The sequence below is a fragment of the Leptinotarsa decemlineata genome, unplaced genomic scaffold (assembly GCF_025532065.1).
Source record: "Leptinotarsa decemlineata unplaced genomic scaffold, Ldec_3_MD MMD2_tig00000199_RagTag_RagTag, whole genome shotgun sequence".
Classification (NCBI taxonomy): Eukaryota; Metazoa; Arthropoda; class Insecta; order Coleoptera; family Chrysomelidae; genus Leptinotarsa; species Leptinotarsa decemlineata.
The window spans coordinates 15,238,648-15,477,808 of NW_027412544.1; the positions used below are offsets into that span (position 1 = coordinate 15,238,648).

General features: G+C 33.2%; 9 protein-coding genes and 1 non-coding gene across 30 annotated transcripts; 5 read left to right on the forward strand and 5 right to left on the reverse strand.

The window, feature by feature from the left end:
• Positions 1-903: 903 nt before the first annotated feature.
• Positions 904-12,348, reverse strand: LOC111509390 (uncharacterized). The gene is made up of 3 exons (XM_023165136.2): positions 11,454-12,348; positions 8,151-8,566; positions 904-1,069 (listed from the first exon to the last, which is right to left on the reverse strand). Exons 1-3 carry the CDS (start codon positions 12,318-12,320, stop codon positions 919-921), a joined length of 1,434 nt encoding a protein of 477 aa, XP_023020904.2. The 5' UTR covers positions 12,321-12,348; the 3' UTR covers positions 904-918.
• Positions 12,349-52,708: 40,360 nt separating this feature from the next.
• Positions 52,709-104,036, forward strand: LOC111507166 (glutathione hydrolase 7). Of its 2 annotated transcripts, none has more exons than XM_074173018.1 (8): positions 52,709-52,820; positions 91,043-91,215; positions 99,877-100,028; positions 102,233-102,415; positions 102,587-102,735; positions 102,788-103,097; positions 103,327-103,595; positions 103,645-104,036. In XM_074173018.1, exons 1-8 carry the CDS (start codon positions 52,721-52,723, stop codon positions 103,815-103,817), a joined length of 1,509 nt encoding a protein of 502 aa, XP_074029119.1. In that variant the 5' UTR covers positions 52,709-52,720; the 3' UTR covers positions 103,818-104,036. The 2 variants fall into 2 exon arrangements, with proteins under 2 accessions (XP_074029119.1, XP_023018202.2); XM_023162434.2 differs by lacking the exon at positions 52,709-52,820 and adding an exon at positions 90,768-90,930.
• LOC111507167 (polyadenylate-binding protein 1) lies at positions 56,603-58,803 on the forward strand. The gene has a single exon (XM_023162435.2). The coding sequence runs from the start codon at positions 56,863-56,865 to the stop codon at positions 58,645-58,647; it is 1,785 nt and encodes a 594-aa protein (XP_023018203.1). The 5' UTR covers positions 56,603-56,862; the 3' UTR covers positions 58,648-58,803.
• On the forward strand, positions 67,546-69,975 carry LOC141481466 (nuclear apoptosis-inducing factor 1-like). 2 transcript variants are annotated; one of them, XM_074173022.1, is made up of 6 exons: positions 67,558-67,994; positions 68,183-68,446; positions 68,597-68,668; positions 68,800-68,868; positions 69,526-69,621; positions 69,686-69,975. In XM_074173022.1, exons 1-6 carry the CDS (start codon positions 67,854-67,856, stop codon positions 69,971-69,973), a joined length of 930 nt encoding a protein of 309 aa, XP_074029123.1. In that variant the 5' UTR covers positions 67,558-67,853; the 3' UTR covers positions 69,974-69,975. The 2 variants fall into 2 exon arrangements, with proteins under 2 accessions (XP_074029124.1, XP_074029123.1); XM_074173023.1 differs by lacking the exon at positions 69,686-69,975 and having other exon boundaries at positions 67,546-67,994; positions 68,949-69,607.
• Positions 69,898-73,160, reverse strand: LOC141481465 (uncharacterized). Of its 2 annotated transcripts, none has more exons than XM_074173020.1 (4): positions 72,813-73,084; positions 72,396-72,700; positions 72,099-72,302; positions 69,898-71,901 (listed from the first exon to the last, which is right to left on the reverse strand). In XM_074173020.1, the coding sequence occupies exons 1-4, from the start codon at positions 73,067-73,069 to the stop codon at positions 71,594-71,596; spliced, it is 1,074 nt and encodes a 357-aa protein (XP_074029121.1). In that variant the 5' UTR covers positions 73,070-73,084; the 3' UTR covers positions 69,898-71,593. The 2 variants fall into 2 exon arrangements, with proteins under 2 accessions (XP_074029121.1, XP_074029122.1); XM_074173021.1 differs by having other exon boundaries at positions 71,683-71,935; positions 72,813-73,160.
• A 2,165-nt stretch (positions 104,037-106,201) lies between the features above and the next one.
• On the reverse strand, positions 106,202-144,161 carry GAPcenA (GTPase activating protein and centrosome-associated). 3 transcript variants are annotated; one of them, XM_023162433.2, is made up of 15 exons: positions 144,002-144,161; positions 143,575-143,914; positions 139,501-139,684; positions 131,220-131,577; positions 130,975-131,163; positions 130,493-130,768; positions 122,526-122,691; positions 122,231-122,472; positions 121,993-122,181; positions 121,625-121,936; positions 121,395-121,569; positions 116,419-116,669; positions 114,629-114,796; positions 107,444-107,516; positions 106,202-106,481 (listed from the first exon to the last, which is right to left on the reverse strand). In XM_023162433.2, exons 2-15 carry the CDS (start codon positions 143,906-143,908, stop codon positions 106,477-106,479), a joined length of 2,922 nt encoding a protein of 973 aa, XP_023018201.1. In that variant the 5' UTR covers positions 143,909-143,914; positions 144,002-144,161; the 3' UTR covers positions 106,202-106,476. The 3 variants fall into 3 exon arrangements, with proteins under 3 accessions (XP_023018201.1, XP_023018200.1, XP_023018199.1); XM_023162432.2 differs by having other exon boundaries at positions 106,202-107,516; positions 139,501-139,678; XM_023162431.2 differs by having other exon boundaries at positions 106,202-107,516.
• Positions 144,162-147,535: 3,374 nt separating this feature from the next.
• On the reverse strand, positions 147,536-149,951 carry LOC141481506 (uncharacterized). 2 transcript variants are annotated; one of them, XR_012465028.1, is made up of 3 exons: positions 149,571-149,949; positions 148,680-148,897; positions 147,536-148,567 (listed from the first exon to the last, which is right to left on the reverse strand). XR_012465028.1 is itself a non-coding variant. In XM_074173129.1 (3 exons), the coding sequence occupies exons 2-3, from the start codon at positions 148,705-148,707 to the stop codon at positions 148,270-148,272; spliced, it is 303 nt and encodes a 100-aa protein (XP_074029230.1). In that variant the 5' UTR covers positions 148,708-148,897; positions 149,571-149,951; the 3' UTR covers positions 147,536-148,269. The 2 variants fall into 2 exon arrangements, 1 of the variants encoding a protein (XP_074029230.1); XM_074173129.1 differs by having other exon boundaries at positions 148,703-148,897; positions 149,571-149,951.
• A 1,040-nt stretch (positions 149,952-150,991) lies between these two features.
• On the forward strand, positions 150,992-216,412 carry LOC111507170 (bromodomain-containing protein 3). Of its 13 annotated transcripts, none has more exons than XM_074173038.1 (17): positions 150,992-151,235; positions 151,451-151,546; positions 156,847-156,973; positions 167,558-167,771; positions 168,012-168,378; positions 172,147-172,628; positions 178,730-178,977; positions 179,085-179,259; positions 181,511-181,643; positions 186,509-186,709; positions 192,092-192,262; positions 198,817-198,936; positions 201,330-201,467; positions 203,756-203,832; positions 209,845-211,055; positions 211,420-211,591; positions 214,315-216,412. In XM_074173038.1, exons 4-17 carry the CDS (start codon positions 167,568-167,570, stop codon positions 214,387-214,389), a joined length of 3,774 nt encoding a protein of 1,257 aa, XP_074029139.1. In that variant the 5' UTR covers positions 150,992-151,235; positions 151,451-151,546; positions 156,847-156,973; positions 167,558-167,567; the 3' UTR covers positions 214,390-216,412. The 13 variants fall into 13 exon arrangements, with proteins under 13 accessions (XP_074029139.1, XP_074029126.1, XP_074029138.1 ...); XM_074173025.1 differs by having other exon boundaries at positions 151,014-151,235; positions 151,451-151,618; positions 181,511-181,850; XM_074173037.1 differs by having other exon boundaries at positions 151,014-151,235; positions 151,451-151,618.
• LOC141481549 (small nucleolar RNA SNORD36) lies at positions 181,374-181,443 on the forward strand. The gene has a single exon (XR_012465030.1). It is a non-coding gene; the product is annotated as a small nucleolar RNA SNORD36 (small nucleolar RNA).
• Positions 216,413-219,933: 3,521 nt separating the features above from the next.
• On the reverse strand, positions 219,934-223,781 carry LOC141481467 (uncharacterized). Of its 3 annotated transcripts, none has more exons than XM_074173040.1 (2): positions 222,725-223,781; positions 219,934-222,629 (listed from the first exon to the last, which is right to left on the reverse strand). In XM_074173040.1, exon 2 carries the CDS (start codon positions 221,881-221,883, stop codon positions 220,912-220,914), a length of 972 nt encoding a protein of 323 aa, XP_074029141.1. In that variant the 5' UTR covers positions 221,884-222,629; positions 222,725-223,781; the 3' UTR covers positions 219,934-220,911. The 3 variants fall into 3 exon arrangements, with proteins under 3 accessions (XP_074029141.1, XP_074029142.1, XP_074029143.1); XM_074173041.1 differs by having other exon boundaries at positions 219,934-222,639; XM_074173042.1 differs by having other exon boundaries at positions 222,725-223,774.
• Positions 223,782-239,161: the final 15,380 nt, after the last annotated feature.

The following is a 239,161-nucleotide window of genomic DNA, read 5'->3' on the forward strand; positions in this document are numbered from 1 at the left end:
AATTATTTCAAAATATAACTTCAATCTCTTTATAAATAATAGTAAAATATGGTATATTAATATATATTATGAATTAGCTTTCTCGCTTCATACATGGTCAAATTTCAAGTGAGTGTATTTTTTGCAAAATAATTTTCAATATTATGAATGCAATTCGTGTTTTTTCAGTGCTTTTTCTTCTACAAATATGTGGATGCAATATTCAGCCGAAGAGTGGCCGAAAGTAGTACCTAGATTTGGATTCTGCTATAAAAAAGGGTGGCTTGGGAATTAGGCAACTTGAGTTTTGATGCTCTACATTAGCCATACTCTTAGAAATTAGAAACGAATTCAAAACACCTCTCTATTTTCGACCGTTTTGACGCGGCGTATCACGATTCACGAGGCGCAGCTGAACTTACTTGTCACCCACTACAGTTTTCTTTGTTCATTCAAATAACTGGCATACTTTGGTAAGCCGTTACCAACGGGCCGCCGCTCAAGACAAAGCTACCGTTGCCTTGCCGAAAGGCGACGTTCGACTACCGGAGAGGAAATTTTTAATAATTTTTTTGAAAAAAATAATAGTTGGAACGATTGCATTGACATTAGTACAGATGGGACCAAGGCGATGACAGGTAAAACGGCAGGAGTAGTGTCACGAATAAAAAATAAAGCGCTTAATTGTAGTTCCAGCCATAATATCCTGCATAGACAAGCACTTGTGATGAAGCAAATGCCCTCAAATCCAAAGATAGTTATGGATGAAGCGGTAAAAATAATTAATTTTATCAAATCACGACCACTACAATCCCGATTATTCTCATTATTGTGTGGAGATTATGGCAGCAAACATAAAAAACACTGCTGCTCCATAAAGAAGTGCGATGGCTGTCTTGGGGTGAAACTTCAACAAGGGCATTTGAACTTAGAGCCAAGTTACAAATACTTACAGATACTTCTTTTAATTTGAAAAGCCGTTTGTATGATAAAACTTGGTTGTTCCGACTGTTTTTTATGGCGGATATCTTTAAAAACTGAACGAATTAAATTCATCATCACAAGGTGAACAGACAACAGTGTTCCAAGCCTGTAACAAAATAGCTGCTTTCAAAAGAAAATTAGATTTTTGGATTATTTAAGTAAGAGGGAAATAGGAAGCTTTACGCCACTCGGTGAGATAACGACTCAGAAATGTTTCAAAATGATGTATTTGATGAATTTGTCCAATATCTCACTTCGATGAGCGCATCTTTCGAGGATGAAACTGAATTCATGGAATCATAATTTTTTTTACCCAACTTGCAAAAGCCCGAAATTATGTCAAACGAGATATATGAATATCTTTTAGAAGTGTCACCAAACACAAGTATGGAGTCACTGTTCAAAACGACACCTCTCAACGATTTAGGTGCAGAATCCCTGATGAATATTCAATGCTTTCCAAAATGGCTCTGAATATTCTTCTCCTGTTCCCAACAACATATTTGTGCGAAACAGAATTCTCAACCTATGCAGCCAAGAAAACAAAGTACCGCAATAGACTAGACACTGAATCTGAATATCTTCTATTATTATACTTGTTATGTATGTAAGTAAGTAATAAGTAACTGTTACATTGTATTTTTATTATGCTTATTAATAAAGAATACACCTTTAAAAACTATTGTTTTATTGTAGAGTTCCGTTAAGTATTTCGCTTTCCAACAGGGTTCCGTCACAAAAAAAAAAATTGACAACCGTCTATACCTATTGAATAATTGATATCGTTGAGATGTTGAATATTAATGGAGATTAAATGTTATTTCACAGAATAATCATAACAAAGATTCCAATTTACTTATATGAAAAAATTTCATTTCGAACCGATGTTCATACAATCAAAGGTATTTTAACACCACCAATTCACCATCATGAATTCTTTAAACGGTCCTTAAGTTACCAAATTGGCTACGTGTACAACGGTACCTATTCCAAACGAAATTAAAAAATTGAATGTAATTAGTTTTAAGTACTTACATAAGAATGTTTTGTGGAAGCAATAAACCAAAATAATACATTTCAGATCCCTAAGTTATTAAGAGTCCCTATTATTGGTTTTTTTCAAATTCTGTATTATACGCATATTCCATAATGTTAAGGTTATGTGAGGTTAAGTGGTAGAACAAATCTGTAATTTTGAATTATTGATTTGAACTTCGCCTTTGACGTCATCCCTAGGATCATTAATGTTCCAAATGTAAAAAAAATCTATATCTATCCTAGATTGACAGAATAAAGACACATTATTATTATTATTTTTTTTCACCGTAGTGTGCGCTGGTCAGGCCCTATCCCCCGAAGCTCCGATACATTTGGGAGGGCGCGCCAGCATTATCAACCAATGACCACTCCCCCACCGTGGGGTAAGTGATCATTGGGTCCGAGAACCATGTGCCCTGAACAAGCGCAGTGAGCCAAGAATAACAGCCTTCTGCATCTGTGCGGCTAAGATTTCTGCCTTAGTGCGGCAAGCCGGTATGATTTTAAGATTCGAGAGTAGAGAGGACATCATTCCACCAAGGACTCCAATAATCAGAACAACCATCTTGACAGAGTGATCTGGATAGAGTCTGCGGAGTTCGATGAGAAAATCTCGATATTTTATCCCTTTCTCGTCCTCTTTTCTGACGATATTCGTCTCACCAGGAGCTGAAAACTCCACGACAAATATTGTTTTGCTCTGGTGGTCGAGAAGGACTACATCAGGCTTATTAGCTTGTATGAGCCTGAGGGTAGGGAACGAATAGTTCCAATAAATTTGGCACTTCTCGTTCATCACAACGGATTTAATATCCCCTGGAGCGTAGGGCAACACCGGTGTCTCGTCAATACCGTAAGAGTGCCGTAGATGGTAATATAGCACTCTTAGGGCCGCGTTATGTCGATGGATATAGGCCGAGACCGTATATGCTGGACATGCTGATAGCAAGTGCATTAGGGTCTCGGGCACCTCGCGGCAGGCTCTGCACCTTTTGTGTCATCCTGGCAAGCCATGATGAACCCTTCAGTTTCCGACTTCAGCCCACTCGACCTGAGAAAAGCGAAGGTTAGTCGCTTTGATAAGCCAAGGCCTCCAATGTAATTATTATTATTATTATATATTTAATGATAAATACCACTCTTGGTATTCCCTAATGTAGTAAATGTTGGTATCACGAAAGATGTAAGAAGATATAATACTGAATATTCATATGAATAAGTATCACCAAGAAACTCTTAGAGAATTTCCAAGACTTTTTTCTAGTTATGAATGGACTGACCCTTTACTTTATGAAAATTAATAACATTATCCGTGATAATAATGAGTCTAAAATAAATCAAAATGACGGGCTGATTGTTTATATCAAAAAAACTATTTCAGCTAATGTCCAAATCATTTCTTTAACCGACACAAAACTATTGAGGATAACATTTTTCCAGAATCATTCGAATACCAATATTGAAATAGGAATTACAGCCTCATACCGGCCCCCTTCTATCGATTTGCCAACCTACTTACTTGATCTGCAGAATTATTTTTTAAATTATAATAAAAAAACTATTGAACTTTTTTTAGGAGATATTAATATTAATCTACAGGACATGATTACACAACACACTAACCTATATAAAAATATAATAAGCGAAAATGGTTTCCATTCATGCATTAACGTTCCCACAAGAGAAACAAAAGACTGTAACGCCATCATTGATCATATTTTTATTAACAAAAATAATTTTATAAACCATAAAATAAATGTTGACCCATCTGTTATACACAGTAGCTTGACAGATCATTATGCAACATTTATATATATATCTCCCGATTACCGAAAGCGAATACGCCACCGACAATAACAAATTTCAAAACAATAAATTTCGGCAAACTGAAAGCACTATTGAATAGAGAGAATTGGAATGAAATTTTATCATGCAATGAGCTACAAATTTCATACAATAAATTTATAGATAAACTGAAAAAATATATCACGGAATCAACTGAAACGAACATTATAAATATCAAAAAAAACAAAAAGCTAAAACCTTCCTTGGATAACATTAGGACTGATACAGTCGATTAAAACGAGGGATAGCCTAAAAAACATTTCTGCTTAAAAATACTCAAGAAAATGAAAGAAAATATAAGGACTATAGAAATAAACTCAATAACTTAATAAAACGAACAAAAAATGATTATTATAAAAATAAACTACAAGAGGTTAATGGCAACTGTAAACAAACTTGGAAAATAATCAAAGATATCACAAACATGGATGCAAATAGAAATAATGTAGAAAGCACAACAATCAATAAAGGAAATGGTGAAACCGTAAGTTGTAATGAAGAAAAAGCTAATCTGTTCAATAACTTTTTTCATAGGTGCAAATATTGCAAAAAAAATTGAAAAATGTGACCTACCCAAAAACTTTATAAATGATACCAAGGTAGCATCCTCCTTATTTTTCGAACCAGTGACAGAAAATGAAATAATATGTCTAATAGTGCACTATATAGTGCACCAGATCCTGACGAAATAACTAGCAAACTGATAAAACATATAAATCAATACCCTATTGAAACCACTAGTTCATTTGATTAATTTGTGTTACAAAAAGAGTAATGTACCGTCTCAGTGGAAAGTTAGTAGAATAACTCCAGTCTTTAAATCTGGAAGTCAAAGTGAAATATGCAATTACCGACCAATTTCTGTCATCAATAATTTTGCGAAACTATTCGATCAATCTGTCAAAAATCGAATAATGTATTTCTTTAGTAAACATCAGGTAATAACACAACAACAATTCGGGTTCATAAACAAATCGAATACAGAAGATGCCGTGCTCGACTTCGTAGAACAAACAGTAGGGGCCTTGGACAAGTCTTCGAAATGTCTTGCAGTATTTATGGACTTGGAAAGGCGTTCGATACTGTGTCACATGAAATCCTACTCCAAAAATTGTGTAATTATGGCATTAGAGGTCATGCTCTGCAACTAATGCAGAATTATTTAAAAGAACGGACTCAAACTGTTGAAATTGGTAGCAAGCTCAGTACAGCATTACAAATCAATGTTGGTGTACCCCAGGGTACAGTACTTGGCCCGATTCTTTTTCTTGTTTACATAAACGCAATTACACAAATTAATGAATTTCACGGTCATATAGTGTGTTATGCTGATGATACGGCCTTGATCTTCACTGGTGAAAGTTGGGATACAGTCTATGAAACTGCTGAAATCAATGTGAGAAAAATTCTTCTTTGGCTGAATAATAATCTATTGAGTCTAAATGTGGATAAAACAAAATTTATGGCTTTTTCACTAAATTCAGATGATCAGCCGCATATTAATGAACTGAAATTACACAGAATGACATGCACAAAAAATTACAATTGTAAATGCCCGATAATAGAAAAAACTGTATCCATGAAATATTTGGGTCTTGTTATTGATCAACATATGAGATGGGACAAACAAATTTCATATGTAATACAAAAGATGAGACTACTTATGCGTAAATTTCATAGTCTCAGAGATATTCTTTCTAAAAAAAACCTATTATTAATATATCAGTCTTTGGCAGAATCCATTATAAGATATTGCATGACATCATGGGGGGGGTACTTTCGACAACCACATTAACAGCTTACAAATAACACAGAACTCAATTTTGAAAATAATTTTGAAAAAAAATAGACGATTTTCAACGGATCATTTATATCAAGAGACTAAATTACTAAACGTAAGATCATTATACAGTTACCTGTGTCTAATATGGATGTTCCCGAAATTTAGTAATTACTCAACTCATATAACGGTAAGAACTAGAGCAACCGATAATTTAAATTCCAAAATACCTCTCTACAAGAAGAGCCATACACAAAGATTCGTGTTTTATTATGGTCCGAAATTAAACAACATACTCCCAGTAGAATTGAAAATTATCAAAGGAATTAATAAATTCAAACAAAGGCTCAAACAATTCATAATCGAAAACCCTCAAAAATTTGACATATACTAAAAAAAATAGTTACTTACTTAAAATTTTTGTTATCTTTTTAAAATGTGGCGTCCTTGTACAAGTATTAATAGTAATAACGAATGTGATATAACAACGCAGAATTTTTCCAAGGTAGTGATTCCAATAGCGATGGTGAACAATGCGAAAAAGATATACCAATAATATCTTTAAATCACAACGTTATGAAGTCTTCGGCATTTTTACTTTTTGATAATCAACAAATCAACATAACAACCCCTTATTTAAGAAAAAATATTAATCGCACCTTAAAAATACTTAAAATAGGTGAGGTGTTTATTTGAGTAGGTGTAGATTCTTCTTTTGAATATTATTGGTTTTTCAAAAATATCAAACATTAAATCACTTGTGATGATGCCCTGTTTGGAACCTTTGGTGTAGTGTTAAACTGATGAATTAAAATAACGGTTTGATATTGGGAAAAGTTAGTTGTTACCTAATGTCACAATACCTAGGTACTTAATATTTATGTAATAAACAAAGTAAATCACAAAGTAAGTCGCAAGTCGCGACATGATTAGGCACGTGGACGCGGCAAAATGTTATGTCGCTTGTATGAAACTCAACGAGCCGAACATGACCGATCACAAGGCGAGAACTCCCGAATGCAGTTTCGGTATCGATCGTAGTTTCGGCAGGTTTGCCGCCGAAACCGAAACCCGTTTTTTTGCCGAAACTCGACCAAAACCAACACTAAGCGTAACAAATACTCAGAACAAATAACAAATATAGAGAAGAACAACGGCAAACTTTCTATTTCGACGAAAATTGGTATGACACTCACGACAAAGTTACGAAATAGTGGTTCAAGAATATGTACTAACATGCCTGCAAACAATGGATCGCGGCTAATCATTGTGCATTGCGGAGGAAGTAAAGGATGGGTTCCGAATTATTTGAAATTATCTGGAAAAAACTTGAGGACTGTAATGTTCATAAGAACATGGAAGCTAATATTTTCAAGGAATGGTTTGGAAACACATTGATCCCAAATTTGGATGCGAATAGTGTAATAGTTCTTGACAACGCTTCCTCATTCGCAACAGCTCATCAAATTACCTAATAAAAATTCGAGGAAAGATGATATACAAAATTTTTTAATGGATATCAATTTGTATTTTAAAGATTACTATACCAAAAATCAACTACTTGAAGTTTTACAGACAAAAACCTTTTGCTAAAGTGTATGCCCTTGAGAGTATTGCTGAAAAGTATGGACAAACCATACTGAGACTTCCACCCTATTTTTGTATTTTCAATCTCATCGAGTTGATTTGTGAAAATCATCAGGCGTAAAAATTATTTTTCAATATTTGATAAGAAGCTAACAGAGCTAATTAAAGATAAAGTATTTAATATTACCGAAGAAGACTGGCAGATTTAAACGACGACAGTGATAGGGAAACAGAGAATATGGAAGAGGAATCATCAGAAGCTTTTGAAGAAAGTTAGTGAAGTGTTTTTGAAGCGATCGATTGTTTATATATGTGAGTAAGTAGTATTTTTTTATTTTTGTTCAATTGTATTATTTTTTACTTTACTTACTTAATTTTATTTCACTATTATTTCATTTCAGTTTTTTTTTGCCTAATATAATTGTTATTTACAGCTATTTATTCTTATATAATCAGAAATGATTATTGAATAACGAAATTAGTTAGCTCCATAACTATATTATTAAAGGGGATCTGTTGGAAAGTAGGTTGCACTATATCGTTTACTTGAACTATACCTATTATTGTTGTATATAAGAACTGTAGCCAGTGTGTAATATTCATTTTTACCGTGTAAGCTACAATGTTAGCGAAACACGTCTAGAAATTGAAATGTTTGTGAAAATTGTGTAATTATTATCAAGGATAGTTTCTTCTAGTTTTCAATACTAATAAATTAATTTGGTTTGCTGAAAGAAAATATTTAGGTTTCCCCAATAAACTTTGTTGATGAAGTGTGGGATTACCTTTTTGTATTCCAATTACAGTAGAATATGAAATAAACAATATTGAAGATTTAGAAAAATCCATGAAAAATATTTATTTTGAAGTTTTGAACCATATTCAGTATATTATCAAGTAGGTATATCAAATTTCCTATAAGAAACCATTTACATACATGTGTTTAATCAATTCTACTGATTTTGCTTCAACTTCCTCTGCACTATATCTTTCATTGGTATCAGATATTCTCATGTGTTCGACCTGAGTAAGCAACTCTGAGATGTCCATTGGGTACTCTTCTCTAACCGTGTGATCCCTTAGCCCTAGAAGTCCCATCACGAACCCAAATTTACAATACATCTTCCACTCTTTTTTCAGTGTTTCCTTAGAATATAATTTTTCTGGGTCGCAGTTCATTTTCATTAAGGTATTCGACAACGATTTGTGATAAATATCCAAATAGTAATCGAGTTCTTCAAAGATCTCCGATGATCCTCCAGCGTAAAAGCAATAGGACAAATCGAAAACTGGAGTTCCAACTCTTGACCGATGAAAATCGATAAATCTTATGTCAACGGGTTTTTTGTTTTCCTGTAATGTAACAATAATTTCCATTAAACTAGGCATCATAATTTACATAAATAGTTTACAGGAAGTAATTATAGAGATAGTATATGATTATCAATAAATAATTTAAAACCATGTAAATCAACACAAGCTAATCATGAAAAGACATCCCATGAAAACGTTACTTTTAAATGATCCATAATAAGGAATTCATTGTTCGGGAAGAGTTAATATAATATAATTTGAATATAAATTGTTTTTTTGTGGGATAGTCGTGGACAGGTGTTGAAAAATAATAAACTGGTTGACGTAAGAAGGTTTTAATTGAGTCAGTATTTTAAATATCAGAATCATGGGGAATTATCCTATTCTCGATAGGTAGCCGGAAGGTTCGACGTGGGTGCTTTGTTCACTCATTCAATCGACCGCCGTGTTAGTCGGTGATTCAAGCCGCAGGCTGAACCACCTTCTGGAAAGGTCATGGCCTCGGTATTTTGGGATGTGCGTAATGTAATATAGACTATCTTAAGAAAGAAAATACCACATGCACACATACCTACCGGTGATCTACGCCGATCACCTACCGGTAATCGGCGTCGTGCCAGATCCCGTACCCACATGTGGTTCACAATTGGAATTTGGACAACCGCTATAAAATCGACCGTCCACAATCGGTGTGTGTGCATTTAGCGTAACATGATGCACAGTTTTTTTCATTGATACATTGAGTACCATTGATACACTTAATACGATATAAAATATTACAGTTTCTATAACATTCAGATACTAAGTATTCAATGTGCCGAGAGAAACTGAACACACCAGTGAAAAGGATCCCGAGATCTTTCATCTCATCGATTCTCTGTAAATTGGTGTGATTAATGAAATAGTCCTTGATAGTGGGTGACTTTTTTCGTGTGAAACACATTATTTTGTATTTAGCAACGTTGAGAGATAGATCAGATACTGAAAATTAATTAGATAGATTATTGGGATCATCTAGAACTTTTTCGCTTTCGATTCTTCTAAAAAGCTTGAGATCATCGGCAAATAGGAGAAATTGAGAATGCCTGATATACCGAAAAACGCCATTAACAAATAACACGAAAAGGAGAATGCCCGAAATGGTGACGTGACAGTACGGCGATATTGGTTCATTTATTTTTTATTAATATAGAAAATTATGGCAGATATCGTGATGGAAAATGATACAATCCACAGTGTCCATACTTTTAGGATGGAAAAACGTCAGTCTATGTTTTTAGTGTTTCATATTATCTTCATCTAATATATAAAAATCTTGTGTCACGATATTTGTGGTCGATCAATTTTTATGAAATTATTCTTGTATATTTCCTATGTATGAGAATAGGTAGTGAAGAATATTACACACCTCTAGGAAATTAGGGTGTCCCTATCCAGAAAGTTTTTTTTACGTTTTTTTTATTTATTTTTGTTTTATTTGGCATCAAATTTGATACACTATATTATGTAGAAATAATTTATATGGCAGAACAATGTTCGCCGGGTCAGCGAAACTTTGCGAAACTGATATGTGTAAAAACACGTTTGATGTTTTTTAGTGCAAACTGTTATGTTACTGATAGGTAGTTTTGGTTTTATAAAAAAATAGTGAACGTGCTGCACTTGATTAGTACTGAAAAGCCGTCACAACCAGTGCTTGTACTTCCGTACGTCAGAGGATTGTCGGAAAGATCATAAGAATTGGATCCAAGTACAACATACGAACCTGCTTCAGATCCGGAAACAACCATCCGTAGCAGCCTCACGAAAACCAGGCCACCAAATGCGGACTGCAATTCCAAGGTTTGCATTTACAGGATACTCTTTTGAGTGCGACAAATTCTATATCGGTGAAACTAAGAGATTATTGAAAATCCGCATTGTCGAACACAAGGCGAGGAAAAACCAGCAAATCGGGAAAAGCAGAGCATTTTTGGATTCATCAATATAACATCAAGTATGGATTCATCAATATAACATCAAGTGGTCTCATGCTGAGATCATTCACAAGAAGGAACACTGGTTTGAGAGGAAGTTCAAAGAAGCTGCATATATGTTGTCCAACGACGCATTCAGCCAACCTAGCGTAGAGATACGAAACATTTGGAAACAAGTGGATAACGGTCAACTTTCGGCAAACGACCAACTCCCGCTAAACCGGTGAAGCGAAAGGAGGAAAGAGAGGATAGGAGAAAGCGCTCGAATGACCTATAAATAGTCATCTCTCGGAGAAAAAGTTTTGTCATTACCCGAAGATGATTGTGGATACTAACAATCGAAACGTCGTTAAGTAACTTGGTTTGAAATCTTTTCTGTTTCTTTTTATAATTTTTCGCTTATTTTTATCCTTTTTATTTTTATTCATTTCATTTTTCAGTTTTTTTTTAATCTGTGGTCATTTTCATTTTGTGTTTTGATTGTTATATTCGTTTATTACATTTTCATTTCACGTTTTTTTTGTTTAATATAATTGACGTTTCAGCTATTCATTCTAATTTAATTTGTTCTTATATAGATTTCGAATCATAGTAGAATAATATCAGACAATGAAAGTTCATTAATAATTAACAAATTAAGTGGGAAATTTTACTTCGCGTCAAATACTGCCATTGTTATAGTTGCGAAAACAGTTATAATGTAACATTTGTACAAGAGTCAACATCAATTTTATGATATTTCATCAATTTTCAACCTGAAAAAATAACTACATATAAATAAAATAAAAAACTTTCATAAACTTTCATCACATCATCTTTATGGTATATATAGGTAGGTATATATTTATAAATATATATATATATATATATATATATATATATATATATATATATATATATATATATATATATATATATATATATATACCAACCTATACATATATACCTACATTATATTTGAACATGAAATTGCTTGGCCAACATTCCCCATGTGTAATTACAGCGTTTTTACCATCATACTCTGTGGATTTCGAAAAACCCCTCCATCCATAATCGATATATTTTTCAAATTGCTGGATCATGTCTTTGTTAGGTTCCTGTGACAAATATATTCCACAGTCCTGTAGACGAATAGAAAGACATGTTTGCCACATTTTCATATTTTCAAGGCCGCTCCAATAGTTGATCAGATCCTTGGCCATCTCCCGAAAACTGTAAGGGAATTTCGATTTGAACGCCATAGACAGTCCATGAAATTTCCCATATTCAGTAAAAATCAGCTCAAAATGTTCTTTGTTAAAAACCACGTGTTTGTTTATCGTTTTGAAATTTTTGGATTTCAAGTTTTCGAAAAACAATTTTTCTTTTCCTTCTTCTAAATCTGCGACGTAAAATTTGGATATTTTATCGAAGAACCCTGGACAGTGGGCTATTTCTTGAAATTTCAGATAATTTGTCCATATTATCTTATAGAAGATGGCTTCGTTGCAATACATTAGATCTATAGAAAAATTTCTTCTTGCTGTTTCCTCTGTATTTGCAGTTTTCACCATCAAATCCAATGTTTCATCAGTATGTTTATCTTGAATTGTAATGAAAAGCAGATCACCCATATACCCTTCTTGTTGTCTAATTATTTCGCAATACTTAAAATATGGCTCTGATCCTTTGAAACCTTCCCTTATTATGACTTCTTTCAGAGAACCGCAAACTTTTGATGACTCTTCCATTTCAAACTGAATTGCCGACTCAAAACTGAACACGAATTGTTTGAAAGTACAATAATTTCCTCCAACAGTCTGGACTTTGTTCAACATTAATTCCACTAGTTATCTATATTTTCAAATATACTTTTTGTTTCCTTTTTTGTAGTCCTGTGAAAGAATGGGGAAAACGATTTGTTGCTTTCATTGTAAGGAAACAGAGTCGTACTCATTTATTTTCTAAATTTAATGTCAACACTCAAAGGGGTATATTTCAAGGAGGAACTAATTTTTGGAAAAAACAGGTTCTGACTTTCTACTTCTTCATCTTTATACAAATAATGGAATCTTCCAAAGAAAGGAAGAAATCAGACATGAACTGGAAGAAAAGTCCTCTCGAAACAATTTCTTTCACATAAACTTCGAGTTATAAGAAAGAAATTTATATAAAAAAACACTTTTTCCTATTCAGCTTGTTATCCAAACATTTGTTATGGAATTGAATCATATATCATTCACAGGAATGCTACACACACAATATAGTACATAAAAGAGGTAAAATTTCACTTATACTTAAAACACTGTCATTCTCAATGGCGGACATGCGATGTTTCGGAATAAGACACTTGCCTTAGCCCCAATCTGGATAACATTACTGGATGAAGCACTCAGTTCATTCATATCATACTTATTCTTATGTTACGAATTATGTTAAGAATAAGTTGAATCTACTCGTGTAGATGTAGATATCAGTACGTAATGGCATTCATTCGCTCATTTAATTTAATACCAACCATAGACATTTTGTTTAAGGTAAAAACAGTGAAGAACACTCTCCGCAGAAATGTCGGGAAGAACAAAGATGCCCCTACGAACATGCTTGTCGTTCACATTGTATGACTTTGTGATAGTAATTGCTGGATCAAATGATATTGACTGTAGAACTAAGCCTTCTTTTAGTTTTATGTGTAAAACGCTTAGGTATGCACAAACACTAATGTGATTTTTTCTTCTGTCCCTTTCTGCAAAAGTAATATTGAGAATAGACACATCGACAAGTACTACATACGATTGAACGATTTCTTATGTAAATTTAACAAAAGTGTCGAAGGTCAAATAAATTACATAGAAATAAATGGAAAATTGGCAGGTAGAACAAGAAGAAATGAAACTCTAATATAAAATGTCATGGATATAATGAAAAATCCTAATCAAACAAATAATTTGAGATTCATTAAATTGATTGATGATGACTTGCAAGATATGGACACAGCAGCAACCACAATAATTGATGCTCGCCGTAGTGATAAAACTGAAGACACTAGAAACAAGATGACAATAATTATTTATTTCCCTGCGTATCTCAGTTGATATTACAACCATAGATGCCACTTCAGAGTACTTAGCAGTTACTCATCCTAAGACTCCAAAAATGAAAAGGATAGACGACAGGTTGGGTAATAAGCCGAAATCAGATAAATATATAGAATGAATGCTGTTTATGTAAATATTCAAAGCATGAGCAATAAACTAAGTGGATTAGAGTACTTTCTGCATATGAAAAAAATAGAGATATTGTTCCGTACTGAGATTTGGGTATAGCATATTATTGTAGATACACGTCTTCTCATGGTGGTGTATGTGTTTTTGCTCGGGATTTGTTATAAATTTAATTAAAAAAATAAATGAATTGTGTGTAGACATTCATGCTGAATTCACGTTGATAGAGCTAGTTAACCAAAAAATCTATTGCTTATGTATATAGGTCTCCTATGGGTGATACTGACACTGATATCTTCCTGAGTGCATTAAATAAAGAACTGGATACGATACCTTCTAATAATCAAGTTGTTGCGATTGGAGACTTCAATTTAAATTTTAATGTCTTAGACAAAATAAAAGTAAACGATTGAATAAATATTTTCCTGTCATACAATTTAGAGGAAAAAGGTTATTAAAATACACGAGTAACCATCACTAGTGCTACAAAAATAGATAATCTGTTTACATTCATAAACGACTTGATCGTGGAAGTAATTGAACCGCATATGTCAGACCATAAAGGCATTTTTTTCTCTATTGTAACAAGTTCCACATCTAAAGATAAGTATATTTCATGCACACCCACGACTGAACATGGAATGCGTGGATAATGTAAATTGGGAAATATTTTACGAAATAAACAATCATAATGGATCTGCAAACTCCCTGGTGAACACGTTATCAACATTGTATAATAAATGTTTTGTCGAAAAAATTATAAAGATATCCAAGCAAGATAACAAAGAGTTTGTTTTCAATAATGATATGCAACAATTAAAACGCACCTTGGATGATGTTCATGTAATTACTTGTTCAACTAAGAATAATGAAGATTTTCATGTATATAACACTTTGAAGAAGGACTACAAAAATAAAATAAAGCATGGAAATTTGAATGCTAATAGTAAACGACTCCTAACTGCTGATAACAAACAAAAAACAGCATGGGACATAATCAACAAAAATAGAATTAATAAAAATTTTAATGTAACGTCTGAATTGATAGCTGATCATTTCTAGGAATACTTCTCTGATATTATATGAATAATTTAATAAATAACTTCAACAATGTAGACAAAGCAAAGTTTTTAACATTTTTGAATAAAGCACCTAATGCAAATCAATCATTTTTTTATTTCCAGTCTGTGATATAGAAATTAAACCAGAATATCACAATTAAAAAATAAGCAATCCAAAGATAATTACAACCGAAATAGTGAGGTTCTAAAAATGGTAGCTGATTTAATTGCTAAGCCTATTGCACATTTGATAAACACATGTATCGAGAGCGGAAGTTATCCTCAAATATTTAAAATAGCTCTATACTAAAACCAATAATGATTGAGAGTAGAAGTAAGCCCAGTTAACAGCAAATCGGGGCGTGCTTATTAGTTTTTGAGAGGGTTAAGAATGAAAGAAAAATTCTTAGTACAATTAGTTAAAATATTCATACACATTTTTTATTTATTTCATTAAAACTTTGCAATATCGTAATTTACCTAATCGTTGTAGTCATTAGGTGGGCCTTATGAAAACGGAGTAATAATCGTGGTAATTATAGCAGGTACCAAATAAATTAACAATATTAATAAAAAACACAATATATATATATATATATATATATATATATATAAATATATATATATATATATATATGAATATATATATGAATATATATATATATATATATATATATATATATATATATATATATAACTTTTTTTCACTATTGGGTTGCAGCAATTGATAAGTGAACTCTTTATAACTATTCTCAAGCTTTCGAGAAACTTAAACTCATCATCAGGGGTACTAGAAAATACAAATTACAAATTTTTGATAATAGAATATAATATAAATGTAAATGTACAAATTTTCGTCTAATCTTCAACCTCAGATTCGTCACTGTTGCTACCGCTATCATCAAAGTGAATTATGATTGGTTCAATATTGTATTCAATACGGTTGTCTACGTCCCACATTTTTTGCTCCTCTTTTAAAACATACTGCATGCCTTTCTTCCAGTCTTCTGCAGAAACAGTTCGGATAGCTTCTTGTAGGTGATGTTGCACGTCCACTAATTTGAATGTTCTGTTTTCTCGTGCCACATATCCTTTAACTTGCGCCCGGATTAATTTTATTGGGTTTAATTCGCAGTGGTATGGTGGTAACCTTAAAACTGTAATTCCACGACTTAACGCCGTTTCATCCACTGCGAATTTTTTATATTTGTCTGTGTGTAATTTTGTTAGCTGAAGTGTCTTTAAACTATCTTTGTTATATTGGATGTTCTTATTAATTAACCGTTCTTGAATTGCTGCTTTTTTCCATGATTGTTTCGGTACTGGTTCTAAATGTCGACTATGGTATGGGGCATTGTCCATGACGATGACAGACCCAGGTTCCACAAGTTGAACGATGCCTTCAAACCATTTTTCAAACACCTCCGCATTTATCTCTTCATGATAGTTGCCTGTTTTCTTAGATTTAAATATTAATTCACCATTTGGTAAAAATCCACTGTCGCTTCCTATATGTGTAACTATCAGACGACTACCTTTTCCAGATGGCTGTTTTAACCCAACTGACAAACCTTCAATAAAGGCTTGTCGTGCACTTGTTATATTACCATCTTGCCATACTTTTTTGACCGTATGTCCTTGGTTAACCCATGTCTCGTCCATGAAGTACAATTTTTTTTGAGCTTCCGAAATTCGTCAATTTTTCTTAGATAGTTTCTTCTCCATGCTATTATTTCTTGACGTTCAATGAGAATGCTTTTCCTGTCAACTTTTCCGTACGTAAATTTCATTTCGTGTACAAGTTTCCTAAAAGTTTCTTTACCCATTTTTGGGACCAATTCATGATCGCTAAGTGCCTCCAGAACTGTTTGTAGTGTGGGCAGATCATTTCTGAAAAAAAAAAACTGTGAATAGTTCTGCGTATACTGGTTTTGGCTTCTTCATCAACTGTGATTTTTTTTCGTCCGCTACTAGTTTTTGGCGTTTGTACGTCCCCATGAGTTTCTGCTTCTCTTAGTATTTTATAAATCGATGATTTTGGTACACCGGTATAATCAAAGCACATATCAACTAATTTATCTTTTGTAATTATGGAACTTAATGATGTAGAAATGCCCGGTTGGTTATTCGGAGGTACACACGTAGAATTACAGCACATATGCACAAAGTCATCTTTTGGTGGCTGATGATCTCTTTCAAGACAGTGAAATACTCGCAGTACAATTTGTTTTTCTCTTACTGACCGAGACTCCGACCGTTTTACCTTTATCGACGTGGAAGGCCCGACCATGTCTCCCATTTTTTGAGTAGTTTGAGAACGGTGTAGAAATATAATTATGTAACGCTTAAACACTTATTAGCACTATTATTTTCACCAATTGTTATCACAACACGTCGATTGCTGACTAACTTAACTGTAAAACGTACAATTCACTATTAAAAAGCAGGCGGAAGGAAACAATGAAAACACTCCGACTTGTTCAACTATCAGCAAGAAACTGCTTTATTAGAAAAGGAACGGGAATACAAAGTAACTGCTACATATGCTACTAGAGGGCGCGACAACTAACATCTTTTATTTTTAAGCTAATATCAACACCCCCACTAGGTTAAACAATAAAAATCATTCTATTCCAAGAGTCTTCAGAAACTTATAATGCTTAACAGAAGGTAAAGCCTTAGTCAAGATGTCAGCCACCATTTCATTTGTTTGAATGTACACAACATTTATAAATTTGTTAGTAACAACATCTCTGATGTAATGGTGTCGTACATCTATATGCTTTGTTCTTTTGTGATATACAGTATTATTACACAATTTAATTGCGCTTTGATTGTCACAGTATAGCTGAACACAATTAAATGAGCCTTTAATTTCACCTAACAAGTTCCTCAGATAAACGGCTTCTTTCGATGCCTCAGACAAGGCCATATATTCGGCTTCCGTCGTTGAGAGTGCTACAGTTTTTTGTTTGGTGCTTTCCCAGGAAATAACACACTCGGAATATTTAAAACAGAAACCAGTATAAGACCTCCTGTCAACTGTGCTGCTACCCCAGTCAGAGTCTACAAAACCCAGTAATTGACCAGAACCCTTTTTATACTTAAGACAAAAATTTCTGGTTTTCTGCAAATATTTTAAAACTCTTTTTGCGGATTTCCAATGACTAACATCAAAGCAACTATTGTACTGACTAAGATAGCTGACTGAGTAAGAAATATCAGGTCTCGTCATTACGGCGAGATACATTAATCCACCAATGAGCTGCCTATATGGTAACGATGAATTACAGTTTTTGTCACCCTTATTTAAGCTTAAACCATTTTCCATAGGAGTATCAATAGGTTTACAGTCAATCATGTTGAATCGAGTCAATAGTGAATCAATGTATTTACTTTGATCTAGGGTTATAACTTTGTTTTTCTTATCAATGCACACACTTACTCCCAAAATATGTTTGGCCTGACCTAAGTCTTTTAGTTTAAAATGGTCTGCCAATTTCTCTTTCAAATCTGTACTTTCGGCTATGTTGTTTGAGAAAATTAAAAAATCGTCAACGTATAGTGCAATCACAGTAAGAAAACTATTGACATGCTTTATAAAAACGCAAGGTTCAAGAGCTGATTCACTATAGCCTAGACACAACAATATATCCTCGACTTTTTTATACCAGACACGTGACGCTTGTTTTAAGCCATAAAGGGCACGTTTTAACCTTAAAACTTTGCCTTCATATCCTGATTTGATAAAACCCTCAGGTTGTCTCATATATACAACTTCGTCTAAGTGTCCGTGTAAAAAGGCCGTAGTTACATCTAAGTGACTTACGTCTAGACCTAAATCTACAGACAATGCCATCAGTAACCTAAGTGTAGAATACCTAACTACCGGTGAGAAGGTTTCACCATAGTCCACTCCTTCTCTTTGAGTAAAACCTTTCGCCACTAATCTAGCACGATAGCTTTTATTATTTTCAGTATCACATTTTATTTTATATACCCACTTGCACTCAACCAATGTACCGTTCGATGGTAGGTCGACAACTTCCCACGATTCATTTTCCACCAGGTTGTTCATCTCTTCCTGCATGGCCTTTTGCCACTCGTCTTTGTCGTTTCTACCCATAGCCTGTGAGTATGTGGTTGGGAACTCCTCAAAATAGATGTTGCTATCTGCAGCGCTCAGATAAGTAACATAATCCTCAAATTTCTTTTCTTTTCTTTCTCTTCCAGATCTTCTTACTTCTGTTCGAGTTTCAACATCATCAGCATTGTTTGGAATATAGTCTGGATCTAAATCGTCCAAGTCAGTGAACGAACTGCCTTCACTAATATTCTCAACAACTGGATTGTAATCTAAATCCCCCACTGCTTCTGACATTCCAACAACTTCTTCATACTTTACTACTTCTGATGTATTTTCAAATCTTTTACTTGTATAGTCTTCATAAACTATGACATCTCTACTGGTTGTTATGTCATCAATGTCTGGGTTATAGACTCTATAACCTTTGATATTCTCTGAATAGCCAACAAGTATGTGTCTTTTTGCCTTTTTTTCAAATTTTGTACGCTTGTCCTTAGGTATATGCACCATACAGGAACTTCCAAAAATTTTGAGCTTTGACAGGTCCGGTTTTTGTCCTACCCAAATTTCATATGGTGTTTTTCCATCAATACCACTTGCTACACAACGATTTCTTAGATAACTAGCAGTGTTGACTGCTTCTGCCCAGAAACGTTTTTCTAAGCCAGCATCAAACAGTAGGCATCTTGCTTTTTCTATAAGGGTTCGATTATGGCGCTCAGCAACCCCATTTTGTTCTGGCGTGTAGGCATTGGTCATTTGGTGTATTATTCCTTCGGTTTTTAAAAATGTCTTAAACTCATTTGAACAAAATTCACCACCTTGATCTGTGCGGAATACTTTTATTTTTTTGCTTTTCTGTTTTTCTGCCATAGCTTTAAATTCTTTAAACTTAGAAAAAGCTTGACTTTTAGACTTTAAGAAATACACAAATGACATGCGACTACAGTCATCGACTAAAAGTAGAAAATACCTAGAGCCGCCAATGGACACATTTTCCATGGGACCACAGATGTCACCATGTATTATGTCTAATAAGTTCAGACTAAGCTTACTTGTGTTTGAAAAAGGTAATCTTGTTTGTTTGCCCTCACAGCAAACTATGCAGTTAGATTTATCTATGTTTACCTTCTCTTTTAGTGATAATCCATTCACACAATCCTTCATTTTGTACATATCTTGGCTGTTGATGTGAGCTAATCGTCTGTGCCACGTTTCAGGGGATATGGCCAATAAGCATTGTTCTATCTTCAAGTTTAGTTTATAAACGCCGTCTACTAAGCTTGCTGTAGCTATCTGTACACCAGAGCTATTAACAATCGAACATCCTTCGTGGGTGAATATAACTCTGTTACCTTTAGCAATAATCTCACTTACTGATATGAGGTTTGTGGTTAGTTTTGGTATGCACAAAACTTCTTCAACTTCTATTTCATGAGATTTTCCATTACAATCTGTGACAATATTCAAACTCCCAGAGAATTTTACTGGTAAAATTTCTTCGTTTGCCACTAAAATTTCTTTTACAGTTGCTTCTGAACAGTTATGCAGCCAACTTTCATTAGGAGTCATATGTTTACTGGCTCCGGAGTCTAGGTAAAAATCGTTTTTATTATATTTGCCACTAAGAAATACTGCACTAAAGGCATTTCTTTGTGATGAATTTGATTTTTCCGGACAATGAGACATGTAATGCCCAGTTTTCTTGCACTTAAAACAAATAATTTCGGTTAAATCCTTTTGTTTTTGTTTTTGATATTTGTCGTTTTGACTTTGACAACTGTCTGACGATTTTCTGTTAAATGTCTTTGCCTTGCCATCTCTTGGTTGTGTCGTAAAGTTTCGCTTAGCTACGAAAGCGTTTCCACTTTTGCCTCTGGTGGTGCCATCTGTGCACATGTCTAATAACTTTGTTTTAATTGAATCGGTAGTAATCTTCATACCTGAATGCTCCACTGCCATGATCATGGGTGCAAACCTTTCTGGGAGACCGGCCAAAAGCAGAGAACCGATCCATTCCTCGTCGATGTTAAAACCTGTCCTTTTCAATTTCTGAGACGTTTCAACGACTTGGTTGACGTAGCTTTCCATGTTTTCACAGCTTTCCAAACGAAGGGATATTAACGTACGCAGGAGCCCGATTTTTCTGACAAAACCAGTGTCTTCATAGAGGTTTTTAATTTTTAACCAGACGTCCTTTGCGGTAGCGGCATCTTTAACGTGCATATATAAAGAGGGATCAATGGTAAGGATGAGTTTTGCCTTCGCTTTCGCGATTAAAACTGTGTCCGTCTCGGTCCCATCAATACATTTGGTCAAGCCCTCCAAGACAAAGATGTTTTCCAGTGCAAAACTCCACTCGTCGAAGTTCTCGCGACCGAGTAGTTTTGGACAACTGTTTAAATAGTTGATCGACATTTCACTTTACTGAATGAACAAACTGCGGTAACACTTGTTTCAATGTTTTTATTTACACGTGGTGTTCTGGGCACATAACCTATTAAAAAGCAGGCGGAAGGAAACAATGAAAACACTCCGACTTGTTCAACTATCAGCAAGAAACTGCTTTATTAGAAAAGGAACGGGAATACAAAGTAACTGCTACATATGCTACTAGAGGGCGCGACAACTAACATCTTTTATTTTTAAGCTAATATCAACATTCACGCTGTATAATTCACAAACCAATGATACGCTCATGGCTGCAAGTACATTAGTGAGGACTGCAACGATGAGATAGAAGTTACGGTAAAGCGACAAAGACAGAAATATCGTTGCGTACAGCGTTGCCACTAGTTGTAATAAATATCTAACACTATACAGAAAATAATGAATTTTAACTGATCAGTAATCAGGAAATGTATAAGTATTACTCATTACAAGCTCATTACTGATTTTTGTCATAAATAATACCTTTTAATCGTACTAGTATTGTGTATTATCTATAATTTGCCACAACCTACAACTCTACTGCTTACTATATTTTGATTCTGCTATATACTGGTAACGTAAAATTTAGATATGACAACGCGCTTTACTCTCAATCATTATTGGTTTTACTATAGTTACTCCTATTCATAATGAAGGTGAGTTCAACAACACAGATAGTCACAGGAATATTTCCATTATTCCTGTTATCTGAAGAATATTTAAAGTCGTACTAAAAAATAGATTATTAGAATATTTTTAAAAAAGAACTTATTAAGCAATGCTCAATTTGGTTACAGACAGATATCTACTATCGGTGTAAACTGCGAAATGTAGAAAAATATTCTAGAAGCTTTTGAGGAGCGTAACTTGTGCTGTGCGAAATTTTATGACAAGTCCAAAGCGTTTGATACGGTGGACCACGGTGTATTATTACAAAAATTAGAATATTATGGGATCAGAGGAAAATCTCTAAATCTATTTACATCCCACCTCGCAGGCCACCAGCAACGTGTTAAATTCCACAGGTTTTCAGTCCTGGGTCCTGTATTATTTATTATTTACATTAATGATATGACTTTCAACGCAATGAATGTGTCTCCTATAATATACGCTGATGATGCAACTTTCTTGTTGAGTGACATTACGCCTCACAATCTACTTTGTAACGCTAATGCATCTGAAACATTTTTAGCAAACTGCTCTAGAAGCAATTATCTTACTATAAATGATGATAAAACCAAAACGTTAGATTTCTCAACTGAGAATAACATAAAAAATATTGAACCAGTCAAGCTTCTCGGAGTGTATTTTGATTCATCGTTGAATTTCTTTTCACATATTCACAAATTATCAAAGCGACTATCCACATATACATGTAAGATAAGACAACTTAGCAACATAATAACAACGGATTGTTTAAGAGTAGCTTATTTCGCCATTTTTCACAGCATAATGACATATGGACTAACAGTTTGGGGTTGGTTCATCATGTCATCTAGATATTTTATTTAAACTACAAAAAAAAGTTGTAAGAATTATGGGCACGGGCTAAATACGACGATCATTGTAAACCTGTTTTCAAAAATATCCGTATATTAACTCTGAGATCTTGCTTCATATATGAATGTCTGTGTTATGTTAAAACTTCAATAGGAGAAAATAAATTGACCAAGCAGGAGGACATACACTACCATGATACCAAGGACAAAATAAGTGTAAGGCTACCCAAATATAGATTAGGTAAATCGCAAAGCTCTTATTTATATATATCTTTGAAATTTTTCAACGTGTTACCATATGAGTTTCAGACTTTGGACATGAGTATGACCACTTTTAAAGTGAAAATTAAGAATAATATTTTTCAGAATGCCTTTTACACATTCGAAGAATATTTTAATTATTTCGACTCATCAACAAATTTTTTGTTGTCTAATAATAGATATATTTTTATACAACAATATTTATGTATTTATTTGACTGTATTGTGTTACATTGACTTTAATTTATATACTATTTATCCCACTGACGTATGCTAATACTATTTATGAATGGATTTCACGAATAAAATTCTATTCTATTCTATTCTACCCTACTCCTTTTGCGTAGTGAAGTGGGCCCAGTAGGAGCTGTATCAACTCGGCGTAAATACCCGAACAATGACGCATCTCCATAGGAGTTTGCATCCAAATCGTCCACCCCACGGTTGAACTTCCCCTGACAACAGGAAGGCCTTAGACTTTTAAGTTCGGGATATCCTTTTCTAGATGGTCCGGGATAATAAGTGAGCAGGAATTGATGCACCTACAAGGGATCCATCATGGCCCGTCAAGATGCAACTGTCATTGCACACGGTTTGCACTTCATCATAGGAAAATAATGACAAAAAAATGTTCTCGAAAGTCTATGACTATTAAACAAGACATTCTTTGCTTTAAGGCAAATGAAATCATGCATGGACACAGCAGGTCTACTAGAAATCTATTTTGCTATGGCATATTCACATATATCCCTCAATATCATAGCATGGGGTTGCAGTAATGAATTCATCAGAGTATTCGTAGCACAAAAGCGCATTGTTAGACTAATTTTCAGCATTGAACACCGAGACAGCTGTAAACCAGTATTCGTTAGGGAAAAATTATTACCGACTCCCTCCATATACATTCTTAAATGTATAGGATTTGCTAGATCTAACATCCATGAACTAGAAACAAACGCAACGGTGCACAGTTACAATACACGTCATGTTGATGTTTTGCGTATTCCAAGCCATAAGTCAACGAAATATAAAAAGTCCCCTTTGTATAATGCCATAAATCTGTATAATAAATTACCAGAGCAGATCAAACAAATTACCTCTGATAAAGTGTTTCATGGTAGAGTAAAGCAATTGCTGCTGCAAAAATGTTACTATAGTTGTGATGAATTCCTGGAAGATGATTTCCGTTGAGCAATGATTTTACTTATTATTTTCGTCTTACTATTATTTAGTGTTATCTTCGATGCCTGTTCCATATTTTTACTAAGGAATTTATATACGTGTCTTGTCTATATATGTATATATGTGTCTATGTTTATATATGTGGGTGTGTGTGTATATACCTACCTATACCTACCTATTTTATTCGTATCACACTGTTATTATGTTCTATATATATATATATATATATATATATATATATATATATATATATATATATATATATATATATATATATATATATATATATATATATATATATCTAACCTCAAGTTAGTAAGTACTTTTTATCTATTGTTTTACAATTTTGCTTCAATGTTATCAATTTATTGTAGATGTCTTGATAAAGGGAATAAACATTCTCGAAAGCTCGACCATATAACAAAGAGTATTCTTTAAACAACAGCCCAGCAATTTTGACTGCATCCCCAACATTATTCCGTATTTCTCCTTAACTAGTCAGTCAAGACTACCCATCGCTTTATATATATATATATATATAGAATACATATATATATATATATATATATATATATATATATATATATATATATATATATATATATATAATACATATATATATATATATAGAATATATATATATATATATATATATATATATATACATATACATATATATATATATATATAGAATATATATATATATATATATATATATATATATATATAGAATATATATAACTATATATATATATATATATATATATTAATTTTAAGTTATTGACATACCATATATACATACTGTACCTCAGTGACAAATAAATAAATAAATAAATATAATGAGTATTTTATATTGAAATTTTGATTTACAACAACCAACCCAATAATATAAAAAAAAATCAGAAAAACGATTCAAAACAAAATGAAATTCTGCAAATGCCTTACTAGTCATGGCAAAAGGCATACATTCAAATATATGATGGAATCGGCCGATACTTGATGAAAATCCATAACTAACGTATTCCAAAAACACTTTATTGTGAGATTTTCACTAAATTGTTTTACAAAAACGCAACACGTGTTTCGCCATACAATGGCTTCATCTGGCGTGTCTTTCAACTCACGCCAGATGAAGCCATTGTATGGCGAAACACGTGTTGCGTTTTTGTAAAACAATTTAGTGAAAATCTCACAATAAAGTGTTTTTGGAATACGTTAGCATACATTCAAATTGGAAACAGCCTGTTGCATACTTTTTTACCAATTCATCCACATCAATACTGGATATAAAAAGTATTGTGATTGAAGCTGTTACGCAATTATCAAAAATTAGATTGAGAGTTAGGGATATCATTTCAGATTTAGGTTCTAATTTTTATAAACTTGCCAGAACAGATCTCGAAGTGACTGTAGAGTAGCCATATTTCTTTGTTGATGAGAAAAAAATATTTTACATATACTGAAATGTAGCAGAAACCATTTTTTCGATGACTTTATGAAATTGGATGAATATACAACGAACAAAAGTCATCTTGAACAACTTTACAACTTGGATAAGGAAAAGCAATATAGACTAGCACCCAAACTTACTGATTCTCATTTATTTCCAACTAACTTTCGAAGGATGAAGGTTAAATTAACCAGTCAAGTTTTCAGTCATTCGGTAGCTACAGCGATGAATACCTATGCCAGTTTCAATCAGATACCATCAGCAGCAATAGGAACGGCTACATTCATTGAAAAAATGGATAAGATAACAATTTCGGCGTTTCTGCAACTTTGGGAATACCTACATAGTGAAGGACACTCCTACATATTGACGAGGAATATAAATCAGGACTGTGTGGAAAATTATTTTGGTCAACTTAGAAATACTTGTGGAAATGCAAGAAACCCAACTCCTATTCAAATTACCAGAGCTTTCAAAAACACTTTTACTCTTCAGTATTTCACACAGGCAGAAGGAACTAACTGTCTAGAAGATACTAGTTAGATTCTATCTAGTATTACAGATGCAGACATAAATAGAATGAAGATTCTTGTGGAAGTTCCAAAAAATCCCTATAAACCTTTGAGAGTAGAGACAAATGATTATAGAACTCTAGCCACTCCAGAAGGCAACAGCTTGAGCTATGTTTGTCGATATCTTTTGAGAAAATGTTTAAGAAAAACATTCATGAGAAATACCTATGTACAAATTTTGCCACGGCGGCTAGTACGACACTGAATGAAACAAATGTAGGTAGGTATATATTCATTTGAAGGCAGATAGTAATCCAGTAGCCAAACAGTTTGGAAGTTTATATATGCCTCCAGATTTATTTTTACAATGTATCCTTGATCTAGAGACAGAATTTCTTAATCATTTCAACAACTTATGTGCCACTGATTGTGATAATTTTCATTTGGATTATTCATTTTCTCTTTGCACAAGGGTAAGAATTTATTATACTTTGCAATTTGCCAATAGAAATTTGAAAACAAATGTTAAAAAAAATCAAAAACTCATCATTCTGAAAAACCTTTGAAATATATTAGCATAAGTTTTTGACCTAAATTGTATAATCTTACTATATAAAATATATGTTTATTTCACCACCTTGTCTTATTTTTTATGAATTCCTACCCAACTAGCAATTTAATAATAGTTGTGGAAACTTTTCGGAGAAACAAATTATAAAATTATATTTCTCTAAGGAATGTTTTCATAGTGTTTATAAAATAGCTATAAATAGGAAATTGGCACTGTTTTGTAAAACATTATAGTCTTTAATAATATTTTGTAACGCCTTTGCAAACACTACAAAAATTTTCTAACACCCTTAGAAAGTAGTTTCGTAAAGAATCTCATTAGCTAATTGAAATGCAATTTGATAAGGGTTTTTTTAGTCCTAATTCCAAGTAAGCGTTATGAAATATAATGCAATCTAAAGCGATAACGATAAATTAAAAAAGTGTTCAAAATGTTTTCTTAAAGGCGCAAGAAGTAATTTTGTATTGGACACTAGGAAAATATAATAGATATGTCACCAACTAAAAACTAACAAATAGAAAGGTTGGGGTCATTTTAATAATTTCACTTTTGTACGTATAAAACCGGTAAAGACATTGTTTGTGCTTCAAAGATTGATATTTTAACTTGAATGAAATGTTATTGACAACTCTATAGCCTATTATCACTGAAATATAAGCGCGCCACTCTTTTATTAAACTTTTTGGAAAAAAATATCAATTATACAAAAGTTCACTCTGTCGAAGTATTAATTTTCTTGTTGCAAATTAACTCAGTTTGTACTAAATAGTATAATCTTATAATATCTATGTACTTTTCATCTGCAAATATTACCATATGTGCAGTATTTCATATTTTCAACTTATCTAATGTCAGTATTCCTAATTGCTATCATTTTAAAATGATGTCGTTCTATATAATAATTTGGTATCAATAGCAAGAGTCTTAAAGTATTTAAGCTTCTATGTTACCCCTATAAAACTGTTAAGAAACCCTTAGTTCTAGGAGTGATTGTATTGCGGCAGAGTCGGACTACTTTTAAAGCTAGAGATTTCTATTAAAATGAAGACTCGATTTCGCACATATTGTTTGGATTAATATTATCTGTCGGGATGGTTTTGCTGAGGAGCTTCTTCCATCGATCATAAAGGCTGAATTTCGAAGTAGTTTTGAGCTAGTGATTTGAGTGTATACAAACATGGTGCTCCACTCAAATCGACAGATTTTAATCATTGATTATTCTGTTTTTAGCAAGAACAAAATTAGGTTACGTGGGTCTTCGTCTGAAAAGAAACACTTTTCTTAATTTTTTTTAATTAACAATATTACACGACGTTATTAAGTCTATAGTTATTGATACGCTAGTCAAATAAAACTTGATAAATCATACTTCATTACACGACCTCTAAAATCAATGTTAGCTGGTTCTTCTTGAGTGATGCATTTTATTCTTGGCGACAGCAAATATATATTAGCGGAAGCAATTTGATTTTATAACAGTTATTTTTTTGTTTTGGAATTGTAGTAAATATACCATATTATGAAATAGTTAGGAAATTATCATTAAAGTGACAATACGGTAATTAAACAAAATTGTGTTTGAAAGCATTCCAATAAGATAAGTTCATTTAAGCTACAGTAAACAGTTATAAAATAATCAGGAAATAGTTTTATAAAGAGCATACAAACCTCACAGAAAAGTGCTGTAAAACTTCTACAGAATAATTTACTTTTATAGAAAAATATGTTTTATAAGTTAGTTGTAAAAACTGTTCTGTGATAATTTTGTGACTATTTTATAACGTATTTATAATTTTATTCTATTTCATTTTTAATTATATTTTATAAACGATTCTATGTCAAATTTATAAATCACTTTTTTTGCCTACAACTGTATTATATTCACGGCTCGTCAGATATGATCAATTAGCATTTTGAAAGTAATTATAAAATACCAACAGAATAAAACTGTTGCAGGACCATGAAATTATAAAACAATTTTGCTGGTTGGGTAAACAGTTCACAATCATATGAGACATTTATTGGGAGCTCCTCGTAGTAATGATGAAGTCAGATCATGATCACATATTTTTTGATCGAACCCCGTTCAGAGGTGCACAACAGCTCTTAGCCTACACCCTTCTGCTCCGCCAGATGCCAGCAAAAAATTAAATCTCTACCCGAAACATCAAAGAAACCGACGGGAGTGAATTTACTTCTGTTTACTTATGTACGGTGGTCATATTAACTAACTTTTCCTCAAACCAGGCGCGTATACATCGAGGGGTAAAGGGGGTAATAACCCCCCCCCCATGATCAGTCACACCATATATAAGTACTTTGCTTGGTTTTTCACATTTTGTATTAAATCGAGGACCTCCTGCCCGGTACTGACGATGCCCAATAGGCTAAAACAGCTGTCTACCGGTGGCTCTTAAATTGAAATCAATATGGGAATGATCAGCACAGCAGCTCACGTTATGGCCGGAAGTATTTAATTTCTTCCTTATGATTTTAGTTGTAGGAATCTCATTGCTTTTATAACAATCGTATATTGTTTTTTCCAATGATTTTATTGGATGAACATCTAAAGGTTTTGGTAAGGTAATCCTGTATCACATCGCGTCTTGCGTTCATAAGGTTTGTTTTTGACTATTTCACGTACAGTTGAGAAAGGAATTTCGGTCAAATCTGACGTTGCTTATAATAGTTTGTTTCCCTAGTAAACAAACTTGAGATGTAGATTTTTATATACATTGAAACATACTCTCTGTGTTTCAATATTCAAATGCACTCGAATCTTATTCACTAGTATCTCTTTTTCGCATTGTTCACCATCGCTATTGGAATCACTACACTGGAAAAAGTCTGCGTTGTTATCACACTCGTTATTTCTAGTAGTATTTGTCCAAGGACGCCACATTTCAAACATATAAAAACATATAACAAAAATTTTAAGTAATTATTACTGCACAAATATCGAATTTCAAGAATCAGTTCCTTAACTGAACACGACGGCGATAACATTTCCCGATTTCCCCGATTTCTATTCGTCTCCGTAACATGACTTCAAATTTAATTTTATGACTCTTCAGCCAATCATAAAACTCGGTTAGTGAAAATTATCCAATACGAACCGCCAAGTCTACAGTCTACGTCTACTAGTTTGCTGCCGGTTCATTTCTATGTATTGTTTTATTGGCATTTGAGAGTGCCGCTAACTTTAAATATGAACAATATCGTTTACTTCTACTATAACTGAATTTGTTATCAGTATACATTTCTTAAGTATGAACACGTCGTTTGACTATATTCGAGAATTTTACCACATATGGTGAGATTGGTAAGCATTTTTCGATTTGTTGCACAAGAATTTGATATATGTCGTTTTTACCTGTGTACATAATATGTCATTAACAAAACAGTATTTGTTAAACTCAACTGAACTAACTGTATAAGATCTAAATTTTTATGAAATAACGGTACATTTGTATCTAACGTGAAGGAGTAATATATCGGGAGTCGTACATGTATTGCGGATATCAATATAGAATATCATAAAAGAAATTGGCCCCAATATAAATCCTTGGATTTGCACCTTATCTACGAAATTTTGTAGCCTTGATTACAATGTTACTCTCCGATTTGAGATTATTCATCACTATAACTTGACTACGATTCGTTATTATTAAATTATAGGGCAAATCTTATATAGTTTGAGGCAGGCTCGTATACAGCTTTCGTTTAGAGGGGGGGTAATTGCGGAGAAAAATATTTTCACCATACGACCATTTCAACAAGAAAAAAATGCATACTGGCCTTTTCACTCACCTTTCACAATGACTTGAATTATTAGGAAACTGTGAAATAAAAACGTCAGATTTGTTAAATCTTCAATTTTAACATAAATAAAATAAGAAAGTATAAATAACTAAAAATTTCAATAAAAATAAACTTCAGATTTCAGAGAAAAACAAGATTTTTTTGTCTTTGGCAAGGTGAGTTAAAATAAACAATGATATTTGTTGTACTTATCATACTACATACCAATATAGGTAGGTTCATTGAAAAGTACATCTCACTAATTGTACGGAAGATAATGCAACAGATAAATTAAATGATAAATTCTAGTTTTTCTTATTGACATATCGATCTATTACTGCATTAGCTTCTATGGGTAAGTCCCAGGCATGTACATGTAATAGTGCTAGACCAGTTAAACGATCCTGAGTCATTGTGGATCTGAGCCAAGTTTTGAGGCGCCTTAAGGCTGAAAAACTTCGCTCTGCTGAAGCGACACTGCTTGGCCAGGTCAAATTCAACATCATGTATTTTTTAATTGAAGGAAAAATGTCAGAATCGCACCTTTTAAAAGCATCATCTATGGAAGTGGGAACATCACTAACGTTCTGCCAGAACTGTCTGTATAGATCAATTTCCCCAGAAATACCTGAAACTATATAGTCTTCTGATATACTCTCTAATTTTGATAAATATTTGGAGATATTGCCAATTACTGATTGAATTTTTTCAATATTTTTTGAATTTACCACTCCTGGTACCAAAATATTAAAATCGAAAATAAACATTTTATTATCATTGAATCTTATACAAAGATCACCAATTATACTGTCCAAGAGTGGAATGAATACTGATATTCGATAACAATCTTCTGGGTCATTGCACTCTGGATTGAACCGTTGAACCTGTGATTTTGTTATTCTGGGCAGTATTATTGATACACCTAATTCAGATGCTATATTCCTCACCTGTTTAAAAATAACGTGGAAATGTCTCGTTGCATTTTGACGTTTGTCTCTTAATGTTTCAATAATGGATTTTATTAAATTAGCTGCATATTGTCGAGAAATGGCCTTGGTTTGTAAAATTTTGCTTGCATTCACAGTTATGCACAAAACTTCGCTCAAGCAATAAAGGGAAACTAGAAAATTTGTGGTCAATATAAAAGTCTTGAAACATTCAGCTCTTGAAGAAGATTCTGATTCACGCCATTCCGCTATATGTTCCAAACATTCTATAATGTTTTTAAAGGAACTTTTGAAAAGTATCACTGCATCATGCCCTATCTATCCATCGAGTATCACACAAAGATTTTAATTTTCCTTGATTTATTTGCTTCAATACAGAAGACCGCTTAGAGGAGTCATTAAAAAACGCAATGATTTCAGAAATTATTCCAACAGAATTCCTAATCAATTGAACGGATGAACATTTCGAAATTGATTAGTTCAAAGAATAATTTTTGCATGGACATCTGATTGCATTCACCAAATATTTCTGAAGTTCTTTAACAGCTCCTTTTTGCTCTCCTAACATTAAATTACAAGTATCCGTGCCAATACCAACACAATTATCTAAATTCAAGTTGAGCTTTTTCAGAAAATTTATAACGGTCTTAGCTAGTACTTCGCCAGTTACTTCAGATATATAGAGGAGCAATAACACTGTTAACTTATATACATAGGTACTGCGGAAAATTTAAATAAAACACAATATTCAAAGTACAATATGTATGGACTCTTCAAACTTCCCAATTATTCGCACTGACCGGCACTGAATGACAAGCGTCAGTAGCAGTTTATAGTCGTTTGACCAATAACATTGTAGTTTCCAGCAGAAATGTGCGGATTACTGGATTCTTACATATTACAGGGTTACAGGGACTAACAGTAAAATAAAATTGTAATTGATTTCTCACTAATTTATACTATTTTTTGATATCTACTTGGGGGTCACACCAATAGGTGGTTCCACTTATGTCTTATATATGATATATATATATATATATATATATATATATATATATATATATATATATATATATATATATATATATATATATATATATATATATATATATATATATATATATATATATATATATATATATATATATATATATATATCATTAAAGGGAGCTGTTGGAAGGTAGCTTACAATATATCATTTACTTGAACTATACCCACTTGGTTTTTCAGGCTGAAGTATCTGCATCTTGAAATGTATACGGAACATCAATTTGAAACCGCAACCAAATGAGCGGATAAATATTTTCACAGATTGTCGGGCTTGGGGCGCTGATGAACCCAAAAGTGACATCGAGACTGGGCCATGTCGTGAGAAACAGGAAACTGGCGTACAGGATAGATAGACTGTATAGTGGATGCCAGGACACTCAAGCATCACAGGTAACAAAAAGCTGATGAGTGTACCGGACACAGATCATCAATTCCATATATAAATACTGAATCAAGTGTGGGGTTATCATCCACTGAAGATGCCAACTTTGTTGATTAGACGCGCGTCGAGAAGACTGTTGCGGTTCTGGTGTTTGGATTTATACCACGCCTGAAAATCAGAAACATACACAATAGAATACAAATAAACATAGAAGGATAACCACAAAGCCGTGGGTTGTCCAAAAACATTTTTTTTATTTCTATCAATTCGATTTGATGGAGTAGGTATGTACTTTGAAAATGAATAAATAGATTCTGAAGCTATTGAGTACATTTCGTGCTAATGATTAAAATACAATTATCTCCATGTTTTTTTTAAATAAATTCGATTGATGTACCTAATATTAGGTATGAATCTATGGATGTTTTATGAATATGTGGAAGGAACAATCAACAATTTACGACTTTTTTCAACTCTGTAGCAGTATTGCATTGAACTTGGTACATTCACAGACATTTACATTAACATAAACAAGGTGTTCGGAATCCATGACTTATTCTGAAGATACAAAAAAGGGCAACGCTCGTTTTTTCAAATGGAACACCCTGAAATCTATGATAGTTCTGAAATTCCGATTTTGACAACTTTTTCATGAACATTCCCTTTATAAAAAATCAACCGTTCATATTTCATTTTTTCTTAAAAAATTAGTACATGTGCATGTCCTCCATAAAACTACGGTTTACGAAATCTTCATTTCGAACATTTACAGAAAGCTTAGCAGAGCTACTAATTTGCCTTCATGGTTTTTGTTTTTGAAAACAGAATTTCAAATGAATGAATAATGAATTAAACATTTTTATTGTAAATGTTTCATAAAAGAGCGAAAACTCAAAAATATTGTATTTTATTTTCACATAAAATATAAAAACTTTTTCAAAATATTTTCGAAGACATTTCCGTTAATTTCCAGGTATTTATTAACTCTCTTCATCAAATTTTTATTTACAGCACGACTGATTTCATCGGCATCTAGGGTATTGGAAGAAATTTACTTATTGTTTGAGTACAAACTTTATCGTTTAATACAATAGGAATGCTATAGAAACAAATGAAGGTAGTTGTTGATTTATTGTGTATTTCATGAATTTGTGCGCAAAACGTCTCGTTTAGGTTATGCGATCTATGATTATGATCTATGTTGAATGTAATCAAATTATCGTACGGACATACAGCATGCAAGTTATTTGCCGAAAGGTATCCGGAAAAACTCAATCCGAATCACAATACGGTAAAAAGGCTGTTGAAACATTGTTTGCATCATGAATCATTTCTCCTAAAAATGAAATCCTCAGATGGATAATGAAGATCTGGAAAACATACGAGTTGAACCCAGAACAGCTCACCGAATTTTGAAAAGGCATATATGGAAACCGTTCAAATATCATCTGGTACATCATCTGAAAGACACAGATTTGCATCAACGAATTGAGTTTTCTGAATGGTTGCTGATAAAAAGTAAGAAAGATCCACATTTTCTTAAAAAAATTATATGGAGTGACGAAGCTAAGTTCACCAAAAATAGATTATTTAATCGTCATTCGACGCCCTAGCTGCCAATGAAATCAGTTTGTGCTGTAAATAAAAATTTTATGAAGAAAGTTAATATAAATACCTGGAAGTTAATATAAATGTCTGCGAATATATTTCAAAAAAGTTTTTATATTTTGTGTATGAACAAACAGAACAGAACAAACATTTTTTAATTAATTATTTATTTATCTGCCGACTATTTATGTTTGTTTTTTTTTTAATTGGTTTCTATATATCTTTACCGTCGAGCTTCACTTTTTGAAAAATTTGAACTTGCAATAATTTCAGGATCAATTTAGGTTGCTGCATTACGACATTGAACACTGTTTTGTTTCTCGTTTGAATTGAATATTTGGGCGACTATCTCTGCACACGTGGTAGAAGCGAAAATATTATTTTGAAATAATTCTTCGAATGTAGGAGAGATAGAAATATATCAAGAATTTTAGACTCATTTTAGGCTCCTGTTACCTCCGTCGTCACATTCCGCGAGTTCTTTTGAAAAAATCAGTGGGTTCTGCTAACTTTACCGTTAGGCTGGCAAAATTTTAGGCTGCTTCATCACAATACCAAACATTTTTTTGCTCCTCGTTTGAATGAAATATTTGGGTAAATACCTCAGATGTTAGGAATCACACGTTAAAAGGTAAGACCTCGTTAATCCTTAGCTCGCACAAGTTTCGACTTCTGAGGGTTGTCGTTCGTAGGGGTGCGACAGCTGGTTAACGGAAAAACAGATTTTAAAACAGATTTTAAAACAGATTTAAAAACATACGGAAAGTTGACGATGGATAGAAATAAAAGCCTAAAATTCTCGAAATATTTCTCTCAAATTTAAAAAATATTTTTAAACAATTATTTTCCGATCTACCGTGTATGTCTCCCAAATATTTAATTCAAACAAGTAACAATAATATTCAATAGCGTAATGAAAAGCCTAACATGCGCCTAAAATAATTGCAAGTTAAAAATTACCGTAAAATTATGGAAAGCTCTCGATATATTTATTTCTTATCCCAGTTGAATATTTTAGAAAAATCCTTTCTGGTTTTTATCGCGTTTGTCTGAGTTGATCACTCAAATATCTAATTCAAAGGAGCACCGGGAAAAATGATTGAAATCTACCTCGGAATTTTCATTTCGAACGAAGAAAATTACTTCAGTTTTATTGAAAATATACTCTCTCTATTGAGTAATTCACATCCCCGAGCGTAATTTCAGTAGGCAATGTACTTTTCATTGAGAATTAAATATTCATCTAATATATGTGTGAAATCATAACGTATTATTTCATGTGAAGAGAATTACTAACTGGACGATGGTTATTCCCCCTTAGTAAAATGTAAATTCTCGCCATCTCTTTATCGAATGTAAAATTACGCTTGTATTTGTGAGCGATTATTGTATTGTTCATTCTTATCTACAGAAGCGCATCGGTTTGTCTGACGTGTGCATTAGAATATTTTTGTTGTTGGTGAAAATAAGTAAAGAAGGTGAGTACATTTCTTGTAAAATTTCAATAACTAGTCCAATAAACAGATGAATTCATTGAGTTTTCTCGTTATGCATTATATAGTGTTTTTTATTGCAAATATATCCTAACCTCACATCGCGAATTATTTCATACTATATGGAATAGTACAACATATTTTAACTGATTTTCAAATAACTACAGAACATATATTCGAAAATGTTTGTGATAATTACTGAATGGTATTGAGAAAAAGAGATATACTCGATAGCAGTGGCGTGACTCATCAGTGACGTCGTATGCACGATCCATTTTAAAAATGAATTTCGATGAGGAATAAAGTTTCGTATTGGTGGTTGCAAATATCGGACAATGTTAAATCGTAATATCATTCACCTAAAAAATATCTGAACGTTTTATTCGTATCTCTCATAATTTTGGATAAATTTAAGGATTTGTGATTCTTATTATTGAACTTGAAAACATTTTTGCGATGGGAGGCAAGTTGAAATTGAAGGAATCGAGAAACACTTTAGGACCTTTTTGTTTCTGTTGAAGAGGTGAACAAAACACTTCATCACCACTTCATACCATATCATTATAGCTATATTTGCTATATTTCAGAAAATGTTAGAAAACATTTGAAAAAATCTAATTTTTTATTTAAACGGTTGCATATGTATCAAACATTTTTGAGAAATATTAATATTGAAGTCAAACTAGTAGTAGTTTTTCTCTAGGAATGTGTGTTCGTCAACTTACTGTGTTTTTAGATTTCTAAACCTATTCATTTGATGATATTTAATTTCTCTTTTAGGATAATAACAGCAATTGAGGAAAAAAGAAAAAGAGATATTAATTTCATTTCTCTTTCTGAATAATACCACCATGAGCAAGAAAGAAAATGTGTTAATTTGAAGAATGTTTTTTTTATTTTGTACTGTTATTTGACTTTTTTGAAAATGAAAAAAAATGTTTTGTAGAATTTCATTCCAAGAATGTATATGAACTAATTTTGTATATACATATTTTTTTAATATATCAATGTGTAATATGTCTTGTGCATTCAATTATCTAAATTATGAGGAAAAATGGCCACTTAAGAGTCAAGAGTTTACATCCGATTGAGGTATCATTATCTTCAAAACTACGCTGAATACAGACCTTCTTACAACGGAATATCCCAAGGTAATATAATCAGTAAATGAAAAACTACACCGCAAAATTTTATCAGAGTATAGAATTCCACTGTGAAATTATATAACAGTGTAAAATTCTACTGTAAAATTCTGTCAAGAGTGTAATATCTCGATATAAATTTATATCGCAAATTTACCCTATAAAGTTTTATTTCAACACAAAAGTACACTCAAAATGGAAAATTACACTGAAAAATTCCACACTTGTCTTCGGGGTAGATTTACAAAATAATATTCCGCATGGAATGTGAGATCACACACGAAAGTAATTTCTCGCTAATATGGGCGGTAATTAAATTGCCACCGGTACCGGTGGAAAAATTTTTACCAGTGAGGGACAGAAAATGTTTAATATCGTAATGAAGGAACCTTAAATGAGCCTAAAATTATTGCAGTTCAAATTTTCCAAAATATGTAGGATCTCGATTTGATTCTGCCAACTTAACGGCAAAGCTAGAAAAGCAGGTGATAGTGGGCAATAGGAGCCTGAAATATGCCTAAAATTATGACGTAGTTTGATTAAAAAAAATGTTTTTTTTCTGTGGTTGGGTAACGTTGAACATGCAGAACCCGCGAGCAAAATTGTAATTTTGTTCAATAAATTACAATTATTATTATTCGAACAAGTACAGTTTTCCTGTTGCTATATAACTTACGAAAACCTGATTGAATCGAAGGTAGTAGGTATTGAGAAGCACTCGAGATATTCCTTTAGCTGGAGTTCCATTGTTTTTTCCAAAATTTTGGATAAGGAATTGATAATATGAATATGTGTTAAATAACATATTATATACGGGCAACATAGTATTATATAATCAATATTTAATTCATCCCAACCTGCAGCTAAAATATTGATAGAATATGTTTGGTAAACAAATAAATCATAAACTTCAATATAAAATTCCCATTCACCATCTATCAGCTTATTATTTCCATAGAACGTTAGTATTTCCTGTGGTGAATCAGTAACAGGATTTTACAAATCCTCGGAAATATCAATAGATTTCTGCGATAAGATATTATTGGATTTCAAAGTTTCTACATCTCTTTAGAATTTATATTATAAATGTGAGCAAAATATGCTCGTTTTTCCCTCTTGATGACTTGATTTGTATACTTTTCATGTCTTTATAGAATTGTAGATGCACAGCTAACTTTGTTAACTTATACCGTTTTAGAGCCGCATCCCTGATTGACATCATCTCTTCCAAAACGTCTGTAAGCCAGGCAGCTTTTTTAACCCTTGAAGTTGTCAATGGTGCATGTCTATCAAGTAAATTATTCAAACGATTAACCAAAAATCAACATTCTCTAAATCAAAGATTCCAAAGAAAGGTGTTAAAAGCAGGTCTCTCTTGAAGTTTCCTTCATCAAAGTACTAGAAATTTCTATATGTATACATTTTAGGCATCTGCTTGATTCCATATATACGCAATTTACAACTTACCAGCAAATGATCTGATACATCACCAACGTCAATAACACTTTTCTCGAACACATCATCTTCCACAGTTATAATAAACGTCCGATGAGGTAGCTGTGTGCTTTGTAATCCTGGTAGGGATGTTTATGATATTATGAAGGTTGATGGAGTTCAAAATAAAAAAAGTTTATACCTATCTACTTCAGGATTTTGGAAGTCACGAAAATTGATATTTAAATCCCCTGTACAAACTAAATTGTCCATAGTTGGGTCAACGTACTAAGAGTATCTTCAAATTCATATATAAATGTAGTAACATCCTCAGACAGAAGTCTATAGATTACTACAATAGCTATGGATTGTTTTTTATTTTAATTTTGATCCAAAGCTGTTCACAAGTTTGACCCACACAAAAACAGTTTCACTGTAAATATTACTACCTACATATATAAATACAGAGCCCTCCTCCTCTTGAAATTTGGTCCAACCGGTAGAGTTTATACCCGTCAATCTGATTCTCGCCAGTATCGTAAGTAAGCCATGTTCCACATATTGAGAATAAGTATATCGAATTCATATCTTGAAATAAGAATTTTCAATTCCTAAAGAGAGGGTAACAACGATTTTACATTAAAACATCCTATTTTCAAATAATTAACATTAGCCATGCCTTTCAGCAACCGGCAACCAACCGGCAAATAAACTGTCACTTTTTTTTAAATCAATAAATTAAATATGCACAAAAAATTGGAAAAAATAATCAGTTGGGTGCCCTGCATTTTAAACTCGACGAAACTGCACTTGATACCGCTGATTTTAAAAATAACTAAAGGTTTACTAAGCAAAATTTTTTTTTCAATTATTTATTTATTAAATTGATACACAAAAATACAAAAAAAAAGAATAAAACACTAAGACAGTAATTGCATTACTGTGTAATTGTTGTGTATAAAATAGCATCTAAGTGACTTAATAACACTTGTGTTATGCTACAAAGTAATACTAATTAATATAAAATTACAGTTGTGTACAGAGAGTTAGGAAACAATTCAGTGGCAGTGTATCTATTGGTGTTCTAATATTTTGATAAATTCAAAGTAATTTCCGAAGATAATTTTTTTATTCCATAGAGAAGGTTTTATAATTTTAATACGCTTTAGGGGTAGAATATTACAAATTTCAGGTAATGTGTAAGTTAAAAAGCGATGACAAATATTTTTATTGAATTTTGGAGTGGTGATACAATTAATAATTACACTTAATAGGAATAATGGTATCAAAAAAGAAAAATTAATTAGCTTGATCAATTGATCTAGGTTGGTGATTTTTGTTACAGTTGTTTCTTCGTTGTATTTGATAAAGGTAGTTCCGAAATTCGTCCAAGTATAACCATTAGCACCAACTTTGGAGACAACTGCTTTCATTATTTTGAACTGCTCTGTTGTTAGATCGTCTCTTATCACTACTCCCGTTTTCTGGAGAATGTTTTTGTTATTGTAAATCATGTTTTTCATATAGTTGTTACATAACTAATAATGACCGTGTTTTTGACCTATCATGTTTTCCAATGCAATAACAGGAATATCAATATCTGCTTTACTTATACCTACACAAAACATGAATAACTTCAGAAGAATTCTGACTTTCTCGCTCTTTTATTCCATAGATTCTAAGATTTCTGTTCCTCATGAACTGCTCTTGTTTTATAACAATAGTTTTTAACGTATCTTCCTGAGTTTTCACTTTGACAAGTAATTTTTTATTTTTCTGTTTCGGTTTATCGATTTCTTTTGAAAATCTTTCGGATATTGTATCCGTTAAAGTTTTTGTCAACTGATCAAGAAACTCTGTAGAAGTACACAATTTGGCCACTAGTGTTTTCACAACTGCTTGTAGTTCATTTTCGTCCTTCATTAATGGCATCTTGCTAATAAACAATTATGAGTAGGTACTCACTCACTCCTTTTTTTTTAATTCAACAATGTCCAATTAGAGTTCGTATCACCAACGATTTGTCTCCAGGCTATTAAAATATATTTTTACGTAGTATCTAACAATATCGTCAGCAGTAGCGGCACGTCAACAGAACACGTCTACTCCATTAGGCACACCGACTATGACTGATATTCTCCCCAAGAATTTTTTCATGTCTCTAAGGGCCAAAAAATTGACTAGGTATATAATCTCAGACATGTAGGTACCCATATTTCTGAAACTCAAGAAATTTTTGCCCTTGAAATATATTGAGTAGATTTCAGATATTGTAAATAATAATAGGCTTCGTATCGTATTACTTCAGTCCCCAATTTCAGTTACCTAAAGAAATGTTCATCGTAAAAATCAAGGAAGAAAAACAATCTGACAACAACGTCTCTCTTTGCTTCTCTATACCACATAAGGGTTTTGTGACCCATAAAGTGTGGCTAGAAATCTGTGGCTATCTTCATATTAATTGAATTTAATAGATATCTCTACTGTGACTGTGTCACGAAATGAAACAAAACAATAAAATAAAACAATTGAAAAAACACTTATTTATAAACAGAATCACCTTTCATACTACATTCCGTTAGATAGGGAAGCTATAGATTATGCTGTAGGCGACCCCTCCCGATATAGAAGGCCTCGACACTCTGTCGAATGAGGCCCTTATGTCCCCCGTTAACGGATTAACAATTTCCTTATCCATCCCACCTCAGCCAGGTAAGGGTACACCGTGAAGGGCGGTACTGATGTCAGAGGACTATCATACGTCATCACCTTTTAGTCATGAACCCATTCGTCCTTCTGACAAAAATCAGCTACAATGGTAAGGGAGCTAGGCTCCAACCTGATTGAACTGAATATGGCTGTTGGTGGAAACTACATTACATGCTTCTTCGAATGCTGAGCAAAGTTTAGTACATGTCAATACAGCTAATAATGGATAATTAATATTTTATATAGTCTCCTCGGTATATTCAACATTAACACTGCCTCTAGCCATTGCACCAACAACTATGGCAATTGCTTCTTTAGTTATTAAATTTTTTTGGCGGAGAAAGACATGGCTATTTTTTCAAAGTCAACTGGAAGATGGTCTGTGATAGGTTAATCTATTACTTCTGCCCTTATTGAAAATTTGTGTAGAGGTTGTACTGAAACAGAAACAGATCTTAGCAATATAATAAAAAAATCAGAGTCAGTTCAACAAATAAGTTTATATTCTTGCAAACCAATAACTCTGATAAAATATTTAAGGTTTTCGCATACAATATTTTAGTGTCACTATTTTTATTTGGGTTTGAAGAATATCAATTTTTGGAATTGCTTCTTGACATTTCGCTGGCGTTCAAAAACTAGTTGTTTCTTTGATCATAACTGAGAAACTCACTGAATTGTGAGTTTCTTTGAATTTTTTTTGCTCTCTTATTGAAAAACAGTTGACTTTTATTATGGGACTGTATTGAAAATGAAAATTGAATGCTACTCACCCATAAGACCATCAAATCTTTTGATAGTTCCAGGGATCCTCGTCTGTTGATTTTTTTCTATGAATACATTGTTAACAGTGTGTACATAAACTTGGTGCAATAAACCTGCCCTATTCAATGGAATATAAAACAGCATCAGCATGCATTAGACAGATAGATAGATAGATAGATAGATAGATATTCATTTATTTCTACAGATGTAAATCTTGTATAAAAGTTAAAAGAAATACAAAATTCAAATAAAACACGTCACATGCACATATAAGTATAGAGTTGATAAAATAAAATTTAAAGTAAACTGTTGAAATATTCATCTATAATATAAGGCTCCATATTGCATAAAAATTCTTTCACAGACTTCAGAAAACTGCTGGCCATCCCAATGTCTCTTATATCCTGTGGGAGTGAATTAAAAAATGTAACCGCACTATAGACAGTACTTCTTTCATATAGAGATTTTTTATGTATCGGATATAAAAAATCATTCCTAAATCTTTTTCCATACTTATGTGTTTTATGATGATTTTCAAAGTAGTTTGGTTGATTTACTAAAAATTTTAATGGCTCAAATATGTATATCGCTGGTACTGTTAATAATTTGTTCATTTTAAAGATTCCTCTACATGAGTCTTTGACCTGCATACTAAAAAGTATTCTGATTATCCTTTTTTGGCAGAGAAATACTCTGTTCAGCTCATGAGTGGAGCCCCAAATGATAACACCAAACCTTATTGCAGAGTAAAAATTAACATAGTAGACAGTTATCAGAACATCACTGTCAACTTTTTTTTAATATCTACTCATAGCATATGTAGTTGAAGAAAGTTTTCTGCAGAGATTGTCTATTTGATTTACCACTTAAGGTGTCATCTATATATATATATATATATATATATATATATATATATATATATATATATATATATATATATATATATATATATAGATGACACCTTATATTTATATATGATATATATATATATATATATATATATATATATATATATATATATATATATATTGTTCTAGCATTAGTCTTTATTATTAGAATGAAGAATTTTTGTTTCATTATTTGGCAACATTGCTTCTCAGTGAAGTTTAACTGCGAATGAAAATTCGACAAGAGAGAGTAGCAAAAAAGAAAACTGTCGGAAGTCGGTCGGTCCGGTGTATATTGTTTATATTGTTTAAAGAATTTTCGGTAATTCGGTATAGTTTTATGGTCAAAAGTAGAAGTCAGTATAGCGTGCTTTTGATCCGTTATTCATTGGGTTAAGAGTGGTGTTTTCCTAATTCCTCCTTTCCTTCCCAAAGCCATTTCCAGCACCATCAGAAATCGAGAAGACAAATTACGGACCAGTGAAGGTAAGAACTTTCTTTCTATTTCTCACAGAACATTATCGGGATGTTCTAGAAATAAACAGAACATTTTTTTTTGGTCCCATCGAGCTCGGATTGTGTAAAATTTCAAATAGTTCGTAGTTTGTTTCAATCGGTTTCACTGAATTTTGTAAGTTTCGGTTACCTACAATATTGTGATTCGTAAACCTACATTCAAACGGCGTTCTACGGACAAAATAAAATAAAATTATTGTTTATTCATTTTACCTCATTTTCAATAATCTTTCTAGGGAGTTGCCAAAGTACTGAAAAGTAATAGAAGCTCTTCAAAACCTATTTCATAACTTGAACCTTGTGAAATTGTTTCTCAGATAAAAAACAATAATTTAAAAGATTGTTTTAATATTCGGAATGGGAGTTACTGCAGCGGAAAGACAGTTGAAAATGCTCACGGCTAAAAAAGAGTCATTATTTTCAATATTGCAAAACCTTTTGGATTTATCCAAATCAATGAAAAATGAAGCGGAAAAATCTAGGTTTTCAACCCTATATAAGTCGATGGATTCGACAAAAGCGGATTTGATCAAGGTTATTGACCATATCATGGAGGTTAGTTTTGATGTTGATGATGCATTCACACCAAATTATGCAATTATTCAAACAATTGATGAAATGTGTTGTTATATTCATATTGCGGCTGCAAAATTAGAGAGAGAACAGCAAACGAATGCTTCACAAAGCAGTGCGGCGGCGTCAACTTCACACCATTCTAGTGCTTCTCAGGGTGATTCAGGTCTTCTGGGAAACACCAGTTTTGCGAGAAATCTTCCTTCACTTCCAAAAATTGAACTTCCTGAATTTTCTGGTCATATTCGAGAGTGGGAAACGTTTTACTCAATTTTCAAAAGTTTAATACACGATAATAAATTGCTGACGAATGTTGATAAAGTCAATTATTTAGTGGGCCGTTTGAAGGGCTCTGCGTTGAGTGTTTGCACGGGATTGGCTCCTACTGGGGACAATTATGATATTATTTGGAAATCTCTTGTTGACAAATATCAAGATGAACGTTCATTAGCGACTAGTTACTTGGATCAGATTTTGGGATTCAAGCATATACAGGGGGAATCAGGAAAAAATCTTGAATCATTTTTGGAAAAATTCGATTGTGCGGTACAAGCCTTGAAAAACCTTAAGATGAAGGATTTGGCAGATTTTATTTTGGTGCATCAGGCACTTGCAAAACTGGATTCGGAAACGGTTAAATCTTTCGAAATGTCTGTTCGTGGTAAAGGTATACCAGCTTATGAAGATGTAATAAAATTTGTTAAACAGCAAGCTAAAATACTCAATTTGAACCGAAATGCTACAACTGGTAGGGGGAATTGTGTTGATACGAGATCGCGTTCAACAAATAAATCTTTCTGTGTCACTCCAGACAACAGATCGGATAATAAAGAAAAGACAAACACTTGTATGTTTTGTCATAAGGGTAGGCATTTTTTGAGTAGATGTGAAAAATTCAAGCGGTTGACTCCATGTAAACGTTATACATTGGTTCGAGATAATAATTGGTGTTACAATTGCTTGTCTCCAAATCATGGTGTAAGATCTTGTCCGACTGATCGGGTTTGTTCGGAATGTACCAAGAAACATCATTATTTATTGCATTTAGGGAGACCTTTGGCCGGTGTACAACATGACCAAGGGGTACACGGGGCTGTACCAAGTGAAGTTAATGCTAGTAGTGACGCCTCGAATACGAATACTACATCGGAAAATTTTTGTGGAACGGCGATAAAGAATCGTAATAATACAGTATTGTTATCAACGGTGGTAGTAAACGTTCTGAACGGTTCAGGTCAAGGTCAAACGGCTAGATTTTTATTGGATAGCGGCAGTCAGGTTCATCTCATCACTCAGAAATGTTCAAAAAAATTGGGATTGAAAATATCTCGTTGTTCTGTTTCGGTACAAGGAATTGGTTCTAATACATATTCGGTAAGAGGCATCACAGACCTCATCGTGGCGTCTCGTTATGATTCATCGAAGAAATATTTCATGCAGGCGCTTTTAGTTGATAAAATTTCTGATAGACTTCCAAGAGTAAAAATTGAACGGAGTTTTTTGGGTAGTTTTGGAGATATTCAACTAGCTGATAATAAATTTGATGAGCCGACAGAAATTGACGGTATCATAGGTGCGGAACTCTTTGCAACAGTGATAGGGAACAAGAGTTATGCTCCTTCAGCGGGGTCACCAGTGGCGGTACAGACTGTTTTTGGGTATGTTATAATGGGAAAAGTTCCGATATTAAACTTGGTCTCAGACTCGAGGGTATTTTTCAATTTGAAAGAAGAATCATCTCTGAATGAACTTATGACAAAATTTTGGGAAATTGAACAAGTTCCAAAAAACACTTTACCGGATGCTGAGGAATTAGAATGCGATAAAATGTACACTAGTACTTTCAACAGAGATTCAGAAGGGAGATTTACGGTAGCTCTTCCATTTAAGAATTCACCTAGTACACTGGGTGATTCTAAAACTGGCGCTATGACACGATTGTATTCCTTAGAAAGAAGATTGACAAAATTTCCGGAATTGCGTTCAGGTTACAATGATATTATGAGAGAATCCATTGAACAAGGTCATATGCATTGGGTTAAGGATGAATATTTGAAAGCAGCCGATACAACGTACTACATTCCTCATCATGCTATTTTCAAACCTGATAGTTCCAGCACTCCAATTCGAATAGTGCTGGATGCTAGTGCATCCTCCGATAGTGATATTTCATTGAATGATATTCTATACGGAGGCCCAAAATTGCAGACGGATATTTTTTCTTTGTTGTTGAATTTTAGACTTTTTAGGATTGCTGTCACTGCAGACATTCGTAGAATGTACCACCAGATCAAACTAGTGAACTATCATTGGCGATTTCAGAGACTTCTTTGGCGTTTCAGTCCAGATGAACCAGTTCAAGTGTACGAGTTCAATAGGTTGGCATTTGGGGTCAAGACAAGTCCTTATTTGGCTCTGCGTACAGTCAAACAGTTGATAAAAGAGGAAGGTTATAAATATCCATTAGCAGCAGAAGTGGTATCGACGGATCTATACATGGACGATTTGGTGTGTAGTGTATCTTCGGAAGAGGAAGCTCAGCGGTTATATTCAGAATCGGTAGCAATGTTTGCAGAAGGAAAGTTCGATTTGACAAAGTGGTCTTCGAGTTCGTTGGAATTGTTGGAGAAAATTCCCTTTGAAAGGAGGTTATCGCAGCCTGTGCTTTTTAAACAAAAATATTAGGAATGTTCTGGAATCCTGAAATGGATAGTTTTAGGTTTAAGTTTCCAGTTCCAGGATCTAGCTGTACTAAACGTTTAATCTTGTCCACAGTGGCGCGATGTTATGATCCAGTAGGATTGGTGGCACCATTCGTTTTGTATTTGAAACTTCTGATAAAGGAGCTATGGAAACTCAAAATAGGTTGGGATGACATAGTCCCCTATGAAGTTTCCCAGAAGTGGTTGAATCTGAAAGATGAATGGTCGGTACTTGGGGAGATTCAGTTTTCGCGTTACATGGGAACCTTGAGAACATCTCCAGTAATGTCAGTAGCTTTTGCGGATGCCAGCATGGATGGATATGGAGCTGTGGTATATGTGCGAATAGTAACAGAAAACGGAGAAATTGTTGTTAATTTGTTATGTGCGAAATCCAAGGTTTCCCCCTTCAAGATTGTTACAATTCCTAGACTAGAGTTAGTGGCAGCTCTTCTTTTATCGCGGTTGGTCAAGCATGTTTTGAAAATTTTCAATAATAAAGTTTGCATTTCAAAAATATTTGCATTTTCAGATTCTACGACAGTTCTTCAATGGATAAATTCTACCCTGTTGAAAGATATATTTGTCGCCAACAGGGTTGCACAAATAAAAGAAAATATGTCAAATGCTGAATGGTGTCATATATCAGGGCTAACGAATCCTGCGGATATTTTATCTAGGGGTGCAACTCCTTCCCAATTGATGGAAAACTACTTGTGGATTTCGGGTCCAACTTGGATGAAATTGCCGGTTAAAGATTGGCCTATTAGTGAGAAAAGTTGTTTTGAGAATTGTGGGCAGGACATCGATTCCATAAAATGTCTCGTTTCAATGGAGGACACGGAAACGCATCCATTGTACGAGATGATTATGAGGTCATCATCATACATTACAATTTTGCGGATAACGGTGAGAGTGCTTCGTTTTGTGAAGCTCCTTCCGGTGAAAGAAATAATCACAGCAAGTGATATGAATAGAGCGGAACTGGTCTTGGTGAGAATCGTGCAAGGCAAATATTTTGCATCCGATATCCAACATTTGAATTTGGGAAAGAGAATTTCGAATAGATTGCGCAAATTGAACCCCTTTCTTCAAAACGGAGTTCTAATGGTGGGGGGTAGGTTAGAGAATGCTCCCATATCTTTCGCGGCTCGGCATCCTATCATACTGCCTGGTAAGGATCCTTTCACGGAAAAATTAATAGATTATTATCATAAAATACATCTTCATACCGGTCCATATTTGATGGAAGCCATTTTGAGGCAAAAATTTTGGATATTGGGAGGTAGAAACGTCATTCGACAACGAGTTCATGCATGTAATAAGTGTTTCAGATTAAAACCCAAGACGATAAATCCTCTGATGGCGGATTTGCCGACATCCAGATTACATCAAGCTAAAGTTTTCTCCCATACGGGTATTGACTATTTCGGCCCATTCAGTATAACCCTTGGAAGACGGAGAGGGGCTCAAGTATACAAAGGCTATGTCTGTCTGTTCGTGTGTATGAGTGTAAAGGCAATTCATTTAGAACTTGTTAGCTCATTATCAACAAATAGTTTTTTGCAGGCTTTGAAACGATTTTTGTCTCGGAGAGGACCTTGCAGTGTTATTTATTCTGATCAGGGTACAAATTTCGTGGGCGCGAATACTGTTCTTCGAGAAATTAATGAGTTCGTCAATTCCGCGCGGTACAAAAAAGCGTTTCAAACAGAGTTAGCTATAAACGGTATTGAGTGGAAGCTCAATACTCCGGCGGCTCCACACATGGGTGGATTGTGGGAAAGCCATGTTAAATGTGCGAAAACTCATATCTTCAGAGTGATAGGCACACAACTTTTAACCTTTGAGGAATTCAACACTTTGTTGATACAAGTTGAAGCATTATTAAATTCTCGTCCTCTTTGTAGTTTATCAGCGGACCCATCAGCACCTGAGGCATTGACTCCTTCGCATTTTTTGACAATAATTCCATTGAAAGGTTTACCTGCAGATAATTTGATAGATATTAATATAAACAGAATTGATCGGTTCCAGCTAATAGATAGGATGGTTCAAGATTATTGGAAGCGTTGGCATTTGGAGTATCTCACTACTTTACAAGTGAGAGAGAAATGGAATACAAAATGTCCCAATATAAAGGTCGGGACAACCGTTATTTTGAAAAATGATAATTCGCCACCGCTTCATTGGCCATTAGCTATTATTACTGATGTTCATCCAGGAAAGGATGGAATTATTCGTAATGTAACAGTAAGGACTAATAAAGGCACCTACTCTAGACCGGTGGTTAAGGTGTGTCCTTTACCTACTCAATAAAAAAAATAGTTTTTCTTATATCTTTATTTCACATATTGTTTTATTTACTTTATTGAATTGAAATTCTTCATGCAATTGTTATTTTGGGAATTTACGTTTGGTATTACTATAATGGGTTAGATATTTATTGTTGTACCGGTTCAGTATCTCCCACCTGTTTGTTCATGGTGATAACAAGTTGGCTGAAAAACAATTTTTCAGGGTGGGGGGTATGTTCTAGCATTAGTCTTTATTATTAGAATGAAGAATTTTTGTTTTATTATTTGGCAACATTGATACTCAGTGAAGTTTAACTGCGAATGAAAATTCGACAAGAGAGAGTAGCAAAAAAGAAAACTGTCGGAAGTCGGTCGGTCCGGTGTATATTGTTTATATTGTTTAAAGAATTTTCGGTAATTCGGTATAGTTTTATGGTCAAAAGTAGAAGTCAGTATAGCGTGCTTTCGATCCGTTATTCATTGGGTTAAGAGTGGTGTTTTCCTAATTCCTCCTTTCCTTCCCAAAGCCATTTCCAGCACCATCAGAAATCGAGAAGACAAATTACGGACCAGTGAAGGTAAGAACTTTCTTTCTATTTCTCACAGAACATTATCGGGATGTTCTAGAAATAAACAGAACATATATATATATATATATATATATATATATATATATATATATATATATATATATGTCATCTATATATATATATATATATATATATATATATAATCAACTTATTTTCCAGAAAAAAGTTTTTTGTCCTTTCTATTACAATACTACCATGTTTTATTATGTGTGGTAAGTTTGCACCTGTCAACAATAGGTTAGTATCATCAGCATAATTAACTATGTGAGCGGAATTTGAATTTACCACCATTTTTATGTCATTTGTAAATATAATGAAGAGTATTGGGCCCAATATACTACCCTGTAAAACTCCGATAGCCGTCTCCAAAGCTTCTGATCATGCTGCTATATCTTTCAAGTTCAGTTGTACGATTTGCTTTCTGTTTTTTAGATACAACTTGAACCAGTCATAGGAGTTCTCTCGAATTCCATATTTGTAAAGTTTGGCTAGTAGAAGATCATGATCTATACCTACAATCAAAGGCTTTAGCTCAATGGATTTCTTTTCAAATAGGCGTGTTGGTGACTAGAAAACATATTAAAGTTCAAGAAGAAAGATGTTAGTCTTGTGGCCATTGCGTTTTCGAATAGTTTTGATATACATGTCAAAAGACTAATTGGTCTGAAATTATTAATGTCTGACCAACTTCCTTTCTTAAGTAGTGGTTTTGCAATATCTGTCTTCAAATCATCAGGAAAAATTCCTTGCTCGAATGACATATTTATCAGAAGAGTTAAAACACTAACTATTTAATATATACAACTTTTAATGATAAGTATTGGAACATCATCAATTCCACAGCTCTTTTTGTTTTTCATATTTTTTATACTTGCTATTAAATCATTTTCTGTGACTGGACTCAAAAACAAGGTGTGACTATTGGATGCTATCAACTTCTCAAAACCGCTCACTTTACCGATATTATTTTGTGTTGACAAAATTTTGAGAGCTGAATTTGCAAAATGGTTGTTAAAATTATTAGCCATTTCTACCGGATTTTCAGTATATATCTGATTACAATGCAGTGAACCCGTTTCTTCTTTAATTATCTGCCACATCATTTTGGTTTTGTTGTCTGATTGTGCAATTCTCTTCCTATAGTAATCTTTCTTGGCGTTTTCTAGTAGATTATTATAGTTGATCTTCAGTTCCTTGTAAATTTCTTTGTACTGATGATCAATGTGAGATATTGATTGATAGAAAACTAGTTTGTTTTTCATATGACTAATCTCCGGTGACATGAAAAATTTACTTTTAGTCAACTTCTTTTTCTTACATGATTTTGGAAAATAGAGATTGAAATAGAAGTTGAAAGTATTACTGAAGGATGAGAAAGAATGCTTCATTCAGGTTTTCTGCATTGTAAAGATTTGACCAATCCTCGGAAGCTAATTTTGTTCGAAATTTCAGGATTGATTCCGGATTATAGTATCGTTTCTGGAAGTGAGGTGAGTTTGATTCATTATATTGCAGAGCAAGAGCTGCCCAGAATGATCAGAAATACCGGTTTGTATGACTATTCCTTTTTTGAATCCATCAAAATTTGTAATAATATTATCTAAGCATGAACTAGAATGAAAAGTTACCCTTGTTGGTTCCGAAATAGTTAAGGTAGCATTGTAGCTGGCCAGCAGATGTCTGAAATCTCTGCAAGCCTTCGTTTTTTGACATAAAAGGTCCACTTTCAATTCACCTGCAATAAAATATACACAGTGTTCTTGAGATGTCCATTACATGTTGAAATTTAGATGAAAGAATGCCTATATCACTTAATGGTGATCTATATACACAGACTATGATAAATTTGGTGCCGCCTGCTATTTTGCAAGCTGCGTTGGAGCATTCAAAAGTAAAATCCTCTGAGAGAGCGTTAATTTCATCAATTAACCGTGTTAAAAGGTAAGACCTCGTTAGTCCTTAGCTCGCACAAGTTTCTCAACTTCTGAGAATTGTCGTTCGGATTAACGGAAAAACAGATTTTAAACAGAAAGGGACTTCCGGAGATCCTCTTCATCACATAAATTGCTGAACCTCCATGTTTGCCTTCCTCTCTGCAATGGCTCGATATTAGATTGAGATCATCAATAGTATAGTGTTTTAGTTTATCCCATGTTTGCCAGTGCTCTGTTATGCATAGAACAGAGCAAGTAAGATTTTCTATGACTTCTTGGAGCATATTCACACTGTTTCCTAGAGACTGTACGTTGTGGTGCATTAGGAAATTTTTCATATCATTTGGATCTTGTTCATTTGATTCTTTTCTAAAAAAGACTCTGCTTGGTAAATGTTATTTGTTCGAGTTTCCACAGTTTCAAGAAGATTTCTTCCTCTCCTAAAATCGAAGCGTTCAAAGCCAATATTCTTTGGCCAGAAATTTGGATCATATTATTCCTCTTTCAAGCCTGGTGCTGCCCCTATAATGAAGGATCGGTTATTCCTTCTTAAATTAAGTGTGTGAAGTTTTTTGACTTCCACTTCATTTCCAGAATCTCGATTTTTGGAAATATGTGTTTCAATATATTCCTTGATGTTTTCTTCCATTATGTTATCGGGAACTTTTGTAACAAATAACCATATTTTTTCTGTTTATCATTTACACCTTTAAAACTGATGTCCCCATCGCCTCTTCCATAATTGATCTTCCGGCGATTACTTTTCCTGATGACCTGTTGAAAACCTTCAGTGTCACATTCATTTCCTTCCTGAAGGTTAATTATATTGGACATGATACTCCTTTGGGCGTTTTCAAGATGAATAGTTTCGTGTGATCTGTTCTTGGTTCTCGTTTCACAATTAGTGCCACCCTGTATTATGCTAGGTTGGGTTTCAATGTTAGTGCTATCCTGTACCTTGTTGTTTACAATTTCTGAACTTTTTTCCAGGGTTTCTTTTTTATCTGCAAAAACAGGTTTTTTTGTGCTCCTGACTTGTTGAAAGACATGGTTATTTATTGATGAATGTCTTTCTTCTAAAAATGTTATTTTATGATTCAGTAGCTGTATTATTTTTTCTTTGTCGGCAATAATGATGTCTTTGTCGGTCAGAATTTGCCTGAGTAATTTGTTTTCTTCCCTCAAGTATTCTTCCTCGGAGAGATGTATGATGTCCCCAGTTTGTCTGTCAGGTACATGCTTGCATTCTGCTTTATTTTGATCGCTAGACTGCTCGAGACATTGATGAATTGTATCAGAAAGCCAAGATCCTATATCACGTTTGTTACTTTTCAAAACATGTGTGTGATCTTTATGCTGAGCATGTCAATACAGCTGATAATGGATACTCAATAATTGATATAGTCTCCTCAATATAATTGGCATTAACTGCCTCTAGCCATTGCACCTACAACTATGGCTATTGGCTCTTGGTTGAATTTAATAGGAGAAGAAAGGCATGGCTATTTTTTTAACATCAACTGGAAGATGGTCTGTGATAGAATGTTTTATTTTTTCATCAATTTCAGCCCACCATCCTCCATTATTGAAAATTTGTGTAGAAGTTGTACTGAAAGAGACACATCGTAGCAACAAAATACGTATAACCAAAAAATCAGTCAGTTTAACAAATAGTATTAAGCTTCTATTCTTGCAAACAAATAACTATGAGTTTGAAAACTAGGTTGTTTCTTTGATCATGACTAGGGCACTCGGTAAATGTGCCCAGTTACGTCTCAAAAACTAGTTCCTGTTTCTCAATAGAATATCAAAATACCTTCAAATTTGCTTTTTTAAAATGTAGTACCAGAATGCGTTCCTCGCCTCATTTTAATTATCAGGCCTACATATGGATCCATTGAAGTCACATATGTGAGAGATGGTCGCAATTCAGTAATTCAAATTTATTGTCTACCTGAAATGAATTATATACGATTTTCAAAATGAAAATTTATTTTTATAGCTACCACTTTTCAGTTATGAAACGTTTTTCTTAATTCTTCAAATGAGCAACAACCGAATGTTTGGGTACGGAATCAAATTCTATTCAAACTTAACTTTATTTTGAAATACACCCCTCTTTTGGACTACATTTTGTAATTGAATCTCATTTGTTGGATTATTCCTATCCTGTTATTTTCATAAAAGGTAAAACTGGAATCTCTGACATAAAATAAGAAGCACTTTTCTCAATCGCCAAAACTACAATATTTTTTCCAACGCGCGTTTCCCCAACCGAATTGAAATCTTCAGTAAATAAAGACTCATGCTCATGCACGGTGGCCCTTGTTTCGGTGGAAAACTAGAATCACTGGATTTAAACGACATGTATATGGGAATGATATGAAAAAATAAATATTTTCGCTAGCTTTCAGTTCGTTTCATTTGTAATCACATAGATGGTGTTCTAATATATAAAAAATAAAGACGATTATAGTAGTCAAGTTCAGTGGAATGTAGAAATTTCACAGTTTTGAAGAGAATCCAAGAATGTTGCATTTTTTATTTTCTACCACGGATTTTAGGTTCTTTTGATGTTTATTTCTGAAAGTGTGCAAAAAATTCATTTAGAAAAAATAGGGTCAATCTGAACAAAGTCAAATAATCAAATATAATTTGTATTCACCATTTCCAACTTTGTTTTCTATTATTCTCTTCATTTATTGCAACTAGTTTTTCTCTCAGCACGTATTATTTACCGTCGTCACCTTTACTAAAAAGAGTCCAACATATATATTTCAGAGTCGACAATTCATATTCAAATTTAAAAACCCGTAGTTATTGATTCATAAACGGTTACTGTCAAACAAAAGAGAGAACGTGGGATCGAAAAATACTCCGAGCCACCACGAACAAGGAAAATAATCGGACAGCATGCACACAGAACACCCTAGTTAGTGTTCTGTGGCATGGATCTACGGTCCCATCAGATCGGGCATTTCCTTCAGAGTAATAATAAGACATAGAGTTGCCATGCCTATACCAATACATGTATTTTGAAACGGGTATCTGACTATCCTTTTCTGTGGTCGAGGAGGAGTAGCGGGTAATGAAAGGTTATGGAGAGTTTGTTTACATTTGAAGTAAGTGGGACCATAAAACAGTGGCGGTTGGTTTAGTTGATAATCGGAGGGATATTATATATTTATAAAATAGATCATTTCAGGTGAAAATTTATTATGTTCATATAGTTCCTACAGGAAATCTGATTTATTATTAATGATTATGGAAATGAGGCCAGTTTTTCTACCACCTACTAGATTTTTATTTATGTATGGCTTTATGATAAAGTGCCTGATTTTCTGATTTGAAATTAAATTATTTCAAATGAACTAATTCATAACACTGATAAATGTTAATTTCAAAAGTGATGACGAAGAAACTTGTGATTAATTCTCAGATTTGATGAAGAAGCGGTACGGTTTGTAAGGTCCGATATAAAGAATTTTCGATTAGAAATCATGGATATTTATAATTACGATTGAGGTTTGATATTATTATATGATTTCATTCAAAATTTGTGGGCCGACATTATCTTCTTTTTCAATAATTAATGCTGACGAATTCTATAATTACGAAAAATCACTAATGTAAATGAAAAAATCTTTATTCAAAAATGAAAACTGTTTTTCATATGTGTGCCATGGGTCTTATTCATTCTGTGATCAACAGATTGAAATAAAGCTTTCTGCTCAATGTTCAGTTTGTATACTAAATAGTTATTCTTGTGCAACCGGTGTTAAATCTGTTATTGCTCACTTAACAACTAATTTACGCCACATAAAGAATATGATTTTAGTTTTGGTTTTTCTTTTTTTGCACGAGGCTCTCGAGTTGCATACAGACAATATTCAATAAGAAATGACGGTTGTCATTTTTTTAACCTCTTTTTGGTTGAGATATGTCAAATAATGAAATAATATAAACCTAGTTTCATAAACTTTATTTATAAGAGTAAGATCAAAAAAATGATCATTAAAAACATCAAAAATATTCTTTTTCATAATGTCGGTCCACAAAGACCTCTAGATACCAATTTTGAATGAAATCACAGAATAATATCAAACCTCCATCGTAATTATAAATATTAATGATTTCTAATCAAAAATTCTTTATATCGGACCTCACAAACCTCTTGTTTATCAAATCTGAGAATAAATCACAAATTTCTTCATCTGATTTTATGAAGCAAAGTTCATTACTTTTGAAATTAACATTTATGATTGTTATGAATTAGTTCATTTGAAATAATTTAATTTCAATCCAGTAAACCACGCGCTTTATTATGAAGCCATACATAGTGGTGTATGGCTTCATAATAGTAGTAGGTGGTAGAAAAACTGGCCCCATTTTCATAATCATTAATAATAAATAAGATTTCCTGTAGGAACTATTTGAACAGAATACATTTTCACCAGAAATGATTTATTTTATAAATATATAATATCCCTCCGATTATTAACTAAACCAACCGCCACTGTTTTATGGTCCAACTAACTTCCCGTAAACAAACAAAGTTATGCTGCCTTCAATGTAAGGATGGAAAAGGCCTCTCTATTGTCTTTTGTTACTCTGAGTTCGAATCCAAGATCAGATTTGAACAAGAAAATAAAGTTTAGAACAAGTCCTTACTGTTTGAGATATCTGAAATAATTGTAGCTATATTCTATAGAATATTCCATGCATTTCGTTCACTAATGGGATTGTAGAAGTTTTCAGTTTGGATATATTAAATACACAATGTTTCCATATTATGTTATTTGTCCTTCAGAAAACCTCAGTATTCTCTGTACAATGACATGTGAATATCTGCTAACTCATAAAGAGAGACGAACTTCGTATTTAATAATCGAATACGCTCATTTCATAGATGAAAGGATGAGATCTGGCAACGTCTATCATTCGGCAGCCTTTTGAGAACAGGTAAAATAACCTTCAAAGTTCATCAAGTATCTTGAGTTCTTGAGCTAAAGAGCATGCGCTCTAATGATATTGAAGCGAATCTAATTTGGCGCATCTTTTCCAACTTTCAATATTCAAACTTATGTTTAAGAGAGTAGTGTTTAACAGTGGGCTGTGAATTTTCTCAGTTTTGTCTGCTCGTTGTCAAGTGATTATAAACAAGATTTTTTTTGAAAAAAAGGAGCCGTGAAAAATCATGTAAAAACTTTATTATAATATTAATTAATAAGTGGAACGTTTTGAATAGTGTGTTATATAAATATAAGATCAAAAATGAATCTTCCCCAAGGAGTTATGTTTCCTACCGGATCTCTTTATGTTGGAGACCTTCATCCAGACGTAACAGAAGCGATGCTGTATGAGAAATTCACCACTGCAGGACAAGTTCTTTCCTTGAGAATCTGTCGCGATACCAGAACCAAACAATCTCTAGGTTACGGATATGTGAATTTTAGTCAAACTCAGGATGCAGAACGAGCTCTAGATACAATGAATTTTGACCTTCTCAAAGGCAAACCAATTCGCATAATGTGGTGTCAGAGAGATCCCGCTCTGAGGAAATCTGGTGTTGGAAATGTATTTATCAAGAATCTTGACAAAAATATAGACAACAAAGCAATGTATGACACTTTTTCTGCCTTCGGTAATATTCTGAGTTGTAAAGTGGCTCTTGATGATAATGGATACTCCAAAGGCTATGGATTTGTTCACTTTGAAGTTGAAGAGGCAGCCAACAAGGCTATTGAAAAAGTCAATGGAATGTTACTGAATGACAAGAAGGTTTATGTCGGCAAGTTCATTCCAAGAACTGAAAGAGAAAAAGAGTTAGGAGAGAGAGCAAAGCAATTTACAAATATTTACATTAAAAATTTCGGTCCAAATATGTCAGACGATAAATTTTATGAAATTTTTCATAAATTTGGAATCATTACCAGCAGTGTGGTAATGAGGAACATTGATGGATCTTCCAAGGGATTTGGTTTTGTTGCTTTTGCAGATGCCAAGTCAGCCGAAAAAGCTGTGCAAGAGTGGAACGGCAAAGAACTTGATGAAAATACTTTATATGTAGGACGTGCACAAAAGAAAACTGAACGCATAAATGAATTGAAAAAAAAATATGACCAATTGAGATTGGAGCGTTATAGTCGGTTCCAGGGAATAAATCTATACATCAAAAATTTAGATGACAGTTTTGATGATGAAAAACTGCGTAAAGAATTCACCACTTATGGGACTATAACTTCTGCCAAAGTAATGACCGAAAACGGCAGAAGTAAGGGGTTTGGTTTTGTTTGTTTTACATCACCAGAAGAAGCCACCAAGGCCGTTACAGAAATGAATGGAAGAATGGTTGGAAGTAAACCACTTTATGTGGCTCTAGCCCAAAGAAAAGAGGATCGAAGAGCCTTCTTAAATAGTCAGTATTTGCAGAGAGCGCAGGCCCTGAGGCAACAAAGCAGCATCACTTTTCCTACAACCACTCCACCTTTTCTCATACCAGCAGTAGCTCAGGGGCCAAGATTTTTCAACCATTTGAATCCATTGAACCATATTAGGCCTGCTGCTCGCTGGCCAGCCCCAAACACGATTCGACCTAATGGGACATACAGTTTGTCAATGCTCAATTCTCCGTATAGAGCAAACTCAAGATCATCCATCAATGTGCGTAATAACATGCATGCTCGACCCATCACCGGTCAGCAGACTCCTCCTTCTAGACCCAACAGCAAGTTCACCAGTGCCACCAACAATACCATGAGGCCGATAAACATCAGCATTGGAAATGGTGGTGATATTTCTATAAATGCAAACACCTTAGCTGGAGCAGCCCCCCAAGAGCAAAAACAAATAATTGGAGAAAAACTGTTCAGAGTTGTGGAGAAAATGTACCCGGATATTGCAGGAAAAATAACTGGAATGCTTTTGGAAATTGATAATACTGAACTTATTCATATGATTGAAAACAAGGACTCCCTCAGAGCTAAAGTTGAAGAAGCAATTGCTGTTCTTCAAGCCCATCAAGCAAACACCAAAAAGGGAATTGTAGTGCAAGATTAATTTTTACTTAGTTGTATTCATTGCATATGTTTTGATTTTATTAGTTACTACTTTCAAAAAGTTACAAAAACATTTTACAATATGTTCCAGAACTTTTTAGGCAAACCAATGTTTTAATGAAACATTGAAAATAAAAAAATGTATATGCTCTTTTGATTTGACCGTTATTTTTATTTTAGGTGTATATTCATGAATTTTATGGATTGTTTCAATAAATAAATTAAATCAAAAGTTTTTCAATTTGCTAGTGAAAAATTTACATTATGAAAAAACATCCATAGATGAAAGACATTACATAAACTCGAGATATAAATTCAAGAGTGAACTTTTTAACTCTTCCTCAAAGGAGAAAAGTTTTTGATAATGGAAGAGATATATATGGTATGAAATGTATATGTCTTAAAACGAGATTTTGATACAAGTGGCCCTCTTTCTGATGATGAAATATGTAAATAGATTTGACTCATCAAAAGACAATCACTACTTAAAAATAGTCAACCAATGCACAATAATAGTAAGTGCAATAGAATAATAGTAATGCTTATAGAAAATGCACCATTTAGTCTACTACAAATAACACAGATATATGCATTCACAAGAGCCTCACATCCACAATCCATAAGGTAGGTTACTATATTTCGTTTTCAAAAATAAAAATTGAATTATTTGAGGGTAGAAAAATCAGTTCATGATCTTTTTGGTGGTTCCAATCAAATATTTACCGAAGATATGAAAAATAAATATACTGGTACCTAACTTAGAAGCACTTGACAAATCAGTAATATGCAATCTGTTGGTATCGTGATAAAAGATCAAGTGAAGCCAATGAATATTGATAACAGGAAAATTATTTTATCTGTTTTTCTTTTACCATCCAATGGTAACTGTAATGAGCTAAATTGCAATCTAATAGCATTAGAGACACAAGTATGTTGTACATTGGTGGAAAACTGTAAGATGGCTACAAAAGAAGGCGGCCAAACTCATCATTGGTGATGCGTATGCTTTCCAATGAATTGATTTCTAAAGTAGAGAAGAGATTTTGGAAAGAACCTGAAGATTTTATCATGTCTACGAGATCATTCAACTTCAGAAAATAATTATGGAATAGTCAGAAAAATATTGATTTTTCAATAGAGAAACCAGATTCACATATTTATTGTGATGGACATGATTAGGGTTTTTTTTTAAAAGGGTTAACTAAAAGTGTAATTAAAGAGGTACCAGAGTCAGACCTACTCCAAAGTCACTATTTGTCAGTTTCATCAAAATTATTTGATGAAATCAAGTACAATCTAAGGGGGTGAGAGTATTAGATACTCTAAGTTTATGCAGACTATACACTGTTATGTTTGTCACTTATAGAGAAAAGTCATGTATTGAAAATTATTGGAATATATTTGTATTTTATTCATTGTCCTAGGACTAGTCTGTAGTACATGTAAAACACCATTTTGAAACATTTCCAACATGTATGGACGACTTTCATCTACTAATTTTTTTAAAACGATCAAAATTGATGTCATTAAATTCTTTCCTTTCCTAGATATTTTCTTTGAACTACCAAGACAGTCCTAATTCTTTCAAATTTCATTGCCTTATCCTTCTTTTTTTCAAGTATTCGAATGGATTAAAAAACAATGATATTAACTACTAGTTTGTATAAACAAAAATATAATATCTGAAAGGAAACATACCATACTGAAGGTTTCATTTTCTGTATTCATAGAGAACATTTTTGATTGAATAATAATAGTATTTTCACTATATTACAGAATAGATACAACTATTATCAAAAATAATAACGATGAGATTGGAACCTTTGGTGTGAAAGTTGAATAACTATTTCTATTGTTGTTTGGTTGGGTTTGTGTATCACTTGCGAGGATTATGAAAAAGCAACTGCTTCTTGTTGAGTTGGGCCTCACCAAAACTTGAAAATTATTTTTTATGGAACTGACCAGTATTTATGAGCTCTACAAATAACAATGTTCAGTTCCTTTGTTAGTTCACTGCACAAAGTTTTCACATGATGACCAGTATAACTTAACGTGAATTTCCCAGTACATAATCTCAGAAAGTATATAGAAATTTTTCGTTCGAGTTTCCTGCTCTATTATATTGAACTTTTTACTCATTTGGAATAAAAATAATAAAAAGACTTCCCCTTCACTAAATTAACGTCACTCCACATTCACATTAAACCGTTGGAATGAAAAAATAAGATTATGTCCAATGTTGCCAACTCAATTAAGTTGTTTTTGCGCGAGATTGATATTGAATATGCACAAAATCCGGTAGGTAGGTACACAGAACATGAAAGAATAAGAGGAGATTTAGTCAATCTCTTTGAACAATTCGTTCGATTAAAAATTTGATACTGAAAAGTAATGAGTCGGAGATACTCTGATACAAGCTGAGACAAAGCGGCATAGCGTAAAATATGAAAAAAATTCGTAAAAGACAGTAAGCACATTAAATGTTCGAAGACATTGAAAATACGCAGACTTTGCATTGTTTTTCATTTTCTGCTTTTTCACTTCTCATTGTCGATTTTGGATCAAGTGAAATAAAGCTATCGAGCTAAGATCAACTTGTGACCTTTGACTGATGCACATAACATACACAACAGAAGAGGTGGTTTTTGTCAATCCATTTTGATTATTTGCAAAAAAAGTGTGCAAATTCAGTTATTGTTAACACACACTTTGCGGTAACATTACTCTGCAGGAGCAAAATGAAAGGATGCAAAAGGCACAGAAAATACGCAAAAACTAAAAAACGCAAGAAATACGCGAAAATAATGAAAATGCACGAAAATAATGAAAATGCGCGAAAATAATGAAAATGCGCATATTTCGCGCATTTTTCGCCTCATTAGTAACACTAGTTATGTCTTCAAAAAGTTTATATCTGACGAAGAGTAGGGGTTATGTGCTGTCATAATTTCAAGCTTCTGGATGGGTGGATGAGTTATAGAGAATTTTGGCAACATTTCCATTCGATTTTCCTTCTCCTTTCTTATTCGCTCCTCTGAAAATGTTTTTTGGCAATGGGTCACTATATAAAGGGGGGTTGCGAAATGTCATCATTTTCGAATGACATTTGTGGCTGTATATGACGGTCACTACAAAGTGATTGGTCGAATTCATTGTCCAATGATTCTGAATTCATTGGTGTGAAAAATAAAAAATATGAGCAATAAGTAATAGATGTTAGCCTTGGTCCTGGTTGAAGTTTTCTATAGTATTTATACAGAAGTATAAACCTTGCTTTCCACTGAGCCCTCACAACAAACAAAATGCTCCTTTAGTCGTTTCACATAACGGCCACGATCTTTTTTGGTTATAACGAAAACGTCACTCATGACGTCATTACTTTCGCTCAAGGCAAGCTCAAACAATCCATCTCCATCATTCAACCTCATAAATTGATCAATGGAATAATTACTAACTCATAATGAAGTAAATTCAAGAGTAGCATATATTTAGAGTGTAATTTAGGTTTGCAATTAGACATGGCACTTTCCAAATCTACAGTGTAATGTGTGACACAATTGTATCATAGAAATGATACAAAATCAGAAGATTTTAATACTATCTTCCACATTTCATTTATTTGAAAGTTCAGAATTTCAGAAAATGAACATTTGAAAAAATATATTTTTTAATATCTCTATTAATTATTTTAAGGATATTCAAAACTTTCTTTACACGAGAGAAATGCATTAAAGCACATAAAACATTATTTTACAATTTGGTTCTTCCAAACTATGGGAAAAAATTGTGATCAAAAAAAGTACTTTTTACATTATGTTTTTATAAAAAGGCACTATTAAACTTCTTTCATCAGTAGAAATCCCACCCAGTATCAAAAAGTAATACTTAAATAGTAAATTTTTAGACAATCTTACCAGAAAATGTCTAAATATAGTACTTAAAAAAGTGTATGAGACAAGGATCATTTTTATAGAATCAAAGGAAGTGTATACTTTTGTTCCGACATGAACAAAAAAAATTATATTCAGTAGAGAAATATTGATACACGTATATATAATCTACCTACTCATTTTATTCAACAAAAGTGAAAATCAAAAATACTTTATTCAAAATTGTATGTACATATCATTCCATATATCATTTGTCTAACACCATTGTATATAGACTAATAATAATAATAATATTTATTTTCCAAAAGACATAGTACAATATGTATAGGAATAGTCGGGACAACAAAAGGTAAAAAAGTAAAAAGTAAAAAGATTGATAAGCTAGACAGTAACAGGCTTATCACCAACTGCATATTAAAATATTCATCCAATGAATAAAAACATTTTTCAATTAAAAATGTTTTCAGTATCTTGTTGAATTTCCTACATTCATTGACATTTTTTATATCGTGGGGTAGTCTGTTATAGATTCTCAGCCCCATATGATCAGGTGAGTTATAAGTGATTTTATATTTGCAAAATGGAATGTGAAAATGATTTTTTGACGAGTGTTAACGTCATGCAGGTTTGCATTTCTGTTGAATTTAGTTTTATTTTCATGAACATAATTACAAAGTTCATATATGTAGAGTGAAAATAATGTCAATATGTTACATTTAACAAACAGTCCTCTAGCAGAGTTCGTGGAGGAAACGCCGGCCACAATTCTTACAACTCTTTTTTGCATGATAAAAACGTCATTTATTGAAGTGGAGTTGGCATACAAACAAATTCCATACCTGATTCGAGATGCTACTTGGGAGTGATATAAGAATAGTAGTTGAGGCTTCTCCAGGACCTGCTTGAGACTTCTGAACATATAGCATAAAGAATTCAATCTTTTATTCAAATAAGTGCAGTGACTTTTCCAGTTCATATTTTCATCGACAACTAGTCCGAGAAATTTTACTTCGTTTATGTTACATATTAGTGTGTCACTAACGCAAACATTTAATGAAAGACAATTTTTTTGCCAATTATGAAATTTGACGATTTGGGCTTTCGTTGCATTCAGATATAAAGAATTTAGGCTACACCACTCGTTTATAGAACTGAGAACTTGTTCGCATTTCTGTTGTGCTGCAATTTCATCCTTGTCCGATATTATCACAGAAGTATCATCAGCGTACATGGTAGCAGAGATCCCTGTAAGGTATTCCTCAAGATCATTGGTATACAATAAAAATAAACTTGGCCCCAATATAGACCCTTGTGGAACTCCCATGTTAACTACTTTAGTTTCAGAATTAACGAATGTGTTTGCTCCGGAAATACGTTCCGAAATTTGTACATACTGAGTACGTTCAGTTAAGAAGGAAGAAATCCAATTAAAAGCAGAGCCTCTGATTCCATAGTTGTACAACTTCGATAATAAAAGCTGATGATTAACACAGTCGAATGCCTTGCTGAGATCACAAAAGACCCCAGCAGGGCATTCTCCTGATTCCAAATATTCAATAACTTGGTTAAAGAACGAAATTGCATTCGTTGAATGATTAATTCTAAACCCATGCTGGTTTTCACTTAAAATATTAAAACCATCCAAAAATTTCAACAACCGTTCAAGGAAAGAATATTCAAAGATATTTGAGAAGGTTGACGTTATTGTTATGGGACGATAGTTATCTAATTTCGCTAGTTGAACCCTTTTTATGAATTGGGATGATTTTCCCTGTTTTAAGGGAGTTAGGAAATGTTCCCTTTAAAAATGACAAGTTCACTAAAAAAGTCAAAAGTTTGATGATATTGCTCAAACATTTCTTTAGAAGGAAGAGCGGAATATCGTCATTTCCTGCAGAATGTTTGTTTTTGAGTTTACTCATTAAGAGTGCTTCTAGTTCTATCTCAGCAAAAGGATTGAGGTATATTGTGAAGTTATTGAATTGAATTTTAGGAAGATCTGTGGTTTCTACTTGAGCTTGATCAATTTTGTTAATGACTTCTGCTGGAGCATTTATGAAATAATTGTTCAGCAAAGTTGATACTTCACTAGCACTTTCATACACAATACCATCTTCAACGATTTCTATATGATGGTTTGGAGCGACTTTACGTTTACTCAATTCCGAGATGACCTTCCAGGCAGTTTTGTTTACATTAACTGAATTACTAATTATGTTTTGATAGTACATTTTTTTAGATTTTTTCATTAATTGATTATTCCTTTTTTTAGCTATATTGTACATACTATGTAATTCAGGGTATTGAGATTGTAACTGATGCAGGTCCTTCAATTGCATACTAGATTGTTTAACGTAATCTGTAACCCATTTCTTGTGTCGATTCTTTTTAATGTAACATTTTTTCAACGGAAAGTAAGGCTCAAAGTGGAAAAGGAAAACTTTCATAAAAAAGTTAAAGGCATTGTTTATGTCTAACATGTCAAAAAGATCGGTCCAGTTTTCTTGAAAAAGCGCTCTATTAAAACCTAGAATCGCCTGGTCATTATAATTTCTCCTATCTGAAAAGAGTAATTCTCTACAACTATCTGTTCGGGATACTCGAATAGTAAAGTTCTATGGTCTGATATATCATTATCAATTACACAGACAACCGAATCATTCCAGCTTGTAAATATATGATCTATTATGGTGGATGAGTGGGATGTTACTCGTGTAGGCCATTCAACTACTGAAGTCATATTAAAACTATCTAAAATATTGCATAGCTTATTAAACTGATTTATATCTGCTGAATTAACAGAGGAGTCAATGTTGAAATCGCCAACCAAAGTTATATGATAATCTGGTCTATACACGTATTCAAGGATCCTTAAAATTTGATCTAAAAATATGTTGACACTTCCACTAGGAGAACGATAACAAGTTTAAATATTATTTTGGTCAGATTTATACGACAGACCATATACAATGCTAACACTGTCAACACCGCGTCTTCTCGCGGTGTTGGCGAGTACCTCAGAGTAACAAAAGATAAAAAGAGAAAGATAAAAAAGCAACTTTGTAAATAATAGGGAATTATTGAACACCGGCTTTTAAGGTAATGCCTTAATAAAGTTAAGCCTTATTTGAATAAAGCAAAACCTTAAATGTCAGGGTAGAAATTGAGTTATTGGAAGTCATTCTTTAAATTGACAGTTCTTAGGACAGCGACATTTTTATATCTAACCTAAAAAAAAAACTACTTGTCTTTGCTGTTCAAATTTCAGTGATATTTTATTGTAATTTTGATAGCGGTTTAGAACAGTATGGAAAATATTTTGGAAGACGTAATTTTGGGCGGTGGGGCCGATGAAGATATTGAATTTGCTATAATGAATAATATTTTAATTAACAGAGATGAGGAAGGCCAAGGTCCCCCTTTCGAGTTGGAAAACCTGAGTGATGAGGAAGTAGTTAAAAACTTTAGATTCCAAAGGGGACATCTTCAAAGAATTAAAAATGTTTTTTTAATTCCTGATGAGGTTGTCACGGAGGCTGGTGATCGTGTCAATGGTAGGTTTTATTGTTGCTGGCTCCACACATTGAGCCCAATGTGCCTTTGACACAGTGTACTTATATATATATACATATATATATATATAACGTCGTCCAACGTTGGACGACGTTTGTGCTTGGCGTGTTATAGTCAAGTTGGTTCCAAGATGCCCAATATGTGAAGCTGGTGTTAAGCAGAAGTACATTTTTTTTGTTAACAAAAAAATACATTTAAAAATATTTATGTTTCAGGATTAAAAGCATTGTGCATAGTACTAAAGAGGTTAGCCTATCCAAGTAGACTTATTGACCTAAAAACCTTTTTCAATATGTCTGCGCAATCATTGTCTCAAGTAATCCGGACAACAGTAGATATAATGATTGCCCAAAAAGGGGACCTTTTATTGGACTTAAACCTTCTACAGTGGTTAGACAGGCAAAAACTGGAATCATATGCTCAAGTATATTGATGGATCTGATGATTATTAAAGTATTCCACAATAATTTTAGAATGCTTTAATAATAATCGGATTCAAATTGTTTGATACAAATCAAATCTATTTTTTACTTTATTACAATATTTGCCTTTTTTTAGCTTTATTCAGAAGTATAGTAGAACTGTAGTAGTACTATAGTAGCACTGTAGTAGGTAATTTAGGTATCTTTATTATTTTAGGCAATTCTTGCAAAGGGGGCAGCTATAAACAACTGCTGGGGATTCATTGATGGAACTGCCCGTGCAATATGTCGTCCTTCCATTAACCAGGAAGAATACTATTCTGGACACAAGTTTCATTGCCTCAAATATCAAAGTGTGCTTTGTCCAGATGGCATAATCACAAGTTTAATGGGAGCATTTCCTGGACGTAGGCATGATGCAGGTATATTTAGGTATTGTTGGTACTATAAGTAATTTATTAGTCTGAACACTATATTTTTTTTAGGGAGAGCAATTTGTACCAGCAACTGGAAGAGAAAGTAGTGTTTGGTGAAAACGATAAATTTGTTTTGTTTGGTGACCAGGGATATGGCCTTATGGAATTACTTATCACACCTTTTCCAGGACAGCCAAATCTGTTGCCACCTCAACAATTACAATTTAATAATTCGATGAAAACTCTTCGAGTTGCAGTTGAATGGGGTTTTTCGAAAATTATACAACAATGCATTTATAGATTTTAAAAAAAATCAAAAACTATTAATGCAGGACTTGCAGTCCCTATATAAGGTCTCTGTATTATTAACAAATGCACACACATGTTTATATGGTTGTCAAACAGCAGACTACTTTAATCTGCAACCCCCAAATTTAGAGGAATATTTTGGATAGTTTTTTGTAATAATTGTTGAAATTAAAAAAAAAAATATTTATTATATCAGTCTTTTATTGAAGTCAACAATTATATATTGGACAAAATTTTACAAAAGTAACATTCCTAAACCTACAAAAAACATAACATTGTTACAAAAGTCAGTCTTACGGCCGATTTCATAATCAATATCTAAAGTCCACTTTACCGAAAGGAGACTTTACACTAAAGTCCCCTTTAAAGTAGCTGTTGCCGTCATTTGGTTTCATAATTAATATTAAAGTGCCCTTTCCATAAAGTATCTTTTAAGTAATTTTTAAGATGTTGGTCAACCTGGAATTCATGGATTTTGACAAGATTTGTCATATTTGACGAGTATTTAAGTTCAGTGTTTGAATAAGTAAGGTTAAGAGTTGTGGTGTTTGATGTTTTTGTTATTTGTATTTGTGAGGACGATTGATTTGGACTGAAATGGAAATGGTAAATAATAATAAGAAAGTTCGCTCGTCAAATTTTTCTTGGGAGGAAGAAATGAATTTAATACAAGAAATTGAAAAATTCAAGCATATTTTAGAATGCAAAACTACTAATAAAGTAACGAATGCAGAAAAGGTATGTATTACAAGTACAAGCAATTTTTTGTGTGTATTTTATTTATTGTAGAATACATGTTAATGTAATCATAACCCTAATTTTACTTCATCAAGGGTGAAGGGTGTGAGCTTGAAATAATAAATTAAAACTATATATATCTATGTAGTTAGATACCTCAATATTAATAAATTTAAATATGATTTTAGGAAGAGGCATGGCGCAAAGTACTTTCCAGCTTCAACTCCAGAAATATACAAGTGAGAAGTATATCTCAGATTAAAGCAAAATTTGATAATCTGAAAACAAAAGCTAGAAAGGATGTGGCGAAACAAAAATCATATATGACGGGAACAGGGGGTGGTCCCGCAATAAAAATTGATTTAGATCCTGTAACAGAAGCAACCCTAAATATAATAAATATGAAAACGGTGGTGGGTTTGAATAACAGCTTGGATAGCGATTTCATAAATGTAATTACATTTTTTTATAACCAAATCATTTTGTTTTAACAGTTACCAAACTAAAATTTGGTTAATGGTTAAAAACATTATTTCTTTCATGATTTTATCTGTATTGGTTAGGGCAATAAAATTAAATATTAATTGTATGTGGTATTATAGGATCTTGGAATGGATGCATCATCTTCAGTTTTAAAGGAAGAACTTCTAAAAGAATATCCTCAACAATATGTTGTAAGTAAATAAACCGTTTTTTAAATGATAATATATTAGCAACCTGTTAATAGTTGTCAAGATAAATTTGTTATTTTTTGTCTTGGGAACATACTTGTATAATATTAATTATTCTGAATATATTGTTACAGGATTCAGAAATGACAATAATTGCAGCAGGAGAAGCCAAAGATGAAATGTCAGAGATTTCTACGCAATCAGTAAGTTATAGATTTTTTTCACTACTAATCCATAGTTCGGAAAGACCTTTTATTTTGAATTGAAGGGTTTATATTTTTAGGAGTGATTAATTTTTGGGAAAGAAACTTTTTGGCTTTCTACTACTTCTTCTTGATACAAAAATTATGTGGGAATCTTCCAAAGAAAGGAAAGAAGTAATCAATTTGAAAATAAGTAACTCTATACATGGATGTGTACATCATGCAAAGAAACATCTTTCAGATAATAACTGGAAGGAAGTCCTCCTGAAACAGCTATTTTCATATAAACATTGAATTACATTACAAAGTATCTTCTGTATAATTCAGTATTCATTGTTCAGTATTGTTTCGAAAGAATTTTTTTCTGTCGTGTAATTCAATGTTCATATGAAAGTAGCTGTTTCAGGAGGGCTTCCTTCCAGTATGTGTCTGAAAATTGTTTCTTCGCATGATCTACACATCTATGTATAGAGTTACTTATTTTCAAATTGATTACTTCCTTCCTTTCTTTCGAAGATACCTACATTTTTTTTTGTATCAAGATGGAGAAGTAGAAAGCCAAAAACTTTTTTTCCCAAACCTTTTAATTTGTTATGCTGATTAAAGCTAATATTTAAGTTAGGACCTCAAAAAATGTAATAGTACATTTGCTTTTAGATAGTACCTGAATTTACTGAAGAAATTGTATTGGAGGAGAACCAGATATCACCTCCTACATCAGTGACACCCTCAGGGAGCATGTCTAGTAAAAAAGTGAGTTTTGAATTGTGTGTGGTACAGTTGTAATTTTTATTATATAACTCTTGTCTGTTCCCAGCAAACGCATATTAAGAAAAAAATCGATTGGAGTAGTTATGCACCTAATAATTTAAAAAGAAAAGCCAACGGAAAACTACACCCAACCAAAATAAACCCGTTATATAATGCAAAAGAAGATTATTATAAAAAGAAAAAGGAGCTTCTTGAAAAAACGGTAGAAGCAGAGGAGAAGGAGAGATCAAGGAGAAGGGAGAGAGAAGAAGAAGAACATTTAAAAAAAATGACTTTATTGGATTTAGAAATCAAATTAAAAGAAAAACAATTAAATAAATTAAATGTTTCATAAAACTGATTTTTAATTATTAATAGTATTTACAATCTAGCAAAATGTTCATTAATTATCAAATTCCTTATATTTTCTGCTATATTTGGATTATTTTCCATGGGGGGTAATACATCCTCATCGTCTTCCTCTATTTCATCTTCTTCAGTAAAGTTATCATTCATATCAATGGCAATGTTATGAAGAACTGCAGTTGCGACTATTACTGCCATTGTGGTTTCTAGTTTTAGTCTCATGCCAAACCTCAAAACGGGAAATCGTCTTTTCCATAAACCGTATTGACGCTCTACTACATTTCGAGTCCTTATTATAGACTCATTGTATAAATTTTCAGCAGGTGTTCTAGTTTGTTGTAACTTAGTCATAAGATATGGCTTTAGAGAATATCCACTGTCACCAATTAGCATATACTGACCAAATACACCATTTTCAAATTTTTGCTTTAAACTGCTATTATTAAAAATTGTTTGGTCATGCACCGATCCTGGCCATCTCACAACAATATCTCTTATTTTCAATTTAGCATCGCTTACTGTCTGAACATTTAATGCAAAATAAGATTTTCTACATCTGAATATTTCTGCATCATTTCCACCGGGAGAATCAATTTTAACTAATGTGCAATCAATTGCTCCAATGGTCTTGGGAAATGAAGCTATTTCATAAAATTTTTCAACTGCTTCTTCCAATTCCCTTTTATTTTCATACATGCGAATGTGTTGTCGGGCTAGTGAGGCAATAGCAATAGACACCTTTTTGATAATCCTGCTAGCTGAACTTCTAGACACTCCCATAAAATCTGATACGATTATTTGCATATTTCCTGATGCGTAGAATCTTAAAGTCAACAATAATTGTTGTAATGGTGTAATGCACCCACCTCTAAAAAATAAATAAATTTTTTTATAATTCTGTTAATAATACAAATTTTACAACTTACTTATTAGTAGGTAACTGAATTTGTTCTTTTATTTCATCTAGTAGATACAAAACAGTTTGTTTTTTTAAGCGAAAACGTTGGTAAAAGTCAAGCTCATCATATTTTTCGAAGCAGTCTGTTCTTTTCCTATACACTTTTGGTCTTCTAGTATAAATAAATTCTTCATCAGATGAACTTGAGCTAGACGTTTCAAAATTATTCATATTTTTATGATTATTATGGCTAAACGAACACAAAACTAGCAAACGTAGCGAGTAGCACAACAAATAACAATTATTAAAATTGAGGTTATGTTGTAGTTAAATGACACTTTAGCGAGTTGAAGTAGAGAAATCGACACTTTAACTTTGAAGGACGTTTTTGGCTTAAAGGACACTTTAACTTGGTTATGAAATCAAAAATATTTATTAAAGTATCATTTAAAGTTAAAGTAACCTTTATGTTTCTTTATGAAATCGGCCGTTAGACAGTCAACAAAAATATATTAGACTCTAATTTATAATTATTAAATCGACAAAAGTAACATTCCTATTCTTACAAAAACCTAATATTTTTACAAAACTTTCTTTAAATCACATTTTTTTCAAATCACAACTTTATACTCTAAAAATATTAATCATTTTTGGTTTCAATCGAAGGAAGGTCAAAAAATATACAAAACCAACAGATATTATCTATCAAAATTAAACCTTATTGCACTTTTGTGCAAGAGTATCTATCAGTTTTTGCAATATGTTAAAAGTAACTTCTTTTTCTTTTTTTTCTCCATCCATTCGCTGTTTCCGTTCTTCATTTTCAAGTTCTAATTTTTGTTTTTCTAATTTTAGCTTTTCTTCATTAAGATTAATTTGTCTTTCTTGTAAAGCAATTTTTCGCTCTTCTAGTTCTAATTCTTTTTTTCTTATGGCATAGTCTCTCTCCTGTTTTTGAGATAAATATGTCAAGGCATTTCTTCTAATAGGCTGTCTTTTAATTCGCGTCCTCGAAGGGCCTAACATGTTAATTGAGTTTACAATTTTTTTAGACTGAAATTGCGATTTTACAAACAATAAGGATGAGTTTATCAAACAAAATTATTATTTTGAAAACAAAAAATACAAATATACGATCTGTATTTTTGTATTTTATTGTGACCCCATTTGCACATTATAAAAGAATGAAACAATAGTCAAACTAGGTACTGCTTACCTAGTACACTACTTTTTTGGTCTGTAGACTGTGTTTTACGTATTGGAGTGGCAGTTGATTCCAGACACCCTCGAGTCTTTTTAGGACTTATGACCTCCAAGGTCCTTTTATCACAACTATTGTAACTCAAAGAATTTATCTCCAATGTATTTGTATTGTTGATTTGGTGACTTGGCGGCTCCAGCCCAATGTCAACACAGCTAGCTGAAATAAATAGAACAATAATCTTAAGGTATTTTCTTCTATTTGCCAAGAGGTATACAAACATGACTATTTTTGAATTTGAGTAACGATTACCATAATCATGATCATAAAAAAAGATTTCATTTTCTTGGTCACATGTTATAATTTCTTGTAAAACAAATTTGCCATTGTCTTGATTTTGGTTACATACTTGTTTGGTGGATGTGGAGGCATTTTCATTTATATGTTCCACTTGATCCAGGTAACTGTTTCTCACTTTTTTGCCTAACTGCGATAATTGTAAGTCTCTTGGAGTTTTTTTCTTTTGCCTGTCTAGGCCTACAAAGTTAAATTCTTTGCATAATACACTAGCTTCTTGAAGTAGTAAGTCCCTTTCTGAACAATCCTCAATTCCTGATCTACAAAATATTAACGGATTTACTAACGTTAAATCTTGGTATAAATATTTAAATCCCTTGAGGGTTCAGGCGTAAGCAGAAAGTTCACTGAAATCTGCCATTTTTTCCTTACCTAACTTTATCAACCTCATCTTTCTTGATCCATATTTCAATTATTAGTATCAGATGTTGTTTGATTGTTCTAATTGTGAAGGCCTTGCCAGTCGAAATTTGCATGTTCTGCTTTATCACCTCCCATCCTTCGGGATTTGATAGGGGATTTTGTCCTACAAATTCTCTTAATAGAGCCAAATCATCATTATAAGTAAACCTTAATCTGTTTTTTTTCGTGCTGTATTCTTGGCCAAGGCTTCGTATTGGCCCACTCATATTTTATAATTTAAACTTAAAGATTAAAAAAAAGTTGATGTTGACAACCGCTTTTTGTGAGGTTAGGTTTGGCGAATAAGGGAAATAAGGAAACGTTAAATACTTACCGTATCTAGTCGTAAATAGGGGAAAGCAGTATTTTATTATGGTTTCCTTATTAAATTTTTTCTAGTGCGCATGCGTACCTCCCATTTTCGGAACGACCATAATAAGGCATTTACCTTATAGCGTTTCCAATAATTCCCTATTAATTTAATCCTGGTCATTCCTGGTTTGCAATAGAGCGACTTATAGCGGATCGGCGCGGCGGCTGCGCTCGGGAGATCGTGCATTCCATTGCGTCTATCAGGGCTTTGCACCTTTCTATAATCGGTAGACTTATTGTTTCAGTTCTCTCATAAACTAAAGTATTTGAGAAAAAATTTCAGCCTTGTAGAAATAAATCAAAAAAATTAATTTCTGAACACGAATTTTGTTTGCTCTTCTTTATTTTGAACAAGTTTTTTGTTAATTATTGAATATAATATTTTTGTTTTATCCGTATGACTCCGTAGTCATTGAGCAGAAATAGATCAATATCGAAGCTAAATGGGTTTTCGTTATCGACATGCCCATTGATAATATCGATAGGTTTTTGTTATATGTTATTGGGTTTATGTATGCATTTTTGTGATCGTCGTATCTTTGGATTAGTTTTTTCTTGGTTTGGCCGATATAGAATTTGTTGCAGTCTGAGCACTGTATGCTGTACACTCCGTTTAGGTTTTAGTCTTCTTCTTTTTCATAGCTGTTTATTTTTTGTGTTATTTTCGATATAAATGAAACCTCGCAATACACGCCATACAAAGCAAACATAACTTTCCCCCACCAGAGAACATAAAAATCATAAAACAAGTCAATAAAGGAAACCGTATGAACATCTGGGAAAACTTAAGCATCCATAAATTTAAAAGTCATAATTCACTTATCGAGGAACAAATGCAAATCAAAACACAAGACCTAACATTCAACATACTACACAATACAATATACATTCCTAGAAACAGTGAACCTAGAGAAAATCCAACACAAATGATATTACCTGATGTAACCCAAATACAGGCAAATTTACCTATAGTAACTGCACTAAGGCGTTCTGACCGCATAAAACAACAAACAAAATCACTCATCCTCCTGGCGAGAGACAGTCGAAAGGATACGGGAAGAGATTTTCAACCTGAACAAAATCAAGATGGATTTCGTGAAACGTTCAGTTCGAGTAGAGCCTTGAAGATGATAGCTCATCCAGCTATCGAAAGCGCTCAATAGAGGTTCTAAAGCTACAAATCCTTTTTGTGAGAGTTCTAGATCTATTAAGTTTTTGAATTCGTTGTCGTTGGTTTCTATGATCTGTTTGGTCACACCGTGACAGGAAAAAATTGTATTAGATAGTCTACGATTGCTATTTCGTTCACAGATATTGAGTAATATGCCTGGGTAAATTTATAAAATGTGTCTTATTATAATTAAAACTTTTCTTTTTCTAAGGTGAAGCTATCCGAAAGAATTATTTGAAGATTTTTGCAGTACAACGGTACGGGTTATGTTCACTATATTGCTTTATTGGCAAAATTTCACATTCATTGATTCAGGTCAGGACTGATTTTTTTTAAATATAAATATCTAGTTTTGATTCTGTGTTTGGTTTCGTTGAATCCACGGTGTTTGGTTTTACCATTTAGTACAGGATCCCGCCGCAAAATCACTACGTTCATAGCGTAGTTAATCAAACTAAAAATTTTACATACATTTATGAATAGGGAAATACATTTATGACAAGTTGCTAGTCAAAAAGTGGCCGCCAATATTTTTATTTAAAAAAGGCAAGCTGCTGAAATATTTCATGGAGCAAGAGCCGAATCGATCCCTCTACGAAACCCTTCATTACTTAGAAGGATCGATTGCAGCTTGAGAAATGGTTCTGATGCAGATTCTGTGGAATATGTTCTTACTTACTAATCAGTAGGCAGTTGTCCCGAAAATCTTGCGAAGAAAATTGGATTGGATAATTAAGAAAACACTTGCTACATGAAAAGCATTTTACAAGTGTTGTTCATGACGAAAAATTTCAAGAACGAGGTTATAACGATGAACGAGAACGAGAGTTTCCTACTTATTCACCAAACTCAAACACCTGTTCATGCAACTGCAGTTTCGTAAGAATGCATCATCTTTCCCACCAACCGATTTCCTAGAGTCTTTGAAGTCCACTAGATACCCATTAAGACAACAAGAAACAAGAGGATTGTTCCGAATTCTTGGGGTTCATGTTGAATATCTTCGTGAGCAGGAAAATATCAGAATCAATAGTCCTACCACTCTGGATTAGATGATTCCGTACAGTCTTTCTCGTCTTGTGTTTGTAGATCTTTTCCTGGAAAAACCCTCACTAGTTTACTTTGTAGTACATGTTCAAGAGGTAGCAAAAACGTATATGAGACTTTCTATAATTTCAACTAATATGACTGATCTAATATGACTGATAACCAGTCCGCGCAAAACTTTTTGTTGAAGCATCTGAAAATATTACTTCTAACAGGTGATGGTCAACCGTATTGTCGAATATGCGCCAAACTAACTCATTATTATTATAAGACAACAAGTATAGCTAATGCACCAGTCAATCTAATAATAACACTGATGATCTTCAAACATGACTCAACCTCTGACGGAAGCACCAAACTATTACGAAGGTTCGAAATAGATGAACACTTCGATCTAGCAGACCACTATTATAATCTTCATGCAGTCATTGTTCACTGTGGTTCTGGCGTTGAATCCGGTCATTATTACGCCTTGGTCAAAGACTAAACGGACTGGTTTAAGTTTGACGATAGTCGTGTCACTAAATATTATGACAGAATCTTGAATTTATTGAAACTCTGGAGTTTCTACATTATATTCTATGAAAGAGAGGACATTGGCAGATCAAGAACTTCCGGGTTTTCCTGCAGCGGAAAAAGCAAATGCGCCACTGGAATCCTTCAAGTCGCCACGGAGGCCAGTTAATTTTTGTTGTCGTTTCATAATTTCATAATATGTATTACTTTTTTTATATGAATACAATAAAACTCCAATCTGAAATGTTATTTATAGTATTTTCCTGATATGTACAGTCTCGGACTGTTCGGATTGATTTAAAGAGTTTCAAATCATCAGCAAAAAGAAGACAGTCTATATATTTCAGAGTTGACTGTAAATCATTGATGAAAATTATGAGCAGAAGTGGACCTGGATTCGATAGTGATACACCTGAGCTAGCTGGACATTTATCTGAAATTTTTTCGTTATGTTTGACAATGAAAAACCTATTTTTAACATAATTCTTCGTTAGTTCCATTTTTTTTTAAATTCCATATTTACTCAATTATTATGAAATTTGTTTTCAGATTTCTTCACTTTATTTGGTTGCCCAGATATGGCCATTATAGGTACATACATACATATAGATAGAGCTAAAGGCTATTCTTAATTAAAAATATTTGCGGCCACTTTTTCAATGGCAACCTGTCATTAATGTACTCTCTTATTCATTGATGTGTGTAAAATCTGAGTTTGGTTAACTACGCTATAGACGTAGTGATTGTACAGCGGGATCCTAGACTAATTGTTCAATAATTTCTTGTTTTTAAGTGGCGTCTATGAGTTTCGAGTTCTTTTTTTTTATTTCAGTGATGGTTATTTAAATTTTTGTTCTGTATTATATTATATTACTGAAAAGCGTTCGTAATCATTGAGATTTTCGGAAAACAAGTGATATTGAACATTTGGGGATACATAAGTACCTTCTCCATAACAAATTTGATAAAAGTTATGGAACGACCGTTCCCACGGATTGCTGCTCTCACGGAAACATGATCTGCTGACAGCGGCTTTCCAAGAAATCCTTATCTGGACTTGCGAGGCGACGTTCATCATTTTAACGTTCATTTATTCATTCTATTTGTAACTCTTGATAGAGAAAGTCGTTTTCAATTGTACATTTATAAAATAAATATTTTTTAAAAACACAATTCTCCGTTCAAAGTATTTAACTGGCGCAGTCGGTAGGATTTGTGCAGTGCGTTAAAAGTAATTTTTCGCGACTTGGAGTGTCTACTTCTTAAGCACAAATTCGAAAAATCGTGATCCATCGAGGATTGTACCGGACGGACCAAGAAATGACCCTACTTCTGGAGGCTACAAAGAATCAGTGGAGGAGGAACTGGAGACTACAAGATTTTGGACCACCAAAATAACTGTGAGTGCCAAATTTCCTTTTCGCCTTTACTGAACCCTCTGCATAAGGATTTCGGTGAAGATAATTTAGGGCAGTTCATTGCGAACAAAATCGGTGTCTATTCTAGACGAGTAATTTAAGAAGAAAAAAAAATCAATTTTGTGAATTTTTGTTAAGAAATTTCAATAAATCCGAATCTGAAGTCAATAATACAGAATTATTGATTAAATATTGATTCATGAACGAACTTGACGATATTTTGAATAGACTAGGCAATTTATCAGTACAAGAAAATTCAGTAGTTAGCGAAAGTAATTCCGAACCTGAACTACTATTACCAATAATAACAATGGCTCCACCACAGCAACAGAATGTTCAAATGAACTGGGATCTTTTCAAGTCTCGACTTAATAACCTGAAACCTTTCGATGGTGACAGTAACACACTTAATAAATTTATTGATAGGTGCGATTCATTGATTAATACCTATGAAACATTCAACGATGCATCCTTGAACGAACATGTCTTTGAATGCATCCAGGAAAAATTGATCGGGAAAGCAGAATACATGGTTGGAAATCGACCAGAACTCAATACTTGGGCAAGTTTGAAAAATGCTCTGAAACAGTGTTTTTCTGACCGTAGGAATATAGATTGTCTCGTTCTGGAACTAACGAGGAGTCGACCTCATAAAGGTGAAGACTTACTCAGTTTCGGAAGTAGGTTGCAACTGATTAGAAGTAGCGTGTACAGAGAATCAGTAATGATTCTAATTTGAGTAGAGAACAGAAACTTTGTCAAATAACACATTATGATAAGGTCGCACTTGGTACATTCATTGCTGGATGTACAGGTATTCTCAGAAATAATTTACATCTTAAAAACCCAAATTCTCTTGAAGACGCAATGGCGTATGTGAACGAATACGAAAATTTTGAAAAGTTATATGGCACCGCCCAAGATAACTATAGAACCAAATTCAATACTCATACCAACAGACATACCCACATGACCAATGTACCAACGAACACCACCGTTCAACAAACAATACCAAATCAATCACAGAGACAATTCAATTATCCCAACACCAATTTTTCGAACCCGAACTTCTCTCCGAAACCCATTTGGCCCAATCAACCAATAAATGTCCAACCCAGGCAACTACCACCCCGAAAATATCCTACTAATCGAGAAGTGTTTGGTACCCCTCAAAATGTCTTCAAACCCAAACAAATTCCTTCAAATCAATTGCCAAAACCTGAACCCATGTCGACTACTTCTAGAAACCCCACTAGGATGTCCCACCAACAAATTCCTCAATACCGGCAAGACCCCAGGACCAACTTCAGAACGCAATATGGTTCAAACCAATTCCAAAACCAATCACGATTCTTCCAACAGAATCAAAACCCAAATTTCATTTCAGAGGAATTATTTTCAAATGAATATGAAAACCCGATTGATTTTTATGATCAACCTACCAACCAATATCAATATTACGAACACCCCAATACAGACGAAAGCCCTGATCAAGGCAATAATTTCGAAAATGAATTCGATCAACAACCACCTTGTATCTCAAACGATGACATTTTAGACCCTGACGAAATCGCAAATTTTCAGACGGCGAGCCAACGAGACCAATCGACCTAGCTGAAATCAATCTCTCATGCAATAATGCCTTACCATATGCAGAAACTAAAAGCCCAAAATTAAAACTACTTATCGATACGGGAAGTTCTCGATCGATAATCAAACCTTCGATAATTGAAAAGTTATTTCCAGATAAAATATATCACTCCAATACCATTATAAAAACGGCAACTGGTTGTCGAAAGGTCAGATATCAAGCTTCAATACCAGCCTTTTCTGAATTCAATGCGGATTATGAAATTGATTTCATCTTATTCGATTTTCATGACTATTTCGATGGCGTTTTAGGACTGACAGATTTAATAAACATGAACCTCAATATCGATTTGATTAATAAGAAATTGATAGGAAAAAATACTGAAATACCTTTCAAATTCAGACAACCTTCAGATTTCAGTGTTTCCTTTTCAGTAAACCCGCTGGAGAAGATGATAAAAAATCTGCCAGTGAGTGTGTACGAAGGCGAAATTTTGACAATCGAAGGAACTATGAATAATCTCATTATTCCCCAAATATTGACTATTGCCAAAAACGGATATGCCCCGATTGAAATTCAAAACCCCACCAATAAAACGATTTCAGTAAAATTACTTGAACCCCTACCTGTCACCCAATTTGTATCCTCGACATACGAAATATTCACCCTCGAATCTTTCACAAACCCCGACAGACAGACAGATAACCATTCCGTATCAAACGAAGCCGACCTGAATATCGCAGACTTAATTCGCATTGACCACATGAATTCAGAAGAAAAGACCGCTATAATCAGAGTATGCAAAGAATATTCGGATATCTTTCTCAAACCAGGAGACGAGTTGACATTTACTTCAAAAATCAAACATGAGATAAGGACTACAGATGAAATACGGTACACACCAAATCATATAGGTATCCATACGTCCACAGACAAGAAGTCCAACGTCAGATCAACGATATGCTTGAGAAAAATATCATACGACCCAGCTGTAGCCCGTGGTCGTCCCCCATTTGGATCGTGCCCAAAAAACTCGATTCATCCGGTAAACAAAAATGGAGAATAGTTGTTGATTATCGTAAAATCAACGAAAAAACTATAGATGATCGATACCCAATCCCCAATATTAATGACATATTGGATAAATTGGGACGTGCTCAATATTTTACTACCCTCGATCTGGCCAGTGGGTTCCACCAAATTGAAATGGCCCAAAATTCTATCGAAAAAACCGCATTTAATGTGGACCATGGTCATTATGAGTACTTGAGGATGCCGTTTGGTCTCAAAAACGCACCATCAAGCTTTCAACGAGTAATGGATGAGGTCCTCAAAGACTTGCAAAATAAAATCTGCATGGTCTACATGGATGACATCATCATTTTCAGCACCGGACTTCAGGAGCACATTCAAAACCTCAAATTGGTATTTTCCAAATTGCGTGAAGCTCGTTTCAAAATTCAATTAGATAAATCGGAATTCCTTCGAAAAGAAGTCGAATTTTTAGGACATGTGATTACACCGGAAGGTATCAAACCTAATCCCCTAAAAATCACGGCTATCAAAAATTTCCCAATTCCAAAGACTCAAAAAGATATAAAATCATTTTTGGGACTATTGGGCTATTATCGGAAATTCATTAAGAATTTCGCCAGACTCACAAAACCCATGACCAAATGTCTTAAGAAAAATGAAAAAGTAGAGCACACGAAAGACTTCATTGATTGCTTCAATACATGCAAATCAATACTTATGTCTGAACCTGTTCTAGCATATCCTGACTTTGAGAAACCATTCGAACTGACCACGGACGCCTCAAATTTCGCAATAGGCGCCATATTATCCCAAAATGACCACCCAATATGCTATGCCTCCCGGACACTGAACCCAGCAGAAGTCAATTATTCGACAATCGAAAAAGAACTTCTTGCCATCGTCTTTAGCTGTAAATATTTCCGGCCCTATTTATTCGGTCGAAAGTTTACAATATTTTCCGATCACAAACCTCTTCAGTGGCTCTTTTCATTGAAAGAACCCAACTCTAGGTTGGTACGCTGGCGTTTGAAACTCGAAGAGTTTGAATACGTCATACAGTATAAAAAAGGCAAGTCAAATCAAGCAGCTGATGCCCTTTCTAGAAACCCTTCCAACGTTGATTTGAATGCCCTTGAAACTTTATCCATTCAAAATAATCCAGGTGACGTCGACGAAATAATCAGAGACATATTGACAAATCCCGAAGAAATCCCCGAATTGGACGAGACCGTTCTCCAAATTATCGAACCCCCGAAAAATCCACAGAAAATCAATATAATTTCTAACATTCAAATCATTCCTCCAAAAGAAAAAGAAGAAAATTCTGACTCAGAAACTGTTCACACTTCACTTGAAGACCCTGTATGTAATATTCCCATTTCAGAGCGGGCTATAAATACATATAAAAACCAGTTAATCATCACACTTGGGGATATAGAAAAATTGAAGTGCAAGATCGAAAAAGTTTTTGAAAATTTTCGGTCATATGTCACACTACCGAGAAAAAACATCAAAAATAACATCGTCAAATTACTCAAAGAATACATCGATCCAAAACAAACGTACGCACTTCACTTTAAGGACCCTTCATTGCGAAGGCTTTTCAGCAATACGATTCAATACCTTTTCAAAAATTCCTCTTTCAAAATTGTCGAATGTCCCACATTCCTTACTGATGTAGAAACATCAAATGACCAAGAGGAAAAACTTCAACTTTACCATACGAAAAAAACGTGTCACAGAGGTATCAATGAAATGAAACAATCTCTGAGTTCACGTTTTTATTGGCCTAAAATGATTGATGATATCCAAAATGTTGTCAATAACTGCGGAATATGTCAAAAGAATAAATATGATCGAAATCCCCCAATCATAAAATTCAATCTCACTCCTACCACTTCAAAACCATTCGAACATATTCATATCGATACATTCACGATATCGAACGAAAGTTTCACTACAATTATCGATTCCTTTTCTCGATATGGTCAAGCATACCCCTTAAGAGCCCTTACCGGTGTCCTAGTTCTCGAAAACCTTCTCAATTTCATTTCTCATCATGGATTACCGCTAAAAATTACCACTGACTCTGGTACTGAGTTCAAAAATAAAGAACTAGAAAACTTTTGTAAATTATATCGAATTGAACTTCATTATACAACTCCCAAAAATAGCAATTCCAATTCCCCTGTGGAGAGGTTTCACTCGACCTTGATCGAACATTATCGATGCTTGAGAGAGGAAAACAAGAATCTTTCCCCTGAGCAATTAATGAAACGTGCCCTCCTAGGATATAATAACTCAATTCATAGTGTCACAAAATTCACCCCGTTCGAAGTAGTGAAAGGTCACATCAATAATACGAATCCATTCGATCTCAGTGATCATATCATTATTTCAGAATACGTTCAAGCCCATAAAGACACTACCCAAAAATTGTACCAATCTATACAACAGACAAACCAACAAACCAAAGAAAAATGTATAGAAAAGAGAAATGAAAACCGAGATGAACCCCCTGATTTTTCTGATCAACAAGTAGCATATATCAGGACCAAAGCACGACAAAAAGACCGACCCAAATTCAATAAGACTAAAATACTCAAGGAAACAAAAATAAAGTTAAAAACCAACAAAGGAACCTATCACAAAAATATTGCCCGAAAGCCCATGACTACCAACCCTGACCCTAATACTTCACGTACTTCAAGTACTATGTGACGAAGACATTCAAATCAATACCATTCATAACCCCATTCTTCCCATACAATTAGGCAACGCCAAAATTATCTATAGTAAACATACATTTCTTTACTACATCGATTTGAGTCCAATTATCAATCAATTGAATAACTTAAAAATATATTTCAGTATAATCAAAAATAATTTCAATAAGGAAAACGTTACCAATCCAATTTCCTACCACGGTCTATCCGAAAATATGCTTCAGAGAACTGAATATCTCATTCAAACAACTCAGACAAAACTAGACAACCTTCAACCACATATTCGTGTTAAACGTGGCATGATCAATGGAATCGGCAAAATCAATAAATGGCTTTTCGGAACACTTGACGCTGATGACGGAAAGCGTTACGATCAAACCATTGCAATATTGGAAAAAAATCAAGAAAATATCATTCACGAATTGAATCTTCAAACCTCTCTATCAAAACAATTAATCAATCACTATAATCGAACCATTCGAACGCTCAATTCAAATCAAGAAGCGCTCGAAAACAGCTTGAAAACATTCCAGTTTGCCATTCAAAAAACCATTGTCGATCTCAAAAATTATATCAGTTTTCAAGGTGTACTTTCTCAGATCATTTTGGACTGCCAAAATATCATAACATTCATTGACAACCTAGAAGACGCAATTACCTTCGCAAAATTGAATGCTTTGCATAATTCAATTATATCCAGTTCAGATCTGGAAGAAATGATAAAATACTTGAGTCAAATTTACGATGAAAGCGAAATTCCAAAATTCGAAAATATTTTGTCATACTATCAATTCTTTGGCACACAAGTTACATTTTCGAACACGAAATTGATTTTTTCAATTCATGTTCCAATTATCAGAAACGAAATTTTTATGTTTTATCACCTGTACCCCATCATCCAAAACCACCATATTTATGTCCTCAAATATCCCTATTTGGCACGAGCAGCTTCGAAAAATCAATTCGAATCAAACCTGTGTCCATTATTGGAGGAAACATATTTCTGTATAGAAGACTACTACCCACAGGACCAGTGCACAACCCAGCTGATTGAAGGCAATATCACAACAAATTGCCAACCCATTCCAATCAACGTAGGCGAATCCATAGCCGAACAAATAACCCAAGAGGAAGTGCTGATCATCCCCGTACGAGAAGAAAGAATTTTCTCAAAGTGCAGAGCTGATCGATATATCGAAGTAAACATCCCCACACTCGTCAAAATACACAAGACGTTTTTCAACAACATGAAAATTCAAAAAGGAAAACCTCTGATTCTGCCAAAAATCCAAATCAACAATGTGGAAACCCCGAATGGCTACGAGACGCAAAACTTCTCCAAACTCAACTTAAACGAAATGTACGAGCTCCACAACTTGGCAGGAAAGTTGTCAACAGTGAAAAAGATTGACGTAGTCGATAACACCAACAACACGTTGATCGTCGGAATCATCTTCGGATCGATCATACTGATACTGATTCTGATCGTACTGATCAGAAAGAAGAAAGAAAGGGATACCATACTCAAATGGCTTCGCTCTAGGAAGACAAAAAAGGACGATAATACCCCGGAAATCGAAATGGTTCCTTCCAGACAAAAATGACTCCGTCATTTTTGAACTTAAGGAGGGAGGAGTTATGGAACGACCGTTCCCACGGATTGCTGCTCTCACGGAAACATGATCTGCTGACAGCGGCTTTCCAAGAAATCCTTATCTGGACTTGCGAGGCGACGTTCATCATTTTAACGTTCATTTATTCATTCTATTTGTAACTCTTGATAGAGAAAGTCGTTTTCAATTGTACATTTATAAAATAAATATTTTTTAAAAACACAATTCTCCGTTCAAAGTATTTAACTTAAAGCCTATTTCAAATTTAATTGAGGTGAATGTAAGCAAAATATTCCGTTTTCTTTTCGAATAAAATTATGAGTTTTGGTTTGGTAGGACGGCATATGGTTGAACTGAAAATTATTTGACCATAATAAATGTTGATTGCCCCGAAATAAGTCACTTGTGAAACTGAAATAAATAAATTGAAATGATGTCCATTGTCATAAAAACCATCTTTCAGATCTGTAATGACAACAGTGAATGGAAATGAAATTATTGCAACAAATTAAAGAATTAACTGTCTTAAACAAATTTATTTCAACAATATTTCACTATCACAAACTAATTTTTATTCAACACTTATCAACTAACGCTTAATTTATTTCCACTATTTGAATTCCTTGTTTAACCACTCGATTCACTTTCTGAATTCAACTGCCCTCTCTGGACGGTACTCAACTAGATTTTTCCTGGCGGTTTCAGACTGCATTCTTTCACGATGAGTCGTGTATTTATTCGATGGATATAGACTGACGTATGGGTCAGGGGCAGCTTCAGAATTGTTACATTGCCCCCTTCTTAAAGACGTTTCACCCCAAAATGTCATCCTTGGCGTGTGTCGATACCTGCAGGACTCCCCATATCTGCACTGTGAAGTTCGATGTAAGTAACACTCCACACTCTTCATGCTCGGTCGTGCATGATGCCGCTGGATCTGAATATCGTTTCCAACATGTTTCTCACAATTCTCCAATCCAGCCCGTCGAGCCCAGAGGCTAATTTCGGGATTGCCAAGTCCATGAGGTTCTGGTCGAGCATCGTGTCTCTCAGTCTAGTAAGACACCTCCAGACATCTTCATAGGACAGTTTGTTTCGAGAATGCTTTTTGGTCACCAAGTAGAAAATGTTTCTCTGACCCTTCTTTAACTGTAGCACTCCTTCGACATCAGGATGCTGTTCCCGTAATGTCTGGAGCTGACCAAATTTCTTGTTGAATACCACAGCGATACCCCTATACTCCATGTATGACCTTCTGTCCGTTCAAGTATAAAGACATGAACTTCTGGAACGTCATTTCATCCTCTGGTGGTCTGAGGGCGCGAACTTGGTCGTGATTTCCAGCATGAGGAGCCAGTCTAATAAAATGGACGACCCTAGGTTTTTCTCGAGGTGGCTTATGGATTCGGTAGACGAGGTCATTAATCTTTTTCATGATTTTGTATGGACCTTCCCACAAGTTCCGCAACTTCGGTGATAAACCACAACGTCATTTAGGATTGTACAGCCGAACTAGGTCACCGTTTTCGAAACCTCCAGAATTCGCCTTGATGTCATAGGCCTTCTTCATCCTATCGCTGGCACTCCGGATGTTCAGATGGACTCGTAAATGGATGTCGTACATTCTCTGCCGAAGCTTGCTGACATGATCTTCCCCGGCAGTGTCTTGTTCTGGCGGCGTCCCAAATTTTGGGTCGCAAGGAAGCCTCAGCTCTCGGCTCATTATAATACTGGCAGGGGTTTGGCCGGTTGACTCGTGCACTGCCGAACGATAGGCCAACAGGAACAGGTGGAGGTACTGGTCCCAGTCTCTTTGATGGTCAGAGACTACCTTGGACAAGTGGCGGTTTATGGTCTTATTCATTCGTTCCCTCATTCCATCGGACTGTGGATCTAAGGTTGTAGTTCTGGTCTTTCGAATGTCCAACTGTTTACATATTTCTTGGAACAGGTTGGACTCGAAATGTCTGCCCTGGTCCGAATGCAGCTCCAATGGGACATCGAATCTACATATTCATTCCTTTACCAGGACATCAGCGACGGTAAAGGCTTCCTGGTTGGACAGGCATAGGCTTCTGCCCACTTACTGAAGTTGTCCATGGCTACCAGGATGTATTTGTTTTATGGTCGGATTCTGGGAACGGGCCGGCAATGTCAATGGCGATTCTCTCAAAGGGACTACCCACGTTATACTGGCGCATTGGAGCTTTCGGTGGTATCCGAAGTCCGTTACTGGCAGTACATACAGCACACGTTCTGCACCAGTCCTTGACGTCGGCTTGACAACTAACCCAATAAAACCGTTGTCTTACTTTTTGGAGGGTCTTCGTTACTCCTAGATGTCCTCCAGTGACTCCATCGTGGAATTCTTTGAGCACCTTCCGTCGTCTGTTCCTGGATACCACTGTCTGGCGCCTTTCTTCTCTACCGTCTTCAGACTACAACAACCGTTGTAGAATCCCGTTTTCCAAGCCAAGGGAGTTCCATTGTGCCCAGTAGAACTTAACCGCTGGCGAATAACCTGCTGCTTCCTGCCACGATGGTCTTCGGTTACTTGTCTTCCATCCGATGACTAAACCAAGATTTGGGTCTTCTTCTTGGTCTTCCTTGATCTTATTATCCTCCCAGTTGTCGTCTACAGCTCTAGTTCTACAAATGGCTGTTTCCTTCTCTTCTGCTCTTCGGCAATGTGAGCAATCATCGGGGCATGGTCTCCGGGTCAGGGCATCTGCGTTTTTATGGCTAGTCCAAGCTCGATGTTCTATTTCGAAGTCAAATTCTTGTAGTCTCTCAATCCAGCGCGCTACTTGGCCCTCGGGATTTTTGAACTGCAGAAGCAATTTGAGAGCTGCATGGTCGGTTCTCAACAGAAATCTTCTTTCATACACGTATTTGTAGAAATGCTCTACACCTTTGACAGCTCTCGCCTGGTGACACAATAATTGCGCTCTGGTTTACTGAGCGTTTTGCTGAAGTAGCCAATAACTTTCTCCTGTCCATCCTGGATCTGAGAAAGGATTGCTCCAAGTCCCATGTTGTTGGCGTCCGTATCTAAAATGAACTTTCCGTCCGGTAGGGAAAAGCTCAAAACAGAAAACAGGAGCGTTGATCAAAGCTCTTTTCAACTTATTGAATGAGTCTTGGCATTCCTTAGACCACTGGAACTGGATCTGCCCTTCTGTGAGTCGGGTCAATGGTTTGGCGATGTTGGCAAACCCCAGCACATATCTGCCGTAGTAGTTGAACAAACCAAGGAAGCTCCGAAGCTGATGTATGTCTTTTGGATTAGGCCACTCCTTAACTGCTTTTATCTTTTGTTCGTCTACCGCCACTCCTTCCCCAGAGACAACGTGGTCAAGGTAACGGACTTCTTTCTGGAACAGATGGCATTTCTTGGGACTAAATTTCAATCCAGACCTCCTCAGACACATGAATACCTCCTCCAGATTTTTCAAGTGATCGTCGAACGGATTTCCGACCACGATTATATCGTCGAGATATACTAGAGACGTCTTCCATGAGAGCCCCTTGAGAACCGTCTCCATCAATTTCTCGAAGGTTGCTAGAGCATTACAAAGCCCGAATGGCAGGACCTTGATCATCTTTTCACTTCTTCCATGAAGCACCAGCTCTTCTCCGCCGACACGTAGGACGCCGTCTTGAAAATTCAGCTCGAACCCTCTGGAATTCATTATGTCCATTCCAATAATCGCATCGTCCTCGATGTCCGCCACCAATGCACGATGGTTCAATTTAGTGCTGCCCAACACCAATTCAATTGGTAGTTCTCCAAGTACAGTAGCTGGCTCCCCTATTGGGGTGCGTAGCTTCCAACTTGACGGTTCAATTCTTGCCGGTGTTTTGGCAAAGGTTGGCCAAAGAATGGCTCTCGTCGCACCTGTATCTAGCAGCATGGTGCAAGGCTCGTTGTTGATGAGGCCGTCTACGAAAACACCTTTGTCTTGTCGTTGGAGAATGGCAATATATGCGTTTTTTACGGGGGCTTGCTGAGTACAGGCCGACGATTGCCCCTTCTCATCGACTCCCTCTAGTTTTCCTGATTTGGTATCGATTCTTTGAATGCTGGACATTTGCTACGCACATGCCCAATTTTTCCACAGTTCCAGCATCTTATTTGTTTTCTTTCGGGCAACACTTCTTCAATTGCCTTTCTGATGGTGGCCTCAATATCAGCAGGCACCTATCCATCTTCCTCGATAGCTCGAACTTTGCTCTAGCTCTTGCAGGATTGTTTTGCAGTCTCAAACTCCAGAGCGCTTGCCAGTGCATCCACGACATGTTTGGGATGAGCTGAACTGCTAACCGCTCCATTACATTTTCCGGTATAGCAGGATATGCCAGACGAACCAATCAAGCATTGTCTGTTTCAAATTCCTGTAGAGATTATCCTGATTTCTGGCAGCGGTTCTTCAGCTGTGACTGGTAAACGTACTCTAAGTGGGCCTGCCCATACCGTAGCTCAAGATGTTTTCTAAGTTGGTCATAGTCTTCCTGTTCTTGGGCCGTGAGGGTTAGCAAAATATTAGTTGCTACCGCCTTTTCTCCTGCATTCCATTCATTCGCTCTGGCCTCAGCTTCGAATTGTCGGCGGTAATTTGCCCAAGGAGTTTTTCTATCGAACTGACACGGCTTCATGGAAAGCTTTCTTGATTCAGAACTGCCTTTGACATCTTTCATTGACTTATGAAGTTTTTCCATGTTGAAACTCAGTTCCGGAATTGAGCTTTCGGTAACAGTTTATGTGGTGTAGGCAGAATTAACGATTTGGTTTTGCAACTTGCTAATTGTTTCCTTAATCTTACTTATTTCTGCCTGAACTCCGTTTTTTATTTCCTTTACTTCTGTGTTCATTTCCTTCCTGATTTCATCTATCACTGTCTCAATGGTTCCTATCCTTTCTTCGAGTAGTCTCACCACACTACAAAGTTCTTTCTTCAAGCCTTCTGCATTTTCTAGAAGTTCTTCCTTCAAGCTATTCGAATTCTCTAGAAATTTATCTTCCAAACTTTTCGAATTTTCCAGAAGCTTGTCTTCCAAACTCTTTGAGTTTTCCAGAAGCTTCTCCTCCAGGCACTTCGAATTTTGTTGAAGTTCATTTTTTAAACCCTCCGAATTTTCGCGAAGCTTGTCTTCCAAACTATTCGAATTTTCCAGAAGTTTCTCCTCCAGGCACTTCGAATTTTCCAGAAGCTTCTCCTCCAGACTTACCGAATTTTGTTGAAGTTCATCTTTCAGCGATTTGGTATTCTCATCGAGTTTGCTCATTATTGAACTCAAATCACCCCCAGAAACTTCAAATAAATATGTTTCGAGATCTTCTCCTGATTCAGTCAAGTTATCCCATAGTCTCTTCTGGAGTATATACTGATTTCTTTCCGGAACAATCTAGCTCCTTCTCCTCCAATTCTTGCTTCAATTCGGCGACTTTCTGGTCCACAAAGCGCACTTTCCTCGAACACATTTTGTCTCTTATTGTCTATTTTCCACAAAACTGTATATGTTTATCACTTATTTTAATCGAGTCCGAAAACACTTATTTATTTTCACACGTCTATTTTTTGCGAGAAAGGTCTGTCAGTTTATATTTCCGGTGTCCGGTTCTGTCCACTTCGCGAAACATATAACGAATCACCAGTCTCTCTGTGCGCACAAATAATAAGTCTTATGGTCAATTTCACCGCAATACAAAGATTGTCCACTAAGTGCTCATACATTTATTTTAAAAATCCACTTGTTGATCACCAATTGAAACAAATTAAAAGATTAACTGTCTTAAACAAATTTATTTCTACAAACTAATTTATATTCAACACTTAGCAACTGACGCTTAATTTATTTCCACTATTTGAATTCCTTGTTTAACCACTCGATTCACTTTCTGAATTCAACTGCTCTCTCTGGACGAATAGCCGGCCTTATATATCAGCAACGATCGTTCTAGAAGTCTATAGTCGTTCGGTACTCGCCTAGAATTTTCCTGGTGGTTTCAGACTGCATTCTTTCGCGGTGAGTCATGTATTTATTCGATGAATCGGCTGGCGTATGGGTCAAGGGCGGCTTCAGATTCGTTACATTATTGATCAGTTTCTTGAGAGAAGCTTTTTTATTTTCTCAATTATCATATAAAACTGTGGGAGACTTCCGTAAACATAAGGAAATAACTTCAATAAAAACTTATTGTAGATCATCATGTATCCCAAAGAAGTTTTTTCTTATTCCTAGTTTCAAAAGACATGCTAATAAGGTCATTTAGGGCAACCCTCGGTCGTACGAATTTGAGACTTTTTCAATCACCAATGATAAAAGGAAACTTTATCGTTTAACTTTTTGAAGAGTTTTAGTTTTGTAGATATTGCGTCTGGAATACTCGTGATACGCCACTGGGTGTGTGACTTTAGTTGGTTATTAACTTGAGTTTGACCTGAGTCTGAGTCATCCCACTTACCATTTCAAGAGAAATAATGTTCTGTTACTGTTACATTCTTTTAACCATTCCTACCTTTGGGGTGGGACTAGGCCATGACGTTAAAGTTAACTTTTATGGTTTTTACAGAATATGACTACCGTAGGGGAATTAGGTATTTATCAAATTTCTTTTTGTCTCGGATTAGATCTGCGGTTATTTATTTATATGATAATTATTGCATATTTATAATTATTGTGTAAACAGCTGTTTGATATGTTTTACAGTTACTGAGAATCGAGAAGATATTCCTTTGAAACAAGGAAAGAAATCAAGGAAATGGTATGCCTGTAACGAGGATTTATTCAGTGGTTCCAAGTATATCACCTTTGCCTTCAGCACCTTGACCATAATTATCACTTTGGCCCTGCTCATACAAATTTATTATGGAGACTATCAAGTAAGTTATACTTTCTAAATGTACTTGTGATGAACTGTTTGGAACCTTTGGTGTAGTTTTTTTTCCAACACCAAACCGTTATTTTAGATCAGTTTGATCTTCCTGGTGTTGGGAAAAATCTCCAGTAATATTCCTTTCTAAATGTGTACCAATATATTTTGACTACTTAACAATAAATAAATTAACAAAATATGTATGTAATAATTGGTAGGTACCTAATCGATGTATCCCTGTAAAAATGTTTTATGTGAATCAATTCATCTAATATTTTTCCTCCATCTTCTCGGATATTCAAGGGTTATATCCTGGGTGCACAAAGTTCAATCTGTTAAAATTGACATAAGCCATCCTTAGATATCGTATTAGTTTCTAAAAACTGAAACATAAAGAATCGATGAGAATCAGCCTTCTTCATCAGAAAATAATTGTAGAGAAAAATTTACACATTTAACCTGTGATATTTTTGAGTCTATAAAGTCTCCGCAATTATTAATAGGCCAAGATATTTACAGGCTTATTATTTTCAAATAAGTTACTCGGACAAGGTTATCTGAACCAATTATATAACTAATAACATTTAGACTGGACAATAAATGTAACTAACAATGGAATGAACAAAACCAAACAGGTGAGTCAGTGTTGTCTGTCGTCTTATACACGATAAAGAACCTTCAAAACTTGTCAAAGATAGTTCTGAATTTAGATTCGCTTATACAGATATTATATCTTTTGAGAATAAGAAAGCAGTTCATTTGGGAAAAAATATTTGGAGAAGTTTGATGGATCACTACAAGGGGGCTCATTTATGGAAAAATGAGAATGTTCATTCCCATATATTTGCCTAGTCAAGGATAGGATTCTTGAGCAGCAATGTAAAAACCAAGGATAAAACTGGAACCTTTGGTGTACAATGAATCCATAACAATCAGTTTTCCCAATCACCAGAACTGTATTACTCTCCTCAACACGCGTTTTGCCAACCAACTTGGCATCCACTTGGTTGGTGAAATGCTCGTCAAAATGAGTATTGCAGTTCTGGTGTTTGGGATAAGTGTTTGTTTTGGATGCTAAAGTTAATTCCTATGATTTCACACTTTATAGAATTCCCGAGCCGCATGAGTCATGATATTGGGTTGAAATATCCATAATCGGTAATTCAAATGAAGCAAAGTTTTGAGTTGTTTTGATCTGAATTCTGAATAACAAAGTGCATAACAAATCCGAACAGTTTAGATCACATGGCAAGATTTTGTGTAGAAATAGTAGATCCCTTAAAGTCCTACGTTCCTCAAATCCCAATTTGTAAGCACAGATACATAAAAATTGATTCTGGACTGATTATATTTTATTAATAATGAGACCATACAGTTGATGCATATTCTAGAATTGATCTAAAATAGGTCGGTTCTCAATGATTTTCTATTCAAGCCAATAGAATTCCTACTAATGAAACCCAGTAGTCGTAGAGATCTATAACTATAGAATTCATGTGATGAAGAAAAGAGAATTGAAACTTTCTATTTTTTTTACCACTAAAACTAACGTTACTGCAGTTTCGTCCTATAAGGACATTTGCAAACTTTTACCTAACCTAGAATGAGCTAATTAGAAAACCATGATGGAGATATTGAAAATTTCGCTTCCTTAGAGGAATCAAAAGATTGATGGCATTGTTAATTATATTGTAAAAAGTATCAACCGCGTAGTCACCAAACAAGTAAATGCTATCAGTATATGAGTTAGATATCTATTCAACTAACAAACGGTGATTAATATACGAATTTACAGCAGATTTAAAAGGAAGATTGCCAAATCAATTATAATAAACTTTCTCCTAATGCCAACTCTCACAAAGATTTGCTCGATATTGTGAGAATCAGTAGTAATTAGCTTTGCTTCAAAACCTTTCTTAACTGCTATCAGGACTTCACCAACTCTATCCATATCACACATTTCATAGTTACAATGAATTCTTAAAATATTATTATATTGACCCAAATTAATTTTCGCATCAAATAAACCATTATGAAGCTGAGTCTAAACTAACAAAATTACATCTAGATTAGACCTGATTGCCACCTGGCTAAATTTATTAAGCCTTGTTCGCAAACTGCCAGCATTCTAACAGTAAATTGACACTACATTAGCCTTAACTAGTTTTTTTTTTTTTCGTTACAGAAATTTGAGCTCGTTTCTTACTGTTGCATATTGTAGTTATTGCCTTGGTATTCTGTAAGGGGCTATTATATGAGTCAGATATCTTCCGCTTGTTAACAAAGAGCGTGTTGTACCGTTAGTTGAGAGTTTATGACTACTTGGTCTTAATCTGGAGCTGGACTTCCCTGTTTTGGGCATACAACCTTGACATCATGAATATGGACATTCACATTTCTCAAAATCTCATCACTTTTTCCAGTGTTATATGACACTTTTTCTGAGATTTGACTACTGGATTCAGAAACGTTAAAAACAATTAAATTGTTAGCTCTTGGAATGTGCTAAGGGACTTCCTTCAAAATAGCCTCTTCATTAGCAACTGGACATCCATTCATTTCAACATAATAAAAAGCTCATTAGTATGCAAATAAATTCTTTTTTTTTAAGATGATGTATGCAGGCAACTTATTTGACTGTGATCTTCGCTATGGTTAATCATTTTCCCATCAATCACTTTAATATGCTTTTTCATCAACCTATTAAAAACCTAACTTTTGAAAATAGTTCATCATCCTCATTTAAGAAAGAAAATAGGATTGGGTCGTGGAGGCTTTCAATGAAGAAACAGGCCTTCTGCCGTTCAAAATATAAAATGAAATCTTCAGCTGAAAGCTCTGCACACTCTTTATAATACCACTAAGAACAGTTTGTACAGCAAATACTGCCTTTTATTGCGATTAAATGGCATTGCAAACACCTCATATATTAGCAATGTTCCACAGAAATAAAAAAAATATGTTGGGATCACTCCGAAGCAAAGAAAACTATAATATATACTCAAAAAATGTAACCCGTGTTAGGAATCACACGTTAAAAGGTAAGACCTCGTTAATCCTTAGCTCGCACAAGTTTCGACTTCTGAGGGTTGTCGTTCGTAGGGGTGCGACAGCTGGTTAACGGAAAAACAGACAGAGAACTAGCCTTAAATTAGGATATACCCAGTTTTTCTAAAACATAAAAACTTACTGATCTATCAACGCCTGTATCAAAGTATTCTACAGTCTGTATCAAAGTATTCAACAACTGAAGAGCAAATATTCATATATTCTTGTGTTTACTCACTGGATTATTGAAAAGTTAAATTTTCAAGATTGTTTTCTAATTATCCTTCAGAAAAATGCATTTTGCATTGCATTGCATTTTTGAGTAACAGAAACTTATATTGCACTTTGCACTCATCTTAATGTCGTTTGATAAGGATAAAATGAGAATTATAGAAATGGTCCCCATTCAATCTACATTACCATTCTAATATCAATTTCCGAACGATTATCACAGAATATAACACAAATGTACTTACCCACCAATAATATCAAATGATTTTGAGAAAGGTGAACAGAGTTAATTTCAAGTTATCATTGAAAAACTAAAAAGGCTGTGGTGCATGAAAACATTTGAACAACAGGCCTTAGAAACCATATTGTTCGCTGTTTTTCGTAGAAGATATGATCATGGTATGGCAGCGTGGTAAAGAGCAATTGAAAGAATTTCTTTTATATCTGACCTCAATCAAAAAATACAATTAAGGATGGAAGGGGAAACCCAAGGAACGATCGCCTTCTTGGGTGTACCAGTGAACAGACATGAAGTTGGGAAATTAGTTCTTGAAGTGTATAGGAAACTCCTCATGCACACAGACAGGTAGCTGAGTAAAAACTGCAACCACCAACCAAGACACGTATCTGTGAGATTTTTTCCACAGAACTGTATTATCTGAATAAATCTAGTACGGTCAATAGACTTAGGTCATTCTTGTCCCCCAAATATGAGTTGCAGTATTCGTGGTTCCGGTTCCCTTTCAGTGGAAGAGCTTCATGAAGCAAGAGCCAAAACCCTTCATCACTTGGAAGGATCGATCGCAGCTTAAGAAATGGTTCTTATGCAGATTATGTGAAACATGTTCTACCTTACGAATCAGTGAGAGTTGTCCCGAAAATTTTGAGAAGAATATTGGATTAGATAATTTAGGAAACACTTGCTACATGTATATCATTTCACAAATGTTGTTTATGACAAAGAATTTTAAGAACGAGGTTTTAACGATGAACGAGAACGTTTCCTACTTATTCACCAAACTCAAACACCTCTTCATGCAGCTGCAGTTTTGTAAGAATGTATCATCGTTCCCTCCAACCGATTTCCTGGAGTCTTTGAAGTTCTCTAGATATTCGTTAGGACAACAAGAGGATTGTTCTGAATTCTCGGGGTTCTTGTTGAATACTTTTTGTGGGCAAAATAATAGCAGAATCAATACTCCTGACCGTTCTGGATTGAATGATTCCATGCAGTCCATCTTGTCTTGTGTTTGTAAATCTTTTGCTGAAAAAATCCTCACTTGTTTACTTTGTAGTAAATGTTAAAGAGGTAGCGTTAAGAAGGTCCGTACAAAGCTTATTGTTAAATCATCTGAAAATGTAATTTTTAACAGGTGATGATCGACTGTATTGCCAAACATGCGCCAAAATAACTGACTGTTTTAAGGAAACAAGTATAGCTGAGGCACCAGTCAATCTAATAAACACTGATGATCTTCAAACAAGACTCAACCTCTGACGGAAGCACCAAACTCTTTCGATGGTTCCAAATAGATGAACACTTCAATCTAGCAGACCACTATTATAATATTCATGCAGTCATTGTTCACTGTGGTTCTGGCATTGAATTTGGTCATTATTACGCCTTGGTCAAAGACGAAACGGACTGGTTTAATTTTCTGAATGATTGGGCCGTTACTTGATGAAGATTCATAGTAATTTCAAAAAATACACCTCACGATTTGATCTCCACAAACTTTATTTGAAAAATATATCACATGTTTCGCTAGCACAGTAGCTTTTCGAGTGATTTATGAAAAACTGGTTTAAGTTTGACGATAGTCACGAAGTGTTCTGGCGATGTATTGAATTTATTGGAGCCTCTGGAGACACCCTACATTTTGTTTTATGAGAGAGAGGACCAAGATCTTCCGATGATGTGGTGCTGCAGGTTTTTCCGGGTTTGCCTGCAGCTGAAAAAGCAAATGTGCCATTGGAATCAATGAAGTCGCCCCGGAGCGCCCATTAATTTTTATTGTTGTTTTATAATTTGTAAAAATTAGGTTATTAACTAATGTACCTATATCTAAAAAAATAATCACGCTCAAAAACACGCTTTTAAAAAACATCGAACTAATACTAGTATTAAATATTAGTATTTTTCGTTCGTTATTGTTTTGAGCATTTTTTTTTATATTTTTAACTTTTCAGTTCGATGTTTTTTAGTTTTTTGAACTATATTTTTTCATTTTTTAGTTTCGTATGCTATAAAACGTGTTTTGTAGTCTTTTTAAATTATATTTATTTTATCTAAACTTTGGGATCAATCAGCCGTATATTGTTTAGAAAAATGACCATTGATATTTTCCGATTCCGGAGAGGGAGTCTGAAAATCAGCTACCAAGCCCAAAGAAGGCAACAGGAGCTCAAAGGAGGATTACAAATAAGGCAGCAGGCTCGCGCGTCAATAAAAAAAATACCTGCAGCGCCATCTGGCCGCGAATAGATCAAGCAATAATGTCGATAATTTTGTCAAATACAGATCCCGAGAATTCAAACGGAAATAAATATGAAATGAAAAGGAGAGTTACAAACAAATATACAGACATACATACAGGTGAAGCTAATAAAAGCGTGATAAAAAATGCATTCAAAGGGAATAGATGTAGTGAAGCAGATTTAAATCAGGGAACACAGTTCAGGAAAGAGAGAAATAGATATGTCAATGGAAAAGCTTTCCTGCCCTACATAAAGACTGTTAGGACCGGATTTGAATAATACTGGAAAACCACAAGATGTTGAAATATTTACATTTTATTCTTTATTTACTGATTATTTTGTGGCACAAGTTGTTATTTGTGCATGAAATGGAGAACGTTATATTTCAAATAAACGACAAAATACCGCAGTGTTATGCCTTTTTATTATAAACGTACATCACTACCAATACATGACATGGAACACAAACCCATAGACACAAGTGAAGAATGTGTACCTTGCTATTGTAGATCGTGTGATAGCAATAGTTATATGATGGAATTAGCCGATACTTGATGAAAATCCATAATTAACGTATTCAAAAACACTTTATTGTGAGATTTCACTAAACAGTTTTACAATATAATTTTTGCCATTGCTATTGACGTATTCAAAAACACTTCATTGTGAGATTTTCACTAAACAGTTTCACAAAATAATTTTTGTGTTTTTGAATACATCAATAGCAATGGCATATTGTGTTCCTGGCCATTTCTATACCTGTATCATATCAATGGTAAAATAAAGAATTTATTATCATTCATATGAATATAATAATGATACAACTAATTCTCCTATCTCACTTTTCACTGTTTTACGACATAGAAGAGAAAAAAACGAACTAATAACGAACATAGCCCAAGAGTTGGATGATGTGAAATCGTTATATCACTCAAAATGTTTTTGCATTAATGTAAAGAAAACAAATGTAGCATTTTTTTAATTCGAATATGATAATCTCACCTTGGATAAATATTAATTTAAAAATTAATGGTAAATTGAGATTTGTGACTGATTCAGATAGAAAATACTTCACATAGAAAATCTGTTAAAAAAAATCTGTTTTCCGTTAATCAGCTGTCGCCCCCATACGAACGACAACTCTCAGAAGTTGAGAAACTTGTGCAAGCTAAGGACTAACGAGGTCTTGCCTTTTAACGTGTGATTTCTAACACGATTAGAAAGCCAAATTAGTCACTCCTGAAAATATAACCCTTTTTATTTATTCAATAAAGTCCAGTAGTTTTTTTCGAAGATATCTGCACTGTTTAATTTCATGTTGATAAAAGATGATTTCTTTAGATATACCTATGATGAAATTGGCCGATACTTGATGAAAATCCATAACTAACGTATTCAAAAAAACACTCTACCGTGAGATTTTCACGAACAGTTTTACAAAAACGCAACACGTGTTTCGCCATGACTTCTTCGGGGGTGTCGTTACTTTAAATACACAAAGTGTTTTTTTAATACCGTATTAGGAATCACACGTTAAAAGGTAAGACCTCGTTAGTCCTTAGTCCTTAGTTTCTCAACTTCTGAGAGTTGTCGTTCGTATGGGGGCGACAGCTGATTAACGGAAAAACAGATTTTAAACATAATACTTTTGATAATTTCTTTGAAATACTACAGTGTCCAAAACCAACATTACGCCTACACACCAGATCTGCAACACTCTTCTTGAGGCCATCCAGGCCATCAAGAAATAACTTAATTTAGTCTAATCTCTGATATTAGTCTGATTCATCTTCTGTGACCACGTGAAAATCGCGTCGGGGAGAATGTTTCAGTCCTGGTGTATGGAAGCAGTGATTGTTTTAGATTTATGCTATGCTAGAGATTCTAGTTTCGGTCAAACAGGGAGGTTGAAACGTCCAAAATTCTCCCTGTTTTTAGAAAAGTGGATCACATTTTTAAAACTCTAATTATTATTCTTCCTCAGTACCTTGGTTATTATAAAAAGCGACCGCGTTGGAAGTAGGAAAGCAATCAAAATCAAGGAAAATATTAATTTATCAAATAGAATTGTTTTATTTTTTGCAGAAATTAAAATTAAAAACTTGAATTTCAATGATGAAGGAATTAAATAGATATTTAAACTGTTTTTCACATTATTTCCTAACTGAATTGGCCTTGGAAATGACGAAATTGGTATTTATATCATTTTGAAAGTAAATTACCACCTCAGAAAATTCTCTCTTCAGTACCTTAGAAGATCTTTTTCAGCAAATAATGGTACTTTATCGGCCGTAAATCCTTCAATTTCAAAGTGCTCTCTTATCGTATAATTTTCTTAATGCTGTTATCATTTTTTTTTTTAATTAACCTCTTATCCTTTATTTCTTTGACATTCTAGGCAAACCTCCCGAAAATTTCATAAATATGCAAATTTTGTATTCTTCACACATATAACATCCCATATTTTGGAATAGCAATCTTGACTTACATAATTTTAGTGAAACAGACAACGAATATTATTTTTGCTTGGAGCAGTTGATTAGCCAGATTGGTTTCTGCTCTGAAATTTGGTGGCATATGATTATACATTTTCTGGCTTCTATATATGAGTATTTTTTTTTGTGAGAGTAGTTTTGCTTATATTGTTAAACATATATTATTGCTAGGACACTGGACAAGTCCATTGAATATCTTTGCAGATTTTTTAATTTGAATCTGAAAGCTCAATCAATAGGAATTGTATTTCTTGAATATTAAATTGAAGTTTCATTCATTGATTGTTATTATCTTGAGCTAAACATAAGTCAAAGTGAAATTTCGAATGGAGCTATTAATAAAAAATTTCAATATGATGCGAAATTCACTGGCTGCATTGTATAAGGCATGTCTCATAATAAACCTTATTTTACAGGTAGTGCCACATGGTAGTGTTGCTACAGACAGTTTAGAATGTTCGAAAATAGGAACTACAATTTTGAAAAATGGGGGAAATGCAGTAGATGCTGCTATAGCAAGTGCCTTTTGTTTGTCAGTTGTCACGCCTCATGTTACTGGGCTTGATGCGTAAGTTATGTTTGCTAATACAACAAATGAGTTTACATATGTCATTTTTGCTTTAAAATTATTTCTTATTAGACAGGAGACAATTTTTTCTAAGCACTGTTACCAATTTTTCAAAACACTATTACCAAGTTTTCAAAACATTAAAATATTGAATTGAAGGGGTTATATTTTTAGGAGTGATTAATTTTTGGGAAAGAAAGTTTTTGGCTTTCTACTACTCCATCTTGATACAAAAAAATGTGGAAATCTTCCAAAGAAAGTAAGAAAGTTATCAATTTGAAAATAAGTAACTCTATACATAGATGTGTAGATCTTGCTGAGTAGAGAAAAGTATCTTCTGTATAATTCAGTGTTCATATGAAAGTATTTATTTCGAAAGAATTTTTTTTCTCTCATGTAATTCAATGTTTATATGAAAATAGCTGTTTCAGGAGGGCTTTCTTCCAGTTTGTGACTGAAAGTTGCTTCTTTGCATGATCTACACATCCACGTATAGAGTTACTTATTTTCAAATTGATTACTTCCTTCCTTTATTTGGAAGATTCCCACATTTTTTTGTATGAAGATGGAGTAGTAGAAAGCCAAAAACTTTCTTTCCCAAAAATCAAAATATTATATTATGACTGAATACTTCACATCTTAAATGACCATCAGTATGATTGCTGTCATCTATCTTTGCCATAATTCAGTTGAGAACCAAAGTCACAGAGGGTATTGAGGTGTTGTGCTATCAAAATGCTTGGTAGTATCTGACCTGAGGGTTCACTAACTAAACATTTATGACTCCACATCTTTCTCAAAGAAAGAAGTTTTTTTTCAAATATATTTGTCAAAAATACTGATATTCCCCAAAGAACAACCCGACCAACAAGGCGACGGTAATTGAATAGAATTTAATGATGAAAAACTCTGCTGTTAGATTTCTTTTAAGAAGCTGAAACTGTTAGAACCTGACATGCGAGAGTACTATGGACTTTCCTGTGTCGATTAATCTGCTGGTTATCAGTACCATCCGTCTGATTGGAAACAAACATTACATGCAACCTTTTTATTCTGGAACATCAAATGAGGAGTTGGGAACTACAGCTGCCCATTGCTTTGAGGTTCAAAACTTCTTAAACAATTCCTTCCAGAAATTCTTTTATTTGGAAAATCAACCTTTTATGTGGAATAAATTATTCGAGTGAATTGGTTAAGGCTTTCGCGGCCGAGATTTTCAGTGTTATTATCTTCATTCGGGTTTGAAGGCCGTCTTACTTTGGAACTGCATGCTAACGTTTCGCCGGCACGAGTGGCTGGCTTCTTCAGAGGTGATTTGTAGTGATGACTGGTGATTTGTAGTTCGTAGGTTGTATTTGTGTTGACTCAGGTAATCCGAACATCGCAGAAACTAGATTAGGTCAAATAAATAAATTGGCAGTAGCGGAACACACGGTTACTGAAGGAGATCACAGGATATTGTTTGAAGATTTGAAACTACTTGCCCCAGATCATGGATACCACAATCGGCTTGTACGGGAAGCCATAGAAATCCATAAACTTACGGAAAACTACAACAGAAAAGAGGAGGCGGTAACGCTTAACCGAATTTGGAATGCCATACTAAAAGATGCTTAAGTGGCAACAGTGCAATGCAATATCACGTCATTAACATTTAATAACACTTCGGCCAATAGCAAGGCATCAACAAGAGTGGCAGACTACCTGAGTCAACATAAATACAACCTACAAACTAGAAATCACCAGCCATTGGTGAATCATCAAGATGAATAAACGTTAGGATGCAGTTCCAAACTACGACGGCCTTTAAACCCAAATGAAGATAGTAACACTGAATTCTTCAAGTCATCTTTCCAAATATAATCTATAGAAATTTAAATTCAATATGCACAGGCACCACTCTCTGAACCTTAAGGGTATTTCTGGCATTGCTTATATACATATAAGTAAAATAAATATGTCAACCTTGTTGAACAATTCCCATGAACATATCTATAGAAAAAAAATTATTTACAACCTTATTAATGTTCATTATGCAACAAAAAAATCATTAGAGCAGTTAGCGGAACTAATGAAATGAAAAGAAAGAACTGGGACTCATAATTAACATTTCAAGATATTCAAACTATGAATTCAACAGATAAAAACAGAATATATAAAGTATAATTAGATCTTGCATCTTATTCGTTAATTTTTTTTTACAGAGAAGGCCATTTATTGATTTACGATCACAAAACAAGACTCCCACCAAATGTGATAGATTTCAGTGATTCATCAGCAGTTTCAGAACATTTGCCCAGATTGATCCTAGGATTAGCTTTTACACATAAGCATTTTGGAAGATTACCATGGAAAGATTTAGTGGAACCTGCTGCATTATTAGCCAGGTAAAATTGGCGTTATATAGATTACCCCTATATCATACTTATTACTATACTATTTTTGTAATAGAATAGAAGTTATATGAGTTGAATAAGATACTTTGTATAAATAGTTTCTGATACTTACAAGGGTATACTCTCCTAAATGAAGTGATATTTTTCATTGTTTGTTCAAAGACAAGGTTATGTGGTTTCACCCATGTTGGTTAAAGCAATTACCATTTCAAAATCCGAGGATCTCTATGGTCAGTTAGAACCAGGTCAACTTTTACTGCAAGAATATTTAGCTGCAACACTTGATAAAATTTCCAGTATATCAGAAGATGGTATAAATCCATTATTGACCTCTATCATCATTTTAATAACTTTTTTTTTCAGAACTATATAACTTTTTGAATGAAATGAATAGACCACAAATAACCCAAGCAAATCAAGTGACTTTCAATAAACATTATGTGTTTGTTCCATCCAGTACCTCTATTGGACCTTTGGTGGGATCTGCTTTGAACAAAATTGCAAAATTAAATTTCACCAAAGAGGAAAGTCAGCAACCAGAATATTTATATCATTTGGCTGATATTTCCAAAACAATGTTTATTGAAAATCAAATGGACCTAAAATTCCATCACGGTACTTTTTCTAATGTTGCTGTTATTGATAAGGATGACAAATATGTATCTCTTGTAACGTAAGTTAATAACATACACCACTCACTTACCATCCTTTCACTTTTCATTAATGAAAACCTTGAATTTGCCCTAAATGGTTGTGTTACTTTTTTTTTTAACAACAGTGTATGAATGTCCCAATACTAGTCTTATTATTAAAAAAAAGTAAAATTGAAGTAAAAGTTTGGTCTATGTGCGAGCTATAATAATATTGTTGTTATATAAGGTATAATTTCATATAATTTTTAGTGGTATGTATGGATTATTTGGTTCGGGTGAAATGACTGCACATGGCTATGTTTTGGATGTTAAAAATAAAACAAAACCAAGTAGCAGAGTAGCTATGATAGTAACTGATGGAATCTTGATATGTGGCAGAAGAATGGTGTTTGGAGCAAATGATTTGACATCATCAACTGAAATGATAACTTCTTTATTGACAGCAAATGAAAATATCACCGAAAGCATTGAAGCGCCTAGATTTTATATTCTCACCAATGGGACTATGGGAACTGAAAGTAAAGTTATTACTCAAGTTTGTAACATTTTTTATTTGTTATTTTTTAGGAGCACACTCCCCCTATTTCAGTAATGAAACGATAAAATACTTCAAATTGATAACCCCTGATCCAATTCCAGTGGCTGAACCATACCAAAGTATTAATATTGTAGAAAAAGTCAAGGATAATTTAAGCTCCCATTCTGATAGTAGAGGCGGGGGAATCGCTGTTAGATTTTGAAACATTCTACTGGCACTTTGGCTGTGGCATTTTTTATTAATAAATTCATGCTTTCATGTTTTTTGTACTAAGTACTTAATAGTTCTTTAATGATTGTACTCAAGTTTTTACAAATGATTTTCTCTGGCTGTGAATATACTATTTATTGTTTAATTAGTAAATAATATTTATTACATTGTTATAAACAGTTTAAACTAATAAAATTAAAACACAGTGACATTATGTACTTTCATTCATCATGTATTTATTAGCTCACACTATTGTTAATTCTTGATTGCTTCAGTTCAGTTGATTTCTTATAAACTTTTTGATACTGAAATTTCAAAACTATCTATTGAACTATTTGTTAATTATTCAAAACAATGGTTTCATACTCATGTACCTAATATAAAAAGATAATGTTTAAAAATATTAACATCAAATATTCTACCTGTTGTTTATGATGATTTGAAACACAAATAAAATAGATAATTAAAGATCTATTTAACGTAGAGTAAGGTCGAGAAAAATAACATGAATTTTGATATAACATAAATTTTTATGATGGTCACTATGAAAAATATTCAAATTAAGGATTTGCAGTCTGAAAAAATTTGCTTCCCGGATTAGTTCCAAAAAGACAATGAAACTAATGAAGGTGTTTTCAAGAAAACGACCCACAAGAGGCCTGATTTCAATTTGTATACTTTTTTAAATGATGTTCAGGTAATGGTAATCTACGCTTATCCAGATATTTTGAACTTATCTAATTTTATGAACTCTGTTAAAAAAGTGGAAATGTTTTGGTTGATTTCCGGATTTTGCCGTGGTCTTCTTCGGTTATAATCTCCAAACGTTTAAACTACAACTGCGGTAGTGGCGTAGTTGAAGTACTTTTCTTAACGTGTCAACTGAATAAAGTTCAGTTGAAGAAGATCACGGCAAAACCCGGAAACCAACCAAAAAATTGATGCCAGCCGTGAAAGCCTACATTCCTATATAAAGTGGAAATTGATAAAATATGAATGTCTTATAATTTGAGCCTTGAAGGTAAATTCTGGAGCATGGTAGTTTATTCCATCAAGGCTTTTTGAGGCCCTCTAGCATGATGAAGGTTAGTTTTCATAAGAATGACTTATTGTAACATCTGTATTTGTTCTTTAGTTTTGCAGTCTCATCCGAGTCTAAAACCTGACACATGATAGAATTGGATCAAAGTTGGTTTCAATTACATACAGTCCACATTTAGACTATGGTGAAGCTAGCAGTAGGTACCTAGCTACTGGAGGCCGGAGGTATACCATAAGTAAGGGGTCTGGAATTTGATGTATATTTTTGATCTTGACAAATTGGAATATGATCAGATCATGTCAATATCCTCCTGATGAAAGTTATAGGAGTTCAACTTCTCCAGAAATATATTAGAGGAGGTGAAATGATGTCAATTAGATCGACTGAAGTGTACTCATTATTTTCGAGGATTTTGATGATAGGTTCTATCAATTTATTGATGATAGCTCATAACTCTTACAAGATTGAAAATTCAATGCATAGTGTAAAATATTAGTAGGTACGTCTTACATGATGCAATATTAATGTTTAGTGTAAATTATTATTACTAGCAGTATCAGAGGTGTCTAGAACTCTTGAATTTTTATTGGAAAAATACAGCATTAAAATATTTTTTGAACTTTAACGAATGTTCTGTCCATTGCAAACTTTAACTAACCTTTGTAGTTTATTTTCATAAGATACAGAATTCCTGTTCACGCTTCATTCACGGGGTTCGAGGGCGAGAAAGTATCTAATAAAAACATCATTTTCTTTTTTGACAATAATTGATTGTATAATTTAGCTAATGACATACATTCTTTGCCTAACAAAAACATTTGTGCAAAAATTAAGAATTCCTATTCACGGGGTATCAGATTGAAGACAGTATCAACCTGATTCACCTAAATCAGAGGAGAAAAGCCTCCCTGGCTGAATTTAATATATCAGAGATGACAGCATCAACGTGATAGCATTAAGGTGGGAATCTATCTTCCTGAATCTATTCCAACGGTAGTGGTTGATTTCAGACATGCTCAGCTAGTTCCTTCCAATACAAATTTTACTCTTCCCCTTGGGAATGAAAGGAAAGTTTGATTACCCTTAAATTGTTTTTGTATTTAAAAATAATCATAAGTATCTCAACTCTAGTTTTAATTTCAATTTATTTACATTAAAATTTTGTAAACCTGACTTTGTACCTTGCCATTGAAATGAATGAAATTAACAAGTTCTTGCTGAGAACTTTTGTTTATCGTGATCTCATGAACTTTTTAGCAGAGTTTCAACCTATCACATTGAACAAAAATGTCCAGGAATATTTTAGTGGGTATCTGAAAGTTAATAACTAAACATGAAATTGGTGCATATATATTTTATGGAGGAAACTAACATTACATAAATAACTTAAAGAAAAACTTAAAATGTCTATCACAAAACTATATCACTAAAAAATATGGCTATATATTTTAAGACAAGCCATGTCAAATGATTATAACACACAACTCCATCAATATATTTATATATACAAAAACTTTATTTTTTCATGTTGAAAGTTACGAATAAGTCTTAGTAGAGGTCCAATACACTAAGAGAGTCCAGATGATGCACATAACTTTTAATATCAAGTTTACTCTAGAAGATAGAAAAAAAATTAAGTAATGGCTCGTATAATATTCAAAACTTTAACAAGCATCCCAAACACCAGACTTCGCAAGACAAATACAAACTGGCAAAAAAATGTGAATTTTCACAATGAAAGCAAAGGTAAGGGACATTTATCTGGTTTTCATCATGAAATTTTTAAAATAAAACACTTCATAATTTATTTTTATTACGTGATCATTTTTGACTAGTGCAACTTGCATTGAGAAGTGCGCAAATATATGAGGATTCTATAGAAATATATGCACGTTTAGTAGTATTAAAATAACCATAATTTACTTACAAAATAACATATTTCAGAGGAATATTATTCTGCAAAAATTGTAGACAAAAGGAGATGAAATAGCTTATAATTTCATAAGCATACATTCTATTTCAAAATCAGTTTATAATTTCATAAGCATACATTCTATTTCAAAATCAGTTATTTTAGTAAAAAATTAGAAAAGCATTCGTGTAAAAACTTCAGTTGAGAATAGAAAACGAAGTTTACTATGGTAATACTAAGAATAGAGAGTAAATTGAGTGCATCCTGTCTCTATTATTGATTAGTTGAAATTGAAAATGAAACATAATAAAATAAAATATAAATATTGACAACACTAAAAAAATAATATCAGTATCATGAAAGTCATGGTAACTTAACCAATATTCTGAGAATTCAAATGAAAAAATACAAATGCAGAATAATATCAAAGATCAGTGGTGACCTTTCAAGCTGCTACAACTCTGAGAATCTTTGATTATAGGCACAGATTCTCTTCGAGATTCTTTATTAAATTTGTCATGTTTTAATGGCACACTTTCTCTCCTGACTATATTGACATGAGATATGAAAGTTGGAGTAGTATTTGGAATGTTCGAGTGGGCTACTGGAATATTGTGAAAATCCTTTTTATTTGCCACCTCCTTTATTGAAGTTAAAGTCTTACTGAGCCAAGGTGGCCAACTATTTTTTGCAGTGTTGAATTCCAATTCTGCTGCTCTCAACTGATGGGTCAAATTCTACAAAAAACAGATTGAAGAAATTAAAGAGCAGATTCAACATATTTATCAGTAAATGGTTGAATAAAAAAAGAAAAAACTATCAACTAATTTTATACTAAACTCAGAAAATATGATTTTAAATATTTTTCGAATAAACATTAATTTATAATAAGTAATGATAATAATAATTGAAAACACTTTTCCCTCACTAGAACAAAAATGCTGTTTCACAACGCGCGTTTCACTAACCAAGTTAGCATCATCAGGAGATGACTGAGACACACAGACTGATTCTGAGTCATCTTCTGATGATGCTAACTTGGTAAAAGAAACGCGCGTCGAGGGACAGCAATTTTGTTCTAGTGAGCCACAGACCGATTCTTAGTCACCTTCTGATTGTTTTAGTGAGGAAAACGTGCTTTCAATAGATTCATTTCACGCCAGACGTTCCAAATTCCATTTATCAAATAATAATAAAAATTCATTGCACATTTTTTGTATAAAGATGAAGAAGTAAAAAGCCAAAACCTTTCCCATATTCTTCAACTTATAAACATTTACAAACCTAGAATTTACACAATGTTAGATTCAGAATGTATGTTTTTATTATTCCCTCTATATATAGGTTTTCTATTTAGTTTTTTTTTGGGGTGTCATCGGCATCGACTACTTAGGTCATTAGCCTCGTGTCCTGGGTAGCACCGTTAACAACTCTCCGAGCCACCTAGGGAGCATCATATCTATTCGCAATCCGTTAGCCATGTAACGTTGCAGAATCATCCCAGCTTCAACTAGATAAATTCTCTAGAGAAAAATATCTGGTCGAGGTTGAGATTGAACTCACGACCTTCTGAGGTGCATTACCACTGCGACAATTCACCGCTCTATTTAGTTTATGTGATGTCTGAAAATATTTTCAGAGTTAAATTAAATTTGTTAGAAAGAAGATTTTGATTAGAATTGTCAAATAAATAGAATTTTAAAAAGGTTCGACGTGGGTGCTTTGTTCACTCAGTCAATCGGCCGATGTGTGTGTAGATGGTTCAATCCCCAGGCTGAACGCTCGATTTTCACATGCTATTGTCCAACCCGTGTTAGAAATCACACGTTAAAAGGTAAGACCTCGTTAGTCCTAAGCTCGCATAAGTTTCGACTTCTGAGGGTTGTCATTCGTACGATAGCTAGTTAAACATATTAAATGGACACGTAATAAAACAATTACAATTTGTGCTTTATATAACCCACCTACTTAACCTCCTACCTACTTAATGACTGAAAAAAAGCGATTTTGGTGTAATTTGAAAGTTTGAAAATGTCCTTATAGGATGAAACTGCAGTAATGTTAGTTACAAATAAAAGTGGTAAAAACATAGAAAGTTTCAATTCTCTTTTCTTCACTATGATCTCCTACCACGTAGTAACGGCTACATCCATCAATTTATTGAAATATTAAATTATTGTCTTCAATAGATTTATTCTCATACTCAATCCCCTAAATGATACATTTTACTCACTTGATATATATTTATCAATGACAATAACATTTAATTCTTACGTCCATTGAATTCAGTCTATTTTATTTCTATTCGGTTCAATATTCCCCATATTATTTTTGCATTACGCATGTTTTTTGCAGTTCGATGCAGGTATTTGAATACTGTATAGCATATACTTAAGAGACATTTTTTGCGAAAGAGTCAGTGTTTCTTAACCCTTTTCGAGTTCATAATTTTCCATAAAGTGAAAATGGAACAAAAGTAAACCAATACAGAATCTGCTGAAGTGTAATAATGGCAAAACTTGATTCAGTCAGTGTTTCTTAACCCTTTTCGAATTCATAATTTTCCATAATGTGAAAATGGAACAAAAGTAAACCAATACAGAATCTGCTGAAGTGTAATAATCGCAAAACTTGATTCAGTTTTGTAAATTTTTGAGATTGAGGAAGAAACTAACAACAATAAGAAACTTTAAAACATATAAGTTACATGATAAGTACCTGTGTGCATAAAATAATGCATAATTATCCTTTTAGACTTCAGTGGAAACTAATCTATGTACCTATCTGCTTACATCATATACCTAAACTTTTTATAGTTGCAATAGGCAATAATATGGAATATTTGAAGGGGCTGTGATGAACAATACAGGATCTGAAGAAAAACTACATCCCGAATATTCCGACCTTAGTGATGGATTTAACGAAGTCTATCATCAGCCTTCCTTCTCACCTATTTCCAAAGATGGAAACTCAAGACTTCCAAGGGGTCTTTCTACAGATTTGTCTGCTCCTGACATTTCACCTATCAAGAAAACGCTAAAGAATCAGTAATGTAAATCTATGGAATACAGAGCTTAACACGCAACTGAGGCTAGAAGAAAAAAGTTACATTTGTTTTGAAAATTATGAACAGACCGCTCCAAAACTACTTCTAAATTTCAGAAATTAGGTGGACCAAGGTAGAGACTCAAACGTGCTTCACTTACAGATGACGACTTTCATTTACTTTACTTACCACAGATATTTCCCAATCAGTGAAAGAAGATCCAAAAGCTTTGAAATATTTTGAAGAATTTATAAAGGCACTCCCAAAAATTGAAACTCACTACTGCAGGGTTTCTTTATATGAATTATACTTTGAGCAAAACTGGGCCAGCTCCAGGGAGATGCAAAGCCATTTAATGGAAAAGTGAAAGGAAGAAAATGAGATGTCTTTTTCAAAGGGTACATTCTAATGTACCATTATAAAAATGACCTTGGATATCTACAAACCTAAAAAAAGTGTTGCCAACTGAGTGATGAATATTAAAATAAACACATTGAGAAGAAACGATTAGCACGAAAAGATAAGTTAGAGAGAAAAAGTTACCTGAGAAGAAAACAAGACCTTATGCTCTATTTATGAAACACTGACCCATTACTTGATGAAAATTATTAACATTTTCGATGGTAATTATACAGTTCAAACACTATAAATTTTATTCAAGACACGTTTTGCTACTCGGTAGCTTCATCAGTCACACTAGTACATCAAACTATTCTACAATGTCTCATATGGCAATAGATAATTGCAAAACTTGATTAGATAAATGATTAATCCTGGTATTAATATTACTTCTAGGAAATCACTTAATTTATAAATATGTTGACATTTAAATATTGGCATTTCCAGCCAAAACTTAATTAGGTGTATGATTAATTCTGGCAAAACAAACGCTTCTTAAATATAATTTATAGTGTGAGAATTGTATAATTATTATTATGGATAAGGCTTCACTGTTGATCTGTAAACATTATTGCTTTATCCTCACTTGAACGTGACCGCTTACTATTACAAAATTGAAATAAAAGTCCATTATCTCACATATTTCGATACGACAAATAAAAAGTGGATGGCTGGTGGTGGGTTAGAGATTAACTTTTTCTGCTCAATTACCATTAAATATTAGAAAAGCCAGCTTTCTGAGCACAAACCAAACCAGAATCGAAATGCCAAAATGATCCAATCATTATTAGACATGAGTGTGTAAGAGGGAGTAACAATTGAATAGGAATGGTTGGAGATCAGCCACGTTAGATGAAGGCCGACTCCATCCACGAAATTATTGGAAAAAAAACTAAGAAACAGAAGTGTATTTGCCAGCAGTTAAATTGAACATAACAAGAACTGTGGCTTCACCACAGACTTTTTAAAATTGTTCCTTTCAGAAGAATCAGGTCCGGAAGTTGAAAACAGGACACATGTGTTAATAACTTGGTTGGCCTTCAGTATACACCGAAGGAAGAAATGAATTACAAATTGTCTTTCAAAGAAAACATGTGCTCTTAAATTGGCGGAATTGCTGCATCACTCTGGACACTGTCCCATTGACAAAAAGAACAGAAACATTTATTCCGCGAGAGTACCATTCTTTTCATGATGATTTAATTTACAAATGAAGTATTGTTATTAGCTATTATTTTTCCCCTTTGGTTTATACTATTTAGATGCTTTAGTGCAAAAAAAGGATGTATGTCAATATCAATAACCAACATCTCCAAATAATGTGTCATATGTCATAATAACATTAAAGAGAAAATCAGAGAAAACCTTTCCTGTTCAATGCAACAAAACATTTCATTACAGATTTAAAACCCGGTGAGAAAAGTATTTTTGTAAGAGAACTCAGCTACAAACAATCACCAAATGAAATCTCATAGAAAAACATTTTTAATGAGTTTCGGCGTTTTATGTATTTGCCTCGTTGATCGCCGTATATTAATACTGTAATTGACTGTTGCTCGTGTTGTACCGTCTATATTATTTATGTGAGTATGTAGTTCGTTTTTATCATTATTCAACACCTTTTTGTATTGAGATTTTTACTAAGATATTTTTGGCTGTGATAATATTGTCCGACATATTATTCCTCAGATAAAAAAGGGGAGAAATCGCATTATTTAATTTTTTTCATCTCCTGTAAACTCTATTGCTTTTACCAACTCTTTTGCGCTTATTTGGATTTCCTGTACAAACCATTGTAGTTTCTTGGTAATGAATAAATGTTTAATATATAGTATATAATCAAAACAACCAGTAAGATTTGTAAGAAAATAAATTCGCCTCTTGCTCATATAGTCAATAAATTTTTGTCAGGAAAATATTCATTCATTCTAATGGTCTCGAAATCTCTAATGATTCATCTGTCAAATATTTGAAGAGTGCAAGGTTTTAAGTGAATCATTACACTACATTATGTTACATGGATATATCATCAATACAGCAATAAAGTGTTCCTGTCCATATACTATGTCACTGGTAAAGTAAAAAATATATTGGAAATAGTTTTCCTAAATTGAATTTTTATTAACTTATATGCAAAACTTTAGCTGCACAAGATGATCATTTTTTTATTGCAAATCACTACACTGTTGCAAAATAAGACAAAACTTATATGAAACTTCTTAGTTTTGACTATACTTCATTCTAGACATATTTTCTTCAATTTAGTGCCATATTGAATATGGTGTTTTTCTATAAAATCCAAATAGGCTAATTGAAATTCATTTAATATTTGTTGTAAGTGAATTAGGGAAAGAATCAATTTACTGGAGTTTTCTCCCAACACCAAGATGATCACTTGGTGATCGAAACACGTGTCGAGGTGTTAAAAATAACGATTTGGTGTTGGGAAAAAACTCCAGTAATTTTCATTACTACACCAAAGGTTCCAAACAGTGCATCATAATGTAATATTTGTCTATTATATTGTGTATTTTCATATTTCATTATAGTTTACAATCCGAATTAGAGACGACCTTCTCCCATATATTTAATCTGATAAAAAGTATTTTATATGAAATGTATTAGCATGTTAAAAAATAAATTGCGAGTAGGTTGGCTGAAAAAATCTCGGCCAGACTATGATCAATTAAAAGGTCAAAAATGAATTTTTCAATGATTACACTTATCTGTTTAATGAACAAATTTTATACTAACAGATGCCCATAGAATTTTCAAAAGTTGGTTGGCTATTTTTTTCTGCCATAACTATTGGGATGGCAGGAATAAACAGATTAGTCGAAACTAGTAATCTACAATCATCTATTAAATAAATAAATCTTTTATCAAAATAAGTGCTTTTTTGGGAAAGAAAGTTTTTGGCTTTCTACTACTCCATCTTGATACAAAAAACAAGGATGAGGGAATCTTCCAAGGCGAAACATCGGTGTATACCAGTGGGGGTGACAGTGTTCCATGTGAGTGCAATTTATTACCATTCATTTAAAGTAGAACTCATGTGAATGATATCTGATTTTTATTCCACAACGAATGTTTGAAATACAAACTGAGTAGAGAAAAGTATCTTCTGTATAATTCAGTGTTCATATAGAAGTATTTGTTTCGAAAGAATTTTTTTTTCAAGTAATTCAATGTTTATATGAAAGTAGCTGTTTCAGGAGGACTTTGTTTCAGCTTGTGTCTGAAAGTTACTTCTTTGCATGATCTACACATCCATGTATAGAGTTACTTATTTTAAAATTGATTACTTCCTTCCTTTCCTTGGAAGATTCCCTCATCCTTGTTTTTTGTATCAAGATGGAGTAGTAGAAAGCCAAAAATTTTCTTTCCCAAAAATTAATCACTCCTAAAAATATAACCCCTTCAATTTAAGTGCTTTTTATTGCAACACAATGATAAAGTTGTGTTTGCGAAAAATTTTGTCTGAATGACGGTTGGCCAGCTTTGAAAAAAGCTCCGAGCGAACCGTCACGTAGAACAGAAGAGTTCGTAACATTGCGGCTAGACGCGGTGTGTCCCTCGGGTGAAAGAATGTGCATGCTATTTGTCCGTGTAATTGAAAAAGATAACGATAGACTAGATTATTTTGGAGTAACTAAACACAAGGACGCAACTCGTGCAGCTGCGTCCTCTTCTATCATACAGGACAGTTCGTTTGGAACTCTTTGTCATACATCTTCACTCGCATCAAAATTTCGCTTTTCAAAGGTAGCCAACCGTCATTTGAACCAAATTTTTCATACTGTTAGCGCTTATGTTGCTATATGATTTATTTATGTATTTTTGCTTTTATCAAAATATATTTCCTTTCTGATATTTTTTATTCAAAGTAAAAGAAAAACAAATACTACTGACCCAAAAATATACAGCCAACATAAAATTGTTTATCTCAGTTACTCTACCTTAATTGTGGAATACAAAATTTTCAACAGTATTGACAAAAAATTCATTTCAGTTAATATAATAAATCACAAACAATAATGAATGAGTTCATATCAATCTGTTCTACAGACAACAATTAGGAGAAAATCAGTTTCAATATCATTACAATAAACTAATTTCTGTATAGAATAGCTGTTCTTCATTATGAAATCCTCTAGATCCCCTTATTTACGAAATTGTGATCTACTAATCATTAACTGAGTTAATGACTTGACTTTTGATTAATATTCAAAGATTTTCACAAAGTTTTTCAAAAGACGTGTATTTGAATTTCTATTTATCTAATTGTATCAAGACAGCCACATGTCGAATGTTTTTTGACAAAATTGTAAACAAATCGAGATGTACAAGAAACTACAGATGTACAGCATTTATGCATGTTGACAAAATTCAAGTCGATATTACCTGATTTCTACACTCAGCCTCGACATGTGCAAGTTTAGTTTGAGCCAACTCAAGTTCCAACTCTCTTATTCGTTCAGTCTCATTCATTTGATCTTCTGTTGCTAATGTCAATTCTGGGTTGTACTTTGTGAAAGCGGCAGAACACCTCTCACATCTTGATACTAGTGACTAAAAAAGATGGGAAGGTAATTTGGTAAAAATAAAAATATAATCTAAAAGCAGAATCAAAGAAAGGGGCAATAAATAACAAATTTTCACTTTTTTCAGGGTATCCAGTTGTGTGAAAAATTAATGAACAATAGATTCAATGAATGTAAACTTTCACGACCAGAGATAACTGTGTGACAGCTATTTTCCGGCTGACAATGTATTGTAGATGGTGTTAGATGAGTAGGCAATACTTTCTATTTCTCTACTAAACTCTTGAACTGTTGAAAAGAACAATAATATTGCATATTGATTACTGAATGTAAAAATAATGAACAAAAATGAGAATAATGAGCCTAAGGACACCATGATTATTCTATATTATCGTACACACAGAAATCTTTCGAAAATCATCTGTGTTCCTTTTCTGAAGTCCCACAATAAATCGTAGATTGCACTTAAAAATTGTTCAAAAATATTAGTTCAATTTCTTTTGAATGACAGATTTGAATACACAATATACTGAATACTGGATTCTAGTTGGTATGAAAATTCCCCAGTTCAATTTCTGTTTACCTTGGCATATTCCCGGTTGCTTTCAACATTTTGCAAGCAACTCCTATCAATTTTCTGTCGGTTTTGGTCAATCAGATTTTACAAATATGCTTCGATTTGAAAAAAGTTATGGAGATGTGATTCAATTGTTACATCAAGTTTTATTGCTTTTGTCAAAACAAAGGTATTGAATTCTAAAACGAATATGAAATTTTCTGTTCTATCCTATGTTATTTGACTAAAAACTCTTTGAAGTGCATCTAATATGGTTAATGAAAATGCACTAACTTTTGACAGTATTCAAATTAAGATTGTCCAAGGACTAAAAAACGTATGTTCAACCACCTACATGTAAATATATTTCTAATGCTTTTGTTTTTTGCTCACCAGTTTCGTTAGAACCAGATAATATATAGGATTATTTTCAGATTTGAACTGATTCATCTTATCTTTTCAAAAAGACCAGCTCTGTTCGGAAATCAAATGAATGCAACAAGTTTGGGATCTGATATCATCTAGTTGACTGTTTGCTGTGAAATCTGCAGAAACCCACCACTTCTTTTTTATTGCTTGGGAGCCATTATGACAATTGTTATTTGTAATAATTTATACATAATTTGGAATGTACACGTTCTAGGAATAGGAAAAGATAAAACCTCATTCATTTTTGGTTAAGAAACTGGTTAAGAAAAAAACACATTCAAACACACACAAAATGGTTGTCTCAAGTGATCCAGTGACTCATATTTTCACAAAACATGACGAACTAGCTCTACCCCTTTGTTGCATTGCCTGCATCTTTATACAGGGAATTGTTCTCATCGATGACAGTCGATTTAAAACTTTGCATCCATGACCCAGCCGAGTATTATTGATTAGTTCTATGTCACATTACAAGAATACTGTCTGGTATTAGATCATGAATGTAGCACTTTTGAGCTCAGGTATCGTTGACCACAAAGAATTCTTAATAAGTTCAATTTTATTGGATAAATCATTCTGCCACAGCAAGATTTTACTTACTTTCTGCTTTTGACATATTTTAAGTCAAGTGGAAGAACACCACTCTTTACTGAAAAAAATCTTACCTTCAAGTTATCCAATTCGGTTTTCCTAACTTGCAACTGTGACTCCAGCCGTTGCCTGATCATCTGATAATCAGTAATAATTGTCATATTATTTCTTTTGTCAACTTCTGCCTGATTAACTTCTCTTTTCAGCATATCCTTCAACTGTGTTATTTCGTCCATCATCAATTTGCGTTCTTCCTCATACCTTGCAATGTCTGCTCTAAGTTGCTCTACCTCATTGGCCTCTTTTTCAGCGTTGAAGGCCGCCTCTGAATCCAAATTGATAATTTCTTAGTTATCTAGAGGAGCACATACAGTTCAGCATTTACAATAGCTTCAAACTATGTGATAACTCCTCAATAAAGAACGATAAGTAAAACGTGAATGAGTGTATGAGTTCTAGCACTTGGATCTAAACAATATCAATCAATCAATCAAGATATGCTTTATTATCAGAAGAACAATGTTCTCCTTGATAAAGCTAGTACAATGTAAATTACTCTTGAGATTAGTTAAGATCTAGGCCTAGAATACAAATAACTTACAAACATAAAAGTTTAAAATATTATTTCAATTTGTATCCAAATTTACATTTGTCAATAAATTGCAGAAGTGCATGATTCACTGTAGTGAACGAAGTTAGTGTCTGAAATCTTCAAAAACTGTATTTTTTTTTAATTAGGGAGATGATAAATATGTTATTTATTCAAATGTGTTACTGAGTAATAATTTTTTTCACCTTTTTTGCCATAATATTCTAAACACTTCCCTTAAGTGAAACCATACAAAAACATTTCAAATTGTTGTCAGTTTTCATCGTGGAAAATTTCAAACAAAAACAACACTTACAAATTAGTACTTATGAATATTGTTTGCCACTTTGCCAGTTCTATAATAAATCATACACTTAACAACTTTCATCAGCATAAAGAAACTCGCAACGATTTCATTAGAGCTCTTGAAAACCAATATTTTCACTATGCTTTTACTAATTTTCAAAAGTTGACAGTTTATCGAAATAGGAAACCTACAAACATATAGTCTGTAAAATATATTTTTTTACATTCAAAGGTATAGTACTTCAGATGTCTCAACCGGACGAAAAGAAATTAGAGAAAGAGTAAAATGGAAGTAGCTATCAAAAACTTGAAAAAGCAAGTAGAGAAAAGAGATACTAGAATTGAGATAATGGAAACAGAATCGGAGAAAAGTACTGACCATTTATTTAAAGTGTTCATGAAAATAAAAAATCCAACTCGAAAAATTCAAAAACGATGACTTCTCTTGAATGCCTTTCAAAAGAAAAAGAAGCCAAAGAAAATTACATCTTGCATGCTGAAAGAAAAATATAAACTTCTAAAGTTGTTTCTGTTTGGGTTGATTTTCTTTACCCGGGTAACTTCGGTTGGAGAAGATATGTTGAAAGCAGTTTTTTGTTGAAAAAATTCTCGACAAATATAGCAAAACTCTGTTGTAAAATGGGGTTATTGCGATCATAGAAACATGTTACGTTTTTATATGATTCAAATTATTTACTAAACCACTTCCTTGTGGTTGGGTGATTTATCATAGTTGACGTTTTAAAAAAATCACTAAGGTTCATGTTATAACTTCTAGTGAAATACAACACTCATTACGATTACTTAATACGCCAACTTAGTTGATGAATATTATTGCAGTTATGGTGTTTGGGAAAAGTATTTGCTTTTAGTATTGTATTAATAAGATAAAGTCAGATCGGTCAAATCAATTCCATCGAGTTTTTACCATGCACAGCCTTGATCTAAGTATGAAGCCTCTTTTATCTTTGATATTCGTGGATCGAGTCTCATGTCGGTCCTATTGTTTGGTTTAGTTTAGTTTTTTTATTGGTCACAAGTACACCATGGTGTCTGGACAAGTCACATAAAATACACATATATGACATATATAAAATTGTAAATTATAAAGCATTTACATTGTAAAATTACAACATGATTACTAACACATGACATATGAAACAAAATTTAAAAGTGAAACATAAACATATTAAGGTCCATATAGATTATTAACAAATCTGTAAGTCATATTTATAAATAAGAGTTAGGAGTATTATGTAATAATTTGAAACAAATTTAACCAAAAGAATGAAAAAATAACAGGAATTGTAATTCAAATTAACTTAGGACAATTCGAAATCATTTACTTCGTAGTAGGCTTTCCTCAACAATATACTCTTCAGTTTCTTTTTGAATATTTCCAGGTGTGTATCTTTCATTTCAATAGTTAATTTATTGAACAGTCTCATTCCTAGATAATTGCGACTAGTACTTGCTAATTTATGTTGTGGAATCAGCAGGTTGTCTCTATTTCTTGTATTATAATTATGATTATCACTAAGTGTCTGATAGTTGCTGATATTTTTTTTTATGAATACCAAGTTAGTATATATGACTGATGAAGGTAACGTCAAAATACCTAGCTGTACAAACCACGGCTTACAACTTTCCAATCTGTTTAAACCTACAATTGCTCTAATTGCTCTTTTTTGGAGTAAAAAAATAGGCTGTAAGTAGATAGAGTGTCCCCAATTTAATAATCCATATGTCATAACATTATGAAATAGTGAATGGTATGTCATGATAGCCGCTTCCCTACCTAAATTAATTTTAACTTGTCTAATAGCATAAATGGCCTTGGATAACCTACTCGAAAGATTGTCTGTGTGAGTTTTCCACGACAAGTTGCTGTCCAAGGGGATTCCTAAAAACTTTAACGACTGAGCATCATTGACTTGGTTTGAGAATATCATAGAAGCTGTTTTCGCTTTATTGATTTGTAATTTATTTGCGTTGAACCAATCATTAGCTGACTCAGTTATGTCCTGGATAACGGTGGTTTCCTCTCCTTGTCTTACACTCGTATAAAATGTTGTGTCGTCGGCATATAAGATAGTCTTCATATTAATTGAAGAGGGCAAATCGTTTATATATATATATAAGAAACAGCAAGGGTCCAAGAATACTGCCTTGTGGTACTCCATATTCTATTGGGGATTGTCTACTGAATTTATTGTCATGGTACACAGATTGTTGGCGTTTTTGTAAGGGACGCCTTAAGTTCGTCCTTTACGGACAGTTGAGTCCAAAAATCCATTTGTGGTTCAGCTTAGCACCACTGATAAGACCTATCACGGATTGAAACAGATGAATACTTGGTTTTTGGGTTCTGGTTTCGACCATTTTTTATTTACTTTCCATTTCAAATTAAAATAATTTATTTTATTTTGTGATGGAATTGTCCGATACTTGATGAAAATCCATATCCTATCCATGTTACACCTTACTGTGAGATTTGCACTCAACAGTTCATACTCATAAATAGTAACTGATGAAGGTATTGTATAGCGAAACATGTGTTGTGGTTATTCTTATTCTATTATTCTTTTTTTCTAGATTTGCCAAGAATATTTCAACCAAGTCGAGTATCACAGTTTACAACTCAATTGTTCAGCCACACTTTGACTACTGTTCCTCTATATCTATTCAATCTATTCAATCAGAATAAATTGTCTCAACTCCAAAAACTTCAGAATCCTGGTGAAAGGATCATTTTGAAGTGCCGTCGAGATACTCCTATTACTATTATTATGTTTGTAGAAATGTTTTTAGAAATATTTCATTGAACTTGTGTTTGTTATATATTTCAAGCCATTTCTCTATGTATCACATACCATTTTTACTTTATACTTTCTAGCTTATTTGTATATTAGGCTATCCTATTTTATTAAAGATCTATCTATCCATTTGTGAAATGTTCAGTGAAAATCACACAATAACGTGTTACTTCAATAACGTTATTATATTTGTGGATATCATACTCATTGTTTTTTTTTTTTTCATTTTCTTTTATAACTAATTCATACGAACATTTTTTTACTGACCACTTCTAGTATATTCAATATTTAGTATTTCATTTTATCTTATCATAGATTTAAAATCTGCCAACAACTTTAAATAATGGAAATCTGAGCCTTTAACATTCTCTTTTAATCTTCCTGTTTTTTTGCTCTTCCTTCCATAATATTTCATGAAATCAATTAATGAATACTATCGTTGCCATTTTTTCCAAATTACTTGTTCATGTAATCTACTGAATCTGTTTCTTTTTCAATCACTCTTTTGTCTTTGGTGTTACGAACTATAGCTGTTTGCAATATTATGCCCTGGCATTTTTGTAAACCATTATATTTTTTTTATTGAATTTATTTATTGAATTAGGATTCCCTAATATACAGGTTAGCTGACTTAAAATATAATATAATCAACAAAATGTATATAAATAATACAACTTTATATACATACATAATTTAAACTGAACAAAAAGGAATTTTTCAATTTCCATCAAGAATATATTTTAACAGTTCGCTCTTGAAAATCTTTAATGATAGGGTAGATTTAATTGAAACAGGTAAATCATTGAATTGAACAAAACCTTTAAAAAATATCTCAAATTGATCTCCAAACTATTCTATTTCAATCTACTTCTGCAGCTGCACTTTCGAATTCCTCATTGAATTTTAATAATTTTCACAAACAAATTGACTCTGATAAGTAATAAATTGAAATGTATAAGAATGAGTTATACCAATTAATTACCAATTTTATTATTGAAAAACAAAATTAATGGAAGTGAATTATTCAGTTATAACTAGTTAAGGAGCATTTGTTCAATTAACCTATTAGAATTCTGGGCATTCCAAAAGATTACATTCATATCTTTCTCTCCTATACCCAAAACTTCAAACTCATGACTGAATTCAATCTTGTAATTGATTCATTTAAAAAAGTTCACAATAGATTTTCATCAAGTATTAGCAACGTCCGTCAAATATTAAATATCTATTTAATTATTGCGCACATTAACAACTTCATATCCAGTAGGAAGTATAGTTCTCTCAACAGCTTTGAGACGTTTTTTCTATAGTCAATAATTTGCTTAGCAATTTTTCTCACCTTTCAATGCTATGAAATCAGCTTCATATTTTTTCAATTTCTTGACTTTCAGACTACAGGCTGATTTGATAAGTTGTTTAGCAGATTCTTCAGTGCGACATTTTTTAGGTAAAGACACCCTGAAGTATTTTAATATACCTTCAAAATCCAATTGCATAAGATCTTTCTTGCACAACTACAATAAAGTAATCATCAAATGAATGTACACCCGTATCTTGGAATATAATTACCATTAACAAAGCAAGAGCAATTTGAAAGAGTGTATCAATTCCTTGAAGAAGAAAAACATCGATGATGTGAAAAACGAAGTACAAAGGAAATCTGGCAGTAAATAACGTTAAAAACCATTGGGATGCAAACATATGAGTTTCTATGTGATGCTCTGCAAAATGAAGCCATAGTGGGGTAAGTTGTTCCTCCATAAGTTTATTAAGTTGGTACAGCCTCAGATATAAATTATCAAATCCATCCTTGTACAAATCTCTGAGTCGATAATCATACATTAATTTCACTAAAACACAAAAAGCTTGTTCTTCAGGCATCTGAAAACCAATCAAATTAATCAAAAGGAAAGGTTGCTACAAAAAAATGAACTTACATGCAACAAAAGGGTTGCTGCTAGAAAGCTCAAACCCTGACAATATCCAACTTCTGAATCAAAGGCGGCGTATGCCTTGCTAACCCTGTAGAGAGAATCCTGACCTAAGCCTCCGGCCTCTTTGAAAAAATCGTGGGCCGGAAAAGTTCGTGCGATATCTCGTTGAATAACATTTTCACAGCTGGATTCCTAAACGATTCCTTTCATTACAAATAAATTATTGAAGTGCTAAACATACCTTTGTTATGAGCAATCGATAATTCTCCATCATATCTGTATTTTCTTCAACTCCTGCTAGTCTTTGCCAAACTTCTCCCCTTAGGGCTTCTGGGATACCCAATCTCACTAAACCGGCTAGTTGTTTTGGCTTTTGTTGGGTCGTTTTCCATCTACAAAGAACTTCTGCCCAATTTTCAAGAACAATTTCAGAGCAGTCTTTGGATACTAGACCTGTACCACTTAGCAAGGGTTCGTCACCGTCTTGAAAAATATATTCAATGAAAGAGGTATCTAGTCAGAAAGCGATGCCTTACCGGAACTACATTCCTCTTTAGGTGTTAAAGTATCAATGGACGTTATACTTGGAGATTGTATTAAACTGGATAGATTCAAATTAAGGTTCAATAGATTTCTGTCTAATTCTCCAGAAGTTTCCATATTTAAAACTTCATAGTGTATATCATTTAGATCAGACACCACCTAAATAAAGACTTGAATACAGTAGTGAATGAACCACATCAGCAACTAATCTTTATTATGCAAAATGAATACTGTAATTATACATCTGAAAATTTATAGATAATTTCTTTCATATAACCAGATGGACAAAGTTTTCAGATAAACATGTTTATATGAAATGAATATGATATGGACTGACATTGAAAAGTTGACACACATTCAATAAAACAATAATGGAATGTATCATTAATTAGTATAGCAGCTATAAATAAAATATTATGAATCTGATATACGGGGTCCCAAAAATAAAACGGAGTGATCCATAACATTCGAATCCTAATTCCAGTTATAGCCATGTTATTAGTGTCTATCACTATCATTGATATTGTTATCGTTATTGTTACCAGTTTCTTGATAAAAATTAATAACACTAACGGAAACTATACTAAATAGATGAGGAAAAATGGTGATAAAATATATAGAATCATAACCTTGACAACAATGTTTTCGTTTTAATGCAATATTTCTGAGAATTTAGTGCCTACTATAATGGAATTGTACTATAGTCATCATAATAATTGAACAACTTTCACAAAATGAACCTTACTCAAATTATTCAGTAAAAGGCCTTTTGAGTAAAGGTCATAGCATGAAAATTGTTTAATTATCATCATAAAAATGCACTTGATTAAAAAGATCTTTGGATACAATTTTGAACAAGAACAGGACGGGTACAGGGTCTAACCATAGATACCTCTTTGGTTTAGTTTTCAACCCAGAACGAGGTGATTACAAATCTGTCACTAAGTTGGAACCCGTTCAGAAAGAGGTCCACAACAAAACTGCAGAGACCACTTTACTTCTGCAGTACACAAGGATAAGCCGATGCATTGGGTTTCCTTCTACTACATTAAAGACCTTGTCTTATCAAAGTATCAGAAATTGCTTTTTCTAGGATGCCAGGGACGATGTCGAAAAATGAGAAGTTCATCATGGTATGCCAAAATGGTGTGTTCATTACCTTATTCTACGATAGTCGCCTGATGCGTAAAGAGGTTACCTCCGGCACTTCTATTGTATTGACAAGACAACCGTGTTACAGACTCCGGGAGATATTCAATCCATTGTGGTGAATGAGAAATGCCGAATTTATTGAAAGTATTCATCATCCACTCTCAGGCTAATACAAGCTCCCAATGTAGTCTACATCGATTATCAAAGTAAGACGATATTGGCTGTGGTGTTTTCAACTCCAGGTGAGATGAATATTGTCAAAAAAAAAATACTAAAAGTGGAAAACCAAAATTTCCTCTTCGAACTACATGAGCTCTACCTGTCTTGAACTAAGGCAGAAATCTTGGCCGGACAAATGCAGAGTGCGTCTTTTCAGGGCATATTATTTTTGGACCTATTGAAGACTTGCATGACACTGTGGAGAGTAGTAACTGGTTATTGATGCAGGAGAACCATCAGCACTATCGGAATTTCGGGGAAGGGTCCTTCCGAAACCGTCTGACAAAGTTACAACGCCGTCTAATGGCTTTTAGAATCGAAAGGGCATAATCCCTGCCTTACACAAGATATAAAGCTAATATCATGTCGGCGAGACAATATGTGTCTCATATCCATTGTGTTATAGACTACTGGTCTTTTACTCCTACTATCTGTCTAATTGCTGCTGAACTAGGGTGTGTCCAGAACACTTCAAGTTATTGTGTGCTGTTAATTACCAAACAGCATAGGAAACGAATGCAAGAGGTTGCTAAAAAGTCACTAGTGAGGCGAGCAAGAAGTATCGCGGACTGAGAAATCTCGCCTAATCCAAAAAGTCTTTGTGTGTTGCAGACAATTCGCCGACCTCTGGTAGACTGAAAACCTGAAAGGGCATTTATGAACCCCTACACTCCCCCATGCATATTGATGCCGTGAATTATGAAACCAAGACATGAATACGTGATGGAACAAGATGGTCTATTCAGGACAAGTGGGGAAGCGTATCTTTTGAAAAAAAAAATGTAAAATTGTGACAACATTCTCTGATGAAGAAACAAACAACATGATATTTGGTTCAATTTTCAGTTTGACTCATATAAAGATGAAAATTTGATGAATAACGCCTAAAAAAGCTCAAACTAAACTGCCATAAAATTCATGTTTTTCCTCCAGAAGTAACTAAATAACCGGGCAGCTGTCCAGTACTCTTATGAATAACTTTCAAACACACATACATGAGTAATGGCAGAATATGATATACTGATTAGAGAGTGATATCTGTCTTAGTCTAGGCATAGAGTATACTTGAAAAGATGAAAAAATATATATCTTGAATTCTTGTCTATATTGCTTCATGAAGAGCTTCCTTTGAGGCAGTCAAGAGAATACATCTACATTGAAGAATTTCATGAAAAAAAAAATTAAATTTTTTATTTCACCTATATGAATATACAGGGTGTCCCTGGACTTCCTCTTTTCCTCTCGGGAATGTATAGATGGGGTCAAAATATCACCAGTACTTCATATAACTTTTTTTCCTAAAATCCTTCGTTACCAAGTAACGGGCCCTCGAAGTTACAAAATGAAAAATGTTTTTCTTTGATAACTTTTCAAGTGAATATTCAAAATCATCCAAATTTTGGTAATTGACTAAACAAATGAATTCCTTCGATGAGCTTTCATGCAGGAGTCAGTTGTTTTGCTACAAAGTCAGGAACGGACTACCCCCGATGGTCCACACCCCAAAACTTTGAAATGACAAATATTTTTCAATATTTTTCAACAAATTAAGGTTACTTGGACAATTTTATGAATAAAAGTACTCGTGTGGAAAGTCGATCGGAGCAACGAGTCTTGATAAAAATGTAGTTTCACTCGACGACATCAAACCCGCTCGTCCACCATTATTTGAAATGAATAATTATCAAAGCAGAAATAATAATGATAACGTTAATTCAACAACATTTATCCTGAGATGTCTACCATTATTCGAAAATATTAGTTTTAAAGGAAAATGGAAATGATAGGTAAAATGTTCATAACGAATTTTTATAATGCAAACACGTTTAACTAACGAAACTCAAGAGCCTCAAGAGCAAACAGAAATGAATAATCCGCTACAGAAACTGCTCGATATGACCACCTTCTCTCTCTATACATTTTCTTAGTCTGCGAAGACACCCTCTCTGTACTTGAAATAGCATTCCAGGGTCGTTTCGTATGGCTTCACAATGTAATGTTATTCTATTCAACAATGCATCTCTTGTGTGAATAGGTGTAGCGTAAAGAAGGCTTTTTAGATGCCCCCACAGAAAGAAATCCAATGGATTTAAATCCGGAGACCGCGATGGCCATGAATATGGCCCACCTCTACCAATCCATCTATTGTGGAAAATATGGTTCAGATGGTCACGCACAATCAAACTACGTACAATCGCACAATCAAACCTAGTGTGTACGTTTAAATTTAAAACAAAACAAATATATTAATACTATCGAAGGAGCTGCTAATTACTATATATAAGATTATACTTTGTGAATGTAGATTAGGATTACCTATTTCAAATAAAGATTATTATTATTATTATTAAAATGAGGAGGAGCGCCATCATGCATAAACCACATATCTCTTCGGGTTTGCAATGGAACATGTTCCAAAAGTCCATTCAAATCGTTCTGAATGAACTCCAAATAACGTTCTCCATTCAATCGGTCCTGTAGAACGAATGGTCCTATAAGATGGTTTCCTATGATACCAGCCCAAACATTCACGTTGAATTTCCGTTGGTGTTTGGTTTGCAATATCCCATGGGGATTTTCTTCGGCCCATATATGGAGATTATGAGAGTTGATAACTCCATCTCTACTGAAACCTGCTTCATCAGTGAATAAAACTCGATTAATAAAAGTCATTTCCTCTCTTTGCCTATCCATGAACCAATTGGCATATTCCAGTCGTGCTGGAAAATCTTGAGGTGTCATGGCATGTACCTTCTGGATGTGAAATGGGTGGAGCAGTTGTTCCCTACTTATTCTATGAATAGTGGACTTGGATGTATGGAACTGTTCTAATAGATTTCTGATGCTCATTGAAGAATCATCAGCGACGGCTTCCAAAATATTTTCCTCCAATACAACGGTACGTACAGTCCTAGGAGCGCCCTCACCACCTCGTTTTGGCAAAACTGTACCTACAATAATATCGAAATAAAACAACGTGCTCAAATTAATTATCAATTATTACATACCTGTCTCCCTCAAGCTGCGATCGACACGCTCGAATGTTTCTCTTGACGGTACCGTTCGATTGGGAAAATGCTCGGAATACAGACGACGAGCTTCTGCAGCATTACAAAATGCTCGTCCATAAAATACATGCATATCTGCATATTCATTGAATGTAAACTGTTCGGCCATATCAAAAAAATTCAAAATATCCTATAGAATATTGACAATACAATGATAGTCATATGACAACGCACCACTCAACAAAATAAAATCGCATTCCAGTTTCTCATTTTTTATCAAAACTTTCTAAAAGGTTTTTTTGTCAACATCTGTGAAAGAAATGGAACATAATTATTCCCTGGATATTTTTCACCTGATCATGTGCAGCCGTTTTTGTAGTTCATTCGTTTGCTTTTTATTAGTATAGTAAATATGTTTTCCGATGTGCGTTTTTTCAGCTAAATTTAGATTCGTGTTAAAGAATTTCTCCCATAAAATTATAATTATCAGTGAAACTCCTCAACAGTTTAGCTGTGAAGAAGAATTTGAAACATTCGAATGTTGAGTTTCATGAGATTCAGATAAATGATCAACACGAAACGTGATTATTCCACACGTATTATGTACATACAAAATATGGAATGAATTCGATATTTCATAGTAGAGTAGCTTGTTAGTTTAAAAACACCACGAATCTACAGAACTTGATATTTCTTTTGAAAAAATATCTGCTATCACAATTGTGACTTAAACTTCCATATAGGTACTGTACTTTTTGTTTACGACTTCATTTTAGCATACTTTGTATTATTCCTGTTATAAATGTTGTTGAATTAACATTATCATTATTATTTCTGCTTTGATAATTATTCATTTCAAATAATGGTGGACGAGCGGGTTTGATGTCGTCGAGTAGAACTACATTTTTATCAAGACTCGTTGCTCCGATCGACTTTCCACACGAGTACTTTTATTCATAAAATTGTCCAAGTAACCTTATTTTGTTGAAAAATATTGAAAAATATCTGTCATTTCAAAGTTTTGGGGTGTGGACCATCGGGGGTAGTCCGTTCCTGACTTTGTAGCAAAACAACTGACTCCTGCATGAAAGCTCATCGACGGAATTCATTTGTTTAGTCAATTACCAAAATTTGGATGATTTTGAATATTCACTTGAAAAGTTATCAAAGAAAAACATTTTTCATTTTGTAACTTCGAGGGCCCGTAACTTGAAGTACTGAAGTACTGAAGTACTGAAGTACTGAAGTACTTGAAGTACTGGTGATATTTTGACCCCATCTATACATTCCCGAGAGGAAAAGAGGAAGTCCAGGGACACCCTGTATGAATATGAAAATTATTGCTGAAGGGATTGAAATTAATACCACAAATTGAAAATTTTCAACTATTAAACATTCGTCATTGTTCATATTATTTGATCAATAAAAGAGCATGCCCTCTTTCCCTAAGAAGACGGCATCTATGCAATCGACAGAAAACTCAAATTCTGTACATTCAAGATAAATGAGGGTTCCTCAGTTATCATTAGAATGTTCCGTATATTACATAGAATGGGCCTTCTAATGGGGGAGTTGGTATGTTCACTGCATACTCAGGATTCGGTATACTCTTGGGGTACTTAACGGATCCTTAAGGTCTTTAGCTGACCTGAGACTATTGTTTATTGTTCTTGTATGCTAGAAATTAACCTAACTCCATGTTTTTGAGAATCCTTCCAGTTCGGTCCATCACATCGGTTATATATAGGGCAGAACAGTTCTTCTATTGGCCGTTCGCTCCAGTGTTACTGTGGTGTGTTTCTGTACGGGTCATAAGGCTCGAACGATTTTGGCCTTGTTATGTCTGATACTCAGAAACGCACGACACATTTCCTCTTTTAGCCCTTCTGGTTCGCAGATACATCTTGTACTTTCAACCATTCCTAATAACCCATCTTTTCTGTCGCGGATGATGATTGGAGTGCTTGTTCAAATATCGGTCAGTATGGGCTGGTTTCCTTTATACTTCATGCCCCAGTCTAAACCTATCCCGTCTTTTCACTAATATATCCAGAAAAGCGATTTCCTCGTCTTTCCCCATTGTGAACTGAATTTTCGGGATTCTGGAACTCAAATATCTCAGAAATTCCTCTTTCCTGTGATCCCAAACCACGGAGGTATCATGTTAAGCAATGTTCAAATAAGGAGGTGATGGAGCTTCAGTTGTGGAATTGGCCGCGGTGATAGTGCGTCCGACTCACGATCGGAAGGTCGTGTGTTCGATTCCCGCCTCGACCAGATATTTTTCTCGAGAGAATTCATCTGGTTGAAGCTGGAATGATTCTGCAACCGTGTTAGGAATCACACGTTAAAAGGTAAGACCTCGTTAGTCCTTAGCTCGCACAAGTTTCTCAACTTCTGAGAGTTGTCGTTCGTATGGGGGCGGCAGCTGATTAACGGAAAAACAGATTTTAAACAGATGTATGTAGGAAAGAATCCGCATATGAGTTGCAATGTTTTACTAACTGGAACCATTGTGACTAGAGATACACATCAAAACTCACAATTCAGTTTCAAATCGCGAAAGTTCTCAATAAAATGAGCTGAGTCTCTGACGAATGAGTTTGATTTCCCCACTAGTGCCTGTAGCAGATCCAATAAGTACGTGGTGATCTCATACATCGGGGATCCTATAGTACTAACGATCAGCCTTAGTGGGACATCCGACATGTAAATTTCTGGTAGCCCTTATAAACGAGGTGGTAATGCCTCGGTTCTCTGTAACCCTCTCTATCAACCAGGATGTGAAGAGAGACCACGGCTAATACACCAGGAAACATCCGACAATTTGTTAGATACCAGCCATGAAAGCCTAGACACCATGATCAATTGAAAGTATTATTTCCTTTAATGGTGGAATATTGTGTAATGATTTATATTACAATTTATTCATAATAAAAATATAGAATATTAAATTTACATAAATATGTTTCAATTCGTATCAACAAATTTTTTGAAAGTGTCTTTTGACATTTCTTATCTTTTTTTTTTAATTTTTTTTGCATGTGGAGAAAACAACTGAGTTCTTCCAACTTCTTTTGGCAACAAATCATATAATGAAGCATCGCACTGTCTAATCCTCAAAACAACATATTTTTATTCGAATGTGAATGTTGTTTATGATACCACAATAGAAGCATAATTTTCAATATCTGAATCATTTTTCAAAAAATTAGACATTATTTTGAGTGCAACTAGAAGTGCAACCATATCGCTGGTTCAATTTTCATAGAATAGGTGACGATTTATGATTGGTTTCCATGTCATAATCAATCTTTATATATGTAAATCTTACTTACTCTCTCTGTGAAAAACAATCTTTATACCTGAATGTTTCAAAACTCTTGCACAAAAGGTATTTTGTGCAATGACCAATTTTTTGTCAACACTGTTTTTTTTCAAATGTGAATGTTCAAATATTCAATATTTTGCCATTTTTTTATTTCCATGCAATTTGTTTCAATTATTTGATCAATCACTAAAATCTAACGTTTGCTTTCTAGCTCATATTTTCTCTGTATATTGTCCCTATAAAAACTTACCTCTTTTAAATTCAAGAAAAACTGCTGAACCAAACTCTTTCTCTGGAAATACCAGAAATTTCTTTCATTTAGTGAATATATCTTTACTGGAGTCTCAATCAAAAATCGCACAGGTTCCTGTATTCCTCTTATTACTAAATCCACAGCTACTGTCATATACTGTTTCATATCTTTAGGCGTCTCTACGTTCAGCGGTTCGAATGTTGCCTCTGTTGGATCCCAATTAGCCAAAATTGTTGTACAGTTTTTTTCAAGGGATGAACCAACCTGTTCTTTCTAGAAAATATGTTCCAAATAAGGTTCCACTTAGTGGTTAATGTATCCAGATTTAACTTTACAAGAAACACCTAGAATACAATTGTAATTTTCCTAACCCGTCCTAATAGAACAATTATATTTTGAACTTCATCTGAATTGCAAGAAAGATTTGTGGAGGTTCATTTAAAAAAAGTAATAGTCAATACTTTGAACAAGATAGTTACCATTTCTAAGAGCTGCATATCGGAGTGGCGAACATGTCGCCCCGCAGCAACAAGAACACCAAAGCACCTTTCAATGAAGAGTTGTGGCCCATTATCCGATACTTGTCTTATACCCAGGCAAAATTGTTTTTCCAAATTCATCTTCAATCTGAAACCATTTTTATCCTTTCCAACAGTTGCAAAAGAACCCTACAAAAAATCATACTGTGTACTGCTTAAAACCAATTTCAATCATAAAATCTAACCTTCCCGTCATCTTCTTTGATTTCCAGATTGACTTCAAAAACATATAGTAATGTACGAGCTTCAGATATAGTAGTTACTGACCCTGTCATGTCAACAGCAGATGCTACTGAGCTACTCATTGATCTGGGAACTCTCTGAAAGGCTTTGGCAAAACAAGTTGAAACTCGTGATACTGCTTCGGATATTTCACATCGAAAAACATGGCACTGAAATATGGCTGACTCCTGAGTATCACCGTGAGACCAAGTGAAAGCAAAGCAACCAGCTTCTGAGGTATCAATCGAACCACGAGCATAAAATAAGATTCGATGTATTTCATAACGAGATATGACAGAATGAGAATTTGCATCATATAATCTGAAATAAAATATCGGGATTTATTATACAACGTTGTTTTTGATTAATAATGATATACTGTAAGTAACTTTTATAGTGCTTCAATTCTCATTTTTTTGTTTATATTTATTCAAATATTTCATATATCATATATGTCACTGCAAGGTTGTGTATATTTTGTTTTAACATGTTCTACACCTAAAACATGTTTTTAATATGAAGGAACAAATAAACATCATTCTATTCTATCCTTCACATATTCTAGTCTTTAACAGTCTTTTTATTATGTAATTCATAACCATCCAAAATAAATACCTGCATTCAGTGAATATATTCATTACTAACACAGATATATTGGATGTTATAGCTGGATATATACAACCCCTTCAATAGGTTCATTTGAATTCAGTTGTCTTCTGAGACACTATCTTAAAGAAAATAAAAATAATCAAAACAAATATTATTTAATAATAATATTTTCTGATTTTATTTACACTCAGCAGAATTCAAACATCTTGAGTGAATTTGGATTCCAATCGTTCATCAATGAATATATTTAGACCATTTATCTATTAATATTATACTACAGATCTTATCCCATTATAATTTCAAATTACCTGCAACTTACAAATGTAACTCTACGAATACTATTTATAAAACAAAAGATAAAAATTATATCTTTTATAAAAATTTACATGACAAAGAAAAAGTAAAAGATAATATTGACAAAAGCAAATGAAATATGCACAACGAATAAGAAAAGAATGGATGACAAATTCCAGTTTTCCTCCAATAAGAAATCGATCAAATACATTTTTGTCAACCCTTCAATCGAACTGCCCAAATCTGACACTAAATAACTGCACGAGTATTTAACAAATAATATTTATGATCGATAAATAATAAAATACCTAGTATCAGTATTTTTCTTGATCTAGCAAAAGCATTTGAGACAGTCAGTCATGAGTTAATTTTAAGAAAAACTGGTTATCGATAATAATTCAAAAGTTATTAAGAGTTAATTCAAGACTTTTTCAATGAACGAAAATTGTTTTAATACGGTATTTCCCAAGGAATTGTTTTAGGGCCATTAATATTTAATATATTCATAAATGACCTGCTTTCACTAAAATCTAAAGAAAAAAAACATACTTTTGCTGATGATACCCTAATGTTGAATATCATTATTTTAGGTGACTTCAAAAATATTACACAATCAATAAATTTTGATAAAACCAAATATCTTCCATTCACTTCTTACCAAAATGCCTTACCTAACTTGAACATCTCAACATTATCAACAATATACAAATTCTTGAAGGTGATTGTGTCAAATATCGAGGAATAATGATCGATCTGCATCAAAAACAGGATAATCAAATAAATCTTATTGTTCAAAAAATTAATTAACTTTTTTCCCAAATTCAAAATTGTAAAAAAAAAATTCAAACATATATTTAACTTGAGTTTCTTCATTTTTCTTTAATGAGTTATGGAATTTTAGGCTGGACTAGTGTAAAAAAGGTATATTTGAAAAATTAGAAATTATACAAAATAAAGTTTAAAAAACATAATAAAGATTGAAAATATTGAACTTAATTATTGTGTGAAGTAAAACACATACATAAATCAATTATACAGTGCATTTCTTTAATGTCCCCCTCCCGTTTTATTTTTTGAACAAATCAACTCAAAACATTAAAATTTGGGATAATGGAATTAATGCATGAATACATTATTTCGAAGTGAAATTGACAGATGAAACTTTCAAGATGGTGACAGGGCGCCATCTGAGAAAAAAATATTAAATGGAAAGGGGGGTCTTGTGACACATCATTTTAAAGCTTGAAGCTCTTGATGAATACTTCACAACCCTAGAATATGAAGTCAATATCTTCACCTACTATAAAATGGCGGAACATTTAATAATTTCCTGAAGACGAACACATTATCATCGATATTTCTAGAAATATTCCTTTTTATCTGCCATATGGCAATTTCAACAACCCGACAAGGTTTGTTAAGTTATTTTTTGTTTATGAAAATGACAAATAATGTAAGTACGACAATGAACATCGTTGTTCAGTTACTGGTTCAAATCACTTGATAAAGCTAGTGTGTTAGCGAAACATGTTGTGATATATATTTTTGAAATTAAATTTGTGGAGATCAAATCGTGAGGTGTAGTTTTTGAAATCTCTAAAATGGTCAATTCTCGTTCATTGAAAGAAAAAATTGAAGCGATTTTTATTTACGGTGCGACGCCTAACTTTCACGAGACCAAAAGGATTTTCAATGAACGTTTTCCGAATCGTCCTATGTGTAGAAAATATTTGAGGGAATTTGTAATCCAAATTCACAACTACCGGTAGTGTACATAACAAAAAGCCCCCAGGTCATCCGTCCATTCCGGAAAAACAGTAAGTGCAAATAATTGATGAGATGGTAGTAAATCCTGAGCAGTGTACTTATTCCGTCGCGAATGTTTGTGAGGTGTACCCTTCTACTGTGTGGAGACTTTTGAAGAGGAATAGGTATCATTCATATAAAACCCTGATCCAAGAACAGAATTCGCAAAATCATGACGGAAACCACTGCAAGCCATCCTACCTATCTCCACAATATTTATTTTAGTGACGAATGTACATTTGTTTTAAACGGCAATGTTCACAGACAAAATTACCGTTTTCCGGGAAACACATACCCAATATCCAGAAAAAGTTAATGTTTGGGCAGGAGTATTGGGAAACCATATTGTAGGACCTCTATTTATTGATCAAAATTTAACAGGGGAACTGTATTTGAATATGCTGGAAACTACTGTTGACTCTCTCATTACTGAAATCGTCGAAGCGAATCCTAATGAATTCGGCATAGATATTGTATTCTATTGCAAACTTTCACGGCCCAGGAACAGGAAGACTATGATCAACTTGCTGCGGTATGAACAGGCCCACCTAGAGCACGTTTACCATTCACAGCTGAAGAACTGCTGCCAGAAATCAGGAGAATCCCTACAGGAATTTGAAGACGACATTGCTCGATTGATTCGTCTGGCATATCCTGCTACACTGGAAAATGTAATGGAGCGGTTAGCAGTTCAGGCATTCTTGGACGGACTTTGCTACCAAGAAACGACGCAGGCCTTGACACTAGCTCATCCCAAACATCTCGTGGAAGCACTGGCAAGCGCTCTGGAGTTTGAGGCTGCAAAACAATTCTGCAAGAGCCAGAGCAAAGTTCGAGCTATCGAGGAAGATGGACAGGTGCCTGCTGATATAGGGGCCACCAGGAGAAAGGTAATAAAAGAAGTGTTGTCTGAGAGAAAACAAATAAGATGCTGGAACTGTGGGAAAATTGGGCATGTACGTAGCAAGTGTCCAGCATTCAAAGAACCAACAACAAATCAGGAAAACTAGAGGGGATCGATGAGAAGGGGCAATCGTCTGCCTGTACCCAGCAAGCCCCCGTAAAAAACGCATATATTGCCATCCTCCAACGACAAGACAAAGGCGTTTTCGTAGACGGCTTCATCAACAACAAGTCTTGCACCATGCTGCTAGATACAGGCGCGACGAGAACCATTCTTGGGCCAACTTTTGCCAAAACACCGGCAAGAATTGAACCGTCAAGTTGGAAGCTACGCACCTCAATAGGGGAGCCAGCTACTGTACTTGGAGAACTACCAATTAAATTGGTGTTGGGCAGCACTAAATTGAACCATCGTGCATTGGTGGCGGACATCGAGGACGATGCGATTATTGGAATGGACATAATGAATTCCAGAGGGTTCGAGCTGAATTTTCAAGACGGCGTCCTACGTGTCGGCGGAGAAGAGCTGGTGCTTCATGGAAGAAGCGGAAAGATGATCAGGGTCCTCTGGCTGAAGACGTGTGCGTACCTGAGAGGGCTGAAACCATCCTGGAGGCTCGCTTGGGCGCAAGTGCGAGCAGCGGCAAGGTGGTAATGTTCGAGCCCAATATACACGATGAGAAAATGGGACGAGGAATCGCACTGGGGAAGACCCTGTTGCGTGTTAATAAAGTTGTGCCGGTCAGGGTCATGAATGTCAACTACTTTCCCGTGACCTTGAAGAAAGGAACAATGCTGGGGCGCTGTTCTTCCATTTCCTCTGTGATACGGAGTAAATGCAGTTCGGTTAGCCAAGCCAACCACTTGCCTAAAGAGTTGGAGAAGTTGATTGACATTTCCTGCAAAGATATACCACCAACTCACCGATCAAAATTGAGAGAGTTAGTCAAGGAGTACTAGGAAATCTTCGACATTGGAGAAGGAAAAGGCGGCAGAACGAATGAGGTTCAGCATAGAATCGACACTGGGAATGCCGGACCAATACGGCAATCAGCTAGAAGACTCCCTCTTGCCAAGAAAGAAGAGGCAGACAAGATAGTCAGCAATATGGAAAAAGAAGGAGTCATCGAACCTTCTGACAGCCCCTGGTCTTCCCCAGTCGTATTAGTGAAGAAGAAGGACGGCTCGACAAGGTACTGCGTGGACTATCGCCAACTAAATAACGTGACGTTATTTAGTTGACTATCCTCTTCCAAGAATCGACGACACTCTAGACGGCTCCACGATTTTCTCGACTTTCGATTTGAAGAATGGCCCCAGAAGATCGAGAAAAGACAGCTTTCACCGTCGGACGAAGCGACCTTCGAGAGATTGATGGAGACGGTTCTCAAAGGGCTCTCATGGAAGACGTGTCTAGTGTATCTCGACGATATAATCGTAGTCGGAAAATCGTTCGACGATAACTTAAAAAATCTGGAGGAGGTATTCATGCGTCTGCGGAGTTCTGGATTGAAACTTAGTCCTAAGAAATGCCATATGTTCCAGAAAGAAGTCCGTTATTTTGGCAACGTTGTCTCTGGGGAAGGAGTGGCAGTGGACGAACAAAAGATCAAAGCAGTTAAGGATTGGCCCATCCCAAAAGACATACATCAGATTCGGAGCTTCCTTGGTTTGTGCACCTGCTACCACAGATATGTGCTGGGGTTTGCCAACATCGCCAAATCATTGACCCGCCTCACAGAAGGACAGATCCAGTTTCAGTGATCTGAGGAATGCCAAGACTCATTCAAGAAGATGAAAAGAGCTTTGATCAAAGCTACTGTTTTGAGCTATCCCCTACCGGACGGAAAGTTCATTTTAGATACGGACGCCAGCAACGTGGGACTTATAGCAGTCCTTTCTCAGATCCAGGATGGACAGGAAAAAGTTATTGGCTACTTCAGCAAAACGCTCAGTAAACCAGAGCGCAATTATTGTGTCAACAAGCGAGAGCTGTTGGCCGTTGTCAAAGGTATAGAGCATTTCTACAAATACGTGTATGGAAGAAAATCTCTGTTGAGAACGGACCATACAGCTCTCAAATGGATTATGCAGTTCAAAAATGCCGAGGGCCAAATAGCGCGGGATTGAGAGACTTCAAGAATTTGCCTTCAAAATAGAACATCGAGCTGGGACTAGCCATAAAAACGCAGATGCCCTGTCACGGAGACCATGCCCCGATGACTGCTCACATTGCCGACGAGCAGAAGAGAAGGAAGTATCTATTTGTAGAACTACAGCTGTAGAGGACAACTGGGAGGACAATATGATCAAGAAAGACCCAGATCTTGGTTTAGTCATCGGATGGAAGAAACATAATCAAATACCATCGTGGCAGGAGGTAGCAGGTTATTCGCCAGCAGTTAAGTCCTACTGGGCCAATGGAACTCCCTTACCATGGAAAACGGGGTTCTGAAGCGAGTGTTGGAGTCTGGAGACGGTAGAGAAGAGAGGCGCCAGACACTGGTACCCAGGAACAGGGGACGGGAGGTACTCAAAGAAATCCATGATGGAGTCACTGGAGGGCATCTGGGAGTAACGAAGACCCTCCAGAAAGTAAGACAACGACTTTACTGAGTTAATTGTCAAGCCAACATCAAGGACTGGTGCAGAAAATGTGCTGTATGTGCTGCCAGTAACGGACCTCGGATACGACCGAAAGCTCCAATGCGCCAGTATAACGTGGGTAGTCCCTTTGAGAGAATCGCCATCGATATCGCCGGCCCATTCCCAGAGATCGACCATGAGAACAAATACATCCTGGTAGCCATGGACTACTTCAGTAAGTGTGCAGAAGCCTATGCCCTGTCCAACCAGGAAGCCTTTACCGTCGCTGACGTCCTGGTAAAGGAATGGATATGTCGATTCGGTGTCCCATTGAAGCTGCATTCGGACCAGGGCAGAAATGTCGAGTCCAACCTGTTCCAAGAAATATGTAAACTGTTGGACATTCAAAAGACCAGAACTACAGCCTTACATCCACAGTCCGATGGAATGAGGGAACGAATGAATAAGATCATGAACCGCCACTTGTCCAAGGTAGTCTCTGACCATCAAAGAGACTGGGACCAGTACCTCCACCTGTTCCTGTTGGCCTATCGTTCGGCAGTGCACGAGTCAACCGGCCAAACCCCTGCCAGTATTACAATGGCACGAGAGCTACGGCTTCCTTGTGACCTGAAATTTGGGACACCGCCAGACCAAGACACTGCGGGGGAAGATTATGTCAGCAAGCTTCGGCAGAGAATGGACGACATCCATGAACGAGTCCGTCTGAACATCCGGAGTGCCAGCGATAGGATGAAGTAGGCCTATGACATCAAAGCGAATGCTGGAGGATTCGAAAACGGTGACCTAGTTTGACTGTACAACCCTAAGCGACGCTGTGGTTTATCACCGAAGTTGTGGAACTCGTGGGAAGGTCCGTACAAAATCATGAAAATGATTAATGACCTCGTCTACCGAATCCATAAGCCACCTCGAGAAAAGCCTAGGGTCGTCCATTTTAATAGATTGGCTACTTATGCTGGAAATCACGACCAAGTTCGCGCCCTCAGACCACCAGAGGATGAAATGATGTTTCAGAAGTTCATGTCATTATATTCGAACGGACAGAAGGTCGTACATGGGGTAACTCAAGAAGAGCCACGAGACCTTTTCAAGGTTTCAGTTGAATAGCTCACTGCATGGAAAAGGATCTCAATATGTCCAAGGGTATCGCTGTGGTATTCAATAAGAAATTCAGTCAGCTCCAAACATTAAGAGAACAGAATCCTGAAGTCGGAGGAGTGCTACAGTTGAAGAAGGGTCAGAGAAACATTTTCTACTTGGTGACCAAAAAGAATTCTCGAGACAAACCGTCCTATAAAGATGTCTGGAGGAGTCTTGCTAGACTGAGGGACACGATGCTCGACCACAATCTCGAAGAATTGGCAATCCCGAAATTAACCTCTGGACTCGACAGGCTGGATTGGATAATTGTGAGAAGCAAGTTGGAAACGATCTTCAGATCCAGCGGCATCAAAATTTTGGTGTGCGGTAACCATCTTCCACGACCGAGCATGAAGACTGTGGAGTGTTACTTCCATCGAACTTCACAGTGCAGATATGGGGAGTCCTGCAGATATCGACACACGCCAAGGATGACATTTCGGGGCGAAACGTCTTTAAGAAGGGGGAAATGTAACGAATCTGAAGCCGGCCCTGACCGATATCTCAGCCGGCGATAAACACATGACTCACCGCGAACCACCGCGAAAAGTCTAGGCTAATCCCGAAACGACTACAGAATTCTACGATGGACCTTTATCGATATAAAAGGCCGGCTCCTCGTTCACAGAGGGTAGTCTGAATCCAGAAAGCGAATTGAGTGGTTAAACAAGGAATTCAAATAGTATAGATAAATTAAGCGTTAGTTGCTAATTGTTGAATATAAATTAGTTGTGATAGTGAGATATTGTTAGAAATAAATTTGTTTAAGACAGTAAATTCTTTAAATTGTTACAATACATTCATTGGACTTGATGTATATGTATAATATGGTAATATTTCCTAAGGGAACACTGAGCTACTTATACTCGGGTTTATACTCACACTACAAGGCCTTGAGAGGATGAAGGTACTGAAACTGATATCTTTAAGCCTTGATCAATGCTTTGTTCATTCAATATTGCCATATTACGTTGAATTTCAGCCTCTGATTTTGGAGCATTTATTGTAGCAGCTCCAAGATATGTAACTCCTGAGAATATGGTACATTCTTGATCGACATCTGAAACTTAAGTGAAAATATTCTCGAAATTGAATGAAAATGATAGTAATGAATATTAACGGTCATGTAGAATATAGTCTCATGTTGAAACTGCTGAGGAGAAAATAATATTACATCAGAAAATTTCAAGCCTATGATGATGCTTTCTGAGATTTATGAAATTTTAGATCATCACTACTGAGAAATTCAATTTCTATCGCAAATGAAATAAAAAAAATTAATAACTAAAAAAATAAATAAGGTGAATGAGGATATTAAGAAAGAAATGAAAGTATGTAAGTAATCAATTTTCAGAATTAAAAAAAAATATATATAACAGTGAATCAATATAACTCATATTGAACAAAAAACTTATAAACAATATTTTTCGAACCCATCTTAGTCATTTATGAAAATAAAATTAGAAAAATGCTCAATGCTCACACTAATTTATTTACTAAAACTGAGGAAACTGAGCGAAAAGAGTGAAGTGGGCTTCACACTGAGAGAATAAGTAGCAGCTGTAGTTGAGAAGAGTTGCTGGGAGCCTATTTAAAACTCAAATTTGTGTAGTATCAACTACTTTCCCTTCAGTGTCTAATCTTATCGACTCAAAATATTCTATTGGTGTGGAAAACTTAATACCTAAATCTTGTGAATTCAACGTTTAATTTTTTTATAGTTCGAGGGTTCCCTTGATATAATCGTTTATCAAAAAACAGAACATTTATTCGAAATTATGTTGAATTTTATGTAACCGTAGATATATTTTCAAAAATTACAGGTTTTCTGTAATTTGTATTCACTGATGTATATCATTTCAGGATATTTCCTTAAATTGATGGTAAATTCTCAAAATGTTCTCCATCTGACCACTAGATAATGAGTTACTCAGACAATCAATTTGTCTGATTTTTTTAATATAGCAGGTGTTATGTTCTGCATTTCTCGTCTTTATTAGTTCACTAATATTATCAGGTATGTTAAAATATTCTAGTTTTTGAGAATAACATTTAATGGATTAAGATCAGATGGTCTAGTGAGGTCCTGTACTGTTTTGAATTTGGGTAACCAATTGCAGAGTTCAGTGAATAATTTGGAGACTAGAGCATTGAAACAGTTCCAAAGTTAGTTATCACTCCCCAAGGCAGTCAGTTGCAAAGCCAAGCTTCGATATCGACCGCCGACGAGATTCGTCCTCTATTTCCCACTGCAGCTTCCACTGCAAGGTAACAAGTTGAACATTAGAACACAACATATTCATGGTTCAACCCCAGTCAACGCTGTTTCGTCCACCGTGGGTCTCGTCAGCGGTGCTAGGCACAAATGTATTGCTAGATTCAACTTTCCTTAAAAAACAAGCCAGAGTAAATAAGGGCGGTGACATCTCTCCTTACAAAGACGCCATTTATGGGATCAAAGCTCTGTAAACATATTTGAAGTGTTAATCTGTGGTAGGTATAAATTTCGATGGTCACAGTACTCATTCATTTCTATGTCAACATTTATCAAATTTGCCATAATTTTATCTGTTCCACAATCTATTCGTGTTTTCACCAATGACCTCATTCAGTATCATGTTTTTCAGCTTTCTCTCCTTTCACAAGCCACTCTGTCTAGTTTTTGTCTGTTTGGTAGAATTCGAGTTTCGAGTTTGTTTTCGTAACCAAAACAAGTTTTTTGTTTTTGAAAACGACACTAGTCACAAGCAAGTTTGTTTGGTGGAAATCAGCCTCTAAGTAAAGTTCAAATGTATCAAAGTCAATTGTAAATTAATACATATTAATAATAAGTATACGTATGTTTTGTAGTCCTGCGATATGATACCTCCTACTTATGAGGGTAAGTACTCGCCCCCTTACCCAAGTTTACTATTACAACAAACAAATAAATTGAGTATCTTCAAGAACCCTTCATCAATTTGAGAAACAATACATTTTTCCGAAATTATTTTGAAGTAAATCTCTAGACAAGTATCCTATAAAAAAATTATAATTTTCTTCTATGTCACTATTTCACCGAATGCATTTAATCTTTGTGATCAAGTGTTTTTCAGCATACATAAAGTATTGTGCACATAACTGACAGTATTGTTACCATAATATTGCTACTTTAAAAAATTAATGAAAAAAAATTGGTAAGATAAACCAGAAATACAGACTTATATAAAATTATTTCCATTCCAGGATTCTGTTAGTAGATCAAGTTGGCAGGTAATAATCATGAATCATAATGAAAATCAGTTGTGGAATATTTTCAGAGAAACCTTTCTCAAAACTTATATCAAAATTCATTATTAACAAATATGATTCATCTCCATTATTTATTAAAACATTAAATAATGCAAATAGCAAAGAGGGGTTAATGAATGACAAAAACCTGAAATAAATCTAACATAAAATTGTGTCAATTCATTTGGATATCAATCTAAGAGGTATGTCATCAACTTAACGGTTGTATGACACACAAAAACTTTGAAAAGATTTATTAACAAAAATGTTGATTATTTGAATAGTTTTCAGATTTCTTTCAGGTAGATTTAAATTTTTAATTAACCATGACAATTATATGTACTGTTCAACACAGTTGCTAAAAGTTCTTAAGTTACGAAGTTACTCATGACAATTAATTTTTTTCTTATAACTGAAATATTTTTAAAAACAGTGGAAAAACAATTTCTCAATTTTTCACCTACATAAACGATTGATATTGTCAGAATTTCAAATATTTTCACAAACATTTTGAGAAACATTTGCTTGCTAATATAAACTAATAACAATAAATTGGTGGAAGTAGCCATTACTATGTGGTAGGAAATCATAATGAAGAAAAGAGAAACCATCTTAGTCATTTATGAAAATAAAATAAGAAAAATGCCCAATGCTCACACTAATTTATTTACTAAGGTGGTCATCAGACACAAAACTTAACACTTTTATTTGTAACTAACGTTACTGCAGTTTTGTCCTAGAAGGACATTTTCAAACTTATACATTAATGTAGTTACAAATGAAAGTGGTAAAAAACGTATAAAGTTTCAATTCTCTTTTCTTCATTAAACAAATAACATTTGCCACTTCAATTTCTTTCATACATAACATTAAATTTGCTTGAAAATGTATATTTTCTCGGAAACATTATAATTAAGGAAACCAAAAGACACAAAAGAAAACAAAACTGAACTAAAATGTTGTCAAAATTATATTACTATAAAAAAATAAGGTATGCCACCTTATGACATTTAGAATGTGCCTACCATAACTTATTTCATGTTTGTAATTTGTGTATTGCAAAATTTTCAAAACTTGCCAACATTATTTTCATATGTGATGGAATTGGCCTCTACTTGATGAAAGTCCATAACGTATAAATAACGAAGAAATTTTTCGGACTCTTTTAAATAGGCATATATGTAATTAATGAAAATTATAGGAGTTTATGTATCAATTAACTACTAATTTCCACATTCAAAAAAGATTTAATAAGGGGATTTAATAAGAAAACCACAAGTCAACTTATATACTCCTGAACTATTCAACACTGAAGTTTTGTCTACATTGTTTTCGATAATTTTGCATAAATTATTACTTGTTCTGTAAGGTGGGTCTACAAAATGTATTGAATGTTCAGTGAAAATCTGATACTAAAGTGTTACTTGAAACATAATTTTCATTTTTTGACTTACAACTTTTTGTAATATTGTAATATTGGATGAAGGTCTGCAGCATGTTTGCAGAGTTTTTCTTACCAGTAGTGAGTTCCTGTAATAGTCGATTTTGAGTTGATGAAACCCAATAATGAACTAGAAAGCCCAAACCTTTCTATCCCAATAAACTAATAGTGAAATATCACTATAAAAAGATCTTTATGAAGTTAAATCTACTTTCAAGATGAGTACAGAGGGAAACAATACATACTACTACACTCTTCTTCAGAACTTGCGTCAGGTTTCATGGAATCCTGTTTCTCAGTAGGAGACAGACCTTCTACGCTCAACGGATCTTTTCCAAGTTCTACTGGACTTCCATAGAAAGTACTGTGGCCAATTTTTTTGCCTTCCGTATTAATAACACTAATATTGCTGTCTGACTCTTGCAAAACCTCTGAAAGAGCATTAGCCAATTCTTCCAAATCACCATTCTTGAAATTCAAAGTTGGTGTTTTACTTATACCAGGAGTATCCCCAACAAAACAATACTCATCACTTGTTGCTATTGACTCGTCAGATTTTACACTTGAATTATCCTCCATAATCAACTGAAATAAATTGAAAATAAATCAGACTTTGTTGCAGAGTACATAATGTCATATCAGATTTGTCAGTCCATAATGTACTGAACTTACTTATTTATGAAAACTATTGCTATTCCCAAAATCTAAAGAACCACATTATTGAATGCCTATGAAAATGTAATATCTTGAAAATTTCTCATTAAAACGAAAATAAAAATATTTGTGACAGTGACATTTTACATAAATCATTGCATTTTACATTACGTATATTACACTGATTACACATTACACAGATGTCAAGTCATTCATTCCTCACTATTTTTCTTTCTCTTTAAGCTGCCTATAGACGTGTAAAATTATTGCGCAATATTTTGGTTTGTGCAATATAATTGTTCGTCTAGGGGCAATATTGAAAGGTTGTGCAATATATTGTGTGATTTTCAAAATCTTGAAAATATATTGTACAAACAGGATAATATTGTGCCGTATGTTGGCAATATTGCGCAATAACCTCTCAGTTGGTCTCTGGCGGTCGCCTGAATTAGTAATCTCAAAGCAAACATGAGTGACAAGAAAGCCGAAAAACAATTCATTGTTGAATTTATTGACGTGTATCGTGGTCTTCCGGCTTTGTGGGATGTGAAGAGCAAAGATTATAGTAATCTCCCTATCAATAAACCACTGTTTGGCCCATTTTCTACCTTTCTGAGAGCCTTTTTTTCGTTTTTTATGACTTGCGGCCATGGCAATTATCACGCAACACAAATTTTCATAACTTAACATGTTGACTTCATGAAATTGTAGAGACTGTTGTTTGCACAATGTGGTTGTTGTCTGTGCTCACAATTGTGCAACATATTGCACAACCTTCAATATCGCCTACATACGGTACAATTTTTTGTACAAACCAAAATATTGTACAATGATATTGACGATCAAGGGGCCACCGTCAAAATATTGTGCAACCCAAATTGCCCAATAATATTGCACGTCTATAGGCCACTTTAGTTGTATAACTTTTGTCTTAAGTGGTTAAGTTAGGTTTAAACTCTAGTTTAGGTAAACAAATTTTAAATCTCCTGCAGCATTTCGACGTTTCATTATAACAATTATATTCATTGTTGAAAATTTGGCGTTTTCTAGGGAATTTATGAACAGTTGTTGGAAGGTTTTTTTGTGGTTGATTTCCAATTGACATCAGAATAATAACCAGAATTACTTATATCAAAGAAATGTCAAGAATATCATTAACAGTATTTTGACAAGCACACCAGTATCAAAATCTTACAGAAAACACTGCTAATGAATTTTTTATCATAGAACATTATCTGAATAGATACCTGGAGACTGATTCTTTATATGAGTACAGTCTATATCACCTATTACATTTGTAAAGCTGGCAATTTGAAAAAAAAATTATGTATTAGATTAGCTATTCCTTCAGATACACTTTTTATTTATGAAAGCTACTGAAATCAGATGCGACTATCATATAAGTTCCGAAAACGTAAAATCTCAGAGTTTTTAATAACTGGGATTCGAGCAGTGATAAAAAAATAACAATTACATTAATTTCGAGTTGTGAATATGTAAACTCAACTGATTAGTTAGTCGTTTGAATAGATTCCCAATTCGGTTCAGCACCATTTTCACAAATTGTTTATAAATTCTGAAACATATAATGAATTCCGTATCATCCTAAGAGCAATATGATTTGTTCTCTCTCTGAATATTCGGAGCCGAACAACAATTTCTTTGAGAATTTTTGTTTTAAATGTGTCTGGTTCTTTCAATCACTAAACTAAAAATGTACATAAACTTGTAAAAATATGAATTTTTCCATCATGGAACATTAAAAGGTTAACAAGTCACTTGCATCTACAACATAAATTAACTTCACCTACATTAATTATTGCCAATGTCACAGACTGTGACCAGTAATATTTATTAATATTTTCTTTGATAATACGCATATCCAACCTGATCTAAAATGACCTATAAATAGTCATATCTCGGAGGAATAAGTCCACTAAAGGGTAAGGGAGCTGGGCTCCAACCAGAACGAAATAAAGCTGCTTGGCCAAATAAGTCCAGTTATCACCAGAAGACGATTGTGGATACTAACAACCGAAACGTCTTCACGTAACTTGGTTTGGAATCTTTTAATTTTTATTTTTCATTTTTTGTTAATATTTTTTAATTTTCAGGTTTTATCAATATTTTAATTTTTTATTTTTTTTGGTTGTTGCTTGTAGATTATTTCTTTGTAATTTCAGTTTTTTGTTTAATAAAATTGTTATTTTCGATTAATCTTATTGATTTTTTTTCAGGGATTTCAAATCAGTATATATTATATTAGACAATGGAAGTCCGAACTTATGAAATATACATATAAAACTATTTCTATACATATCACAACTTCAAAATGTGAGGGTGGTGTTTCTGATATTAAGAATGACCTTTATACTGCTATGTAGAAAATTCAGCAAAATGTAAATTTCATAAAATTTAGTAACACCAAAACGAATATATATATATATATATATATATATATATATATATATATATATATATATATATATATATATATATATATATATATAGAAGGAGGTGTTATCGAGTGTCTATGATTTAACTCAAAAAGGAAAGGATTAGTCGGAACAGCACTCAAGAAAAATTATTGGCAAACCGCGGACACGTGTTTCTGGCTATTGGCCTGTATGTCTCGTCCATGAAGTACAATTTTTTTTGAGCTTCCGAAATTCGTCAATTTTTCTTAGATAGTTTCTTCTCCATGCTATCTATAATTTGCCACAACCTACAACTCTACTGCTTACTATATTTTGATTCTGCTATAAACTGCTATAAACGGTAACGTAAAATTTAGATATGACAACGCCCTTTACTCTCAATCATTATTGGTTTTACTATAGATGATAATCCCATATAACAAAACTTCATCCATTTCCGAAATTTGAGTGAGCCTTCAGGGCAGGCGCAATAAAGTTTCATGACGTTTCCAAATCACATGGGCGTATCGCAGGAAAGGGGGATTTTTTAGGGATATCAAGTGAAATACTTGGTTTTCATACTTATGTTCATAGAGAAATATGAGAAACAAAAATAAACATTTGTATTATATACGTACTCTGTATGACTCTTCCTGATATCTATGGGCGAGCAGTAATAATATTAATACCAAGCAAAGCTCGGTCACCCAGGTACTCATAACACAAACAGAAATATGTTGTATAGGAGTGATTAATTTTTGGGAAAGAAAGGTTTTGGCTTTCTCTCCATCTTGATACAAAAAAAATGTGGGAATCTTCCAAAGAAAGGAAGGAAGCAATCAATTTTGAAAGAAGTAACTCTATACATAGATGTGTAGATCATGCAAAGAAGTAACTTTCAGACACAAACTGGAAGAAAAAGCCCTCCTGAAACAGCTACTTCCATATAAACATTGAATTACACGAAAGAAAAAATTCTTTCAAAACAAATACTTCTATATGAACAATGAATTATACAAAAAACACTTTTCTCCACTCAAATTGGATTCCAATTAGATTGTGAAGTAACATCAGTAGAAATAATACTAAAATAATAATTGCAAACCAATGATAATGATACATTAGTATACATAGATTCGAACAATTGAGTATGGATTTGATTTTGTTTAATGAAATAGAGAAGTAAGTGTTCCAGACTACAATACTATATTCCAATGAGTCAAATAGGCACAGTTCTCAGCAATTCACGTAGTGAATGTAACTGAATATTATTACTTATTTTCAGTGGAAAATACTCAATGCAATTTGTCAGGAAATTGCACTGTTATTCTCAGTATATAGTGTAAAAACAACATCATGTTCCAATTTTCATTCATTTCAAAAAAATATTAGTTTGGAAAATTGTTTTCTGATCACAGCATCCCTTTCAATTTCTGTTTGTTTCTTTGAAACTTCATGAAATCTCAATTTGATGTAAACTTGTATTATGAGCTTGATAAGAATTGATTTATGGTTTTCTGAAAAAGTGACAGAATCTTGATAGCAATCATTCAGATCTGAAAACACATAATTTTTAAAACGCATAAATGGCAAGTAATATCGAAGATTGAATTTCTGGAAAAAAATTTGTGATTTGGTAATTTATTACCTGTTGTTGGTACAAATATTTTGATCTGTAATTCTACAAAACTTATAACTGAAACAACAGCATCGGATGGTTTGATCAATCCGCCCCTGTTGTTCCTACTTATCAATATAACTGTGTGAAATCTATACAATCATATCTTGTCGTATTCACAACAACTTTCACTGCTAACAAACATTTTGCACATGTAATGACAGTTTTGATTTTTTTGATTACAAAACCAGCTACGTAACCAAAACATTTTCAGTGATTATATCAAAGAAGGATGCAAATTCTTGGCCATAATTGTGATCATCTATTACTTCCTCATGATTAAACCCATACTTCTTTATGGAACCCAGCTCATCAATAGACACCTCTCTCTGTTTTGGTTTAGATATACTTTGGAGTGTTAAAATTAAAGTGGTGTCTAGACTCAAACAATTTCCTCCACCTTGGTAAATGTCATGGTATAAAATTAATCTCTTGAAAGTATTATTGAACTGATATGGCGTAGGGTTGTTATTAGAACCATTTCGAGATCTGAAAAAAAAAGTTACTCAGTTGGTAATGCTAGAGTGCCATCTTTAATAATTTAAAATAATCAATAAGCAGCAATTGTAAATGTATTACCGTAATTGTATATTTCATTTACCAATTTTATTTAAAAAATCTCACTTCATTAACAACTGTGACTGTGTGAACTTTAAAGTTGGTATTACATGAGGTTTAAATGTTCTGAGCCTTCCACGTAGAGGTATAAAACTATCGGGGGTAAAGTGTTCAGAACATATTCTCCTTGAAGAATGTGGAAGGGTATCTCATGGTCTTTTGATGGCTTCTAATCATTCACTGTATCTATCTTCAGGAATCCTAGAATAATGCAATAAAATTACAGTCAAATGTAATTCAATTTGTTCTATAGCCTTGCCAGAGCCTTGCATACACTAATTATTAGAAAAATCAGGTAAAGTCTAGTATTGTGACACACTATATAAATATATAGCTGACCCCTTATTAAGACTTTATAGACGTGTTGCTATTGATTTAACAGTGAAATACTATAAATAAAAACGATTTTTCATAAATATTGTGACAAACTATAATTATTCATTTCCTACCAAAATGTAAGTATTAAGGGTATTTTAAGGTTACATTGAGTAGAAAGGTTAGGTAAGGTTCGATCTGGTTAGGTTAGGTTAGTTATACTATTTATGCTTCATATATAGTGTGTCACAATACTAGACTTTCTCCTAAAAATCCTTTTTTAGCATTATAAATCATCTTTTCAATTCTAAGTACTACACTTATTTCTATACTTATATTATTATGCGGAATTTAAGTTTTCCCATTCTATAAATCCTTATTGGGTTAGTAAACATCTACAATTACTTTTTAGAAATAATGGTAATTTTCAATCTAGTACTAGCTACGTGAATCCAATGTTGTAACTATTGTGAATAATTCAAAGGACTTTCACCTATAAATTCTGAAATAATTATTATTGTATTGGATATTAATGTTTCTAGAATTATAACTGACTTACTTATGGAATGTAACACCTTTTGGGTGACTCAACGAAGAATTCCTACACCAAAGTACGAAACACATCATTCTTTTACGAATAACTATCAAGCCGACGACGCCTATGAACAAAATGGTCGAATCCTTGTGTCAACGTCTGAAATGATAGTCTTTGAGCCTTCTGCGCATTGCGCAGACACGTTTTCATAAATTCAATTGGGATGAATTTTTCGAATATATGGGATATCACCATTAGCAGTCTAGTTATAGGTTATGTCGGTGGTATATACCTCATATTAGGTTATGAAAATTAGGATTTTCTAAGGGATCACGTTTGCCTGTTTATCGGTTTGAAAAATTGTCAAATCTGAATTAGTTTCGTGAACAAACTTTATTATTGTCATGAAGAGAGTGGTGACCAATTGCTAAATTAACATTTAACAACTGACTTCTCTCTCCCAAAATTAGGTTATAAAGTATTAAATAATCCATCTCTCTCATTTCCTTAAAGCATCTTGCCAAGAAAACTATCGAAGGTGGTCCCATGAAAAAGAATTTCATTTCAATGGAAAATATCAAATTTCAATTATAAAAATAAAACTATTATTTTCATAGTGAATAAATGTAATACCTTAATTCAATGTAAACAAAATACACCTAGTACCAAAGTACGATCAGCACTGATCTCAAAAATTAATTGAATGAAACGTTATCCCAAAATTCAAACATTAAACTTACTGAACAAAATGAATAATAAATTCAAACTAAAAGTAAATTCTCGATCTGAGAAAATGAAATTAAACATTGTTTTCGGTTCCCAGTAAAAATCACAGTTTAAACCAATAAGGTAAATTAACATACTGAACAACTACTGTATTATCGATGTCCTATTGTGAGTGATTTATAATTCGAATCATGATTCGATTATTTAAACAATTCGATAGCTGATAATTCAATTATCAAAATAATTCGATCATGCCCATCAATAAACAAAACACGATCGATTTCGACGTTTGTTACTGTCAAGAAGCCAATTTCTAGAAAAAATGGGAGAAAACATTTGACAACTATTGTTCTTTTATAATAGATTCGTTTACTTCTCAATCTATACATGCCAAATCGTTGCTATGAATGTTCAATTTCATTTGTTCACATAAACTAGATTATATTTATTTCACCTACAATTTCAATATTTGTATTTACAATTACAATTGAAACAACTGAGAGAAAATAAATGACAAAGCCTCTACTACAGAAACATGCATTTTTCTATTTTTGATTTTCATGTGTGGAAACTATTACAGAAATGTTTTTAACTGTTATGTTCTGTGCACTGATTCGGAGTCAATTCGGAACGTTTCTGTAATCTAACAACGAAATACACAACCGAAACAAACCCATTATTTTCAAAAAAAATGTTTTGTCACCTTGGCAACATGGCAACTTTAGTACTAAGTACTGATTGGAACACTCGGAAGGGCAGCTTTGGAAGTGAAATTTAATTAAAATTCGTTTACCTGTGCTTGCCCCACATTTGATTTCACCATATTATGCAAATTTATTTTTTTTGTAAAGTGAAAAATAGTTTTTCGGAAAATGGTACCCTGATTTCCACAATTCATCAGTTTTTTCGATTCACCAAAAATTTCACATAAATCGAATAGTTGAGTAGATCCTCAGTCTGTCGGTAAATAAAAATGTATCTTTCTTAATTTAGTGAAAAATTGATTTTGGAATACTCCCGAGAAGCCATATCTGTGACCTGAAATGGCCACTTGAAATAAAGCTAGGAACATCGACTAGGAATTCTTAGTAAATGTCAATATAAGCATTAATTTTATAGAAAAATGTTATTAAAATCTTTAGTTTCACAGTATTTTTAACATATTTCACCCATTTCAGGATGTTTTATAATATCTATGAGACTTTCCACATCACAAGACTCCGGCAGGTCGGCCATCACGACAGTTTGTGGCAAGCTTGGGTAGTGGGTATGTGGTAAGTGAGTGTATGTTGTGTTGCTCCGTATTTTTCGCAGTTCTTATGTGGATTATTCAGCAAAAAACACAGGTAAAGTTAAATTAATAACATTAATCTCACATCTACTCGAAATTGTATAATTTATGTCAATGAAAACCCAAGTAATAAGTAGAATAAGACAAATCTCAATGAGCTTCACTTGAAAGGCTAGTATGCAGTGCCCGCCATGTTGTGAAACCACTACAAAATTCAATTTTTATTATTAAAAGTAATCCTTTTCAAAGAAAATAGAAAAAATATATGATATTTAATGTTTAGTTATTAAATGATTGAAGATATAAGTTATTTTCCCGCGTATAGCCGTCAAATTCAGAGGTAGTGAATATGAAAAGGCGTCCGTTGGCTCGGAAGTACATATAACTCGTTGAGTATACGCGGGATACTCTCAAGGTCTCTTCTAGTTTTGCTAGACTTTTTAGAGATAATAAAATACAAACGATATATGTATTTGTTAGTAGCAAGTGGTGGTGTAAATTCTGTTATTTATAAACACCAAGTGTACATTATGAACTGCAGTGAAATACCTACCAATCTTCTATATGTTTAGTGATAATTCCTTAAAAAAATCATTGAATAAGTATGATTTTGATAAGATCATTTTGAATATTTTGTTGGGGGTGTGGCGTTTGAATGTAAACAACATTTTTTGAAGATTTCGTTAAATTATTTTCTAGGTCATTATTTATCATAAATCACACAAGTTTCTCAACTTCTGAGAGTTGTCGTTCGTATGGGGGCGACAGCTGATTAATGGAAAAACAGATTTTAAACAGACAGATTGATTCGTAATCTAAAGATGAAGAACCAAATTTGATCTTTATAATAATGATTGACTGCTTGTATCCTTGAACAATTTCTCAAGATAAGTTTGCTAACAAGCTGCCCAAAAAGTATGGTTTTAAAGTAACTTTTCGAGATAATCTAGGGAATAGTTTATGATAGGTATATCCTCTTTAGTAATATAATAACACATTTGTATGGATGGGAAAAATAATCGCTAGTAAGTGATTGTTTGAATGATTCGGTATAGTACTTTCGGACATATACCCAATTGATATTTTGGCTAGAAATTGTGTTATGTTGTGTTGCCCTTATATGTGTGTTGCATGTCAGAGTCAAATTTTAAGTAATGCTTAGCAAATTTTAACCTGATGGTAAGAACTATGCCTAGATGTGCAGATAAAGAGCGAGTAGGTATCAGATGTATAAAGACGAGGTTGTTATTAGGCATAATACTTTTCAAACTTGAGAGATATTGGTAAGGGTAATTGCATGTTTCAAATATATTTTTGTTTTTGAGTTACATACTAGGACTGTAAAATTTCCAGTCTTTGCTATTATCACTATCTCAGAGAATCACTTTCATTTGAATTAAATAGAATATCTTCCACAACTCCTTTTTTTAGGTTAGATCAAAAGTGAGTGGGTCTTTTCGACCCTTCACCGCAACCCGTAAGAGTTTATTGTGGCTCATGCCTATTCACACTCGACCAAAAAAACCCAGCTTCTTAACGAAGCCAATTAGTTTGTAAGGTGAGTGGTCTTTCAGGTCAGATGGTAAGAGTACGGCTCTGCCAAACTCTGAAAACCTGATTTGGTCCCCAACAAGGCAGACACCAAGTATGTGCTCTGCTGTTTCATCATTTTTCAGAGGTGACACACACTGTCTCCAGATAGTCCGAGTCTCTGCATATGATGATTCAAATGACAGTGACCTGTGAGAACTTCTGTCAGACATCATAGTTCATCCCTACTGTAGTCCAACAACTGTTTGCTATCAAGCTTCGAAGGGTGAATAGACGCCTTGGAGTGAGCCAATCCTGGAAGATTCTGCCAGAGGTCCATAAATCTGCTTGCCATCTAGGTGTTCAATGTTTGTTTGGCAAAGCCTAAAGTGATGCCAATAACAGGTTCTGGTCTGATGAAGCTGTTTGCAGTACCCTCCTTTGCAAGGGAATCAGCAGCCTCATTGCCTTCCAGGCCAGTAAGGCCAAAAATCCAGACCAGAGATAATCTGTTAAGTCTTCCTATCGAGGAGAGTCATTTTTGGCAATTTGCTACCAATTTAGACATTGCTCGGTAGGAGCCAAGAGCTTCCAACGCCGCTTGATTATCCGAGAATGTTTTTATTGACTTGTGAGTAAGGTTGGATTTATCCAATCTCTCCGCACACAATTCAATAGCGTGAATTTCTTCTTGAAATACAGTCGCATAGGTTTCTAGGCAGGTTGATATCTATGTCCATCTGCTACTGAAAACATCTGCACCACAACGTGAAGGTGTTTTTGATCCATCTATGAATTCAGTCAAGGGTAGGGAAATTTTCAAAGAATTTGTTCACTTATGACTCTATTCTTTTAAGGTTAAAATCGACATTACTCTAAGCAAAATGTTGCTCCTGAGAGGCCAGAACAAGTTCTTTTGGATTTAAATTTAGGTAAAATTTACTTTCAACATTGTGTCGGCAAAAGGAATATTGTCTTTAAGCTATTCTTTCATTAATTCTTTTCTACTACCGAAGTGGGTTGGGGGGTGGGGACACATTTCGCTTTCTACATTATGGTAGGGTGCAGCAAATTAAAAATGAGCTATTCCTAAAGTCATTTTCTATAATTACAATAATTTATTCCACTGAGATAGTCAGCAGTTTTTGTTTGAGACAGGCGTTTGGAACAAAACCATTTTTACTGATAGCATTAGTAAGAATTAGCCTTTACCCTTTAGAAATTAGTGTGCGAAGACCTTCAATTTTTTTTTGTTATCACTCCAAGCTTTTTCGCAGGTATGTGTTGAATGGATATATGTTCAACCATGTAAATTATTTTTTGATTTTCTTCATATCTTTTCAAAAATGGACTCTTCTGCTAAATATCAGGTTTCTCCATTGAATCTTTTTGGTTTGTTTTAATTTTTTTTATGAAAACACTATTTCATGCATAATTCTCTGAAGAATCTGACCAATTATCCTCTTGAAACTTTCTATGGGTGGTACGTGAAGTAAGCCCTCTCTTATTTATTTATTTATTTGGTATAAACTGGAAAACCTTAAGTTACAATGTTGTAAAATATACATATATAAAAATATACTTCAATTAAAAAACAGTTACATCATTTGAACGAATATTGAAGTATATAAAATAAAGAGCAACTTAAAAACTAAATGTTAAATAAAACAATTATAACTAACACCAGCAGTAAAAACTAACAAACATACAAGGCATACATCTATAGACTAAACACATAATTGACTGCAGACTTTTTAAAGACTTCCAAGGAGTGAGTAAAAATCAAGTTCCGATGCATTAGGTTCCCTTGACATTCTTAACATTGGACTATTGAATCCATTATTGGTAGAATATGAGATTTCAATGAAAATCGCTTGATTTGACTCTCGGGCCAACCAAATTGAGATGTTCTGGGCACTTGATTTGGCCTGACAATAATTCAAACAGAAATATTAAGTCAGCCTGACTCCGCCTGTTTTTCAATGTGGTTAGATGTGGTGTAGAAAGAATATCGGTGTAGTTCAGTCACCGGTCCATTTGAACGCTCATTTTGTAGACAGCAAACACAAAAATGTATTTCGAACGTTTCCAGAGACTTTTTGTACACTAAATAAAAGGGACACCACACAGTGGATGCATATTCTAAATGTGACCTAATTAATGAACAATACAGAATTTTCAATGTGCTTGCCAATAAGTCTTTAGCGATCCTATCTACATATCCAAGAAGTTTGAATGATTTCAAGGTTATTTTATTATTATGGGATATAAATGACAAATTTTTATCAAATATAACGCCAAGATCTTCAACTTCATCAACTTGATTCAAGGGCAAAGAGTTCATGGAGTTTTCATATGTGATAGGTGTCTGAGAACGATTGAAACACATAACTAGACGTTTGTTAAGATTTAGTTCCAAGCAGTTATTTCTACACCAATGGTTCACATCTTGAAGTTTCAATTGATTATTTGGTTACTTTTGGTCAATAGCCATACTTAGTGTGTGAAGTAAATATAAAACAAAAATCCATATCTTCAAGAAGTTCTCTGCAGGAGGAAAATAAATAATTAATATATCTTGTTCAGGATATCTATATAGAGAGATTTCCCTTCTGATTAGTCCATCGTCATAAACAACGGTTCCCTCGTACAGGATGTCAAATATTGTTATCTTGATGTGAAGTACAGGCTTACCTCAATATTCTTGTCAATGACATTTATTGAATTCACATCCGACGGCGCATTTAGAGTCAAAAAGTGACTCTCCAGTCTACTTTCAAAGATATGGTTACTGAAAACTCAGAAACTATCTCATACTTCGGATTTTTATTCACTTACCATTACCATTTTTTCTAATATAAAACCATTAATTTCTTCAAAATTGTATCTCTTTGAACGAACTATATTGTAATTGATAAAAGTAAATGACACTTTTTATGAGTCTTTTCATATTGGGTGAAACGATAAACATGTCTGCCATCGAATAAAGAACCAAGTATAATCTAAACTGAGATTTCTGTAACAAATAATTAAAAAATTCTGTGATGTGTTCACTGGAACTAGTACAATGTCAACTTGTGTGTGTGTGTGTGTGTTGGAAATGTATACATAATTATTAAAAGAAAAGTACCTTTTACAAGTTGACAAATAAAGTTGTTATTTTGTGAGTCAAACTCACAAATTTTTGTATGTGTTTGCCTATTTGTGCACTATCAAGAATGCAAAAAAGTCTTTGAATATATTGTATAAACCTCATTGATACAGGTTATTGTATGATTTTCACTATAAAGGGTCTTACAAAAACCGCGACACGTGTTTCGCTATACAAAAGCTTTCAACAGCTTTCTCTGGATTTAATAATAAAATTTTATTATTAATGCTTGAGAAAGCATTTGTAAAACTTGTAAATATTTGTGGCACAAAATTTTCATTGAATTTGAAGGTGGTACCATGGACCTGCCAATAGAAAATATAATAGGAAAAGTATATTCTTATGACACTTTTGAAAATAAACTTAAGGAGTTACCAATTTGTATATATACAAAAAAATAATAAAATATTCAGAATATACAGCTTTCAATATTCAATACAAAATTCTTATCTTTCTTGGAAGTTTAAGATAAGAACAGATGTGATCTATCACAAAAAAATATTCGATCTTATTTTTACCACAGTTTCTATTATCTGTTATTTCAGAATTATTAGATCAGAAAATTTTGATCAGTAGAGATGAGTTTTTTTTTTCAATTACAGATTCCAATAACAATGCTTTTTACTTTGCAATGATATATCCTGAAGAATGGGATATTATAAACTATACACAAAGAAGTTTCCAAGCAGCTGATTGATAGGCCCAGGTCACGTATTTTCTTTTCATTTGGTAAGTTCAGTAATCATTCTTGCTTCTTTACTGTGATTTCCATTGGTTTTGAAAACATTTCATCCCAGATTTTTTTTAGTCCCTATTACTGAAACTTCAAAGATTGTTAGACTCTTTTTGCATTGAATTTTAAGGAATAAATGTGTCATAAACTAGTATACAGCGTGGCCCACCACATTCGCCTCGGTATTTCTACGAGAAATGAAGAGAGTTACGAAAAAAACTTTTAGCACAGTCATATGTGGGTCCATGAGGAGCATATTCCAAAATCATTTTGAAATATATAGGGTGACTCCCAAAAAAGTTATATACCAAAGTTATATTTTTTCCTATGGAACACCTTATATTTTTTATATTTTTAGATACTATAGTCAAAGTAAAGGTGAGTTATTATTAAATTTCCCATACTTGAAACTGACCGTTTCTGAGAAATACACTAAAAATATAAACAAATATAAGGTGTTCCATAAGAAAAAAATATAACTTTGGTATGTAATTTTTTTGGGAGTCACCCTATATATTTCAAAATAATTTTGGAATATGCTCCTCATGGACCCACATATGACTGTGCTGAAAGTTTTTTCGTAAATCTCTTCATTTCTCGTAAAAATACTGAGGCGAATGTGGTGGGCCACTCTGTATACCTAACATTGTTTCTTTCTCCTTTGAAATATTTCACAAATCATTGAAGTGTATGTGAATAAATATCCACTTTCCTATATTGAGGAAAATATTTAACACATGTGGAGGTTTGTTTCGTGATAATAAGTTTTGAGAATAAGCACAAATAGGTGTCATACAGATCTTACAGTTCAAGAACATAAGAACTTTGTTTCCTCAATCATACTTGTTTAAATTTTATATTCATTCGATTTCTGAAGATACAGTGTGATCAATGTCAAAAATTAAAAAAAATCCAATTTTTTTATCTGACCACATCACCAGATTAATGTAGTTTGGAAATAATTGTTTCTGTAAAATTTAAATAAAGTTATAAGGGTAATAACTTAGTTAAATATGCCATTTAACTATCCCACCAATTCAATTTTAGAACTTTCATCGGAATGTGTTCATCATTTGACAAATCAAATTAAATATATTCATCACCGAAGTCCATACAAATGTATAAAAAACATCATATAAACTATGACTAGTCCATCATAACAGAACTTACAAGCTTCAGCGGTACAAATACAAAATAAGAATATATTAAAAGTCAAGAAAATATTGAAAGTTACAAGAATACAAACATAAAATAAGTATATATTAGTATATAAGTAGTGTCTGTTCATAAATAAAAGGAACAATTGTACAATCAAAGAACATTGAACTAACAGTATGTTGAAGATAGAGATGATAACATTGTAGTTTCTTAACTACTTTTAAAAAACGTTTCAGATTAAAGTTTTTATTAATTCTTTTCTATATTTTCTAAACAAAACTATCTCCTAGGAACACCTAGCATACTCCATTTGAAGGAAATTGTAGGGCATACCAAACATTGAAGCCTCTTGTTTCTTTATATTTACAGTAATTTGCATTATATACAGTGAAGGCAGTGTAAGAATTTGTAACTGTGAAAAATAACTGTTTACATGAAGTCCTCTGATGAGCTCCCACAATGGACCTATTAATTTTTTTTCTGCATAAGAAATATTTATTGACATGAGCTAAATTGCTCTAAAATATCAGACCATATGTTATAGGGACTGGACAAGTCCATAATATGCCAATTTCAATACTTCCAAAGACACTGTTCTTTGTAACTGCCTAATTATAAAGCACATTGTGCTAAATTTTTTTGCAAGAACATTGATGTGTTTCTCCCATGTCATTTTATGATCCATAATAATTCCAAGAAATGTTGCTTGTTCAATGCTAAGTTTTTTATTTTGACAATAATTATCCTCTCAAAATACATTTTGAGTACTGTCCATCAAACATAAGAAGTTTATCCAGTGGTATCCTATGAAGCTGTGGCCTATATTACTCAGTTTATGAAGAAACTCCGAAAAAGAAAAACTTTGACAGAAACTTCAAAAAATGACAAAAGAAAATTCTCAAAATGGCAGTCAAATCGATTACATAAAAGAAAAGGCAGATTCCATAACTTTAACAAGAAGTCAGAAGGAATTGCTCCCAATTCATTCACAAAAAGCCAGAAGGAATTCCTAAAAACATTTGATATTTGTGACCAAGACAGAAATGAGTGTGGTTCGTCATCAACTATGAATGAAGGTCTAGCGCCCTTGAAGAGGAAAACTTACTATTGAAAGAAGTTATAAAAAACAAAGAGACAATTATATTAAAAAAAATAAACCAATTGTATCCCACTCAAACAAATTCAACTACTTGAAGATGAACTAAGCAATTTTACATGTAAAAAATGTGAAAGCATGAAAGTTATCGAGAACAGCATTAAGATAATCGATGAATGAATCAATTCATTGCCAAATCAGAAGTTTCAGAGAAACATGCGGCCATCATATTCTAATGTAGTTTCTAATAATACTCTAACTAATCCTACAAATTCTCAACATACTTTTTTAATTAAAAAAAAGTCTACCCAAACTATAACAGAAACCAGAATGGATTTACAGAGAAATATATCGCTGTCCGAATTAAGGATAAATATAAATGAAATTGAACCTATAAAAAAGGTGGACTGAAAATAATTTTTAGAAGTAGAGAACAATGTTTGAAATTAGAAAATGAAGTTAATATCAAATTGAATAATAGATATAAAGCAGATTTTCAGAAACTTACGAACTCAAAAATAAAAATTGTTGGATTGTGTCTAGAAAAGCAAATTAATGAAGACAAACGGGATAAGATCATAAGAGAGCAAAATGAATGAAAATGATTTCTAATCACACCATATTAGATATTTGGATCACAAAAGAACGTATACCCTTTATGCAGAGGTAAAAAGTTCCATAAGAAAAATAAATTTTGGTGTACTGCAAGGATCTGTTCTTAGTCCACCTCTGAAGGGATCAGTTGAATTATTTGCTGATGATACAACAATAGGGAATGTTCCTCCTGACGAAAATCACGTAGTTTTCATAAAAGAGCTCTAAAACAACGCATTTTATTTAAACTTATCATTTCAACCTTTTTCTTTAAAAAATAATTTAAATACTTAAAAAAGAGGAATGAAATAATGCATTCAACATTTAAAGGGATTCGATTAGCTAATAAAGCACAATGAATCTGTTAGCTGTATGAGACAAACAAAGATGACATATTTCAGAGGCGTGCTGTTCTGTTTACTTATGTTTCAAGTTCCGAGACATTCTGTGATATATGACATTTTGTGCACCTAACCTATCTTCCTCTATATAAATAAATAACTAAACAACTGTTGTTTATGTGGCTTGTGGAGGTGGTATTGAACTATAATTTATATTTTGCCTTAATTGTTGATTTACAAAGATAATTTTCCTTTTTTAAAGTAGAATATCTAGGTCCTTATAAATTATTTCAACTTGATATAGGCGCTGTTGCCAATATGTGAATTAGAAACAAATCCCTTTAAAAATCAAAACCCAACATTTGAAACATCAATTTGAATACTTTTCAAAGTAAATTTGAAAAACTAATGAATTAAACTCAACTTTATTTTTTTCAAACTTGCATTTGCTGTAATAACCCAAGTTGAGGAGCATTCCCCATTATATACACTTCGGATAACTTCCACAAAATTCATGATGATATAAAAACAGACTAATTTAGGTTGGCTTCAAGAGTATATATCAACTCTAAATTTCCAAAAATCTTCGGATATGAATATTTCTAAAAGATTATTGAACGGTTGAACCAATCCTATAATTATTGATAACAATTCAATAACTTATACCAATTCTATTAAATTCTTAGGATTATATATTGATAAAAATGTATTGTGGACAAAACATTGAAATTATTCAAAAACAAGTAGCACCCCTCATTGGTATTCTATTCAAAATCAGGAACTATATTTATCTTAAGTTTTTGAAAAATATCTATTTCAGTCTTAAATACTCACAACTGCGTTATCTAATTTATATTTGGGGATCAGCCAATAAATTCACAATGAAACGTTTGAAGTTTTTACAAAATAAAACTATAAAATGCATATATAAATTATCATACTCAGAACCAACAACGAATTTGTATAAACCAAAAAAATTATAGATTTGAACACACTATGCAAAAAAAATTGTTTCATTCATTCAATAAAAAATAAATCTAATATTTCAATCAAATTCCATAGAAATTAATAATATTCTTAGTCATAACACTAGACAAACAAAATTATTATCGGTTAGTAATTTTAAATCTAATTTTGAACAGAAATCAATTTATCATGATGGAATTATAATATATAATGCAATTCGTGAATAAATAAAAAAATCTAAAACTGCTCCAAATTCAAAAATTAATTGAAAAAGTATTTAATGAATTAATTAAAATACAGGATTTATATAGCCAGAATCATCTAAGTATTTTTATATTAATTATGAAGAATTTCACATTTAACTGTTTGAATATTCAATTACTTATAATTTTTATATTAAAGTTTTAAATACTTATTGACAAATTTAATGTTCACTACTCACATTAATTACTTGTGTTTTCTTGTTTGATATTTCATTAATTTGGTAAGTTTGTATCTTTAGTTAATTCAGTTAATCCCTATTCAATAAACATCTAATGTTTTTAGGGATAATAAAGACAATTTCAAAATCATTTATGAAATTCATTTGCGGTGATAATCTACCTCGCTACTGCATCCCGTGTGTTAGTTTCTGAGACCCAGTATATTTGTATCAGCATACACAAATATATTTTTTACATTAGAATAGCATTGTAGAATAACAAAAATTGGCCTTGAAAACAATGACCTGTTCATGAAATTTGGCGTTCTGCATACTTCTTGAGTGTCTAACTAATGAAAAAAAATCATTCTAATCAATGAAAAATATAGCAAGCGATAAACGTGATGGCGAGCGATCGCACAGGTATAGACTCGCCCAACTAAATTACGATAAGCCCTTTGCTGTCCAGTGTCATACCTATAACCCTATAGTTAGGGTAGCAAATGGAATACGACTTCTTTGTAATAGTTATTCATATTTTATTTAGTACTGTAGGTAGTAGTACAGTTCATCAAAATGTTGAATGATACACTCTTGATGACTGGATTTTTGTTAGGTGATGACAATGTCAAACGCCAACAGCACAGAGGACAAGTAATGATACGCCTCTGTACAGAGCATTTGTTTGACTTACAAGAGCTGTAGTGGGGGTTATATTGAAAATTAGTTTGAGCGCATGGGGGCGCTATCACGTTTGGCGCTTGCTGTAGGTGTTTTATAAGTACTTTACTCCATAGACTGTATACTACATTGCCACACTCGATAGCTGCCTTTTATTGTTCGAAGTTTTGGCTACTCAAACCATTCTTTTTTTTAAAGCTGATTGAACGGACCAAAATCTGATTGAGTTGTTTCAGACGTTGCTAAATGTGATTTGAATTCTGCCATTTGTTAGGTTGTTGTGTTAGTCTGTTTGTTCTTTTTTATGTATTGAAACACTCCTGCCAGTATAAACAATTTTCATTGTTAAATGAGCCACACTCTACACCTATACTATGTTACTAAACTGGTCTTTCATAGCTCCCTTTTATTGTTTGAAGTTTTTGCTATTTGAACAATACCATCTCTTCATAGAATGTATCTTATTTTGGCCCCACCAGAGCTTTTACATTAATCAGTATGACAATGTCGCTGATCAGCTTCGGAGTACTTTTTTCTTGCCATTTTTGAAATTCAAATAAATTAGGCCTTTATCCTTGTATATAGAAATACAATATAAATCTACCACAGCCTGGGAAATTTTTCACTGTTTACTAATGTAAATTTCCCTATGCCAATATGAAAATACACTGCCTGGCCTAAAGAGCAATGATTATATGTTATAGCATGAAGATCATTAAAATGTTCTGCAGGATCTACAGCTCCCACAAATTATGTTGCATTGTTGGTCTAGATTTCTGGATATCTTATTGCTATAACTTTCAAGTTGGTGTCTAAAAAGGGGGATGAAGGTTCCTTATATCTTTTTTCTTTACTATGTCCTATTGATGTAGTTATTAGTCCAAAAATGAATTTCTGTACCTGTGTACAACTTTGGAATTCCAGGTTTGAATTTGCAAATACTACATCGAGGACATGCGACTAATGTATTTTTGACAGCTGTTAAAATGTGAATAATCTGGAACCTCATTCATCTCAATTTGGGAAGTTTTTCACTACACAGAATGGCTTGTTCAAAGGATTCTCCTAGCCTAAACTGAATCCATTATTTACCAGCAGTATCCAATAAATCAACATCCAGTAATAGAGCTTCTAGTGTCTCAAATTTAGATATTTTGCATTTCTTACAGTGTAACACTTTGAGTTTTCTGAATCCCAGTCCAAATTGGTTTTTACATCCAAAACAAACACTTATCCCAAACACCCGAACTGCAATAATTATTTTGACGAGCATTTCACCAACCAAGTGGATGGCAAGTTGGTTGGTAAAACGCGTGTTGAGGAGAGTAATGCAGTTCTGGTGATTGGGAAAACTGCTTATTATGGATTCATTGTACACCAAAGGTTCCAGTTTTATCCTTGCTTTTTACATTGCTGCTCAAGAATCCTATCCTTGACTATGCAAATATATGGTAATGTATATTCCTATTTTTCTATAAATGAGCCCCCTTTTAGTGATCCATCAAACTTCTCCAAATATTTTCCCCCAAATGAACTGCTTTCTTATTCTCGAAAGATATAATATTATCTGTATAAGCGATTCTAAATTCAGAACTATCTTTGACAAGTTTTGAAGGTTCTTTATCGTGTATAAGACAACAGACAACACTGACTAACCTGTTTGGTTTTGTTCATTCCTTTGTTAGTTCCATTCATTGTCCAGTCTAAACGTTATTAGTTATATAATTGGTTCAGATAACCTTGTCCGAGTAACTTATTTGAAAACAATAAGCCTGTAAATATCTTGGCCTATTAATAATTGCGGATACTTTATAGACTCAAAAATATCAAAGGTTAAATGTGTAAATTTTTGACATAATCTCCTAGAAATATTTTCTGATGAAGGCTAAGATTCTCATCGATTCTTTATGTTTCAGTTTTTAGAAACTAATACGATATCTAAGGAAACTATATTATGAGAACTTTCCTCATAGAGACTTATGTCATTAGTCTACTGGAAACATGAATCAGCCAACTTGGGATGAACCGCTAAATCTGTGACCAAAGTCATAAATCCTAGTGCACGTGAAATTGATATTGTTTATTTATTCATGTGTAGGGGTTATCCTCATGAGGAAAAAGGAATATACAAATACAGTAATACCTCAACTAACTTAACTTAAATGTATGTTTAAACGTAGACATATATCAATGTAAATATATAAAATTCAAATAATATAAACTGTAATGTCACAATCAAGATGGTTGGCTTCCATAGTTAGTATGGTGATTAGAGACAGTAAAAAGATCGCTACTCATAATCCTGTGATGATGAGTACGTCAATTAAAAACAAATGCATTGGTAGTTGGTATTATTGATTACTGTGTTGTAATAACAACTTAAAGAATATTAAACATTTTACAGATTTTTATTATCATAGGATGAACAATATAAACTGCACTTGAACTATGATACCAAAATAATAATTTTATTAAATCCGGTAAAAATTGTTTTTTCAATTACAATCACGGCAAACGTATTTTGCTTGAAATTGGTCAATATCAATCACGAGATTCCTAAAATTAACTGAAACACAATCTTTTTTACGTGAATATGGCCAATCAGAATAAAAATCTGTGATAAGCGTGGTGAATTTTTTTCCCAAGATAGTTTTGTTATTTATTGTTTGTCTGTCTTTGACACTGGAGTTTATGTTGCTCAGAAATTGTAGACAACAACTTTTACCACATAGAAGTTTGTTGAAGAATGTTGAATCGTAAGACAAGCAATATTTTTTGGGAAAAAGCATTTAGACTTAATACTTCTTCATAATTGAACACAATATATACAGAAGTTTCTTTCAGATACAAACTGACAGAAAAACTCTTTCAAAATACCTACTTTCACATGAACATTGAATTACATGAAAATTATTTTTCCCCATTCAGTTTGTATTACAAACATTCGTTATGTAAATGAAATATATATCATTCATAGGAATCTGGTATATGCTTCAGATAGTAACTTTATTCGTGATTAACTAAAAAAACACCATGAAACTTACACGAATTATGTATATGTCTATGTTAACCAAAAAATCTATCGAGCAATGGAAATCTCATTTTTCAAGCTAACATTACTTCCAACCTACATCAATTGACTGATGGTAGGCTTACACCTCTGTAATTTTCTACAGGAGCTTAAACCCTTGATTTGTGAATGGGTGTCTGATGAAGCTATTCTTCAAAAATTCTGAAAACATTTCCGTAGAATGAGGTACACACAGAGAACTTGAGGTACACAAACATTTTTTTGTACAAAAATTTAAAGATTCTTTCAATCAGCGCAAACTCGTTTGTAACTAGTTCAATTTTTCTATGTCCATCAAATTGTATGTATTCATCCTGTATTCCCATCCATTCTTCGAAACTAAAGTGCTCAATCAGCTTTCTGTTGAATTGAAAACTAATTGGCCCATGGTTCTTTGGGAATATCGGATCCTGCTCCAATTAAACTCGCGGTGTCTTCTTGATATCTAATCTCAATCTTAGGTCTTTTGAATCTGTTGAATTGTTTATTTTTTTGAGGAATTTCCTTTTTGCATGTATTACTTACAACTTTTTTAGTTGAATGTTTTCACACTGAAAAAACCTGCGTCAAATTTTCTGAGGTGCTATCAATCATTCAATATGATATTTATTACAAACCGATGGTCAACACCTCCTAAGTGTTGAACAAAATGTCTATATGACTTGTCTAAGCTTATAAGCAGCAGAAGAAGCAGAAGAAAACAATTGTAATGTATTTTTCACTATTCGATTTTGTATTTCTTATTCTACATTTTAATTTTCATTCCGACTTAATTTCATTATTCTAAAAATACACATTTTTTTTAAAGTTCTATGCAATCTACAAGTTGTTATGTACCAAATACTTGTTCTTTCAATCCATTAACGTTTTGCAGAATTGAATAGTATTTGCTAGGAGTTTTGAGTGATGTTTCATGTAGGCAAGACATTTTGGGGACCCAAATGGATTATCGATAATGAAGAGGTAGAAATTCTTAATCTCCATTGTTCTTGGGTAAAAATTAATGAACAAAATGTAGCCAGTTTCTCCAAAATATGTCGAAACACACCTACTAGGTGTGAAACAAATCATCAACAATTTGAATTTGGTTAAAGATTGTCTTGTAAAATAAAGTATTTATTGGTTCTGACCTAGATCATACAGAGTGTGATATCAAATAAGTTTAGATAGTAAAATTCAAGTGATGAAATAATATGTGCATAATACACATAATAAGTAAATAAATAAATACTTTGAGTATAGGGTACACATCTCAAAATATGTCACAAATCTAGACTCTTCTCAATATTGCTGCGATGAATAGTAAGTAAATAATAAATATATAAACACCAATTCCTTTGAAAACTATTGACAAATCTGGTCAAATATTGCCATCTTGTCAAAGCTTATCAAAGAAATATTTCCTAAACTACATGATTTAGACTGCCAAATCCTGAAAATTCTGACCAATCTGGAAACGTCAAAGATCAAAAAAAATGTCATACATTTTTTTTACAAAAACGTTTAACTGGAACATGTACAAAATCATTTTCTAGAAACTATATGAGATAAATTCATTATGCTTGATCACCAGTTTATTATATCAAAAAAAATCTTGATGAGATTATGTAATTTTTTTTGTATTTTGGCTTAATAATTCTATAATACTCTGAATCCGAGTCTGTCTAGAGTAACTATGTTCCACAAACCACAAACTATGTTCGACAAACCATTTTATACAGACATTCTCAAATAATTCCTCCACACACCCCTATCAGCATAAGGTAGTTGCATTCAATAGTATACTTCACAGACTATGGAATATTCCACTATCGGAAAGTCATTTTCAGAGAGAGCTGAGTTTCATCGAACAAATCGCTGCCATTAATGGCAATCAATGCCAATAGACATTATCGACTCCATTCTTTCCAAAAAAAACTACAAAAACAAGGCATGGACCAGGTCTACCCAAATTCAAGAAAAGAGAACGTCCGCTATAGGACATAATAATATCGCTGTTTTTTTTTTTAAGGAATGCCTGGACGTAGCTTATAGAACAAATAATAGTTTAAGCAAATTTATTGAAAACAATAAAAAACTTCAGTGTCGGATAGATGAGGAGTATATATGTTGATGTTGATTTCTGGCTCTTGCCCACATCAAACCATCTTTTAGCAGAAGGACATGAGTTCAACCATGACTGTGACATGTTACATTTAGAAGAGAGGCGTTTCAAAGAGATTCTGTCATAGAACTTGCCTTTTTTTGTTTCAGAAAGCAAAATATGGAACGACCGCCTCGTAACGAACCTCCAGTGGAACCCGTAAATGGCATAGTCCAACCTGCTGTTCAACCTCCTCCAGACATGCCAGGGCGTGTAACCAATCAGCTGCAATTTTTGCAGAAAACTGTACTAAAGGCTGTTTGGAAACACCAGTTTGCATGGCCTTTTCAACAACCAGTCGATGCAAAGAAACTTAATTTGCCTGTAAGCAATATATTTTTTGTTATCAATTTAATGCTAACTCAAATATTCATTGAACTGCTTGTTTTGAAATAGTTTCATTATTTGTGAATTCAAAAAAGATTTTCAAATGATTTAAAAATATAAAGACATTATTTCATTGTCGTTTGCTTTTAATTGATAAAATTGAATATTTTCAAAATTGTGACTCTCTTGGAGAATGAATATAAATTACTTCCAATATTACTTACTTTTTATCCACAGGATTACCACAGAATAATAAAACAACCCATGGACCTGGGAACAATAAAGAAACGTTTAGATAACAATTACTATTTGTCGGGTAAAGAGTGCATTCAAGATTTTAATACAATGTTTACGAATTGTTACGTTTACAATAAACCGGGAGAAGATGTTGTCGTAATGGCACAAACTTTAGAAAAAGTGTTCTTGACTAAAGTAGCGGACATGCCCAAAGACGAATTTGTAGTGGAAACACCTACGAAAGGACTCAAGGGAAAGAAGGGAAGAACAAGTACAGGCCCTGCTGGTCCTGTTTCAAGTGTGGGAAGGGGTAGACCACCTGCGACAGTATCTTCAACCAGTGCTACACCAGTGGCTACTACTACAGGTTAGTACACTGAGTTTTCTTTCGTTACACTTTATGTCACCACAATTCGGGCCTTAGTTCTCGCTGTTTTTTAATGTTTTCAGCAAACTTGGATTTCAAGCATAAAACTAGATAGTCGAACTTCGAAAGAAAAGCACCATTACTTATAAAACAAATAAATAAAATTAGCTTTTGGTTTATAAATTGAAAACTGAATTATGATAAACACATCAAATAATTTACGTATTACCCATTATCGAAAAAAATTTCAGAACTTGTCATATACCATCAAGTATTGGATTATTTGGGTTGGAAAACTTTCTCCTACTTGAATCAGTTTAATTTTATTAAACATCAGTCATGTGAATCAGCTTTGCAACTTATTGCTATATAGAAGGTGAAGATGTTGTCTCTATGTTTCTAGATGGAAAAAAACATTGGGAAGTCTTATATTTTTCAAATATATCACGACATTAATTCATTTAATTCTTGTGCTTTTTGTTAATTTTCATTGTCCTCAAAACCAAACTCTTGATCTCAACATGCCATTTGATTCTTCCTACTTAATATCACTCACCTTAAATTGAATTTATTTATTTATTTTTATTTATTTATTTATTTTCCAGCAATTAACTTGTGAAAAAATACAGGAAAATTGTGAAAAATGTCAAAAAGTATAGACAGAATATATTGATGTCGCCAGAAAATAAATTAAACTGATCAGTATACAGACACCAGATTGATTATATGTGATAGGTTAAACATTCTAACTTTCAATAATGATAGTATTAATAACACTTGAAGTTTAAAATGTTCATACAGCTGAATATACCTCAACATCAACATGTAATATGTATTTTTGTAATTGAATATCTTTGGTTTATGCCAGACAACACTTTAATCTTTCGATGCTCATTTGAAATAATACAAAAAACTTCAATTAAAATTTTCAGATGTATCGATATAGTCTAGAGCAGGGGTTCCCAACCTTTTTGCACCTGCATACCAATTGACTTTTTGAGAAATTTTGGCGTACCATCAGACCTAAATATATTAATAAATGTTTTTTTTTTTTTTTTTTTTTCTAAAAGTGTTCAAAGGCTTTGAATTAAATTCCTGAGAAAACTTCATATTTGATGGTTATTTTTAGATATTTGTTTATTTATAACATGCTAAAGGAGAAATAAAAAGATTGAAATGGTATTAATTTACAGTTTTATTCTTTGTTCTGCTTCTATGTTTTTTTTTTTGTACAAGAGTTCAGAAAATCCACTCTCCCACAAGTAACTTGTAGCAAATGGCATCAAAAATAACAGAGATCAAAAGTACTTGATTTTACCTCCCATCCAGAAGTTAATTAAAGATTTTTTTAAATGATCTTTCATGGATCTATCTTCTGTAAGATCGATAAAACTTTCTATTAGATTCTCGAATAAGGATTTCTGATCCAGTCCACTTTTGAGTAATCTTCAGAGAAATACTTCTAAAAGTTTTTTTTGAAGGCCTTTGAAGTGAACAATGATATTTGCAACCACATCTGGCATTGGAGATATTTCATTTTCTTCCAAAAATTATGATAGAGTGGGGAAATGCAGATAAATTCTCCTGTATTTGTGAACAAAACACGATAAACTTTCTCTTGAAGGAGTTTATTTTGTCACTGGCTGTGAAGTATGTTGTGTTTGGTTCCTGAAGTCCCAAATTCAGTGTGTTGAGTTTGTCAAAAATGTCGGCTAGATAAGCCAATCTTGACAACCATTCTTCATCAGCAAACATATGTCATGATTTTTTTCACTTAAAAACAAAAACTTCTGATCTGAGTGCAAAAAGATGGTTCAAAATATTCCCCCAAGATAACCTGAATATAATGCAGTTCAAAATAATGACATTTTTTTTCTATCCCAGTAAAATGTTTTATCACTGTTTCTAACCTTGGCTTAAACTATTGCATCAATATTATCCTAATTGGCAGTGGAAGACAACATCGGAAAAATTCCATCACCTTCAGAATAGTGATTTTTTTTTCGAAGTATTTTTCTCAAAATAAGGCCCTAAATAAGTTGTCCGCAGTCAGCAATATGAAGTCTAAGTTGAACCGCGTCTGATGTTTTCAGTTGTTCGATGTTTCGGCTCGACTTTGAAACAATTTCCAAGATGGTATGACTATACTGAGATCTCAATCTGCCTACTCTTCAGGTAGTGACACGCTTCGAGGGTTTTGTAACGACGCCTACACCAGTGACGAGATCTGGGGAGGAGGCAGGTTGATACCCCGCCGTCAAGTTACAATACCCTTCAAGCATGCCACTACCTGAGAAGTAGGCAGATTGAGACCTCAGTGTAGTCATACTTTTTTAAAATGGCTTCAAAGTCGAAGCCGAAGTGTTTTGTATTGAGTAAATAAAATGAATGAATAAAAAAATAATTAATATTCAGAAATATATGGACGTGGCGGGATCTTTAACTTTAAAGACCTTGCTAAACCACCAAATATTTTCCCTTCAATATTTTATTGATTTATGCTTTTAGACTTATATTCTTCACTTTTATTATTTTTTAGTAAATGATTTGAGCTTGTATCTCCAAACAAAGATTTCTGTATTTGTAGTATTTAAAATGGTGAATTAAAGTTATCACTTCGCTTTCTCTGGTCTCCTGTTATTTCTCTCGATGGTATCTGAACTAACTGATTACTCGTCGCCTCATGTAAACTTTACAGTTATTGCCTTTAATGATAATAGATGGAATACTATAATATCAATAATGTAATGAAAATTTGCATTTAGTTTTGTAAAAATGAAAAAATTGGTAACCTACAGTTGAAAGAACAATCCAAGTTGGATTTCTCAATTTAAAAAATTTAAATAGTTGTGGATACAAAAATAGAAATAATCAATCTCTGAGAGAATATTAATAGCTTACCTATCAATGTTATGTATAATTCAAGAAGAAACAAATTCCATATCTTATAATGAAATTCATTAATCGATTTGTCGTTTGTTACAGGATCTTTTCTATGTTTTGAAGATTTGTAAAGTTGTATCAATTTACAAAAAGGAGAAATCAGAAAAACTATAGACTTGTTTTTCTCAAATTAAAACAAAGCTGTTTTTAAATAGCTCATTTATTACTGCGATGTTTTTTTGGTCCTGTAGTGTGTCAGTGAAAACCCTATTCCGATATTTTAAGATATCGCTAAGCTATTCGCCTGCATATATCATGATAACTTCATATGTCAAAATTATACTTTTGCGGCAAAGAAGGTGGTGTTTCATATGATCGGACTTTTTCGTTTCTGAAAAAAAAATTGGCTGTAATATGTGAGTATTAAAAATAGTCTGTGAAAATTGTCATACCCCCATTCAAGCAACAATTCATAACAGATACTTAACATTCATTACTAAAGAAAAAATGTTGTTCAGTAAGTTTCTCAGTTCAAAAATGGACCAAAAAAATTACAAATTGAGTAAATAATTGGTCATTACAATTTCCTATAAATAATTGAGAAGAGAATAACAAAATGTTAGTGGATCAATTGCTTGCTGTCAGAAGCAATAATGATTTAGGCAAGCAACACGCCACCTTGTGTTCACAGTATTATGCTTAGTTTATAAAATATTCAATTTTCTCTTCAATGTTCAATAAGATTAGGGCAATGAAAGTATCTTTCTAGGTTGAAGAGACGCAATTATGTCAATTTAAATATGTTCATTTTTCAAAGAGGTTGAAAATAGTATTGTGTATAGGTGTTGTAAGTAATGTTTTTTCATTTTAAAATATTTTTTACAGGTTCCTCCGGCCTGCCTTTGGGAACTCAGGCTCCGGCAACTGTCCCTGGTAGCACCGCCACCACAACGATAGCTCCTGCTACCACTAATAGCTCTCTTCCTTCTCAACCTCCAGCACAACCTTCCAATTTTCATGGTGCACCCTCCATAGTTAATTCTTTAGATTCGAATGTGAATCCGGGGGTGCTACCGGGAAGTGTTGTACCTCCTTCACAACCAGCTAAGGTGAAAAAAGGGGTGAAGAGAAAGGCCGACACTACGACACCCACGGCTACTGCATATGATTATGCACCACCGTTGGAGTCAAAGTCGGCAAAAATATCAACAAGACGTGAATCAGGTAGACAGATCAAGAAACCGGTAAGGCCAGAATTGGATGGCCATGTTCCCCAGCCAGCATCACAGAAACTGAAAGAGAAACTTTCTGAATCTTTGAAAGCGTGTAATGAAATTTTGATGGAATTGTTCTCCAAGAAGCATGCTGTAAGTTAATAAATGTAGTAGTACTTTGTATGTTATCTTTTCTGAATTATGAAGTTTTTGTATGTTGAGATTACTAAAACTGTTTTAGTCATCTGATGATAATAACTTTGTTAGCAAAACACGCCTTGAAAGACAGCATTTTTTTTCTAATTATATTAATAAAATATTGATTTAAATCAGATATTATATTAATGGTTGTTTTTAGTGTGTTACAACAGTTATTCAGTTTTAGTCGCACAAAATTTATTTTGAAAAAAGGTTTCTTATTTAAGGATGTTATAATCTTCTGATGCCACATCATGCAATGTACAAGTGTCTCAGTATTAATGTTACAAGAAGACATTTTATTTTAAGATTGTGGAATTAGGCCCTGCTCGATTAAGAATGAACTCCAATATTATTTTTGCTTTCGAAAAAAAAAGTGGATGTTGACGGTGAAGCGAAAACCATTTTCTCATTAGATTTTTTGAGTTTGGAAAAAACTGATGTAAGTGACATGGGTCTATAGTTATTCATTATATTTTTTTCTTTCTTTTTGTGGAGTGGAATCATTTTCGCTATTTTGAGAGCGTCGGGAAATATGCCTGTTCTAGTGAAAAGTTTATTAAGTGAGTTATAGGTTTCACCAAATAATTTTTGAATTCTTTTATTATATTGTTAGGTAAGTCATCAGGTCCAGACGAACATTTATTTTTGAGTTTAGAGAATATATTTAGCATTTCTTCCTCGGTGAAAGGAAGTACAACCATTGAAGTAATATTTCTGTTGAGGCTATGATCAAAGTTGTTTCAACCTGTGGTATATCATCTATAACCTGTTTGGGAACACCTATGAAAAAATTTTTGAACAGATTTGCAATGTCATCAGGACAGGAGATTTCTTTATTTTCATGAGAGATTTTTATATTGGACGATTTGGGTTTCTTATTATTTTTCAGTTTATTGATAACTGTCCAGGAGGTTTTATTTTTATTTTCAGATAATTGAATTAATTGGTTATAATGATATCTTTTACAAGTTTATGGTGTTTACGTTTTTGTATTTGATATAGATCTTTCAAAATAGGGTAATTCTTCTGAAGAATATACATATCTTTCAACTGTACACTCGACCTTTGATTTCATCGGTTGTCCACGAATTTGGGAAATTTTTGAGGATTTTTTTCTTCATTGGAAATATCCTAAAGAAATGACTTTGTAATGTATTTGAGAATTTTTCATATTTTTCATTGCATGATAGTGCATCATATGTTTCGCACCAAGATTCATTTTGTAAAATTTGGGCAAAGGGTATTTTAATTTTATTGTAATAGTCTCTGAAACAATTGACCTCTTCAATATGTTTACAGCATAACTTATGTGAGTTGATTTTAACAATTATTGTAATATGATCAGAGAAGTGGTTATCCATAACATATGTACGTGCTTCAGCGTTAGTAAAAATATTGTCAATTTTTGTACTAGAACTTGATATTCTTGTATCCTGATAAACAATACTATGAAGGCCGTATTGTGCAAATCTATCAAGTAGTTCCTCTCGTTCATGTGAAAAGATGTTGAAATCTATATTAAAATCACCTAAGACCCATAAAAGTGAGTTTATGCTAAATATTTGGTCTAACATTTCCTGAAGTTTCTGGCATAATAAATGGAAGTTTCCTGTTGGTGATCTATAAATTGTAAATATTTTATAAGTTTCAAATACTTAGGTTGTTAATATTTAAAGGAGTTGTCACAAGTTCTTGTTTTGCCCACAGGGCAGTACCACTACCCTTGTACATACTGCGACAGTATGCACTCGCAAGGTTATATTCATCAATTGAAATATTACTTACTTCAAAGTCCTTTAACCATGATTCTGTTACTGACAAAAACATTGGTTGCTGGACGGAAAGCTCTACTTCAAGCAAACTCTGCTTGCTCCTTATACTTTGCATTTTTGCATATAAAATGAAGTTTACATTCCTTTTGTTACTATCATCAATATTTTTGCTTTTGCTATCTATAAAAAATTTATGCTATTCCTTTGAGCATCCATATACTGCCTACAGCGTCTGAAGTCAAATCTCTTGAAACCTACTTCTCTGGGCCAAAATTCTGGTGTATATAATTTTTCTTTGTCGGAGAAATCAGCTCCAACTATGAAACATTTCAGTTGGTTTGAATCTGTTTGCAGCTCTTGAACTGTGACATCACTATTATCTTTCCCTTCTGGTTCCTCCGGGTGAAGCTTTTTCGATATGAACTTTTTTATTTGGGTGTCGTATATGTTTCTGGTTACTCTGTATGGGTATAACCATACTTTCGGATTTGCCCCTGTAAAGTCGGTTTTATCTTCACTGATGCCAATATATTTAGTTGGATTTCCTGATTTTCAATTTATGTTGTTATGGCGTCGACCGTTTCTACTCTTAGGGTTTACAAATTTTTTTCCATTATCACCATCACGGCCAGCGATACCAGTAGTTTCCCCTTGATATATGTTTTCATTCATCAAACTCACTTGTTCTAGTTCGATCTTACTAGGCATCACTGTTAGTTCAGGTAAATCATGTTTGTTCACAATTTCTTGGACAGCTGGGGATTCCTTACTGGGTAAAAAACTTGCAGGTGTATAAGTTTTTTTTTACACGTTGACTGAATTTTGTTTTGTTCGGTTCATTTTTCATTGGTGGCTTATCTGTTGTGTTTTTATAATCCTTGAGTTTTTCTTCTAGGAAGTGTGCATTTTGTTTCAATAGATTGTTATTTTCTAATAATAAATTGTACTTATCTTCTTTCTCTTTTATCAGGGCTCTTAACATATGGTTTTCCATTTCCAGGTTTTCACATTTGTTAAGTTTGTCCTTGTTTGCGACACTTACTGGATATTGTTTTTTATCTAGCCCATAGCACTGTATTCTAGAATCACATATTGTAGCATTGTAGCACTTGAGTTTGTTTTTCATCGCACATGAAAGATGGAATACATTTCCACAAACAACGCAAATTATAGATTTACTTGGCTTTGTTTGGCAACATTTATGCGCCTTTTCACCGAAAATTTCATCTTTTAGTTGGATGACTTCTTCAAGCTCGTCGTCAGAAGACGCCATCTTGAATTATCTATCTATTACCATATTTTCTAAATATGTAGTAGGTAAGCAATTACCAATAAAAGGTTAATGAAGTGAAGACCCAGTTTTTTGTACCTCCTTGAAATTTTTTGCAACACTGGGTAGTAATGTGTAAATTGATCTTGAGGATCCACTCCCCCACAAGGTGTTTTCCTGGAAAATATATCTGGTTCATCATGTTACTGAAATGATCTAATAAGGGTCTGACCTTATAAAGTAGTTTGAAAGACAGCTAGAAAAAAGTCGTGTGTCGTTTCCAATAGTCATTTATTCTACTCATGTGTACCCATATGCAAAGTTGACCCCAAAATTATACGAAATTCAGGAAGTGTTGGATTCTTCCACTCTGTAATTCTTGCAAGTTTCTTTCCACTACCCGTTGCCAGAACATCAATAGCATACAAATTAGATTGTGAAATTATATCTTCCAAAAACTCATCCGTAATTAACATTTTAAACCAATCATATGGATGTCCACTAAGCTGCCACTGAGTGTTGTCATCATCTGGTATGACAACTGCATCCGCAGAAGTCACATCATCTAACAAAGAAGTTGTGGTTGGCGATCTCTCAGTAATTTCTTCAACATCAGCAGATATGATAAATATATTTATCATGCACAAATAAATAAAACCCCTGAATTTTCTACATACAGTTATCCGTTTCATGATTTTCTTCCAATTCTTCACTTTCGGAGAGATCTACATCTGAGTTATAAAGAAATTCCATAATTTTCTCAACGATAAAGTTTTTATGTTTTTTAACAGTAATTTTTTACATTTTTTTGTATACCTTGAGGGTCCTGGTACATTTAGGTAATCCATTTCAAAGAAAGAACACAAAAAATAAGCACAGTGCTCAAATAAATGAATCGTATTAGATACAGTGGTATTATTATGCCTTCTGTAAACCACTAGCAAACCAATGCCACCTAGGAACGAGCAGTTTATTTATCTGAGAAATCAATATAGGAATCTTCTCCACATAAGTTCAAATATGCAGAAAAATTTTCATAATCTAGTCGTAAGTGGGGGATTTTCTTCGAATTCATTATAATTTACAGACTCAAGCGCGCCATCCGCATATATCTGTACCTAACTAAGCCGCACATGTGCGCTTTCCGCATTGATAGTGTTAACCTGAAAAGATAGTAGTTTAATTGAGGTATTTAAATTTTCCTGAAATTTTGTTTAGAACCACAATTTCTCATCGTGATCAACTTTTCCCAGTATCGTTTTGACATATCAAAAAAAAAAGTATACATTACCTGAAAATAAAATTAAAGATAGAACAAGGAATTTTGCCAAAGTGGAACTCTCTCGAATTATATAAATGAACCATGAAAAACTTGAATGGAAGATCCTTACAGTTTTATAGAACAAAATGCAACATTTCCCAAAATTTTATACTATGTGTTCTATTCGGACCACGTTACCTTCCGTTGATATTTTGAGTTTGATCATTCAACACCGTGTGTGTGATTGAAAATGTATTAGGAATCACACGTTAAAAGGTAAGACCTCGATAATCCTTTGCTCGCACAAGTTTCTACTTCTGAGGGCTGTCGTTCGTAGGGGTGCGACAGCTGGTTAACGGAAAAACAGTTTTTTTTTTAACTAGCAAAAAGTATATAACCCCCTGTCATTGCCCATTAGGAAATGAAATAGTTTCGAGTTATTCAGGAGAACAGTCGAATATCTTATACCAACCCATTATATATCGCCAGTCCACCGGTGGTCATTGAAAAACAAAAATAACGTTGAATGATCTAGAGAAATAATTTCAACAAAAATACCGAAAAATTAAAAACAAAAACAAGGGGTTAAATTGGCTGTGTCCATAGTAGGCATAGTCACTACAGTCTTTAATACTTTTTATGGTATTTATTTGAATAGTATAACTATTGAAAAAATTCTTTTAGTAAATATGTAAAATAAATCTACTCTACTATTCCACTTTCCATGATGATTTAACAATGCAAAAATTGCTGCCAGTTATAACTTTTCTTGCGTTTAAGTAATAGTGGGCAGTTGCTTTGGTGGCATAGTCGACAATTTCATATACTGAATATGAAAAGAGCAGAATTTAAAGAGATTAGATTAATAAAAAACGAAGTCTGTTGATAAAGTTCCAAAAGTGTTAGTTGAATTCGTCTAATAACAACAAAAATGATCCAACATGTTTCCTATCTATAATATACTTTCTCACTCATTAATTTTCCACAATAATGTTTAGAAATTATCATATTAAATGTTATTTTTTCAATTGAAAAAAATGTTTCTTCAAGTGGCATATTGCATCATCTAGAGATATTCATTTTGCACCTTTGAAAAGATTGATCCATAATAATAATAATAATATTTTATTGGTCTTCTGGATCATAACTCAATGATATATAACAAGTCAGTGTAATATGATATAAATAAACTTATTAAAAAAATATATATATATGTATATATAGGATATGAACAGTTATGTAAAATTATATATTAAAACTTATAATTAGGTAAAATTATAATATATAATATAAATAGGCTACGTTTTTATATTCTCCAGACTCGCCAAGTACTCATTAGTAAACCCTGAACAAATTCATGCCGTTTTTGAACAAATTATAAATTGATTATGTTAAGAAACTCAGCAACATTTTCTATGGTATGAAAATAGGTAATCATGTCAATCAATTGAGAAACAAAAGTAAAGAGAATCTTGAACGGGGTAGTGAATTAAACGCAAAAAGCCTTGTTTATAATGTACAATTTGCTGTTTGTTTATTTATTCATATTTTGCTAAATCAAATTACTATATATTTTAATTTTTTATGGATTACTTGATAAGTGAACAATATAATTTTAAAATTTGCAAAAAACAAGGAATAGAGAGCAAACCAAGAATACTGATTAAATTATAATCTTTGTATTTACACATCATACAAATGTTGAATTAGATTATAGAACACATTTTTTTTAATGTTTTTTTTTTTGCAGAATTATGCTTGGCCATTTTATCAGCCTGTTGATGCTGACTTATTGGGGTTACATGACTATCACGATATAATAAAGAGACCCATGGACTTTGGCACAGTCAAACAAAAAATGGATAACAGGGAGTATCGTACTCCACAAGACTTTGCTGCCGATGTTAGACTGATTTTTACCAATTGTTATAAATACAACCCTTCAGATCATGATGTAGTTGCGATGGCTAGAAAACTACAGGATGTATTTGAGGTTAAGTAAGTATGATTACATTTGTAATAATGATGGTGAATAATGTGACAATAGCTTCATATTGAATTTTTTTGTATGGCTCAATATTCATTTGTTGAATACTTGCTTGCAGGTTTGCTAAAATCCCTGACGAACCACTAAATAGGATAGGTGGTAGTGCTGCAGTATCGACTTTAGCTGTAAAATCTGAATCCAGTAGTTCTGGTTCAAGTTCGGAGTCATCGAGTGATACAGAGGATTCTGAAGAAGAAAAGCGGAACAAACAGTTGAAGTTATTAGAAAAAGAAGTTAGTTTGTTTCTAACATATTTATTACTGGGTGTTTTTCAACTGTTCAGAATGAAAAAAGTTCATTCTGAACAGTTGTTTTCGATTCTGAGGCTTTTGATTCTGAAATGGACCACTGGACAAGCAATTCATCTTCCTACATATTATATTGTCTTACGTTTTTTCCAAAATAATGTAAACGGCCGTATATAACTGGATAACTACCTATTTGAACAAGGATTTCGACCTAATGTTCGGTGGAGACGTCCGCGGACATAAATAGTCTGTATTTTCGAGTAATCATTAGTTTTATCAATTTAAAGATCTGCAAACAAAAGATAAATATCATAATTTCAGGAAAATATTGTTCAAAACTCACTCCAGTCATTCCAATAAATGTTCAAAATGTTTCTATTCACTCCCTGATAATAATGAAGTCTGTTGAAAAAATCGTCCGGTATTGATGAAATTCCTGGTCATGTTATTAAAGATTGCCAATGTGATTACTGAGCTTTCGACTCATATAGTTAACTCTACATTCATTGGGGCGAGGTTTCCTGATATACTGAAAATGTCAAAGGTTTTGCCAATATACAAAAATAAGGGCTCTCGATCTGACTATGCATCTTACAGGCCTATATCGCTACTTAGTCAGTTTTCTAAAATTATTGAATACTGTTTCTATCAAGATTTTATGATTACTTTGAATCACACAGATTATTTTCTTCTAGTCAGAATGCTTATAGAAGAAATTAATCTACAGTTGGTGCAATTGATCAACTCATTAAACATGCGCTGGAAATCTTGGAAAACAAACGACAGACTCTAGGACTATTTTTTGATTTGAGCAAAGCCTTTGATCTCATTGACCATAACATACTGTTACACAAATTGCAGTTTTATGGTTCATGTGGCTCTGCATTGAATGGGGTTAGATCTTACCTGACTGATCATAGTCAGTTGGTCTATGTGAATGGAATGAATTCTGAAAGAAAATGTATATCAAGAGGGGTACTTCAAGGCTCTGTTTTGGGACCCCTTCTATTTTTGGTTTTCATAAATGGTCTTCCGAAATTTTGTTCAAAAACTTCCATTACTGTTATTTTTGCGGACGATACTAACTTACAAGACTCATCTTTTTTATAAAAATAAAGTTGAAAGCTACCTCTCGACGACTAGTGATTCACACTATTGTCTTTTCTATCGAAAAGTACTAAAAAAAAAGATAATCTTTTTACGTAAAATTTGTCCAACCTCGATACCTTATTCTGTTCATATGTTAAGAGGGAGTTATTTATATTCTCACACTAATCCCACTCTTGCTATCTCGGAAACGGTAAGTCCTACAAGGTCGGGTAAATTGTAATAGGTAAAAATTTTCTATTTGGGGACCTAGAATATTCTCTTTTCAGATCGAGAATATCAGTGGTTGTTTTCAAAATATTAGCCAAATACTAGAATTGTCCAATTTCGTTTTTTGGCTCTACTGTCTCCATTTTGAATGATTTAAAAAAAGGCCGAGGAACTTTCAATACTGTTCCATATTTGTTATAAACTGATATAAACCAATTTGCAATGCGACGTTTCTTTCATTAGATTTCATCATTAACTTTTTTTTTATATACGAGCCTCTAGTTTTTTTCATTGATTTTTTTAGCCTCTGTGATAACAAATTCAGCTTTGTATTTACATGTGTTTTCCGTCCATTGTTGCAAAATCAACAAATAAACTGATTAGCTCATGATAAAGAAAAAGGAAATAATTAAAATGGAGTTTTTATCGCACAGAATTGTTTGTAATAGTAAAATAAAGTACCATAAAACCATTTGATTATTACTTTTCTCAGCATCAGTATTCTTCCTAACAGGTATCTCTACCGTCTATATCAAAATCCAATTACTTCAATTTTTCTAAAAATTCCACTTCTGTTATCTTGTTTGACTGTATTTTAGTTTTTTGAGTTTTGAGGAACCTGTAATTTGAGATCAAAAAGAAAAAAACTAGAACGGCCAATACATGTTTTTAGATTATGTTCTTTACAACAAGTTTTCAATCACAATCGTTTTAAAATTGTTAGTTTTGAATTTGTTATTGGAGAAGTGTTAAATATAATTTATAATATCACTACTTTAATCTTTCTCATGATGATCATCTTTAGCTGACAGAAATGAAGATTACAATAAGAGCTTTTTAACACTGATATTTGCCATCTTCCTCAGTATCATTTGGAAATGAGTAACTCTCCACAAAGTTTTATTATACTTTTTTCCAGCTGACGGCAATGCAGGAAAAAATGAAGAAACTCGTTGAGGAAAGCACGAAGAAGAAAAAAGAAAAGAAAAAGACCAAGGTGAAACCGAAAAAACCTCCCGCAGCAGCATTGCCAAATAGTAGTAGCAGTATTGGTAAGCCTGGAGCGCACGGGGCTCTAAACAAGCCCAACTCCCTTGCAGACAGCGTTGACGACAGCATCGCCAGTGTTGTGTCGGGGGCTGATCTCAAGATTGCCGCCGAGGCACATCATCCGACGGCCAACAAGTCTCTCAACATGCACCACAACATGGCGGCTGGCGCCAACGCTTCTGCCCAAGCTAAAACTCCTAAAAGTAAAGGTGAGATGTAACTTTTATATATCGTTGCACTAAAATGGATAGTTTCGTACTCGCTCCTGTTAATCCAGCTTTCAGTTGCCTTATATAATTTAAATTGCATGGACTAACATGTTGCTTTATTTTTGGAGTTGTTGCTTTGGTTATTTTATCCAATTTTAGTTGATTGCATTCTTTTTAAAGCAGCCAAGTTTATAATTGCCTGCCTTTTCAAAGACAGTCTATAAAGTATTACCCACTACCCAATATTCCCAAATATTGAAAACTGCATAAATATCCAATTGTTAGGGGTTTCTGTGGACAATAAACTAAAATTTGTGAACCATATTTTGGACATGAATAAAAAATTAGCTTATGGGTAATTTTCTGTTGGGCTGGTTTCTGGTGAACTTGGGTCCTCAGCTGCAAAAGCTGTTTATTATGCCTTGCTTGAATCCCATTTACTCTTAATATATAACATCCAACAATATTATTCAGAGCACATTGGTTCTACAAAAACAGGCTGTGGGGAACACCAAAGACTTTGATACCCTCACAGCTGGTTCAGGACCTATATATGGAGTTGAGGATCCGTTTTTGGGACACTCATCAGTTTTTTTGTTGTCTGTGATACCTGAGTGTCCTGGCACCCAGTATATAGTCAATCTATTCTTCCAGTTTCCTCAGTTCTTCACACAGTCTTCCTAGCCTGGCTGTCTATGAAAATATTGATCCACTCATTTTGTTGAGGCCTCAAATTGAAGTGTCTTGCGCATTGCAAGATTGCATACACTTTAGTCTGAAAGATTGATTTGTACTGTCCGAGCCGGTTAATGAAAAGGAGATTTATCCCTATACAGTAAATTCCGTAGGAATTGCAACGGGTTTAAAACTTCAACCTCAATGTTTATGTCAATAATTTATTCGTGGCTTGGTGAATTTTCCAGTCTGAATTGGTTCGACTTGTGATTGCATTACTAATTTTATAGCCAGGTTTGAATTTGGTAACACTAGATTCAAAGTAATGATGATTCACTATTCAACCAACTGATTGGTACAACTCCTCAAATTATTTGACTGATGAAAACAACAATTTTGACAGGAGCAAAATTAGCATGTATTCCACAACTCACTCCAGTTATTCAAAACAATAATATCGCCAAAGAAATTTTTTTCAGCGATTTATATTGGTTGAATTAATTGACAATTCAATTTTTTACAATTATTACAAGAGTATATGTTTTTGGAAAAAAATATAGAATTCTTTGAAGCAAATGTAATCTTATTAATCTCTATTTTATATTCAATTCATCAAATTTGTGATACCAGTCAAAGTAGAAAGCATGCAACATAGATAAGTAGAGCAAATATTTTCAATATCACTGGAGTTAACTTTTCAAAAGTAGTTTTAGGTTATACTATAACAATTTTCAATTGAAGGTGATTCATTAGTAACGTCGCACTTGAAGTGATCAATGGATAATCCTCTTACCAACTCTGCAGAGGCGTATTCATTTAAAAACATAGGTAATTACGTAAAAAAAATTATAGTAGGTGGCGCTACCTGGTGTCAACGGTAAAAATGATTACATTTTCTTATTATGTCTAATACAGTACTTCAAAAAAACAAAAACAATTACGAAATAATTATTATGTTCCTTTTATATAGAAAGAGAACTACAAAGCAAAGAAATAATTACCTATGTTATGCTTATGAAGTTTCAGAATCCATTGACTCATCCGAAGAAGAATGCCCAGTCACACTTAAATCTATTATTATTTGGTCGAAAACAGTGTCTACCATCCAGTCCAATCTCCACATTTTCTCTTCTTCCTTGATCACATGGGCTACAGCATTAGCCCAATCTTCTTTCCGTATCCGTTCCGAGTTCTAATAAACGTTGGACATCAGAAATTTTATGTCACGTTTTCACGAGCTACGAAATCATTAATTTGAGCCCAGATTAATTATATCTGGTTTAACTCGCAATGGTAAGGAGGAAGTCTCGAAATGGTGATGCCTTCAGCACTAGCTAGTGTATCCACCACATGCTGGCCATATCTGTCACGATGCTGTTTAATGACACTCATAAGCTTGGTCTTAACTATGTCCTCGGAAAATGGAATTCCTTTTTGTCCTAACCAACTCTGCATGTCTGTTTTTCTAGTGGTCATAGTTGGCAGCTGTTCTACTAATCGGCTGTGATAAGAAGGGTTATCCATTACTATTACCGAATTTGGATCGACTCGTGAAAGAAGGAATTCAAATCATCCTTGAAAGCGTCGGGCGTCCATGTCTTCGTGATGATCCCTCGTTTTTTTGGATACAAAAATTAATGGACTATCGCACCTATATGGGCGACAATTAGTCGTTGCCCTTTAACCATTGGTCCGCGTAACCCTGTTGATAAATCGGCCACAAATGCTTGACGATAACTAGTTACAGTAGTATCTTGCTAGATCTTAGATATTGTGTGACCAGCATTCACCCACGTTTCGTCCAGATAATAAATCTTTTTGTGAGCAGAACGCATTTCTCTAATAGACATCTCTCTATTAAGACAGATTTACGGGATCGTTTGGTATATATAAATTTTAAATCTTCTTTTATTATTTTCCTTCTCTTCTCTTTGCTCATTTTTGGAATGAGATCATTATCCATTACCTTTGTCCTAATGGATTCGAGGGTGGCGCTTTGTTCTCAAAAAAGAAAGAATAAATGGTATAGCGTACAAAATTTTTCTGGTACTTGTCCAATTCAATTTTTTTTCTACCACGGCAATGTACTTTTGTAGCTTGCACAATCCCAGTCACCTTTTTTTCACGTACAATGCGTTCAATTGTCGACACGGATATTTTCGTTAAAAATGAACACTGGGCTACAGCTTCCACTGTACGGAGTGTATTTTTGAAATTTTTGTACACTCTACAGACAATTTGTTTTTCTTCTAAAGACATAAACTTCCGCTTTCTTTGTACATTGCTTGGACCTGCTACGGCATCCATCTTAATACTATAAAAATAATAAAATTCAATCATATTATTCAGCTATTTGTCAGTTGTTAACTTACCTCAAAAACTATTGTTGATGTATTTTGAAAAACACTTTATTGTCAGATTTGGACTAGAACAGATTAACAAATCCGCATCACGTGTTTCGCTGCATAGTAGCTTTTTCAAGCGTGTTCACTAACAAACTGAATTATACATATATTATGTACATTTTGAAATATTACTATCTACCTAGAAACTAATAATATTCTAGGAACTAATTAATGACAGTTATACCTGAGTTTAACGAACATGTATACTTGAGTATAATAACTAGGTCAACTAATTATCTCACAATTGTGATTGTGATGAAAATCTATGATAATGTATTTTGAAAAACAAGTATATTTTAAAGTTGATAAATATAACAGTCTATTTAATAAATATAATAAAATATATTTAATAAATACAAAACAAAGTCACCTCCACAAGAAACAGAACACACTAGGCCTATGCAGATAAGGACACTTGATAATGAAGAAACCGAATGACTATTTACGGCATTTTAAGGACGCAAATATAATAGACCTGAGAAGTGTTGATCAGTTTACCGATGTTTCAAAGTATTTAACGAACTGGTCCACCTATTTGCTCGTACATCCTATCGATATTCAGAAGGTATCTTGTTACGGGAGTCAAATTTTATGGAATCATCTTACTTTTCGATTATTTACAATGGCGATGCATAGACAATAAAAATGACCCCGGTAAGAATTTAGTTCTAACATTGAAAATTGTTGCAGTTAGCTCTTACTTCAATTTGTATATGAGTTACCTTCAATTGAAAATTGTTATACTATAGTTGCACTATTTCTTACTATTGTAGTATACCTATTATTTGGCGATTGTTTTGAACCAGTACGTAGACTATTGTAAAAGTTTCTGTAAAATAGAGTAATGATAAGAATTGTGTGATGTTCCTATCTTTTTGTGTTTGTTTGAATTCGGCTACCACTGTATGGGCATTGATTTTTATACCTTACAGTACTTAAGGTGACCCTTCTAAGAAACATGCTATTCAATATTGATCATTGAAGTTAAGTGAGATTTTTCCTTGGGAGTCTGAGTTTGAGGTTTATTGGAAGGAACATTGCATTTTCTGGGAGATTTTCAGAAAATTTCTTGGAGCTTATCAACATTGTAGTTCTGCAAAGTATTAATTCACAATCCTTTGTGATGCTGTTTTACATGAAAAACGTTTTAAACGAAGTTTCTAGTATTATACTTGTATTAGGTTATACCAGAAATTATAAAAAAGTCATCTACAAAAATGCACTCTTTCTATGATATGTGATCTTGCAGTGGTTTCATCTTGATGAACATGACAATGACCAAATTATAGCAATTCCAAAATCACTCATTTTGATTTCTTCAGCAGCCTAAGAATATTAGGGTGTGAATAATATATTTATTTTCATAACGATAATATTTTGCTAATTTTAAATTTTGTTTCGTTAATGTAATATTTGAACTAGTAAGTTGGGGTAAATTCTGAGCAATAATAGTTATGCACACCTTTACATAAATGTTGAAATAATGTCATTATTTTGAATTTTACTACATAAAGACTACCTCACTCGAAAAAGGGCAATAACAAATTCTATTCTGAAGGTATATTCTTTTTCTTAAAGGTTTAAGAGGTAACAAACCTGCAACTACTCCCAGTGCTCCACCTAAACGAGTGAAAGCAAACAATAAGGCTGGCCCAGGAAGGAAAAAATCTGCAGCCCAACCACCTCCAGCACAGTGTGAATCTGAGGAAGAGGACAACGCGAAACCTATGTCTTATGATGAAAAGCGTCAGCTGTCATTGGATATTAATAAATTACCAGGTATTACTATGAATTATAACTTTAGGTCATTAATCAGCCTCTGATTTGGCAACAAAATTACATTCAATTGTGGATGGTGAAAATACCCAAAAGAGGTCAATAAAAAACTGATTTTCCTTCACAAAAAATGCCTTGTTCAATATTTAAAACAAATATATATTTCAACCCGAAGTGCATCCAAGTCTTGGGATCTTGAACCCTATAAATTTTTCTAGATTATTCGACAGAGAATTTCCAAATTAATGTGTATACATTGATTGAAAATTATTTTTGAAGAAAGCCCTAGTGTGTTCAACAAGTGCTGATATCAATGTTAATTGGCTGATTCGTACATCTGAATATGAAAGTTAACTATGTTTTGAGTTGTTTAATTGTGAATTTGTGGAAGTGCTTTTTTGCGAGATTATTAGAACCGAAAAATTGATGAGAGGTGAATAAAATACTTCCACAAATGTGACGTACAAGAAACCACATTGATTTGTTGAATAATTTGTCTTACTGTTTGACCTAGTTAAACGGTTTCATTTAGCTTTAGCTTGCCTTCTGGTGAAACCGATATACCAACAAACTTAATGAAACTATGTATAGACTCAGAATGTGCTGTAATTTTCTACATAATGAACAACTCATTTAGATATGGTATTTTCCCCCAGAAATTAAAATTAACTAATTACTCCAACTTACAAAAAAGGAGATTTTGAGTTATTTGAGAATCACTGACACATTAGTGTGTTACCTTCATTCTCTAAATTGTTTGAAATAGCTATGTGCTATGATTAATGAATTCACATAAAGTATTGTCAATGCATTCAAGAAAGAAAATATACTAGGAGGATTTTTTTTAGATCTCTCTATAGCTTATGACTGTTTGAATCATGAATATTTGTTAATTGAGTTGGAATGATATGGAATAATGCTTTAGAATGGTTCAAATCTTATTTAAGTGACCGAAGACAAAAAGTAAAAATAGTCTCAGATAGTATAGTTGGTAAGTCAGATACAAAGAAAAATATAGGCATGCCACAGGGAAGCACAACGGCCTATATATTTTAGGAGGCTATATTCATGAGCGCGTTCATTGGCATACACACAAAATTATTATGCAATCGAAATTGGAAAACGCCCCAACTGCCTCAACAAGCGAGATGATTCGCAGAGACTACCACAAACATAGAGGACATTGCTGTCACTCAAGATACCTGAAAATAACTCAGGTACCCGGTCAGGCAAACCAGATACCTGCTACAACAACATAAATATGGGCCCCGAACAACAGAGTAACCATTGTGAACTTAGAGTGGTACACAGCAAATATAGAACTAGTAACGAGACTTGGGGACAGCATATTAATCTATTTTCCATTAGTTTTCACAGAACAAACTATGGTAGGTTTTCTTCTATGGTTGGATCTCTATAGAGTTTTTGAATAACCTTTAAGAATACTCTACCAAGGATACTGTAAAGTGTTATAATTGCTGTTATTCTAGACTGTAGATACCTAAGTAATTTTAATTTATTCATTTATACAGGTTATCCCCATTACACAATATACATAGAGTGAAATAATAATAGAAATACAGTTGATCGGCATATACACTACAGATAGTCAAGTACAAGAACAATAAATTAGTATACAAAACTAAATGTTAAAATTCTTTTTAATGGGGATAATGTAGTAACCTCCAATTTTTTATCATTAATCCTTTTGAGTGTGCGATCGATAGGAGAATGTATGCCATAGTTGGTGGTACGGAAAGGAATGTGAAAGAGATCCGTATTCCTGGGAGCTCTGGTAGGAGTTCAGTGCATATAACAAGATCATTAATTAATTTGTACATGGTAGGTCGGTAGCCGAGCGGTTCGAAGCGGGTGCTTTGTTAACTCTCTCAATCGACCGATGTTTGAGTCTGATCAATTTTCACTTGCTATCGTCCAACACGTGTTAGGAATCACACGTTCAAAGATAAGACGTCGTTAGTCCTTGACTCGCACAAGTTTCGACTTCTGACGGTTATCTTTCGTAGGGGTGCGACAGCTGATTAACGGAAAAACATATTTTATCAGAATTTTCTCTTCTCTTACTCAGTGAACTGAGGTTGAGAGCATTTGCAATAAAGTTATAATTATGGTTCTCTATGGATGTCCATTTTATATGCACAGAATCTTAATAATTTATTCTGAACCCTTTCTGAAGTAGTGTAGTGATTCCCATAAAATGGTGACCATGATCCATATTCTGACCAAGAGATCATTTGTTAATGCAAAGTAAATTGTTCTTATGGATCCAACAGTAGGCGATTATAGTTTTATGAAATGAAACCCAATAGTTTTTTCAGTTTAGAACAGTATTATCATTATTTTGTGATTTATTTTTCAGTAAGTTGTTGCCTTATTCTGGAATTACTTGTTTATTTTTGTTAATTTTACATTGACAACTATTATATGTTTTGTTATTTTGTAATGATAGATAAATGAATGTATCATCATGAAAAAAATCCTATACTGTATGTATATGTGTTTGTGTATATCAATAAACAATAACTTCATTCATGAATATTAAATATATGGACTTTCAGAATTGAATGTTATAATTATATCAATAATAAGTTGACCTTATTTCAAATCTGGTTGAAAGAACTTTGGGTTTTCAATTATGTCATTCTTCATGAAACAAACTTGTGATTCTGCTCAGTATATATATATAAATATATGTATTTATATATATAACATCGAGAAAGGTTAATGCAGTCAAGCTGCTGGAAACATCCCGAAATATAAAATTTAATTTCTCAGTATGAAGTTAACGTCTACGATCCAAAAACTACAACAAATTAAAAATTCAAAGATGGGGGTGGCCCAAGTCAGATGACACCCTATATAAAAGTTGGTTTTTCCTGTATATCTCCAGAACCAAAAGAGCTATATTAGATTTTTTCTACATCATCGAATAGGTTTCTAAAATACGCAACTTTGCCACAATTTAACCGACACTCTATCTCTTATCGTTTACGAGATCCCCATCTACAGAAACTAATTTGAATAGCCCTGTATATAGAGATTTATTAAAGTTAAAATTTTGCTCCTAATAAAAGCTTCTCTGCAGCTATCGTTTTTTTTTTTTTTCTATCTTATAGATATACCTAATACATTTTTTTGTAGTATGAGTATCCTAGAGATATCAACAGAATATAATTCCAGATTTTATCCTAGATTGAATATAAACATGGTATGCAGAGAGAGCAGCTTCGGTTGAGACATGCTCCAACAGAATTTTCAATGCATAGCAATATTTTTTGATAAGTAGTCTATGTGATTTTTCCAGTCCAGTCTCCTATCTATCAAGAGCCCCAAAAATTTTACCTGATTGCATGTCTATATTTTCATTATTATATTCAAAGGTATTCAACTCTGGCAAGGATCTATTTGCGAAATGAATTATTTGAGTTTTGTCAATATCAAGTAGTAGGTCATTTGCTGTGAGGAAATTGTTTAATACATCTAGCACATTTGTTGTCTTTGTCATGACCAACTGAGAGTTCTTTTCTTTTACGATGACCGATATATCATAAGCATATAATACAATATCTTCATATATATAATATACATAAAAACTTGGCAAGTTGACTTGGGTGTCACACCAATAGGAGGTTCCACTTATGTTTTCGCTTGCGTTTACGCAGCTATTTTTATCAAGTACTTTCTTGGTTTTTCCCATTTTGTCTTCAATCGAGGACCGCCTGCCCGGTACTGACGATGCCCAATGGGCTGAAACAGCTGTCTACCGGTGGCTCTTAAATTGGAATCAATATGGGAATGATCAAAAAGGACTTATCTATTTATTTTTTTGATTTTCATGGAATTATTTTCCAGCAGATTGACTACATTAACCTTTCTAGATTTCATATCATTTCTATAAACATGTGGATTCGTTTTCCGATGGCATTTCAGGTTAGCTTCCGAAATTTCTGCTACAGCAGTTGTCGGTTGATTGGTCAAACCACCAACACTGACATAAAAACTTGGCAAGTTGACTTGGGTGTCACACCAATAGATGGTTCCACTTATTTTTCTCTTGCGTTTACGCAGCTATTTTGATCATGTACTTTTTTGGTTTTTCCCATTGTGTCTTCAATCGAGGACCGCCTGCCCGGTACTGACGATGCCCAATAGGCTGAAACAACTGTCTACTGGTGGCTCTTAAATTGGAATCAATATGAGAATGATCAAAAAGTACTTATCTATTTATTTTTTGATTTTCATGGAATTATTTTCCAGCGTATTGACTGCATTAACCTTTCTAGATTCCATATCATTTCTATAAACATGTGGATTCGTTTTCCGATGGCATTTCAGGTTAGCTTCCCAAATTTCTGCTACAGCAGTTGTCGGTTGATTGGTCAAACCACCAACTTTGACATAAAAACTTGGCGAGTTGACTTGGGTGTCACACCAATAGGGGGTTCCACTTATGTTTCGCTTGCGTTTACGCAGCTATTTTTATCAAGTACTTTCTTGGTTTTTCCCATTTTGTCTTCAATCGAGGACCGCTTGCTCGGTACTTACGATGCCCAATAGGCTGAAATAGCTGTATACCAGTGGCTCTTAAACTGAAATCAATATGGGAATGATCAAAAAGTACTTATCTATTTATTTTATATAAATATATATATATATATATATATATATATATATATATATATATATATATATATATATATATATATATATATAGTTGGTAGTACTGTCATTTTCTAGGCACTCCTCAAACTTCGTTTGAAGAGTGCCTAGATATATTAGATTTTTTTTTTTACATCATCGAATAGGTTTCTAAAATACGCAACTTTGCCACAATTTAACCGACATTCTATCTCTTATCGTTTACGAGATCTCCATGTACAGAAACGAATTTGAATAGCCCTGTATATGAAGCAGTAGTATTTGTAACAGAAAATAAATCAGAACTTTTCATTAACTGTGAAAAGGATCACTTATACAACACCAGAACAAAGAATGATCTTAGAAATGAGAAATGCAACTATACATATATACAGAGAAATTTCAAATATAAACATAATAAATTTCCACTCACTCTAAGATATCTTCGAATTTCAACAATGAAATATCGTTTGAATGTCTTAAATGATAGTATGCTAACTATATGAATGTTATTTACATATGCCTGATTTTATATATTTTTTTTTTGTCTTAAAACTACTCGTGTGATAATATTGATTATGTATGTGAAGCTTTGATTTGTTACTATTACTGACATGTTCCACACTCCTCGGAGTTTATATATGTACATTATATGTAACCAGAGCAAATAAAGATCTATCTATGTATCTATTATATATATATATATATAAATTTATTTTTTTCCAGGAGATAAACTGGGAAGGGTAGTACATATAATCCAGTCACGAGAACCATCCTTGAGGGATTCAAACCCAGACGAAATAGAAATTGATTTTGAAACATTGAAACCATCAACCCTTAGAGAGTTAGAGAGCTATGTTGCATCGTGTCTTCGAAAAAAGCCACGTAAGCCATACTGTAAGTTCCGTTACCTCACGTCAAAAGGTCGCCTAAAATGCACCAGACCTCTGATAGTAGCACGCCCTTTAAAAAAAACTTGTCTTCTAAAAATTGAATCTTTTAGAAAATATATTGGGCGTGCCACAGGCGTACGTAATTGGAACTACACATTTTTAAGCATGGTAGAGCGTTGCTGGTGGGATTTTGGTTCATTGTTTATACAGTGTGTATCAGCCAAATGAAATAAACTCGATAATTGATAAAGTGGTTGTGTTAAAAAAAATTAGACATTCGGATTGGTATTTCCACCTTTTTATATATAGTGTATCTTGAAACAGTGGCAATACCAACTTTTTTATTTTAATGTAGAAATTTGGGTTTTTGTTTGAAGCTGTTTGTGATTTTGGGTTTCTGAAACGTTGTCTGTTGAAATTTATTTCTGGTGTTTTTTTGTCAGGAGTGCCTGGCACCTTCAGAGGTTTATCGTCACTTCCACTTGGATTCTTCAGATTATTCTAGACAATTTTTCAATTGGTTTGGAAATATGTTTTTAGATTCATTACAAAAATGAACAAAAAATGGAAAATTACTTGATTGCAGAAATTCACTACAACACATTCAATACATATTTCTCAATAAGGTCTTGATCATTACTAAATTAGCAGAAACTATTTCATCCTCCCTATTCACTGAGATGAATTAAAAATATATTCTTGGGAAAGAAAGGTATTGGCTTTCTAGGTCTCCATCTTTATACAAAAAAATGTTGGAATCTTCCAAACAAAGGAAGGAAACAATCAATTTAAAAAAAAGTAACTCTTTAATCATGCAAAGAAGTAATTTTTAGAGACAAACTGAAAGAAAAGCCCTTTCAAAACAGCTACTTTCACATTAACATTGAAATACACTAAAGAAAAATACTTTCGAAACAAAAAAACACTTTTCTCTGTTTAGTTTGTATTCCAAACATTTGTTATGGAATTGAATCAGATATCATTCACGGGATTTCTACACAATATAATAAATGAAAGAGGTAAAATTTCACTTACATGAAACACTTTTCATCACCAAATCTGGTCAACATTATGAGATAAAACACTCAATTCATTCATAAAATTACGACTTTGTTAACTATGAATATAATCTACTCATCATCGATGACATTAGTAATGACATTCATTTGATTATTTGATTAAATCACTTTCAATTTAAAAAATATATTCGCTTTTTCATTAGTTTATTAAGCCCGGGATTAACAAATTGTCTGACTACATGACAGTAGGTGTCAGATAAGAAAGCATCGGCCAATGCAATGCGCGTTGATGCTAAATTAAATATTATGTCTGAGTTTGAGTAGAATATATATACTTCGAGTCGAAAAGCAGCATAAAATGATACCAACTAAGAAGCTCATGGAAGATGATTTTGATATTTGAAAGTAATGTTAGTTATAGTCTGTATAAAAGTTTTTGTTAAAGAAGTGCCCAACTAAAAATAGCAAATAACGTATCCGGGTGTTTTTTGAGCATGCCTTTATTAATTCATTATTGAATTTATTTCATTTGGTTTATACACATTGTATGTCGGTTGTCGGGAATGCTTTGCCCAATTATTCTATGATATATTGCTTAAAAGTGGTAATACTTTGTGTGGGATAATCGCTTTCTTGGCTAGCTTTCACAATGAAAAATAATGAAGCTTTATTGATTGGAAAATTGTTTTGAGTGCGCAGTGGCAGCATTTTTTTAAGATAACCTTATTACTTGTGTAGATTTACCATTTACTCGTTTTTCAAATTATGAACGTTTGAAAGGGTTAAAATCCCAAATCACTAAACAAAGAAGAATCTATCGTGCATTACCTGAAGGTGAAATTGAACTGGTTATTTCATGAGGAGATATAATAATTTTTAAGTTCAATTTTTTTGAACAACTTTTGATTTTTGTTTTAGATTAATATTATTTTGCAGTTGGTGCAACCCAACCAGCATTTTCAGTTGCCGCTTACTTCTTGGAATTAAGCGAACTTAATCAGTCGAACACTTCTTGTAAAAGTATCTATTGAATTAACTATCTATTATGATAATTATACAATTTTCACACTATAAATTTCATACAAGTTTCACTACATAAAACTTCATCAGTTGGACTGATCTATGGAAGAGAGACAAGTTCCCAACCTCCTTTCAATGTTACGTACTATGAGATTGCTTGTGATGTTTCAGGTTCAAATCAGACTCTTTTATAGATATAATTTAACAGCCTCAGGGTATATTTAAGAAAGGGGCTTCATATACAGGCTGATTCACGGTGGATGGCACATTAGACGTTTCTGGTGAACCAGACAACGGATCACTTTGAAAATTTAATGGAGGGCATATTCGGACATTCTCTAGCCAACTAAAATATTTTCGACAATGCGGTGTTGCCGCTTCTATTAGAAAGCAGTAGCAACTTTGATTTTTCAAATGGAACACTCTGTATATAATATTATTTTTGGAATCTCCAACAATTGCCCGACAACTTTTCTTGATATTTCCCTATACCTATCTGTTACCGTTTTCGAAATAAAAATTAATTTCAATTTTTTTCTTCGAAAATCATGACTTCTAAAAATGCCGATATCTTTTAGTTAAGAAGTACTATGATATCGAAATTTGGTTTGGAGTTAGGTGATACTTGGACACTTCCCACATGTCAGCCTAATCTTCGTTACTTCAATACAGGGTGGTAAAAAAATACAGTTTTTTCGTTTGCTTGAAAAAGTTGCTGAAATTTGATTATTTTAAATGGAACACCCTGTATATTATTGAAAATTCGGAAAGCTGCTGAAATTTGCTTTCTTTTTATGTATATCATACCTATACCTAACTAGTCAAGTTTCGGACTTATGAACATTTATTTGTGAAAATGTCCCTTCAGAATGGTATTTCCATTCGGTATTTGGTAAGCAGGCCATGATTACTATTTGACAGTAGCATTGTGACATTCTCCTAATAATATCGACATTTTCGTCACTTCAGAAGTTGCAAATACCTTCAAAACGATGGAACAAAACTATTCAAACGAAGTTCTTATGAATTTGTTTATTACTTTTGAACAGTGTGACAAAATTATCAGCAGAACATGTAGAAAGTTCAATGAAATGTATCCGAATCTACCGCCAATGAACCTCAAGAAATTTATACGAATTCAGAACAATTTCAATGCATTTGGATCAACTTCAAAAGCACCAAGAAACTTGCCTCGACCCGTAACTTTCGAAGACAACCAGATTAATGTCTTAGCATATTTTCACGCATTTCCCGAGTCATCGATAAGAAGTGCTGAAGAAGATTTGGGTATAAAATATTCATCGGTTCAAAGAATCTTGCGAAGACATAAAATGCATGATTATAAATTCACCAAAATTCAAGCAATGAAGCCTCAAGATCCTCAACAGAGAGTAGAATTTTGTGAAATGTTGTTGACACGCATTCAAGAAGATCCACTTTTTTTAAATAAAATTATTTGGACTGATGAATTGAAATTTTCGAGAGAAGGGATTTTCAATAGAAAAAATCGTCATTATTGGTCCAGTGAAAATCCTCACGTCACAAAAGAAGCCGGATTTCAAGAAAAATTTAGTTTTAATGTCTTCTGCATGTTGATGGACAACAAATTGAGGTACGTGATATACGAGGAGTCATTAACATCCAGAAGCTACCTGAATATTTTGGAGAATACTGTAGACAGTTTCGTGGATAATCTGCCACTCGAAGATTATCGAAACTGTTGGTACCAACTAGACGGAGCTCCTGCACATTGCACAAGAGAAGTGAGCGCAGAACTGAATAGACTATTTGACGATCGGTAGATGAGGCTCTTGGGACCATGGAATTGGCCAGCGAGATCACCCGATCTTAATCCATTAGATTTTTATTTGTGGAGAATGTTTAAAGAAAAATTTTACAAAATACCCGTGCGTTCGAAAGATGAATTGTTAGAAAGGATTGCCCAAACATTTGAAGATTTGGATCCCAATGAAATCAGATCTGCCACCACGAAAGCAGTCAACACCCTCATTTTAAAGTGCTTGGAAGTGAACGGCCAGCGATTCGAACATATTTTGAAATATTCCACATGATTGTTTTACTTTTTTATAATTATTCATATCAATATTTCCAATTTCAAGTTTCTTGGTGCTTTTTTAAAGTTTATCCAAACATATTGAAATTGTTCTGAATTCGTATAAATTTCTTGAGGTTCATTGGAGGTAGATTCGGATACATTTCATTGAACTTTCTACATGTTCTGCTGATAATTTTGTCACACTGTTCAAAAATGAAAAAACAAATTCATAAGAACTTCGTTTGAATAGTTTTGTTCCATCGTTTTGAAGGTATTTGCAACTTCTGAAGTGACGAAAATGTTGATATTATTAGGAGAATGTCACAACGCTACTGTCAAATAGTAATCATGGCCTGCTTACCAAATACCGAATGGAAATACCATTCTGAAGGGACATTTTCACAAATAAATGTTCATAAGTCCGAAACTTGACTAGTTAGGTATAGGTATGATATACATAGAAAGAAAGCAAATTTCAGCAGCTTTCCGAATTTTCAATAATATATAGGGTGTTCCATTTAAAATAATCAAATTTCAGCAACTTTTTCAAGCAAACGAAAAAACTGTATTTTTTTACCACCCTGTATTGAAGTAACGGATATTAGGCTGACGTGTGGGAAGTGTCCAAGTATCACCTAACTCCAAACCAAATTTCGATGTCATAGTACTTCTTAACTAAAAGATATCGGCATTTTTAGAAGTCATGATTTTCGAAGAAAAAAATTGAAATTAATTTTTATTTCGAAAACGGTAACAGATAGGTATAGGGAAATATCAAGAAAAGTTGTCGGGCAATTGTTGGAGATTCCAAAAATAATATTATATACAGAGTGTTCCATTTGAAAAATCAAAGTTGCTACTGCTTTCTAATAGAAGCGGCAACACCGCATCGTCGAAAATATTTTAGTTGGCTAGAGAATGTCCGAATATGCCCTCCATTAAATTTTCAAAGTGATCCGTTGTCTGGTTCACCAGAAACGTCTAATGTGCCATCCACCGTGAATCAGCCTGTATGTGAGCAGTATTTCAAAGATATATATGAAAATTGGATTTTTAGTGAAAATCATACAACAAACTTTATTAATAAGGTCTCATTTGGGCTTTATAAAACATTCAAAGTTAGCTAAGTTAATAAAAGCAGCATACATACATTTGACCTAATTATTCAAATTAAATATCTACATGATGATGATCATTTTTGAAAGAAGAAAAATTATCTGATGTAGCCGTGGTCTCTTGATCGGAACATACAATGCTGCGGTGAGCCTAATGCGGTTTCCGACACATTTGTATTGAAAATGTCTAGAATGGTCGTTTGCATTGACGAAGTTTGCGTTGGCGGCAGGTCAAAGTTCCCAATAGAAATATGCTTCCCACACCATATAATGATTACTGCAGTATCCTGCATTCCAATCAAGAGGCCTCTACTTGAAATAATTATTGACAAAAGTTTTTGAAACGAATTCATAAAAATATGTTTTTACATGTATTTTGAATAACATTATGAAGAAAAAAAAATGATCTGCACGTGGTTTTTAGACTGAGAAATCGCAAGAAAGTATTCTGACATGTGTTTTGTTCACGAACATATATCTCATTCAAATTTCAATTTGGAGAAAAGGGTATTTAAATTTCTTTTTGAATTGCACACATGAAATTCTTTATAATTCAGAGTGAATTTATGTGCTTTCAACCAACTTTTTTTTTATTTTCATCTACGAATTACTAACCTCTTAATTTTATAATTTCAATGAAATATTTAGAATTAGTTATTTATCATATCTGAATACTATTCGGTCCTTGATATACATTCCTTTGAATTTAATATACAGATAATAAGCAATTTGATAAAGATATATTCCTAATGAGTGAAACTTGATATTTCTATCTAATATTTGTTGATACGAATTCTAGAGGTCAGATGATCACTTATTTATGAAAAAATATATAAGCTACTTAAAAAATATTAACTACTCATTCAATAGGCAAACTTTTTTTATAAAATTAGGTAGTATATGAATGTTAGAAATTCAAAATTCCCCAAAAAACTATCAACTTACAGACAACTCTTCAAGGCAACTCATCAAATTTTCCAAGAATGATATTTTGGCAACATGACAACTGAAACTGAAGTGAATTGTTACTCATCTAATTAATCGAATAAACATATTTTACACAGCCTGATGCTATCTGCTATTTGAATATTTGCTATTTGAACTGTAACTTCATTTAGACCTCCTACAGTCTTGAAGATATATTTAGATCTAAATTATATTTCAAAATTTTCTATTTGAAGGTTCAAATTTTCAATAATAAGAAATTTCAATAACTTCCTCTAAGAATTAGGACTAACTGCTTTTAATTTTTGGAGTTTTTTTGCTTCTGGTTTCCATGAAATGTTTCAGTATTTCTAAGTGCTTAATATATAATATATGTTTTATATATAATAATTATGTATTCCAGATAAAAAGGTTACTGGAAAATCCAAGGATGAACAAATAGCTGAAAAAAAGCAGGAGCTAGAGAAAAGACTTATAGATGTGAATGACAAAATAGGAAATTCAAAAAAGGCCGCTAAAAAAGGTTAGTAGTTTATATTAACATGTATGTATCTGATGAGCAGGGTACTGAAAAATGACTTAGTTTTTTTCCAATTTAGTAGGCTAATATGCTATCAGATTGTTCTAATGTAACCTTTATATTATGTACCTGAATCGATTGTTGAATACTCGATATTACTAAATTAGAACATAAAAAAACATTAATGTATCATATTATTAGTATGTAATTTTTTACATTCTATACAAATGTATTTTATTGTATACAGTGTATTTCTAAAATTGTCAAGTGAATTGTATTTATTATTTTCGAAGATAATAAATATATGATTGAATTTTCTTCTTTTTTCATTTTCTTATGAGAAATTCTCATTTAACAAGTTCAATCAGTTTAAATTTATTATCTGTTTCACCTAAAAAACGTAAATTAGAATTTTTGTGAAAAGAAGCTTATCAACATATTTCATTGATTATTTTAAAAAAGATAGATCAATTATTAAAATTCTATGAATTGTATTTACGCCAAATCTATATTGATACTACTCGTAGCTTAGTACTTATTCTAATGTAGAGAATAAAATCGACTGATTATACAATTATCTAACAATAATGAAAATAATAAATGCTTTTATTAATAGGTAAAAGAAGTTATAAATCAAATACAAATAATTCGTGAATCCTCAATCTATCAAATAGTAGGGTTCAAAAGTTATTCTAGGACATTGATTGCTTTTCCATTTAACCATCTAAAAGATCAAAATAAAAGTATTTAGAAAGTTCTTACATACATCCTGTAGTAGTATGTACAGCAAAACAACAAACACAGCACAATTTTGATAACAGAAAAATTTTTGGGCTTTCTATTTATCCATCTTTATACAGAAAACTTTGGAAACTTTTGAAAAAGTAGTTCTTTCAAGGGGGCTCTTGAACTTGATTGTTTCTTTACTTTGGAGGTTTCCCACATTTTTTTATGAATATGAAACAGTAGAAAGTCGTCAAAAAATTGTTTTTTCAAAAACTAATCTCTCCTGAAAATACACTACTTTCATGAAATACAAATTATAAACTTGGAGCAACACATCATTACACATATGTCATCATATTTTTCTGCTGGTAAAAAAATAATTTGAAAACAGGTTTGCTGCATATTCAATCAGTGGGAGCTCGTATTTGGATGGTAGCTTGCATTGGGTGGCATGAGAGATAGTAATTGACTATCGTTTTTACTGTTCATTATTGTTTATTGAGAAGTTTCTACAGTTTGAACATTTTTATTTCACACAAACAGTTGTTTTCACAACTGATGCCAAATAATTTATTTATCGTAATTATAAATTTTTACTTTAAATTGGAAATTACTCTATCTATGATTAGAACAGCTAAAAAAAATAATACGTCATATAATTGCCAAAATGTCACCTTCACAGTATATAACAAAGTCGTTATATTCTACAGTAATTGACAAGAATATTCTACATGTCTGATAGCATAAGAAGCATGTCAACATAAAATTTTTAGATATTTAATTACTCTTTATTCTAATTGGTAGCATTATTATCTTTCTGAAGGTATCAATTTCGTTTCATTTTAAAACTGTCAAATTGGTTAGTTTTAGAAAATATAAGTAGATATCGAACTAGTTTAAAAAATATGTTTGAAATCTGTTTTTCCGTTAATCAGTTATCCAACCAGAGTAAGAAATCACTATTTTGGTTGCATCCAAGTAGGCAACATTTTGTTGGATTTGTCTTATAATGAAAGAAGTGTAGTATATATGAGTTTGATATCAATTTATAAAAAAAAGAATTCAATCTTCAAATCAGTAGTTCAGAGCTTATTATTATATTTTTGTCAAACGTTTGTTTGAAGGTGATTGACAATGTTACATGATGAATTTCACTAGTTCGGACATCATCATTTTATATAGTAGACAATGGAAGTCCGAACTAGTGACATTTTTGTCAAAGTTGTGTAGCTTAAAAAAATTTAACAACTAATGGATAATACAGATCAGAAATAATGAATTGGTATATAGCTATATATATATTACTACAAAATAGGTTTTCATGAGTGGTAGAAAATGCGAGGTTGTTTTTCTTGGTATTCGTCCTTTCAGAGGACTTTGAAGGTCAACATTTAGCAATTCATTTCATAACAATGTATTATTAAAAGACTGGTGGTAGAACTCATATCAAGGAAATTATATAATTTATCTATTTTTTGAACACATACTTTGATAATGATCGGATTAGATCTGGTGTAGACAAAAAGTATTTAAACTAATTTAACATTCAATAGTTGTTATTTTATAATTCCTGCATTAAGAAAATGTAGTCAAGAAAAAACTTACTACAGTGAAACTAAACTACAACAAAACTATTTTCTGTTGTTTTAACATTTCTTAACCTGTTACAGAAGAAGCCAGTAAGTCAGATCCAACTGGTGCGGGGGGACCTTCCGGTCGAATGTCTTCTAGTTCAAGTAGTTCAGACTCTGATAGTAGTAGTAGCAGCTTATCAAGTAGTTCGAGTGATTCCAGCGACAGCGAAGCAGGTTAGCTTTCAAATTGGTCATTAATCTTGACATATATCTTAAAGAGAGGTACTTTATTGGAAGTTTCGTATAGTTCCAGGCTGGTTTCAAAATTAAATCGTCTGTTCTAATTTAAATGCTTATCTGTTTATATTGAAAGAGCTTTCATTTTTGACAAAGCCATTCTGATCTTATATAGTTAAAATCGCTAGTAAAGTGCCATGCTTTTAATTTATTGTCATAGACAGACATATTTTTGCTGTCAACAAAGTATGTTGTTTTTTTACTTTATTTCATAGTTTTATGTTTCTGTTTTTGATGGACACAGCTTGAAATTTGTGGGTGCAATTTTATATAAAACTGCTTCAAGAAGTGTTTAATTCGTTTTAGTTGTTGATTTTAAAAAAATATTTATGTGCATTCAATAGTATTTTGATTTGAGAAAATTGCATTCGCACTACGTAAGCTGCTCAGTAATTTATTATTTTTGTTCTGAATATTTGGTGTTATTTGTTATTGCTGAAAATCAGAAGAGAATGTGGCAAATTTGATTTTATCGTCACCACTTTTTCATTAGCATGAGAACTAATGATGTATAATTTATACAGAAAATTGTAAATAGTGATTATTCTATAAGAACAATTGTAACAGTATCTCAAAGTGTGAATTTGAAAAACTCAAGTATTTCTACAAAGTGATGCATAATATAGGTTGAACTTTCAGTTGTATGAAAGATTACGCTTTCAATTTTTTGAATTCAGAAAACAAGATTTATTTAATTTTTGAACTACAGTGAGTTTATATATACTAAATGGCAAAATAAATAAAAACAGTTGTTATGCAGTTGTTCTGGTGCTCTTTCCTTATATTTATATTTACACATACGAAGAATTTTTGCCATAACTGCCACAGTCTTCAGTTCAAATAGGGTTTTATAGTGCGTTATGTGTCGCAGTGATAATTGAATATGTAGTATTAATGCATCACATTTGAACAAATAATTTCTAAGCAAATATTATTTGTTCAAATTGGTGATAGTATTAGCCTTGAGTGCATAACAAATGTGTGGGGCCCCAACATAGTGGACCAGCCATACAGACCTAAGGTCTTACCACAAATTTTTCATGGTTGATTATTTCAATATCGGGTGACTATAATGTAAGCGCTACATTTTAATGCAGACAATGTGTGTGGCGGCTGTATTTATTTATTTTTTTGAGATCTACTTCATTTCATATTTGATCATTTCCATTTATTAAAGTATGCAATTTTGGTGTTCACCATTTATTGGTTTATATTGGCAACTAATTAATTTTTTTAAGTGTAATTTTGGTAGATATAACTGTCACCACTTACTGAAATTTTTTACATTACATACATCTTCAATAATATACAGATCTTTCTGAACGGTGATAGTAGTTTCCTGAACACCAGTTAAACTGATCATATATGGTACTGTGTGGTTTCAGAATTTTAAATTTGGTCAGCACTTCGGGCTGGCTTCCACCCACATTGTTTGCACTCTAGGCAATTTTTTGAAAATTCTAATTTCTTCTGAGCTTTCTCAACAACTATAACACTTCAAGAAATTTATTATACTTCAAGCTTAGAAGAAATTAGGAGTGGCAGTTTATTATGATTAGAGGCAAGTAAATCAACAGTTCTTCATTTGTCAAAAAATATATATAGATTATGAAAGATGTCTCATATCAGAATACTTATGTTTGTAATATGAAATGTATATATTTAATTTATAAATTCATTATTGTACTACTCAAATGTTTCTGTCTTTTTTCAATTTCAATGATCATTATTTTTATGACATTGTTGATTATAATAATTGTGAATTTTTTCTATGGTATGGTTGTACATACTTTTTTGTCTGACTTTTTTGCACTATATTTTTAATATCCTTCAATATTTATGTTTTTCCATCTATGTATTTGGCCTCTTTTTAATTGAAATATATTATATTGTCATTTTCATTTCTTTTTTTCATGGGGGGGATCATGGAAATTGTTTACTATGTAAATAAAAATATAGATGAACTAATGTAAATATGTGAACTCTCATAATGTTCACAAGTATACCTTGCCTCTAGAGTAGTGTTTTCTGCTGACTATTTAAGAGTTTCCATTTGTATATTAAAATTCAGTGGCAAGAATGTAAACAACACTGATGTCGAAAATAGTTTATTATTAAATTTAATATATAAAAACAAAAGTTCGTTTTTGTGGTAAGACCTTTTATGTACTCAGGCTACTTATATTTAATAAAGATATAGTTTTTTACATCAATGAGTTTTGTAGGTGATACAGGAAATAAACAACCAAAAAAGAAAATCAAACGGTCACCGAATCCTTCCGTGGGAAACTCTAATACTACGGTAAGTGAACTTTTTTGAATTGATTTTGATGTATGAGTAATTACAATCTCTCTAATGGCTCAAAAACCTTCCTTTTGTATTAAGACTTGAAGCAACCATGTTAGTAGTAACTTCATGTGTTCACAATTTTTTTCACACGAGCAAATAACATCAGTGGTAAAAAAATCATTTTGAAAACTAAATATGGTTACCTATTTTAAGACCATTTCCAAAATTTTTCCTGGCTAGATGTTTGTTTCAGCTCTAAAGATCCATCTATTTGTGCTTCTGAAATAACGGAAATCATTCTATCATCCATGATTGCATATATTACTATTTCAATGAAACTAACTTTTAACGGCAAACCTTGGTTCAAACAAAAATGGGAACAAGCTGTCGCCTCCAAAAATCTCGCCTATCAGCAGTGACGAAAAAATCCCAGTGCCGAAAACCAAACTAGGTTTGTGAATACTCGCAACAGCTGCAGACTTAGGATAAATGATAGCAAAGAACTTGGTATTCACAGAATTAGGGATACACTGCTTGCCAATCCCAACAGGTCTAGATCCTTCTGGTCGGTAGTTAAAGCACTTAATCAAAACTTTACAAAATTTACAATTCCACCACTAAAACGAGGATGGTTCAGTTGCAACAACAGCCATAGAAAAAGCACATTTACTAGCCGAACAATTTGCGTCTCACTCCACAGTCGATTAGAATCCACAATGCCAGAAATTACATTTTGACATAGTCTAGTCAGGCGAATTTTGAAACAGCTCATCAACAAGGCGTCTGGTCCTGATGGAGTGCCCCTCATCGTACTTTATTATAAAGTGCGCAAATGAACTCGCACCAGTATTTTGCAAACTTTTCAACCTGTCCTACAAGAAAGGAGTTGTTGGATGATTACTCGTGTTCAACCTATTCCCAAACAAGGCAAAAAAAATCTTCCAAATAACTATAGACCAGTCGCTTTGCTATCAGTGATATAAAAAATCATGGAGAAAGCTGTAAACCACAATATCCTTAAATATTTGAAAGGCGATCATCAATATGGCTTTCCGAAACAAATATCAACAGGCAGGCAACCTTCTATCGTATGTCACCCATATTTGGAATAACGCAATCGAGAAACATGAAGAGTCGAAAGCTGTTGCGCTTGATATTTCTAAGGCCTTTGACCGTGTATGGCATGAGGGTTTGCTAGCCAAACTTTGATGCTATGGCTTGTCAGAACATTTTTGTGTATGGCTCTTCAGCTTCCTGAAGGAATGTTTCCTGCAAGTGGCCGTCGATGGATATCTCTCGAATACTTTCATCATCAATGCTGGTGTTCCCAAGGAATCTATATTGCCTCCAACCCTTTTTTTATTGTATATTAACGATTTATTGGAAAAAACAAGAATCCAATACATTGCTTTGCTGACGACAGCACACTTGTCTCGTCATTCCATTTGGATTCTAGTACATCAGCTGCGGATGCACATTTTCACCGGCAGCAGGAGGTTGCATATCTTAATGACGATCTAGAAGTAATTTCGAAATGGGGTGAAAGTAATCATGCTCAATTCAGTGCCACAAAAACCCAGTCATCGGTTTTCTCCAAAATAGATAAATGTCTCCGAACTGGATATAATGTCAGGTCAGACAATTCCACTTTCTACATCAATAAGTTTGTTGTTGGTTAAAATGAACACCAATATGTCTTGACACAATCATGTCACTAGAATTGCAAAAGCCGCTTCTCAAAAGCTTGGAACACTGTTCCGAACCAAAAAACTGTACACGCCTCAGCAACTTTTGATGCTTTATAAAGCTCAGATCAGACCTTTGGAGTATTGTTCTCATGTATGGAGCTCCGTCCCTAAGCATACCCTGAAGCTGTTAGATTCCATTCAGAAAAGAGCCATCCGCCTGATTGGAGACACCAGCATCACTTGCATCCTTGATAGTCTGGAACATCGAAGAAACGGAGACTTGTAGTTCTTCTATAGATTTTCAAGGGAAGTGTTCAAGTGACTTGGCATATCTGATTCCACCAAGAGCGGTACATATCAGAAATACGCGACGGACTGTGGCTGCTTATCGTTTTGAGGTTCAACTCAGGTCACCTGTTTAAGAACTCTTTCATTAGGAGAACTGCGCTAGAGTGGAAGAAACTTCCTGAGAACGTTTTTCCAAATGGATTTAATCTCCAAAGATTCTAATCCAATGTGAATCACTATTTTCTCAAAGGCACTGCTCTTAGAGCGCCTTAAAGATTTTCCTGTAGTGCTTGCGTTTTGACCTTGAAAAAAATCAAGTAAAATTCACCACAATACAAAAAATGAAATAAAGTCTAAATAGTTAACATGTTAAATTCTCTATCATAAATATGTAATGTTTCTTGAGAATAAAGCATCACTGTCAGTATTAAAAAGAAAGGGGTATATTTTTAGGAGAGGTTATATTTTGGGAAAGAAAGTTTTTGTAGAGAATTACTTTTTTGAAATTGATTGCTTGTTTCCTTTCTTTGAAAGAGTTTCACATTTTTTTGTATCAGGATTGAGAAGAAGAAAGCCAAAAACTTTCTTTCCCAGAAGAAGTGAAGTCATACATTAAAATCCTTTTTACTTCTTTGGATTTGTCTGTGGAATTCAACCAACGAGATACTTTACTGATTTGAGCAACTTTTTGGTAGTATCAGAACCTCAGATCGAATATTCTGAAAATTACTTTCTTCTATACCAAATCTTCGACTAAGATGTCATCCAAGAAAACTATGGTACCTTCGACTCTCCGATTATTTGTTGAAATTTTGCCAGAATGGATACAATTCCATAAGGAAACCAATAAGAGTGAAATAACCCATTATAAGTTGATATTGCCATTGGCTTTAGAAAATTCATCCAACCGAATTTGCGGTATGCAGCAGACAGATCTAATTTAAAGAATTGAACTCTCTCTTGTAAGTTGATGAACAGTTCATTGATTCTAGTAAGGTTGTACTGTTCTATTTAAAAAAATCTGTTAAAATTGTTTTTTCGTTAACCAGTTGTCGTCCCCCCTACGAACGTCAACACTAAAAAGTCGAAACTTCTGCGAGCTAAGGACTAACGGGGTTTCACCTTTTAACATGTGATTCCTACAAAAAAAGGTTAACTGTTATCTTAACATCCTTACCCAACCTAAATGACCCGTCTTTATTCTACTATGATTAACAGGTGCTATTAGGTTGTTTCATAAGTTTTATCCATTTTGATTATTTCACTTTGAACTGTAATATCTCATTAATTACTTATTCAATTCAATTGAAATAAGCGCCATATGAATTAGTGCACTTTTGCCAACGTAACAAGTCGATTAATTCTGTCAGCATAAAAAGTGTGTGCTCGGGATTCGATGAAGTCGACGAAGGTCGTTTTTGTCTGGTCCTGATTGTCGCAGTGCTACTGGTGAAAAAGTTATCGAAGTGCTTGAAAAGATGGTAGTCAGTTAGTCGTTACATTTTGTAAATTTTCTCACAATAGGACTCAGCTGTGATGGTTTGGCCTGGTTATAAAAAGTTATATTGAATCACATCAGTCGCGGACCACCATAGAGTAACCATGGTCTTTTTTTGGTGGGTTTTCTCCTTTGGGAGGTGCCTGGGTGGCCCATCGCTGTCCAACCACTCTCCTGAACGTATCCTGTTGTCGTGCCACGTGATGATCCGAACAAAAAAAAAAACCGTTTGGGTTGCGCAAAAACAAAGAAGAGCAGACCTCGAAACGTGACAATTTCTGTCAATTGTTCAAATCGTGGGGCACACACTTTTCGACTTTTCCAATATATTTCATACTATCAAAAACCTCATGTGAACTGACGCCTAGTCCTTCCGCCATTCCACGCATTGTTTGTGAAGGGGTCACTCTCCACCAGAGTCCTCAAATCCTCGTCCTGGATTGCTGTAGGTCCACAACTTCGGGGCTCATCTTCGAGGCTAAAATCTCTAGAACAAAATTATGCAAACCAAGTCGAACACTGCGTTCATTAACACCGGCATTGCCAAATGCCTGGATAAGTTTTCGGGCTGTTTCGGCAGCTCTTCGATACAATTTGAATTTGTATAGAAAATTTGGCCAAAAATCGCTAAATGACATAGTAAGTAATAAGCTGAAAGGCAAAAAATTTAAATTTGGAAAAATTCAACAGCATCAATGTACAAAATTCTCTATCTATCAGTATATAACAACACAGTAGAATAAATATTTATTGAGATATGGCGCTACAAAAACACATGACATTGAAATAGACAAAACTTTTGAAATAACCTAATATTACTCCAGGCATTTTCTAGTCGAGGTCTCGCCGCATGTCGAATTACATGAAAATTCTAATTTGCTTTTTTACTTTCATTATTAAATTTGTCATATTATATACCTTGAAGGAGAATCTTTATCGCCATTATGAGTATGGAATATTTTGGTTAAAAAAATGTATCTTACAAATGTTGCAAATGAAATTTATCCGCTATAATTTGATCATGTATCTAATTGGAAAGAATAACTCATATTTTCCACTTTCAAATTAATCATTATTGGTTCATAAGAAACCTCTGAATTATACAAGAATACTATTCTGATTCCACACACTGTGCGTAGTAGGAATTGCATCAAAGAAGTGATTTTCTATATGTTGAAAACGAGAAACTTGCTCGTTTTCAACATATAGAAAATCTCAGGTTCGCGTATGTGGGAGGGGGTGTCATGGGCAACTTTTTCAATTCTGTTAACATGTGAAAGAATTAGAGAATTTATTTCCGAAATGGCCAATTAAACAAAAAAATAGAATGAAGATGAAATCTTGTCTGCTTGTTTTGATAAGAAAAAGTCAAGTGTTGAATCAATTAAAATGAAAAAAATATAGGTCGAGAAAATAGTTTTCCTTTCAGAAGAACCCTTGGAAGGAAATAACTACTTTCATAACATCGATATAGACATTTTTGGTTTCATTACCTGAAAAAGCATTCTTAATAATTTTTTCCACTTGGTATATCTTGGAATACAAACCACCAAATAGTATGATTTAAAAAAGAATGTGCAGTTGAGTGTATTATCTTGACAATGTTGACGGAAACAGATAGGTTTAATAAAATTAGATGCTTCCTAGAGTGGATATTAGAACCAAGATTGTTATTACAACTGATGCAAATTTTTTACTTCAGTAACTTCAATATCAATCATCCAACTTTGAAATAAAACCATAACTTTTTTAGTAGCCACTTATGGTATATTTATCTGTTCGAATATTTTCCTGCATTAACTTTTTAAAACTTATTACCACAATTGTACTTTTATATATTGCATGAATTTCTGAAACACTCGGGTTTTGCCAACCAGTTTGTCAATATTGATGAATTTTGAGTTGGTTGGGTAAAATACTTTGTGATATATTTGTCAGAGTAATGGTTCTTGGGAAAATATTTTCATCTGAGGTTCCATCTTACAAAGCAGTCGTTATGTTTCTTCAATAATTTCAAAACGTGCATGTTATGTTCAAGTTGGAAATTATTCATTATTACACAACACCCAGTTAATGACTTATTCTTATTGTATTTATTATAGTAGTTACAATTATTCAAATCAAAACGAGTTTTTCTTGTAAAGTAGGTATATGGTTTACACAGCTCACAGCTGTTCCGGTAACATGGTGCTTTCCAAAAATAAACAACAAGTGAATTTTCTTTGGAGATGAAATTTTCAAATTAATGTAATGAGTACATATATCGACAAACTTTCAAGTGGATATGTCGGATGACACCAAAAAAAAACAGTGTTGCCATTTTTGGAAAATGAATATAATTTCTTTCCCAAAAGATGAGATCCAGAATATTGCAATATATTTTTTGTTGCATATGGTCAAGTTTTGAATTCATAGCTTTTATATTAGTATAACGATGAAGAATTTAAGATAATAAATTGATGAAATCTCCCAGTACTGATTATTCATTTTCCTTTTCAATTTTCGATCTATTTTGCATGAATTACATCTCACTTTATTTTGTTTTGGCAGAATTTACAGAAACCACCACAACCAGCACCTGTCGCACCATCAACGACAAACACAAACAGCATACCTGACAAGACCTCAGTGGTCCCACAAGTTGTACCCTCGATAAGCGTTGCAAGCCTAGTTGCCAAACAGCAACCACCTGTCACTGCTGCTGCATTTTCTGCAACAACTCCTAAACCATCCATCACTTCCGAGAAAATACCTACCATTTCATCTTTATCCGTTCAGACAGTGGCTCCTACCACCGTCTTACAAGCACCCAAAGTCACGTTACCAACCCCTCCTCTTGACAAACCTAAATCTAATATATCACCTGTTAGTACTTACAGTGATCCTCTAGAACAGTCCTTAGCAAGTTTAGAGCACGACATTAAACAAAATGATCCTATGGATGTGGTAGCTGCCGCTACTGTCATGCAAATGCCAACAACTTTGAGTAACCCCATCGTTTCCCATCCTCATCCTAATATTCATATGAACCCTAACCTAAATCATCCTATTTTGCAGCCCAGTACCTTGAGTATGGACCTTAAAGCTCCTGTTACTCTGAGTAATATGTTGCCAACAAATCCCATGATCCATCATGGAATGAATACTCCTATTGAACCAGAATTGCCTGGCTTGATGCATCCTCACAATGCCCAGCCAAATGTCATGCATATGCAAAATAATGGATTTGGCATCAAACACGAATTTGAGGTAGGTACTAACAATAATGGAATTTCATCTATTGGGTTACCAATAGAACTGTCGATATCGTCCATGTTTGATCCATTACCTCAACATATGAACAACCAAATAAATAAAAGTGAACCCTCTCAAATAAAGACGGAGGATCGGCTAGACACCACTGGTGGTTTACTGAATGATAAAAAGCTCCCGTTGAACCAGAAACCACTTTCTCAAACTTTCGGAGGTTTCAAAACAGAAAAACATGAGCATAATGTTAAAAATGCAAGTTCTTGGTCGAGTTTGGCCAAGGGTAAATCACCTCAAAACAATGTTCCTGGAGGTAGTAGCAAGCAGCAGGTTATGGATAGTTTCAAAGCCTTCCAAAACAAAGCTAAAGAAAAAGCCGACAGGGAGAAACAAAGGTTGGAAAACTTGGAACTCAAGAGACAGCAAAGAGAACAAGCTGAAAGAGAAAGGTTACGTGCTGAAAATGAAAGACGGAGAGAAAGGGAAGAGGAAGATGCCCTAGAAAAGGCCAGGTATGTACCTTTTCGTTTTGTTTCATTGTATACAATGTCGAATATATTTGCTGTGATATCATAATATTCAACAATATGATATCCAGAAATAAAATTTGTTTGTGACACACACACATTATATATATATATATATATATATATATATATATATATATATATATATATATATACTTGAAAATATATATATATATATATATTTTCAAGTAGTAAACAGTTTACTTGAAAATGGTTTAATAAACCGAAACCAGTCATAACAAAAACTCAGTAGAAATCAGACAGAACTTCAAGTAAACAGTTTACTTGAAAATGGTTTTAGTCAATTTAGATGGATTTTTTTCAATAATGTACGTGACTATTTTCACAGAAAAGCAGTTGCTGAGCAACAACAACCTATACCAAGTCAAAGGGTGGAAGAATTAAAGTCATCTCCGGGTGAAGGAAGTACATCCCCAGGCTCATTAAGTTCAGGATCCGAAAGGATTTCAGAAAGAGAACGTCAGAGGTTACAAGAACAGGAAAGGAGGAGAAGAGAGGTTGTAAGTACATAATGCAGTTGATTTGATAAAAATAATATTTGAAAAATTATTTTTATGCTGTTCAGGGTTTTCAAATATGAAATTTTACTAAATGTAAACTTCAAAATGGACATTTTTTTTTCAAATATTTTTCAGTGGGATGTTTTTAGATTACATTTATTTTTGATAATATCAAAATGGGATAGCCAAAATTGCAAATTTCATTAACCATTACTATTGAAGTATAATAATTCGTTAATGATAATTTTTGACAATTTCATAATTTCAAACCCTTATTTTTTATACGCCCTTACATTCAAATTTGGATAAAGAAAATGAAAATGAGTAATTATTGCAAATTTTGTTAATAATTATTGTTGAAGTCATAAAATATTAGTTTCTATCATATAGAGATCTTCAACAACTCGTAAGACCTAGAATGAAAGAGAAAAAGTCTTAAAATTGTATTCAGGTTTTTTTTCTGATATTTCGTTTATGAAAGCTATGAAGACAATTAGAGCACTTTGTTACCTCAGGCATGAAATCCTACATGCCACGTCCAACCAATCCGGAAAATAGCTTTGACACGTTTTATCTGTCCGTGAAAGCTTAACATTAAGATCCTTTCTCTGCTTTTTGAGGGGAATTAAGGGGACAAGCTAATTGAAATATTTTCACATAAATATTATACTCCTGTTTCTACTTACAGAACAAATGATTAAGTCTATATATTGTCATACTGAAAATGGCATTTTGTAGAAACCACTTTGGCAACCTAATCTTTATGACATTATCAAATCTATATATTTGTCAACTGTACATATTTTGAATAAAAACTATATTTTTTGCACGAGAGGATTTCCACTGAATATTACTGTAGTTTTATCCCAACACCACGACACGTATTTCGATCATCAAGTGATCATCTTCAGGAGGAAGATTAAACTTCCACTATCAATAAATTCATTATAAAGATCAAATCAATCAACCTTTTCAAGATTGACTATAGGACAAGCAAATTCCAGTTATAACAGGAATTTCTCACTCAATACAAAAGTTTCTGTATGAAAACTTTCAAGTTTGGTTTATGTCAGTATGAAATATGAGAAATAAAACTTTCAATTGTTTTAAATAAACGGTTTATTGTATTAGTTTGAAAATGTCCTTACCTATAGGACGAATCTGCAGTAACGTTAGTTACAAATACTAGTGATGAAAAAAACAGAAAGTTTCATTTTTCTTGATGATCTCATACCATGTAGTAACGACTACATCCATCAATTTATTTATTCATTGAACTGCTTCAAAATTCTTTGTAAATGTTATATGTATTCATTGACAGTTCGTTTTAAAAAATATAGTTTTCAACAAAGAAATCATTTATAAACGAAGCACCTAACGAAATATTTAAATTAATAACTGACATTTTATAAATGTTCGTCATATATAACAAAATTGAAGCGGTTATAAACTCAAATAGCCTTATGCCACACTAATTTGCATGAAGCTTGGTAGAGCAATAGTTGAACTTTGGGCTCATAAACCAATTATCACAGTTTCAGTTCTCCCCAACTGCAGTTTATTATTTTTTCAAAGTATCATACTTGAAATTGTGTAAAATAAAATAAAGTTATTTTTTTTACTTCGCGTCTTGTTATGAAAGACACACACAAATTAATCTTATTTTAAAATATTCCTAATATGAGTCACAAAAAATGCACATTACTCAATCAAATCATTTACTACAAACTTCTATGGCTCGCCTCAACACAATTTATTCTCATGACCATGACTGTAATGACGACATTTCTCGCTGCTTGATATTTTATATTGCAATTTAAAATATGAATCTTTTTAATCCTTTGACATCTATAATAATATATGGTTTCTTCTTCTAATTATTGAATATAATCCAGACCAATATATGCTTTACCAAAATAAATTAGAAAATGTATGATGCTTTAAAAAATGCTAGTTAGCAACTGAATAATTGAAAGAGAGAATTTCAATTTTCTGTCATTCAATATTTTTTTTTTATTACCTTCAATGGTATTTTAATATTTCTATAGCTGTTAAACAACTATTACGTGAACAGTTCCTTTAAGTGAAAGCTCTGAATGTCTTTTAAAATGATTGTGATTACATGAGTTGATTGGAAACTTCAAAATTATATGTACTTAATTTCAAATGTACACCAAGAAAAGTTTTTCCTCGGCTTTTCAGCATACCTTTTGATCAATATATGAGGCAATAATAATTTCCATTGAATATTTTATCAGTTTGCATTCTAGTTTCCAATAAATTCTATTAAAATTTTCAGCCTCTATATATAAATACACTTCTCTTTTTCATATATCTTAACCTGTATTGAGATGTGGAAAATTATATCTAATATGAAATACAAACTTTCTGCTTTTGTGATATATATGAAATGCATAATAATTTGTCTATATATTAAAATGAAAAAGAATTATTCAAACTGACATCAAAACTATTCGGGAAAAGCGGAAATATTTTTGACTTCTCACTTTTCTCTGACTTTTTTCAAATACTTGCTATATTGATTCTATAGTCCAGTTGGATGTAAAACATCTTATGATCTGCTTTATTGAACGGCATATTCTTCCACCAACAAATTATTACTCAACATTTTCATTTACTAAGCTCTTCAATTATAATCATATATTGATTTGTATCATAATTCAAAATTGAAATGTTTGAAGAAAATACTTTTTTTGTTTCAGATGGCGAACAAAATCGATATGAATATGCAAAGTGATTTAATGGCGGCTTTTGAGGGTTCTTTATCATCAGTGTAAGTGACTGAAAAACTTTCTATGAGAAAATATGTGTATTTAATGTATTTATACGACAATTTTATCAGGTGTTACTAAAATTAGACGCTCAAAACACATTTTCAATGCTTCCAGAATGGGTTTTGCTTCAGAATCATTTACAATTTGATTTTCTAGAGCCGACTCGTGTTTTAAACGATTTTTTTATAACAGAAATTTTCACATAGTTTGTATATAAAATAATATGAAATTTATTATAAATTGTACATAAATATTGGGTTGATTATTGTGTTATTTTTCGTTTTTTTTTTTTTTTGTTAGCACTTTCAATTTCGAAATGACAGTTCACTACTACTTGTATATTTGAACCTAGATCATTTACCTCAAAAATAATTTTGTAATGTCTTAATTGGTATAGTTCAAAATATTGAGATACTCATAGTTTAGGTATGTAGTTTCAAAGAAAGTTATATTCACTCATTGTCATTTCTGATATAAAAATTACCTGGAGTTAAATAGAAAAATTGTTATTTTCAATATAACAAAACTGTCATGGGTAGTAATGATTATATATAATTTAAATCTTCTCTACAAATAGAATTAAGTGTTCATCGTTTTATGAATGGGATTGTACGAATTATTGTAAATATCAAAAAGGTAATCCAAATGAAAAAAATCTAAAATTCACTTATTTAAAGGTACTTTTTTTTGTAATCTGTTATTTTTTGACCCGCATATAAGTGCCTTTATGATTTACGAAATGTATGATATCTAAGTGAAATTTAGAATTCTTTCAAATGCAGATTCATTCAATTGAGCTTAAGAAAACACTTCGCTGGAAACTCGAAACAGTTTCGTTGGTATCTATATATTTTAACGAAATGACTGTTTTCGAATTATTTTATGTTATACACTGTATATTATTTTATGTTATACACTGTATTTAAAGTAAAACTGGAACCTTTGGCGTAGAATAAACTGAAAAAACAAGCACTTTTCCCAATCACCAGAAATACAACACTCTTCTCGAGCCGCTTTTCACCAACCAAGTTGGCGTCTTCCGGAGATGAAGAAAACTAATGAAGTCAATTTGGTTGGTGAAACACGTGTCGAGAAGAATGTTGTATTTTTGGTGATTGAGAAAAGTGATTGTTTTTGGATATGCACTGTATTGTCAAAAAACTTAGTGAAGATGAATGTTGGAGAAAATAGATCAGCTTATACGCTGGATTAAATGTGGATTTTCTATTTCTGCTGCACTGGCTACTGATACTTAACGAATCTTTGGATGCCTTTTTGAAAATCATACAGAAGTGAAATCTGACTTTCCTTAAATTTAAGAAAAAGCAAAATTTTTATCAAACATATATTTATGATGCACTGTTTGGAACCTTTGGTGTAGTATTGAATATTACTGGAGTTCTTTCCCAACACCAAATCATTATTTTTAACATAACGATTTGGTGTTGGGAAAAAACTCCAGTATTATTCAAAGATATATTGGGAACAGTTGTATTCATAATATTATGGTATAAGGATTAATTGAGAATGTAGATCAAGAGTAAATTGTAATCGATTTATTCTTTCAAGTCATTAGAAGAAATCAATTGAATCAAACCGTGTTCAATCTTGAAAAAAGTAATGTTTCAGAAACCTATTTGAACTCTATCATCTTAATACGGATTTCCACCGAACAGACTGTCTTGCGACTAGTTTCGTTGTCAAAAACAGAAACAAAAAACTTGTTTTATTTTCAAAAATAAACTTGAATTCCTAATCTGGGTCGCGTGTTTTGTTATGAACTGTTTTATGTTGTTTCCACTACAGGAACATCAATCAAATTGCAGCATTTTTCAAGTGTCCATTGCATTTTTTTGATCAAGTTCTACAAAGAAAAATTAAATGTCATTCTTGTTTGAAATAAACAACACAACAAATCAATAAAAGTAGCCTGCCTAGTTCCAATAATCGAAATTTATACCCACCACAAATGAACACTTTAAACAAAGTAATAATGTCACTGACCATTTTACATAGTGAACACTGTGTACAAAAACACAGAAAAAACACCGAAACCTTTTGATCTTTCCGCCTGCCGTAGGGACATTTCATTGTTGACAAAAACAGTTGCCCGCTACACAAAGTTTTCAATTTTTTTTTAAATTTTGACAACTGAAATTTTTATTTTGTCGAAATCAACACAGTTGCTATTTTATTGTGGTTTTGTCCGTTTGGTAGAAATCCGCCATTATATCAGAAGCAAATATATTTTGAAGAAGTATCTGTGATAATAGTTTTACACTTGATAGCACCTCATATAAATAATTTATTGAAATCAATTTTGATATTTATTTTATTCATTGAAAAGAGAAGGTTTTCTTTAAAAACATGCTATTGCTACCCTTTTTCAAACAAATGCTTGTTTAATTGCCAATAAAAAAAATCATCAACCTTCGCTCTTATGTAATGATACATATTCAAAAAATACCATATGTTATGACTAATGAGCTGCAAAGTTGGACACTGCACCCAATTCTATATTAAATAACGATGAACATTTTGGAGTTTAGTTATGTGAACAAATTCAAGATATCTAGTTGATTTTATATGAAAAAAAATTAATGAAAATGGTTGCTATGATGTGGGTTATTCAAAATTTAATTTGATTTTCTCGCCTAAATTTACTGAATTAATAAAAATCACTGAATGATCGGCGAAGTTGAAAAAATTATAAAAATGAGAAAACTGTAATGAATTTTTTGTTGACGACTATCAAGATTCATGATTTATGGAAGTTGAAGTATTTTCTTCTTATTGAAGTAAATCATGAATAAATTGAATAACCCCAGAACATAATTGTTCACCAAAACCTTAGTTTGACCAATTGATACTGAATCAGGAAATGAAATTCTCTTCTGTGTCAAATATTAATATTATAAAATTACCAAGAGTTTGTCTTGGGAGCACTTCCTCATCTTCATAGGAATATTCAAGAGCATTTCAATTTTCTCTGTTTCAGTAACTGATAATTCTTCGTTTTCAAAATTCAATGTTTTGAAAGGAAAATTTAAGGTTTTAATAATTTTTTCTTATACAGCAATAATATATTTTCGTATAGATATATTTATGGTTCTTCGTTTTCATTTTTGATTTTATTGTGCTTTTTTCGAGAACATTATGCTGTAAAAATAATTGTAATATATCATATTTAGTATAGACCATGATTCACATTACCAAAATAAAATAAATCATGTTATTATTCTGTAATAGGCAACAAGTTTATATACATGCAAATTTTTAACAACTCAAAATATGTGAAAAATTTTCAATTGTTAACAGTTTGTATTTGTAATTCCCATTTGAGTGAAAATTATGATGAATGCGATTTAATTATGATGAAAAACTTCATTTACCAACTTTTTTAATTTATAGTGATAAAGTGTAATATAATTTATAATGTATGGCTGTTATATATTTTTTCATTATTTTGAATTCAAGTCATAATAGTGATGTTAGAATAAATATTTAAGAAATTTACTGAGATTTATTTCTTTTCCCATTAGAAAAAATATTTTCACATGATCTTTGAGGGTTGTTCTAATAATCTATTTCCTAACATTCATTAAAATTTTTTTTTATTGAAATTGAAAACTACAAAGTTTTTAGGCAATTTCTATTCATAACAATCATGACAAAAATCAAATAAAGTCACAAAATAAGTTGAAGTCTGTATAGATCCAAGCGTTCGAGGTGTCAGGGCTTGCGGTCCTTCCAATGGGAAACTAGTATTCGAGTCTAGCCTTGGAGGGCACCAACTCATACGTTCGAGGTGTCGGACCCGGATGGACGAAGCTACTAGTATCCGAGCTTAGGATCTCGACTTGCCACTTCCAGGGACCATATTTCCACTCGATTTGGCAGGTTAGCGGGGGCAGGTGTGCGACGCGAGTACTCTCTGGCGAAATATAAGAGCATAGTTAACTTGTACGAACGTTCGGTCGAACGCAACCGATAGCTCCGTTACTATATAGGTTAGTCACACTTAGATGATGTAAGAAGGCAACTCCGGGTTCGGTGAGCGGGAGGAAGTCCTGAGAAATCCTGTTGGTGTGGGTTGAGGGGCGGTACCCGCAAGGATTTCCCGAAAATCCACCCCACCACACCCAACTGCATCCTACGCCAGGGTATGTTCCGGGGGCCTAATCCCAGACCCCCCGGTGTAGTCGTAACTATGATTCTCCTAAGATAGGAGTGAGCATGTAACTTCACAACACCCTATATAAACCTATATTTTGTCCAGATAAGGTATTTATTAAACGATTTCAGTTTCGAAAATCCTTTCGAAATCAGCAACCAGAAGAATTTTTCTAAAATGGACAAAACAATGAGTTTGAAATAGCTGAGGATAATTCACGTTAACTCCCAATGCATCACTAATAAAACGAATCAACTTGAGGTGATTTTAACGGAGCAAAAATCATTCATTCTGTGCGTATCAAAAACATGATGTAATAAAATAGTTCGAGTGTACACACTATTTAATACAATGAGTATAAAATCGACACTACAAAAATGTGTCAATTTTAGGACACTCGTCTGTCGAAATGGACTACGAAACTTGTGCTATTTCTTTTGTTATAAATTTCAAAACATTATGTTTGCTTCCCATAGAATGGAAATATGGACGTTTTTTACATAAGCTATTCAGTGCTGTAGATTATTGTGATAAACATTTCGAGAATATTATTGTCTGTGGCGATCTGAATATCGATAATTTATTGGGAGTCAAAAAACAAGACTTCTCAATGACTTGCTCCAAACTTTCAACTTAGCTGGTAAAAATATTGAACCGACAAGAATTTTCACTAATTCAGACGGAAGAACGAGTATTTCAAAAATTGATTACTTTTTAAGAAATATGTCCCAAATACTGTATTTGGAGTATGGAGAATGTAAGTCTAGCAGATCACTTGTGTTCGTGTTTTGAAACTGTCTCAACTCCTAGAGAAAATAGATATAAACACTTTAGCTACATGAATACAAACTTCGAAAATCTTTGTAGGCTTCAAACCATTCCAAATAATAAAAATTTCCAATCTGTTTATGATAATTTTTTTAATAGTCACTAAGTCTTTGAGACTTCTGAATTTACTCTAATATTTGATAGGTGAATAATGGAAATTTCCAATCTGTCTATGATAATTTTTATAATAGTCACTGAGCCTATGAGACTTCTGAATTTACTCTAATATTGGATAGGTTTGACATGTGCAGTTGTGTAGAACAAAACATTTGCGAAAGAAAGCTATGCGAGCTACGAAGGAAATTATTCATATGGGAGATAACTTACGTGATCTCTTTTGGTTAACAAAAAAATTAAAGGATTCAGATCTGAGGTAGTATAACAATGAATCAAAAAAATATACGCAAAAATGTTACATGAAACCAGGTATTCATTTTATCAGGGTTGTCTTGAAAAAAAAATTCATTATGAAAAGCAGAAAGACATATGGAGCATGCATGGTAAGAATTAAAACAGGAAAAGGTAAGGAAATAATAATCCGTGAGTTACTGATAGATGATATACTTGTCTGCGATAGAAATATGCTAACAGTTTTTTCACCTATTTTCCAATTAGAGATGGAAAAACTATATATAAACATTTTGGGCCAACGTCTTTCAGTAGCTATACAACAATGCATGGAAGTCACACTTTCTAATTCTCCTGTGTACACTCAAGTGATTTAAGCAGTGTTGCCAATGGATGAGAATGAAAAGATCCTCTTCTGGACTCGAAATTATCCAATTTGTTGAAAACAATCAAAAATAGTAAATCAATACTATATATTCAGGTTATTTCATATTTATTTATATAAAAAAAGGAACATTTTACAGAAAATACTCTCATTCAAACTAAAAAATCTTTGGTATCATTGAAATACACTAAAAAAATATTGAATAAAATAACAAGCTTATCTAAAATACTTCTATTCTAACTAAAAAAATCTTTGGTAGCATTAACATACAAAAAAAAGATTGAAAAAACAAAAAAGTTACGTGTACCTAAAACTAAAAAATCTTTAATCAAAATACATTAAAAAAACAGAAAAACACGAAAGTTACACGAATGGTAGGTACATGTACCTAATTTGTTATTTTATCTTTTTTTTTTTTTCATAGAAAAAAAGGAACATTTTACCTAAAATAGCATCTGTAAAAAATAATATTAAGTAACCTACCAACTTGAAATGTATTTCTTTTAACTACTGTTTGTCTTGCCAAATCTTACACTCCAAAATTTTTTTTGTTGGTTGAAATTTAACACAACCCCCACTGTTATCTACTCCTTGTTTGGTAGCTAAAATAGCCCTTAGAGTAGAAGTGTTTAATAAATTTATTTTATCTGTTTTTATGTTAAAAACATTGCTGAAAATTCTTTCAACACTCACATTGGAAAATGGCAAGACAAGCAGTAATGATAGGGTTTTTTTTTAAATTGGGAAATAATAAAATGTCAGCATTATTCTTCAAGTTCAAAATTTGTGACTAATATTGCTCACAATCTTTCATGTTTACGTGGAGATCTTCAAAATGTAGTAAGGCATGTTTTTTCCACTCATTGTCCAAAGCCTGTGGATCAACGTGGTCTTTCAAAACTGGAAATGTATCAATGACGTGTTTTAAAGACTTTGTCTTAAAAGATTGTGCAACTTTTGGATCCAATATATCTATGATATCAAAAATTGGCTCTTTAAAATTTAATTTTTCTTTTATGTTTTTTGCCAGATCAATATAAGACGATAAAATTGATTTTAAAAATGTAACAATATCGTTTCTTTGAATGTTCGGATTTTTATTTAAGTCTGCAAAAGATTCTGTTGCTGCCATCCCCAAATAAATATTTTCCAATGGTAGGAAAAAATCCGGATTTTCATGATTCAGTTTGAAAATATCTTTGGCTTTTTTTATGTGTGATAGCTCGAGAAAATTAACATATAACGTTTCTAATAATGCAATCGTTTCTGGCTTAACTCTGTGGAGCAAAGGCTTTTCAGACTGAAATAGCATGTTAAAATCAGTCATAAGCCCCAAAGTATAAGACATGAATTCCAGATAAACTCTGGTAAATGGATTCTTCATTGCTTCTAACATACTATCTGTTGTGTGTGATGGGTCCTCAAGCACAGATTCCATTAAATAATGTTTAAGTGGCTCATATTGTTCAAGCACTCTGTCAATGCATGCTTTTATTGATAACCACCTTGTTACGGCTGGCGAGAGTATTTTATGTATTTCAACATGGAAAAAATGTTGAAACTCTTCAAATTTTTTTCTACGCAAGGAGCTCCTGTTGAAATGACTGCCTACATTACGAAGTAGGTCTTCCACCTGCCTTGGTAGTTTTAAACAAGCTTTCGAAATTGCCAAATGTGCCATATGACAGGAGCACCTGATACATATTATTTGAGGCAACTCTTTTTTCAGAAGAGCAAATACAGAATCATGTTCTCCGACCATAACATTAGTGGTATCCGAAGAAAACCCTACCAAATTTGTTAATGGAATTTTCTTGGATATCAAGGAATTTTTTAAAATGTTGAATAAATCAACAGCTGTGGAACCATCAGCTTCAACCAATCATATTTGCACTGTTATCATAATAAATGATTGAAAAAGCACACTGCTTTTTGATGAAAATATCTGTTGTTTCATCCATTATCAACGAAAAGAAAAATCCTGGCTCCCTTAATTCATTATGGAAATCTATCAGAAAATTAGTTCCCAAACTATTGCATACAATAGCAGTGGCCTTGGTTCTTCTTACACTTAATTGTTGTGCAATTTTTGAATCATGAAAGATATTTTTTAAAAGTGGGCACAAAGTATCCATCAGCAAAAAAGGTAATTGGTTTGTAGCCAACAGGGCACAAAGTTTTATTTCCGCGATTCTGACGGCAATTTCTTCGCTATTTTCCGTGAAAAGTTCTGTGATCTTGGTGCTCGTAGACACTTTTTGCCAATTTAATTTGTGTTTTTCACTATTCGAGTGTTTAATAAGGACAGTTTTATGAGCTACCACATCCATATTGCATACGTTACAAAAGGCAAACTCTGTTCCTCGACCTGCTGGTTTTGAAGACTTTTCCAACCAAGCCTTAAATTTGGGATTGTTGATCCAAGAAAGTACGAAGCCAATCTTCTTTTCCCTTTTTCCAGGATTTCCAATTTTTTTTCTTTTTTCTTTCTGGTTGAGAAATTGCAGCCTAAAATAAACTAATGTAATACTGAATTATCTATTCCAAATATTTGTGTTTTAATAAACAGTAGATTATTTGTACCTTTATGAAAAAATACTCACAAAATCATTTCCAGAGGTTTGTTCTGTCTCTGTCGCAAAGGACGTCGAAAGTTCCCCCCATTTATCGGCACCCCTAGGTCTATCACAGGTTGTGGTAGCAACGGTACTACAACCTGGTTTCTCTTGATCATTTGCCTTTGGCTTTTCGTTTCCGATCACAACCTCTGAAGACGGCTTAATTGGTAGTTCTGGTATCCGTTTTTCTTTCTTCTAAAATCCACAACAAAAAATAGTACTTATATTAGCATATTATAAAACCCTTGGTACCAAATCATATTACTACTTCCACTTGTAACTACTTCTATGTTTGGATATTTGTGTGACGTTCCCGCTCCCAGCGGTGTTGCCAAAAGTATGGGTCTGATAACGTTAATTACAAGTTTTGTAGCCGCATAATTTTTGTGCACATTGCCTGTGGACTCCATTTATTGGTATTGACGTTCAATGGCTCAATCTCGTTGAAAGTGAAATTAATGTTTTGGCGAGAAAAGAAATATTTTAGTGCCTTGCAAAATTTTAAAATATATATGCTCTTGATATAACTATATAAGGTATAAAATTAATAAATTATTTCTTAATTATCTTAAAGCGGAATCTGAAAGTGTGAAATCAATGAAATACTGTTATTTCTTTAACTTCATAAAATATTTTTCTTACACCCTATGTAGAATTTCATTATGAAAAGGAAGAGAAAGTTGCCAATCTGGCATACATTTGCTTTTATATAGGGTTTTATTGAAAAATATTTTGTCATTTGAAAAAATAAAAACATTCTACTTTATAAAGCCCTTGATGGCATCTAAAACTATTTGTTAAGGATCGTTAAATTAATCGGTAGTAAATTGCTCGGTATTGGTCCAAAATAGTTGCTGAAGATCGCGGGATCGGTAACGATAAATGGATAAATAGTAAATGTGTACTTTGGAAACTTGTATATAGCGATTGCAAATTTCGTATATTTGAAAAGGGAATACATTCTGATGAAGAAGTAAGGAACGTTTACTCCAAAAAGTAAAATAAGAATGTGATCAGCCTCCTGATAATAAAGTTGATTTTTTCCGTAAAAGACTATAATAGAGTTTGCTGTGAAAACAGATGAAAACAATTATCCTTTCAATTATCAAAATTCATATTTGAAATAAGGTCGTTCATATGAAACAGGAGTGTTTGAATTTCATTTGTACTTATGACTCCCTCAAGATAAATGACTTGTAACAAATCAAAACATTATTATATAATACTCATCATAGTATGAAATATAATTATTACTCTTTCTAGCCAGTTGATTTCAGGTTTTCTTCCGTTATATTTATTTCAATATTTCATCTTTGTTATAGGTCTCACTGAAATATATACAGGGCTATTCAAATTGGTTTCTGTACATGGGGATCTCGTAAACGATAAGAGATAGAGCGTCGGTCATTCAATGGTGTAAAAAAATCGAATATAGGTCCATTGGTACTGGAAATGTACAGGAAAAACCAAAATATCCCACTTTATATTTTTGCCTTTATCTTCTTTATTCGCAGACATTTTGAAAATCTGTCCACATTTTGCTATTGGCACTTGATATCGGCTATCAGAATATGCCCATGAATCTTTTATAAAGGATGTCATCTGACTTGGGCCAACCCCATCTTCAAATTTTTAAATACAGACCTGTATTTTTTGTTGCAATTGTTGGATCGTTGACGTTAACTTCATACTGAGTAATTGAATTCAATTTCGTACTTTGGAATGTTTCGGTAATATTTTATTATAATTAGGTGAATTATTTCCTTTTAAATTACTGCCCTCGAAATTGGTTGACTGAGTACCGTAGAGTTTTTCGAGAGCCTTTTTTACAGTTTTAGATACCTATTCATATTTTTTAACATTTCCATTGCTCTGAGCATTTTCTACAATGAACTTCCAATAAGATAACCTTTTATGATTATCTGAAGCATATCGACAATAAATAGATTATATGTGTTTTGATAAGCAGAAAAAGAAATAATAGCAATAATAACATCCGAAACGAATACTCTGTTTAAAATCTGTTTTAAAATTTGTTTTTCCGTCAATCAGCTGTCACCCCCCATACGAATGACAACTCTCGAAAATTGAGAAACTTGTGCGAGCTAAGGACTAACGAGGTCTTACCTTTCAACGTGTGATTCCTAATACGATTGCAGAATCATCCCAGCTTCAACCAGATAAATTCTCTCGAGAAATACTATAATTGTAATATATATGTATAATTGTAATGAAAATTGAAATGAAGTAATTTATATACACAAAAAAATTAATGTCGCAATAAATGTTCGAATTGGAGTCCTTCCATTTCGAGACATTTTTGAACTCGGTTTTTCATATTATGTATTGCTCTTAATACACTTCTTTGCTGCATTGTTACGAAAGCATTCAAAATCCTCAATCTCAAGTCTTCCACATTTTCAATCTCTCTGCCAGCTCCTATTTCTCAATGTCGCCCTTAAAAAATAGTCCAAAATAGTAAGATATGTGATCTTGCAGGCCATCTTATTAGCGCATTATTTGCTATCCATCTGTTGTTGAATGTGGTATTCAGAAACTGATTAACCTCTCTTATACAATGGGGAAGAGCTCCAACATGTTGAAACCAGATTCCATTCAACCTTCCTATTAGAATATATTCGAGGTATTCAGTGAAGGTGGTCCTTGAGAATTGCAAATAACGTTCGCCATTTGATGTCTCCTGGAAAACATGTGGTTCAAGAATTTAATTTTGAAAAATTCCTGTCCATACATTGAATCGAAATTGCACTCGAGGACGAACTTCTCTGTTGATAGATGAATAGAAAATAATGGATCAATAAGATCGTTTGCAAGATCACCAGATCTTTATATTATCTATTGGGACATTGAAAAATAAGACTTATGCTGGCAGAGAGATATAAAATTTGAAAGACTTGAAATTGAGAATTTTAAATGCTTTCGCAACAATGCAGCAAAGAAGTGTATTAAGGGCAATAAATAATATGAAAAAACGAATTCAAAAATGTCGCAAAATGAAAGGACTCCAATTCGAACATTTATTGCGCCATTAATTTTTTTGTGTATGTAAATTACTTCATTTCAATTTTCATTACAGTTATAGTGTTCGTTTCAAATGTTATTATTGCTATCATTTCTTTTTCTGCTCATCAGAACACATATAATCTATTCATTGCAGAAATGTTTCAGGTAATCATAAAAGGTTTTCTTAATCGAAGTTCATTGTATAAAACGCTGAGAGCAATGGAAATGTTAAAAAATATGAATAGGTATCTAAAAATGTAAAAAATACTCTGGAAAAACTATACGGTACATAGGGAGACGTGAAAGTTGCTAGTGTGTTTTTATTTAACTCAGTCAACCAATTTCCAGGGCCGTAATTATAATAAAATATATTACCGCAACATCCCGAAATATAAAATTAAATTAAATTTCTCGGTATGAAGTGAACGTCGACGATCCAAAAACTGCAACAAAAAATACAGGTCTGTATTTAAAAATTGAAAGATGGGGGTGACCCAAGTCAGATGACACCCTGTAAAAAAAATTCATGGACATATTCTGATAGCCCACATCAAATTCCAATAGCAAAATGTGGACAGACTTTCAATATGTCTGCGAATAAAGAAGGTAGACAATAAAATAATTTGGGATTTTTTTGTGCTTTTCTGTATATCTCCAGGAGCAAAAGAGCTATATTCGATATTTCACATCATTGAATAGGTCTCTAAAATACGTAACTTTGCCACAATTTAACCAACACTCTTATCTCTTATCGTTTACGAGATCCTCATGTACAGAAACGAATTTGAATAGCCCTGTATATGAATGTTTTACAAAATGTAAAATGAATTCAAATTGATGTTACTAACGTTGTGGTTATTTCTGTCCTTGGTTTATTTTGAATTGACATATTAACTTGATGAAGTCCAGATATATGAGCGTTGAATAAATCATTGAATAAAAAATTAACTATATTCTTACACATTGACCAGTGGTTTTAACGGATATTTGAATTACTACTCCCCTACTTATTTAGCTGAAATATCACTTTTGACTCATACAATATATCTGTCTTATAAGTAAAAGACACTGGAAGAGTCAGACATAACTCTTGTATATTTGAACTAACCGACACATAACGAGTTTGTTTTTATACTGAAATTTTGTATCATGAAGTTATAGAAATAACAGTATCTTTCAAATTCTGCTTGTGATAAGTATGAATTAGTTTAATTATTAATTTGATGACTTGGTTAAATTATCAATGTGACTACAAACATTTGAATTTTGCCGTGTTGTAAGACTTACTTTAATGACAAAAAATTTAAAATTCAAATCGGTTTCCTGATATTTATAAAACTCTTTATTTAATTCAGAAAGTCTGTTCCGAGAGAAATTAATACATAGCAGTAATCAAATAGAAATATAGCAGCTTTATCGTCTACAGAGACGGGCACTATCACAAGAAAAGTATCCAACATTTCCGTCGACAAGAAGTCATTACTAATAAATATTCCTATTTCTGCCGATTCATTCATTCGTTACAATGTTGCCAATAATTGGGATCAACGACGTTAGCAGAACGTCGTGGGTGCGAGAGAGTTTGTATTTAATTATATACTATATACAGAAAATATCCGGACGCCCTCTGCATAAAATTCGCTGAACTAAATCCGTGTATAATATTGAGTTGTAACGACTTGTCGGTCCCATTTTTTGTAATAATGTTTTTTATTTGACATAGTCGAATACAGTGGAGGAGGTCGAAAATACACCTCAACGTTCTCAGACCCGTCCGATTTGGGTCTGTATAGATATATATATATATAGGTGATTGAATGTCATTTCGATGTCATCGATGACATAAGCAGATCAAGCTTATTCCGTGACATTAAAAAATCGTAATTCATGAATGAAGTGTGTGTTATACAATTTGGTACTGAAGAGCCTTAGGGCAAGTGTCTTAAGGCGAAACATCGGTGTATATCAGTGAGGATGACAGTGTTCCATGTAAGTGCAATTTGTTACCATTCATTTAAAGTAGAACTCATGTGAATGATATCTGATTTTTATTCCACAACGAATGTTTGAAATACAAACTGAGTAGAGAAAAGTATCTTCTGTATAATTCAGTGTTCATATAGAAGTATTTGTTTCGAAAGAGTTTTTTCTTTCGTATAATTCAATGTTTATATGAAAGTAGCTGTTTCAGGAGGACTTTCTTTCAGTTTGTGTTTGAAAGTTACTTCTTTGCATGATCTACACATCCATGTATAGAGTTACTTCCTTCCTTTCTTTGGAAGACTCCCTCATCCTTCTTTTTTTGTTTCAAGATGGAGTAGTAGAAAGCCAAAAACTTTCTTTTCCAAAAATTAATCACTCCTAAAAAAATATAACTCTTTCAATTCATTATAAAATTGTGTCACAATCGGGTTTACTTAAGTCAATATATGGTAGAAGTCTTAATCGGGTGCAATATTTTAACTCTCTTCAGGTAACAAAATTCCAGTTCTAATACATATATAACAACACTACAAACACTCATATACATATGCACACGAATATTCATATAAACATATAGGTGCAGAAACAAATTCGAGATATATTTAGACTTATAGACATTTATACATATACACACACATATACACACACGTTACACGTTACTCTGAGGGTATTCTATAATTCTGTCGCATTATACTTGTGGTTCTGTGGTAAAAATTAAAAATTACAAAAAATATAGTTACATATGACTAATATGCTCAGAGTAACAAAAGACAATAGAGAGGCCTTTTCCATCCTTACATTGAAGAAGGTCCATGCAATTCATCATAATGTACTCCATCATAACATCAAAGGAGAGAAATCGCAATGCATCATAACGCTACAAGATCATAATCGTAAGCCGTCATAATCGCAATTCATCATAACGTAAATCATCAGAACGTACTTTGTCATAAAGTACAAAATCATAACGTACTTATAGAAACGTCAACCGATCATAATCGCAATGCATCATATCCACATTGTATCATAAACTCAATGTATCATATCGCTAAAGCGTAGAAACGGCATTGTACAGAATCCGTATTCCATCATAACCGTAATGTATAGAATCCGTAAAGTATCATAACGTAATCCATCATAATTTGGTTGCGCGCGCATCAAGTCTGTCTCACAATAGCTTACTGGTGTCATAGTCGATGGGCCGAACACAAATATTCTAAGCAGAATAACCATCATATTCTTAGCGGAAATTTGCTATACTACGAAAGGTAGAATTTATTTCAAATGCATTTTACTTCGAATTTCATCAAAGATAAACAAAATTATGTCGATTGTCGATTTGATTGATGCTTTAAACTAATATTTAACGTTTTCAAATTTTTCATTGATAGTGGAACTGTTATTGAAAGATTCAGTATAATTACTGTTTTGATAAAACTTTATTCTAAATTACTAGAGAGATGATTGATAATTATTATTATAATAATTAATTTTTTTCATTTCCATTAAACATATCTAATAACAACATTTTGTAAGTAGATATTAGGTACTTCAAAATGGCCGATCAGATACATAATTACATCTGTTTTGGTGTATATTGATTATAATAGACTTCTTTGTATATTAATTTAGTTCCTGTATTTCATCATTTGGCATATTAGGAACTCTTCGTAGCGGTTCAGTCTCAAAGCATTGTTGATTTACGTAACTCAATAGAATCCATAACGTTAATACGTTCTACTATTTCATTGAAGCTTGTGGCTCACCGTCGTACTGTTGGATAATATTGCTTTGAAGTGACGTCATTTCTATCGGTTTCTTGAAATTGTTTGAAGAGCAGTTCTATCGAACCATTTGCCGAGAGACACGGGTTAATTATAACTTTTTGTCTGCCCTATTCGCGAAATTCGTTTTACTAGATTTGGCATCTGCCAAATTCCACAAACGACTATAGTGTTTTATTGAATTGTGATTCAAATTTGAACAAATTATTGAAGATTTCGAGAGCTGAAAACAGTTTTTCAGATATTTTGAACTACGCTGACATTGCCAATGGGAAAATACGTATTTATGTATTAGTATTCTGAGCTGATACTTTTTTTAAAGATGATAAAGTTTATGACTCCTGCCTACATGTCAAGTTAACCTCATTCTGAAACTATAAACATTAAAAAATATCATCACTCAATGAGAGAGTTTTGTTCAAGTTGCCAACCAACATTTTTCTTGAAAAATCTCTATCGCTTTAATTGTAGAAATTTATATAAATTCTTGTATAGAAATGAAAACTATACCAGCTGCATATCTTATTTTTTTTAAAAAAAGGTCCCTAATAACTAATTTATGGACAAAATTAACTTTCTAGGGAATCTAGGGAATTTTGTGTGTTATGTTTGATTTCTAGGGATATTTTTGACAGATGCTATGTCATTCACCAATTTCACAACGTTCTTTTTTGAGGATGGATAGAAGCATTAGAATATCATGCAGTTTCTCATTTTTAATTGTTCTGGAATAATTTTTACAGTCATTAAACGAACATCTAGTTTTAGTGAGATGCTTAGCAGTTTATGCAACAAACAGAAAAAACTAAATTCTATCTGAGCAATTATGACCAAAACTAATATGTATATATTTTCAATTTATATACACAATTATCTGAAAATTAGGACAATTGAAGGGATAGATGTATTTTCATGAAAAATGTAGGTTGACAACTTAGACGAAACTCTACCAGAATGTGAATAAATTTTGCTGGCAAGTATTTTTTGACTACCATGAGACCTAATGAGAATCTGATTTGTGAACTATTTAAATTATCGGCTACTAGTGAGCTAATTTATTGTTAAATTCGAAATGAGATTGAGCATTTCCGACAGGAGTTTTACTTGACGCCCGACGTAATGTGGATGGCACTAATAACCGATGGGAGGATGATTTTTATTTTGAATCTGATAATGATACTAGCTTTCGAGTTCAAAGACAGCAAATAGTAGCGGGAGGCATTTTGAATATGAAAAATATTTGCCGAGCAATCACGTAAAAAATTCAAATAGAAATGAAGGAAATGAATCGAATGTGGACTAAATAAAAAATATAGTTTAAAAAAACTAAAAAACACGCTTTTAAAGAACATCGAACTAAAAAGTTAATTTGTTTGGAAGTAAAGGGAAAATTTGCAGTAATACTTTCAGAAAACAATTCAGTCTTGATGTTTTGATTTGAAGTTTCATTCAAAATATTAATGGACTAAAAATATTTTTCAGTGAATAATTTTATTTTTCAAACCAATCTCTTGATTTGATATGTATGTCAAGCACCTAAATTGTAATTTTTCAATTTTTTGAAATATTTAAGTAACTGCATTTTCTAGGTCTAGGTACAATTTAAGAGAAAGTTCTCATGGTTGAAATCCATATTCTGGTTTGCTTTCAAATAATCGAATTAGATTTCAAAATGTATCTTCCGTTTCGTTCAAAACTTTTTTTGTAGTGAATCACGGGTAATTGAAAATATTTAAATATTTCATCTGTTGTACAAAATTTCGCTAATATAATTCTTAAAATACGTTTTTATTTTGATTTTCTTTTGAACAACCTATCAAGAAGGTTACGTATAGCGCCATCTGCTTGCGAATAGCTCAAGCAATAATTGATAGTTACGTATCTATCCGCGAATAGATCAAGAAATATCAATCTTTAGATAATGCAATGAGGTTCCGTACAGCGCCATCTGCCCGCGAATAGATCAAGCAATAATGCCGATAATTCTGTCAATACAGATCCCGAACTTGAGAGTTACAAACAAACATAGATACATACAAACATACATACAGGTGAAGCTAATATAAAGCGTGTAATAATAATAATAAAAAACAAATATAAATATTGTTCATTATCCGACAAACTTTTCATAAGATCACTTTGCATATTGGAAATAGGAATGTATTCCAATTCTGAAGAATTGTGATTAACCTATCGAAATCAGATTTAACAAATTTAACTTTTTCAAAATTTATTGTTGTTCAGAAGTCTCATGATTTGCAGGATAGAAAAGTGATATTTTCAGATCTATACTGAAGTGTTGAAATAGTATTTTTTCTATACTTTTTAACTGTAGATAATAGCTACCTAGCAGGCTGTAAGTACAGTTTATCGCCATCGTTACACTATTCGCGCCGAAGCCATAAACACCTATACGTTACGCCTTTGATGAATAACAATGTAAAAAGTGAGAGTTTGAAACACGAGCGTTGTTGAAGCACTTCTCATCAGCCTATTTCTGTTTAAAATCTGTTTTTCCAGCTGTCGCACCCCTACGAACGATAACCCTCAGAAATAGAAACTTGTGCGAGCTAAGGATTAACGAGGTCTTACCTTTTAACGTGTGATTCCTAACACGAGTTGGACGATAGCAAGTGAAAATCGATCGTTCAGCCTGGTGCTTGAACCAACGACCACCACGGCGATCGAGTGAGTGAACAAAGCACCCACGTCGAACCGACCGGCTACCGATGTACTAAGATGTCTGTGGTAGCTATATGGTTTGTAAGCTATGTAATGTTTTCACATGGTTACTCAAATGTAATAAAAATACCATGACGATATAATGAATTCTGAAAAAAAACCCTTCACCAGAAAAATCCTGAGCCCATAGAAATAATTTCGACTAGTGCAAAAATATATTTACTTTTCATATTGGTGCTGTAAGGTCATGTTTTTCATATCAAAATCACAAGTGAAAAACAGATTTTAGTCGTCAGTATCAAAAACAAAGCTACTGTGGGAACTTGGTTATGGGTACCTATATTTGAACTTCAATGTGAACCAATATTATTATATGAATTTTGGAGCATATTCTTCTTAGTTGTTGACTGGACAATTTCAATAGCATTGAAAGGTTAATTATTTCGAGAGGAAAATTAATGACACAAAATAGTACTATTTTATTGTTAACATACAAAAAAACATTTTTTCAAACAACGAATGTATATTCTCAGATAATATAAAAACAACCTAAGTGAAACAGTAAAAAATATTCTCAGGTAATAAAAAATCAACAAATTTAAAACAACTCAACCGGTAGGTATATATTATAAAAGCTCATCACCTTTCATAAAATTTTAAAACTAAATAAGACTAGACACAATTCATAAATAAATAACTAATGAATAAATAGCTTTATTTTCCTGTATACTACAAAAGTATAAAAAAAGTACCAAATTACAAAAGAGCAAGCACTAGTATGCAACAGTAAACAAAAAAATCTAAAAATCAATGATGTACACATGCACAACACTTTGGTGAATTCCATCATGTAGATATCAGATGGAATATTGTTAGAAATGAATTACTCATATTTTGAGGACTCCTTAGAAATAACATCCAGAGTACCTGGTGTACTGGGTGATACTAATACTTCTCGTTAAAAAAAGTGGCTGTATCTGTTAGTTGAATAACACTTGTGTGGAATCGTGATATTGTCTAGCTTTAAGACGGCAGAAATCTTAGCCTGACTAATGCAGAAAGTCGCTGTATTTGGCTCACTTCGTCTTTTCAGAATCCGCAATTTCTGAAACCAAATACCATTTACAAGAATGGCACCACCGCGCCCTTCGTATGTGTCGGAGCTTCAAGGGGAAGGCTTGACTGGAACTTGTCTGAGGTAAAACAATAATAATCACAGTTAATGGCAAAGTAAATAATAATTTAGTAAACACTGGTATGATTTTTACTAGAAGCATCACAGATATTTATGCATGTGTAAGTGTAAGGAATGTGTAAGTACAAAAAAACTGTAGTGTCAAAAGAAAACATACATATTTTTTCTCAGCTAGCATCTAAAAATGTCATAACATTTGTTATTAAATATTCCCTTTGGGAATTACACGGTCATACTTGTACATACTATACAAATTGAGTGCCATTGTCAAAGAATATATCATTGCCAGATTTATTTTTATTCGTGTATTCAGATAGAACCCAAGTTTGAATGCAATAGTCTAAAACTATATATGTTGGGCAAAACTATATGTTGGGATTTTCTATTTCATATAAAGAATTTCAAAAAAAAAGTGCTCCTATGACCTAAACCAGTTATAAAAAATTCTTCAAATAACATTGTATTATTAAAAATAACGTGGGAGAGTGATATTTGTTCTGCAGACTGGGCAACGACTCAAATTCAGACGGCTTGGATTATAACTCCTCTCCGAGCAGTACCCACAGAGCCTGTGTCTACACATCAGAACAAACCGCATCTTTTTGCTGAAGCAAGTTGGACAGGAATTGTTTGTTTGTTGTTTTGGTTTGGTTTTGATTATAATTGGGTAGATTTAAAATATTGTATCAATGTGATGAAATTACTAACCTTATGCACATATAGTGGTTCTTAATTTTGGAACCTTGACACCAACAGTCACACTTTTTACAGAATTCGAAGTTATATCGATAGTTTTGTAACTTGGTATTTCATTAATGTTGTTCACACAAAATAATTTGGCACTACCATTACTTTCATGTCATTCTACAGCCATATTAACAATTTGAAAACTTCAGACACAAAATAGAGGCAAATAAATCGATCTAGAATATATTCATGATAATAACCTTCAAACAGTTTTAAAATTTAAAGAAAACACAGATCGAATCAACCAATAGCAATGGCCGATGGCGAATGGTTTTATCGTGTAAATGGGTCTTCAAGGCAGCCAACCGTCTCAAAATTTAACTCAACATTATAACGCAGAATTATGAAAAATTAGAAACAATGAAATAATAAATTCAAGTAATTCATCATATTTAAACTTCTTCACTGTCATAGGGCTCTTCTTAGATCTTCAATGAGTTCAAAACTTCAACTTCCGCCATTATTCCCACGTAGTATAAGCGAGCGCATGGACTATAGGATTATGACAAAGTACGTTATGATACATTACGTTATGATATTTTACGTTATGATGAAGTACGTTATGACGCATTACGGTTTCTATCGATTACGATTATGATCGTTTGATGTTATGATGCATTGCTGTTATGATGCATTGTGTTTATGATCGAATGATATTATGATGCGTTAGCGTTATGACGGAGTACGTTATGAAAAAGTACGTTATGATGAAGTATATTATGATGAATTTTACGTTATGAAACTGTACATTATGCCGCTGTACGTTTCTATCTTGTACATTATGATGCATTAGGTGTCCCCCATTGGGGTCAGCATAACTTTGTTTACGGAAAGTAAGTTGACCATAAAACAGTGGCGGTTGGTTTAGTTGATAATCGGAGGGATAATATATATTTATAAAATAAATAATTTCAGGTGAAAATGTTTTCGGTTCAAATAGTTCCTATAGAAAATCTGATTTATAATTAATGATTATGGAAATGAGACCAGTTTTTCTACCACCTACTGGATTTTTATTTATGTATGGCTTTTTAATAAAGCGCTTGGTTTACTGGGTTGAAATTAACTTATTTCATATGAAGTAATTCATAACAATGATAAATGTTTATTTCAAAAGTGAGGAACTTTGCTTCAAAATTGGTATCTAGGGGTCTTTGTGGACCGACATTATATGAAAGGGGATATTTTTGATGTTTTTAATGATCATTTTTTTCATCTTATTCTTGTAAATGAAGTTTTTGAAACTAGATTTATATTATTTCATTATTTGACATATCCCAACCAAAAAAAGTTAAAAAAATGGCAACCTCATTTCTTATTGAATATTGTCTGCATGCAACGCAAGAGCCTCGTGCAAATAAAATTAATCCAAAACGGAAATCAAATTCTTTATGTGACGTAAGTTAGTTGTTAAGTGAGCAATAACAGATTTAATACCGGTTGCATAAGAATAACTATTTAGTATACAAACTGAACATTGAACAGAAAGCTTTTTAATTTGTTGATCACATAATGAATATGACTTACGACACACATATTTTTGAATACAGTTTTTTTCATTTACATTAATGATTTTCCGTAATTATAGAATTCGTCAGTATGAATTATTATAAAAAGAAACATAATGTTGTTCCTCAAAGACCCCTAGATACCAATTTTGAATGAAATCACATAATAATATCAAACCTCAATCGTAATTATAAATATTCATGATTTTTAATCGAAAATTCTTTATATCGGACCTCACAAACCGTACCGATTGTTCATCAAATATGAGAATAAATCACAGATGTCTTCATCTGATTATATAAAGCAAAGTTCATTACTTTTAAAATTAACATTTATCATTGATATGAATTAGTTCATTTGAATTAATTTAATTTTAACCCAGTAAACCACGCGCTTTATTATAAAGCCATAGATGAATAAGAATCTAGTAGATGGTAGAAAAACTGGCCTCATTTCCATAATTTCCTACAGATTTCCTGTAGGAACTATTTAAGCAGAATACATTTTCACCTGAAATGATTTATTTTATAAATATAATAGTTGTTGCCCGCGGCTTCGCCCGCGTAGAATTTGGTAGTTGTAGTACTAATTAGTACTATGTTGCTGTATCGCTGCTGTTCCAATGTTTTGACAGAATCAGAATCAACGATTCGTAACGGCGTGCGTAACGTTATAGAACAGTGCTTTCAAAAAATTGTTCTACAGTGCCATCTAGTGGCGAGTTACAGAAAAATTGATAGCCTAAAAACCTTCTCTATGAAAAATTACTTATACATGTCAAGTTTCATCATGATCGGTTGAGCGATGTAGAAGTTTATCACTTACCAACTAACCAACAAACATCCATTTTTATATATTAGATAACATTCTTCCGATTATCAACTTACATCAAATGTGAACAAACTCTCCATAACCCCTCATTACCCGCTACCCCCTCGCCCATAAATTGTACAGAAAAGGATAGTACGATACCCGCTTCAAAATACATGTATTGTATTGGTAGGTATAGGCATGGCAACTCTTTGTCTTGAAACTACTCAGAGGTTATATGATTAATTAATACTATGTTGCTGTATCGCTGCTGTTCCAATGTTTTGACAGAATCAGAATCAACGAAATTAGGCGTACGTAACGTTATAGAACAGTGCTTTCAAAAAACTTGTTCTACAGCGCCATCTACTGGCGAGTTACCGAAAAATTGATAGCCTAAAAACCTTCTCTATGAAAAATTACTTATACATGTCAAGTTTCATCATGATCGGTTGAGCGATGTAGAAGTTTATCACTTACCAACTAACCAACAAACATCCATTTTTATATATTAGATAACATTCTTCCGATTATCAACTTACATCAAATGTGAACAAACTCTCCATAACCCCTCATTACCCGCTACCCCCTCGCCCATAAATTGTACAGAAAAGGATAGTACGATACCCGCTTCAAAATACATGTATTGTATTGGTAGGTATAGGCATGGCAACTCTTTGTCTTGAAATTACTCAGAGGTTATATGATGTGACCATTTTGTAATGCTTATTTATTTGTTTAGCAGATATAAGATGAACATATTTGCTTTTGGAGAATTAGAGGAATGAAAAAGTCATTATTTATTTTCTGTTTCATGGATTACGGATTTTGAATAAAACATGTTGTTTCAGTGACCAGTCTCTGCGAGAAAACGGCTCATTTATCTATCCTTATTTTCTGAAATGCATTACCTTTATCTATCAAATGTCACTTTTTCTGACAGAAATGTGATACCAAATTTTTCCTGGTGGAAAACAGATAAGTATCAAATGGTTGTATTTCTGATACAAATGTCGATGTCTAATAATACAACAGTGGGGTTGTATGTAATATGTGACAATACGTTCGTCATTATAATTATTATCGTCATCAACTGTACCACTGAACTTGAATAGTAAACCTATACTCCAAACCAAACGTACTGTACTCAAAAACATAACCACTTTACAAATTGTTAGTTTCACGACAATCGCTGATAATATTGAACGCTTATGGGTGTTTTTGATGATCTCTAATAGACAATTTTATAAATAAATGCAGAGCTTTAAATTACTGTATACGAAGATTTATGAAAAATAAAGAACATAAAGGCGGTAAAAAATAATGAGAAACTCAGGTACATAAATGCCTTTAATGATATACTCACGAAGTGATTTCAAAATGACGTTGGCGACATTCCTAATTGAGATAATGTCAAAAGCTGGAAGCTAATATTATTTAATGAAAGTTTTCAAAAATGGTTTAACAATTTTCAGCTTCAAAAAACTTGATAAATAGAATTTGAGTCTCTGGCCTGAAAGGAATCTATTGAATATACTTTTCCCTCACCAGAACAAAAATTGTTTCTTTCAACGCGCGTTTCGCTGATCAAGTTAGCATTATCAGGAGATGATAAAGATTACTTCCAACGACTATACCAATGTTTTTATACCTATATGGACGGATCATTGCCTTACATGACGAAGGCAAATAACATTAGTATCTAATGTTATTTGCTATCTGATTGATATCTAATCTTAACCTGTTTTCTACCTGTAATAACGCAAGAAAGACTGCGAAGAGAGAGGGCTGTTAGGCATGAAACCTTCGTCATGGTTCATAGAACTCATTCCATATTTTTTGAATACTGAGGTTTCGAAGGCATGTAAAATTTTGTCATGTACCGGTCTCAACAGTTTCAAGCATTCTGTGTGTGGCATGTTGGACTTCTCTGGTCTATAAAACTGAATATGTGAAACATGTTCCTTGTAGAGAGCTATTACAGTTCGTTTATTAGTTTCACCAACATACTTCTTATCGCAATCCTCACAGCTTATTTCGTAAATTATAGACTTTTCATCTTCCGTCGTCTTGTCTTTCGGCTTGCCCATCACTTGTAGTGTATAAGCAGTTTTGAAAACCACTTTCATATTAAATTTTCCAAAAAATGTAACCAATCTGTTTTTGTGTATTTTATAGTTCGAGGATTTACGAATGTACTCTCTAAATGTTTTTTTCTTAATTAACTTATCCTTATCCACTATGTTAGGATACCCGCTTTCAGCTATTTCTTTCTTCTCGATATCATACCTTTTTTTGCTCGAAGGGGAACATGACCAGCCGTGTAATCCAAACATTTTTTTGTAATGGGCAGTGTCGAAGGTGAACTTTATATTTGGGAATCTGTTGTTGAGACAAGTCAAAACATTTTTTTTACAAAAATAGCAAATACATCATCCACGTATAGGATCCAAGTTTGTGGAAAGTAATTTAACTCTTCTTTTGCTTCCATTTCGAATCTCATGAACATATTAGCATTAGCTACACTCAATGAAAAATATACAACATAATTTCACCTTTCATAATTAAAAAAAACAAATTAGCCATGAAAGGAGGCAACAATTTGCTCATTGCCGTACCCTCATGCTGCTTGTGTCTATCTTATACATAAGGGAACCTACGTTAGGGAAAAGTGTTTTCAATAAACTC

Excerpts from the sequence above, each read along its gene's own strand:
- LOC111509390 (XM_023165136.2), bottom strand. The coding sequence starts at position 12,320 with ATGTTGAACAAAGTCCAGACTGTTGGAGGAAATTATTGTACTTTCAAA. Across the intron at positions 8,567-11,453 it reads ATTTCATGTTCAAATATAAT|GAAAACAAAAAACCCGTTGA; the intron begins GTAGGTATATAT and ends GTTACATTACAG. Across the intron at positions 1,070-8,150 it reads GTAGAATTGATTAAACACAT|GCTTGGAACACTGTTGTCTG; the intron begins GTATGTAAATGG and ends ATTTTGTTACAG.
- LOC111507166 (XM_074173018.1), top strand. The coding sequence starts at position 52,721 with ATGATGTCTTTGTCGGTCAGAATTTGCCTGAGTAATTTGTTTTCTTCC. Across the intron at positions 52,821-91,042 it reads GTCCCCAGTTTGTCTGTCAG|TTACTGAGAATCGAGAAGAT; the intron begins GTACATGCTTGC and ends TATGTTTTACAG. Across the intron at positions 103,098-103,326 it reads AAATATGTATCTCTTGTAAC|TGGTATGTATGGATTATTTG; the intron begins GTAAGTTAATAA and ends TATAATTTTTAG.
- LOC111507167 (XM_023162435.2), top strand. The coding sequence starts at position 56,863 with ATGAATCTTCCCCAAGGAGTTATGTTTCCTACCGGATCTCTTTATGTT.
- LOC141481466 (XM_074173022.1), top strand. The coding sequence starts at position 67,854 with ATGGAAATGGTAAATAATAATAAGAAAGTTCGCTCGTCAAATTTTTCT. Across the intron at positions 67,995-68,182 it reads AAGTAACGAATGCAGAAAAG|GAAGAGGCATGGCGCAAAGT; the intron begins GTATGTATTACA and ends ATATGATTTTAG. Across the intron at positions 69,622-69,685 it reads GGAGCATGTCTAGTAAAAAA|CAAACGCATATTAAGAAAAA; the intron begins GTGAGTTTTGAA and ends GTCTGTTCCCAG.
- LOC141481465 (XM_074173020.1), bottom strand. The coding sequence starts at position 73,069 with ATGAGTGGGCCAATACGAAGCCTTGGCCAAGAATACAGCACGAAAAAA. Across the intron at positions 72,701-72,812 it reads GATGAGGTTGATAAAGTTAG|ATCAGGAATTGAGGATTGTT; the intron begins GTAAGGAAAAAA and ends AATATTTTGTAG. Across the intron at positions 71,902-72,098 it reads CCAAAAAAGTAGTGTACTAG|GCCCTTCGAGGACGCGAATT; the intron begins GTAAGCAGTACC and ends TTAACATGTTAG.
- GAPcenA (XM_023162431.2), bottom strand. The coding sequence starts at position 143,908 with ATGGAGGATAATTCAAGTGTAAAATCTGACGAGTCAATAGCAACAAGT. Across the intron at positions 122,692-130,492 it reads TTTTCTTGAATTTAAAAGAG|GTGGTGTCTGATCTAAATGA; the intron begins GTAAGTTTTTAT and ends GTCTTTATTTAG. Across the intron at positions 116,670-121,394 it reads TGATTTCATAGCATTGAAAG|AGGCGGCCTTCAACGCTGAA; the intron begins GTGAGAAAAATT and ends ATTTGGATTCAG.
- LOC111507170 (XM_074173025.1), top strand. The coding sequence starts at position 167,568 with ATGGAACGACCGCCTCGTAACGAACCTCCAGTGGAACCCGTAAATGGC. Across the intron at positions 178,978-179,084 it reads CAGGATGTATTTGAGGTTAA|GTTTGCTAAAATCCCTGACG; the intron begins GTAAGTATGATT and ends ACTTGCTTGCAG. Across the intron at positions 179,260-181,510 it reads TGAAGTTATTAGAAAAAGAA|CTGACGGCAATGCAGGAAAA; the intron begins GTTAGTTTGTTT and ends ACTTTTTTCCAG.
- LOC141481467 (XM_074173040.1), bottom strand. The coding sequence starts at position 221,883 with ATGGTCGGAGAACATGATTCTGTATTTGCTCTTCTGAAAAAAGAGTTG.